The 265,958-nt window shown below is 53.4% G+C and overlaps 24 protein-coding genes and 1 long non-coding RNA gene across 110 annotated transcripts in view; 13 read left to right on the forward strand and 12 right to left on the reverse strand.

The window, feature by feature from the left end:
• Positions 1-1,380: 1,380 nt before the first annotated feature.
• Positions 1,381-3,724, reverse strand: LOC308184192 (E3 ubiquitin-protein ligase TRIM39-like; the record flags this gene model as incomplete). The annotated part of the gene is made up of 4 exons (XM_080571024.1): positions 3,230-3,724; positions 2,703-2,725; positions 2,516-2,622; positions 1,381-1,931 (listed from the first exon to the last, which is right to left on the reverse strand). The coding sequence occupies exons 1-4, from the start codon at positions 3,521-3,523 to the stop codon at positions 1,381-1,383; spliced, it is 975 nt and encodes a 324-aa protein (XP_080427150.1). The 5' UTR covers positions 3,524-3,724.
• Positions 3,725-28,824: 25,100 nt separating this feature from the next.
• On the forward strand, positions 28,825-33,864 carry LOC308184194 (butyrophilin subfamily 1 member A1-like; the record flags this gene model as incomplete). The annotated part of the gene is made up of 10 exons (XM_080571025.1): positions 28,825-29,121; positions 29,528-29,875; positions 30,598-30,879; positions 31,008-31,112; positions 31,987-32,007; positions 32,460-32,480; positions 32,597-32,617; positions 32,716-32,736; positions 32,847-32,867; positions 33,236-33,864. The coding sequence occupies exons 1-10, from the start codon at positions 29,022-29,024 to the stop codon at positions 33,862-33,864; spliced, it is 1,569 nt and encodes a 522-aa protein (XP_080427151.1). The 5' UTR covers positions 28,825-29,021.
• A 2,308-nt stretch (positions 33,865-36,172) lies between these two features.
• LOC308184268 (butyrophilin subfamily 1 member A1-like) lies at positions 36,173-38,406 on the forward strand. Of its 2 annotated transcripts, XM_080571247.1 has the most exons (3): positions 36,173-36,768; positions 37,318-37,524; positions 38,239-38,406. In XM_080571247.1, the coding sequence occupies exons 1-3, from the start codon at positions 36,669-36,671 to the stop codon at positions 38,274-38,276; spliced, it is 345 nt and encodes a 114-aa protein (XP_080427373.1). In that variant the 5' UTR covers positions 36,173-36,668; the 3' UTR covers positions 38,277-38,406. The 2 variants fall into 2 exon arrangements, 1 of the variants encoding a protein (XP_080427373.1); XR_013942612.1 differs by lacking the exons at positions 37,318-37,524; positions 38,239-38,406 and adding an exon at positions 37,177-37,310.
• LOC308184195 (butyrophilin subfamily 1 member A1-like) lies at positions 38,280-40,983 on the forward strand (the record flags this gene model as incomplete). Its single annotated transcript, XM_080571026.1, has 5 exons — positions 38,280-38,520; positions 38,650-38,876; positions 38,998-39,016; positions 39,126-39,146; positions 39,304-40,983. Coding segments are annotated over 5 exons (1,347 nt in total), but the record flags the coding sequence as incomplete, so codon positions are not given.
• Positions 40,984-42,339: 1,356 nt separating this feature from the next.
• LOC308184237 (butyrophilin subfamily 1 member A1-like) lies at positions 42,340-48,873 on the forward strand. Its single transcript, XM_080571150.1, has 8 exons — positions 42,340-42,713; positions 43,118-43,465; positions 45,947-45,967; positions 46,190-46,210; positions 47,144-47,164; positions 47,490-47,510; positions 47,669-47,701; positions 47,879-48,873. Exons 1-8 carry the CDS (start codon positions 42,614-42,616, stop codon positions 48,505-48,507), a joined length of 1,194 nt encoding a protein of 397 aa, XP_080427276.1. The 5' UTR covers positions 42,340-42,613; the 3' UTR covers positions 48,508-48,873.
• A 151-nt stretch (positions 48,874-49,024) lies between these two features.
• Positions 49,025-56,792, forward strand: LOC308184226 (butyrophilin subfamily 1 member A1-like). The gene is made up of 10 exons (XM_080571123.1): positions 49,025-51,003; positions 51,410-51,757; positions 52,455-52,736; positions 52,866-52,970; positions 54,214-54,234; positions 54,808-54,828; positions 55,038-55,058; positions 55,409-55,429; positions 55,588-55,620; positions 55,798-56,792. Exons 1-10 carry the CDS (start codon positions 50,904-50,906, stop codon positions 56,424-56,426), a joined length of 1,581 nt encoding a protein of 526 aa, XP_080427249.1. The 5' UTR covers positions 49,025-50,903; the 3' UTR covers positions 56,427-56,792.
• A 1,361-nt stretch (positions 56,793-58,153) lies between these two features.
• LOC308184221 (butyrophilin subfamily 1 member A1-like) lies at positions 58,154-65,642 on the forward strand. 2 transcript variants are annotated; one of them, XM_080571103.1, is made up of 15 exons: positions 58,154-58,922; positions 59,329-59,676; positions 60,375-60,656; positions 60,786-60,890; positions 62,136-62,156; positions 62,335-62,355; positions 62,441-62,461; positions 62,755-62,775; positions 62,865-62,885; positions 63,350-63,370; positions 63,486-63,506; positions 63,604-63,624; positions 63,735-63,755; positions 63,914-63,946; positions 64,113-65,642. In XM_080571103.1, the coding sequence occupies exons 1-15, from the start codon at positions 58,823-58,825 to the stop codon at positions 64,742-64,744; spliced, it is 1,689 nt and encodes a 562-aa protein (XP_080427229.1). In that variant the 5' UTR covers positions 58,154-58,822; the 3' UTR covers positions 64,745-65,642. The 2 variants fall into 2 exon arrangements, with proteins under 2 accessions (XP_080427229.1, XP_080427230.1); XM_080571104.1 differs by lacking the exons at positions 60,375-60,656; positions 60,786-60,890 and having other exon boundaries at positions 58,160-58,922; positions 63,580-63,624.
• On the reverse strand, positions 64,374-94,241 carry LOC308184222 (uncharacterized protein). Of its 9 annotated transcripts, XR_013942607.1 has the most exons (7): positions 87,433-87,565; positions 87,112-87,190; positions 86,473-86,572; positions 83,991-84,071; positions 83,304-83,486; positions 80,153-82,842; positions 64,374-65,680 (listed from the first exon to the last, which is right to left on the reverse strand). XR_013942607.1 is itself a non-coding variant. In XM_080571108.1 (6 exons), the coding sequence occupies exons 2-6, from the start codon at positions 87,124-87,126 to the stop codon at positions 81,521-81,523; spliced, it is 1,701 nt and encodes a 566-aa protein (XP_080427234.1). In that variant the 5' UTR covers positions 87,127-87,190; positions 94,217-94,241; the 3' UTR covers positions 80,711-81,520. The 9 variants fall into 9 exon arrangements, 8 of the variants coding, with proteins under 8 accessions (XP_080427234.1, XP_080427233.1, XP_080427232.1 ...); XM_080571108.1 differs by lacking the exons at positions 64,374-65,680; positions 87,433-87,565 and adding an exon at positions 94,217-94,241 and having other exon boundaries at positions 80,711-82,842; XM_080571107.1 differs by lacking the exons at positions 64,374-65,680; positions 87,433-87,565 and adding an exon at positions 90,785-90,808 and having other exon boundaries at positions 80,711-82,842.
• On the forward strand, positions 66,352-80,237 carry LOC308184224 (butyrophilin subfamily 1 member A1-like). Of its 5 annotated transcripts, XM_080571117.1 has the most exons (12): positions 74,800-75,419; positions 75,641-75,763; positions 76,172-76,519; positions 77,007-77,288; positions 77,415-77,519; positions 77,844-77,864; positions 78,397-78,420; positions 78,519-78,539; positions 78,630-78,650; positions 78,782-78,802; positions 78,961-78,993; positions 79,171-80,237. In XM_080571117.1, the coding sequence occupies exons 2-12, from the start codon at positions 75,664-75,666 to the stop codon at positions 79,797-79,799; spliced, it is 1,605 nt and encodes a 534-aa protein (XP_080427243.1). In that variant the 5' UTR covers positions 74,800-75,419; positions 75,641-75,663; the 3' UTR covers positions 79,800-80,237. The 5 variants fall into 5 exon arrangements, with proteins under 5 accessions (XP_080427246.1, XP_080427245.1, XP_080427247.1 ...); XM_080571120.1 differs by lacking the exons at positions 74,800-75,419; positions 75,641-75,763; positions 76,172-76,519; ... (1 more) ...; positions 77,415-77,519; positions 77,844-77,864 and adding exons at positions 66,352-67,878; positions 68,285-68,632; positions 69,332-69,613; positions 69,743-69,847; positions 70,173-70,193; XM_080571119.1 differs by lacking the exons at positions 74,800-75,419; positions 75,641-75,763; positions 76,172-76,519; positions 77,007-77,288; positions 77,415-77,519 and adding exons at positions 66,352-67,878; positions 68,285-68,632; positions 69,332-69,613; positions 69,743-69,847.
• On the forward strand, positions 70,219-73,627 carry LOC308184257 (butyrophilin subfamily 1 member A1-like). Of its 10 annotated transcripts, XM_080571221.1 has the most exons (10): positions 70,226-70,984; positions 71,091-71,111; positions 71,374-71,394; positions 71,480-71,500; positions 71,689-71,709; positions 71,799-71,939; positions 72,140-72,160; positions 72,250-72,270; positions 72,428-72,460; positions 72,638-72,777. In XM_080571221.1, the coding sequence occupies exons 1-10, from the start codon at positions 70,916-70,918 to the stop codon at positions 72,638-72,640; spliced, it is 372 nt and encodes a 123-aa protein (XP_080427347.1). In that variant the 5' UTR covers positions 70,226-70,915; the 3' UTR covers positions 72,641-72,777. The 10 variants fall into 10 exon arrangements, with proteins under 10 accessions (XP_080427344.1, XP_080427339.1, XP_080427341.1 ...); XM_080571214.1 differs by lacking the exon at positions 72,140-72,160 and having other exon boundaries at positions 70,227-70,984; XM_080571213.1 differs by having other exon boundaries at positions 70,221-71,111; positions 71,374-71,500; positions 72,638-73,627.
• Positions 94,242-94,788: 547 nt separating the features above from the next.
• LOC308184223 (butyrophilin subfamily 1 member A1-like) lies at positions 94,789-103,388 on the reverse strand. 4 transcript variants are annotated; one of them, XM_080571115.1, is made up of 12 exons: positions 103,108-103,388; positions 102,268-102,370; positions 101,253-101,359; positions 101,012-101,177; positions 100,172-100,453; positions 99,478-99,585; positions 99,010-99,030; positions 98,565-98,585; positions 97,818-97,838; positions 97,429-97,449; positions 97,019-97,051; positions 94,789-95,965 (listed from the first exon to the last, which is right to left on the reverse strand). In XM_080571115.1, exons 1-12 carry the CDS (start codon positions 103,153-103,155, stop codon positions 95,328-95,330), a joined length of 1,569 nt encoding a protein of 522 aa, XP_080427241.1. In that variant the 5' UTR covers positions 103,156-103,388; the 3' UTR covers positions 94,789-95,327. The 4 variants fall into 4 exon arrangements, with proteins under 4 accessions (XP_080427241.1, XP_080427239.1, XP_080427240.1 ...); XM_080571113.1 differs by having other exon boundaries at positions 101,012-101,359; positions 103,108-103,335; XM_080571114.1 differs by having other exon boundaries at positions 101,012-101,359; positions 102,268-102,375; positions 103,108-103,333.
• A 1,842-nt stretch (positions 103,389-105,230) lies between these two features.
• On the forward strand, positions 105,231-108,490 carry LOC308184267 (uncharacterized protein). The gene is made up of 2 exons (XM_080571246.1): positions 105,231-105,899; positions 106,077-108,490. The coding sequence occupies exons 1-2, from the start codon at positions 105,611-105,613 to the stop codon at positions 106,148-106,150; spliced, it is 363 nt and encodes a 120-aa protein (XP_080427372.1). The 5' UTR covers positions 105,231-105,610; the 3' UTR covers positions 106,151-108,490.
• A 1,700-nt stretch (positions 108,491-110,190) lies between these two features.
• On the reverse strand, positions 110,191-116,003 carry LOC308184236 (leukotriene B4 receptor 1-like). Its single transcript, XM_080571149.1, has 2 exons — positions 112,823-116,003; positions 110,191-112,331 (listed from the first exon to the last, which is right to left on the reverse strand). Exon 2 carries the CDS (start codon positions 112,318-112,320, stop codon positions 111,211-111,213), a length of 1,110 nt encoding a protein of 369 aa, XP_080427275.1. The 5' UTR covers positions 112,321-112,331; positions 112,823-116,003; the 3' UTR covers positions 110,191-111,210.
• Positions 116,004-116,143: 140 nt separating this feature from the next.
• Positions 116,144-126,846, reverse strand: LOC308184216 (uncharacterized protein). Of its 3 annotated transcripts, none has more exons than XM_080571088.1 (5): positions 124,680-126,846; positions 123,159-123,241; positions 122,862-122,988; positions 121,453-121,563; positions 116,144-121,325 (listed from the first exon to the last, which is right to left on the reverse strand). In XM_080571088.1, the coding sequence occupies exons 2-5, from the start codon at positions 123,180-123,182 to the stop codon at positions 119,146-119,148; spliced, it is 2,442 nt and encodes an 813-aa protein (XP_080427214.1). In that variant the 5' UTR covers positions 123,183-123,241; positions 124,680-126,846; the 3' UTR covers positions 116,144-119,145. The 3 variants fall into 3 exon arrangements, with proteins under 3 accessions (XP_080427214.1, XP_080427212.1, XP_080427213.1); XM_080571086.1 differs by having other exon boundaries at positions 116,144-121,328; XM_080571087.1 differs by having other exon boundaries at positions 116,144-121,328; positions 123,159-123,244.
• Positions 126,847-126,988: 142 nt separating this feature from the next.
• On the reverse strand, positions 126,989-137,086 carry LOC308184212 (uncharacterized protein). Of its 5 annotated transcripts, none has more exons than XM_080571071.1 (5): positions 136,946-137,086; positions 134,904-134,989; positions 134,607-134,733; positions 133,398-133,508; positions 126,989-133,273 (listed from the first exon to the last, which is right to left on the reverse strand). In XM_080571071.1, the coding sequence occupies exons 2-5, from the start codon at positions 134,925-134,927 to the stop codon at positions 129,327-129,329; spliced, it is 4,209 nt and encodes a 1,402-aa protein (XP_080427197.1). In that variant the 5' UTR covers positions 134,928-134,989; positions 136,946-137,086; the 3' UTR covers positions 126,989-129,326. The 5 variants fall into 5 exon arrangements, with proteins under 5 accessions (XP_080427197.1, XP_080427200.1, XP_080427196.1 ...); XM_080571074.1 differs by having other exon boundaries at positions 126,989-133,270; positions 134,904-134,986; positions 136,946-137,083; XM_080571070.1 differs by having other exon boundaries at positions 134,904-134,986; positions 136,946-137,083.
• Positions 135,482-148,278, forward strand: LOC308184215 (uncharacterized protein). 6 transcript variants are annotated; one of them, XR_013942604.1, is made up of 6 exons: positions 139,471-139,608; positions 141,049-141,131; positions 141,302-141,428; positions 142,526-142,636; positions 142,761-145,201; positions 145,318-148,278. XR_013942604.1 is itself a non-coding variant. In XM_080571084.1 (5 exons), the coding sequence occupies exons 2-5, from the start codon at positions 141,108-141,110 to the stop codon at positions 145,025-145,027; spliced, it is 2,529 nt and encodes an 842-aa protein (XP_080427210.1). In that variant the 5' UTR covers positions 135,482-135,614; positions 141,049-141,107; the 3' UTR covers positions 145,028-148,278. The 6 variants fall into 6 exon arrangements, 5 of the variants coding, with proteins under 5 accessions (XP_080427210.1, XP_080427209.1, XP_080427208.1 ...); XM_080571084.1 differs by lacking the exon at positions 139,471-139,608 and adding an exon at positions 135,482-135,614 and having other exon boundaries at positions 142,761-148,278; XM_080571083.1 differs by lacking the exon at positions 139,471-139,608 and adding an exon at positions 135,484-135,722 and having other exon boundaries at positions 142,761-148,278.
• Positions 148,279-150,104: 1,826 nt separating this feature from the next.
• Positions 150,105-158,285, reverse strand: LOC308184270. Its single transcript, XR_013942613.1, has 2 exons — positions 155,803-158,285; positions 150,105-155,745 (listed from the first exon to the last, which is right to left on the reverse strand). It is a non-coding gene; the product is annotated as an uncharacterized lncRNA (long non-coding RNA).
• Positions 158,286-158,326: 41 nt separating this feature from the next.
• LOC308184214 (uncharacterized protein) lies at positions 158,327-174,414 on the forward strand. Of its 6 annotated transcripts, XR_013942603.1 has the most exons (6): positions 161,949-162,321; positions 166,155-166,240; positions 166,411-166,537; positions 167,648-167,758; positions 167,883-170,407; positions 170,524-174,414. XR_013942603.1 is itself a non-coding variant. In XM_080571079.1 (5 exons), the coding sequence occupies exons 2-5, from the start codon at positions 166,217-166,219 to the stop codon at positions 170,231-170,233; spliced, it is 2,613 nt and encodes an 870-aa protein (XP_080427205.1). In that variant the 5' UTR covers positions 158,327-160,411; positions 166,155-166,216; the 3' UTR covers positions 170,234-174,414. The 6 variants fall into 6 exon arrangements, 5 of the variants coding, with proteins under 5 accessions (XP_080427205.1, XP_080427204.1, XP_080427202.1 ...); XM_080571079.1 differs by lacking the exon at positions 161,949-162,321 and adding an exon at positions 158,327-160,411 and having other exon boundaries at positions 167,883-174,414; XM_080571078.1 differs by lacking the exon at positions 161,949-162,321 and adding an exon at positions 158,327-160,411 and having other exon boundaries at positions 166,158-166,240; positions 167,883-174,414.
• A 147-nt stretch (positions 174,415-174,561) lies between these two features.
• Positions 174,562-179,892, reverse strand: LOC308184234 (T-cell surface glycoprotein CD1b-3-like). Of its 4 annotated transcripts, none has more exons than XM_080571144.1 (7): positions 179,572-179,892; positions 177,601-177,780; positions 176,786-177,043; positions 176,040-176,321; positions 175,650-175,934; positions 175,465-175,561; positions 174,562-175,392 (listed from the first exon to the last, which is right to left on the reverse strand). In XM_080571144.1, exons 1-7 carry the CDS (start codon positions 179,663-179,665, stop codon positions 175,347-175,349), a joined length of 1,242 nt encoding a protein of 413 aa, XP_080427270.1. In that variant the 5' UTR covers positions 179,666-179,892; the 3' UTR covers positions 174,562-175,346. The 4 variants fall into 4 exon arrangements, with proteins under 4 accessions (XP_080427270.1, XP_080427269.1, XP_080427268.1 ...); XM_080571143.1 differs by having other exon boundaries at positions 175,471-175,561; positions 176,786-177,064; positions 179,572-179,889; XM_080571142.1 differs by having other exon boundaries at positions 176,786-177,064; positions 179,572-179,883.
• On the forward strand, positions 178,264-181,513 carry LOC308184255 (antigen-presenting glycoprotein CD1d-like). The gene is made up of 5 exons (XM_080571211.1): positions 178,264-179,332; positions 179,995-180,276; positions 180,386-180,670; positions 180,749-180,839; positions 180,927-181,513. The coding sequence occupies exons 1-5, from the start codon at positions 179,266-179,268 to the stop codon at positions 180,937-180,939; spliced, it is 738 nt and encodes a 245-aa protein (XP_080427337.1). The 5' UTR covers positions 178,264-179,265; the 3' UTR covers positions 180,940-181,513.
• Positions 181,514-184,526: 3,013 nt separating this feature from the next.
• TNXB (tenascin XB) lies at positions 184,527-226,927 on the forward strand. Of its 39 annotated transcripts, none has more exons than XM_080571271.1 (43): positions 184,532-185,084; positions 186,559-186,779; positions 187,316-187,552; positions 188,083-188,195; positions 189,044-189,197; positions 190,206-191,180; positions 191,258-191,347; positions 191,518-191,805; positions 192,554-192,847; positions 193,621-193,914; positions 195,335-195,628; positions 196,109-196,399; positions 197,919-198,212; positions 198,468-198,761; positions 199,114-199,407; positions 200,360-200,653; positions 201,924-202,217; positions 202,477-202,770; positions 204,324-204,617; positions 204,873-205,166; positions 205,519-205,812; positions 206,854-207,147; positions 207,489-207,785; positions 209,653-209,946; positions 210,411-210,701; positions 211,044-211,340; positions 211,929-212,216; positions 213,064-213,354; positions 214,312-214,605; positions 215,844-216,137; positions 216,357-216,650; positions 217,005-217,298; positions 217,808-218,101; positions 219,446-219,739; positions 219,976-220,269; positions 220,587-220,880; positions 222,122-222,246; positions 223,021-223,153; positions 223,508-223,659; positions 224,666-224,762; positions 224,948-225,109; positions 225,906-226,069; positions 226,762-226,927. In XM_080571271.1, the coding sequence occupies exons 2-43, from the start codon at positions 186,563-186,565 to the stop codon at positions 226,840-226,842; spliced, it is 11,211 nt and encodes a 3,736-aa protein (XP_080427397.1). In that variant the 5' UTR covers positions 184,532-185,084; positions 186,559-186,562; the 3' UTR covers positions 226,843-226,927. The 39 variants fall into 39 exon arrangements, with proteins under 39 accessions (XP_080427401.1, XP_080427380.1, XP_080427379.1 ...); XM_080571285.1 differs by having other exon boundaries at positions 215,850-216,137; XM_080571282.1 differs by having other exon boundaries at positions 211,047-211,340; positions 213,061-213,354.
• CYP21A2 (cytochrome P450 family 21 subfamily A member 2) lies at positions 226,839-235,237 on the reverse strand. Of its 2 annotated transcripts, XM_080571294.1 has the most exons (10): positions 235,001-235,237; positions 234,423-234,512; positions 233,794-233,945; positions 232,895-232,990; positions 232,497-232,604; positions 231,792-231,878; positions 231,529-231,714; positions 230,706-230,875; positions 227,459-227,562; positions 226,839-227,213 (listed from the first exon to the last, which is right to left on the reverse strand). In XM_080571294.1, exons 1-10 carry the CDS (start codon positions 235,185-235,187, stop codon positions 226,966-226,968), a joined length of 1,428 nt encoding a protein of 475 aa, XP_080427420.1. In that variant the 5' UTR covers positions 235,188-235,237; the 3' UTR covers positions 226,839-226,965. The 2 variants fall into 2 exon arrangements, with proteins under 2 accessions (XP_080427420.1, XP_080427421.1); XM_080571295.1 differs by lacking the exon at positions 231,529-231,714.
• A 327-nt stretch (positions 235,238-235,564) lies between these two features.
• Positions 235,565-239,464, reverse strand: LOC308184199 (histone H3-like centromeric protein A). Of its 2 annotated transcripts, XM_080571030.1 has the most exons (4): positions 238,624-239,456; positions 238,427-238,527; positions 236,220-236,297; positions 235,565-235,771 (listed from the first exon to the last, which is right to left on the reverse strand). In XM_080571030.1, the coding sequence occupies exons 1-4, from the start codon at positions 239,030-239,032 to the stop codon at positions 235,637-235,639; spliced, it is 723 nt and encodes a 240-aa protein (XP_080427156.1). In that variant the 5' UTR covers positions 239,033-239,456; the 3' UTR covers positions 235,565-235,636. The 2 variants fall into 2 exon arrangements, with proteins under 2 accessions (XP_080427156.1, XP_080427157.1); XM_080571031.1 differs by lacking the exon at positions 236,220-236,297 and having other exon boundaries at positions 238,624-239,464.
• Positions 239,465-243,677: 4,213 nt separating this feature from the next.
• Positions 243,678-252,706, reverse strand: LOC308184198 (butyrophilin subfamily 1 member A1-like). Its single transcript, XM_080571029.1, has 11 exons — positions 248,365-252,706; positions 247,609-247,956; positions 246,697-246,978; positions 246,463-246,567; positions 246,117-246,137; positions 245,559-245,582; positions 245,438-245,458; positions 245,319-245,339; positions 245,037-245,057; positions 244,846-244,878; positions 243,678-244,668 (listed from the first exon to the last, which is right to left on the reverse strand). The coding sequence occupies exons 1-11, from the start codon at positions 248,462-248,464 to the stop codon at positions 244,040-244,042; spliced, it is 1,605 nt and encodes a 534-aa protein (XP_080427155.1). The 5' UTR covers positions 248,465-252,706; the 3' UTR covers positions 243,678-244,039.
• A 416-nt stretch (positions 252,707-253,122) lies between these two features.
• Positions 253,123-265,958, reverse strand: part of LOC308184197 (complement C4-like) — a 21,668-nt gene continuing 8,832 nt past the window's right edge. The window contains exons 17-41 of the mRNA XM_080571028.1: positions 265,046-265,240; positions 264,456-264,567; positions 264,307-264,377; positions 263,744-263,883; positions 263,115-263,315; positions 262,567-262,618; positions 262,382-262,471; positions 261,364-261,561; positions 260,657-260,732; positions 260,423-260,579; positions 259,876-259,992; positions 259,291-259,456; positions 258,864-259,030; positions 258,305-258,475; positions 257,908-257,967; positions 257,736-257,829; positions 257,411-257,633; positions 256,692-256,782; positions 256,243-256,317; positions 255,897-255,999; positions 255,733-255,822; positions 255,220-255,309; positions 254,811-254,894; positions 254,055-254,187; positions 253,123-253,448 (exon numbers count right to left, since the gene is read on the reverse strand). Coding sequence (XP_080427154.1) covers positions 253,307-253,448; positions 254,055-254,187; positions 254,811-254,894; positions 255,220-255,309; positions 255,733-255,822; positions 255,897-255,999; positions 256,243-256,317; positions 256,692-256,782; positions 257,411-257,633; positions 257,736-257,829; positions 257,908-257,967; positions 258,305-258,475; positions 258,864-259,030; positions 259,291-259,456; positions 259,876-259,992; positions 260,423-260,579; positions 260,657-260,732; positions 261,364-261,561; positions 262,382-262,471; positions 262,567-262,618; positions 263,115-263,315; positions 263,744-263,883; positions 264,307-264,377; positions 264,456-264,567; positions 265,046-265,240 — 3,098 coding nt within the window. The 3' untranslated portion in view covers positions 253,123-253,306. The remainder of the gene's footprint in view (positions 253,449-254,054; positions 254,188-254,810; positions 254,895-255,219; positions 255,310-255,732; positions 255,823-255,896; positions 256,000-256,242; positions 256,318-256,691; positions 256,783-257,410; positions 257,634-257,735; positions 257,830-257,907; positions 257,968-258,304; positions 258,476-258,863; positions 259,031-259,290; positions 259,457-259,875; positions 259,993-260,422; positions 260,580-260,656; positions 260,733-261,363; positions 261,562-262,381; positions 262,472-262,566; positions 262,619-263,114; positions 263,316-263,743; positions 263,884-264,306; positions 264,378-264,455; positions 264,568-265,045; positions 265,241-265,958) is intronic.

A 265,958-nucleotide genomic window follows, 5' to 3' on the forward strand; every position in this document is an offset into this window, starting at 1 on the left:
TGCCATTTCTCTTAGAGCCAGCACACCAAGCTCCCCTGGAGCTGCCAGTATGGAGGGCTGCAGGTCCTGTAGCCAAAGGGACTCTCATGGAACAGATTCCCTGCACTTCTGCTGCATTGCACCCGGAAAGTTTCCACACCATAAAAAGACTCCTTTCCAAACAAATTACACTTTTTCAAAGCCTTTGTCCTTCTTTACGCATTTGCTCCCACACTGCACTGGCCTTCTCTACTCAGATTCCACTTTTGGAGTTCTTGAGAATCCTTGTCTCTTTGCTTTTCCACCCTTCCCATGCAAATTCCCGAGAGAAGTGGCAGAAGGACAAGAAGGCAGAATGATGGATATGGAAAGCAAAGGGAGAAAAATGCAAAGGAACCTTGCCCAGGTGATGTCTGTGGAAAAGGGAAGGTGGAATCAACCCTAAATCCAGTCGCGTTTCCACTGTACTTGTCCACACACTGCTTGTGGAGCTTCCCTGGGTGACTCTGTGCATGATGCTTGCTTTGGTAATTAAGTACTTTTAATTAAGCCGGCATGATTGAGAAATTAATTAATCTGGGTGCTGGGCTGCAGGGATGGGCAGGAGGCTTGAGGAAGGTGGGAGATGCTGCCTGGGCTGAAAATCACCCACTGCAGTGCCCTGGAGGGCTTCATCCCCCTGGCTTCAGCTCTCAACCGGCTTCCTACAACTATTTAGAGGCACAAGGATGTGCAGTGAAAGGGGGAGCAGCGTGGGGCAGAGGCAGGAGCGGGATCCTTCCCCTGGGTGTCCCTGGGAACGGGCTGCAGCTTCTGCACTGGGTCCAGCAGAACCCCAGATGTGCTGCTCCCTCCTGCAGGGCTCCTGCTGTGTCACCCTGCAGTGCTCCATCTGGGCTGGGGTCCCCCCTGCTCCCAGAAAAGGAATCTGGCAGTGGTGGGATTTAAACCCACACCCCTGAAGAGACTGGAGCCTTAATCCAGCACCTTAGACCACACTACCCCGTGCAAAAGCCCTTCTGCTCCTCCTCTAAAGTGACAGCAAAAAAATTTGACAAACTCTGACCAATTCAGGATGGTTGCTTTTTCCCTAAAGGTGTGGTTTTTGTTTTTTGTTTGTTTGTTTGTTTGTTTTTGTTTTGACACAGGTGAGTTCAAAGTGTATCATATTGCAACAACTAAAAATAAAAATAAAATAAAAAAAAGAAATGAAGAAAAAGAAAAGGATTTTATTTATTCTCTGCAGTTTTCATTTTAATAAATTTTGGGGGACATGCCCTGCTGTAACCATTCCTCCATCCCACTCCTTCCCATGGTGGGGCCTGAGCTGAGTCCTCCCAGTCCTGAGCCATGCATTTGGAGGTGGGAATGGGGAGAGGACATGATGACGATGATTTAGGCTCATCCCTCATTCTGATCCATGGATGGGCAGACCACAAGGGGAGATGCATTTCTCCCTCCCTGGGACATGCCAGGGCTGAAGAAGGGTCGCAGTGCATCTCTGAAAGCCCCACTGTAAGTATACAGGTGGGTCTGGTGGGTCACGTTGTAAAAGGACACTTCCCCACCTTTGTAATCCAAGTAGATCCCCACTCTCTTTGGCTTTTGTTTGACGGAAAGGGTGATGGGATGGGACAGGAGGACCTTGTACTGGTCACCGTTCCTCAGCCACATCCTCCAGAAGCCAGCTTGTGGGGACAGAGGACCTTTCCCCTTCCTCTTCACAGCCTCCCTGCACACCCCGATGTCCCACTCGGTCTGGTCTCCCACCTCCACCTCCCAGTAGCACCTCCCTGCTGTAATTCTCAGTGATCCCAGCACAAAGACGTAAGGGTCAAATCTCTCCGGGTAGTCTGGCAGCTCCTGCCGCACTCCCCCATGGCTCACGCTCTGGCCGTCCTCGGACAGGAGGAGGCTGGGGTGAGCAGACTTTGGGTCCAACGTCATTTGCACTGCAGGAAAGAGCAGAAGAAGCTCATGTGATGATGCTACCTAATGCCCAGCACCTACATCCATGACCGTAATATGTTGAGACCCTGCCTGGCTGCGTGATCACGCCCAACCCTTTGAGAGTTGTTGGCCCTTGCTATGCCCAAACAAGATGACTCCAAGCTCGGTTTTGTGAGCTGAGAGGTGTTAAATTGAGAATTACTTTCTTAACAGTCATCAGAGGGCTCAGCTGGCTGAGCAGTGCACTCCTCCCACAGCAGGAATTGCCTCATGTGGGCACACTTGCATGGTTGAGCTTTAATGTGGCCTTTCAACAGAGACATGTATTAGGTCTCTGTCCTCTGCTAGGATGCGTGTTCGTTGAATATCCTCAGTTGGAAGGAACCCACGAGGTTGTTCATGCAACCCAGCTCTGAATTCTCCAGATGGGGCAGGTGAGGCACTGGGAAGATCCTGTTGCACACCCAGAGCATGAACAGGCATGAACCTCCATGAATGGAGATGGACTCCATTCCAAAAGTGACGGATGCTGAAGCCCAGGGCCACAATAGGCACTGGAATAAATACAACATCAGTACACACTCACCTTTACATTGGTTTAGAAACTCAAAAATTCTGATGGTGGGGATGTTGTACGTGTCCTGCAGCTCAGCTGAGACAACTGCCTGCTTCTGTGCCTGGATGTTTTCACTCCTGAGAAGGGCAACATCAAAGCTGTGACTCACCTCCTTCCTTTCTGCAGAGCCCCAGGGGAGACAGGGAGGAGGCAGTACCTGCTCAGCAAGCTTTGTATGTCCTGAAAAGGAACAAAAATCAGACAAAAAGCAGGATTTACACTCTGAATTTTCCTCAAGAGAATATTCCCTGATTTTTTTCATCATGTTGACTGATAGACTATATGTAGACTGATAGACCTTGCCATTAGCGCTCCCTTTCACTACCCTGCATTACGAGCATGCCCTCACATTTTCACTTCCAACCTCCCCTGTACAGAAAAACAGGCCAAAAGGTGGTTACAGAAACCCAATTAGCCTGAGCTCTGCAGTCTGGGAATTAATCTCCTTCCTCCACCAACCATGCCGCAACACATTGTCAAGGCATAAACCATGAGGGATGTTTTAGTCTTGTCTATTGTTGAAACTGAGATGAAATAGATACTTCCAAAACCTGCAAAAAGCAAATCCTGGGAGTTTTGGAGATGCACGCCATTGTGGAAAGGTAACAATAAAATGCAGAGTACCCTCATTTAATGTCTGAAGCTGTTATGGTGAGACTAAGGGGGCATCTTGAGGGATCTCACCTTCAGCAGCCCCAAAGGTGGCTGCTGGCTCCTCTCCTTGATCTCAGTGGTGAGCTTGCCCAGAGCTTGGCTCTGCTTGGCCAGCTGGGTGACATTGTTGCGGAGCTTGGTGGCTGTTCTCTTCTCCTCTTGCTTGAGCTTCCTCTGGAGCTGCTCCTCCTCTTCGTCCAAGAACTCATGCAGCTTTTCAAACTCCTTCTCAATCCTCTCTCTCTCTCTGGAAACTGTATTCTTTGAAGGGGGTTCAGAAAAGAGGGAAGAAAAAAAAAAAAAGAAGGAAATGCTGGAACCCATTGGGAGCTTAGGGAAGCATTATGTTGTGTTGGAAAGTGAGGTTAAGGGACACAACACGGACTGGGGGCAAGGGCTCCTGGCTTTTGTTCCCAGAACCTGTCTCAGTGCAGAGCAGCAGCTGCTATACCGAGGTTCCCATAAATATCCCAGAGAGGGAACCATGGGTTAGGGGAGGAAACATGGCTCACAGTTGTGGAGTGAGCCTTTGAGGTCATGGCTGGGGACAGCAAAAGAGCCATAGCAGTCCCCATCACCAGATGGGGCTAATACAGCTGTGATGAGTGCTTGCTGCAGTTGCTCCCACTGTTTATTTGACTCATAATCATGTCCATTCAAGGATAAAATCACACCTCATTTGTCCTTGGGTTGGGATCCACACATCAGCATCCATCCCTGCCACCCCATGCCCAAGCAAGCACCCGAAACCGAGGCACCAGCCAAAACCCTTGAGCATCCTGCCCTGCAGAGCAGCGTGGAACTGGTAAGGAAGATCCTTGCCTTCCACTCCGCCACTTTCTCCTCCTCCTGGGACTTCAGGCTCCGTGCTTCCAGCTTCTGCTGCTGCAGGAGTTCTACAGTTGCCTCCAGCTTCCTCTGGTGGGGGAAAGCAAATGTGGAAAGGGGATGGCACAGAAGGACACCACATGCATGAGGACATGGATGTGACATCATGGCAAATCAACAAAAGTTTGTGCAAGTCCATGGCTGGATAATTCCCCATGGACACATGCACAGCCCCGTGGAGCTTCTGCCTGGAGAAATGAGCGGGTGAATCTGCTGATGGATCATCTCACATCACCTGCAGCAGCATTACTATGCTATAAATCTATCACCTGTCTGTTTATGGAATAGATTGTTTCCCCAGTCATGTGCAATCACCAATCACCTCTGGATGGAAGTAGGGGCAGTGAATTTGCTTCCAGTGACCAAAGGCAAAGCTACAGATGGGAATGGCCCTGCTAGGCATAGGCACACACAGCCCCTTCCCCTCCACCTTTCAAGCAGGGAGCTCTGCAGCACCCTCCGTACCTTGTACTCCTCAGCAGCCTCCTCTATGGGCACTGGGGTGTGGGTGCGGTGAGCCAGTGACTCAGTGCAGAGGGCAGAAATGGGGGTTTGGTCCTCCAGGCAGAAGAGCTCCAGGGCCTCCTGGTGCTCTTGGCACTCCTGCTCGGGCTCTGGAGCCGCTGCCTGGCTCCTGTCTCCGTCTCCATCTGCTTGTCCCTTGTCCTTGGTGTCCCTTGCTGGAGGGAGCATGCTGCACTGAGGACAGTGCCTGGCAGCACCCACTCGGCCCCAGATTCGTCTGGCACAAATGCAGCAGATCCGGTGCTTGCAGCCATCAAAGGTCAACAATGTCTTGAAGAGCTCCTGGCAGAAGGAGCACAAAATCATCCTCTGCCATTCTGGGGACGGAAGCAGAGAAGCCATGGCATTTCCAAGGAGCTTGCTTTGCTTTTCTATCTGGAAATCAGAGAAGGGGTGGGAAGGGACAAAGGTTGGCAGACAGGTGGCCTGCTTGGGCAGTGAAATTTGGTTGCTATCAGCCCTCTGGAGGCTTTTCCTGCACTCCCTGCCTTTAGCAACTTGTGGTTCTCCTCGCCAAAAGCATCCTGAACTGTTTACCCCATGCTGCTCCCCCTTTCACTCTGCATCCTTGTTCTTCCAAATAATTGCAGGAAGCCCTGCTGAGAGTTGAAGCCAGGGGGTGAAGCCCTCCAGGGTATTGCTGGGGGTGATTTTCAGCCCAGGCAGCATCTCCCACCTTCCCAAGCCTCCTGCCCATCCCTGCAGCACAGCACCCTGCTTATCACCACCCTGGGAAAAGGGGCGCTGCGGTGGGGAATGCAAAGCAGGCTGGCACAGCCAGAAAGCAGAGCGCACATTGGGCATGGCACAGAGCAAGCTTCCAGCTCTGCCAGCTGCTCACAGCTGGGGGTCCTGTACCACCAGCCCTGGGGAAAAGCCCTGCCAGGGGGACTGGTCCCAGGAAGCAGAGGGCATTTGCAGAAGCAGGGCCAGGGGCTTCCTGAGTGCAAAGGGTGGCTTTCCCTGGAGTTCTGGAGTGGGAATGGCATGGAGCTGCCACAGGGGAGGGTCAGGCTGGCTGTTCAGAAAAGATTCTTCCCCAATAGGGTGGTCGGGCACTGGAACAGGCTCCCCAGGCGTGTGGCCATGGTCCCGAGCCTGCCACAGTGCAAGGAGTGTTTGGAGAAGGCTCTCAGGCACAGAGTCTGATTTTGGGTGGTCCTGTGTGGATCCTGGAGATGGACTCGATGGTCCCGTTCAGTCCCTTCCAACTGGGGCTATTCTGTGATTCTGTGATCTAGGGCTGACGGCTGAGGCCACCTGCTGCCTCTGCTTCGATGACTTCCAAGAGATCGTGATGCCCCCTGTGGGCACAGCCTCTGCAGAGCCTGTGTGATGGGAGGCTGGAAGCTCTTTGGGTGGGCCCAGGGCAGGCCAATGACCCAGGTGGGACAAGTGGGTCCCAGGCACCAGCTGGGGAACCGGGGGCAGCTGGAGCTTAGGTTCCTCCTAGCTCTGACTCCCAGGATGAACACCGAGGAGAAGGTCTGCTGCAAGACGCCTTCCCAGGCAGCAAAGCCTCAGGACAGAAAGAACCCAGGAAATGCCACTGCCAGACTCCATCTTCCTGTGCAAAACTTTATTTGCCACAGTGCTGCTGCTGCTGTGCCTTGATGTGCTCCAGAGGAGGGAACAAAGAGCCCCCACAGGCTGCTCATGCTCAGCACCAGGCACAGAGCAAAGATCAGCCCCAAAAGACCTCAAAACCTCAAAGATCAAACTAGGAGGCAAAGGTGGCCTGCAATGGCCGGCAGCGCACGGTGACCACATCCCTTGCACCGGGGTCTGCAAGCAGTGCAAGCAGAGGGGAGAGGAGCGTGGAGAGCTGCTGCAGCCCCTGTGCTGCCTGCTGGAGCTCAGAGGCAGGCTGAGACCCATGGGTGCCAGCAGGGCTTGTGCCCCAGCACAGTATCTGCGTGTAGGGCAGAGCCTAAAGCACCGGAGCTCCCCTGACTCCATTTTTGGTTTTGGTTCTCACAGCCCCAACCCCTTCCTCTGCGTCCCCCACCTCTTCCCAGGTGTGATCCTGCAGTGTCCTTCCACCCTCTTCCCCACCCCCCACCTGCATCCAGAGCATCCAAACCGCAGCATGTCCTTGTCCTGGTGCATCCCACCCCTGAAGCATCCCGACATCTGAGAATCCAAGTTCTGAAGTATCCAGTCCCTGGAGCATCCCAGTTCCAGAGCATCCTGACCCGGGAGCATCGCAGTCCTGGAGCATCTATGTCCTGTAGCATCCCAGTTCTGAAGCATCCAACCACCAGAGTATCCTCACTGCCCCCCTGCAACAGCCATATTCTGTCTAAAATCCAGCTTCCTTCATAATGATTTAAAATATTACCATGCTGGGAATTTCCATGTTAAGAAGTTTATTTGTTTAATTACAAGGAGTATTACTAATTCTTTTACAACTAAATCTGTGCTATGTAACTCATGTTTTCATTCACAAATTGAAATTCAAAAATGAAGTTAGGGATGGAAAACTGGAGCCCACAAGTGGGGTTCCCAAACATGAAGCAAAGGGGTGTCTGAACTCTGAGTGCCCCCCACCAGCCAGTGCAGGTCCCAGCATGCAGGGAGGAACACGGTGCAGTCCCTGGCCCCACTGCCCCTCATTTCTGCACTGCTCCTGCAGGACCAAGGAGAGGTGATCCAGCACTGACTGGAAATGGGCAGGAGTCCCCCAGGGCTGGGGACAGGGTCTACAGGGTGCTGTCCCTCAGGCACAGCTGGGCATGTGTCCCCAGCCAGAACCAGGGGCGAATGCTCTCCCCATTGAAGGGGGCTTCTGTGAAAGTGTAGATCTTGTCCCCATTGTCAGCATTGATAAAAGACACTTGCTGCTGGGTACAGTCGAGACAGACCCAGATCCTCGTGGGGACAGGGGACAGGGACAAGGGGGTGGGAGGAGACGTGAGAGACATGAGCTGCCTCTCATCGTACTGCAGAGCCCAGATCCCTTCTTCATGACTAACGCTGATCTCCCCCTTCCTCTTCACCGATGCCCTGGCCACCCCCACAGCCCACACTGAATACTTTCCCCTCTCCCCGTCCACCAACCAGCAGTGCCTCCCCTCTCTGAACTCCTCACAGCCCAGAACGGAACAACAAGTGTCAAATCTCTCCAAGGTGTTGGGCACCTGCTGCCATTTACTCTTCCATGTCACACTGCTGTTGTCCTGAGAGATGACAAGCAGAGGATGTGCTGTGCGCGGATCCAGGGTCACCTTCACTGCAGGGACAGAAGGAGCCAGGCCATCAGGGGCAGAGCTCAGCCCTGGGCAGGCTTTCCCCAGCTCGGGGCCAGGAGCTGCCCCACGGGGCAGGAGATGGGGCACCTCTTGGCTCCTCAACATGCCCCAGCAAGGGCAGGAGAAGCACTGCAGAGGGCAACCCAGTGCACACCTACCTCTATTATGAGACATCAGAAACCTTCTCCATTCTGGAATGAGAGGGGAGAGCTGGTCACAGCCCATGGCTGGTGCCCAGTGGGTGTGGGCAGGGTGAGGGTCCAGCCTTGGGCTGCTCTGTTCCAGCTGCCCACCCTCCTCTGCACATCGCATTGGTGTTTCCCTGGGGCCCAAGTGCAGTGACACTCACCCAGCTCTGCAGCCAGTTCCGCTGGAAAAAAAAAAAAGCAAAAGCAAGCCATGTTGAGAGGGGAGAACTTCTCATCCCATGGCTGGACCCCAAAATGCTTTGTTGCGGTGCAGGATACTCACTGAGTTTTGCATCTTTCTTCTCTGCCAAAAAAAAAGCAAAAACAATGCATGTTGGAATGGGAAATCTTCCCATCCAATAGCTCCCACTGCAAGACCCCACATTCCTTCATTTTGGGGAGGGACACTCACCTAGCTCTGCAGCTAGTTCCATTGGAGAAACCACCACGTGTACTCCTGCTTCATCTACTAACCGTCCCAGTCCCCTAAAGTTCCGTTGGATAGCCTTCAGGCTTCTCGTTTCAATATTATCACTGCCAGCCTGGACTATCAAAAGAGGGTAGTAGTCAGAGGGGCGAACCAGGTTGGGAAGCTTTCTGGCAACATCCCTGACCCTGGCCCCAGGGAGGCAGCAGACTTCCCTACGGGTAGGGTCAGGCCGACAAATAGGGCCCTCTGTTCCCCTGAGAAGGGAGTCGCCTACAACAATCACCCTTCTGTCTTTCTTGGTAGAGGGAGACTTACCCAGCTTTGCATCTTTTTTCACTGGAAAACAAAAACAAAAGCAATGCATGAGGTTACTGCTTCTCATGCCATGGCTCCTCCCATAGCCAGACACCAAATTCTTTACAGTAAGGAGCGGTAAAAGAACACCTTGCTCCCAGACTGGGAGGTACCAGACTAAGAGTCAGCAAGAACGACCTTTGAGCAAAGCTCGTGCACATGGAACAGTAAGGACAGACACTCGTGCAGCTCTCCACACCGTGCCACCAAAACACAAGTGGAAATGAATGGGGACGGGTGAAGGACGTCCCTGTCCCAGCAGCGTCAGTGCAGAGCGGGACAGCCCCACAGCTCGCTCCCCGTCCCCACCTTGATCCCCGTTCCTTTCAGCCATCCCGGCCATGTCCCATGCCCAGGACAGCCCCAGCCCCAGCACTCCCCACTCCCCCGTCAGGGTGAGGGGCCAGCCCTGGGCTGCTCTGTCCCAGATGCCCACCCTCCTCCGCACATCGCCTTGGTGTTGCCCTGGGGCCCAAGTGTGGTGACACTCACCCAGCTCTGCAGCCAGTTCCGCTGGAAAAAAAAAAAAAAAAAAAAAAAAAAGCAAGACATTGAGAGGACAGAGCTTCTCATCCCATGGCCAGACCCCAAAATGCTTTGTTGTGGTGCAGGATACTCACTGAGCTTGGCTTCTTCTTTCTCTGCCAAACAAAAGCAAAAACAGTGCATGATGGAAAGGGATATCTTCCCAGCCCATAGCACCCACTGGAAAACCCCAAATTCCTTCATTTTGGGGAGGGACACTCACCCAGCTCTGCAGCCAGTTCCAGTTCCACTGGAAAAAAAAAAAAAAAAAAAAAAAGCAAAAATACTTGGTAAGAGGGTATTAATTCTCAATACATGACAATAAATCATTTTCTTTGGGTTTGGGGACAGAGACTCACCTGGACTCTCCTCTGGCCAGAATGGAAATGATAAGAAAAAAAGTCGTGAAGAGAGGGAGCAGCTTCTGATCCCATTGTGAGACCCCCCAACTCCCATCAGATGCTAATGGAGACTTACCCACCCTTGCATGTAATTCATCTGGAAAAGAAAGAGAAAATCCCTCCAGTGCTCTGTCCCAGCTGCCCACCTTCCCACGCACATGACCTTGGCATTGTCCTGGGATCCAAGAGCAGGGACACTCATTCAGATATGCAGATTGTCTCTTTGCAGGTTGTCTTCCTGCAAAAGAAAAACAAAAAGACTTGGTAAGAGAGTACAAATTATCAATACATGACAAGAAATCATTTTCTTTGGGTTTGGGGACAGAGACTCACCTGGACCCTCCTCTGGCAGGAATGGAAATGATAAGAAAAAAAGTCGTGGAGAGAGGGAGCACATTCTGATCTTGTTGAGAGACCCCCAACTCCCTTCAGATGCTAATGGAGACTTATCCATCCTTGCATGTAATTCACCTGGAAAAGAAAGAGAAAATCCCTCCACTGTTCAGTCCCAGCTGCCAACCCTCCCACGCACATGACCTTGGCATTGTCCTGGGATCCAAGAGCAGGGACACTCACTCAGATATGCAGATTGTCTCTTTGCAGCTTGTCTTCCTACAAAAGAAAAACAAAAAGACTTGGTAAGAGAGTACAAATTATCAATACATGACAAGAAATCATTTTCTTTGGGTTTGGAGACAGGGATTCACTTGGACTCTCCTCTGGCCAGAATGGAAATGATAAGAAAAAAAGTCATGAAGAGAGGGAACAGCTTCTGATCCCACTGCAAGACCCAAGCTCAGGGACACTCACCCAGGTCTATATCTTTTTCCGCTGGAAAAGGAAAACAAAAGCAAGATATGATGAGAAGGGAGAACCTCTCACCCCATTACTGCTCCCATGAGAAGACAACAAATCTCTGGGTTTATGAATCACAGAATCACAGGATCACAGAATCGTCTAGGTTGGAAGAGACCTGCAAGGTCACCCAGTCCAACCTCTGACCTAACACTAACAAGTCCTCCACTAAACCATATCACTAAGTTCAACATCTAAACGTCTCTTAAAGACCTCCAGGGATGGTGACTCAACCACTTCCCTGGGCAGCCTATTTCAATGCCTAACAACCCTTTCAGTAAAGAAGTTCTTCCTAATATCCAACCTAAACCTCCCCTGGCGCAACTTTAGCCCATTCCCCCTCATCCTGTCACCAGGCATGTGGGAGAATAGACCAACCCCTACCTCGCTACAGACTCCTTTAAGGTACCTATAGAGAGCAATGAGGTCGCCCCTGAGCCTCCTCTTCTCGAGGCTAAACAATCCCAGCTCCCTCAGCCGGTCCTCGTAACACTTCTTCTCCAGATCCCTCACCAGCTTCGTCGCCCTTCTCTGGACTCTCTCAAGCACCTCCATGTCCTTCTTGTAGCGAGGGGCCCAAAACTGAACACAGTACTCGAGGTGCGGCCTCACCAGAGCCAAGTACAGGGGGACAATCACTTCCCTAGACCTGCTGGCCACACTGCTTCTTATACAAGCCAGGATGCTGTTGGCTTTCTTGGTCACCTGAGCACACTGCTGGCTCATATTCAGCCGACTATCCACCAATACTCCCAGGTCCTTCTCTGCCAGGCAGCTTTCCAGCCACTCATCTCCCAGCCTGTAGCTCTGCTTGGGGTTGTTGAGCCCCAGGTGCAGGACCCGGTACTTGGCCTTGTTGAACTTCATGCAGTTGGCCTCAGCCCATCAGTCCAGCCTATCCAGATCCTCCAGCAGAGCCTTCCTACCCTCGAGCAGGTCGACACACGCACCTAACTTGGTGTAATCTGCAAACTTACTGAGGGTGCACTCAATCCCCTCATCCAGATCATCGATAAAGATGTTAAAGAGGACTGGCCCCAGTACTGAGCCCTGGGGGACTCCACTAGTGACCGGCCTCCAAGGAGCGGTAAAAGGAGTGGTAAAAGAACACCTTGCTCCCAGACTGGGAGGTACCAGACTAAGAGTCAGCAAGAACAACCTTTAAGCAAGGCTCGTGCACATGGAACAGTAAGGACAGACGCTCGTACAGCTTTCTGCACCATGCCACCAAAACACAAGTGGAAGTGAATGGGGACAGGTGGAGGACGTCCCTGTTCCAGAAGCGTCAGTGCAGAGCAGGGCAGCCCTGCAGCTCGCTCCCTGTCCCCACCTTGATCCCCGTTCCTTTCAGCCATCCCGGCCGTGTCCCGTGCCCAGGGCAGCCCCAGCCCCAGCACTCCCCACTCCCCCGTCAGGCTCCAGCTGCTCCTCCAGCACCCCCGAGCCACCAGCACACAAGCCCCCACAGCCCACCCAGACCAGTCCCTCCCAAAGGGACACCACTTCCCCAGGGGCTGGGGGCAGGGACTGCAAGGACTCACCCAGCTCTCGGCTCTGTGCTGCTGAAAAGCAAAGGCGGAGGAACAGGTCAGCAGAGCAGCTTGGTTGCTCGGTGGGAACATCTGCAGGGGGTCTGGGCCTTCCCACCAGCCCCACGCTGCAGCCATGCTCCCTGGCCTCCCACCCAAGGCCCCTTGCCTTCTCCCTGCCTTCGTTGCCCAAGGCAGAGGCCCAAGAGGATCCTAAGGCCTTTGGGATCCCCAGGAGAACATTCCCTTCCTCCTCCTACGCACCTCCCTGGGCCAGGGCTCAGCCCCGCTCCAGACCCACGCGGGTCCCTGCAGAACACCTCCCTCCGCTCCATCCCTGCACTGCCAGCTTACCTTTCTTCTCCAAGGAAGCCCCACCGAGAGAGAGGTCCCTCACGGCACCCAGCAGAGCTGCAGAAAGCACAAGGCTCCACTCAACTTCCCCAACCTTTGCCCAGTTCCTGGCAGCAATAATCCCCCTGGGAGAAACTTTGCCCCTTGGGGGATGGTACCAAGTGTCTCCAGAGCTGAGCAGGATCAGAGGTTGCAGGGAGTGGTGCACACCTGGGTGCTGAGCCCAGCGCTGCCACCCTTTGCCCAGGGTGGTGCAGGCAAAGAATAAGCTGCACTCCTGGCTCTGGTCAAGCAGCCATGGCAGGAGGTCAGCTCAGATTGGCAGGGATTTTCTTCTAGTGCTAAGGTGGATAAGGAAAGTTTGTGTGCTGGAAGCCAGGTGAAGCAACATGGGAGGACTACAGAGATGCTGTTTACCTTTGTAGGCAGAAAATTCATATGGACAAATCTCAATTCATGTTGGATCTGGACAGTACTGTGAGGGACAGTAAACATGATTTTTAAAAAATATCTTAAGAGCAAAAGTAGGACCAGAGAAAACATTGGTGTATTACTTGATGGGAATGTCCTCCTCACAAATAGGAAGATCAGCAACACAAAGAGGTTTACTGCTTTCTTTGCCTCTGTCTTCAACACTGACAATGGGCACTGGGACCCCAGGTGCCCCATCTTGGAGAGTCGTGACTACGGGAACATTAAACCCCCAGCCAACCCTGAATTTTGTTGCGATTTGCTCCTACAGGTGCATGCATACAAGACTACAGGGGCTGATGGGATTGTCCTGGTTCCAGTTAGGACAGAGTTAATTTTTCCTCCTAGTAGCTGGTAGGGTGCTATGTTTTGGATTAGGATGAGAAGAGCGCTGATAACATGCTGATGTTTTAATTGTTGCAGAGCAGTGTTTACACCAGGCCAAGGACTTTTCGGCTTCTCGCTCTGTCCTGCCAGCGAGCAGGCTGGGGGTGCAGCAGGAGCTGGGAGGGGACAGACCCAGGACAGCTGACCCAAACTGGCCAAAGGGGTATTCCATACCACCTGATGTCATGCTAAACAATATATAGGGGTGGCTGGCCGGGGTGGGGGGCCGGCTGCTCGGGGATAGGCTGGGCATCGGTCAGCGGGTGGTGAGCAATTGCATTGTGCATCACTTGTTTCGTACACATTATTATTATTAATACTATTATCATTATCACTATTATTATTATTGTTATTATTATATTCCTGTCTTAATAAACTGTCTTTATCTCAACTCACCAGCTTCACTTTCCCGTTTCTCTCCGCCATCCCAGAGAGGGAGGGGGGAGGGTGAGCGAGCGGCTGTGTGGTGTTTAGCTGCCAGCCAGGTTAAACCACAACAGGGATTCATCCCAGAGTACTCAGAGAACTGGCTGATGTCATCAGGAAATCTCTATAAATTACTTTTGAAATATCCTTGGGAATCTGGAGAGGTCCCACTGATGGGAAGCTGCCAAACGTTGCCCCAGTTTCCAAGAAGGGCAGCAAAGAAGACCCTGGGAATTACAGGCCTCTCAGTCTCATAGCAGTGCCTGGTAAAGTTGCAGAGATTGCTCTGGGAGTGAGTGAAAAACACCTGAGGGACAATGCGGACACTGGTCACAGAACTAAGATGTTTGTGATGGGAAAATCCTGTCCAAGGAACTTAATTTCCTTTTTATAACAAGGTCAGCCTCCTGGTTGACCAAAAGGAGCCAGACTGTGTCCATCTGGACCAAATGTCCAGCATAGACCCAGACAAGTGCACAATAAAATGAGTGAACAATTGGCTGATGTGTCAGGCTCTAAGGGTTCTAGTAAATGGAGCGACATCAGGCTGGCAGCCACTCACGAGTGGGGCTCTGCAGGGCTCCATTTTGGGGCCAGGTCTCTTCAGTGGTCACATAAATGACCTTGATGCGGGACAGGAAGGAAACCTGAGTGAGTTTGTGGCTGACACTGAACTAGGAGGAGCTGCTGACTCTGTCGAAGGTGGAGAGGCCTTGCAGAGGCATCTGGCCAAAGGGGAGAGCTGGGCAGCCACCGCCTGTGGGAAGTTTAACAAGAGCAAGTGTCGGGCCCTGTCCCTGGGCAGGGGCAGCCCCGGCTGTACGTACAGCGTGGGGGGCGAGAGGCTGGAGAGCAGCCCCCAGAACGGGAGCTGGGGATTGTGGCCGACGGCAAGTTGGGTGTGAGCCAGCAGCGGGCCCTGGCAGCCCAAAGGGCCAAGCGTGCCCTGGGGTGCCTCAGGCACGGCACTGCTGGCCGGCCGAGGGAAGGGATCGTCCCGCTCTGCTGGGCCTGTTGCGGCCTCGCCTCGAGCACTGCGTGCAGCTGTGGGCAGCACAGCATGCAAAGGGTGTGAAACTGTGCAAGCCCCACCAAGAGAGAGGTCCCTCATGGCACCCAGCAGAGCTGCAGAAAGCACAAGGCTCCACCCAACTTCCCCAAACTTTGCCCAGTTCTGGGCTCCTCCTGGTAGCAGCTTTGCCTCTGGGGTAGTGGGGGAAATGGTATCTTCCCTCCCATTGTTCCTCTGCTGAGCCATTTTTATACTAGTTTCTTATTTTAGGTGGAGCTTGAGTGGCTGTAGTCATTCATACCTACATTATGATTAGTATGGAAATTTCTTCTTTTCCTTCAAGGTTTGGGCTTAGAGAAATTCAGAGTGCATGCTCAGTGAGGGGTGGTCACAGCTTGGAGCCTTTGGGATGGAGGTGCCTTTTGGCATTATAATGGGATTATTATGATCAAAGTTCACGCAGAGGACATGATTTTGACAGAAAATGGAAAACTGCCAGCTCAGGGCTATGCAGTTTACCAGTCTGGGTCAGGGCTGGCTATGCAAGTTTATCAGTCCCATAGTACCATTCAGTTCCCCATCCCTGCAGTGATACCACGAAGCCTGGTCGTGGTGTCTCCACCACACTCCACCTTGTGTGCCATTTCTCTTAGAGCCAGCACACCAAGCTCCCCTGGAGCTGCCAGTATGGAGGGCTGCAGGTCCTGTAGCCAAAGGGACTCTCATGGAACAGATTCCCTGCACTTCTGCTGCATTGCACCCGGAAAGTTTCCACACCATAAAAAGACTCCTTTCCAAACAAATTACACTTTTTCAAAGCCTTTGTCCTTCTTTACGCATTTGCTCCCACACTGCACTGGCCTTCTCTACTCAGATTCCACTTCTGGAGTTCTTGAGAATCCTTGTCTCTTTGCTTTTCCACCCTTCCCATGCAAATTCCCGAGAGAAGTGGCAGAAGGACAAGAAGGCAGAATGATGGATATGGAAAGCAAAGGGAGAAAAATGCAAAGGAACCTTGCCCAGGTGATGTCTGTGGAAAAGGGAAGGTGGAATCAACCCTAAATCCAGTCGCGTTTCCACTGTACTTGTCCACACACTGCTTGTGGAGCTTCCCTGGGTGACTCTGTGCATGATGCTTGCTTTGGTAATTAAGTACTTTTAATTAAGCTGGCATGGACTGAGAAATTAACTACTCTGGGTGCTGGGCTGCAGGGATGGGCAGGAGGCTTGAGGAAGGTGGGAGATGCTGCCTGGGCTGAAAATCACCCACTGCAGTGCCCTGGAGGGCTTCATCCCCCTGGCTTCAGCTCTCAACCGGCTTCCTACAACTATTTAGAGGCACAAGGATGTGCAGTGAAAGGGGGAGCAGCGTGGGGCAGAGGCAGGAGCGGGTTCCTTCCCCTGGGTGTCCCTGGGAATGGGCTGCAGCTTCTGCACTGGGTCCAGCAGAACCCCAGATGTGCTGCTCCCTCCTGCAGGGCTCCTGCTGTGTCACCCTGCAGTGCTCCATCTGGGCTGGGGTCCCCCCTGCTCCCAGAAAAGGAATCTGGCAGCGGTGGGATTTAAACCCACACCCCTGAAGAGACTGGAGCCTTAATCCAACAACTTAGACCACACTACCCTGGGCAAAAGCCCTTCTGCTCCTCCTCTAAAGTGACAGCAAAAAAATTTGACAAACTCTGACCAATTCAGGATGGTTGCTTTTTCCCTAAAGGTGTGGTTTTTGGTTTTTGTTTGTTTGATTGTTTGTTTTTGTTTTGACACAGGTGAGTTCAAAGTGCATCATATTGCAACAACTAAAAATAAAAATAAAATAAAAAAAAAGAAATGAAGAAAAAGAAAAGGATTTTATTTATTCTCTGCAGTTTTCATTTTAATAAATTTTGGGGGACGTGGCCTGCTGTAACCATTCCTACATCCCACTCCTTCCCATGGTGGGGCCTGAGCTGAGTCCTCCCAGTCCTGAGCCATGCATTTGGAGGTGGGAATGGGGAGGGGACATGATGACAATGATGGAGGCTCATCCCTCATTCTGATCCATGGATGGGCAGACCACAAGGGGAGATGCATTTCTCCCTCCCTGGGACATGCCAGGGCTGAAGAAGGGTCGCAGTGCATCTCTGAAAGCCCCACTGTAAGTATACAGGTGGGTCTGGTGGGTCACATTGTAAAAGGACACTTCCCCACCTTTGTAATCCAAGTAGATCCCCACTCTCTTTGGCTTTTGTTTGACGGAAAGGGTGATGGGATGGGACAGGAGGACCTTGTACTGGTCACCGTTCCTCAGCCACATCCTCCAGAAGCCAGCTTGTGGGGACAGAGGACCTTTCCCCTTCCTCTTCACAGCCTCCCTGCACACCCCGATGTCCCACTCGGTCTGGTCTCCCACCTCCACCTCCCAGTAGCACCTCCCTGCTGTAATTCTCAGTGATCCCAGCACAAAGACGTAAGGGTCAAATCTCTCCGGGTAGTCTGGCAGCTCCTGCCGCACTCCCCCATGGCTCACGCTCTGGCCATCCTCGGACAGGAGGAGGCTGGGGTGAGCAGACTTTGGGTCCAACGTCATTTGCACTGCAGGAAAGAGCAGAAGAAGCTCATGTGATGATGCTACCTAATGCCCAGCACCTACATCCATGATCGTAATATGTTGAGACCCTGCCTGGCTGCGTGATCACGCCCAACCCTTTGAGAGTTGTTGGCCCTTGCTATGCCCAAACAAGATGACTCCAAGCTCGGTCTTGTGAGCTGAGAGGTGTTAAATTGAGAATTACTTTCTTAACAGTCATCAGAGGGCTCAGCTGGCTGAGCAGTGCACTCCTCCCACAGCAGGAATTGCCTCATGTGGGCACACTTGCATGGTTGAGCTTTAATGCGGCCTTTCAACAGAGACATGTATTAGGTCTCTGTCCTCTGCTAGGATGCGTGTTCGTTGAATATCCTCAGCTGGAAGGAACCCACGAGGTTGTTCATGCAACCCAGCTCTGAATTCTCCAGATGGGGCAGGTGAGGCACTGGGAAGATCCTGTTGCACACCCAGAGCATGAACAGGCTCCATCTCCATTCCAAAAGTGACGGATGCTGAAGCCCAGGGCCACAATAGGCACTGGAATAAATACAACATCAGTACACACTCACCTTTACATTGGTTTAGAAACTCAAAAATTCTGATGGTGGGGATGTTGTACGTGTCCTGCAGCTCAGCTGAGACAACTGCCTGCTTCTGTGCCTGGATGTTTTCACTCCTGAGAAGGGCAACATCAAAGCTGTGACTCACCTCCTTCCTTTCTGCAGAGCCCCAGGGGAGATAGGGAGGAGGCAGTACCTGCTCAGCAAGCTTTGTATGTCCTGAAAAGGAACAAAAATCAGACAAAAAGCAGGATTTACACTCTGAATTTTCCTCAAGAGAATATTCCCTGATTTTTTTCATCATGTTGACTGACAGACTATATGTAGACTGATAGACCTTGCCATTAGCGCTCCCTTTCACTACCCTGCATTACGAGCATGCCCTCACATTTTCACTTCCAACCTCCCCTGTACAGAAAAACAGGCCAAAAGGTGGTTACAGAAACCCAATTAGCCTGAGCTCTGCAGTCTGGGAATTAATCTCCTTCCTCCACCAACCATGCCGCAACACATTGTCAAGGCATAAACCATGAGGGATGTATTAGTCTTGTCTATTGTTGAAACTGAGATGAAATAGATACTTCCAAAACCTGCAAAAAGCAAATCCTGGGAGTTTTGGAGATACACGCCATTGTGAAAGGTAACAATAAAATGCAGAGTACCCTCATTTAATGTCTGAAGCTGTTATGGTGAGACTAAGGGGGCATCTTGAGGGATCTCACCTTCAGCAGCCCCAAAGGTGGCTGCTGGCTCCTCTCCTTGATCTCAGTGGTGAGCTTGCCCAGAGCTTGGCTCTGCTTGGCCAGCTGGGTGACATTGTTGCGGAGCTTGGTGGTTGTTCTCTTCTCCTCTTGCTTGAGCTTCCTCTGGAGCTTCTCCTCCTCTTCGTCCAAGAACTCATGCAGCTTTTCAAACTCCTTCTCAATCCTCTCTCTCTCTCTGGAAACTGTATTCTTTGAAGGGGGTTCAGAAAAGAGGGAAGAAAAAAAAAAAAAAAGAAGGAAATGCTGGAACCCATTGGGAGCTTAGGGAAGCATTATGTTGTGTTGGAAAGTGAGGTTAAGGGACACAACACGGACTGGGGGCAAGGGCTCCTGGCTTTTGTTCCCAGAACCTGTCTCAGTGCAGAGCAGCAGCTGCTATACCGAGGTTCCCATAAATATCCCAGAGAGGGAACCATGGGTTAGGGGAGGAAACATGGCTCACAGTTGTGGAGTGAGCCTTTGAGGTCATGGCTGGGGACAGCGAAAGAGCCATAGCAGTCCCCATCACCAGATGGGGCTAATACAGCTGTGATGAGTGCTTGCTGCAGTTGCTCCCACTGTTTATTTGACTCATAATCATGTCCATTCAAGGATAAAATCACACCTCATTTGTCTTTGAGTTGGGATCCGCACATCAGCATCCATCCCTGCCACCCCATGCCCAAGCAAGCACCCGAAACCGAGGCACTAGCCAAAACCCTTGAGCATCCTGCCCTGCAGAGCAGCGTGGAACTGGTAAGGGAGATCCTTGCCTTCCACTCCGCCACTTTCTCCTCCTCCTGGGACTTCAGGCTCCGTGCTTCCAGCTTCTGCTGCTGCAGGAGTTCTACAGTTGCCTCCAGCTTCCTCTGGTGGGGGAAAGCAAATGTGGAAAGGGGGTGGCACAGAAGGACACCACATGCATGAGGACATGGATGTGAGATCATGGCAAATCAACAAAAGTTTGTGCAAGTCCATGGCTGGATAATTCCCCATGGACACATGCACAGCCCCGTGGAGCTTCTGCCTGGAGAAATGAGCAGGTGAATCTGCTGATGGATCATCTTACATCACCTGCAGCAGCATTACTATGCTATAAATCTATCACCTGTCTGTTTATGGAATAGATTGTTTCCCCAGTCATGTGCAATCACCAGTCACCTCTGGATGGAAGTAGGGGCAGTGAATTGTCTTCCAGTGACCAAAGGCAAAGCTACAGATGGGAATGGCCCTGCTGGGCATAGGCACACACAGCCCCTTCCCCTCCACCTTTCAAGCAGGGAGCTCTGCAGCACCCTCCGTACCTTGTACTCCTCGGCAGCCTCCTCTATGGGCACTGGGGTGTGGGTGCGGTGAGCCAGTGACTCGGTGCAGAGGGCACAAATGGGGGTTTGGTCCTCCAGGCAGAAGAGCTCAAGGGCCTCCTGGTGCTCTTGGCACTGCTGCTCGGGCTCTGGAGCCGCTGCCTGGCTCCTGTCTCCGTCTCCATCTGCTTGTCCTTTGTCCTTGGTGTCCCTTGCTGGAGGGAGCATGCTGCACTGAGGACAGTGCCTGGCAGCACCCACTCGGCCCCAGATTCGTCTGGCACAAATGCAGCAGATCCGGTGCTTGCAGCCATCAAAGGTCAACAATGTCTTGAAGAGCTCCTGGCAGAAGGAGCACAAAATCATCCTCTGCCATTCTGGGGCCAGGAGCAGAGAAGCCATGGCACTTCCAAGGAGCTTGCTTTGCTTTTCTATCTGGAAATCAGAGAAGGGGTGGGAAGGGACAAAGGTTGGCAGACAGGTGGCCTGCTTGGGCAGTGAAACTTGGTTGCTATCAGCCCTCTGGAGGCTTTTCCTGCACTCCCTGCCTTTGGCAACTTGTGGTTCTCCTCGCCAAAAGCATCCTGAACTGTTTACCCCATGCTGCTCCCCCTTTCACTCTGCATCCTTGTTCTTCCAAATAATTGTAGGAAGCCCTGCTGAGAGTTGAAGCCAGGGGGTGAAGCCCTCGGTCATTGGTGAGTCTCCATCCCCAAACCCAGAGAATTTGGGGTCAAGACATGGGATGAGAATTTTTCCCCTCTGATTATGGATTCCCTATGCTTTTCTTTCCCAGAGGAAAAAGATGCAAGATTGGGTGAGTCTCCCACCCTAACGTGAAGGAATTGAGGTCCTTTGCTTTGTAGCAGCCATTTGATGAGAATCTGTCCTTCCTCCTCATGTACTGCTTTTCTTTTTCTTTTCCAGTGGAACTGGCTGCTGAGCTGGGTGAGTGTCCCTGCGTTTGGGCCCCAGGGCAACGCTAAGGCGATGTGCAGGGGAGGGTGGGCAGCTGGGACAGAGCAGCCCAGGGCTGGTCCCTCACCCTGACAGAGGAGTGGGGAGTGTTGGGGCTGGGGCTGCCCTGGGCACGGGACACGGCCGGGATGGCTGAAAGGAACGGGGATCAAGGTGGGGATGGGGAGCGAGCTGCGGGGCTGCCCCGCTCTGCACTGACGCTTCTGGGACAGGGACGTCCTCCACCCGTCCCCATTCCCTTCCACTTGTGTTTTGGTGGCACGGTGCAGAGAGCTGCACAAGTGTCTGTGCTTACTGCTCCACATGCACGAGCCTTGCTCAAAGGTGGTTCTTGCTCCCTGTTAGTCTGGTCCCTCCCAATCTGGGAGAAAGGTGGTCCTTTACCGCTCCTTACTGTAAAGAATTTGTTGTCTACCTATGGTAGGAGCCATGGCATGAGAAGCAGTAACCTCACACATTGCTTTTGTTTTCCATTTCCAGTGAAAAAAGATGCAAAGCTGGGTAAGCCTCCCTTCATAAACCCAAAGAGTTGGTGTCTTCCCACTGGAGTAGCGAAGGGTTAGTAGCTGTACCTTCTCATTATGCTTTCTTCTCTTCCTTTTCCAGCAGAACAAGCTGAACAGCTTGGTGAGTGTCCATTTCCTATCCAAAAGCATTCATGGTCTAGTCATGAGATGAGTTTTCCCCTCTGATTGTGCATTGATTTTGGCTTTCTTTTCAGAGGAAAATGCTGAAAGGCTGGGTGAGTCTCCCTCTCCAAATGGAAGAAATTTGGGTTTCCTTGTAAAGAATCACCCTGGGATGAGCTGCTGTCCCCTCTCATCATGCGCTGCTTTTCTCTTTTTTCTTTTTTCCAGATGAACAAGCTAGAGAGCTGGGTGAGTGTCCATCCCCACAATACAGGAATGTGGGGACTACCAGTGTGAGCTCTGGGATAGGAAGATGTCCCTTTCCATCTTGCATTGTTTTTGCTTTTGTTTTGCAGAGAAAAAAGATGCAGAGCTCAGTGAGTATCCTGCAGCACAACAAGCAGTTTGGGTTCCTGGTGTGGGATGAGAAGTTCTCTCCTCTCAACATCTTTCTTTTTATTTATTAATTAATTTATTTATTTTATTCTCAGAGGAACAAGCTGCAGAGTTGGTTTAACATCTGTTTTAACCCGGCCGGCAGCTAAACACCACACAGCCATTCACTTACCCTTCCTCCTCCCTCTCTGGGTTGGGAGAGGCAATCAGGAAAATGAAGCCTGTGTATTGAGATAAAGACAGTTTATTAAGAAGGGAAAATAATAATAACAATAATAATAATAATGATAATAGTACTACTAGTAATAATGTGTACGAAACAAGTGATGCACAATGCAATTGCTCACCACCCGCTGACAAATGCCTAGCCTATCCCCGAGCAGCTGCCCCCCCCCCCCCCCCCCCCCCCGCTACCCACCCCTATTTATTGTTTAGCATGATGCCATATGGTATGGAACACCCCTTTGGCCAGTTTGGGTCAGCTGTCCTGGGTCTGTCCCCTCCCAGCTCTTGTTGCACCCCTAGCCTGCTCGCTGGCAGGACAGAGCGAGAAGCTGAAAAGTCCTTGGCTTGGTGTAAGCACTGCTCAGCAACAATTAAAACATTAGCATGTTATCACCACTCTTCTTATACTAATCCAAAATATAGTACCCTACCAGCTACTAGGAGGAAAATTAACTCTATCCTAGCTGAAACCAAGACAGTGTCCCTCCCAAAATGAAGGAATTTGGATTCTTCCAGTGGGAGCTGTGGGATGGGAAGTTGTCCCTTTCCATCATGCATTATTTTTGCTTTTGTTTTGCAGAGAATAAAGAAGCAAAGCTCGGTGAGTATACTGCAGCCGAGGAAAGTTGTTTGGGGTACAGGCATTGGATGAAAAGTTCTGCCCACTCAACATACCTTGATTTTCCCTCTTTTTTTTTTTTCTTTTTCCAGATGAACAAGCTAGAGAGCTGGGTGAGTGTCCTTCCCTCAAATACAGGAACTTCAGGACTACTAGTGGGAGCTGTGGGATGGGAAGATGTCCCTTTCCATTATACATAGTTTTTGCTTTTGTTTTGCAGAGAAAAAAGATGCAGAGCTGAGTGAGTATCCTGCGGCACAACAAAAGAGTTTGTTCTCCAGCCATGGGATGAGGAGCTCCCCCCTCTCAATATGCCTTGCTTTCCTCTTTTTCCTTCCCAGAGGAACAAGCAGGAGAGTTGGGTGAGTGTCCCTGTGCTTGGGCCCCAGGGCAACTCTAAGGTGATGTGCAGGGGAGGGTGGGCAGCTGGGACAGAGCAGCCCAGGGCTGGCCCCTCACCCTGACGGGGGAGTGGGGAGTGCTGGGGCTGGGGCTGGGGCTGCCCTGGGCACGGGACACGGCCGGGATGGCTGAAAGGAACGGGGATCAAGGTGGGGATGGGGAGCGAGCTGCGTGGCTGCCCCGCTCTGCACTGACGCTTCTGGGACAGGGACGTCCTCCGCCCGTCCCTATTAACTTCCACTTGTGTTTTGGTGGCACGGTGCAGAGAGCTGCACAAGTGTATGTCCTTAATGCTACAAGTCTTGCAAAATGCTGGGCCTCGGTCCTTGTTGGTCTGGTCGCTCGTTGGTCTGGGAGCAAGGTGGTCTGTGCCCATGCACGAGAGCAAAGAAATTTTGGGGTCTAGCCGTGGAAGCAGCAATGGGGTGAAAGTTTCTCCACTCTGACCATTCATTCCTTTTGCTTTTTATAACAGCAAAAAAGGATGCAAAGCTGGGTAAGTCTCCTTCCACAAAGAGGAGCATTTGGTGTCTTCCCATAGGCATATTCTCCCCTCTGACCATACATTGTTTTTCTCTTTCTTTTTCTTTTCCAGTGAAACAAGCTGCAGAGATAGGTGAGTGGCCATCCCTAAACTGAAAGAGTTTTCTACATAGACAAAGGATGAGAAGTTTTTCCCTGTGATCATGCATTCCTTATGCTTTTCGTTTCCAGAGGAAAAAGATTCAAGACTAAGTGAGTGTCTCTTCCCCCCCACAACTGGAGGAATTCGGGGTCTTTGGTTTGTAGCAGCCATTGATGAAAAGCTGACTCCTCTCATCGATGCATTCCTTTTCTCTTTCGTTTGTAGACGAACAAGCTGCAGAACTGGGTAAGTCTCAATCTCCTAACAGACAAAAAAAAAATCATAAAAAAAAAGCATCATACTGAGAGGTATGGAATCAGAAACTGTGCTCTCTGATCATATTTTGCTTTTCTCTTTCATTTGTAGAGAAACAAGCTGCAGAGCTGGGTGAGTGTCCCCATGCTTGGGCCCCAGGGCTACGCCAACGCGATGTGCAGGGGAGGGTGGGCAGCTGGGACAGAGCAACCCAGGGCTGGACCCTCACCCTGCCCACACCCACTGGGCACTGGCCGTGGGCTGTGACCAGCTCTCCCCTCTCCTTCCAGCATGGAGAAGGTTTCTGATGTCTCATAAAACAGGTAGGTGTGCACTGGGGTGCCCTCTGCAGTGCTTCTCCTGCCCTTGCTGGGGCATGTTCAGGAGCCAAGAGGTGCCCCATCTCCTGCCCCGTGGGGCAGCTCCTGGCCCCGAGCTGGGGAAAGCCTGCCCAGGGCTGAGCTCTGCCCCTGATGGCCTGGCTCCTTCTGTCCCTGCAGTGAAGGTGACCCTGGATCCGGACACGGCTCATCCTGACCTTGTTGTGTCTAAGGACAACAGCAGTGTGAGACAGGAAAGGCAACGGCAGCAAGTGCCTGACACACCAAAGGGACTTCACACTTGTTGCTGCGTGCTGGGCTGTGAGGAGTTCAGAGAGAGGAGGCACTGCTGGGTGGTGGAGGGGGAGGGCAAGGGATTAGAGTATTCTTGCTGGGCTGTGGGTGTGGCCAGGGCATCTGTGAAGAGGAAGAGTTTGCTCAACATGAGCCCTGAAGAAGGAATCTGGGCCGTGCAATACGATCAGGGGCAGCCCAAGTCTCTCACATCTCCTCCCACCCCCTTGTCCCTGTCCCCTGTCCCCACGAGGATCTGGGTCTGTCTGGACTGTACCCAGCAGCAGGTGTCTTTTATCAACGCTGACAACGGGGTGGAGATCTTCACTTTCACAGCAGCCTCCTTCAATGGGGAGAGCATCTGTCCTTGGTTCCATCTGGAGACACAGGGAATTCAGCTGTGCCTGAGGGGCAGCATCCCCCAGACCCTGTCCCCAGCCCTGGAGGGCTCCTGCCCTTCTCCAGCCACTCCTGGATCACCTCTCCTTGGTCCTGCAGGAGCAGCACAGGAATGAGGGGCAGTGGGGCCAGGGGCTGCTCCGTGTTCCTCCCTGCTGCTGGAGGAGGGCTGGGATGCTGCAAGCAGGGGCCAGGCCCCTTGCAGACCCTGGGCTCTGCCCTGCACGCGGCTCCTGTGCTGGGGCACAAGCCCTGCTGGCATCCGCGGGTCTCACCTTGCCTCTGAGCCCCAGTGGGCAGCACAGGGGCTGCAGCAGCTCTCCACGCTCCTCTCCCCTCTGCTTGCACAGCTTGCAGACCCCAGTGCAAGGGATGTGGTCACCGTGTGCTGCCGGCCATTGCAGGCCACCTTTGCTTCCTAGTTTGGGGTTGATCTTTGCTCTGTGCCTGGTGCTGAGCATGAGCAGCCTGTGGGGGCTCTTTGTTCCTTCCTCTGGAGCACATCAAGGCACAGCAGCAGCAAGGCTGTGGCAAATAAAGTTTTGCACAGGAAGATGGAGTCTGGCAGTGGCATTTCCTGGGTGCTTTCTGTCCTGAGGCTTTGCTGCCTGGGAAGGCGTCTTGAATCATAGAATCATAGAATCATAGAATATCCCGAGTTGGAAGGGACCCATTAGGATCATCGAGTCCAGCTCCTGGTACCACACAGGTCTACCCAAAAATTCAGACCATGTGACTAAGTGCACAGTCCAAATGCTTCTTGAACTCCGACAGGCTTCGTGCAGTGACTGCTTCCCTGGGGAGCCTGTTCCAGTGGGCGACCACCCTCTCAGTGAAGAACCTCTTCCTGATGTGTAGCCTAAACCTCCCCTGCCTCAGCTTGACACCATTCCCGCAGGTCCTATCACTGGTGACTAAAGAGAGTAGATCGGCACCTGCCCCTCCACTCCCCGTCGTGAGGAAGCTGTAGACCACGATGAGGTCTCCCCTCAACCTCCTCTTTTCCAGGCTGAACAGGCCAAGTGACCTCAACTGCTCCTCATACGTCTTCCCCCTAGGCCCTTCACCATCTTTGTGGCCCTTCTCTGGACACTCTCCAATAGTTTCATGTCCTTTTTGTACCGTGGTGCCCAGAACTGCACACAGTACTCAAGGTGAGGCCGCACCAGCGCAGAGTAGAGTGGGACAATCACTTCCCTCGACCGACTAGCAATGCCGTGCTTCATGCACCCCAGGATATGGTTGGCCCTCCTGGCTGCCAGGGCACACTGCTGGCTCATGTTCAGCTTGCTGTCAACCACAATCCCCAGATCCCTCTCTGCAGGGCTGCCCTCCAGCATCTCGTCACCCAGTCTGTACGTATAGCCAGGGTTGCGCCATCCCAGGCGCAGGACCAGGCACTTGCTCTTGTTAAACTTCATGCGGTTGGTGATCGCCCAGCTCTCCGATCTGTCCGGATCTCTCTGCAAGGCCTTCCCACCCTCAGCAGAGTCCACAACTCCTCCAAGTTTAGTGTCATTGGCAAATTTGCTCAAAACACCTTCTAGTCCTACATCCAAATTGTTTATAAAAATATTGAAGAGGACTGGCCCTAAAATGGAGCCTTGGGGGAACCCACTGGTCTGCCAGTCTGATGTGGCCCCATTTACCACAACCCTTTGAGCCCTGCCATCAGCCAATTGCTCACCCATCGTATGATGTGTTTGTTTAGCTGTATGCTGGATATTTTGTCCACTAGGATCCTATGGGAAACTGTGCCAAAAGCCTTACTGAAATCCAAAAATATCACATCAGCTGGTTTCCCTTGATTGACTAGATGGGTGATCTTATTGTAAAAGGAAATCAAATTTGTTAAACAGGACCTACCCCTCGTGAACCCATGTTGGCTGGGACCAATGACTGCACAGTCTTGCAGCAGACCATCTCCTTGGTGTTGGTCCTGGGAGTCAGAGCCAGGAGAAACCTAAGGTCCAGCTACCTCTGGTTCCCCAGCTACTGCTGGGACTCACTTGTCACACCTGGGTCATTGCCCTGCCCTGGGCCCACCCAAAGAGCTTCCAGCCTCCCATTACACAGGCTCTGCAGAGGCTGTGCCACAGGGGGGCATCCCTGGCTCTTGGAAGTCCTCCAAGCAGAGGGACCAGGTGGCCTCAGCCTTCAGCCATAGATCACGGAATGACAGAATATCCCCAGTTGGAAGGGACCCACCAGGACCATCAAGTCCATCTCCTGGTTCTACATAGGACCACCCAAAAATCAGACCCTGTGCCTGAGAGCCTTCTCCAAATGCTCCCTGAGCTACAGCAGGTTCAGGGCCATGGCCAAGGCCCTGGGAAGCCTGTTCCCATGCCCGACAACCCTCTCAGGGAAGAACATTTTCCAAACAGCAGGCCTGAGCCACCCCAGTAGCAGCTCCATGCTGTTCTGTTGGGCCCTGTCGCTGGCCCCAGAGAGCAGAGACCAGTGCCTGCCACTCTACTCCCCTCATCAGGAAGCTGTGGGCCGCTGCAAGGCCTCCCCTGCATCTCCTCTGCTCTGGGCTCAACAAGCGAGCCCCACTCATGACTAGCCACCATCCTGATGTCTCTCCGTTTAGCAGAACCCTCGGAGCCTGACCTGTCAGCCAATTGTTCACCCATCGTATCGTGCACTTATCTGGGTCTATGCTGGACATTTGGTCCAGATGGATAGAGTCAGAAACTGTGTTGAAATCTTTACTGAAATCCAAAAAGATCACCTCAGCTGGCTCCCCTTGGTGAACTAAGAGGATGACCTTGTCCTAAAATGAAATGAATTTCATTGAACAGGACTTTCCCCTCACAAATCTATGTATGCTGTGACCATATTTTCTCTCAGGTGTTCTTCACACATTCTCAGAGCCCACCATAGGTGTTGATGAAAGAGGCGAAGAGGCGAAGAAGGCATTGAAAATCTCACCTTTGTCTGTGTCCCTATTTGTGAAGTGACCATCCTAATCAAGACCAATACTTTCTCTGATCCTCCTTTTGCTCCTAACATATTTTTAAAAGTCCTTTTTAATGCCCCTCACAGTACTGTCCTTGTTCAACGCAATTTGAGCTTTGAATTTTATGTCTCCAAAGGCAAACAGCATCTCTGTAGTCCTCCCATGTTGCCTGACCTCTCTTCCAGCACACATAAACTTTCCTTATCCACCTAAGCTCGAGAAGAAGATCCTGCCCCTCTGGGCCAACCCTCTCCTGCACCTGCTTGACTTAAGCCCAGAGCGGGGCTGACTCCTTGCCTTCAGCACCCTGGGAAAAGGGCGGCACCTCCAGGCTCGGCACCCAGCTGCGCTCCACTCCCTGCAGCCTCAGCACTCAGCTCTGCTCTGCCATCTCTCCACATTGTCCCATTGCTCACTGTTTGATTCCTCTTCAGATGGGTGGAGATGAACGAGCTCAGACACTGGCTTCCATGGTGGTCTGGAGACCATTTTGCGGACAAGCCCCTTGTGCTTGCTGAAGGCTCTGGGCTGGGCACCCAGCTGCTATGGGATGGTGGTGCCAGCCCTGCAGAGCTCCCCAGACACTTGTCTCCATTGCCCCAGGGTCAGAGCTGCTCCCAGAGGGTTATTGCAGGCAGGAACTGGGCAAAGGTTGGGGAAGTTGGGCGTAGCCTTGTGCTTTCTGCAGCTCTGCTGGGTGCTGTAAGGGACCTCTCTCTCGGTGGGGCTCCCTTGGAGAAGAACCCCTGGGGACCGCCTGCTGTGTCCACCACCCCGTGATAAGCGCAGGCTCTGCGCCCTGCCCAAGGCGCTGCTGGCTGTGGCTCCTTGTGCCCGGGCCCAAGGGGACTCCTTCCCCATCCGCCTGTGGTGCCTGCAGCCCCTCGGTCCCCTCTCTCTTCTGCTCCAGTTTCTGCCCCCAGCTCCTGCTCCCGCTGCAGCACAGATGGGGCTCCCCTGGGGCTGCGGCCGCCCCAGCCTCACCAGCCATGCCAGGGGCCTCCTGACTTCCCTCGTCACTCTGCTCCTCCTCCAGATGGGCTCAGGTAGGATCCTGCGGGGCTGCTGGGGGCTCTCCACCTGGGCCTGGCAGACATGCTGCCATAGGGCAGGGGAGCAGCCATGGGACAGGGGGGACCTGAGACCACAGCTCGGCCCCCGCTGGGTTTTGCTTTCCCTTTGGTTCTTTCGTGCAATACGGGCACTGCCTTGGCTGCTCTTTCTGGCTCTTCTTCACCTGCCCGAATGCTGCAGAGAAGGCTCCCACTCCCAGCAAACCTCCTTCTCCTGCACGTCCTCCCTCTCCCTCTCCTGTTTCCTCAGTGGTTTTCAATGGGACACGGGAAGGCAGCACGCACCAACTCATGCACAGCTTGCCCTTTGTCACTCACTGCCCCTAAATTTACGATGGCAAAATCTCACTGCCTCTCTGTGCCCTTCTCCATTGCCCAGCCCAGCTCAGAGTGGAGGGACCAGGCCACGCTGTCACTGCCACCGTGGGGCAGGATGTCGTGCTGCCCTGCCACTTGTCCCCTCAACGGGATGCTCGCAAGTTGGAGGTCAGGTGGATGCGGGATGATTTGTCTGAGACAGTGCACCACTACCGCAATGGAGAGGATGTGTACGGGAAGCAGATGGGGGCATATGCTGGGAGGACAAAGTTGGCCAGAGATGGTCTCTCTGCTGGAAGCCTGGACTTGCGAATCACGGGGCTGAGACCCTCTGATGATGGCCAGTACAGCTGCACTGTGGAAGATGCTGATGGTTATGATGAAGCCATTGTGGAGTTGGAGGTATCAGGTTAGTGGCTGGGGTGATGCTCTCAGGGGATGGTCCTGGTGTCCCTGGGTTTGTGTGTCCCACCCAGGCCTCGGTCCCATCCTCATGGCCATCGATGATGCCTTTCAAGGACTTGAGTCTGATGGGGCTTCTCCTCCTCTGTCTGTGAGCATTTATCCAGCAAGGAGCACATCTCTGCCCTTGCAGGCTTTGTATTGAGAGAGAGCTGCATGGATGCGATGTTTTTATTCAGTCCCAGTGGTCTCTTTGAACTCCATCCCCATGATGTTCTGAGAGCACTGTGCACAGGCTGCTGAGCAGCTCCTTCAGCTGTGCCTACCATGGGACCAAATGAAAAGCCTGGAGCAGGGATGAGTTCTTTGAGCACCTGGACCTCTGCTTGCTTTTAAATTATGTGCTGGGGGAGACCTGAGAAATTGTCTGGAGGTCTCAGGGCTTCTTCAACAAGCACGGCTTGGTGCCGAGATGCTGCCTGGAGGCGCTGGAGCTTGGAACCTGGGTTTTCTGGGAGACTTGGGGCCACTGGCATTGTGCAGCCCTGCTCTCTAGTTCCACCAACAGCTGGTTGGTTTAGGGGTGAGAGGGGTGCATGGAGCACCCGGTCCCAGGGCTCCTGGGCCTGTGGCTGGGCTCGGCTCTGTCAGACATGGGAGCAGATGGGGTCTTTGCCTTGAAATGAATCCCTCCCCAAGTCAAGCCCCAGCTGCAGCCTCTTCCCCCAGCCACAGGCGCTGACCCCCACCTCTCCCTGGGGGGCTACGAGGCCGGAGGCATCCGGGTGCTGTGTCGATCGGCCGGCTGGTACCCACTGCCACAGATGCTGTGGAGGGATGCTCGCGGGCAGCATCTGCCCTCGGTCTCCCAGACACATTCCCAGGACCAGGAGGGGCTCTTTGAAATTGAAGGCGCCGTCATCGTGACCGGGAGCGTGGAGGGGCCCTTGTCCTGTGTGGTCAGGAGCAGCCGCCTCCAGCAGGAGTGGGAATCGTCCCTGCACATCGCAGGTACAAATAGCACAGCCAGGGTGAGGTGTTCCTGGCCCCTGCACTTGTCCTGGGCTGGGAGAAGTCTGGGTCTTGGTTTTCCACATTGGGCGGGGAAATGCAGCCCTTTTCCTGGTGCCTTTTCTCAGCTCCCTTCTTCCACAATGCCCAGCCCTGGAAGGTGGCTCTGGCTCTGGTCCTCGTGCTTTTGGCTGTGTCCATTGGCTTCGGTGTTTATCTCTTTCTGAAGAAAGGTAAGCTGGCAGGGCAGGGATGGAGCAGAGGGAGGTGTTCTGCAGGGACCCGCGTGGGTCTGGAGCGGGGCTGAGCCCTGGCCCAGGGAGGTGCGTAGGAGGAGGAAGGGAATGTTCTCCTGGGGATCCCAAAGGATCCTCTTGGGCCTCTGCCTTGGGCAACGAAGGCAGGGGAGAAGGCAAGGGGCCTTGGGTGGGAGGCCAGGGAGCATGGGTGCAGCGTGGGGCTGGTGGGAAGGCCCAGACCCCCTGCAGATGTTCCCACCGAGCAACCAAGCTGCTCTGCTGACCTCCTGTTCCTCCACCTTTGCTTTTCAGCGGCGCAGATGCGAGAGCTGTGAGAGTCCTTGCAGTCCCTGTCCCCAGCCCCCGGGGAAGTGGCGTCCCTGTGGGAGGGACTGGGCTGTGGGGGCTTGTGTGCTGGTGGCTCGGGGGTGCTGGAGGAGCAGCTGGAGCCTGACGGGGGAGTGGGGAGTGCTGGGGCTGGGGCTGCCCTGGGCACAGGACACGGCCGGGATGGCTGAAAGGAACGGGGATCAAGGTGGGGACGGGGAGCGAGCTGCAGGGCTGCCCCGCTCTGCACTGACGCTTCTGAGACAGGGACGTCCTCCACCCGTCCCCATTCCCTTCCACTTGTGTTTTGGTGGCACGGTGCAGAGAGCTGCACAAGTGTCTGTTCTTACTGTTCCACATGAACGAGCCTTGCTCAAAGCTGGGTCTTGCTCCCTGTTAGTCTGGTCCCTCCCAGTCTGGTAGCAAGGTGGTCTGTGCCCATGCACGAGAGCAAAGAAATTTGGGGTGTAGCCGTGAAAGCAGCAATGGAGTTAGAAGCTGTCGTCTCTGATCATGCATTGCTTTTTGTTTCCTTTTCCAGTAAAAAAGGATGCAAAGCTGGGTAAGTCTCCCTTCTTTGACCTCTCTCTTTGAGCCTAGCTTAAAGCTTGTTGTTGCTGACTGTTAGTCTGGTCCTTCTCAGTCTGGGTGCAAGTTGGTCATTTCCCACTTTAAAGCCTTTGTGTTCTTCTAATGAGACCAGCTATGAGATGAAAAGCAATAACCTCTGATCACACGTTGCTTTGTTTTCCTTTTCCAGTGAATACAGACGCAAAGCTAGGTAAGTCTCACTTCCAAAAACCAAAGTTTTTGTTTCTTGCCATGATAGCAGTAAAGGGTTGAGACGCTGTTCCTTCTCACCACGCTTTGTTCTTCTCTTCCTTTTCCAGCACAAGAAACTGAAAAGCTTTGTGAGTGTTCCTCTCCTATCAAAATGCATTTGGGGTCTAGTCATGCGATGATTTTTCCCCTTTAATCATGTATTGTTTTTGCCTTTTTGCTTTCTTTTTCCAGTACAAAAAGACGCAAAGTTGGGTAAGTCTCCTTCCCAAAAGAGAAAGAATTTGGTGTCTTCCCAGAGGAGCAGCCATGGGATGAGGAGATGCCACCTCTGACCATGCATTGCTTTTCTCTTGCGTTTTCTTTTACAGAGGAACAAGCTGCAGAGATCAGTGAGTATCCATCCCCAAACCCAGAGAATTTGGGGTCAAGACATGGGATGAGAATTTTTCCCCTCTCATTATGGATTCCCTATGCTTTTCTTTCCCAGAGGAAAAAGATGCAAGATTGGGTGAGTCTCCCACCCTAATGCGAACGAATTGAGGTCCTTTGCTTTGTAGCAGCCATTTGATGAGAATCTGTCCTTCCTCCTCATGTATTGCTTTTCTTTTTCTTTTCCAGTGGAACTGGCTGCTGAGCTGGGTGAGTGTCCCTGAGCCTGGGTCCCAGGGCAACACCAAGGTGATGTGCAGGGGAGGGTGGGCAGCTGGGACAGAGCAGCCCAGGGCTGGCCCCTCACCCTGCCCACTCCCACTGGGCACCAGCCATGGGCTGTGACCAGCTCTCCCCTCTCATTCCAGCATGGAGAAATTTTCTGCTGCCTCAAAATAGAGGTAGGTGTGCATTGGGTTGCCCTCTGCAGTGCTTCTCCTGCCCTTGCTGGGGCATGTTCAGGAGCCAAGAGGTGCCCCATCTCCTGCCCCGTGGGGCAGCTCCTGGTCCCGAGCTGGGGAAAGCCTGCCCAGGGCTGAGCTCTGCCCCTGATGGCCTGGCTCCTTCTGTCCCTGCAGTGAAGGTGACCCTGGATGCGGACACGGCTCATCCTAAGCTTGTCCTATCAGAAGACTACAGGAGAGTGAGACGGGAAATGAAAGGGCATTGGGTGCGTGACACACAGGAGAGATTTGACACTTGTTGCTGCGTGCTGGGCCGTGAGGAGTTCAGAAAGGGGAGGCGCTGCTGGTTGGTGGAGGGGGAGGGGAAGGGATTAGAGTATTCTTGCTGGGCTGTGGGTGTGGCCAGGGCATCTGTGAAGAGGAAGGGTTTGCTCAACATGAGCCCTGAAGGAGGAATCTGGGCCGTGCAGTACAAAGAGGGGCAGCTCATGTCTCTCACATCTCCTCCCACCCCCTTGTCCCTGTCCCCTGTCCCCACAAGGATCTGGGTCTGTCTGGACTGTACCCAGCAGCAGGTGTCTTTTATCAACGCTGACAATGGGGTCGAGATCTTCACTTTCACAGCAGCCTCCTTCAAAGGCAAGAGCATCCACGCCTGGTTCTGTCTTGAGACATGGGGAATTCAGCTGTGCCTGAGGGGCAGCACCCCCCAGACCCTGTCCCCAGCCCTGGAGGGCTCCTGCCCTTCTCCACCCACTCCTGCATCACCTCTCCTTGGTCCTGCAGGAGCAGCACAGGAATGAGGGGCAGTGGGGCCAGGGGCTGCCCCATGCTCCTCCCTGCTGCTGGAGGAGGGCTGGGATGCTGCAAGCAGGGACCAGGCCCCTTGCAGACCCTGGGCTCTACCCTGCACAGGGCTCCTGTGCTGGGGCACAAGCCTTGTTGGCACCCGTGGGTCTCACCCTGCCTCTGAGCCCCAGCAGGCAGCACAAGGGCTGCAGCAGCTCTCCACACTCCTCTCCCCTCTGCTTGCACTGCTTGCAGACCCCAGTGCAAGGGATGTGGTCACCATGTGCTGCCGGCCATTGCAGGCCACCTTTGCCTCCTAGTTTGGGGTTGATCTTTGCTCTGTGCCTGGTGCTGAGCATGAGCAGCCTGTGGGGGCTCTTTGTTCCCTCCTCTGGAGCACATCAAGGCACAGCAGCAGCAAGGCTGTGGCAAATAAAGTTTTGCACAGGAATATGGAGTCTGGCAGTGGCATTTCCTGGGTGCTTTCTGTCCTGAGGCTTTGCTGCCTGGGAAGGCGTCTTGCAGCAGAGCATCTCCTTGGTGTTGGTCCTGGGAGTCAGAGCCAGGAGGAACCTAAGCTCCAGCTGCCCCTGGTTCCCCAGCTGATGCCTGGAACCCACTTGTCCCAGCTGGGTCATTGCCCTGCCCTGGGGCCACCCAAAGAGCTTGCAGCCTCCCATCACACAGGCTCTGCAGAGGCTGTGCACACAGGAGGCATCACCAGCTCCTAGAAGTCCTCCTGGAAGACCTCCAAGGTGGTCTCAGCCTTCAGCCGTAGATCACAGAATCACAGGATAGCCCCATTTGGAAGGGACCCAACAGGACCATTGAGCCCATCTCCTCGCCCCACAAAGACCACCCAAAAATCAGACCCTGTGCCTGAGATCTTTCTCCAAATGCTCCTTGAGCTGCAGCAGGCTTGGGGCTGGGCCCACATCCCTGGGGAGCCTCTTCCTGTGCCTGACCACCCTCTCAGGGAAGAACCTTTTCTGAACAGCCGGCCTGAGCCTCCCCTGTGGCAGCTCCATGCCGTTCCCTCGGGCCCTGTCGCTGGCCCCAGAGAGCAGAGACCGGCACCTGCCCCTCCGCTCCCCTCATCAGGAAGCTGTGGGCCACCGTGAGGCCTCCCCTGTGTCTCCTCTGCTCTGGGCTCAACAAGCCAAGCGCCTTCAGCCGCTCCTCACACGCCTTGCCCTGCAGAGCCTTTGCTGTCCTCGTAGCCCTCCCTTGGAGGCTCTCGCACAGTTTCACGCCCTTCGTCTGCTGTGGTGCCCACAGCTGCACACAGTGCTCGAGGCGAGGCAGCAGCAGGCCAAGCAGAGCGGGACGATCCCTTCCCTCGGCCGGCCAGCAGTGCCGTGCCTGAGGCACCCCAGGGCACGCTTGGCCCTTTGGGCTGCCAGGGCCCGCTGCTGGCTCACACCCAACTTGCCGTCGGCCACAACCCCCAGTTCCCGTTCTGGGGGCTGCTCTCCAGCCTCTCGCCCCCCACGCTGTACGTACAGCCGGGGCTGCCCCTGCCCAGGGACAGGGCCCGGCACTTGCTCTTGTTAAACTTCCCACAGGCGGTGGCTGCCCAGCTCTCCCCTTTGGCCAGATCCCCCTGCAAGGCCTCTCCAGCCTCAACAGAGTCAGCAGCTCCTCCCAGTTCAGAGTCAGCCACAAACTCACTCAGGTTTCCTTCCAGTCCTGCATCCAGGACATTTATGGGACCACTGAAGAGACCTGGCCCCAAAATGGAGCCCTGCAGAGCCCCACTCGTGACTGGCCGCCAGCCTGATGTCACCCCTTTTAAAAGAACCCTCGGATCCTGACACATCAGACAACTGTTCACCCATCATATCGTGCATTTGTCTGGATGTGTTCTGGACTTTTGGTCCAGATGGTTATGGTCAGAACCCATGTTGAAATCTTTACTGAAATCCAAAAAAAAAACCAAACACATCAGCTGGCTCTCCATGTCCCACTAGGAGGCTGATCTTGTCATAAAAAGTAATTAAGTTCATTGAACAGGACTTTCTCCTCACGAACCCATGTCTGCCGTGAGCAGTGACCGCATTGTCCCTCAGGTGTTTTTCACTCACTCCCAGAAAAATCTCCATAACTTTACCAGGCACTGCCATGAGACTGAGAGGCCTGTAATTCCCAGGGTCTTCTCTGCTGCCCTTCTTGGAAACTGGGGCAACGTCCGACACCTTAAATTCCAAGACCAAAGACCCTTAGGATAGAATTTGGAGAGTTCTCAAGGTGACATTATGCACCTCTGCATTGTGCAAGTCCTCACTGTTTGAGTCTGTCTTGGATGGATGGAGATGAACGAGCTCAGACACTGACTTTCCCTGGAGGTCTGGAGAGGCCCCTGATGGGGACAAGCCCCTTGTGCCCACTGAAGGCCCTGGGCAGGGCACCCAGCTGCAATAGGATGGTGGTGCCAGCCCTGCAGAGCTCAACAGGCACCTGTCCCCTACTACCCCAGGGCAGAGCTCTTCCAAGAGGGTTATTGCAGCAAGGAACTGGGCAAAGGCTGGGGAAGCTGGGTGTAGTATTCTACGTTCTGCAGCTCTGCTGGGTGCTGTGAGGGACGTCTATCTTGGTGGGGCTCCCTTGCAGAAGAACCCCTGGGGACCGCCTGCTGTGTCCCCCACCCCGTGATAAGCACAGGCTCTGTGCCCTGCCCAAGGCGCTGCTGGCTGTGGCTCCTTGTGCGCTGGCCCAAGGGGACTCCTTCCCCATCCACCTGTGGTGCCTGCAGCCCCTTGGTCCCCTCTCTCTTCTGCTCCAGCTTCTGCCCCCAGCTCCTGCTCCCGCTGCAGCACAGATGGGGCTCCCCTGGGGCTGCGGCCGCTCCAGCCTCACCGGCCATGCCAGGGGCCTCCTGACTTCCCTCGTCACTCTGCTCCTCCTCCGGCTGGGCTCAGGTAGGACCCTGTGGGGCTGCTGGGTGTTCTCCCCCCTGGGCCTGGCAGACGTGCTGCCGTGGGGAAGGGGAGCGGACGTGGGGCAGGGGAAACCCCAGCCCACAGGTCAGCCCCAGGTAGGTTTTGCTTTCCCTTTGGTTCTTTCACACAATATGGGCACTGCCTTGGCTGCCCTTTCTGGCTCTTCTTCACCTGCTGAAATACTGCAGAGAGGGCTACCTCTCCCAGCACACCACCTTTTCCTGCATGTCCTCCCTCTCCCTCTCCAGTTTCCCCAGTGGTTTCCCATGGGACTTGGGGGACAGAGCATGCACCAACTCACGCACAGCTCGCCCTTTGTCACTCATTGCCCATAAATTTACAATGACAAAATCTCACCGCCGCTCTGTGCCCTTCTCCATTGCCCAGCCCAGCTCAGAGTGGAGGGACCAGACCACCCTCTCACTGCCGCCGTGGGGCAGGATGTTGTGCTGCCCTGCCACTTGTCCCCTCGACGGGATGCTCGCAGCTTGGAGGTCAGGTGGATCCGGGATGATATCCCTGAGGCAGTGCACCACTACCGCAATGGAGAGGACCTGTACGGGGAGCAGATGGAGGCATATGCTGGGAGGACAGAGTTGTCCAGAGATGGTCTCTCTGCTGGAAGCTTGGACTTGCGAATCTCCGGGTTGAGACCCTCGGATGATGGGCAGTACGTCTGCACTGTGAAAGATGCTGATGATTACGGAGAAGCTATAGTGGATCTGGACGTGACAGGTTAGTGGCTGAGTTGATGCATCCAGGTGTCCCTGGGACTGTGTGCCCTACCCAGGCCTCTGTCCCATCCTCATAGCAATCGATGAAACCTGTCGAAGAGTTTAGTCTGATGGGGCTTGACCTCCTCAGTATGTGAGCACTTGTCCAGCAAGGTGTACACCCATTCTGCTGCAAGTGGGTTTTTGGGACAGAGCTGCAAGGATGAGCTGTTTTTGATCATTTTCTGTGGTCTCATGAACTGTGTCCAATGATGTTCTGAGGACACTGGGCACAGGCTGCTGCTGAGCAGCTCCTTCAGTTGTGCCAGCCATGGGACCAATGACAATATCTGAAGCAGGAAAGAGAACTCTGAGCAGTTGAACCTCTGCTTGCTTTTTGTTTTTGTCCTGGGGGAGATCTGAGACATTTTCTGGAAGTCTCGCGTCTTCTTCAAACAGCACGGCTTGGTGTGGAGACGCTGCCTGGAGGTGCTGAAGCTCAGTACCTGAGTTTTATGGGAGATTTGGGGCCACTGGCATTGTGCAGCCCTGCTCTCTGGTTCTGGCACCAGCCGCAGTTGTTTAGGGGTGAGAGTGGGTGCGTTGAGCGTACAGTCCCAGAGCTGCTGTGGCTGTGGCTGGTCTGGGCTTCGTTTGGAATGGGAGAAGATGGGGTCTTTGCCTTGGAACTGAATCCCTCCCCAGTTCAAGCCCCAGCTGCAGGCTCTTCCCCCAGCCACAGGCGCTGACCCCCACCTCTCCCTGGGGGGCTAAGAGGCTGAAGGCGTCCGCGTGCTGTGTCGATCGGCCGGCTGGTACCCGCTGCCGCAGCTACTGTGGAGGGATGCTCGCGGGCAGCACCTCCCCTCGGTCTCCCAGACACATTCCCAGGACCAGGAGGGGCTCTTTGAAATTGAAGGCACCATCATCGTGACCGGGAGCGTGGAGGGGCCCTTGTCCTGTGTGGTCAGGAGCAGCCGCCTCCAGCAGGAGCGGGAATCGTCCCTGCACATCGCAGGTACAAATAGCACAGCCAGGGGGAGGTGTTCCTGGCCCCTGCACTTGTCCTGAGCTGGGAGAAGTCTGGGTCTTGCTTTTCCACCCGCGGGCATGGAAACGCAGCCCTTTTCCTGGTGCCTTTTCTCAGCTCCCTTCTTCCACAACGCCCAGCCCTGGATGGTGGCTCTGGCTCTGGTCCTCGTGCTTTTGGCTGTTTCCTTTGGCCTCGGTGTTTATCTCTTTCGAAGAAAGAACGGGGATCAAGGTGGGGACGGGAAGCAAGCTGCGGGGCTGCCCCGCTCTGCACTGATGCTTCTGGGACAGGGACGTCCTCCTCCCATCCCCATTCACTTCCACTTGTGTTTTGGTGGCATGGTGCACAGAGCTGCACAAGTGTCTGTCCTTAGTGTTCCACGTGTAGATGTCTTGCTCAAACCTGGTGCTTGCTGACTGTTAGGCAGCACCATGCGTCCCTCCACCCCCCTTTTTCTTTCAGGAAAAATCTGAAAGGCTGGGTAAGTCTCCCTCCCCAAACTGAAGGAACTTGGTTTTCCACTTCTTAGCAGCTCTGGAATGAGAAGCTGTTCCCTCTCATCATGCATTGCTTTTCTCTTTCTCTTCCAGCACAACAAGCTACGGAGCTGGGTGAGTGTCCCTGTGCTTGGGCCCCAAGGCCACAAAAACGCAACATGCAGGGGAGGTGGGCAGCTGGGACAGAGCAGCCCAGGGCTGGACCCTCACCCTGCCCACACCCACTGGGCACCAGCCGTGGGCTGTGACCAGCTCTCCCCTCTCATTCCAGCATGGAGAAGGTTTCTGATGTCTCATGATACAGGTAGGTGTGCGTTGGGTTGCCCTCTGCAGTGCTTCTCCTGCCCTTGCTGGGGCATGTTCAGGAGCCAAGAGGTGCCCCATCTCCTGCCCCGTGGGGCAGCTCCTGGCCCCGAGCTGGGGAAAGCCTGCCCAGGGCTGAGCTCTGCCCCTGATGGCCTGGCTCCTTCTGTCCCTGCAGTGAAGGTGACCCTGGATGCAGACACGGCTCATCCCATGCTTGTCCTGTCAGAGGACCACATGAGTGTGAGATGGGAAAGTACATGGCAGAAGGTGCCCAGCATACCCGACAGATTTGATATTCAGTGCTGTGTGCTGGGCCATGAGAAGTTTAAAGAGGGGAGGCACTGGTGGGAGGTGGAGGTGGAGGGGGAGCTTCAAATGTATTCTTGTTGGGCTGTGGGGGTGGCCAGGGCATCTGTGAAGAGGAAGGGGGAGATCAACATGAGCCCTGAAGAAGGAATCTGGGCTGTGCAGTACAATGAGGGGCAGCTCATGTCTCTCACATCTCCTCCCACCCCCTTGTCCCTGTCCCCTGTCCCCACGAGGATCTGGGTCTGTCTGGACTGTACCCAGCAGCAGGTGTCTTTTATCAATGCTGACAATGGGGTCAAGATCTTCACTTTCACAGCAGCCTCCTTCAATGGGGAGAGCATCCGCCCCTGGTTCCTGTTGGGGACACAGGGAATTCAGCTGTGCCTGAGGGGCAACGCCCCCCAGACTCTATCCCCAGCCCTGGAGGGCTCCTGCCCTTCTCCAGCCACTCCTGGATCACCTCTCCTTGGTGCTCCAGGAGTAGGCCAGAAATGAGGGGCAATGAGGCCAGGGGCTGCCCCGTGCTCCTCCCTGCTGCTGGAGGAGGGCTGGGATGCTGCAAGCAGGGGCCAGGCCCCTTGCAGCCCCCGGGCTCTGCCCTGCACAGGGTTCCTGTGCTGGGGCACAAGCCCTGCTGGCAACCATGGGTCTCACCCTGCCTCTGAGCCCCAGCAGGTAGCACAGGGGCTGCAGCAGCTCGCGACACTCCTCTCCCCTCTCCTTGCACTGCTAGCAGACCCCAGTGCAAGGGATGTGGTCACCGTGTGCTGCCGGCCATTGCAGGCCACCTTTGCCTCCTAGTTTGGGGTTGATCTGTGCTCTGTGCCTGCTGCTGAGCATGAGCAGCCTGTGGGGGCTCTTTGTTCCCTCCTCTGGAGCACACCAAGGCACAGCAGCAGCAGCACTGTGGCAAATAAAGTTTTGCACAGGAATATGGAGTCTGGCAGTGGCATTTCCTGGGTGCTTTCTGTCCTCAGGCTTTGCTGCCTGGGAAGGCGTCTTGCAGCAGACCATCTCCTTGGTGTTGGTCCTGGGAGTCAGAGCCAGGAGGAACCTAAGCTCCAGCTGCTCCCTGTTCCCCAGCTGATGCCTGGGACCCACTTGTCCCAGCTGCGTCATTGCCCTACCTTGAGGCCACCCAAAGAGCTTCCAGCCTCCCATTACACAGGCTCTGCAGAGGCTGTGCTCACAGGGGGGCATCACCGGCTCTTGGAAGTCCTCCAGGCAGAGGGAGCAGGTGCTCTCAGGCTTCAGCCATGAATCACAGAATAGCCCTAATCGGTAGGGACCCAACAGGACTATCGACTCCGTTTTCTGGCTCCACAAAGTACCTACCAAAAATCAGACCCTTTCCCTGAGAGCCTTCTCCAAATGCTCCTTGAGCTGTGGTAGGCTCAGGGCCATGGCCATGTCCCTGGGGAGCCTTTTCCAGTGCCCAACCACCCTCTCAGGGAAGAACATTTTCTGAACAGCCCGCCTGAGCCTCCCCTGTGGCAGCTCCATGCCGTTCCCTATCAAGTGACGGACCAATGGCTTCTCTGGTCCCACTTTTGCTGTATAGATATTTTTGAAAAATCCTTTTTATTGTCCCCCACACTACTGTCAAGCTTCAACTCAAATTGAGCTTTGGCCATTTGAATCTTTCCCCATAGGAATTAGGGCAGCATATCCAGAGGTGTGCCTTAGTTCCTTAAAGAACAGAAGGTCATCCATGTCATCATCTTGGCTGAATGCTGAAGCTGTCCCTCCTGTCTTTGGAAGCCATTTCCATGCCCAAGCCCCCACCCTGCTGCAACAGGGCTTCTCTTTCCAGAGGGTGAATGGTCTGCCCATTTCTTCCTCCTCTGGGATGGCCAGAGCTGGGGAGTGGGGCTGGTTCTTCGCCCTCACCACTCTGGGCAAAGGGTGGTAGCACGACGGTCAGCACTGAGGTGCAGGAAACAAACTTCACAACTCCTGAAGAGTTATAAAGCAGGTATGTTTATTGCAGTGCTGGGTGCAAGGGGATCGCTCCTCCTAGCTTGCACACCAATGGTTACTGCCAGGGTGTTTATATTGATGGCATATATGCATATTCATTTCATTTCCCGAAAGTCTCTTACATATTCATCAGGTCTCTGGAGAATCATTAACATAGGTTCCCACCCCTATTCGCATGCACGCTAGAGTCCTCGGGTGGTCCTCCAGCGTACTCTGGTGGTCTTTTGATGAAGAACGGAAGTCTTCCTCGCTGCTAAACTTCTGACCCTTCCTTTTATTTACAGACTTCAGCAATCCAAGCCAGTTCTTGCTGGTTCCATTATCTATGCATGCAGTCTTTTACTCCCTTGTCTTTGGGATTGCCCTCTCCTTGTGGTTAACACACAATTGTGTTAGCTAAGAAGCACAGATTCAACATCCTTTACCTTGTTCCCTGCCTCAGTCTTTTACAGTCACCCTGTCCTCGTACTCCCTACCTCAGTCCTGTCCTTGAGGTTGATATACACCATAGTCCCTGTGTTAGCTAAAACCTGCAAAATCGCCATGCTTTCCCTTGTTCCCTGTCTCAGCACCCAGCTGAGCGACTTTCCCTGCAGCCTCTGATCCCGCTCTGCTCTGGAGCCTCTTGCTCCCATCCCGCAAGTGTCCGAGCTCCTCCCAGAGTTTTATTGTTGTCCGGAACTGCATAAGAGTTGGGCAATTGTCATGTAGCTTTTTACTTCCTGTAGCCTGGCTGGGTGTGGTGAGGGACATCTCTCTCGGTGGGGCTCCCCTGGAGAAGAACCCCTGGGGGCTGCCTGCTGTGTCCCCCACCCCATGATAAGCACAGGCTCTGTGCCCTGCCCAAGGCGCTGCTGGCTGTGGCTCCTTGTGTCCGAGCCGAAGGGGACTTACTCACCATCTGCCTGCAGTGCCTGCAGCCCCTCGATCCCCTCACTCTTCTGCCCCAGCTTCTGCCCCCAGCTCCTGCTCCCGCTGCAGCACAGATGGGGCTCCCCTGGGGCTGCGGCTGCCCCAGCCTCACCGGCCATGCCAGCGGCCTCCTGACTTCCCTCGTCACTCTGCTCCTCCTCCGGCTGGGCTCAGGTAGGATCCTGTGGGGCTGCTGGGGGCTCTCCCCCCTGTGCATGCAGACTTTCTGCCATAGGGTAGGGGAGCGGACGTGGGGCAGGGGGGACCCGAGCCCACAGCTCGGCCCCGACTTGCTTTCACTTTCCCTTTGGTTCTTTCATGCAATACGGGCGCTGCCTTGACTGCCCTTTCTGGCTCTTCTTCACCTGCCCGAATGCTGCAGACGGCTCCCACTCCCAGCATACCTCCTTCTCCTGCACATCCTCCCTCTCCTTCTCCCATTTCCCCGGTGGTTTCCCATGGGACACCGGGGACGCAGCACGCACCAACTCACGCACAGCTCGCCCTTTGTCACTCACTGCCCATAAATTTACGACGGCAAAATCTCACCTCCTCTCTGTGCCTTCTCCATTGCCCAGCCCAGCTCAGAGTGGAGGGACCAGACCATCCTCTCACTGCCACCGTGGGGCAGGATGTCGTGCTGCCCTGCCACTTGTCCCCTCGACGGGATGCTCGCACCTTGGATATCAGGTGGATCCGGGATGATATCTCTGAGACAGTGCACTACTATCGCAATGGAGAGGACCTGTACAGGGAGCAGATGGAGGCATATGCTGGGAGGACAGAGTTGGCCAGAGATGGTCTCTCTGCTGGAAGCCTGGACTTGAGAATCACCAGGGTGAGACCCTCGGATGATGGCCACTACTTCTGCACTGTGAAAGATGTTAACGCTTATCACGAAGCTATTGTGGAGTTGGAGGTATCAGGTTAGTGGCTGGGGTGATGCTCTCAGGGGATGGTCCTTGTGTCCCTGGGTTTGTGTGCCCTACCCAGGCCCCTGTCCCATCCTCACAGCCTTTTGATGAGGCCTTTCAATGTCTGATGGGGCTTTTCCTCCTCTGTCGGTGAGCGAGCACTTGTCCAGCAAGGAGCCATTCTGCTGCAGGTGTTTTTTTTGTACAGATCTGTTGGTTTAGATAGGTTTTTGCGGTGTCTCGAAGACATCTTGTGATGTCTTGAACTCCATCCCCATGATGTTCGGAGGGCACTTGGCATGGGCTGCTGAGCAGCTCCTTCAGCTGTGCCTGCGATGGGACAACATCTGAAGCAGGGAAGAGACCTCTGAGCACCTAGACCTCTGCTTGCTCTTGCTTTTTGTCCTGGGGGAGACCAGAGATGTTGTCTGGAAGTCTCGGGGCATCTTGAACCAGCACAGCCTGGTGCAGAGATGCTGCCTGGAGGTGCTGAAGCTCGGCACCTGGGTTTTCTGGGTGATTTGGGGCCACTGGCATTGTGCAGCCCTGCTGTCTGGATCCGGCACCATCCGGGGTGGTTTGGGGTGAGGGTGGGTGCATGAAGCGCCCAGTCCCAGAGCTGCTGTGGCTGTGGCTGGGCTGGGCTGTGTCTGACATGGGAGCAGATGGGGTCTTTGCCTTGAAATGAATCCCTCCCCAAGTCAAGCCTCAGCTACAGCCTCTTAACCCAGCCACAGGCGCTGACCCCCACCTCTCCCTGGGGGGCTACGAGGCCGGAGGCGTCCGGGTGCTGTGTCGATCGGCCGGCTGGTACCCGCTGCCGCAGCTGCTGTGGAGGGATGCTCGCGGGCAGCATCTGCCCTCGGTCTCCCAGACACATTCCCAGGACCAGGAGGGGCTCTTTGAAATTGAAGGCACCATCATCGTGACCGGGAGCGTGGAGGGGCCCTTGTCCTGTGTGGTCAGGAGCAGCCGCCTCCAGCAGGAGCGAGAATCATCCCTGCACATCGCAGGTACAAATAGCACAGCCAGGGGGAGGTGTTCCTGGCCCCTGCACTTGTCCTGTGCTGGGAGAAGTCTGGGTCTTACTTTTCCACCCACGGGCATGGAAACACAGCCCTTTTCCTGGTGCCTTTTCTCAGCTCCCTTCTTCCACAATGCCCAGCCCTGGATGGTGGCTCTGGCTCTAGTCCTCGTGCTTTTGGCTGTGTCCATTGGCCTCGCTGTTTATCTCTTTCTAAAGAAAGGTAAGCTGGCAGCGCAGGGATGGAGCAGAGGGAGGTGTTCTGCAGGGACCCGCGTGGGTCTGGAGCGGGGCTGAGCCCTGGCCCAGGGAGGTGCGTAGGAGGAGGAAGGGAATGTTCTCCTGGGGATCCCAAAGGCCTTAGGATCCTCTTGGGCCTCTGCCTTGGGCAACGAAGGCAGGGGAGAAGGCAAGGGGCCTTGGGTGGGAGGCCAGGGAGCATGGGTGCAGCGTGGGGCTGGTGGGAAGGCCCAGACCCCCTGCAGATGTTCCCACCGAGCAACCAAGCTGCTCTGCTGACCTCCTGTTCCTCCGCCTTTGCTTTTCAGTGGCACAGAGCCAAGAGTTGTCCTTACAGTCCTTGCAGTCCCTGCCCCCAGCCCCTGGGGAAGTGGTGTCCCTTTGGGAGGGAATGGTCTGGGTGGGCTGTGGGGGCTTGTGTGCTGGTGGCTCGGGGGTGCTGGAGGAGCAGCTGGAGCCTGACGGGGGAGTGGGGAGTGCTGGGGCTGGGGCTGCCCTGGGCACGGGACACGGCCGGGATGGCTGAAAGGAACGGGGATCAAGGTGGGGACGGGGAGCGAGCTGCGGGGCTGTCCCGCTCTGCACTGACGCTTCTGGGACAGGGACGTCCTCCACCCGTCCCCATTCCCTTCACCTTGTGCAGAGAGCTGCACAAGTGTCTGTCCTTACTTTTCACCTGCAAAAGCTTTGCTCAGAGCCGGGTCTGGCTGACTGTTGGTCTGGTCCCTCCCAGTCTGGGAGCAAGGTGGTCTGTGCCCATCGCACACTGTATAGATTTTGGTGTCTTCCCATTGGAGCCACCGTGAGATGAGAAGCAGTAACCTCTGATCACGCATTGCTTTTACTTCCTTTTCCAGTGAAAAAGGATGCAGAGCAGGGTAAGTCTCCCTTCACATAACCAAAGATTTGGTGTCTTCCCGTGGGAGGAGCCATGGGCTGAGCAGCTCTCCCTTCTCATCATGCATTGCTCTTGCTTTCCTTTTCCATCGGAACAAGCTGAACAGCTTGGTGAGTCTCCATCTCTTATTGAAATGCATTCAGGTCTAGCCATTAGATGGGTTTTCTCCCCTCATCATGCATTGCTTTTGCTTTGCTTTTCGAGAGGAAAAAGCTGAAATGCTGGGTGAGTCTTCTTCAGCCTGAAGAAATTTGAGCTTAGCCTTGTTAGTAGCCCTGGTATGAATTGCTCTCCCCTCTCATCATCCGTTGCTTTTCTCTTTCTCTTGCAGCTGCACAAGCTACAGAGCTGGGTGAGTGTCCCTCCCAAAATTTAAAATAAATTAAAATACATTAAATTAAATTAAATTATATTAAAATAAAATAAAATAAAATAAAATAAAATAAAATAAAATAAAATAAAATAAAATAAAATAAAATAAAATAATAAAATAAAATGCTCTGTATTAAGGAAGAAAGGTGAAAAGAGAAGTTTTCTCTTTTCATCATGAGTTGCTTTTACTCTTGTTTTGCAGAGGAAAAAGATGCAAAGCTGGGTGAGTCTCCCTATAAAAACCAAAGCAGTTTGGGGTCCAGTTGAGCTGTCCCCTCTCATCATGCCTTGTTTTTTCACTTTTCCAGAGAAACAAGCTGCAGAGCTTGGTGAGTGTCCCTCCTGAAATTTAAAATAAATGAAATGAAATGAAATGAAATGAAATGAAATGAAATGAAATGAAATAAAATAAATTAAAATAAAATAAAATAAAATAAAATAAAATAAAATAAAATAAAATAAAATAAAATAATATAATATAAAATAAACTAATATAAAACAAAGTAAAATAAAAGGCTCTATATTAAGGAAGAAAGGTGAAGAGAGAAGTTTTCTCTTTTCATCATGAGTTGCTTTTACTCTTGTTTTGCAGAGGAAAAAGATGCAAAGCTGGGTGAGTCTCCCTATAAAAACCAAAGCAGTTTGGGGTCCGGTTGAGCTGTCCCCTCTCAACATGCCTTGTTTTTTCACTTTTCCAGAGAAACAAGCTGCAGAGCTTGGTGAGTGTCCCTTCTGAAATTTAAAATAAATGAAATGAAAATAAATGAAAATAAATGAAATGAAATGAAAGGAAAGGAAATGAAATGAAATAAAACAAAATAAAATAAAATAAAATAAAACAAAATAAAAGGCTCTGTATTAAGGAAGAAAGGTGAAGAGAGAAGTTTTCTCTTTTCATCGTGAGTTGCTTTTACTCTTGTTTTGCAGAGGAAAAAGATGCAAAGCTGGGTGAGTCTCCCTATAAAAACCAAAGCAGTTTGGGGTCCGGTTGAGCTGTCCCCTCTCAACATGCCTTGCTTTCCTTTTCTTTTTTCTAGTGGAGCAAGCTGCAGAGCTGGGTGAGTATCCCTCCCCAAACTGAAAAAAAAAATGGAGGTCCAGCCATGGGATCAGAAGCTGTCCCCTCTCACCATGCCTTGTTTTTTCACTTTTCCAGAGAAACAAGCTGCAGAGCTGGGTGAGTGTCCCTCCTGATATTTAGAATAAAATAAAAAATAAAATTAAATAAATAAAATAAAATAAAATAAAATAAAATAAAATAAAATAAAATAAAATAAAATAAAATAAAATAAAATAAAATAAAATAAAATAAAAGGGTCTGTATTAAGGAAGAAATGCGAAAAGAGAAGTTTTCTCTTTTCATCATGAGTTGCTTTTACTCTTTTTTTGCAGAGGAAAAAGATGCAAAGCTGGGTGAGTCTCCCTATAAAAACCAAAGCAGTTTGGGGTCCGGTTGAGCTGTCCCTTCTCATCATGCCTTGCTTTTTTTTTCTTTTTTCTAGTGGAGCAAGCTGCAGAGCTGGGTGAGTGTCCCCGCACTGGGGCCCCAGGGCAATGCCATGGTGATGTGCAGGGGAGGGTGGGCAGCTGGGACAGAGCAGCCCAGGGCTGGCCCCTCACCCTGCCCACACCCACTGGGCACCGGCCGTGGGCTGTGACCAGCTCTCCCCTCTCCTTCCAGCATGGAGAAGGTTTCTGCTGCCTCATAATAGAGGTAGGTGTGCATTGAGTTACCCTCTGCAGTGCTTCTCCTGCCCTTGCTGGGGCATGTTCAGGAGCCAAGAGGTGCCCCATCTCCTGCCCCGTGGGGCAGCTCCTGGCCCCGAGCTGGGGAAAGCCTGCCCAGGGCTGAGCTCTGCCCCTGATGGCCTGGCTCCTTCTGTCCCTGCAGTGAAGGTGACCCTGGATCCAGACACGGCTCATCCACGGCTCATCTTCTCAGAGGCCTTCAGCAGTGTGAGATGGGAAAGTGAATGGCAGCAGGTGCCTGACAGCCAGGAGAGATTTGACCGTTGGTGCTGCGTGCTGGGCCGTGAGGAGTTCAGAGAGGGGAGGCACTGCTGGGTGGTGGAGGTCGAGGGGGAGCACCGAAAATGTTCTTGGTGGGCTGTTGGGGTGGCCAGGGCATCTGTGGAGAGGAAGAAAGGGATCAGCATATGCCCCAAAGAAGGGATCTGGGCTGTTCAGTACAATGAAGGAGATCTCGTGTCTCTTACAACTCCTCGCACCTACTTCTCCCTGTCCCCCGTCCCCATGAGGATCTGGGTCTGTCTGGACTGTACCCAGCAGCAGGTGTCTTTTATCAACGCTGACAATGGGGTGGAGATCTTCACATTCACAGCAGCCTCCTTCAATGGGGAGAGCATCCGCCCCTGGTTTTTGCTGGAAAAGCCAGGAATTCAGCTGTGCCTGAGGGACAGCACCCCCCAGACCCTGTCCCCAGCCCTGGGGGGCTCCTGCCCTTCTCCAGCCACTCCTGGATCACCTCTCCTTGGTCCTGCAGAAGCAGCACAGGAATGATGGGCGGTGGGGCCAGAGGCTGCCCCGTGTTCCTCCCCGCTGCTCCAGTGCCGGGGCACAAGCCCTGCTGGCACCCGCGGGTCTCACCCTGCCTCTGAGCCCCAGCGGGCAGCACAGGGGCTGCAGCAGCTCTCCACGCTCCTCTCCCCTCTACTTGCACTGCTTGCAGACCCCCAGTGCAAGGGATGTGGTCACCGTGTACTGCCGGCCATTGCAGGCCACCTTTGCCTCCTAGTTTGGGGCAGATCTTTGCTCTGTGCCTGGTGCTGAGCATGAGCAGCCTGTGGGGGCTCTTTGTTCCCTCCTCTGGAGCACACCAAGGCGCAGCAGCAGCAGGACTGTGGCAAATAAAGTTTTGCACAGGAAGATGGAGTCTGGCAGTGGCATTTCCTGGGTGCTTCTGTCCTCAGGCTTTGCTGCCTGGGAAGGCGTCTTGCAGCAGACCATCTCCTTGGTGTTGGTCCTGGGAGTCAGAGCCAGGAGGAACCTAAGCTCCAGCTGCTCCCTGTTCCCCAGCTGATGCCTGGGACCCACTTGTCCCAGCTGCGTCATTGCCCTACCCTGGGGACACCCAAAGAGCTTCCAGCCTCCCATCACGCAGGCTCTGCAGAGGCTGTGCTCACAGGGGGGCATCACCGGCTCTTGGAAGTCCTCCAGGCAGAGGGAGCAGGTGCTCTCAGGCTTCAGCCATGAATCACAGAATAGCCCAAATCGGTAGGGACCCAACAGGACTATCGACTCCGTTTTCTGGCTCCACAAAGTACCTACCAAAAATCAGACCCTTTCCCTGAGAGCCTTCTCCAAACGCTCCTTGAGCTGCGGTAGGCTCAGGGCCATGGCCATGTCCCTGGGGAGCCTGTTCCAGTGCCCAACCACCCTCTCAGGGAAGAACATTTTCTGAACAGCCCGTCTGAGCCTCCCCTGTGGCAGCTCCATGCCGTTCCCTATCAAGTGACAGACCAATGGCTTCTCTGGTCCCACTTTTGCTGTTTAGATATTTTTGAAAAATCCTTTTTATTGTCCCCCACACTACTGTCAAGCTTCAACTCAAATTGAGCTTTGGCCATTTGAATCTTTCCCCATAGGAATTAGGGCAGCATATCCAGAGGTGTGCCTTAGTTCCTTAAAGAACAGAAGGTCATCCATGTCATCATCTTGGCTGAATGCTGAAGCTGTCCCTCCTGTCTTTGGAAGCCATTTCCATGCCCAAGCCCCTACCCTGCTGCAACAGGGCTTCTCTTTCCAGAGGGTGAATGGTCTGCCCATTTCTTCCTCCTCTGGGATGGCCAGAGCTGGGGAGTGGGGCTGGTTCTTCGCCCTCACCACTCTGGGCAAAGGGTGGCAGCACAACGGTCAGCACTGAGGTGCAGAAAACAAACTTCACAACTCCTGAAGAGTTATAAAGCAGGTATGTTTATTGCAGTGCTGGGTGCAAGGGGATCGCTCCTCCTAGCTTGCACACCAATGGTTACTGCCAGGGTGTTTATATTGATGGCATATATGCATATTCATTTCATTTCCCGAAAGTCTCTTACATATTCATCGGGTCTCTGGAGAATCATTAACATAGGTTCCCACCCCTATTCGCATGCACGCTAGAGTCCTCGGGTGGTCCTCCAGCGTACTCTGGTGGTCTTTTGATGAAGGACGGAAGTCTTCCTCGCTGCTAAACTTCTGACCCTTCCTTTTATTTACAGACTTCAGCAATCCAAGCCAGTTCTTGCTGGTTCCGTTATCTATGCATGCAGTCTTTTACTCCCTTATCGTTGGGATTGCCCTCTCCTTGTGGTTAACACACAATTGTGTTAGCTAAGAAGTACAGATTCAACATCCTTTACCTTGTTCCCTGCCTCAGTCTTTTACAGTCACCCTGTCCTCCTCCCTACCTCAGTCCTGTCCTTGAGATTGATATACAAGAAAGTCCCTGTGTTAGCTAAAACCTGCAAAATCGCCATGCTTTCCCTTGTTCCCTGTCTCAACACCCAGCGGAGCGACTTTCCCTGCAGCCTCTGATCCCGCTCTGCTCTGGAGCCTCTTGCTCCCATCCCCCAAGTGTCCGAGCTCCTCCCAGAGATTTTTTGTTGTCCGGAACTGCATAAGAGTTGGGCAATTGTCATGTAGCTTTTTACTTCCTGTAGCCTGGCTGGGTGTGGTGAGGGACATCTCTCTCGGTGGGGCTCCCCTGGAGAAGAACCCCTGGGGGCTGCCTGCTGTGTCCCCCACCCCATGATAAGCGCAGGCTCTGTGCCCTGCCCAAGGCGCTGCTGGCTGTGGCTCCTTGTGTCCGAGCCAAAGGGGACTTACTCACCATCTGCCTGCAGTGCCTGCAGCCCCTTGATCCCCTCTCTCTTCTGCCCCAGCTTCTGCCCCCAGCTCCTGCTCCCGCTGCAGCACAGATGGGGCTCCCCTGGGGCTGCGGCCGCCCCAGCCTCACCGGCCATGCCAGGGGCCTCCTGACTTCCCTCGTCACTCTGCTCCTCCTCCGGCTGGGCTCAGGTAGGATCCTGCGGGGCTGCTGGGGGCTCTCCCCCCTGTGCATGCAGACTTTCTGCCATAGGGTAGGGGAGCAGACGTGGGGCAGGGGGACCCCAGCCCACAGATCAGCCCCGACTTGCTTTCACTTTCACTTTGGTTCTTTCATGCAATATGGGCGCTGCCTCTGCTGCCCTTTCTGGCTCTTCTTCACCTGCCCGAATGCTGCAGAGAGGGCTCCCACTCCCAGCACACCTCCTTCTCCTGTACGTCCTCCCTCTCCTTCTCCCATTTCCCCGGTGGTTTCCCATGGGACACGGGGGATACAGCATGCACCAACTCACACACAGCTCACCCTTTGTCACTCACTGCCCATAAATTTGCGATGGCAAAATGTCACCTCCTCTCTGTGCCCTTCTCCATTGCCCAGCCCAGCTCAGAGTGGAGGGACCAGGCCAGCCTCTCACTGCCACCGTGGGGCAGAATGTCGTGCTGCCCTGCCACTTGTCCCCTCGCAAGGATGCTGGCACCTTGGATATCAGGTGGATCCGGGATGATATCTCTGAGACAGTGCACCACTACCACAATGGAGAGGACCTGTACAGGGAGCAGATGTGGGCATATGCTGGGAGGACAGAGTTGGCCAGAGATGGTCTCTCTGCTGGAAGCCTGGACTTGAGAATCACCAGGGTGAGACCCTCGGATGATGGCCACTACTTCTGCACTGTGAAAGATGTTAACGCTTATCACGAAGCTATTGTGGAGTTGGAGGTATCAGGTTAGTGGCTGGGGTGATGCTCTCAGGGGATGGTCCTTGTGTCCCTGGGTTTGTGTGCCCTACCCAGGCCCCTGTCCCATCCTCACAGCCTTTTGATGAGGCCTTTCAATGTCTGATGGGGCTTTTCCTCCTCTGTCGGTGAGCAAGTGCTTGTCCAGCAAGGAGCCATTCTGCTGCAGGTGTTTTTTTGGACAGTTCAGTTGGTTTAGATAAGTTTTTGTGGTGTCCTTGAACTCCATCCCCATGATGTTCGGAGGGCACTTGGCATGGGCTGCTGAGCAGCTCCTTCAGCTCTGCCTGCCATGGGACAACATCTGAAGCAGGGAAGAGACCTCTGAGCACCTAGACCTCTGCTTGCTTTTGTTTTTGTCCTGGGGGAGACCAGAGATGTTGTCTGGAAGTCTCGGGGCATCTTGAACCAGCACAGCCTGGTGCAGAGATGCTGCCTGGAGGTGCTGAAGCTCGGCACCTGGGTTTTCTGGGTGATTTGGGGCCACTGGCATTGTGCAGCCCTGCTCTCTGAATCCGGCACCATCCGGGGTGGTTTGGGGTGAGGGTGGGTGCATGAAGCACCCAGTCCCAGAGCTGCTGTGGCTGTGGCTGGTCTGGGCTGTGTCTGGCATGGGAGCAGATGGGGTCTTTGCCTTGAAATGAATCCCTCCCCAAGTCAATCCCCAGCCGTGGGCTCTTCCCCCAGCCACAGGCGCTGACCCCCACCTCTCCCTGGGGGGCTACAAGGCCGGAGGTGTCCGGGTGCTGTGTCGATCGGCCGGCTGGTACCCGCTGCCGCACCTGCTGTGGAGGGATGCTCGCGGGCAGCATCTGCCCTCGGTCTCCCAGACACATTCCCAGGACCAGGAGGGGCTCTTTGAAATCGAAGGCGCCGTCATCGTGACCGGGAGCGTGGAGGGGCCCTTGTCCTGCGTGGTCAGGAGCAGCCGCCTCCAGCAGGAGCAGGAATCGTCCCTGCACATCGCAGGTACAAATAGCGCAGCCAGTGTGAGGTGTTCCTGGCCCCTGCACTTGTCCTGAACCGGGAGAAGTCTGGGTCTTGCTTTTTCACCCAGGGGCATGGAAACAGAGCCCTTTTCCTGGTGCCTTTTCTCAGCTCCCTTCTTCCACAACGCCCAGCCCTGGATGGTGGCTCTGGCTCTGGTCCTCGTGCTTTTGGCTGTGTCCATTGGCCTCAATATTTATCTCTTTCTAAAGAAAGGTAAGCTGGCAGCACAGGGATGGAGCAGAGGGAGGTGTTCTGCAGGGACCCGCGTGGGTCTGGAGCGGGGCTGAGCCCTGGCCCAGGGAGGTGCGTAGGAGGAGGAAGGGAATGTTCTCCTGGGGATCCCAAAGGCCTTGGGATCCTCTTGGGCCTCTGCCTTGGGCAACGAAGGCAGGGGAGAAGGCAAGGGGCCTTGGGTGGGAGGCCAGGGAGCATGGCTGCAGCGTGGGGCTGGTGGGAAGGCCCAGACCCCCTGCAGATGTTCCCACCGAGCAACCAAGCTGCTCTGCTGACCTCCTGTTCCTCCGCCTTTGCTTTTCAGTGGCACAGAGCCGAGAGCTGGGTGAGTCCTTGCAGTCCCTGCCCCCAGCCCCTGGGGAAGAGGTGTCCCTGCGGGAGGGACTGGGCTGGGTGGGCTGTGGGGGCTTGTGTGCTGGTTGCTCGGGGGTGCTGGAGGAGCAGCTGGAGCCTGATGGGGGAGTGGGGAGTGCTGGGGCTGGGGCTGCCCTGGGCACGGGACACGGCCGGGATGGCTGAAAGGAACGGGGATCAAGGTGGGGACGGGGAGCGAGCTGCGGGGCTGTCCCGCTCTGCACTGACGCTTCTGGGACAGGGACGTCCTCCACCCGTCCCCATTCCCTTCACCTTGTGCAGAGAGCTGCACAAGTGTCTGTCCTTACTTTTCACCTGCAAAAGCTTTGCTCAGAGCCGGGTCTGGCTGACTGTTGGTCTGGTCCCTCCCAGTCTGGGAGCAAGGTGGTCTGTGCCCATCGCACAATGTATAGATTTTGGTGTCTTCCCATTGGAGCCACCGTGAGATGAGAAGCAGTAACCTCTGATCACGCATTGCTTTTACTTCCTTTTCCAGTGAAAAAGGATGCAGAGCAGGGTAAGTCTCCCTTCACATAACCAAAGATTTGGTGTCTTCCCGTGGGAGGAGCCATGGGCTGAGCAGCTCTCCCTTCTCATCATGCATTGCTCTTGCTTTCCTTTTCCATCGGAACAAGCTGAACAGCTTGGTGAGTCTCCATCTCTTATTGAAATGCATTCAGGTCTAGCCATTAGATGGGTTTTCTCCCCTCATCATGCATTGCTTTTGCTTTGCTTTTCGAGAGGAAAAAGCTGAAATGCTGGGTGAGTCTTCTTCAGCCTGAAGAAATTTGAGCTTAGCCTTGTTAGTAGCCCTGGTATGAATTGCTCTCCCCTCTCATCATCCGTTGCTTTTCTCTTTCTCTTGCAGCTGCACAAGCTACAGAGCTGGGTGAGTGTCCCTCCCAAAATTTAAAATAAATTAAAATACATTAAATTAAATTAAATTAAATTAAATTAAAATAAAATAAAATAAAATAAAATAAAATAAAATAAAATAAAATAAAATAAAATAAAATAAAATAAAATAAAATAAAATAAAATAAAATAAAATAAAATAAATAAAATGCTCTGTATTAAGGAAGAAAGGTGAAGAGAGAAGTTTTCTCTTTTCATCATGAGTTGCTTTTACTCTTGTTTTGCAGAGGAAAAAGATGCAAAGCTGGGTGAGTCTCCCTATAAAAACCAAAGCAGTTTGGGGTCCGGTTGAGCTGTCCCCTCTCAACATGCCTTGTTTTTTCACTTTTCCAGAGAAACAAGCTGCAGAGCTTGGTGAGTGTCCCTTCTGAAATTTAAAATAAATGAAATGAAAATAAATGAAATGAAATGAAATGAAATGAAATGAAATAAAACAAAATAAAATAAAATAAAATAAAACAAAATAAAAGGCTCTGTATTAAGGAAGAAAGGTGAAGAGAGAAGTTTTCTCTTTTCATCGTGAGTTGCTTTTACTCTTGTTTTGCAGAGGAAAAAGATGCAAAGCTGGGTGAGTCTCCCTATAAAAACCAAAGCAGTTTGGGGTCCGGTTGAGCTGTCCCCTCTCAACATGCCTTGCTTTCCTTTTCTTTTTTCTAGTGGAGCAAGCTGCAGAGCTGGGTGAGTATCCCTCCCCAAACTGAAAACAAAAAATGGAGGTCCAGCCATGGGATCAGAAGCTGTCCCCTCTCACCATGCCTTGTTTTTTCACTTTTCCAGAGAAACAAGCTGCAGAGCTGGGTGAGTGTCCCTCCTGATATTTAGAATAAAATAAAAAATAAAATTAAATAAATAAAATAAAATAAAATAAAATAAAATAAAATAAAATAAAATAAAATAAAATAAAATAAAATAAAATAAAATAAAATAAAATAAAATAAAATAAAATAAAATAAAATAAAAGGGTCTGTATTAAGGAAGAAATGCGAAAAGAGAAGTTTTCTCTTTTCATCATGAGTTGCTTTTACTCTTTTTTTGCAGAGGAAAAAGATGCAAAGCTGGGTGAGTCTCCCTATAAAAACCAAAGCAGTTTGGGGTCCGGTTGAGCTGTCCCTTCTCATCATGCCTTGCTTTTTTTTTCTTTTTTCTAGTGGAGCAAGCTGCAGAGCTGGGTGAGTGTCCCCGCACTGGGGCCCCAGGGCAATGCCATGGTGATGTGCAGGGGAGGGTGGGCAGCTGGGACAGAGCAGCCCAGGGCTGGACCCTCACCCTGCCCACACCCACTGGGCACCGGCCGTGGGCTGTGACCAGCTCTCCCCTCTCCTTCCAGCATGGAGAAGGTTTCTGCTGCCTCATAATAGAGGTAGGTGTGCATTGAGTTACCCTCTGCAGTGCTTCTCCTGCCCTTGCTGGGGCATGTTCAGGAGCCAAGAGGTGCCCCATCTCCTGCCCCGTGGGGCAGCTCCTGGCCCCGAGCTGGGGAAAGCCTGCCCAGGGCTGAGCTCTGCCCCTGATGGCCTGGCTCCTTCTGTCCCTGCAGTGAAGGTGACCCTGGATCCAGACACGGCTCATCCACGGCTCATCTTCTCAGAGGCCTTCAGCAGTGTGAGATGGGAAAGTCAATGGCAGCAGGTGCCTGACAGCCAGGAGAGATTTGACCGTTGGTGCTGCGTGCTGGGCCGTGAGGAGTTCAGAGAGGGGAGGCACTGCTGGGTGGTGGAGGTCGAGGGGGAGCACCGAAAATGTTCTTGGTGGGCTGTTGGGGTGGCCAGGGCATCTGTGGAGAGGAAGAAAGGGATCAGCATATGCCCCAAAGAAGGGATCTGGGCTGTTCAGTACAATGAAGGAGATCTCGTGTCTCTTACAACTCCTCGCACCTACTTCTCCCTGTCCCCCGTCCCCATGAGGATCTGGGTCTGTCTGGACTGTACCCAGCAGCAGGTGTCTTTTATCAACGCTGACAATGGGGTCGAGATCTTCACATTCACAGCAGCCTCCTTCAATGGGGAGAGCATCCGCCCCTGGTTTTTGCTGGAAAAGCCAGGAATTCAGCTGTGCCTGAGGGACAGCACCCCCCAGACCCTGTCCCCAGCCCTGGGGGGCTCCTGCCCTTCTCCAGCCACTCCTGGATCACCTCTCCTTGGTCCTGCAGAAGCAGCACAGGAATGATGGGCGGTGGGGCCAGAGGCTGCCCCGTGTTCCTCCCCGCTGCTCCAGTGCCGGGGCACAAGCCCTGCTGGCACCCGCGGGTCTCACCCTGCCTCTGAGCCCCAGCGGGCAGCACAGGGGCTGCAGCAGCTCTCCACGCTCCTCTCCCCTCTACTTGCACTGCTTGCAGACCCCCAGTGCAAGGGATGTGGTCACCGTGTGCTGCCGGCCATTGCAGGCCACCTTTGCCTCCTAGTTTGGGGTTGATCTTTGCTCTGTGCCTGGTGCTGAGCATGAGCAGCCTGTGGGGGCTCTTTGTTCCCTCCTCTGGAGCACACCAAGGCGCAGCAGCAGCAGGACTGTGGCAAATAAAGTTTTGCACAGGAAGATGGAGTCTGGCAGTGGCATTTCCTGGGTGCTTCTGTCCTCAGGCTTTGCTGCCTGGGAAGGCGTCTTGCAGCAGACCATCTCCTTGGTGTTGGTCCTGGGAGTCAGAGCCAGGAGGAACCTAAGCTCCAGCTGCTCCCTGTTCCCCAGCTGATGCCTGGGACCCACTTGTCCCAGCTGCGTCATTGCCCTACCCTGGGGACACCCAAAGAGCTTCCAGCCTCCCATCACGCAGGCTCTGCAGAGGCTGTGCTCACAGGGGGGCATCACCGGCTCTTGGAAGTCCTCCAGGCAGAGGGAGCAGGTGCTCTCAGGCTTCAGCCATGAATCACAGAATAGCCCAAATCGGTAGGGACCCAACAGGACTATCGACTCCGTTTTCTGGCTCCACAAAGTACCTACCAAAAATCAGACCCTTTCCCTGAGAGCCTTCTCCAAACGCTCCTTGAGCTGCGGTAGGCTCAGGGCCATGGCCATGTCCCTGGGGAGCCTGTTCCAGTGCCCAACCACCCTCTCAGGGAAGAACATTTTCTGAACAGCCAGCCTGAGCCTCCCCTGTGGCAGCTCCATGCCTTTTCCTATCAAGTGACCGACCACTGGCTTCTCCGGTCCTACTTCTGCTGTTTAGATATTTTTGAAAAATCCTTTTTATTGTCCCCCACACTACTGTCAAGCTTCAACTCAAATTGAGCTTTGGCCATTTGAATCTTTCCCCATAGGAATTAGGGCAGCATATCCAGAGGTGTGCCTTAGTTCCTTAAAGAACAGAAGGTCATCCATGTCATCATCTTGGCTGAATGCTGAAGCTGTCCCTCCTGTCTTTGGAAGCCATTTCCATGCCCAAGCCCCCACCCTGCTGCAACAGGGCTTCTCTTTCCAGAGGGTGAATGGTCTGCCCATTTCTTCCTCCTCTGGGATGGCCAGAGCTGGGGAGTGGGGCTGGTTCTTCGCCCTCACCACTCTGGGCAAAGGGTGGTAGCACGACGGTCAGCACTGAGGTGCAGAAAACAAACTTCACAACTCCTGAAGAGTTATAAAGCAGGTATGTTTATTGCAGTGCTGGGTGCAAGGGGATCGCTCCTCCTAGCTTGCACACCAATGGTTACTGCCAGGGTGTTTATATTGATGGCATATATGCATATTCATTTCATTTCCCGAAAGTCTCTTACATATTCATCGGGTCTCTGGAGAATCATTAACATAGGTTCCCACCCCTATTCGCATGCACGCTAGAGTCCTCGGGTGGTCCTCCAGCGTACTCTGGTGGTCTTTTGATGAAGGACGGAAGTCTTCCTCACTGCTAAACTTCTGACCCTTCCTTTTATTTACAGACTTCAGCAATCCAAGCCAGTTCTTGCTGGTTCCGTTATCTATGCATGCAGTCTTTTACTCCCTTATCGTTGGGATTGCCCTCTCCTTGTGGTTAACACACAATTGTGTTAGCTAAGAAGTACAGATTCAACATCCTTTACCTTGTTCCCTGCCTCAGTCTTTTACAGTCACCCTGTCCTCCTCCCTACCTCAGTCCTGTCCTTGAGATTGATATACAAGAAAGTCCCTGTGTTAGCTAAAACCTGCAAAATCGCCATGCTTTCCCTTGTTCCCTGTCTCAACACCCAGCGGAGCGACTTTCCCTGCAGCCTCTGATCCCGCTCTGCTCTGGAGCCTCTTGCTCCCATCCCCCAAGTGTCCGAGCTCCTCCCAGAGATTTTTTGTTGTCCGGAACTGCATAAGAGTTGGGCAATTGTCATGTAGCTTTTTACTTCCTGTAGCCTGGCTGGGTGTGGTGAGGGACATCTCTCTCGGTGGGGCTCCCCTGGAGAAGAACCCCTGGGGGCTGCCTGCTGTGTCCCCCACCCCATGATAAGCGCAGGCTCTGTGCCCTGCCCAAGGCGCTGCTGGCTGTGGCTCCTTGTGTCCGAGCCAAAGGGGACTTACTCACCATCTGCCTGCAGTGCCTGCAGCCCCTTGATCCCCTCTCTCTTCTGCCCCAGCTTCTGCCCCCAGCTCCTGCTCCCGCTGCAGCACAGATGGGGCTCCCCTGGGGCTGCGGCCGCCCCAGCCTCACCGGCCATGCCAGGGGCCTCCTGACTTCCCTCGTCACTCTGCTCCTCCTCCGGCTGGGCTCAGGTAGGATCCTGCGGGGCTGCTGGGGGCTCTCCCCCCTGTGCATGCAGACTTTCTGCCATAGGGTAGGGGAGCAGACGTGGGGCAGGGGGACCCCAGCCCACAGATCAGCCCCGACTTGCTTTCACTTTCACTTTGGTTCTTTCATGCAATATGGGCGCTGCCTCTGCTGCCCTTTCTGGCTCTTCTTCACCTGCCCGAATGCTGCAGAGAGGGCTCCCACTCCCAGCACACCTCCTTCTCCTGTACGTCCTCCCTCTCCTTCTCCCATTTCCCCGGTGGTTTCCCATGGGACACGGGGGATACAGCATGCACCAACTCACACACAGCTCACCCTTTGTCACTCACTGCCCATAAATTTGCGATGGCAAAATGTCACCTCCTCTCTGTGCCCTTCTCCATTGCCCAGCCCAGCTCAGAGTGGAGGGACCAGGCCAGCCTCTCACTGCCACCGTGGGGCAGAATGTCGTGCTGCCCTGCCACTTGTCCCCTCGCAAGGATGCTGGCACCTTGGATATCAGGTGGATCCGGGATGATATCTCTGAGACAGTGCACCACTACCACAATGGAGAGGACCTGTACAGGGAGCAGATGTGGGCATATGCTGGGAGGACAGAGTTGGCCAGAGATGGTCTCTCTGCTGGAAGCCTGGACTTGAGAATCACCAGGGTGAGACCCTCGGATGATGGCCACTACTTCTGCACTGTGAAAGATGTTAACGCTTATCACGAAGCTATTGTGGAGTTGGAGGTATCAGGTTAGTGGCTGGGGTGATGCTCTCAGGGGATGGTCCTTGTGTCCCTGGGTTTGTGTGCCCTACCCAGGCCCCTGTCCCATCCTCACAGCCTTTTGATGAGGCCTTTCAATGTCTGATGGGGCTTTTCCTCCTCTGTCGGTGAGCAAGTGCTTGTCCAGCAAGGAGCCATTCTGCTGCAGGTGTTTTTTTGGACAGTTCAGTTGGTTTAGATAAGTTTTTGTGGTGTCCTTGAACTCCATCCCCATGATGTTCGGAGGGCACTTGGCATGGGCTGCTGAGCAGCTCCTTCAGCTCTGCCTGCCATGGGACAACATCTGAAGCAGGGAAGAGACCTCTGAGCACCTAGACCTCTGCTTGCTCTTGCTTTTTGTCCTGGGGGAGACCAGAGATGTTGTCTGGAAGTCTCGGGGCATCTTGAACCAGCACAGCCTGGTGCAGAGATGCTGCCTGGAGGTGCTGAAGCTCGGCACCTGGGTTTTCTGGGTGATTTGGGGCCACTGGCATTGTGCAGCCCTGCTGTCTGGATCCGGCACCATCCGGGGTGGTTTGGGGTGAGGGTGGGTGCATGAAGCGCCCAGTCCCAGAGCTGCTGTGGCTGTGGCTGGGCTGGGCTGTGTCTGACATGGGAGCAGATGGGGTCTTTGCCTTGAAATGAATCCCTCCCCAAGTCAAGCCTCAGCTACAGCCTCTTAACCCAGCCACAGGCGCTGACCCCCACCTCTCCCTGGGGGGCTACGAGGCCGGAGGCGTCCGGGTGCTGTGTCGATCGGCCGGCTGGTACCCGCTGCCGCAGCTGCTGTGGAGGGATGCTCGCGGGCAGCATCTGCCCTCGGTCTCCCAGACACATTCCCAGGACCAGGAGGGGCTCTTTGAAATTGAAGGCACCATCATCGTGACCGGGAGCGTGGAGGGGCCCTTGTCCTGTGTGGTCAGGAGCAGCCGCCTCCAGCAGGAGCGAGAATCATCCCTGCACATCGCAGGTACAAATAGCACAGCCAGGGGGAGGTGTTCCTGGCCCCTGCACTTGTCCTGTGCTGGGAGAAGTCTGGGTCTTACTTTTCCACCCACGGGCATGGAAACACAGCCCTTTTCCTGGTGCCTTTTCTCAGCTCCCTTCTTCCACAATGCCCAGCCCTGGATGGTGGCTCTGGCTCTAGTCCTCGTGCTTTTGGCTGTGTCCATTGGCCTCGCTGTTTATCTCTTTCTAAAGAAAGGTAAGCTGGCAGCGCAGGGATGGAGCAGAGGGAGGTGTTCTGCAGGGACCCGCGTGGGTCTGGAGCGGGGCTGAGCCCTGGCCCAGGGAGGTGCGTAGGAGGAGGAAGGGAATGTTCTCCTGGGGATCCCAAAGGCCTTAGGATCCTCTTGGCCTCTGCCTTGGGCAACGAAGACAGGGGAGAAGGCAAGGGGCCTTGGGTGGGAGGCCAGGGAGCATGGCTGCAGCGTGGGGCTGGTGGGAAGGCCCAGACCCCCTGCAGATGTTCCCACCGAGCAACCAGGCTGCTCTGCTGACCTCCTGTTCCTCCGCCTTTGCTTTTCAGTGGCACAGAGCCAAGAGGTGTCCTTACAGTCCTTGCAGTCCCTGCCCCCAGCCCCTGGGGAAGTGGTGTCCCTTTGGGAGGGACTGGGCTGGGTGGGCTGTGGGGGCTTGTGTGCTGGTGGCTCGGGGGTGCTGGAGGAGCAGCTGGAGCCTGACGGGGGAGTGGGGAGTGCTGGGGCTGGGGCTGCCCTGGGCACGGGACACGGCCGGGATGGCTGAAAGGAACGGGGATCAAGGTGGGGACGGGGAGTGAGCTGCGGGGCTACCCTGCTCTGCACTGACGCTTCTGGGACAGGGACGTCCTCCACCCGTCCCCATTCCCTTCACCTTGTGCAGAGAGCTGCACAAGTGTCTGTCCTTACTTTTCACCTGCAAAAGCTTTGCTCAGAGCCGGGTCTGGCTGACTGTTGGTCTGGTCCCTCCCAGTCTGGGAGCAAGGTGGTCTGTGCCCATCGCACACTGTATAGATTTTGGTGTCTTCCCATTGGAGCCACCGTGAGATGAGAAGCAGTAACCTCTGATCACGCATTGCTTTTACTTCCTTTTCCAGTGAAAAAGGATGCAGAGCAGGGTAAGTCTCCCTTCACATAACCAAAGATTTGGTGTCTTCCCGTGGGAGGAGCCATGGGCTGAGCAGCTCTCCCTTCTCATCATGCATTGCTCTTGCTTTCCTTTTCCATCGGAACAAGCTGAACAGCTTGGTGAGTCTCCATCTCTTATTGAAATGCATTCAGGTCTAGCCATTAGATGGGTTTTCTCCCCTCATCATGCATTGCTTTTGCTTTGCTTTTCGAGAGGAAAAAGCTGAAATGCTGGGTGAGTCTTCTTCAGCCTGAAGAAATTTGAGCTTAGCCTTGTTAGTAGCCCTGGTATGAATTGCTCTCCCCTCTCATCATCCGTTGCTTTTCTCTTTCTCTTGCAGCTGCACAAGCTACAGAGCTGGGTGAGTGTCCCTCCCGAAATTTAAAATAAATTAAAATAAATAAAATAAAATAAAATAAAATAAAATAAAATAAAATAAAATAAAATAAAATAAAATAAAAGCCTCTGTATTAAGGAAGAATGGTGAAGAGAGATGTTTTCTCTTTTCATCATGTATTGCTTTTACTCTTGTTTTGCAGAGGAAAAAGATGCAAAGCTGGGTGAGTCTCCCTATAAAAACCAAAGCAGTTTGGGGTCCAGTTGAGCTGTCCCCTCTCAACATGTCTTGTTTTTTCACTTTTCCAGAGAAACAAGCTGCAGAGCTGGGTGAGTGTCCCTTCTGAAATTTAAAATAAATGAAAATAAATGAAAATAAATGAAAATAAATGAAAATAAATGAAATGAAATGAAATGAAATGAAATGAAATGAAATGAAATGAAATGAAATGAAATAAAATAAAATAAAATAAAATAAAATAAAATAAAATAAAATAAAATAAAATAAAATAAAATAAAATAATATAAAACAAAGTAAAATAAAAGGCTCTATATTAAGGAAGAAAGGTGAAGAGAGAAGTTTTCTCTTTTCATCATGAGTTGCTTTTACTCTTGTTTTGCAGAGGAAAAAGATGCAAAGCTGGGTGAGTCTCCCTATAAAAACCAAAGCAGTTTGGGGTCCAGTTGAGCTGTCCCCTCTCAACATGCCTTGCTTTCCTTTTCTTTTTTCTAGTGGAGCAAGCTGCAGAGCTGGGTGAGTGTCCCCTGCTTGGGCCCCAGTGCTGGAGGAGCAGCTGGAGCCTGACGGGGGAGTGGGGAGTGCTGGGGCTGGGGCTGCCCTGGGCACGGGACACGGCCGGGATGGCTGAAAGGAACGGGCATCAAGGTGGGGACGGGGAGCGAGCTGCGGGGCTGCCCCACTCTGCACTGATGCTTCTGGGACAGGGACGTCCTCCACCCATCCCCTTTCACTTCCACTTTGTTTTGGTGACACAGTGCAGAGAGCTGCACAAGTGTCTGTTCTTACTGCTCCATGTGCATGAGCCTTGCTCAAAGCTGGGTCTTGCTCCATGTTAGTCCGTTCCTTCCCAAATTTGGAGCAAGGTGGTCTGTGCCCTGTCACCAGGGCAAAGAAACTTGGGGTCTAGCTTTGGAAGTAGCAATGGAGTTATAAGCTGTCCTCTCTGATCATGCATTGCTTTTTCTTTCCTTTTCTAGTAAAAAAGGCTACAAAGCTGGGTAAGTCTCCTTCCCAAAAGAGAAGGAATTTGGTGTCTCCACGGAGGAGTAGCCATGGGATGAGAAACTGCACCCTCTGAACATGAATTACTTTCTCTTTCTTTTAATTTTATAGAGGAACAAGCTGCACAGATCAGTGAGTATCCATCCCCCAACCCAAAGAATTTGGAGTCTAGACATGGGATGAGAATTTTTCCCTCTGATTATGGATTCCCTGTGCTTTTCCTTCCCAGAGGAAAAAGATGCAAAACTGGGTGAGTCTCCCACCCTAATGTGAAGGAACTGAGGTCCTTTGCTTTGTAGCAGCCATTTGATGAGAAGCTGTCCTTCCTCCTCATGCACTGCTTTTCCCTTTCTTTCCCAGCGGAACTGGCTGCAGAGCTGGGTGAGTGTCCCTGAGCCTGGGTCCCAGGGCAACACCAAGGTGATGTGCAGGGGAGGGTGGGCAGCTGGGACAGAGCAGCCCAGGGCTGGACCCTCACCCTGCCCACACCCACTGGGCACCAGTCATGGGCTGTGACCAGCTCTCCCGTCTCATTCCAGCATGGAGAAGGTGTATTCTGCCTCAAAACAGAGGTAGGTGTTCACTCGGTTGCCCTCTGCAGTGCTTCTCCTGCCTTGCAGGGGCATGTTCAGGAGCCAAGAGGTGCCCCATCTCCTGCCCCGTGGGGCAGCTCCTGGCCCCGAGCCTGCCCAGGGCTGAGCTCTGCCCCTGATGGCCTGGCTCCTTCTGTCCCTGCAGTGGAGATGACCCTGGATCCAGACACGGCTCATCCCCAACTCGTCCTGTCTCAGGACAAGAGCAGTGTGAGATGGGAAAGTGAATGGCAGCAGGTGCCCAACAGCCCAGAGAGATTTATCCGTCAGTGCTGCGTGCTGGGCCGTGAGGAGTTCAAAGAAGGGAAGCATTGCTGGGAAGTGGAGCTGGAGGGGGAGCTGGAAAACGATTTGTGGTGGGTCGGACTGGGGGTGGCCAGGGCATCAGTGAAGAGGAAGGGTTTGCTCAACGTAAGCCCAGAAGAAGGGATCTGGGCTGTGCAGTTCAATGAGGGGCAGATCATGTCTCTCACATCTCCTCCCACCCCCTTGTCCCTGTCCCCTGTCCCCACGAGGATCTGGGTCTGTCTGGACTGTACCCAGCAGCAGGTGTCTTTTATCAACGCTGACAAAGCGGTCGAGATCTTCACTTTCCCATCAGCCTCCTTCAATGGGGAGAGCATCCGCCCCTGGTTCCTGTTGGGGACACAGGGAATTCAGCTGTGCCTGAGGGGCAACGCCCCCCAGACTCTATCCCCAGCCCTGGAGGGCTCCTGCCCTTCTCCAGCCACTCCTGGATCACCTCTCCTTGGTGCTCCAGGAGTAGGCCAGGAATGAGGGGCAATGAGGCCAGGGGCTGCCCTGTGTTCCTCCCTGCTGCTGGAGGAGGGCTGGGATGCTGCAAGCAGGGGCCAGGCCCCTTGCAGCCCCTGGACACTGTCCTGCACGCAGCTCCTGTGCTGGGGCACAAGCCCTGCTGGCACCCGTGAGTCTCAGCTTGCCTCTGAGCCCCAGTGGGCAGCACAGGGGCTGCAGCAGCTCTCCACGCTCCTCTCCCCTCTGCTTGCACTGCTTGCAGACCCCCAGTGCAAGGGATGTGTTCACCGTGTGCTGCCGGCCATTGCAGGCCACCTTTGCCTTCTAGTTTGGGGTTGATCTTTGCTCTGTGCCTGGTGCTGAGCATGAGTGAGAGAGGGAGTTAGGAGAATCTTATCAAGTAGAGATAGAGTGCTGACAGCATTAAACTAGGATGCTACTTAGTGTCTTTGCTAACTATGGCGCATTGTGCAAATTAACTAAAGCAAGAAGCCTTGGGCCCCTTACCAAGGTTCGTCTCCTAATAAGAGTGTGAGCCTGTCTTAAGAAACTGGTAGAAACTGGTCCTGCGGATGGACAAGAGCCAAGGAGCAACCGAGTCTGTGCAAAGACAAGAGGTCAACTAGCGGTGACGAGGAAGAGTCATCAATCTTCACCCCACGACCCCCGACAACCACCACCAGGATACACTGTGCAAGCGCAGATGGGAGAACTTTATGGAAATGATTCCTTGGAACTAATTTTAATACGAAGCGGGGACAGGTTATGAATATGTATAAGCATATTGTGAAACTTCATGCATATGTAACCCTTTACTGCATATAACCATGGCAAGTTGCCGCATCAGGTGCGCACGACTTTGGCGGGACTACCCCCGTGCCACCCAGCGCTGAATAAACATACCTACTTTACAATCTTACTGATTGTGGAGTGCATTTTCCACAAGTCATGAGCAGCCTGTGGAGGCTCTTTGTTCCTTCCTCTGGAGCACATCAAGGCACAGCAGCAGTTTTGCACAGGAAGATGGAGTCTGGCAGTGGCATTTCCTGGGTGCTTCTGTCCTCAGGCTTTGCTGCCTGGGAAGGCATCTTGCAGCAGACCATCTCCTTGGTGTTGGTCCTGGGAGTCAGAGCCAGGAGGAACCTAAGGTCCAGCTGCTCCCTGTTCCCCAGCTGATGCCTGGAACCCACTTGTCCCAGCTGCGTCATTGCCCTACCCTGGGGCCACCCAAAGAGCTTCCAGCCTCCCATCACACAGGCTCTACAGAGGCTGTGCTCACAGGGGGGCATCACCGGCTCTTGGAAGTCCTCCAGGCAGAGGGAGCAGGTGCTCTCAGGCTTCAGCCATGAATCACAGAATAGCCCAAATCGGTAGGGACCCAACAGGACTATCGACTCCGTTTTCTGGCTCCACAAAGTACCTACCAAAAATCAGACCCTTTCCCTGAGAGCCTTCTCCAAACGCTCCTTGAGCTGCGGTAGGCTCAGGGCCATGGCCATGTCCCTGGGGAGCCTGTTCCAGTGCCCAACCACCCTCTCAGGGAAGAACATTTTCTGAACAGCCAGCCTGAGCCTCCCCTGTGGCAGCTCCATGCCTTTTCCTATCAAGTGACCGACCACTGGCTTCTCCGGTCCTACTTCTGCTGTTTAGATATTTTTGAAAAATCCTTTTTATTGTCCCCCACACTACTGTCAAGCTTCAACTCAAATTGAGCTTTGGCCATTTGAATCTTTCCCCATAGGAATTAGGGCAGCATATCCAGAGGTGTGCCTTAGTTCCTTAAAGAACAGAAGGTCATCCATGTCATCATCTTGGCTGAATGCTGAAGCTGTCCCTCCTGTCTTTGGAAGCCATTTCCATGCCCAAGCCCCCACCCTGCTGCAACAGGGCTTCTCTTTCCAGAGGGTGAATGGTCTGCCCATTTCTTCCTCCTCTGGGATGGCCAGAGCTGGGGAGTGGGGCTGGTTCTTCGCCCTCACCACTCTGGGCAAAGGGTGGTAGCACGACGGTCAGCACTGAGGTGCAGAAAACAAACTTCACAACTCCTGAAGAGTTATAAAGCAGGTATGTTTATTGCAGTGCTGGGTGCAAGGGGATCGCTCCTCCTAGCTTGCACACCAATGGTTACTGCCAGGGTGTTTATATTGATGGCATATATGCATATTCATTTCATTTCCCGAAAGTCTCTTACATATTCATCGGGTCTCTGGAGAATCATTAACATAGGTTCCCACCCCTATTCGCATGCACGCTAGAGTCCTCGGGTGGTCCTCCAGCGTACTCTGGTGGTCTTTTGATGAAGGACGGAAGTCTTCCTCACTGCTAAACTTCTGACCCTTCCTTTTATTTACAGACTTCAGCAATCCAAGCCAGTTCTTGCTGGTTCCATTATCTATGCATGCAGTCTTTTACTCCCTTATCGTTGGGATTGCCCTCTCCTTGTGGTTAACACACAATTGTGTTAGCTAAGAAGTACAGATTCAACATCCTTTACCTTGTTCCCTGCCTCAGTCTTTTAGAGTCACCCTGTCCTCGTACTCCCTACCTCAGTCCTGTCCTTGAGGTCGATATACACCATAGTCCCTGGGTTAGCTAAAACCTGCAAAATCGCCATGCTTTCCCTTGTTCCCTGTCTCAACACCCAGCTGAGCGACTTTCCCTGCAGCCTCTGATCCCGCTCTGCTCTGGAGCCTCTTGCTCCCATCCCCCAAGTGTCCGAGCTCCTCCCAGAGATTTTTTGTTGTCCGGAACTGCGTAAGAGTTGGGGAATTTTGGCATACCCCTGTGTTTCCTGCAGCTCGGCTGGGAGTGGTGAGGGACATCTCTCTCGGTTGTGCTCCCCTGGAGAAGAACCCCTGGGGGCTGCCTGCTGTGTCCCCCACCCCATGATAAGCACAGGCTCTGTGCCCTGCCCAAGGCGCTGCTGGCTGTGGTTCCTTGTGTCCAAGCCGAAGGGGACTTACTCACCATCTGCCTGCGGTGCCTGCAGCCCCTCGATCCCCTCACTCTTCTGCCCCAGCTTCTGCCCCCAGCTCCTGCTCCCGCTGCAGCACAGATGGGGCTCCCCTGGGGCTGCGGCCGCCCCAGCCTCACCGGCCATGCCAGGGGCCTCCTGACTTCCCTCGTCACTCTGCTCCTCCTCCGGCTGGGCTCAGGTAGGATCCTGTGGGGCTGCTGGGGGCTCTCCCCCCTGTGCATGCAGACTTTCTGCCATAGGGTAGGGGAGCGGCCGTGGGGCAGGGGGACCCCAGCCCACAGCTCGGCCCCAGCTGGGTTTCACTTTCCCTTTGGTTCTTTCATGCAATACGGGCGCTGCCTCGGCTGCCCTTTCTGGCTCTTTGTCATATGCCCAAATGCTGCAGAGAGGGCTCCCACTCCCAGCACACCTCCTTCTCCTGCACGTCCTCCCTCTCCCTCTCCCATTTCCCCGGTGGTTTCCCATGGGACACGGGGGACGCAGCACGCACCAACTCACACACAGCTCGCCCTTTGTCACTCACTGCCCATAAATTTGCGATGGCAAAATGTCACCTCCTCTCTGTGCCCTTCTCCATTACCCAGTCCAGCTCAGAGTGGAGGGACCAGACCAGCCTCTCACTGCCACCGTGGGGCAGGATGTCGTGCTGCCCTGCCACTTGTCCCCTCGCAAGGATGCTGGCACCTTGGATATCAGGTGGATCCGGGATGATATCTCTGAGACAGTGCACCACTACTACAATGGAGAGGACCTGTACGGGGAGCAGATGGAGGCATATGCTGGGAGGACAGAGTTGGCCAGAGATGGTCTCTCTGCTGGAAGCCTGGACTTGAGAATCACCAGGGTGAGACCCTCGGATGATGGCCACTACTTCTGCACTGTGAAAGATGTTAACGCTTATCACGAAGCTATTGTGGAGTTGGAGGTATCAGGTTAGTGGCTGGGGTGATGCTCTCAGGGGATGGTCCTTGTGTCCCTGGGTTTGTGTGCCCTACCCAGGCCCCTGTCCCATCCTCACAGCCTTTTGATGAGGCCTTTCAATGTCTGATGGGGCTTTTCCTCCTCTGTCGGTGAGCGAGCGCTTGTCCAGCAAGGAGCCATTCTGCTGCAGGTGTTTTTTTGGACAGTTCAGTTGGTTTAGATAGGTTTTTGTGGTGTCCTTGAACTCCGTCCCCATGATGTTCGGAGGGCACTTGGCATGGGCTGCTGAGCAGCTCCTTCAGCTGTGCCTGCGATGGGACAACATCTGAAGCAGGGAAGAGACCTCTGAGCACCTAGACCTCTGCTTGCTCTTGCTTTTTGTCCTGGGGGAGACCAGAGATGTTGTCTGGAAGTCTCGGGGCATCTTGAACCAGCACAGCCTGGTGCAGAGATGCTGCCTGGAGGTGCTGAATCTCGGCACCTGGGTTTTCTGGGTGATTTGGGGCCACTGGCATTGTGCAGCCCTGCTGTCTGGATCCAGCACCATCCGGGGTGGTTTGGGGTGAGGGTGGGTGCATGAAGCACCCAGTCCCAGAGCTGCTGTGGCTGTGGCTGGTCTGGGCTGTGTCTGACATGGGAGCAGATGGGGTCTTTGCCTTGGAACTGAATCCCTCCCCAAGTCAAGACCCAGCTGCAGGCTCTTCCCCCAGCCACAGGCGCTGACCCCCACCTCTCCCTGGGGGGCTACGAGGCCGGAGGTGTCCGGGTGCTGTGTCGATCGGCCGGCTGGTACCCGCTGCCGCAGCTGCTGTGGAGGGATGCTCGAGGGCAGCATCTGCCCTCGGTCTCCCAGACACATTCCCAGGACCAGGAGGGGCTCTTTGAAATTGAAGGCACCATCATCGTGACCGGGAGCGTGGAGGGGCCCTTGTCCTGTGTGGTCAGGAGCAGCCGCCTCCAGCAGGAGCGGGAATCGTCCCTGCACATCGCAGGTACAAATAGCACAGCCAGTGTGAGGTGTTCCTGGCCCCTGCACTTGTCCTGAGCCGGGAGAAGTCTGGGTCTTGCTTTTCCACCCGCGGGCATGGAAACGCAGCCCTTTTCCTGGTGCCTTTTCTCAGCTCCCTTCTTCCACAACGCCCAGCCCTGGAAGGTGGCTCTGGCTCTGGTCCTCGTGCTTTTGGCTGTGTCCATTGGCCTCGGTGTTTATCTCTTTCTAAAGAAAGGTAAGCTGGCAGCGCAGGGATGGAGCGGAGGGAGGTGTTCTGCAGGGACCCGCGTGGGTCTGGAGCGGGGCTGAGCCCTGGCCCAGGGAGGTGCATAGGAGGAGGAAGGGAATGTTCTCCTGGGGATCCCAAAGGCCTTAGGATCCTCTTGGGCCTCTGCCTTGGGCAACGAAGGCAGGGGAGAAGGCAAGGGGCCTTGGGTGGGAGGCCAGGGAGCATGGGTGCAGCGTGGGGCTGGTGGGAAGGCCCAGACCCCCTGCAGATGTTCCCACCGAGCAACCAAGCTGCTCTGCTGACCTCCTGTTCCTCCGCCTTTGCTTTTCAGTGGCACAGAGCCGAGAGCTGGGTGAGTCCTTGCAGTCCCTGCCCCCAGCCCCTGGGGAAGTGGTGTCCCTGCGGGAGGGACTGGTCTGGGTGGGCTGTGGGGGCTTGTGTGCTGGTGGCTCGGGGGTGCTGGAGGAGCAGCTGGAGCCTGATGGGGGAGTGGGGAGTGCTGGGGCTGGGGCTGCCCTGGGCACGGGACACGGCCGGGATGGCTGAAAGGAACGGGGATCAAGGTGGGGACGGGGAGCGAGCTGCGGGGCTGCCCCGCTCTGCACTGACGCTTCTGGGACAGGGACGTCCTCCACCCGTCCCCATTCCCTTCACCTTGTGCAGAGAGCTGCACAAGTGTCTGTCCTTACTTTTCACCTGCAAAAGCTTTGCTCAGAGCCGGGTCTGGCTGACTGTTGGTCTGGTCCCTCCCAGTCTGGGAGCAAGGTGGTCTGTGCCCATCGCACACGGTATAGATTTTGGTGTCTTCCCATTGGAGCCACCGTGAGATGAGAAGCAGTAACCTCTGATCACGCATTGCTTTTACTTCCTTTTCCAGTGAAAAAGGATGCAGAGCAGGGTAAGTCTCCCTTCACATAACCAAAGATTTGGTGTCTTCCCGTGGGAGGAGCCATGGGCTGAGCAGCTCTCCCTTCTCATCATGCATTGCTCTTGCTTTCCTTTTCCATCGGAACAAGCTGAACAGCTTGGTGAGTCTCCATCTCTTATTGAAATGCATTCAGGTCTAGCCATTAGATGGGTTTTCTCCCCTCATCATGCATTGCTTTTGCTTTGCTTTTCGAGAGGAAAAAGCTGAAATGCTGGGTGAGTCTTCTTCAGCCTGAAGAAATTTGAGCTTAGCCTAGTTAGTAGCCCTGGTATGAATTGCTCTCCCCTCTCATCATCCGTTGCTTTTCTCTTTCTCTTGCAGCTGCACAAGCTACAGAGCTGGGTGAGTGTCCCTCCTGAAATCTAAAATAAATTAAAATAAATTAAAATAAAATAAAATAAAATAAAATAACATAAAAAAAATAACATAACATAAAATAAAATAAAATAAAATAAAATAAAATAAAATAAAATAAAATAAAATAAAATAAAATAAAATAAAATAAAATAAAATAAAATAAATAAAATGCTCTGTATTAAGGAAGAAAGGTGAAGAGAGAAGTTTTCTCTTTTCATCATGAGTTGCTTTTACTCTTGTTTTGCAGAGGAAAAAGATGCAAAGCTGGGTGAGTCTCCCTATAAAAACCAAAGCAGTTTGGGGTCCGGTTGAGCTGTCCCCTCTCAACATGCCTTGTTTTTTCACTTTTCCAGAGAAACAAGCTGCAGAGCTTGGTGAGTGTCCCTTCTGAAATTTAAAATAAATGAAATGAAAATAAATGAAATGAAATGAAATGAAATGAAATGAAATAAAACAAAATAAAATAAAATAAAACAAAATAAAAGGCTCTGTATTAAGGAAGAAAGGTGAAGAGAGAAGTTTTCTCTTTTCATCGTGAGTTGCTTTTACTCTTGTTTTGCAGAGGAAAAAGATGCAAAGCTGGGTGAGTCTCCCTATAAAAACCAAAGCAGTTTGGGGTCCGGTTGAGCTGTCCCCTCTCAACATGCCTTGCTTTCCTTTTCTTTTTTCTAGTGGAGCAAGCTGCAGAGCTGGGTGAGTATCCCTCCCCAAACTGAAAACAAAAAATGGAGGTCCAGCCATGGGATCAGAAGCTGTCCCCTCTCACCATGCCTTGTTTTTTCACTTTTCCAGAGAAACAAGCTGCAGAGCTGGGTGAGTGTCCCTCCTGATATTTAGAATAAAATAAAAAATAAAATTAAATAAATAAAATAAAATAAAATAAAATAAAATAAAATAAAATAAAATAAAATAAAATAAAATAAAATAAAATAAATGGGTCTGTATTAAGGAAGAAATGCGAAAAGAGAAGTTTTCTCTTTTCATCATGAGTTGCTTTTACTCTTGTTTTGCAGAGGAAAAAGATGCAAAGCTGGGTGAGTCTCCCTATAAAAACCAAAGCAGTTTGGGGTCCGGTTGAGCTGTCCCCTCTCATCTTGCCTTGCTTTCCTTTTCTTTTTTCTAGTGGAGCAAGCTGCAGAGCTGGGTGAGTGTCCCCTTCTTGGGCCCCAGGGCAATGGCATGGTGATGTGCAGGGGAGGGTGGGCAGCTGGGACAGAGCAGCCCAGGGCTGGACCCTCACCCTGCCCACACCCACTGGGCACTGGCCGTGGGTTGTGACCAGCTCTCCCCTCTCCTTCCAGCATGGAGAAAGTTTCTGCTGCCTCATAATAGAGGTAGGTGTGCATTGAGTTACCCTCTGCAGTGCTTCTCCTGCCCTTGCTGGGGCATGTTCAGGAGCCAAGAGGTGCCCCATCTCCTGCCCCGTGGGGCAGCTCCTGGCCCCGAGCTGGGGAAAGCCTGCCCAGGGCTGAGCTCTGCCCCTGATGGCCTGGCTCCTTCTGTTCCTGCAGTGAAGGTGACCCTGGATCCGGACACGGCTCATCCACGGCTCATCTTCTCAGAGGCCTTCAGCAGTGTGAGATGGGAAAGTCAATGGCAGCAGGTGCCTGACAGCCAGGAGAGATTTGACCGTTGGTGCTGCGTGCTGGGCCGTGAGGCGTTCAGAGAGGGGAGGCACTGCTGGGTGGTGGAGGTCGAGGGGGAGCACCAAAAATGTTCTTGGTGGGCTGTTGGGGTGGCCAGGGCATCTGTGGAGAGGAAGAAAGGGATCAGCATATGCCCCAAAGAAGGGATCTGGGCTGTTCAGTACAATGAAGGAGATCTCGTGTCTCTTACAACTCCTCGCACCTACTTCTCCCTGTCCCCCGTCCCCATGAGGATCTGGGTCTGTCTGGACTGTACCCAGCAGCAGGTGTCTTTTATCAACGCTGACAATGGGGTCGAGATCTTCACTTTCACAGCAGCCTCCTTCAATGGGGAGAGCATCCGCCCCTGGTTTTTGCTGGAAAAGCCAGGAATTCAGCTGTGCCTGAGGGACAGCACCCTGTAGACCCTGTCCCCAGCCCTGGGGGCTCCTGCCCTTCTCCACCCACTCCTGGATCACCTCTCCTTGGTCCTGCAGGAGCAGCACAGGAATGAGGGGCAGTGGGGCCAGAGGCTGCCCCGTGTTCCTCCCCGCTGCTCCAGTGCCGGGGCACAAGCCCTGCTGGCACCCGCGGGTCTCACCCTGCCTCTGAGCCCCAGCGGGCAGCACAGGGGCTGCAGCAGCTCTCCACGCTCCTCTCCCCTCTGCTTGCACTGCTTGCAGACCCCAGTGCAAGGGATGTGGTCACCGTGTGCTGCCGGCCATTGCAGGCCACCTTTGCCTCCTAGTTTGGGGTTGATCTTTGCTCTGTGCCTGGTGCTGAACATGAGCAGCCTGTGGGGGCTCTTTGTTCCCTCCTCTGGAGCACACCAAGGCACAGCAGCAGCAGGACTGTGGCAAATAAAGTTTTGCACAGGAAGATGGAATCTGGCAGTGGCATTTCCTGGGTGCTTCTGTCCTCAGGCTTTGCTGCCTGGGAAGGCGTCTTGCAGCAGACCATCTCCTTGGTGTTGGTCCTGGGAGTCAGAGCCAGGAGGAACCTAAGGTCCAGCTGCTCCCTGTTCCCCAGCTGATGCCTGGGACCCACTTGTCCCAGCTGCGTCATTGCCCTACCCTGGGGCCACCCAAAGAGCTTCCAGCCTCCCATTACACAGGCTCTGCAGAGGCTGTGCTCACAGGGGGGCATCTCCGGCTCTTGGAAGTCCTCCAGGCAGAGGGAGCAGGTGCTCTCAGGCTTCAGCCATGAATCACAGAATAGCCCAAATCGGTAGGGACCCAACAGGACTATCGACTCCGTTTTCTGGCTCCACAAAGTACCTACCAAAAATCAGACCCTTTCCCTGAGAGCCTTCTCCAAACGCTCCTTGAGCTGCGGTAGGCTCAGGGCCATGGCCATGTCCCTGGGGAGCCTGTTCCAGTGCCCAACCACCCTCTCAGGGAAGAACATTTTCTGAACAGCCCGCCTGAGCCTCCCCTGTGGCAGCTCCATGCCGTTCCCTATCAAGTGACAGACCAATGGCTTCTCTGGTCCTACTTCTGCTGTTTAGATATTTTTGAAAAATCCTTTTTATTGTCCCCCACACTACTGTCAAGCTTCAACTCAAATTGAGCTTTGGCCATTTGAATCTTTCCCCATAGGAATTAGGGCAGCATATCCAGAGGTGTGCCTTAGTTCCTTAAAGAACAGAAGGTCATCCATGTCATCATCTTGGCTGAATGCTGAAGCTGTCCCTCCTGTCTTTGGAAGCCATTTCCATGCCCAAGCCCCCACCCTGCTGCAACAGGGCTTCCCTTTCCAGAGGGTGAATGGTCTGCCCATTTCTTCCTCCTCTGGGATGGCCAGAGCTGGGGAGTGGGGCTGGTTCTTCGCCCTCACCACTCTGGGCAAAGGGTGGCAGCACAACGGTCAGCACTGAGGTGCAGGAAACAAACTTCACAACTCCTGAAGAGTTATAGAGCAGGTATGTTTATTGCAGTGCTGGGTGCAAGGGGATCGCTCCTCCTAGCTTGCACACCAATGGTTACTGCCAGGGTGTTTATATTGATGGCATATATACGTATTCATTTCATTTCCCGAAAGTCTCTTACATATTCATCAGGTCTCTGGAGAATCATTAACATAGGTTCCCACCCCTATTCGCATGCACGCTAGAGTCCTCGGGTGGTCCTCCAGTGTACTCTGGTGGTCTTTTGATGAAGGACAGAAGTCTTCCTCGCTGCTAAACTTCTGACCCTTCCTTTTATTTACAGACTTCAGCAATCCAAGCCAGTTCTTGCTGGTTCCATTATCTATGCATGCAGTCTTTTACTCCCTTGTCTTTGGGATTGCCCTCTCCTTGTGGTTAACACACAATTGTGTTAGCTAAGAAGTACAGATTCAACATCCTTTACCTTGTTCCCTGCCTCAGTCTTTTAGAGTCATCCTGTCCTCGTACTCCCTACCTCAGTCCTGTCCTTGAGGTTGATATACACCATAGTCCCTGGGTTAGCTAAAACCTGCAAAATCGCCATGCTTTCCCTTGTTCCCTGTCTCAACACCCAGCTGAGCGACTTTCCCTGCAGCCTCTGATCCCGCTCTGCTCTGGAGCCTCTTGCTCCCATCCCCCAAGTGTCCGAGCTCCTCCCAGAGATTTTTTGTTGTCCGGAACTGCGTAAGAGTTGGGGAATTTTGGCATACCCCTGTGTTTCCTGCAGCTCGGCTGGGAGTGGTGAGGGACATCTCTCTCGGTTGTGCTCCCCTGGAGAAGAACCCCTGGGGGCTGCCTGCTGTGTCCCCCACCCCATGATAAGCACAGGCTCTGCGCCCTGCCCAAGGCGCTGCTGGCTGTGGCTCCTTGTGTCCAGGCTCAAGGGGACTTACTCACCATCCGCCTGCAGTGCCTGCAGCCCCTCAGTCCCCTCTCTCTTCTGCCCCTTCTTCTGCCCCCAGCTCCTGGTCCCGCTGCAGCACAGATGGGGCTCCCCTGGGGCTGCAGCCGCCCCAGCCTCACCGGCCATGCCAGGGGCCTCCTGACTTCCCTCGTCACTCTGCTCCTCCTCCGGCTGGGCTCAGGTAGGATCCTGTGGGGCTGCTGGGGGCTCTCCCCCCTGGGCCTGGCAGACGTGCTGCCGTGGGGAAGGGGAGTGGCCGTGGAGCAGGGGGAACCCGAGCCCACAGCTCAGCCCCGACTTGCTTTCACTTTCACTTTGGTTCTTTCACGCAATATGGGCACTGCCTTGACTGCCCTTTCTGGCTCTTTGTCATATGCCCGAATGCTGCAGAGAGGGCTCCCACTCCCAGCACACCTCCTTCTCCTGCACGTCCTCCCTCTCCCTCTCCCATTTCCCCAGTGGTTTCCCATGGGACACAGGGGACACAGCACGCACCAACTCACGCACAGCTCACCCTTTGTCACTCACTGCCCCTAAATTTGACATGGCAAAATCTCACCGCCTCTCTGTGCCCTTCTCCATTGCCCAGCCCAGCTCAGAGTGGAGGGACCAGGCCAGCCTCTCACTGCCACCGTGGGGCAGGATGTCGTGCTGCCCTGCCACTTGTCCCCTCGCCGGGATGCTCGCAGCTTGGATATCAGGTGGATGCGGGATGATTTGTCTGAGACAGTGCACCACTATCGCAATGGAGAGGACCTGTACGGGGAGCAGATGGGGGAATATGCTGGGAGGACAGAGTTGGCCAGAGATGGTCTCTCTGCTGGAAGTCTGGACTTGCGAATCACGGGGCTGAGACCCTCTGATGATGGCCAGTACGTCTGCACTGTGAAAGATGTTGATGCTTATGACGAAGCTACTGTGGAGCTAGAGTTGTCAGGTTAGTGGCTGGGGTGATGCTGCCAGGGGATGGTGCAGGTGTCCCTGGGTTTGTGTGTCCCACCCAGGACCCTGTCACATCCTCATGGCCATCTACAAGGCCTTTCAAAAAGTAGAGTCTGATGGGGCTTCTCCTCTGTTGGTGAGCACTTGGCACTTGTCCAGCAGAGTGCACCTGTGCCCTTGCAGGCTTTTTATTGAGAAAAAGCTGCATGGATGCCATTGTTTTATTCAGTCTCAGGGACCTCTTTGAACTCCATCCCCATGATGTTGTGTGGGCTCTGGACACAGGCTGCTGAACAGCTCCTTCAGCTGTGCCAACGATAGGTGTGGTTTAGGGATGAGAGTGGGTGCGTGGAGCGCCCAGACGCTGAGCCTCTGGGGCCATGGCTGGGCTGGGCTGTCTCTGACATGGGAGCAGATGGGGTCTTTGCCCTGGAACTGAATCCCCCCCCAATTCAAGCCCCAGCTGCAGGCTCTTCCCCCAGCCACAGGCACTGACCCCCACCTCTCCCTGGGGGGCTACGAGGCCGGAGGCGTCCGGGTGCTGTGTCGATCGGCCGGCTGGTACCCGCTGCCGCAGCTGCTGTGGAGGGATGCTCGAGGGCAGCATCTGCCCTCGGTCTCCCAGACACATTCCCAGGACCAGGAGGGGCTCTTTGAAATCGAAGGCGCCGTCATCGTGACCGGGAGCGTGGAGGGGCCCTTGTCCTGCATGGTCAGGAGCAGCCGCCTCCAGCAGGAGAGGCAATTTTCCTTGCACATCGCAGGTAATAGCACAGCCAGAGGGAGGTGTTCCTGGCCCCTGCACTTGTCCTGAGCTGGGAGAAGTCTGGGTCTTGCTTTTCCACCCACGGGCATGGAAACACAGCCCTTTTCCTGGTGCCTTTTCTCAGCTCCCTTCTTCCACAACGCCCAGCCCTGGAAGGTGGCTCTGGCTCTGGTCCTCGTGCTTTTGGCTGTGTCCATTGGCCTCGCTGTTTATCTCTTTCGAAAGAAAGGTAGCTGGCAGCGCATGGATGGAGCAGAGGGAGGTGTTCTGCAGGGACCCGCGTGGGTCTGGAGCGGGGCTGAGCCCTGGCCCAGGGAGGTGCGTAGGAGGAGGAAGGGAATGTTCTCCTGGGGATCCCAAAGGCCTTAGGATCCTCTTGGGCCTCTGCCTTGGGCAACGAAGGCAGGGGAGAAGGCAAGGGGCCTTGGGTGGGAGGCCAGGGAGCATGGGTGCAGCGTGGGGCTGGTGGGAAGGCCCAGACCCCCTGCAGATGTTCCCACCGAGCAACCAAGCTGCTCTGCTGACCCCCTGTTCCTCCGCCTTTGCTTTTCAGCGGCACAGAGCCGAGAGCTGGGTGAGTCCTTGCAGTCCTTGGCCCCAGCCCCTGGGGAAGTGGTGTCCCTGCGGGAGGGACTGGTCTGGGTGGGCTGTGGGGGCTTGTGTGCTGGTGGCTCGGGGGTGCTGGAGGAGCAGCTGGAGCCTGACGGGGGAGTGGGGAGTGCTGGGGCTGGGGCTGCCCTGGGCACGGGACACGGCCGGGATGGCTGAAAGGAACGGGGATCAAGCTGGGGACGGGGAGCGAGCTGCGGGGCTGTCCCACTCTGCACTGACGCTTCTGGGACAGGGACGTCCTCCACCCGTCTCCATTCACTTCCACTTGTGTTTTGGTGGCATGGTGCAGAGAGCTGCACAAGTGTCTGTTCTTAATGGTACAAGTCTTTTAAAATGCTGGGCCTCGGTCCTTGTTGGTCTGGTCGCTACAAGTCTGGCAGCAAGGTGGTCTGGGCCCATGCATGAGAGCAAAAAGTTTGGGGTCTAGCCATGGAAGCAGCAAAGCGGTGAAAGTCTTTTCACTCTGACCATTCATTCCTTTTGCTTTTCTGTAGCAGCGAAAAAGGATGCAAAGCTGGGTAAGTCTCCATACCCAAAGAGAAGGCATTTGGTGTCTTCCCATGGGCATACTCCCCTCTGACCATACATTGTTTTTTTCTTTCTTTTTCTTTTCCAGTGGAACAAGCTGCAGAGATAGGTGAGTGTACATCCCTAAACTGAAAGAATTTGCAGTATAGACAATGGATGTTCCCTCTGAACATGCATTCCTTACACTTTTCTTTTCCAGAGGAAAAAGCTGCAATACTGGGTGAGAATCTCTATTCCACCCCCCACCCTCCCACTCCAGACTGAAGGAATTGGGGGTCTTTGCTTTGTAGCAGCCACTTGATGAGAACCTGACTCCTCTCATCACTGCATTGCTCTTATTTTCCTTTTCAGAGAAACAGGGTGCAGAGCTTGGTGAGTGTCACTGCACTTGGGCCCCAGGGAAACACCAAGGCAATGTGCAGGGGAGGGTGGGCAGCTGGGACAGAGCAGCCCCGGGCTGGACCCTCACCCTATCCACTCCCACTGGGCACTGGCCATGGGCTGTGACCAGCTCTCCCCTCTCATTCCAGCATGGAGAAGGTGTCTTCTGCCTCAAAATAGAGGTAGGTGTGTACTGGGTTGCCCTCTGCAGTGCTTCTCCTGCCCTTGCTGGGGCATGTTCAGGATCCAAGCGGTGCCCCATCTCCTGCCCCGTGGGGCAGCTCCTGGCCCTGACCTGGGGAAAGCCTGCCCAGGGCTGAGCTCTGCCCCTGATGGCCTGGCTCCTTCTGTCCCTGCAGTGAAGGTGACCCTGGATCCAGACACAGCTCATCCCCTGCTTGTTCTGTCAGAGGACCGCAGGAGTGTGAGATGGGAAAGTAAAAGTCAGGAGGTTCCTGACACAGTGGAGAGATTTGAAACTCGCTGCTGCGTGCTGGGCTGTGAGGAGTTCAGAGAGGGGAGGCACTGGTGGGAGGTGGAGGTGGAGGGGGAGACAGGAAGGTATTATTGCTGGGCTGTGGGGGTAGCTAGGGCATCTGTGAAGAGGAAGGGTTTGCTCATCATGAGCCCTGAAGAAGGGATCTGGGCTGTGCAGTACGATGAAGGACAGCTCATGTCTCTCACATCTCCTCGTACCCATTTGTCCCTGTCCCCTGTCCCCACGAGGATCTGGGTCTGTCTGGACTGTACCCAGCAGCAGGTGTCTTTTATCAATGCTGACAACGGGGTGGAGATCTTCACTTTCACAGCAGCCTCCTTCAATGGGGAGAGCATCCGCCCCTGGTTCCTGTTGTGGACACAGGGAATTCAGCTGTGCCTGAGGAACAGCACCCCCCAGACCCTGTCCCCAGCCCTGGAGGGCTCCTGCCCTTCTCCACCCACTCCTGGATCAGCTCTCCTTGGTCCAGCAGAAGCAGCACAGGAATGAGGGGCAGTGGGGCCAGGGGCTGCCCCATGCTCCTTCCCTGCTGCTGGAGGAGGGCTGGGATGCTGCAAGCAGAGGCCAGGCCCCTTGCAGCCCCTGGGCTCTGCCCTGTACAGGGTTCCTGTGCTGGGGCACAAGCCTTGTTGGCACCCGCGGGTCTCACCCTGCCTCTGAGCCCCAGCAGGCAGCACAGGGGCTGCAGCAGCTCTCCACGCTCCTCTCCCCTCTGCTTGCACAGCTTGCAGACCCCAGTGCAAGGGATGTGGTCACCGTGTGCTGCCGGCCATTGCAGGCCACCTTTGCCTCCCAGTTTGGGGCAGATCTTTGCTCTGTGCCTGGTGCTGAGCATGAGCAGCCTGTGGGGGCTCTTTGTTCCCTCCTCTGGAGGACATCAAGGCACAGCAGCAGCAAGGCTGTGGCAAATAAAGTTTTGCACAGGAAGATGGAGTCTGGCAGTGGCATTTCCTGGGTGCTTTCTGTCTTGAGGCTTTGCTGCCTGGGAAGGCGTCTTGCAGCAAAGCATCTCCTTGGTGTTGGTCCTGGGAGTCAGAGCCAGGAGAAACCTAAGCTCCAGCTCCCCATGGCTCTCCAGCTGGAACCTGGGTGCACTTGTCCCAGCTGGGTCATTGCCCTGCCCTGGGGGCATCCGAAGAGCTTCCAGCCTCCCATCACACAGGCTTTGCAGAGGCTGTGCCCACAGGAGGTATCACGAGCTCTTGGAAGTCCTCCAAACAGAGGCAGCAGGTGGCCTCAGCTTTGAAGCTGTCCCTCAGGTCCTTGCAAGCCACCTCCATGCCTCAGCACCCATACTGCTGCAGTCATGTTTCACTTCCCAGTGCCCAAATTCTTCATGAGATGGGCATGCAGGAGCCATGGGGCCACCCCAGCTTCCCCCAACCCTCAGCAATCAATAGCAAACATTCCCAGAAAACCAGATCCACGTTATTGCACCTCCTTTCAAAGCAAGCATGACAAACAAGCTGACGCTCTTGAGCCAAATTCTTTGGGGTTTATTTTAAACATCGCAGCATTAAAATCAAGAGCAGACACAGTGGAGATACTGGGGAAGGAAATGTGTTTGGAAGACACTGCATCCAATAGAAGTGGTCTCCAAACCCCATCATCCATCTCCATCCATGTGGGGTCTAACCATCCCAAAAAATCCTCATCCCTTATCCTACTGAGACCCTACCATCCCCAAACCCATCCTCCTTCCTCCCAGCAGGGTCCCATCTCCCAAAATTATATTGTCCTCCATTCCAGTTGAGATCCACCGCCACAAACCCCATCCACCTTCATCCCAGTGGGGTCCCAACATCTCCAAAACCCCATCATCCTCCATTCCACTGGGCTTTTACCATCCCCAAACCTCACAACCCTCCATCCCACTGCTGTACTACCATCCCTTAACCCAATTGTCCTCCATCCCACTGGGCTCCCACCATCCCCAAAGCCATCCCAGGGCCGGGGACTGACTGACCACCACTTTCCCTAAGCACTACGAGAAGCTGTGCCATGACCAACAGCTGCATGCCTGGTCCTCCTCCGTTCACACAAATCATCTTCAGAGGAGTGTTTGGGAGGAACAGTAAAAGTTATTCTCAGAGTTGAAGTCACGAGCAGCAGCGAAACTCAAGTTCTAGGATGGATGGGACGTGGAGGAGCTGTGATGTCGTGGGGATGGAGACCCAAAGGCCCCCAAGAAAGGGCTGGGCCAAACAAACTCACTCACTGTGCAGCTCCTTCCGGAGGTGCGTCCGCAGGTGCTTCATGAGGGAAGAGCTGGACATGAAGCACTTGGTGCATTTGGTGCATTTGTAGGGTTTCTCCCCAGTGTGGATCCTCTGGTGGATGATGAGGGTGGAGCTGGCCCGAAAGCTTTTCTCGCAGTAAGAGCATTGGTAGGGCTTCTCACCCGTGTGGATGCGCTGGTGCCTGCGGAGGGTCGTGGTCTCCCGAAAGGCTTTCCCGCAGTCGGAGCAGACGTGGGGCCTGGGCCCCACGTGGCTTTTCTGGTGGAGGAGGAGGGCTGAGGGTACAGTGAAGCCCATTCCGCAGTCAGGACACTGGTAGGGTTTCCCTACCAAGTGCTTTTTCCGGTGTCGGTTGAATGCCGAGCTTTCAAAGAAGGCTTCCCCACAGTCGGAGCAGGGATAAGGGGGCTGTCCCTGGTGGGTCCTGAGATGGGCTACGTAGGCTGAGTTCTTTGCAAAGATTTCCCTGCACTGGGGACATTTATAGGTCCCCTCCTCCAGGTGGCTCTTGCGATGCTTGCTGAGCGACTTGTTGGCCATGAAGCGCTTCCCACACTCGGGGCACTCGTAGGGCCTCTCACCCGTGTGTATGCGCCGGTGAATGATGAGGGTTGAGTTGGAAGTGAGTTTTTTCCCGCAGTCTGGACAGACAAAGATCCCATCCTCTGTGTGGCTCTTGCGGTGCTTGCTGAGAGACTTGTTGGCCATGAAGCTCTTCCCACACTCGGGGCACTTGTAGGGCCTCTCGCCGGTGTGTATCCTGCGGTGGATGAGAAGAGCGGAGTTGGAAGTGAGGTTTTTCCCGCAGTCGGAGCACTGGTACACGTTGCTGTCATGGTGGAGCTTGCAATGCTTCTGGAGAGACCTGCTGGACACAAAGCGCTTCTCGCACTTGGGACACTTGTAGGGTTTCTCCTGGCAGGGGTTTTTCAGGTGGTCTTTGAGGCTGGAGCTGCACACAAAACTTCTCCCACACTTGCAGCACGTGAAGGGTTTCTCCCCCACATGGACCCTCTGGTGCCGGTTGAGGGATGAGCCACGGCTGTAGCTCTTCCCGCACTTCCTGCATGCGTGCTTGTGCTGCCCTAGCTCTATCCTCGATGGGCTCTTGTGTGGATGCTTCCTCCCATTGTGGCTGGAGGAAGCTGATCTCCGTCCCGAGTGGCTCTTTTGGTGCTCGTAACCCAGGGAGATGCCATCTTTGGGATTCCTCATGGCCTCACCACGCAGCTCCACCCACTCTCCCTCTTCCTCCTGTGAACTGTCCTCCGTTTCACTTGTCAACCCATCACCTGCCAGGACAGAGGGAGAGAAACCAGAAGAACCATGGAAAAGTGTCTGGGAGAAGTGGGAACAAAGACGGAAGAACGAAGGACAGGACCCCACACACTTTTTCCCTGGAGGAGAACCATAAAAAGGAGGGAATTCACCACCAGCCTCAACGTTCAGGGGAGGGGGCTTGCAGGAAGGATGGAGAGGAGCATCACCAAGAAGTGCTGTCATGCCTCATCCTACCCAGCCAAGCTGATCCAGAAGCAGCAGCCCACCTCTCTCAGGAGAGTTATTAGGTATTTCTGGATGCCAATGCTCAAAAGGTTCTTACAGCCTTGCACGCCTGCACCCCCTTCTCCCAACTCCACCCGTTTCCAGTATGGGACTGGAGTCCTGCTTGCTGGTGGCCTGGAGCGATGCCTGGCATGGGGACGTGTCCCAGTGGGTGTCCCCAGCTCAGGGGGGAAAACAAGCCCCTTACCTGAGTAGGATGAGTTGGAGCTGGAGGAACTTGCCGCATCGCGGCAGCTTTTCCACCGCTTCCTCTTCCTCGCCCACAGCCTCAGGAGGGGTCTCACCGGTTCCTCATCCTCAGAGGTCTCGATGTCAGGGATCCAAGCCTCTTCCCCTTGCTCCAGATGAACGAGCAGCCCAGGGCTGTACGCTGGGAAGACTGCTCAGTTAGACAGCAGTGGACTACTGGGTAGAGCACAGCCACGCATGAAGCCTCGTCACAGGGAACGTGGCTGTGATCTTATACCTGAGCCCTCTGCAAAGCAAAAAGAAAATCCACGTGCCCTGGGCCCTCTGAGGAGGGAAGAGCTGGGTCTTCCCAGAGCAGTATCTACACCCAGACACTCATCTCTCAAGAGAGCTCCAGGTGATTCAGAAGGCAGATGCACGTCCCAGGGCATAGGAAGCTTGAACCAGAGGAATCAGCCCCAAGATCACTCCTCAAGAAGACAGAAAAGCCCAACAGCAGGGAGAGTGGATGAGAAATGCAGAAACTGCCCGTCTGAACAGATTCAGGGAGTATGGAGCAGGAGGAAAAGGAAGGCTGGAGAAACAGAGAAAGGAGAACAGGTTGTGACCCAGGCCTGGCAGATGGCCTGGATGCATCTCACCCAAGTGAGCTTCATTTACTTGGAGAAAAATCTGCCACACTCACAAGGTAAGGGGCTGCCTCTTGTTAAAGCAGGGACTTCAACCAGTTGAACGTCTCCTCCAAGAGCAGAACGTTGCAGAAGTGCTACGGGCACACAAAGCAAGAAAGGATGCTCAAGGACAGAGCTGGAGTGGGCAGCACTACACAAAGGCCAGCGAGCTGCATGTCTGAAAGGGTGACTTTTGTCCTCTTATCCACTAATGGGCACCAGTGTCCTCCAAGCCTGAATCATTGCCTTTCGTTATTTCTTAGCTGGAGCAGCTCAGCTTGCCAGAGAAGGGATGGTCTTCACGTCAATACCATCTAGAAAACCAGCAGAAACCTAAGCTAAAAGGTTTAGTACTGATGCTACCCAGTCCCACAGTGAAATTGCATTAGAAAAGAACAACAAAGACAATAAAATATCTGGGAAACCTGCAGGATGATGAGATTTAAGTTTATCTGGGTCATCTGATGACAAAGCAACTCTGTTTCCTTTTTGGTGTTGTTTTGCCCTTAAGATCGGAAGTTCCTAATAAGCACAATAACTTGGGCCCTTCTTTAGAGCCTCAAAATATTGCCTGGATGCAACCCTGCTCCCAAACACCGACTGGATAGCAACCAAGGAACAGCCCAAATCAAGGCTGTACCTGTCATTATTCACCTAGGGATCAACATCCACATGTCACCTTGTGACGAGCAGAACCCCAAACCTTTCCTTGCCCATCCCAGTGCCCTAAATGCTCAACTTGAGTCATCTTGCCATCTTGCTTACTCTTCTCCTGGACCTGCAACTCACGTCTCCTGGCCGGAGGAGCCCATGGACTTCATCACCCATCAGTCAGGAGAGGGCACTGTGAGCCCAAAGGAGCCTCCCAGACCCATCTAGCAAAACCCAAAATTTCCCATTTTAACTCAATTCAACACCAGCAGTTTTGCTCAAGCTGCAAACCATATTTGGTTTGGGGTGTTTGAACCAACCACAAGGGTTTTGGCATTTAAGCCAAGTTCTCAGCTAAGTTTCTGGCTGTGGATTAAGTAGAAATCCCTAATTACTAAAGAAATACCTAATTAGCATTATGCACAGACAGATCCCCTAGCAGTTTTCACCCTTGCTGTCCATATCCATCATTCTGCCTTCTTGTCCTGCTGATATTTCTCTTGGGAATTCGCAAGGGAAAGGTGGAAAAGCAAAGAAACAAACAACCTCAAGCGTGCCAAAAGCAGAATCCGAGTAGATCCTGTGCAGTGCAGGAGCAAATGAGTAAAGCAGGAAAAAGGTTTTGAAAAAGCGTAATTCGTTTGGAAAGGAGTCTTTTTATGGTGCGGGGTCCCCCTGGTGGCAGGTCTTTTGCGCGCCCTTAGCAAACTCCCCGCATGGTCCTGAGGCTGAAAGGGAGAATTGTCCCTGGTGCATGGCACAAGAATCTTAAAAGGTCCTATTGTGAATTGGTCAGAATTTGTCAAATTTTTTGCTGTCACTTTAGAGGAGGAGCAGAAATATTTTTGCCCAGGGTAGTGTGGCCGAGCGGTCTAAGGCGCTGGATTAAGGCTCCAGTCTCTTCGGGGGCGTGGGTTCGAATCCCACCACTGCCAGCTTCCTTTTCTGGGAGCAGGGGGGACCCCAGCCCGGATGGAGCACTGCAGGGTGACACAGCAGGAGCCCTGCAGGAGGGAGCAGCACATCTGGGGTTCTGCTGGACCCAGTGCAGAAGCTGCAGCCCGTTCCCAGGGGAAGGATCCCACTCCTGCCTCTGCCCCACACTGCTCCCCCTTTGACTGCACATCCTTGTGCCTCTAAATAGTTGTAGGAAGCCGGCTGAGAGCTGAAGCCAGGGGGGTGAAGCCCTCCAGGGCATTGCAGTGGGTGATTTTCAGCCCAGGCAGCATCTCCCACCTTCCTCAAGCCCCCTGCCCATCCCTGCAGCCCAGCACCCAGATTAATTAATTTCTCAACCATGCTGGCTTAATTAAAAGTACTTAATTACCAAAGCAAGCATCACGCACAGAGTCACCCAGGGAAGCTCCACAAATGGTATATGGACAAGTACTGTGGAAACTCAATCAGATTTAGGGTTGATTCCACCGTCCCTTTTCCACAGACATCACTTTGGCAAGGTCCCTTTGCATTTTTCTCCCTTGCTTTCCATACCCATCATTCTGCCTTCTTGTCCTGCTGACATTTCTCGTGGGAATTTGCATGGGAGGATAGGAAAAGCAAAGAGTCAAGGATTCTCTCAAGCATCCCAAAAGCAGAAACCCACCACAGAAGTGCTCGCCAAGACAAGCAACTTACAAAGCAAGAAAAAAAATGAGTTGAAAAAGCGGCATTTCTTTCAAAAGGAGCCTTGCTGCTTGAAACCAGGAATGGAAGGGCTACATGGAAATGAACTTAGGGAATATTCAGAGACCGGTGTGTCCTCCTGAACACCGAGCTGCCCGTCACGGCTGGGGGACTGCGATGCTCCAAGGGAATTTTGGGGATGGGGGCAGAGCGGTTCCCTACCTGGCTCGAGTGCAGGCACCTGATTTCTCTGCAGGGGGGTTGCAAGAGACCATTGCTTATCCGTGGCGATCACTACTACCTCTTCGAATGCCTCGGGCACCTGGAGGGAAAAGCCAAAGTAAATGAAGTTATAGAAAAGAAAATATATATGAGGGTAAAGGTAAAGTGAAGATAAAATATACAAGTTAAAAGTGAAGATGGCAACGTGAAAATAAGAATGTAACTTAAGCGTAAAAGTAAATGAAAACAGATGTAAATGAAAATGAAGGTGAATAAACATAAAGAAGAAATGAAAACAAACACAAATGAAAATGAAAATGTACAAATAAAGAGGATAAATTGAAACATAAATGAAAATTATAAACAATATATGTATAAAGAAATGAAAATAAACATAAATGAAAACAAACACAAGTGGAAACAAACATAAACGAAAACCAACACAAATGAAAATTTAAAATAAAATTTATAAAGAATGAACAAAAACAAGCACAAATGAAATCAAGCACAAACAAAAACAAGCACAAACAAAGTCAAACACCAAAAAAAAATATAAATATTTTTTAAAAATCAATAAAAATGGCTTTAACAACCCCTCCTGAAGCTGGTACCCCCCAGTGAGCCCCTTACATCCCTTACCTGGGCAGACTCCATCGCTGCTACCCGGTTTCAGGGCAGCAGTGCCAGGTGCAGTCCGGGGGCCATGGCTCTGCGCACCCTACAAAAATTAAACTATTAGTGGTAATAGCACGTTAACCCCCACACACCTCCACCCCCAAAAAAAAAAAAAAAACACACTTTTTTTTGGTATTTTTAGAGATATTTGGTTAAACCCAGCCCGGAGGTTTGAGGGAGTTATTTTGGGGATGCGAGGACTCACCCCACAACGCACCCCCCACGCCCCCTTCCTCCGAGCTTTAATTTTAGGGGCTCCGCGTTACCTGCGCGCCCCCGCGTTACCTGCGCATCCCCCTGCTACCTGCGCGCCCTCCGCCGCCGCTGCCTCCCCCGTGGAGGAGGAGTCGGGGGGGGGGGAGGTAGTGTTAGCCCACCCCCCTTCCCCTCTCCATATTGGGGGTGGGGAAGGGCCGGAGCCAGCCCTGAGCACGATTTTGGGGAGAAAAAGTTAGTTCTGTTGGTTTTTTTTTTTTGGTTGGTTTTCTTTTTTTTATTTTTATTTTTTTTATTATTTTTTGCAACTCTGCCTGGCGAAGCTGGGAGGGAGAAATTTGGAGGTGAGAAAAGCTCTGCCTGAGCCCCCCAAAACCAGCCCTGCCCAAGGAGGAAATAAGGAAAAATGGGGAATATTTGGTTAAAACCCCAAAATGGGTGTCAGCCAGCAGTTGCAAACGCTCACTGCTGGCTTCCTTGGGAGATTTATTGCAGCTATTTTAAAGCACATCCCGGTGTCCCAATACTGATTTAATTCCCACACCTCTACCCCTACACCCAAATTAAAGGAAAAAAAAAAAGTACAGCACAAACTTTCCATGATTCACTTAACCTCAACAAAATTTTAGAAAATTCTAAATTTCTACAAAAGTTTCTAAGGCAACTTTTTCCCTTTTCACCGTCCAATATTAAAGATAGGGATTTCCCTAATCGATGTGGGATCTGAAATAAAACAGGCCTGGGGTGGAAAATTCAACCCAGCACTGAACTTTGCTCCCAAAGGCCTTGCCTCGCTTTGAGCCCACAGCATCCTCAAACTCCAAAATTTTCCTTTCCCAATTAAACTAACTTGCAAGAAAACAAATCCTAGAGAAAAAAAAAAAATGCACATTTCTGTTCTGCCTCATTTTTTTCCAAAATAAAAGACTGTCCAGATTCAGATTTCCCAGGTAGAGAAACCTTCCTGAAGCGCGGAGAGAGAGATTTTTAAATTGCATTGTGCACTTAAAGTGAGGCTTTTTTAGTTAGTTTTTTTTTTTTTTTCCTGCTTGATTTCATTAGCACCTTCAGCAGGCACTGACCCCTTTCTTTTACAGCAGAAAAAAAAAAAAAAGGAAAAGAAAAAGAAAAAAGGAAAAGAAAATCCCCAACAAATGTTTGTCTTTAGGAGTGCAGTTATTTCTTTATCACCCTGATGAATGGGAGCTGCCTGGGCTCTGCATTTCCCACTGCACTACCACCCCCACCCCCGCCAGCTCAATTTCCTCCTCGACCCAAGGCAGCAAGCTACAATCTGTAAAAAAAAAAAAAAAAAAAAAAAAGGGGGGACTATTTTCCAAAAAGGCCCATTTTCAGAATAAGGCCCATTTTCAAAAAAATAAAAATAATAAAAAAAAGAGGGGGGCAATTTGAAAAAAAAAAAAAGCCACATTTTCAAAAAAGGCTCGTTTTCTAAAAGGATCTATTTTCCAAAATAGGCCCATTTTAAAAAAAAAAAAAAAAAAGCCCATTTTCAAGTAAGCCCAAGAGCTTCCATCACTTCCATCAGGAGAAAATTGTTCCTAAATCCCAGAGTTGCCCAAGTTGCCCAATTCCCAATTTTTTGGTGTCTCCAGGGTTTCTCTTCCTTAGTGGGTTTTACCATGATTATTTACCAGGCCAGAGAGGGGCAACCACCCACACACTCAATTAAATATCCTTAAGATTTCAATCCTTTAACTTTACAGCGCTCAGTAAATCTGATATAGGAGCAAAGCACCCCAAAAGCCTCTCAAAAACACTGAAAAATGCTTATATGGTTTATGCCCTCGAGGTGTGATATATAGTTCTTGGGTAGAGGTCTAACCAGACCTCAGCCACTTCAAACTGCGTAAAATTATTGCATTCACAGAAATTTTTAATGTTATTTAATGTCAATGTTATTTAATATTAATGTTAGTTCATGTTATTTAAAGTTAATGTTATTTAATGTTAGATAATATTAATGTTAATGTTATGTTAATGTTAGTAAATGTTAATGTTAGTATTATTTGATGTTAATGTTATTTAATGTTGATGTCAACATCATATAATGTTATTTAATGAACAACACTGTCTTTTCCATAAGAACTCTTATGTTCTTATCTTCAATAAACTTTTTGCATAAGAAACTAGCTTTTCCACTCATCTACCCAAACGCTAAATTCCAAATTTGCAGCATCACCTGCCTTTCAAAATCTCTTCCTTTATTCACCAAAGAGCCCTTTCTGCCTGCTGCCCCGAATAAGCTGGTGGCTCATGGTTTGGGTATAAGTTTTTTCTCTCCTGAGCTGTTTTTTTTAGCTTTTTCTGGCTGCAAATATTAATTGGGTGCTTCTGCCCTTAATCATCATCTCCCCATATTTCCACGGAGAACGCAAGAGCCCATCTTGGAGATGTTCACCCATGGGGAAGCAGGGCTGGCCAAGGCATCCATCTAAAGCAATAAATATGCCAAAACCCATGGGGAATATGAGTGAAAGAAGAAATTTAGGAAGAAATTTCAGCTCCCCATGCCAACTGCCTGGGGAAAAAAATAAAAAAAAATCCACCTTATCACCCCTGCTATCCAGGACCACCCCACAGGTGCCAAGTACCCTTTCTTCCAGAGATTGCCAATCTGATACATACCTAATGCAGCCCCATGCTGCTAGTCAGCTTGGAAAGCCTTCCCCAGGCTATTTCTGGTCCCGGGGAACACTTTTTTTTGGGGGGGGCCTGCTATTCCAGCTGGGGGAATAAAAGCCTGCAAAGCACAGGATGGCTGGAAGGGACATTTCCTATTTTCCATGTGCAAACAAGTGCTTTTTTTTTAGGGGGAAAATTCACAACAGCCTTCCAGCCTGCATGCTGCTTGATCTCTCTTTTTTTTCCCTCAGTTTTCTGCTATTTTATGTGCTCACGTGGGCCAAGAAATAGTGTTGTTTTATTTATTCTTTCCTCTTCCCTCGTATCTAAACTTCCTTGCAGCTCAGCAGATAGCATACAAAGAAATTTGAGCTGCTTCAAGGACTTCTACCCCCAAAAAGATGCCATCGCCCCATCCAGTGGCCTGGTTTGGGTGCACAGAGGGGCTGTGCCTTAAAAACAGGCTCCCCAGTTGCAACGGAAGAAACCAAATCTCTCAGAAAGCATCTCCCAAAAGGCAAAACCACCCTTCCTCCTGCAGTAACCACCAGGACCATCTCACGGGACCTACAACAACCTGCACAGCCAAGGAGACTCCATTCTTGCACTGCTCTAAGCCCATCACCCATTTGGGAACAGAGGAGATTCCCATGTGGACAAGCCTTTAGCTCTGGTCTGGTCACCATCATGAGTGGCCATGGCCTGAAGGTGAACCCCAAAAATACCTCCATAGTGGTGGTCTCAGCACCTGGCTGGCGACCCAGGCTGCACCCACCTCCTGCCGTTCCTCCGCTGTTTCTGGTCTCGAGGAATCTTTCTCGTGCCCAAAGAAACTCAGCTTGCACTGCCCAAAAGGAGTAAAAAAAAAAAAGCAGGAACTCCTCCTGGAGGGACATCACGTTTAATGGCTGCAATGCCAGCTTCAGACGTGAGCAACCCAAAACACCTCGCACACTTTCTTGTGCTAAGAGCTTTCAATACTTCTTTGGCCCCTTTTTCTATCCCCATGCCTGCTCAGGCCCCGCAGCTTTCACAGACTTCCTCACAACTCTTCCTTATCGCCTCCTTCTGTGCTGAAAAAGTCATAAATTTTGGTTTGCCTTCCCAGTAGCACGCAGGGCTCAATTGTTCGACCACCTGCCTCGCACTGCCTCCTTATCACAACATCCCCAAGGCCCCTCAAAGCACAAAGACATCCTCTGCTTTGCTAAAATAGTAAAACCTGGGCATTTTATCATATAAAGTTGCTGAGCCTGTGTAACCCTGTAACCTCTAAGCCTATATAACATCATCGGGGAATGTGGTTCTTGGATATCCAGACCAGCTCAAGGAGAATCCATCGGATGGTCATCAGATGGTCATCGATTTTGTTTCGCTAAAATATGAACCAGTCACCCTGGACTCAGTTTTGTGCACTGGATGGATTCAGAAACTTCAGTCGGAAGAGATGCTTCATGGTTTTAACAGGGTTTTCCAAGGGGGTGTGATGTGTAGGGGCTGCTCCAGAGTGGGATATGGGGCTGGTACCCACTGATGGTCCCTTGGGGCATCTCCTGCCCAAGAAAATGCATCTGAGATGCACACTTAGGGGTGGGAAGACTACATGCAAACCCCCTTCCCATGAGATTAGGCCTGAAGGGCACATTTATGCTCCTAAAATTAGCATTAGGATCCATTTCCTGTATGTGAACCCAAAGGACACATTCTTTAAAATCCCCAGTCCCTCCAGAATAGGGTCAATACAACCAGACTGTATATTGGGAATAAACCCTAGGGGCTGCTGTAAAGTTTGAATACAACCCTGGGATTTATTATTATACTTATTATTGTCGTCGTTGTTGTTATGGGGAGGGGAGGGGGGGGGGGTGTCTCTTTGCAAGTTGTACTAAGCCAAAAAAAAAAAAAAAAAAGGATGCCAAGGACTATGCACAAGGCTGCATCTCAAGAGCAAAGCCAGAGATTGGGATCAGAACGGTTTCTCCTCCCAGCCTGGCCCTGCAGGGGATAAATCTGCCATGGGTGGGTGCTGGGGGGGGGCTGGGGCTTTGTGTAGGGCCCCCCGGAGGGATGTTTCTGCCCATTGTGTCAGCCCTGGCCATCCCGGCCCCATTAACTTCCCGATGGCCCATCCAGGCAGCTGCCCAGGGGCTTAACCCTTTCCTCCCAAACTCATCCAGGACATTTGCCATCATTGCAAATTCCTGAGCATGCACCCCCCACCACCACCCCCCTCCAAAAATAGCTTTCTTCCCCCAAAATGTTCCAGAGGCAGCACCTTCTCCCACACAAACCCCAGTCCCCAAAATCCCTTTTCTTCCCAAATTAAGTTTTTTGCCAGCCATGAACATTTTGTTTTTCCAGCTTTCTCAAGACTCTTCAAGGTGCTTATCCTCGTGCCAAGGAGTTAAAACTATGTCATCACTGGAACCTCATCTATCCTCCCTCAAATATAGGTTCATCTGCCCAGACAGCTTTATTTGGGCTTCTCCCCACTGCCTCCAGCACCTTTTCTCACCCCACACCAGTATCGTCCCTTTGGTGCACCCTTTGGTGCAGAAGATGGAGCCAGGAGTGAAAATCAGCCGTTTTCCTATGATATGATGACAAAACACAGAACCATTCGGCCAAAGAAAAAAGAAAAGAAAAGAAAAGAAAAGAAAAGAAAAGAAAAGAAAAGAAAAGAAAAGAAAAGAAAAGAAAAGAAAAGAAAAGAAAAGAAAAGAAAAGAAAAGAAAAGAAAAGAAAAGAAAAGAAAAGAAAAGAAAAGAAAAGAAAAGAAAAGAAAAGAAAAGAAAAGAAAAGAAAAGAAAAGAAAAGAAAAGAAAAGAAAAGAAAAGAAAAGAAAAGAAAAGAAAAGAAAAGAAAAGAAAAGAAAAAAGAGAAAAGAATTTCCTCCTTTATTTCCTCGTTTTCTCTGTTTTTAGCCATTTTTGGATGCTTTCTGGGCATGTCCCAGTGGCAAGGGCACACTTTGGATCTGGGGAGATGGGAGCAGCAAAGGATGCTCTTGGGGTTTTCATCCCTAAGACACAACATGACCTTACCCCATGGCTCTGCAAGTGCATATTCTTGTATGCCATTGAATCTCCCCACCTCCTTTTGACTCTATTAATCCCAAACCCGCCTATAATTGAATTTTTGTTTCCCCCCCTCCATTTCTTTAGAGAATCCAGCGGGCAAGATCCTCCCCTAGTGGCTCTTTTAATGCTACCTGTTGCTCAGCTGGCACTTGGTTTCTTTGCTCACTTATTTTGAGGCTTTTGCTACCCCTTTAACTACAGGACTGGGCTTTCTTTGTTCTGCAAACACCTCCCAGGGCTTTTGTTGAGGATTTTCACCGCAAATGAAGGCCCCTTTTGCACACAGCTTTTGGCCCTGAGGCATATTCAGCTTCTGTACCAGCTCCTATTTTATTCTGCACATGCACTCCAAATTCCTTGGTGCATTTACATCCCATGAGATACGGGGTACCTGAGCTTCTGGGGGGGACCAACACCTGCACTCCAAGGGGCATTTAGAGCTCAGAAGGATGTGAACCTAAGGAGCCTTGGCTGGCTGTGAAGCTGGCACTAACTGCAAAGCTGGTGGTGCTTTGAGGGGGGAGTTAATAGGGTCCAGTATGGAGCAGCAGCTCCTGAAGGACTGGGGAGCCAAGAACAATAACCCAGCCATAGCCCCATCCCATTCCCAATAAAAGAGTTAGGAGGCAGAGGAATTTAAGGGGAAAGAGGAATGATAGGCAATCAGCTCAAAGAGAATGACTGTTTACGTTAAAAAATGCCATTAGCTATACTAACCATATTACCAGGGTTGAGGAACATGGGGGGACCAGTCAGTTTCCTTATAAAATCATGGGGAAATGGACGAAACCAGGGCTTGGGGAGAAAAAAATGCAGGTCTGGAGCCTTCCAGCTGAGGGCTCTCCTCTTTTGGAGAAACCTGTTATCTTCTTAGCTGCTGAGCAGGAGAGGAGCACTCAGGGATGGGCTGCTTGCTTTGGGCCCTGGCAGCTGTCCCTCATCTTGAACAGCAGGACGGGTCAGGTCCTGCTTTTTCTTTGCCTTTTTTCATGACTTTCCAAGTTCGGTGTTGAACTTTGGGTGCTCCGGGGGCACTAAGTCCCCTTCCCAGTTGCAGTTTTGAATGGGATTCATGCAGAAATCAAAATCCCTGCCTCTTGTCTGCACAAGCAATGAAGGGCACCTACCTTGGGTCCAGATTAGGCTGCTCCCACCCCTGCTGCAAGCATCCAGGCTCCTCAAATGGTGTAAAGCAGAGGATGCCAAGTGTCTTGAGGCTGGACCCAGATGCAGGATGGCCTTGGTGCACCTCCTGCCACCGAGATGCTGTCTGGGTGGCTTCCAGACAGGCCCTAGCCTGCTTCACAGGAGAGCTCAGCCTTGCCCACAGCTCCTCCTGATGTTCAGCCCAGCTTCTGGCATGACCTGGGGCTCTGGATCCTCATCCGAAGCCAGCTGCACTGCTGGATCCTTCCTTGCTCATCTGCCTTGGGGTGGGGGCCCTGCCCTGGCTGCCCACATGGAGATCTCTCTTCCTGTCCAAAACCCGAGACCCCCAAAACTGAGTGTTTTCTGAAGCTACAGTGTATAAACTCAAAGTGATGGATCATGGCTTGACCTCTGTCTTCTCCATTTGCTAACCCAGGGTGCGCCACTGGCAGCTCCTTCTGGATGCTTTCCTCTCATTTTTCCCTTTTCAGAAAAGGGAGAGTAAAATTCCCCCTCCAAATCACCCACAAAGGTGTCACTAGCCAAAAAAGCCACGAGGACACCTTTATCCAAGTAGCATCTCTTGTACACACAGGTGAGCTCAACACAACACTTGGAGGAGCAGCAGGTGTCAGAACGGTGCAGGAGCGGCTCCTTGTCTGGAAATGCACAACAACCACCACCACCCACTCAGTGGGCCACGTTTCACCGGACTGGCAGGAATGGAGACAACGTGAAAAAGAAGAGGGTGGAGGTGCACAGCTCCTTCTTCTCAGCCACTGGCATGGTGGGGTTTTCCTTCCATACATCAGGTGGGTGCCAGCACCCTTGTTGGTTTAGCATCTGTGCATAGCCGAGGGTTGCAAATGAGAATTTCTGGGAGCAAGCAGCTGGCTTGGGGACGTCAACTTAGGAGCAGAAAACCCCTTAGCTACTGTCACTATGCACAGCAGGAGCTGAGATAGTTCTGCTGAGGTGGATGGAGAGGTGCAATCACAGATGGAAGAGTCTTGGGCCACCACGGTAGCACGATGCAACTGGAAGAGTCTTGGGCACTTACAGACAACAGCAGGGATTTCACAGCCTTGGTCATGCCCTGCCCTCTGGTGTGCATGGGGTCTTTTGCCCTGTGGAGAGGCTCTTCAAGGGGAAACATGAAGGGAGCAGAGGTTCCTCCATGCTGGGGACACGCGGGACTGGAAGAGGTGACTTCAGGCTGAGTTGGGCAATTGGTCCCACGCGGAACCAGGGACGGATCTTCTCCCCACTCAGCGGGGCCAGCGGGAAACTAAAGAGCAGGTCTTGGTTGTCAGCATTGAAAAAGGCTACTTTCTGTCCCTCAAAGTCCAAGTAAACCCTAATCATCCGGGGCACCTGGGTGAGGAGGAGAGCTGTGTGGTCAGGAGAGGTCAGAGCCCAGTACTTGCCCCCGCAGTGGAAAAGAGCCAAGATACCATCCTGCGGAGCGGGGTTGATCCACCCCTTCCTGTTCATGGAGTCCCTGGCCACCCCCATTGCCCAGACCCCCCCTTCCTCTGTCCCCACGTCCACCTCCCAGAAGCATCTCCCCGAGACAAATCCCTCCTGGCCCAGGACACAGTGGTAGGTGTCATATCTCTCAGGATTGTCAGGCATGGGTTGCCGCGTGTCTCCTCGCCGCACCTTCTTCCCATCCGTGGAGAGGATGAGCTGGGGGTGCGCCGTGTCCGCGTCCAGAGTGACGTGTACTGCAGGGAGAGAGTCAGAGGAGCCTTTGGGATGTATCCAGAGTGGCTCCGAGCTAAGATCTTTCCCCTTGCAGAAATGCGTTGAGACCTCGCATGCTCAATGGTCAGAGCTTGGTGGTCTCTCTTAACTCCAGCGTGGTCCCTGGGTGCTCTTTGGGAGCTGCTCCTGGTGGGTGGGTGGGATGTGGCTGCTCTCTCTCAGAAGCAAAGGGAGTTTGCAGTGTGGATGTGGGCCACAAACCCAAACACAACTAATTTAGGGCTAACCTTAATAAATAATTGGGTCTGTCTCTCAGGGAGGAACCAAGAGCATTACCCAGTGGGTCTGGCTGGAGATGCAGTGAGTTTACCCATTCTGCAACCCTATTCCGAAGGGAAGGGAAGGGAAGGGAAGGGAAGGGAAGGGAAGGGAAGGGAAGGGAAGGGAAGGGAAGGGAAGGGAAGGGAAGGGAAGGGAAGGGAAGGGAAGGGAAGGGAAGGGAAGGGAAGGGAAGGGAAGGGAAGGGAAGGGAAGGGAAGGGAAGGGAAGGGAAGGGAAGGGAAGGGAAGGGAAGGGAAGGGAAGGGAAGGGAAGGGAAGGGAAGGGAAGGGAAGGGAAGGGAAGGGAAGGGAAGGGAAGGGAAGGGAAGGGAAGGGAAGGGAAGGGAAGGGAAGGGAAGGGAAGGGAAGGGAAGGGAAGGGAAGGGAAGGGAAGGGAAGGGAAGGGAAGGGAAGGGAAGGGAAGGGAAGGGAAGGAAGGGAAGGGAAGGGAAGGGAAGGGAAGGGAAGGGAAGGGAAGGGAAGGGAAGGGAAGGGAAGGGAAGGGAAGGGAAGGGAAGGGAAGGGAAGGGAAGGGAAGGGAAGGGAAGGGAAGGGAAGGGAAGGGAAGGGAAGGGAAGGGAAGGGAAGGGAAGGGAAGGGAAGGGAAGGGAAGGGAAGGGAAGGGAAGGGAAGGGAAGGGAAGGGAACTTATTTAGTGGGACAGAAGAGGTGGCAAAGGACACAGAAAGCATCAGACCAGCAATGGTGTGGAGGCAGAGACTCAAGGACAGGCAAAGCATGAAACCAAGGTACCTTCTTCCACTGGGACAATAGTATTTCTCCACCCTGAAACCAAACACACATGATCACAAGTGGGCTCTTCAGTGGAGAGTGATGTTGGAGGCTTTGGGCCACTGGCCCCCAGGGCTGCACAACAGCCCCAGGCATGCTTCAGGTTCAAAACTGGTGCAGCCTACACAGTGTGGGGGTGCATCAAAATGAGGACAGTGCTTTCCTTTCTGGTCCAATTCATCATTTCATCCTTTTCTTTTTTTTTTTTTTTTTAATTCATCAATTCATCATTTTCAGTCCCCCAGGTAGTGTTTTGTAAGCAGCGTTGGTGGTGTCATGGTAATAAAATTGAGCAAATCCCCCCACCCACAAATGTGCTGTTTGATATAGCCTGATGCTATGATGGGGGGAAGAGCAAGGATTAAACTTACGCAGTTCTGCAGCGTGTTTCTCTGAAACAGAAAAAATGAGCATGTTCTTAGTAGAAGCTTTTGGGTCAAAACCCCACACATGGATCCCTACATAGCCACCAAACCCAGGGGTACGTTCAGAGGTTCTTTTATGGTGCTAGACCTCCCAGATCTGCCCAGGCAGAGATGCAGAGCCAGGGAAAAGCAGATGGGATGTAGCTTTATGTAAAATTGACTTGAAGAAGGGATTTTGTGCACCCCAGCAGAAGGAAGCAATTGGCGGGGTTGGTGCCACCATCATTTCTCTTTGATGGCCTCTGAGAAATTAAACTTAGGTGGAGAAAGTTAGGGAAAGCTCTTCTCCCTTGTCCCAGGGCTTTAGTTGGCGGAAGAGGCAAAAGAACACTTACGTATTTCCATATCACGTTCCCCTGGGGGAGGAAAAAGACAGGAAAAAATAAATAAATGGGATTGCTGGGAAGCACTAACTTGGTGTTGGCAATGCGTCCAGGCTCTGCTCTGGAATTTGCTCTTTTCCTACCCAAAACATGGGTAACTGAGCTGTTGGAAAGTTATGCAGGTTTGGGGGAAAAAGCTTAATGTGACTGTCCTAAGTGGGATTTTGATGGACGGCCTCATTTAATTTGAAGGAAAGGGTTTCTTTATCTCACTTGCATGCCATTTCTCTGTTAGCAGTGTTGCCATTAAAACTGGCTATTATTTTAACACAGGAAAAAAGGAAGTTCATGTGTTTATTGCTTTCTTGGATTGCTTTTTGGGAAAAAGGTATAACTCTGAACTTTATTCCTCTGAAAAGAAGGAAGCTGGCCTCTTGAAAGTCATACAGTTTACCAAAGATATAATCGAACTACCAAAGACATGCGCTATAGAGGGACTTCAGGAACCACAACCCATCAAATCAGAGATTTATTATACCAAGCAAAAAGGGATCTGGTCTTCCCTAAAGTCACTTACCCAAACTGGCCAGTTCAGATGAAGTCACACACTTTATTTGTTCCCCAAGACACCAGCAAAAGCACTGCTTCCTCCCCACTTCCTTCCCCCAACTCTCATAATGCAGTTAACCAAGCATCCAGATGCAGGGCTCGTTCTCCCTGCAGAACTACCCACAAAGACAGAAGAACCATGGTACTTACGGATTTCTGCACTGCGTTTCTCTGAAAGCAAAAGCAGAAAGAAAAATGTGAGCGGAAGCTTCTTTTCTGACAGATAAGCCATGGGGGAACTGTTGGCAACGAAAGTCTGCTTGGGGTACAGAGAATTGTAAAACTTCTTAACATTAATAAAATATCTAACAGATCTTAGTACCTGCAAGAGGAAAAAAAAGAAAAAAAAAAGGAACTTTTTCTGTTATTTTTTATGTGTGTGTACTTTCAGAATTTAAATGAAATCTGCCCACTTTATTTCCTCTATTCCTCAGAATTCTTTCAAGTGGCTTTTTGTTGTGAAATTAGCCTGCAACCACTGCTATCAAAGCAGAATGTAGGAGATGCACACAGATGCAAGACCAAGCAATGCCCAACCCTCTTCTGGTGCCAAAAAAAAATATCCTTTGAAAAGTGAAAAGAAAGTTTCTCTTACCAAGTTCTGCGGCGTGTTTGGCTGTAAGAAAGAACAGATAAAGTGGCACAGATTAAAAGATTTCTTCCACAATAATAATAATGCAATAATCTTGATAATATGTCAAGAAATCTTGATAACATATCAAGATCATTAATAATCTTAATAATATATCAAAATTACAGAATATCCAACTCGGGATATTCTATGATTCTATTGATGGAGATTTGCAGTGCAAATCTGCACTGAATATTAGGACTGTTTGTTTTTTTTTTGCTCGGCCAGCACTGGTGGGGTTTATTGTGACATCGCCTCCCCATGGTTTACTTAAGGGACTCCGGTGGTCTTACAGTGGGCGTACAGTGCCACCTGAAGGATGCCATTTTCAGAATATTTCTGCAGGAGAGGGGTCTCGCAACTGGTATTTCAGGGCATTTCAGTTTGGTCTTAGGAGCCACGACCCCTTCTTGCAGTTTCCTAATGCCTTACCTTGTAGCCAATAAATTAACAATAGCAAGAAAATCAGCAAAGCCAAGCAGATGGCCAGGGTAGCAAAGAAAGCTACCTTCCAGGGAGAGACCTTTGGGAAAATGGCATCTGAAAGGGAAAATGGCCAAGGTGGAGTTAGTGCAGGACATGGAGTGCATTTACGTGCGTAGGTGTGAATGCAGCTACACAAACACGGTCATGCTATGTGCTTACATACAATTAGTATAATGTGAGACCATAACAAATACAAACGGGAAAAAGTCTCTAAAAATGTTCCAAAACTCTTTTGTATTTAATGTCCTGAATACATGGAAAAGTGATATCTTACAAGTGCTCCTTCTCCTTCTCCTTTGTGCACCATCATCTTTGTTGAAATATTTAGACCTGAGGCTGCCATACTTTAATAAAAAATCTTTGCTTCAGAGATGGCTCTGAAGAAAACTGAGCTGAAACGGATATTTTATTTAAAAAGTCCAGAAAATCCCTGATTTGATTCCTTGTGGTCCAGAAACCCCAGTTCAGTTCCTCCTCCATCTCTTCCTTTCCCTCTCCATCACAATCCTGTGCATGGAGTGTTGCAGCTGTAGGCACCAGAATAGGGGAGCAACTGATCCCCTGTGTGTAAAATTAAGGGAAGCAAAACCTTATTTCCCTGGTTTGAGTTTTAAAAGCTTTAATTCCGGCGGTGGCTCACCTGATATGTAAATTGAGGAGTCCTTCTCCTGGGGAAGACGAGTGTTCTGGACAGAACAGGACACATTTTGCTTCGAGTTTTTGTGGATGATGATGGTCTTTTCCACCTGGAAGAAGCCATTCTTGTCTTGGGAGGCAGATTCAGTAAAGGAAGGAAGCTGCTGTCCCTGGAAATCTCTCCACAGCATCTCAGGCTTTGGGTACCAGCCGGCTGCAAGGCATCCCACGCGGATTCCCCCATCTTGGTAATCCTCCACGGACAAAAGTGGGCTGGAACCCGAAACTAGGATGAAACAGGCATCAGCCAGACCAACAGAAACACAAGGAGTGCCCATCCCAGAGGAGGGATTTTCAAAACCCCCAAAGCTTTTCCCTTTTCTTGACAGCTGCAAAAATAGGGCAGCACTGATGAAAGACACCCACGTAGTTTCTGAGCTTGGGGTGGAATCCAATTATGTTCTTTAGTCCTATTGTCCTCCTTCCTTGGGGAAATCGAAGGAAGCCACACCTTTTCAACTTCTGGTTTCAGGGAAGGTTCAAGGCTGACCTATTCACCCCCAGCATCATCCTTACGGTCAGAAATCAGCCATGAAATCAGGCCAACTTTCTGGTTCAGCCCATCCTACAGAGGATGGTGCTGCTGGCTTTGTGAGGTTTCATGGGTCTGGTGTTGGAAAAAGTCCCTATTCTGTGGGGATTTGAAGCCATGTAGGTCAGAGAGCTGCTCATTAGGAGCTGGGCTATTACAGAGAGGAAATAGAAAGGATTTATGAGTCTTTATAGGGAAAATGGGCGAATCCAGAAGCCTTTCTCGTAGGCAATCCTGCCTCTGGGGTTTTACCTGCTACTTTCAGCTCCAGAGTGGCTTCTTCATAAAAATTCCCATCTTTAATGAGACACTGGTACTGTCCCTCATCGCTCAGCCTGGTCCTGAGGATCCGCAAGGAAACGTTTCCATCGGAGACACCCGCTTTCAAAAACTCCGTCCTCCCCTGGTATTCGGGCATCTGGGAGGAGAAGTGGTCCTGCCCGCTGTGGTAGAGGTGCACATAGATGGAAAACCGGGAGCGGAACCACCTCACCTCCATGTGCTCGGCGTTCATCCTGGGGGAGAGGTGACAGGGCAACACGACGTCCCCTCCCACGGTGGCCGTGATGGGGTGATCAGACCCCAGGACTTGGAACTGGGCTGCAAACAACAAGTTTAAAGGGTTCTGGTTGGGGTGGTGGTGGCACGTCTGGGGGCAATCAGCAATCAAGCATAAGGCAGCATCACGATAGGTGCAAGGATTGGGGCACCCAGCACACATCTGCCATCAAGAGTGGGTCTGGAAAGCAGCCTAAAAAGATGGAGTTAAGCCTGCTGAGTTGAAAACACTAGCACATGCTGATGTGAGAAGAAGAAGCCATCTGAAAGCTCCACAAATGGTGGAGCAGACATAACAGAGGGAGAAAGGACAGGTTTGGGGGCACAGGAATAATAAAAGACAGAGCTTGGGGTCTCCTCTTTGGGGATGCTCACTTCTTCACACCCTCCACCCTCCTTCCCCGTATGGAGGGGATCCCCCACTTGCGGATGATGGTAGATTCCCCAAAACAGCATCATTTGGGCACATCTCAAGTGATGCTCCCCAGAGTTGTGCCCCCCCAGATTTGCTATTTATCCCACCTGGCTTTTAAAATGAGCTTTCAGTAAGGCCCACAGCTTCTTCTCCCCCATCCCTGGGGCTATTTAGGAGATATGTGGACATGGCACTAGGGGACGTGGTTTAGTGGTGGGACTCGGGGGGTCATGTTGATGACTCAATGATCCTGAAGGTCTGTTCCAACCTAAGTGATCCCACGATTCTCACTATCGCCTCCTAAATGACCTCGATGGAAGGTTTAAGCCATATTGGGTTGGGGTCAGAAGCCCTGAGTTACAGAGCAGGGCTGGAAGCACCGGTGGTTTCTTAATATCTCAGTAACAAACTGCTCCCGCAGGCAACTTTTCAGCATATATCACTTTTTTTGTAGCATTAACAAGCCAATATATCTATATATATAAATATATAGCAAATGACAGGCTCCATGTAAGAGGCAGAAGGAGATCCTTACCACAATCCATCTCACGAACATGAAAACCAAAGAAAATTGTGGCACAAGCCAGGACAGAGCTGCTGCAAAGGAGGCAGGAGGAAACCAACATCTTCACATCCACCTTCACTGGGGAGAGATGAACAGCAAAAAAATATTTATATAAAAATCAGTGAAATGAGTGTAAAGCTGAGCAAGGTGCAAAGAACATCAATATGAAAAGGTTTTCCTAGAGGAAACTTGATTGCGAGAACCTGCAGAATGAGGCAATAGTTAAAAATTAAAAAAAAAAAAAAAAAAAAAGGTTGGAGGTCAGGTAGCTCCTCCTGCATGGGTACCATTCCCACCTTTCCAAGGGAAAAAACCAATATTTTGGTGTCCGCGATGTTCCTGGTCCCACAGACTGGGCACTGCTGTCACATATCTGCAAGGGCTCAGCCTCCCTTGGAAGGGAGTTTTTTTGGGGGGAAAAAAAGCCATTTTCTCCAGTTTGTGATGCTCCTTAGAACAAGGGAGAAAATCTGCAATTGAAATAATCTTTAAGATGGTGGGGGGTACAGAGAGGAATAGCCTTCTTCTCCCTCCTGCATGTCTCCAGGATGTGGTGACACCAGGTAAAGCTGACAAATAGGGGTCACATTTTGGGGGGAATGGGCACCCAGGAGGAGGGTGACCCGTGACGGATACCACAGGCGGGGACCTAATTGGCTACAGCTTGAAAATAACTCAGCCCAGCTTCAGGCCGGGCTGGGGTCCCCTATTGCTGGGGGTCCCCAAGCCCCCCATAGCTTCCTGACCTCCCCCCCCCCCAGTCCCACATAGGAAGCAGGGGGTACTCCAAACCCCAGGACCCTGCCATACCTCTCCTGAACCCATCCAGACCGCTGCTCCCCGGGGTGGAGGAAGCATCACCGCTTGGGACTGCAGCCGTGCCCCCCTTGCAGCTTGCTGGGGGCTAAGAAGGGGAGGGTGGGGTGGGTCAGAAAACCCCAGAGGCTGTGAGGGCGTAAGCAGGCTCCTGCCAGCTTGCCAGCCCACTAAAATCGCCCTTTGCTTCCTACTTTCTGAGCACAAAGGGCGGAGCTGAACCCGAGAGCCGGAAACCCATGGCTTGCAGGAGCCTCAGAGAAACCCTCCCAAGGTCAAAAGCGAAACCTCTGAGCTCAAACCGACTCTTCTGCATCCAGACCCCCTCCAGAACATCATTTCTGCCCACCCGTCCCAGCAGAGCGGAGGCGAATCCTGCCCCAGATGCAGGGGCATCCCGCAAGGCAATTACACATCGGGGCACCTGTTGCACCCCAAAACCTTCGTGCTGCAGGGTGTACATTGCTCCCACTCCCAGCACGTCCTGAAACTAGGGAGGCTGCATTTAGGAGCAAAAAGCAAGCAAGGCATTTAATATATATGTATTTATATAAATATACATTTGCACCTGTGATTTTTAATGCTTCTTTAAAAAATTAATTATTTTTTTCCCCATATGCCCTCTCCTATTGCAGGCATCACCTCTGCAAACATTTTTGCTGCTGGCATGAGTCCGAGCACAGCCGGCTGCTCTGAATGATTTGAACTATCTGAACAAACCTTGCCCCATTCCCTGTGACCTCCCCTCGTGCTTCGTGCAAGAAATTGGGAAAATGCCACTCCAGGAGGGTTAAATTCTTACAGCCAGCCGAAGCGAGTGGTAGTTTCATTTCTCACGTCAGCCTTCCCTCGTTTGCTTGCTTTGCTTTCATCCACACTTCTGTCTCTGTTTAATTTCAGCCAAGCAAGGCTCGGTGCCTGCCAGCTGCTCTGATCAAAGCGTCAGGCAAGGAGCACATCCAATGTGTGGCATACTTAGGATGGGTGACAAGGTCGTGTGCCAAACATGCCTTCCCCCAGAAGCAAGCACTCCTCGGTAAAAGCTTTCAGCTCGGGTTTTCTGCTTGCAGATCATCTCCACGAGCCGCAGAACTGCTTTTCCCGAGTCTTATATCGGATTAATCAGCAGGCTCAAAAAGTGTTGGAAGGGGAATAAATGTACCAAGACACACACAACATTTCTGCATTGCTGATTTCCTCTTGGTTTTCACCCTTCGCTCCATCTTCTCCTGCATTTAGGGCTGCAGCCCACCTCTACCTTCTATATAACATCGGATTTTGGATGAGGGTCCCTCAGAGCCCTCTGTGCATTGCAGGAAAGAGTTTCCCTTTGCCACCTCCTATTTAGGAGTATCTTAAGTATCCTCTAATCCCCTTCCCCTGGTCAGCAAGGATCCAGGCTAAGAGCAAGGATGAAAGGAGCTGCTGGGTTAGCAAATGGACAAGAGAGATCGAATCATGACCCATCCCAGGCAGCCGAGCAGCATGAAGATGCCTGCAGCTATCACAGAGCCTCAGACCTCCGATAAACCAGAAAATTCTCTTTGAGAGCAGAGGAACCAGTATATTCTCTTTGAAGCTGAGGAGGAACCAGAATATTTTGTTACTCCCGAAAGCTCTTGAGCCTGGGGATTTCCTGCAGTGCTGGAGACCTCATGCACTGCAGCGAGCGCTTTACACTCATCCTCGTGCCCGCCACTGGTGCAGTAAAAATGCATGGCCAAAAGTGATGCATTAACGTCTAGGTGACACTTTTCTAGAGAAAAATGCTGGGATGCACATGCACACGTGCTTCTGTGAGTACCTGGGTGCACCCACGTGTACATGCACAACCCAGGAGCTGTAAATATTAGGGATGCAGCCAATTTGTGTCTCCTGCACACTCCAAAACCTCACACTCCTGCTGTCCCCAAAACCACCTTCCTGCTCTTTTGGGGCTGCTGCTCATGGAGGGCATCAGGGGTGGTCCACCCAGTCCACTGGGGTCCAGCTGGGATGGAGTTAATTATCTTCCAGCGGCCCTAAGGTGCTGTGCTGGGGTAAATCAGTGCTGATAACGCCTGGACAGGCTGTTTGCACTGTGTCAAGGTCACCTTTGATTCTCATCTGCACAAGGGGATGCGAGCAGGCTTGAGCTAACCACAGAGATATCATTCTCAGCTTTTAAACAGACAGGAGGGGGTTTAGGGGGGCAAAGTTTGTTTGAGAGCTGCCCAGGCACACATCTACCCATGGGAAGCAGTGAGTGGCCTTTGCAACACTTTTTTCTGCTTTTTTTTTCCCTAGTTTCTTTAATTTCTTTCTTCCGCTTCTCCTTTCCTTATGGAGCTATTTTTTATCTCGGCCCTGGGTGGGATGTGGTGAATCTGCTGCTGGGGGCGGAAGTGGAGGAGGACGAGGAAGGAAGGAGGAGGAGGAGGATGAGGAAGGAAGGAGGAGGACGAGGAGGACGAGGAGGAGGACGAGGAGGAGGACGAGGAGGAGGACGAGGAGGAGGATGAGGATAAGGAGGACGAGGAAGGAAGGAGGAGGAGGAGGACAAGGAAGGAAGGAGGAGGAGGAGGACGAGGAGGAGGAGAAGGAGGAGGAGGAGGAGGACGATGACGACGACAACGAGAGCCCCCACCAAGCTCCCCAGGACCACCAGAGCCCAGACCCAGCAGCCCCCACATCCCCCGAAGCTGAAGGTGGGAGCCCAGCAGCACGCATGCTTCCTCCCCCAGGTCTTCTCTCCCAGAGTGTTCCAGATGGGAAGAGGAGTCACCGGCCAGAAACCCCACAAGCAGGTGGGTAGCAAGGGGGGGGATGATGGAGCCTCGACCCCAAGGGGCTCCTTGCTGCGGTGGCACCACCCAGGGCTGCAGGGCAGGCTGGATTTGGGAGTGGGAGTCCCAAAGGTGCTCGGGATCCACAGCCAAACTTCATGGGATGGGGTTTTTGCGTCTCTGTCTTTGTCCCTACAGCTGACGATGGCCTGGAGGATGAGAAGGGGGAAAAAACAGGGACACCGAACGGAGCTGAGATACGTTCCGGATGATCCAAGGGGAACTCAGCCCAGAAGGCAAACCCAACACCACAGCATCAACCACAGCGAAGCTCCAAGGAACCACATGGAGAAGTGAAGCCGGAGCCCTGTGGCCACCGGTCGCCGAGGACAGGTGGAAGCCCGAAAGGCTGCCGAGGGGATCTTGTGGTGGGGAGAACCTACAGCAGCAACGAGGCCGGGAGGCCAGGAGGCACAGCACATAGAGCCTCCTACGGGTGTCCAGACTGCGGGAAGACCTTCAGCAGGATGTCGTTCCTCGTCCCCCACCGGAGGATCCACACTGCGGAGAAGACCTTCACGTGCCACAAGTGCATCCACTACTATTGGCCTACTGTGAGGCCGCTGGAGGCCACTAGATTCCAGGAAGAGTCCTTATTTTGCCTCGAGGGTGCAAGAGGAGGCTCTTAGGCAACCCTAGAGTGCCCTGGGAGGCCTCTAGGGCTTCCTTGAGGACACTGGGGGTCACTGGGAGGCTTTCCGAGGGAGCTAGAGGGCTCTGGGTGGCCCTGGTAAACCTGCGGAGGATCTAGAGTGCAGCAGAGGAACACAGGAGGCCTCCAGTGTGCCAGACAGTGAACCTGTAGCCCTGTGAGGCCGCTGGAGGCCACTAGATTCCAGGGAGAGTCCTTATTTGCCTCGAGGGTGCAAGAGGAGTCTCATAGGGCAAGCTACAGTGCCTCTGGAGGACTCTAGGACATCCTAGAGTACACTGGGGGTCACTGGGAGGCTTTCCAGGGGAGCTAGAGGGCACTGGGGGGCACTGGTAGACCTGCGGAGAATCTAGAGTGCAGCAGAGGACCACAGGAGGCCTGCAATGCTCCAGAGAGTGCAGTAGAGAGCACTGTGAGGCTGCTGGAGACTACTAGATTCCAGCAAGAGTCTTTATTTTGCCTCGAGGATGCAAGAGGAGGCTCGTAGGGGACCCTAGAGTGCCCTGGGAGGCCTCTAGGGCTTCCTTGAGGACACTGGGGGTCACTGGGAGGCTTTCCGAGGGAGCTAGAGGGCACTGGGTGGCCCTGGTAAACCTGCGGAGGATCTAGAGTGCAGCAGAGGAACACAGGAGGCTTCCAGTGTGCCCGAGAGTGCACTAGATGGCAGTGTGAGGTTTCCAGATGCCACTATATTCCAGGAAGTGTCCTTATTTTGCCTCTAGGGTGGAAGGCAAGGCTCATAGGGCATCCTAGAGTGCACTTGGAGGCCTCTAGGGCATCCTTGAGGACACTGGGGGTCACTGGGAGTCTTTCCAAGGGAGCTAGAGGGCACTGGGTTGCCCTGGTAGACCTGAAGAGCATCTAGAGTTCAGTGGAGGGCCACAGGAGGCCTCCAGTGTGCCAATGAGTGCACTAGAGAGCCCTGAGAGGCATCCAGAGGCCACTAGATTCCAGGGAGAGTCCTTATTTTGCCTCTAGGGTGCAAGAGGAGGCTTGTAGGGCATCCCAGAGTGCCCTGGAAGGCCTCTAGGGCATCCACTGCTATTCGTCTGGGGTTGGTGTTGGGTGAGGTTTTGAACAACCATAAATAACTACATGATTCCCAGAACTACAGTGGAAGAAAGGCAACTATATATATATATATGTGTGTGTGTATATATATATAAAACCAGCTAAAGCTTGACATGGTTCTTGCCCACTGTCACGGCGGACTATGAGGTGTGAAGGAGGCCGGGGAGCAGGCAAGCAGGGTACAGCCACTGTCCGACTCTGGCCACCAGCTGTACCCGGCATGAGGCCCCTGCGGTCTTTCCCCCACAGACACTTGGAACCGGCAGGAGGGCTGGCCACCAGCTGCTTAGATTTGCTTCACTTTTCTTTGCTTTTCCTTGCTCTTCTTTGCTTTGTTCTTCCTTGGCACAGTTTTGCTTTTCCTTCTCTATTTTCCTTTGCTGTTCTTGCCCCTGCTTTGCTCTTCTTTGCCTCGAATTGCTTTGCTTTGATTTGTTTGCTTTGTCTTTCCTGGCAATGCTTTGCTTTTCCTTGTGCTACTTTCCTTTGCTTTGCTTTGCCTTGCTCTGCTTTGCCTTCCCTGGCCCTGCTTTGCTTTGGTTTTCCTGGCTCTGCTTTGCCTTTCCTGGCCCTGCTTTGCCTTTCCTGGCCTTGCTTTCCTTGATTTTCTTGGCCCGGCTTTGATTTGTTTTGCTTTGCTTTTCCTGTGACACACGGAAACAAATTTTACAACTCGAGGAGAGTTATAAAGCGGGTATGTTTATTGCAGCACTGGGTGCAAGGGGGATCGCTCCTCCTAGCTTGCACACCAAGGGTTACTACCAGGGTGAGATATATACATTGATATCATTGATGAGATGTATACATATTAATTTCACTCCCCCCCCCACACACATGTAAGTCTCTTGCATATTCATTAGGCATCCGAAGAATCATTAACATTGGTTCCCGCCCCTATTCGCATGCATGCTATAGTCCTTGGGTGGTCAGCCAGCATCCTCTGGTGGTCTTTTGATGAAGGCCAGAAGTCTTCCTCACTGCTAAACTTTTGACCCTTCCTGTCATTTGCAGACTTCAGCAGTCCAGGTCGGTTCTTGCTGGTTACCTTTAGGGTCATCCTGTCCTTGTGGTCAATATACAACATACTTCCTGTTTCAGTCCTGTCCTTGTGGTTGACAACCCTCTTCCCGTCTCAGTCCTGTCCTTATGGTTGATATACAAAATACATCTGTGTTAGTGTGTGGTGGTTTTACTCGGGTGGGCAGCTGAGTTCCACCACGGCCGCTCCCTCACTCCCCGTCCGCAAGGAGGAAGGGGGAGAAAATAGGACACAGAGAGCTCAAGGTTTGAGATAAGGATGATTTAATTAAAGGGAAAAGGGAGAGGGAAAAAAAAAAGTTTTTTTAAAAAAAAAGGCAGCACAGAAGCACAGAGAGAGAAAAGCAGTTACTCTCTACTTCCCATCAGTGAGTGATGTTCGGAACCGTCCTGGGAAGCAGGGCCTCAATATGCTTGTTGTTCGGGAGGACAGATGCTTCCACAACAACAGTCGTCCCCCCCCCCGCTTCCCCTTTCCCACCTTTTATTGCTGAGTGTGACATCGTATGGCATGGAATACCCCTTTGGTCGGTTTAGGTCAGCTGCCCTGGTGCCGTCCTCTCCCCATCATCTTGGAAGTCTCTTTTACTGAACATCTGCACGGGCAGGGGGGATTTTCGCCCACATTCGCCGGTCTTCGCCAGAGATTTTCGCCACAGCATCACGACACCCTGAGTTCCCTTCCGTGGCAGCGGGAACCCGGGTGGGACCGGGGGCGTCGCCTGAGCACGGGGGTCACCGTGGTCTGTGGCATCCCTCATCTCCCCTCACCCCCCATCCCCCCCACTCTGTCCTGCAGCCCCAGCCCCTCTCCCAGCAGAACCACAGCTGTTCCAGGAGGTGGCTGCGGTGGCTGTGCTGGCGGACATGCCCACCTCCGTGCTGGGCACCTGGAGCCTCCACTTCTGCTCGCCCCCACACACGTCCCAGCCCCGTCTCGTGGCCCCAGCCCAGCCCCTGGCTCCCTTCCTCATCACCAAGCGCCTCTCCCCTCCTCCCCCTCCCCAGCCTGCGGCCCCAGCCTCGTCCCTGCCCCTCCCTCAGCCCGGCGCTCCCGCCTCATCCTCTCCCCCCGAGAGGCTCCTCGCCGCGATTGGTGCCGCCGCCGTCCAATGACCAATGGGGGCCCGAGTAGCACCTGACGTCACCGGGTGCCGGGCAGGACTCGCTCTGTCAGGCTCCGGGAAGGGACCGCTGGAAGCGGCGTGGGTCTCATCCCCCCTCCCCAGGGCACCCGGAGACCTTGGATGGGACCCAGGCATCCTGCAGCCCCCCTGCTCGAGGTGGAACCCAGCTGTCCAGTGCCCCACATCTCTCCACAGTTCGGCACCCGTTGTCTCACTTGCCTGATGTTCCTCATTCCCAGCATCCGTCGACCTGGAGGGGTCCCCTGTACCAGGCATGCCATTCCCACTGCCCATTGTGGCGCTGTCCCTGACACCCCCGTGCCTGGCAGGTCAGGAGGAAAGTGAGGATGCACCAGAGAACGGCTTGAGGAGAGGGCCTGCGCCTCCGATTATTGCAGGGTGCTCTGTGGCAGAAGCCTTTGCCAGGGGGACCCTTCCTCTTCCAGCTCTCTCAGCCTCTCTTCATAGGAGAGAGGAGGTTGAAGGTTTAAAGGTTGGACTAGATGATCTTAGAGATCTTTTCCAACCTGAGTGATTCTAGGATTCTGAGTTCCAGTCCCGGCATCATCTTTGTCATCCTTCGCCCAACTCTCCTGTAGCTTCATGTCTCTTTGGTACTCGGCTCCCAGAACTGGACCCAGTACTCCAGGTGCAGCCTCACCAGTGCTGAGTAGAGGGGAAGGATCACCTCCCTTGGCCTGCTGGCAATATTTGCCCAGGATGCTGTTAACCTCCTCTGTGGCAAGGGCCCATTGCTGGCTCCTGTTCTACTTGGTGTCCACCAGGACCCCTAGGGCCTTTACAGAGCTCCTTTCCAGCTGGGTGGCCCCCAGCACATCCTGGTGCCTGGGGTCGTTCCTCCCAGCACAACCAAGCACAACCCAAGACCTCCCCAGCTATCCCCAGACCTCCCTGCGACCCCCCTCAGAGCCCATTTTGGGGTATTTGACCCCTGCCAGCACTCCCCACGAGCACACACACAGTGCCCCCCCCCCCACACACACACACACTGTATCTCCACCCATGTCACTCATCTACACCCACCCAGGTTCCCCTGCCCCGGATGCCTGGGTCCCTTCCTGGTTGCTGGCACAGATGGATGGATGGACGGACACAGACGCATGGCATGCATTGGCAAATTTTGCATCATCCCAGAGGCCCAGCGGAATATCCCAAATTACTGCCTTTCTTGTCCATCCCTCTTTTATTGGTTACAGTCCTGCTCAGGCCTCACCAGGACCATGGGGTGGAGGGAGAGATGAAGACATGGAAGGAGGGAGGGAGGAATGGTTGGAGGGAGAGAGGGAGAGAGGCATGAACAGAGGGAGGGGTTTGTATTAGGGCCACCACAAAATCCATCTCCTCTCCACAGCCTTCTCCACCATCATGCCCTCCCTGTCCCACTGTCCCCTGTTTCTGTGTCCTCCACTACTGTCCCCCCATCCCCCATCCCCACGACTTCCACTGCTGTTCCCCCACCCCCTGTCCCTGTGTCCTCCACTGCCACATCCTCGCCCCCCTTCTCCCTGTCTTTCCGTGTGCCCCTTGCCCGGTGGGTGGTCCTGGCCATGGTCCTACGGGTGCTGTTGAAAGCCGTGGAGCCCTCCAGGAGCCGGGGCAGGAGAGCAGTCCCAGCAGTGTGGCACAGCCCCCGGCCAGCACAGGCGTAGAGCAGGGGGTTTAAGGCACTGCTGAGGAAGGCCAGGGCAGTGGCTGGTGGGCGGATGGCCCTGGCAACCCTGTTCAGGGGCTCACTGCTCTTCTGCAGCTTTGCCACCACCTCCAGCAGGCTGGCGATGTGGTAGGGTCCCCAGGTGACAGCGAAGGCGACCACCACAGCGGCCACAAGCCCGAGAGTGCGGCCCCGCCGTGCCAGTCGTGTGCGCCGCAGCCGCTGCAGCAGCAGCCCATAGCCGACAGCCACAGCGGTCAGTGGCAGGGCCCAGCCCAGCCCCGTCTCCAGCAGGTTGTGGGTCACCAGCCAAGCGGCGGAGCTGTGTTTCCGCTTGCAGTGCCCATCCTCCACATGCCGGAAGGCGATAGAGGGAGTGGCCAGTACCAAGGCCACCAGCCAGGTGACCGCCGCGGCCCCATGGGCCAGTTGGGCGGCGCGGTCACCCGCCACTACTGCCGCCGATGGCCGGGACACCACCAGGCAGCGGTGCAGGCCAAGCAGGGCGATGAGGAAGACGCTGGCATACATGGCGGCACCACAGATGTAGTTGCAGCCACGGCAAGCAGCCAGGCCCAGGTCCCAGCGACCGGTGCTCAGGAAGCGGATGTAGACAGGGCCAGTTAGGAGGGTGGCCACATCGGCCAGGGCCAGGTGGAACACCAGCAGCATGGGGATGCCACGGCGACGGGTGGCAGCGCAGCTCCACAACACAAGGGCGTTCCCTGGCAGCCCTATGACCATCGCCGCTGACAGCAGGGTCAGTCCCACCGCTGCGCTGGGGATGGGGGTGGCTGTCCCATTGGAGGAGGGTGTGGACATCGCAGTGGGGGCTGTGGGGATGGGGTTAACCAGCGTCACCCAGAGCAAACTCAGCCATCCCTCCAGCTCCCCATCTCTGCATCCCCCTCCTCCAATATTGCCGTTCCCCAGAGCCCCTCCCTTCCTCATCTGTCCCTCTTTCCTTCTCCCCACCCTCTGAGGCCTCCTCCTCTTCTTCTCTTTCTACTCTCATCTCCTCCCCTATATCTTGGCATCCCACAGACCTCAAAGCTGACTCCCAGACCTCACATTGGGCCAGCCACACCACCGAAGTTACTCCCCCAAACATCCCAGTTGACCCCTTAGACATCCCAGTTTTCCACCCCACCTTTCCAGTTCCCATAAACCTCCCAGTCACATTCCAAACCTGCTAGTACCCCCACCTCACAGACATTCCATGTGATCCTCAAGAACTTCAGCTGTCCACCCATACCTCCCAGTTGTCTCAAGACTGCTCAGTGGCCCCCGAGACCTCCCACCCCACCAGCCTTCCCCTCAGTACCTCAGGGCCTCACATGTCCCTTCCCAGAGTCCCTGGCGGGGGTGGTGGGTCCTCGGTGCCCCTGTAGCCAGCAGCGGCCGTGGCCGTTGGATGCTACTTCCCCTCTACTCAGCCCCAGTCAGGAAACACTCACGCAAGAGGAAGAAGGCAGGGAAACCACAGACAGGAAAGGGGCACGTGGGGAAGAGTGACGCTGGGCCTTAATTTTCCCCTGCCTGGACAGGGGCAGGAGGGGATGACACCACCAGCAGCATTGCCAACAGGTAGCAAGAACCTTCCAAAGGCCCCCCAGGAGGGGCTGTCTGATTGCTCCATTGCATGGTTGTAGGGCTGGTGGGAACATGTTGAGATAGCGCGGAGGGCACAGGGAAGGTCTTCTATGTGCTTACTAACAGGTATGGTCAATGCACCTTCCCATCCTTTCCTCCTAAAAGCAGCAGAGAGCAAAAATGGCTGGCATTGCCCACTTCTAATCTTGATACCCTTTGGTCAGTCAACAGCATGATAGGAATTTGGTGGGAAAAATGAAGGGAGAAACTGTACGCTGTTGTCAGACATCTCTAGTCTTACCTCTCTTGGGCTGGACAATGGCACGATGGGAAACTGGGGGGTAAAAAGTCCTTCAATGTGCTGGATAACAGAGGGTCACCACTGTCAGTGGGTCTTTGTCTGGCTTGGGATTGTACCCCACCACACAATCATCTAAGTGGTTCCCGATTTTCAGGCTAGGACTCAAATGTTGGGACAGGCAAATGAAGGGATGGACAGAGGGAGGGTGTGATGGATGAAGGGACAGATAAAGGGTGAAAGAATGGAGGCAGGGAGAGAGCCAAGGAGGGAAGGATAAGAAGGTGCATTAACCATACCTGTTAGTAAGCACATAGGAGAAGACCTTCCCTGTGCCTATCATGCTATCTCGACATGCTCCCAATCAGACGCCCTCTCCTGGAGGGCCTTTGTGAGGGTCTTGTTGCCTGTTGGCAATACTACTTGTGGTGTCATCCCCTCCTGTCCCTGTCCAGGCAGGGGAAAATTAAGGCCTAGCGTGACTCTTGTGTTCTTTCCTGCCTTTGGTTTCCCTGCCTTCTTCCTCTTGCTTAAGTGTTTCCTGACTTGGGCCGGGTGTAGGGGCTAGCCAGTTTCAGGTTTACATGAGTGACATTATTGCGGTTGTTTACTACAGGCCACCCAACCAGGAAGTCACTGAGACCTTCTACAGACAGATGAAAGTATGCACAGACAGATGAAAGTATGCTCATGACCACAAGCTCTAGTTCTCGTGGGGGACTTCAACCACTCTGATATCTGCTGGAAAGATCATACAGCTAGACACAAACTGTCCAGCAGGTTCCTGGAGAGCAGCAATGCCTACTTTGACATGGGTGATAGATGAGCCAAAGAGGAAAAGTGTGCTCTGGACCTTGTGCTAACAAAGAAGGAGACATAAAGGTTGAGGGCAGCCTTGGCTGCAGTGACCATGAGATGGTGGAGTTCAGGATCTTGCAAGGAGGAAGAAAGGCAAAAAGTTACTCTGGACATCAGGAGAGCAAACACTGACCTCTTCAGGGACCTACTTGGAGGAATCCCCTGGGTTAGGGCCTTAGAAGGAAATGGGGGCCAAAAGATCAGGTTAATATTCAAGCATCACTTCCTCCAAGATCAAGACCGATGTATCCATATGAGTAAGAAGGCAAGCAAAGAGGGCAGGAAACCTGCATGTCACTGCAGTCTTCAAAAAGGGCAAGAGGGAGAACCGAATAAACTACAGGGCAGGCAGCCTTGGCAGTAAGTATGGATTCACCAAGGGGAGATCATGCTTAACCAATCTGATAGCTTTCTGTGATGGGATGACTGGCTGGGTAGATGAAGGGAGAGCAGAGGATGACCTTGACTTCTGCCTTGACCTCTGCAAGACTTTTGACACTGTTTCCCACAATATCCACATATATAAATGCAGAAAGTGTGAGTTGGATGAGTGGACAGTGAGGTGGATTGAGAATCGGCTGAATGGCAGAGTTCAGAGGGTTGTGCTCAGCTGCTGTCTGGTTGGAGGCCGGCACCTATTGGTGTCCCCCAGGGGTCAGTACTGTGTTCAGTCTCACTCGACTTTTCCATCAGTGACGACCTGGATGTAAGGGACAGAGTGTACCCTCAGCAAGTTTGCTGATGATACAAAGCTGGGAGGAGAGGCTGATAAACCAGAGGGCTGTACTACCATTCAGAGAGACCTGGACAGGCTGGGGAGTTGGGCAGAGAGAAACCTCGTGAAACTCAACATAGGCAAGTACAGTATCCTGCACCTAAGGAGGAATAAACCCATGCACCAGGACAGATTGGGTGCTGACCAGCTGGAAGGCGGCTCTGCAGAGAAGGACCTGGTAGTCCTGGTGGACAACAGGTTAACCATGAACCTGAAACACACCCTTGTGGCCAAGAAGACCAATGGTATCCTGGGGTGCATTAGGTGTTGGTGTTGCCAGCAGGTCGAGGGAGGTGAATTGAATGTCTCCCCTCTGCTCAGCCCTGGTGAGGCTGCACCTGGAGTGTTGTGTCCAGTTCTGTGCTCCCCAGTACAAGGGGGACATAGAACTACCGGAGAGTTGAGCAAAGGATGACAAAGATGATGCCGGGACTGGAACTCAGAATCCTAGAATCACTCAGGTTGGAAAAGACCTCTAAGATCATCTAGTCCAACCTTTAAACCTTCAACCTCCTCTCTCCTATGAAGAGAGGCTGAGAGAGCTGGAAGAGGAAGGGTCCCCCTGGCAAAGGCTTCTGCCACAGAGCACCCTGCAATAATCGGAGGCGCAGGCCCTCTCCTCAAGCCGTTCTCTGGTGCATCCTCACTTTCCTCCTGACCTGCCAGGCATGGGGGTGTCAGGGGTAGCGCCACAATGGGCAGTGGGAATGGCATGCTTGGTACAGGGGACCCCTCCAGGTCGACGGATGCTGGGAATGAGGAACATCAGGCAAGTGAGACAACGGGTGCCGAACTGTGGAGAGATGTGGGGCACTGGACAGCTGGGTTCCAACTCGAGCAGGGGGGCTGCAGGATGCCTGGGTCCCATCCAAGGTCTCCGGGTGCCCTGGGGAGGGGGGATGAGACCCACGCCGCTTCCAGCGGTCCCCCCCCCCCGCAACCTGACGGACTGGGTCCTGCCCGGCACCCAGTGACTCCAGGTGCTACTTGGGCACCCATTGGCCATTGGGTGGTGGCGGCACCAATCGAGAGACGAATGCATGCACGCACACACACAATATTCCTGCAGTTTCCTTAGGAAATGGGTTAAAAAAGCTGCTTGCAACAAGAACAGAAGAGCAAACTGGACATGGTGAGAGACTTTATGTACTTTTTTATGTACTTTCAGTACTTAAAAGGGGCTTATAAAAAAAAAAGATGGAATGACTTTTTACAGGGGCAGATGGCAATAGAACAAGGGAGAAAACTATAGAAGGAGGGAATTAGATTAGATGTTAGGAGGTCATTGTTTACTCAGAGGATGGTGACACACTGGAACAGATTACCCAAAGTAGTTGTGGATGCCTCATCCCTGGAGACGTTCAAGGCTCAGTTGGATGGGGTTTTGAGCAACCTGGTCTAGCGTATGGCCATCCCTGCTCATAATGGAACTAGAGGATCCTTAGGGCACCTTCCAACCCAAACCATTCCATGATTCTATCATTCCATCATTCCATGATTCCATGATCATCAGCTGCACCCTTTGCATCCTAGAGGGGTTTTGTAAAAGCATTGGGTAATGTCCTGAGTGGCCTTCTAGATCATGAAGCATTGTGCATCAGAAAAGGGTACCCATGGGACTGGGTCTATCCTACAGCCATGAACTGATATCCCACTAGTTGGGTGCCCAAGCTAGGGACAGAGTTTTTCTCTCAGTCACATGCATGCTGTTGGGCTCACAGTCATACCTCTGAAGTAACACACATGCAGACAAATCTTACACCTAGTGCTCTTTAATCTAAACATGGGACTAAACCACGTCTTCAAGATCCAGGGGAGGGAGTTTGCTCTTGAGGGCATTTTGAAGATGAATTTGACTCAAAACTTTTTCTCTGCTCAAGGTACTTATAAGATTCTCCTCTTTCTGTAGCCACAAATAGCCCACTAGGCTGGGGCTCTGGATGAAGCTCTTCCAACACCTGGGGCACTTGTTGGATCCGTCTCTTTTGTGGATGCTCTGGTGAAAGATAGGGTGGGAATAACTTCTGAAGCTACTCCCACACAGACAGCGCTTCTACTGTCTCTACCCTGTGTAAACGGGATGGTGGTAATTGAGTTCAGAACTGCTTTTGAAATCTTTCCCACCCTCAGAAGGGTCTCTATCCCATGTGGATGTGCTGGTGGATGACAAGCTGGGAACTTTTTACGTAGTTCTTCTCACACTTATTGTACTTGTAGGGTCTATTACCTGTGTGGATGCGCTGGTGGTAAGTAAGTTCTGAACTGCTTTTGCACGTCTTCTCACACTTGGGGCACTTGCAGGGTCTGTCTCCTGTATGGACGTGCTGGTGGGAAATAAGGTGGGAACTGCTTTTGAAGCTCTTCCCACACTTGTAGGGTCTTTCTCCCACCTGGATTTGCTGATATTTAATGAGTTCATGCTGTGGCTGAAGCTCTTCCTGCACCTGGGGCGTTTGTAAGCGCTTCTTCCCAGCATGCGGTCTGTCATGGGTGAGGATCTCCTAGCTCTGGATGTACCTCTTCCTTAAGTCAAGGCACTCTCCCCTCTGTTGGGTTGCTCTTATTTTCTAGGGAATGAGCTCCAGCTGAAGTTCTTCCCATTATCCCTGCAGACATGCTTTCTTCCTTTCTTTCCAGCCAAGGTTTCTTTTGGATCTTCATGCACTGACCCACAGCATATGGGTTTATCCAGAGGCGAGCAGAGGTGACTTTCCTGGGCTCTTTGAGTGAAGACTCACTTTCCTGAGTGACTTTCCTCATACCGTCATACCCTCATACCCTCATTTCCTCATCCCCTGGGAGAAATGTGCTTCTGATCTACCTACCAACATCCCAAGGGCTTCCAGTGGCTTAGCCACAGCCAGCTCTGGGCTCTCCTTTGTGTGGTCACTTGGCACCCCATCTCCAGCTGAAAAGGGGAGCAATATGGGTAATTCCCACACCGGGGACAAAGCAGGAACAGGATATATTTGTCCCAGAACACCCACGAGAACCTAAGGCCAGGAAGGGTGATACGGTCCAGCCAAAGGATGGGAAGACTCCAAGGCACACCGGTCACAAGCCAAAATGGGGTCTGCCTTATCCAAGTGAGTCAAAGTGAAACTGGGAGCATTTCCTTATGCAGAGATGTGGGAATTGTGACTTTTTTCTGTGCCTTGATGTGTCATTTGTGAATCTTGGCAGGATGTTGCTTGCTCAGATGGAGATTGGAAGTGTTGCCTGCCTTGGTCTGGGATGAGCATCACCAAAACTCTGGACTCCTTACCCAGCACTGCTCTGACTTCTTAGCTCTCCTGCATGACATCTCACAAAGGTTCACTTGCAGCTGGCCAGCTGGTCCCCATGGGCTCTTGTGATAGGAGCAGTGAGCTGGGCACTGCCAAAATAGGAGCCTGGCTACAAGGATAGAGGAGAGCAGAGAGCATCAGCTGGCTTTTCCTGTTTCCCTTTTCCTTTCCAGACTCTTCTATCAGCATCCCTACACCCTTTGCATCCCAGAGGAGGTGACGGCATTGGGGAATCTCCTAAGCTGCTCAAAGAAGATGGAGCAAATGCATCATTCCCTGCTGGGCTCACAGCGATATCTCCCAAGAAACGCGCCGGCAAATATCTTCCTGACACCTAGAGTTCTCTACTGTCTGCACCAGGATAAACCACGGCTTCAAGGCTCAAGGATGGGAGTTTGCTCTTTGTTGGGTTTTTATGCTGGGTTTCACGGTAGAAACTTCAAATCTCTCTCTTGCGGCTTCTGGGACTTGGTATTTACTGCTGTTACCAAACCATTGAGCAGCAACTCCCCTAAAGGTGATGGGAAAAAAGGTGACGTGCAAGGAATCCCAGAGAATATTTTACGCAGTGATAAACAGAATAAGGAAGGGAAGAGGGGATTGGATCTGCCCAACAGCCATCGTTGGATGCCCACACTAGGGACAGGGTTTCTCTCTCTCTGCTCTCAGCCAAGTTTTGGGAGAGGGAGTTTGATCCGCAGGAGGGTTTGTAGATGAGTTTGCCACAGGGCTCTTCCTCTGCTCAAGGTATTTGTAAGGCTCTCTTCTGTGTGGATCTAGAATTGGGTGACCAGGTTCGAGCTCTGGCAGAAGCTCGACCCACAATCAGGGCACTACTACGGCTTGTCTCCTTTGTGGACGCGCTTGTGGGATCTAAGTTCAGAACTGCTTTTGAAGCCCTTTGCACACTCAGGGCACTTGTAGGGTCTCTCTCCTGTGTGGATGCGCTGGTGGATAATAACCTCAGACCTGCATTTGAAGCTCTTGTCACAATCAGGGCACTTGTAGGGTCTCTCTCCTGTGTGGATGCGCTGGTGGATAATAACCTCGGACCTGCTTTTGAAGCTCTTCTCACAATCAGGGCACTTGTAGGGTCTCTCTCCTGTGTGGATGCGCTGGTGGATAATAACCTCGGACCTGCTTTTGAAGCTCTTCTCACAATCAGGGCACTTGTAGGGTCTCTCTCCTGTGTGGATCCGTTTGTGCAACTTGAGTACAGAACTCGTTTTGAAGCTCTTCTCACAATCAGGGCACTTGTAGGGTCTCTCTTCTGTGTGGATCCCTTTGTGCGAATTGAGTACAGAACTGCTTTTGAAGCTCTTCTCACAATCAGGGCACTTGTAGGGTCTCTCTCTTGAGTGGATGCGCTGGTGGATAATAACCTCGGACCTGCTTTTGAAGCTCTTCTCACAATCAGGGCACTTGTAGGGCTTCTCTCCTGTGTGGATCCGTTTGTGCGAATTGAGTACAGAACTCCTTTTGAAGCTCTTCTCACAATCAGGGCACTTGTAGGGTCTCTCTCTTGAGTGGATGCGCTGGTGCTTAATCAAGTCAGAACTGCTTCTGAAGCTCTTCCCACAATCAGGGCACTTGTAGGGTCTCTCTCCTGTGTGGATCCGTTTGTGCAACTTGAGTACAGAACTGCTTTTGAAGCTTTTCTCACAATCAGGGCACTTGTAGGGTCTCCCTGCTGTGTGGGTCAGTTTGTGCACAAGGAGATGAGAACTGCTTTTGAAGCTCTTCTCACAATCAGGGCACTTGTAGGGTCTCTCTCTTGAGTGGATGCGCTGGTGGATAATAACCTCGGACCTGCTTTTGAAGCTCTTCTCACAATCAGGGCACTTGTAGGGTCTCTCTCTTGAGTGGATGCGCTGGTGCTTAATCAAGTCAGAAGTGCTTCTGAAGCTCTTCCCACACTCAGGGCACTTGTAGGGTCTCTCTCCTGTGTGGATCCGTTTGTGCAACTCGAGTACAGAACTGCTTCTGAAGCTCTTCCCACACTCAGGGCACTTGTAGGGCTTCTCGCCTGTGTGAAAGTGCTGGTGGTAGGTAAGATCTGCTCTTCTTCTGAAGCTCTTCTCACACTGTGAGCACTTGTAGGGTCTCTCTCCTGTGTGAAAGCGGTGATGGTAGGTGAGTTCAGAGCTGCTTCTGAAGCTCTTCTCACACTGTGAGCACTTGTAGGGTCTCTCTCCTGTGTGGATGCGCTGGTGGATAATAACCTCGGACCTGCTTTTGAAGCTCTTGTCACAATCAGGGCACTTGTAGGGTCTCTCTCCTGTGTGGATCCGTTTGTGCAACTTGAGTACAAAACTCCTTTTGAAGCTCTTCTCACAATCAGGGCACTTGTAGGGTCTCTCTCCTGTGTGGATCTGTTTGTGCGAATTGAGTACAGAACTCCTTTTGAAGCTCTTCTCACAATCAGGGCACTTGTAGGGTCTCTCTGCTGTGTGGGTTACTTTGTGCAAAAGGAGTTGAGAACTGCTTCTGAAGCTCTTCCCACACTCAGGGCACTTGTAGGGCTTCTCGCCTGTGTGAAAGTGCTGGTGGTAGGTAAGATCTGCTCTTCTTCTGTAGCTCTTCTCACACTGTGAGCACTTGTAAGGTCTCTCTCCTGTGTGAAAGCGCTGATGGTAGATGAGTTCAGAGCTGCTTCTGAAGCTCTTCTCACACTGTGAGCACTTGTAGGGTCTCTCTCCTGTGTGGATGCGCTGGTGCTTAACGAGATGGGAATGACTTTTAAAGATTCTTCCACACTCATCACATTGGTTCTCCATTTTCTTCTGGCAGCCTTGCTTCTTTGTCAGTTCTTTAGGCTCTTTTTGACCTTTGCTGCCATCTAGGGGATTCCTTGCTCGATTTCCTGGGTGGGTTTTCAGTGGCTTCTTGAGATGCTTTCCATGCTCCAGGCCCTTTTGGACGCCCCTCCTGATTTTTCCCACAGAGTCACCATTCAACTGCCTTTGGGCCATGCCACTTTTCTGAAGAGTCTCCTTTGCTTTTGGGATCCTGTCACCTGCTGGATGACAGAGGAAATCCAGAACCAGCCCATAGTGCCCATAATATGGCCCAGGCAGAGATCTCTGATCCTCTCATCTTGGCTTTTGCCAACCCCAATCTCCTCCTTTCCTCCACCACCTCACCTGCGCTGAGGTCTCCTGTCACATCCTCCACGCCATGCAGATCTGGGATCCAGGGATCTTCCCCTTCTTCAAGCTGAGAGATCACCACGGGTTTGGGGGATGGAGGTAATCCTTAAATGACATAAACAGAGGAGATGAGAGCATTTGGAGGGCCACTAAGATGATCAGAGGGCTGGAGCACCTCTCCTATGCATAAAGGTGGCGGAAACTGGGCTTGTTTAGCTTGAAGAAGAGAAGGCTCCAGGGAGACCTCATTGCGGCCTTCCAGTAGCTGAAGGCAGTGTATAAACTGGGGGGGGGAACGCCTGTTTACATGTGTTGCTAGTGATAGGACAAGGGGGGATGGTTTTAAACTAAGACAGGGGAGATTTAGGTTGGAAATTAGGAGAAAGGTTTTCACTCAGAGGGTGGTGAGGCACTGGAACAGGGTGCCCAGGGAGGTTGTGGATGCCCCATCCCTGGAGGCATTCAAGGCCAGGCTTGATGCGACTCTGGGCAGCCTGCTCTAGTGGTTGGCAACCCTGCCCAGAGCAGGGGGGTTGAAACTAGATGATCTTTAAGGTCCTTTTCAACACAGGCCATTCTATGACCCTATGATTTCCATGGGTTTGACACAGCTGCTAAGTGTCCACGTGTACTATGTTAGCACTCCCTTCTTGTAAAGCCACATTTATGGCCCAGCATCATTCAAGCCAACAACATAGACTAGCTTCATTTGAAGACAGCAAGGCTTTTCCGTCTCTGAAATTACTGCAGGGACTTATTTATTTTCCTTATTTTTTACCTACTTGCTCAATGCAGTTGACTTCAAGAAGCTTTAGGGGAAAACTGAGGAAGGCAATGCTGAGAAGGAAGATTTACATGCAACCACCAAGAAAAGCTCTTTTATACGTATGTACATATAACTATCAATATAATATATATATAGTTATATATATATTATATATAATATATATAGTTATATATATTATTATATTATATTATTACATATTCTAATAAACAGCATAATTATATATATTATATTATTGTATCATTATATCATTATCTATATGTCATATAACTATAAATATATTATATATATAGTTATATATATATTATATATAATATATAGTTATATATATTACTATATTATATTATTACATATTCTAATAAACAGCATAATTATATATATTATATTATTGTATCATTAGATCATTATATATATATGTTATAGTGGATAACACACTAATGCCTTCTTAAATTCATGCTTATCCTCTTTGTGTGTGCTTTTAGGTTTTTTTTATTTATTATTTTATAATTCTGTATGCAGTTAATAATTGCATTGTGTTTATTATATGTCCTGCTCACAGAGGCTTCTTGTACACCGCCAAGGCTGCCCTAATGAGGAGAAAAGGAAGCAAAGCCCTCACCCAGTGAAGTTACGGACGCGTACGTCTCCAGCATCACGTCCCGGTAGAGCGCTCGCTGTGCAGGATCCAGCAGCTCCCACTCCTCCCTGCTGAAATACACGGCCACCTCCACGAAGGTCACGGGTTCCTGCAAGCAAAGAGGCTCCATGTAGAAGCAGCCTGTTGATGACAGAAGCTCCAGTCCCAGTGGCTTCTCTGTGCCCAGCACACAAATGCTGGCTGAGGGCATCTCATCTTCCCCCTGCATTCACATCCCTTCCCCCCTGGCGTCTCCTGGCTGCTTCTCCAAGCCCCTACCTCAGCTGGATGTGCCATGGCCATTTCCTGCCCTCCTGCAGGCTGCAACAATCACAGGTGAAAGGTAGATGTCAAACTGGAACCTGCTGGGACAAGAGAAATGGCACGGTAGGTTTAGGGGAATACAGCAGTCCCTGTCCCTGTCCCTCCCCAGCCCTAGTCCAGCTGCAGGCCATTGCTTGGAAGTAAAAGCCATCTGGGCCGCAGATTTAAGAAAGGAAAAATCTGCTGCACATCAGCAGTAGTCACAGAGGAGGGAGAAAACGAGATGAAAACAACCCTGCAGACACTAAGGTCAGTGAAGAAAGAGGAAGGAGGTGCTCCAGGCACCAGGACAGAATTTCCCCTGAAGCCTGTGGCCGGGACCACGGTGAAGCAGGCTGTCCTGCTGCAGCCCACGATGTGGCAGAGTGGATCAGCTCTCTAAACTGCAGCCCACTGAGGAGCTCATGCTGGGGCAGGCGGATGTGGCCTAAGAGGGGGCTGCAACCCACGGAGAGCTGCCCTTTGCCCCGTCGCGTTTGACAGTGCTATTTATCGGTAAGTGATCTCCCCTGTCCCTGTCTCAACCCACGAGCTGTGAGGTTGTTCTTGTTTCAGAGTATTTTCTTCCTCTGACCCATTCAAGAGGAGCACTGAGTGAGTCCAGTGCCTAAGCTGGTGGAAATGCTGACCATGCCTGAGGGAGGACCAGCAGCTGCCTGTAAAATGGGCCTTCATTTGCAGGCAGATCCTGAACAGCAGCCTTGGGAAGCATTTGCAGAAAAAAGAAAGCCAAGTCCTGTAGTTAAGGAGTAGCACAAGCCCCAGAACAAGCAAGCAAGGAAACCACGTGCTGGCAGAACAAAAGGTAACATCAGAAGAGCCACTAGAGGAAGATCTTGCCTGCTGGATCCCCTAAAGACATGTAGGGGGTGGAGAGGAAAATTCCTTACCCGGAGGTTTTAGCTTGAGACAGAGAACAGGGGGCAGGCAAATATTTATAGCATGCAGGAATCCATACATGCAAAGGATTCATTTAATGTCAGGTGTGTGTGCCTCTTAGAAATATAGTCCCAGATATATTATTAGAGATTCAACAGGTCAGCAAAGCATGCTGATAGTCCCTGCTCACTTCTTTATTTTCCCAGCTCCAACCCCTTCCTGCGCCCCCTCAGAAACCTCACAAACAGAGTCTAAACCAAAGCTCAGGAAACAACACTGCAGATCCGGAGCCTTCCTGCTGAGGACTTGCACCCGCTTTTACAGGGCCCAGCTAATCTCTTGGCTGCAGCCAGGAGAGGAGCAGCGAGCCATGAGCTGCATGCTTTGGGTCGGGACAGCTATCTCCCACCCTTGAACACCAAGATGGGTCAGATCCTGCTTTTCCTTTCCCCTTTTCCATGACCTTCCAAGTCTGGTGCTGAACTTTAGATGCTCAGGTGGTGCTAAGCACCATGCCAGTCCCCGTCTCAAAGGGGGAATCATGTGGAAAAGGAAAAACCCTGCCTCTTCTCTGCACAAGCAATGAAGAGGGCCTACCTCGAGTCCACTATAGGCTGCTCCCACCCTCGTTGCAGGCAGCCAGGCTCCTCTGAGTCGTGTAGGCTGGAGGATGCAAGTGTCCTGAGGCTGGACCCAGCTGCAGGATGGCCGTGGTGCACCTCCTGCAACCAAGACGCTGCCTGGGTGGCGTCCAGACAGGCTCTCACTTGCCTTACAGGGCGCCCCTCCGAGGGCTGCTGGTGGGCGGGGAGCTGTGAGCTGCACCAAAGGCTTTTCCCCCCACTGAGCACCCTGGGAGAGCCCAGACTCTCAGGCTCTTCCTGTGGGGGGGCATTTCCATGCCCTGGGACTCTGTTTGCACCCCGCCCAAGGTACCTGACCCCTCATCAGCTCTGTTGGAGGAGCTCTGGGCTGCAGCTCAGCCTTGGCCATGGCTCCTCCTGATGTGCAGCATGGCTTCCTGGCCCCGAACCAGAATGTGTTGTGAAGCTGCGGCACAGAAAATCAAAGAGGTCGGTTAGGGATTGACCTCGGCCTTCTCGGTTGGCTGCCCCAGAGCATGCCACTATGTGAGGAAAGGGTTAAGCGCTCTGCCCTGCTCAGCCTTCCCTGCTGTGCACGGAAAGAGTTAACTCTCCTAGAAGCAGGCCACTGATGGCTTTGTCTCTGCCCAGAGCTGCAAGCAAAGGCCTGAGCACTTTGCTGGGATGTAGTAGGGGCAACAGCCCACTAGGTGACACGAGACCCCAGGTCCTGTTCTGAGATAACTTCTACCCTGGAGAAGAGCAAGATCTCAGGGGACATCAACATACGACTGCAGGCAAGCCAAGGCCCTGCTCCTGCCCTGCTGTGCCTGGCAATGAGGGAAGGCATTGCCAGGGTCAGGATGGGTTTAATGGTGTGACTGGGGGTGTTTGCACCGCCCTGTGTTGCAAGCTGTATATGAGCTGCTGCTAATTGCTCTCTTCCTGTCCTTTCCCTAGGGGAGGAGGGGGTCTCATGGTCATAACTAAACTTCAGAACAACTTTGTAAATCTGTCCTTGGGGGCTGGTTCTTCCTTTGTCAAAAAACATCCGGAGACCATGCTCCTGAGGCGCATGGGCATGAGTGGTTCTGCAGCCACACTACCTGTGCAAACAATTGCATTGTTTTAAGGTTTCTGGTTGCAATGATGGCACTTCTCCTGGGAGCAATCAGCAACCAAACACAAAGCTGCATCTCTGTGGGTGCAAGGACTAGGGCACTCGGCATATACCTGCTGTCAAGACTGGATCTAGAAAGTAGTCTAAAAAGATGGGCTTAAGCCTGCTGAGAGGAAAACACCAGTGTACGCTGATGTGAGATGAAAGAGCTAGCAGAAATCTCTGCAACAGATGATCAGAAGTTCAGAATCTTCAGCAGTAGCCCTTCTTGGCTGATGCCTTCACTGCGGGCCAGCAGGGTGAGAACATGCAGGCCCTTTATAGAGCTGTTCTATATTGCCAGCCAGCTTAACAGCACCACTTTGCAAAGATGGGTCTCTTCTCTTCTCCTCTGTACCTTCTGTCTTTCCACCCCACATGGCGAGAGCAACCCCCGCTCATGGGTGGTGGTGGATGCCTCAAAGGAATGAGGCGTGAGGCTGGTATAACTGGTGACTACTTATTATGTCAGCAGCATTTTGCAGTCCGTATTACCAGGAAGTAGATGCTGCGAGGGAGGGAGGAGCGTGAGAAAACCAACACGGTCACAACCAGCTTCACTGAGGAGAGATCATAATCATAGAACAGCTTGGGTTGGAAGGGACCTTAAAGAGTATTGAATTCCAAGCCTCCTGCTATGGGCAGGGACAATTTCCACTAGATCGGATTGCTCAGAGCCCCACGCAACCTGGCCTTGAACACCTCCAGGGATGGGGCATCCACAACTTCTCTGGGCAACGCATGTCAGTGCCTCACCGCCCTCATAGGATTTTTTTCCTTATATCTAATCTCAACCTACCCTCTTTAAGTTTAGTCATTCTTCCTGGTCTTATCGATACCCTCCCTAATGAAGTGTCTCTCTCCTGCTTTCTTGTAGGCCCACTTTTCGTACCGGAAGGCTGCAATGAGGTCTCCCTGGAGCCTTCTCTTCTCCAGGCTGAACAACACCAACTCCCTCAGCTTGTCTTCACAGGCGTGTAGGTTTCCTAAATATGTGTAGCAGCACATTTAGGAAGGGTGGTGGGGTTGTGTGCCAAACATGCCTCCGCCCAGAAAACAAGCACTGGGCTGGAATTGACACCAGAAACAAACCCTCCTTGCACCTTTACCTGTCCTTCCATCTTTCCTTTTAAGAAAGCAGGCCCCAGTGAAAACACAAGCTCTGAGACAGATCAGGTATTTTATTCTTCCCCTTCCCTTTCCCTTTTACACCGCCAAGAAAAGGCATTTGCCAGACAAGGGATGAAATGCTCGGTTTTATCCGAGGGTAGTCTCTTCCACATGCCTTCTCAGAAATTACTGAGAGGAACACGTGCAGACACACACAAACAATATTTTTGCAGTTTCCTTAGGAAATGGGTTAAAAAAGCTGTTTGCAGCAAGAGCGGAAAGAGAAAACTAAACATAGTGAGAGATTTTCTTTTGTTCGCAAGGAAAGAGCATCCAAAGCCCATGGGTGTAAGACCCTTATCTGGGTGGTGCCATGGATGCCTTCTCCTTTGGAAACTCTCCCTTTGTCATGAGAAGCCTCTGGGGACTCCTCCATTCTCAAGGTCTCTCCCAGTGTGGGTTTTCCCCATGAGAAATGAGGTGCAAGGCCTGAAAAAATCTCTTCCTGCAGGCAAGACACTTGTAGGCTCTTTCTCCCACCTGGATTTGCTGATATTTAATGAGTTCATGCTGTGGCTGAAGCTCTTCCTGCACCTGGGGCATTTGTAAGCGCTTCTTCCCAGCATGCGGTCTGTCATGGGTGAGGATCTCCTAGCTCTGGATGTACCTCTTCCTTAAGTCAAGGCACTCTCCCCTCTGTTGGGTTGCTCTTATTTTCTAGGGAATGAGCTCCAGCTGAAGTTCTTCCCATTATCCCTGCAGACATGCTTTCTTCCTTTCTTTCCAGCCAAGGTTTCTTTTGGATCTTCATGCACTGACCCACAGCATATGGGTTTATCCAGAGGCGAGCAGAGGTGACTTTCCTGGGCTCTTTGAGTGAAGACTCACTTTCCTGGGTGACTTTCCTCATACCGTCATACCCTCATACCCTCATTTCCTCGTCCCCTGGGAGAAATGTGCTTCTGATCTACCTACCAACATCCCAAGGGCTTCCAGTGGCTTAGCCACAGCCAGCTCTGGGCTCTCCTTTGTGTGGTCACTTGGCACCCCATCTCCAGCTGAAAAGGGGAGCAATATGGGTAATTCCCACACCGGGGACAAAGCAGGAACAGGATATATTTGTCCCAGAACACCCACACGAGAACCTAAGGCCAGGAAGGGTGATACGGTCCAGCCAAAGGATGGGAAAACTCCAAGGCACGCCGGTCACAAGCCAAAATGGGGTCTGCCTTATCCAAGTGAGTCAAAGTGAAACTGGGAGCATTTCCTTATGCAGAGGTGTGGGAATTGTGACTTTTTTCTGTGCCTTGATGTGTCATTTGTGAATCTTGGCAGGATGTTGCTTGCTCAGATGGAGATTGGAAGTGTTGCCTGCCTTGGTCTGGGATGAGCATCACCAAAACTCTGGACTCCTTACCCAGCACTGCTCTGACTTCTTAGCTCTCCTGCATGACATCTCACAAAGGTTCACTTGCAGCTGGCCAGCTGGTCCCCATGGGCTCTTGTGATAGGAGCAGTGAGCTGGGCACTGCCAAAATAGGAGCCTGGCTACAAGGATAGAGGAGAGCAGAGAGCATCAGCTGGCTTTTCCTGTTTCCCTTTTCCTTTCCAGACTCTTCTATCAGCATCCCTACACCCTTTGCATCCCAGAGGAGGTGAAGGCATTGGGGAATCTCCTAAGCTGCTCAAAGAAGATGGAGCAAATGCATCATTCCCTGCTGGGCTCACAGCGATATCTCCCAAGAAACGCGCCGGCAAATATCTTCCTGACACCTAGAGTTCTCTACTGTCTGCACCAGGATAAACCATGGCTTCAAGGCTCAAGGATGGGAGTTTGCTCTTTGTTGGGTTTTTATGCTGGGTTTCACGGTAGAAACTTCAAATCTCTCTCTTGCGGCTTCTGGGACTTGGTATTTACTGCTGTTACCAAACCATTGAGCAGCGACTCCGCTAAAGGTGATGGGAAAAAAGGTGACGTGCAAGGAATCCCAGAGAATATTTTACGCAGTGATAAACAGAATAAGGATGGGAAGAGGGGATTGGATCTGCCCAACAGCCATCGTTGGATGCCCACACTAGGGACAGGGTTTCTCTCTCTCTGCTCTCAGCCATATGCACCATTCCCTGAAGGGCTCTCAGTGATATCTCCCAGGTAACACAGCCTGGGAAAACATCTTCTTACACCTAGTGCTCCCTGCTGTTTGCATGGGGCTAAACCTCGGCTTCAAGTTTCGGGGGAGGGAGTTTGATCTGCAGGAGGGTTTGAAGATGAGTTTGCCACAGGGCTCTTCCTCTGCTCAAGGTATCTGTAAGGCTCTCTTCTGTGTGGATCTAGAATTGGGTGACCAGGTTCGAGCTCGGGCAGAAGCTCGACCCACACTCAGGGCACTACTACGGCTTGTCTCCTTTGTGGACGCGCTTGTGGGATATAAGTTCAGAACTGCTTTTGAAGCCCTTTGCACACTCAGGGCACTTGTAGGGTCTCTCTCCTGTGTGGATCCGTTTGTGCAAATTGAGTACAGAACTCCTTTTGAAGCTCTTCTCACAATCAGGGCACTTGTAGGGTCTCTCTCCTGTGTGGGTCAGTTTGTGCACAAGGAGATGAGAACTGCTTCTGAAGCTCTTCCCACACTCGGGGCACTTGTAGGGCTTCTCTCCTGTGTGAATGTGCTGGTGGTAGGTAAGATCTGCTCTTCTTCTGAAGCTCTTCTCACACTGTGAGCACTTGTAAGGTCTCTCTCCTGTGTGAAAGCGGTGATGGTAGCTGAGTTCAGAGCTGCTTCTGAAGCTCTTCTCACACTGTGAGCACTTGTAGGGTCTCTCTCCTGTGTGGATGCGCTGGTGGATAATAACCTTGGACCTGCATTTGAAGCTCTTGTCACAATCAGGGCACTTGTAGGGTCTCTCTCCTGTGTGGATCCGTTTGTGCAACTTGAGTACAGAACTGCTTTTGAAGCTCTTCTCACACTCAGGGCACTTGTAGGGTCTCTCTCCTGTGTGGATCCGTTTGTGCGAATTGAGTACAGAACTCCTTTTGAAGCTCTTCTCACAATCAGGGCACTTGTAGGGTCTCTCTCTTGAGTGGATGCGCTGGTGGATAATAACCTCGGACCTGCTTTTGAAGCTCTTCTCACAATCAGGGCACTTGCAGGGTCTCTCTCCTGTGTGGATCCGTTTGTGTAACTTGAGTACAGAACTCCTTTTGAAGCTCTTCTCACAATCAGGGCACTTGTAGGGTCTCTCTCTTGAGTGGATGCGCTGGTGCTTAATTACCTCGGACCTGCTTCTGAAGCTCTTCTCACAATCAGGGCACTTGCAGGGTCTCTCTCCTGTGTGGATCCGTTTGTGCAACTCGAGTACATAACTCCTTTTGAAGCTTTTCTCACAATCAGGGCACTTGTAGGGTCTCTCTGCTGTGTGGGTTACTTTGTGCAAAAGGAGTAGAGAACTGCTTCTGAAGCTCTTCCCACACTCAGGGCACTTGTAGGGCTTCTCTCCTGTGTGAAAGTGCTGGTGGTAGGTAAGATCTGCTCTTCTTCTGAAGCTCTTCTCACACTGTGAGCACTTGTAAGGTCTCTCTCCTGTGTGAAAGCGGTGATGGTAGATGAGTTCAGAGCTGCTTCTGAAGCTCTTCTCACACTGTGAGCACTTGTAGGGTCTCTCTCCTGTGTGAAAGCGCTGGTGGTAGGTGAGCTGTGAACTGCATTTGAAGCTCTTCTCACACTGTGAGCACTTGTAAGGTCTCTCTCCTGTGTGAGAGCGGTGGTGGTAAGTGAGGTTAGAGTTTCTTCTGAAGCTCTTCCCACACTCAGGGCACTTGTAGGGTCTCTCTCCTGTGTGGATCCGTTTGTGCAACTCGAGTACAGAACTGCTTTTGAAGCTCTTGTCACAATCAGGGCACTTGTAGGGTCTCTCTCCTGTGTGGATGCGCTGGTGGATAATAACCTCGGACCTGCATTTGAAGCTCTTGTCACAATCAGGGCACTTGTAGGGTCTCTCTCCTGTGTGGATCCGTTTGTGCAACTTGAGTACAAAACTCCTTTTGAAGCTCTTCTCACAATCAGGGCACTTGTAGGGTCTCTCTCCTGTGTGGATCCGTTTGTGCAACTCGAGTACATAACTCCTTTTGAAGCTCTTCTCACAATCAGGGCACTTGTAGGGTCTCTCTGCTGTGTGGGTTACTTTGTGCAAAAGGAGTTGAGAACTGCTTCTGAAGCTCTTCCCACACTCAGGGCACTTGTAGGGCTTCTCGCCTGTGTGAAAGTGCTGGTGGTAGGTAAGATCTGCTCTTCTTCTGTAGCTCTTCTCACACTGTGAGCACTTGTAAGGTCTCTCTCCTGTGTGAAAGCGCTGATGGTAGGAGAGTTCAGAGCTGCTTCTGAAGCTCTTCTCACACTGTGAGCACTTGTAGGGTCTCTCTCCTGTGTGGATGCGCTGGTGGATAATAACCTTGGACCTGCATTTGAAGCTCTTGTCACAATCAGGGCACTTGTAGGGTCTCTCTCCTGTGTGGATCCGTTTGTGCAACTTGAGTACAGAACTGCTTTTGAAGCTCTTCTCACAATCAGGGCACTTGTAGGGTCTCTCTCCTGTGTGGATCCGTTTGTGCGAATTGAGTACAGAACTCCTTTTGAAGCTCTTCTCACAATCAGGGCACTTGTAGGGTCTCTCTCTTGAGTGGATGCGCTGGTGGATAATAACCTCGGACCTGCTTTTGAAGCTCTTCTCACAATCAGGGCACTTGCAGGGTCTCTCTCCTGTGTGGATCCGTTTGTGTAACTTGAGTACAGAACTCCTTTTGAAGCTCTTCTCACAATCAGGGCACTTGTAGGGTCTCTCTCTTGAGTGGATGCGCTGGTGCTTAATTACCTCGGACCTGCTTCTGAAGCTCTTCTCACAATCAGGGCACTTGCAGGGTCTCTCTCCTGTGTGGATCCGTTTGTGCAACTCGAGTACATAACTCCTTTTGAAGCTTTTCTCACAATCAGGGCACTTGTAGGGTCTCTCTCTTGTGTGGGTTACTTTGTGCAAAAGGAGTAGAGAACTGCTTCTGAAGCTCTTCCCACACTCAGGGCACTTGTAGGGCTTCTCTCCTGTGTGAAAGTGCTGGTGGTAGGTAAGATCTGCTCTTCTTCTGAAGCTCTTCTCACACTGTGAGCACTTGTAAGGTCTCTCTCCTGTGTGAAAGCGGTGATGGTAGGTGAGTTCAGAGCTGCTTCTGAAGCTCTTCTCACACTGTGAGCACTTGTAGGGTCTCTCTCCTGTGTGAAAGCGCTGGTGGTAGGTGAGCTGTGAACTGCATTTGAAGCTCTTCTCACACTGTGAGCACTTGTAAGGTCTCTCTCCTGTGTGAGAGCAGTGGTGGTAAGTGAGGTTAGAGTTTCTTCTGAAGCTCTTCCCACACTCAGGGCACTTGTAGGGTCTCTCTCCTGTGTGGATCCGTTTGTGCAACTCGAGTACAGAACTGCTTTTGAAGCTCTTGTCACAATCAGGGCACTTGTAGGGTCTCTCTCCTGTGTGGATGCGCTGGTGGATAATAACCTCGGACCTGCATTTGAAGCTCTTGTCACAATCAGGGCACTTGTAGGGTCTCTCTCCTGTGTGGATCCGTTTGTGCAACTTGAGTACAAAACTCCTTTTGAAGCTCTTCTCACAATCAGGGCACTTGTAGGGTCTCTCTCCTGTGTGGATCCGTTTGTGCAACTCGAGTACATAACTCCTTTTGAAGCTCTTCTCACAATCAGGGCACTTGTAGGGTCTCTCTGCTGTGTGGGTTACTTTGTGCAAAAGGAGTTGAGAACTGCTTCTGAAGCTCTTCCCACACTCAGGGCACTTGTAGGGCTTCTCGCCTGTGTGAAAGTGCTGGTGGTAGGTAAGATCTGCTCTTCTTCTGTAGCTCTTCTCACACTGTGAGCACTTGTAAGGTCTCTCTCCTGTGTGAAAGCGCTGATGGTAGATGAGTTCAGAGCTGCTTCTGAAGCTCTTCTCACACTGTGAGCACTTGTAGGGTCTCTCTCCTGTGTGGATGCGCTGGTGCTTAACGAGATGGGAATGACTTTTAAAGATTCTTCCACACTCATCACATTGGTTCTCCATTTTCTTCTGGCAGCCTTGCTTCTTTGTCAGTTCTTTAGGCTCTTTTTGACCTTTGCTGCCATCTAGGGGATTCCTTGCTCGATTTCCTGGATGGGTTTTCAGTGGCTTCTTGAGATGCTTTCCATGCTCCAGGCCCTTTTGGACGCCCCTCCTGATTTTTCCCACAGAGTCACCATTCAACTGCCTTTGGGCCATGCCACTTTTCTGAAGAGTCTCCTTTGCTTTTGGGATCCTGTCACCTGCTGGATGACAGAGGAAATCCAGAACCAGCCCATAGTGCCCATAATATTGCCCAGGCAGAGATCTCTGATCCTCTCATCTTGGCTTTTGCCAACCCCAATCTCCTCCTTTCCTCCACCACCTCACCTGCGCTGAGGTCTCCTGTCACATCCTCCACGCCATGCAGATCTGGGATCCAGGGATCTTCCCCTTCTTCAAGCTGAGAGATCACCACGGGTTTGGGGGATGGAGGTAATCCTTAAATGGCATAAACAGAGGAGATGAGAGCATTTGGAGGGCCACTAAGATGATCAGAGGGCTGGAGCACCTCTCCTATGCATAAAGGTGGTGGAAACTGGGCTTGTTTAGCTTGAAGAAGAGAAGGCTCCAGGGAGACCTCATTGCGGCCTTCCAGTAGCTGAAGGCAGTGTATAAACTGGGGGGGGGAACGCCTGTTTACATGTGTTGCTAGTGATAGGACAAGGGGGGATGGTTTTAAACTAAGACAGGGGAGATTTAGGTTGGAAATTAGGAGAAAGGTTTTCACTCAGAGGGTGGTGAGGCACTGGAACAGGGTGCCCAGAGAGGTTGTGGATGCCCCATCCCTGGAGGCATTCAAGGCCAGGCTTGATGCGACTCTGGGCAGCCTGCTCTAGTGGTTGGCAACCCTGCCCAGAGCAGGGGGGTTGAAACTAGATGATCTTTAAAGTCCTTTTCAACACAGGCCATTCTATGACCCTATGATTTCCATGGGTTTGACACAGCTGCTAAGTGTCCACGTGTACTATGTTAGCACTCCCTTCTTGTAAAGCCACGTTTATGGCCCAGCATCATTCAAGCCAACAACATAGACTAGCTTCATTTGAAGACAGCAAGGCTCTTCCGTCTCTGAAATTACTGCAGGGACTTATTTATTTTCCTTATTTTTTACCTACTTGTTCAATGCAGTTGACTTCAAGAAGCTTTAGGGGAAAACTGAGGGAGGCAATGCTGAGAAGGAAGATTTACATGCAACCACCAAGAAAAGCTCTTTTATACGTATGTACATATAACTATATATATATATAGTTATATATATTATTATATTATATTATTACATATTCTAATAAACAGCATAATTATATATATTATATTATTGTATCATTATATATATGTTATAGTGGATAACACACTAATGCCTTCTTAAATTCATGCTTATCCTCTTTGTGTGTGCTTTTAGGTTTTTTTTATTTATTATTTTATAATTCTGTATGCAGTTAATAATTGCATTGTGTTTATTATATGTCCTGCTCACAGAGGCTTCTTGTACACCGCCAAGGCTGCCCTAATGAGGAGAAAAGGAAGCAAAGCCCTCACCCAGTGAAGTTACGGACGTGTACGTCTCCAGCATCACGTCCCGGTAGAGCGCTCGCTGTGCAGGATCCAGCAGCTCCCACTCCTCCCTGCTGAAATACACGGCCACCTCCACGAAGGTCACGGGTTCCTGCAAGCAAAGAGGCTCCATGTAGAAGCAGCCTGTTGATGACAGAAGCTCCAGTCCCAGTGGCTTCTCTGTGCCCAGCACACAAATGCTGGCTGAGGGCATCTCATCTTCCCCCTGCATTCACATCCCTTCCCCCTTGGCCTCTCCTGGCTGCTTCTCCAAGCCCCTACCTCAGCTGGATGTGCCATGGCCATTTCCTGCCCTCCTGCAGGCTGCAACAATCACAGGTGAAAGGTAGATGTCAAACTGGAACCTGCTGGGACAAGAGAAATGGCACGGTAGGTTTAGGGGAATACAGCAGTCCCTGTCCCTGTCCCTCCCCAGCCCTAGTCCAGCTGCAGGCCATTGCTTGGGGGTAAAAGCCATCTGGGCCGTGTAATGTGTAAGTGTAAGCCTTGTTTGTTCATTAAATGTTGCTGATGGGAGGTTTCAACAGCTGACTGCTTATACCCCCAATATCCTGTTGAAGGAAAAAAGCAAGTATGGGAACTTCCTGTTAAGTTAACAATTGCAGTAGAAACCTGCTCCAAATAAGGGCAAAATGGCATTCCCCCTCGCATGAGAACACACATACTGCAGCAAAGTCATGACCCAAACGCAGAGGAAGACGACGATCTTCATCCCCGCGACCACCAGAGGACTGACGAAGACCCCCTAGCAACAGGCCGCGCAGTCGCAGAAGACACCAGGAGGTGCCACTAAACCCGGAACTACTAGGCTATAAATCGAGACTGGCGGGCTGAGGTGCGCGCCGTTGGCGGAGCAGGAGACTCCCCGGCCGCCCAGCGCTGTTTTACTTATTGCTGCTTGCTGAAATGCTCAAATAAATTGAAATTCGATCTACCTTACCCACGATGTGTCGGGAATGATTTCTACCAGAAGTAATGTGTAACAGGCCGCAGATTTAGGGAAGGAAAAAACTGCTGCACATCAGCAGTAGTCACAGAGGAGGAAGAAAACGAGATGAAAACAACCCTGCAGACACTAAGGTCAGTGAAGAAAGAGGAAGGAGGTGCTCCAGGCACCAGGACAGAATTTCCCCTGAAGCCTGTGGCCGGGACCACGGTGAAGCAGGCTGTCCTGCTGCAGCCCACGATGTGGCAGAGTGGATCAGCTCTCTAAACTGCAGCCCACTGAGGAGCTCATGCTGGGGCAGGCGGATGTGGCCTAAGAGGGGGCTGCAACCCACGGAGAGCTGCCCTTTGCCCCGTCGCGTTTGACTGTGATATTTATCGGTAAGTGATCTCCCCTGTCCCTGTCTCAACCCACGAGCTGTGAGGTTGTTCTTGTTTCAGAGTATTTTCTTCCTCTGACCCATTCAAGAGGAGCACTGAGTCCAGTGCCTAAGCTGGTGGAAATGCTGACCATGCCTGAGGGAGGACCAGCAGCTGCCTGTAAAATGGGCCTTCATTTGCAGGCAGATCCTGAACAGCAGCCTTGGGAAGCATTTGCAGAAAAAAGAAAGCCAAGTCCTGTAGTTAAGGAGTAGCACAAGCCCCAGAACAAGCAAGCAAGGAAACCACGTGCTGGCAGAACAAAAGGTAACATCAGAAGAGCCACTAGAGGAAGATCTTGCCTGCTGGATCCCCTAAAGACATGTAGGGGGTGGAGAGGAAAATTCCTTACCCGGAGGTTTTAGCTTGAGACAGAGAACAGGGGGCAGGCAAATATTTATAGCATGCAGGAATCCATACATGCAAAGGATTCATTTAATGTCAGGTGTGTGTGCCTGTTAGAAATATAGTCCCAGATATATTATTAGAGATTCAACAGGTCAGCAAAGCATGCTGATAGTCCCTGCTCACTTCTTTATTTTCCCAGCTCCAACCCCTTCCTGCGCCCCCTCAGAAACCTCACAAACAGAGTCTAAACCAAAGCTCAGGAAACAACACTGCAGATCCGGAGCATTCCTGCTGAGGACTTGCACCCGCTTTTACAGGGCCCAGCTAATCTCTTGGCTGCAGCCAGGAGAGGAGCAGCGAGCCATGAGCTGCATGCTTTGGGTCGGGACAGCTATCTCCCACCCTTGAACACCAAGATGGGTCAGATCCTGCTTTTCCTTTCCCCTTTTGCATCACCTTCCAAGTCTGGTGCTGAACTTTAGATGCTCAGGTGGTGCTAAGCACCATGCCAGTCCCCGTCTCAAAGGGGGAATCATGTGGAAAAGGAAAAACCCTGCCTCTTCTCTGCACAAGCAATGAAGAGGGCCTACCTCGAGTCCACTATAGGCTGCTCCCACCCTCGTTGCAGGCAGCCAGGCTCCTCTGAGTCGTGTAGGCTGGAGGATGCAAGTGTCCTGAGGCTGGACCCAGCTGCAGGATGGCCGTGGTGCACCTCCTGCAACCAAGACGCTGCCTGGGTGGCGTCCAGACAGGCTCTCACTTGCCTTACAGGGCGCCCCTCCGAGGGCTGCTGGTGGGCGGGGAGCTGTGAGCTGCACCAAAGGCTTTTCCCCCCACTGAGCACCCTGGGAGAGCCCAGACTCTCAGGCTCTTCCTGTGGGGGGGCATTTCCATGCCCTGGGACTCTGTTTGCACCCCGCCCAAGGTACCTGACCCCTCATCAGCTCTGTTGGAGGAGCTCTGGGCTGCAGCTCAGCCTTGGCCATGGCTCCTCCTGATGTGCAGCATGGCTTCCTGGCCCCGAACCAGAATGTGTTGTGAAGCTGCGGCACAGAAAATCAAAGAGGTCGGTTAGGGATTGACCTCGGCCTTCTCGGTTGGCTGCCCCAGAGCATGCCACTATGTGAGGAAAGGGTTAAGCGCTCTGCCCTGCTCAGCCTTCCCTGCTGTGCACGGAAAGAGTTAACTCTCCTAGAAGCAGGCCACTGATGGCTTTGTCTCTGCCCAGAGCTGCAAGCAAAGGCCTGAGCACTTTGCTGGGATGTAGTAGGGGCAACAACCCACTAGGTGATACAAGACCCCAAGTCCTGTTCAGTTGAGGAAATCAGACTCTATAACCTCGGAATGGTTATAAAGCAGGCATGTTTACTCCGTGCTGCGCACAGGCACTGGGCGCAAGGAGGTTAACTTCACCTAGCTTGTGCACCAAGTGTTACTAGCTGTGTGCATATATTAGGGGTATATATACATATTCATTCAATTTTCCACAAGTCTCTTGCCTATTCATCAGGTCTCCGAAGAATCATTAACATAGGTTCCCTCCCCTATTCGCATGCATACTGGTCTCCTTGCGTGGTCTTCCAGCTTACTCTGGTGGTGTTTTGATGAAGGCCAGAAGGCTACCTCGCTACTAAACCTCTGATGTTTCCTTTCTTTGACAGACTTCAGCAGTCAAGCCAGTTCCCTCTGGTTCCTTTATCTGTGCAAACAGTCTTTTACTCCCTTATCTTTGTGGTCGTTAACATACAGTTGTGCTAGCTAAGACCTACAGAATCAACATCCTTTATCTTACCTTGTTCCCTGTTTTAGTGCCAGTGGCAGGTTGTGAGGCTGGGAAGAAAAAGCTGTGCAACTCGACCCTCTTCCCGAGAAACAAACGTGGCCTACTGAGTGGGTGGTGGTGACTGTTGTGCACTTCCTCACAAGAAGCTGCTCCTGCAGTAGTGAGATTTGCAGGGCTCAGTTTCTGGTGTCCACCGCTCCTGCAAGTATTGCAATGAGCTCACCTGTAGTAAAAAATATGCTACCTGGATATAGATTTCCTCGAGCTCTTCTTCGCTCTTGACACATTTTTGTGAGATAGTTGAGGGGAGCAGGAGGATTTTAATCTTCCCTTGATGAAAATGGAAAAAAAAAAAAAAAAAAAAAAAAGGAAAAATCCAGGTAAAGAGCAAGGGATGAAAGGAGCTATCAGTTGTCACAAAAATGACTCAGGATGTTTTTCGACAAAGGATGAAACAGCCCCCAAGGACAGATTTACAAAGTTGTTCTGAAGTTTAGTTATGACCATGAGACCCCCTCCTCCACTAGGGAAAGGACAGGAAGAGAGCAATTAGCAGCAGCTCATATACAGCTTGCAGCACAGGGCGGTGCAAACACCCCCAGTCACACCATTAAACCCATCCTGACCCTGGCAATGCCTTCCCTCATTGCCAGGCACAGCAGGGCAGGAGCAGGGCCTTGGCTTGCCTGCAGTCGTATGTTGATGTCCCCTGAGATCTTGCTCTTCTCCAGGGTAGAAGTCATCTCAGAACAGGACCTGGGGTCTCGTGTCACCTAGTGGGCTGTTGCCCCTACTACATCCCAGCAAAGTGCTCAGGCCTTTGCTTGCAGCTCTGGGCAGAGACAAAGCCATCAGTGGCCTGCTTCTAGGAGAGTTAACTCTTTCCGTGCACAGCAGGGAAGGCTGAGCAGGGCAGAGCGCTTAACCCTTTCCTCACATAGTGGCATGCTCTGGGGCAGCCAACCGAGAAGGCCGAGGTCAATCCCTAACCGACCTCTTTGATTTTCTGTGCCGCAGCTTCACAACACATTCTGGTTCGGGGCCAGGAAGCCATGCTGCACATCAGGAGGAGCCATGGCCAAGGCTGAGCTGCAGCCCAGAGCTCCTCCAACAGAGCTGATGAGGGGTCCGGTACCTTGGGCGGGGTGCAAACAGAGTCCCAGGGCATGGAAATGCCCCCCCACAGGAAGAGCCTGAGAGTCTGGGCTCTCCCAGGGTGCTCAGTGGGGGGAAAAGCCTTTGGTGCAGCTCACAGCTCCCCGCCCACCAGCAGCCCTCGGAGGGGCGCCCTGTAAGGCAAGTGAGAGCCTGTCTGGACGCCACCCAGGCAGCGTCTTGGTTGCAGGAGGTGCACCACGGCCATCCTGCAGCTGGGTCCAGCCTCAGGACACTTGCATCCTCCAGCCTACACGACTCAGAGGAGCCTGGCTGCCTGCAACGAGGGTGGGAGCAGCCTATAGTGGACTCGAGGTAGGTCCTCTTCATTGCTTGTGCAGAGAAGAGGCAGGGTTTTTCCTTTTCCACATGATTCCCCCTTTGAGACAGGGACTGGCATGGTGCTTAGCACCACCTGAGCATCTAAAGTTCAGCACCAGACTTGGAAGGTCATGGAAAAGGGGAAAGGAAAAGCAGGATCTGACCCATCTTGGTGTTCAAGGGTGGGAGATAGCTGTCCCGACCCAAAGCATGCAGCTCATGGCTCGCTGCTCCTCTCCTGGCTGCAGCCAAGAGATTAGCTGGGCCCTGTAAAAGCGGGTGCAAGTCCTCAGCAGGAAGGCTCCGGATCTGCAGTGTTGTTTCCTGAGCTTTGGTTTAGACTCTGTTTGTGAGGTTTCTGAGGGGGCACAGGAGGGGGTTGGAGCTGGGAAAATAAAGAAGCGAGCAGGGACTATCAGCATGCTTTGCTGACCTGTTGAATCTCTAATAATATATCTGGGACTATATTTCTAAGAGGCACACACACACCTGACATTAAATGAATCCTTTGCATGTATGGATTCCTGCATGCTATAAATATTTGCCTGCCTCCTGTTCTCTGTCTCAAGCTAAAACCTCCGGGTAAGGAATTTTCCTCTCCACCCCCTACATGTCTTTAGGGGATCCAGCAGGCAAGATCTTCCTCTAGTGGCTCTTCTGATGTTACCTTTTGTTCTGCCAGCACATGGTTTCCTTGCTTGCTTGTTCTGGGGCTTGTGCTACTCCTTAACTACAGGACTTGGCTTTCTTTTTTCTGCAAATGCTTCCCAAGGCTGCTGTTCAGGATCTGCCTGCAAATGAAGGCCCATTTTACAGGCAGCTGCTGGTCCTCCCTCAGGCATGGTCAGCATTTCCACCAGCTTAGGCACTGGACTCACTCAGTGCTCCTCTTGAATGGGTCAGAGGAAGAAAATACTCTGAAACAAGAACAACCTCACAGCTCGTGGGTTGAGACAGGGACAGGGGAGATCACTTACCGATAAATATCACAGTCAAACGCGACGGGGCAAAGGGCAGCTCTCCGTGGGTTGCAGCCCCCTCTTAGGCCACATCCACCTGCCCCAGCATGAGCTCCTCAGTGGGCTGCAGTTTAGAGAGCTGATCCACTCTGCCACATCGTGGGCTGCAGCAGGACAGCCTGCTTCACCGTGGTCCCGGCCACAGGCTTCAGGGGAAATTCTGTCCTGGTGCCTGGAGCACCTCCTTCCTCTTTCTTCACTGACCTTAGTGTCTGCAGGGTTGTTTTCATCTCGTTTTCTCCCTCCTCTGTGACTACTGCTGATGTGCAGCAGATTTTTCCTTTCTTAAATCTGCGGCCCAGATGGCTTTTACTTCCAAGCAATGGCCTGCAGCTGGACTAGGGCTGGGGAGGGACAGGGACAGGGACTGCTGTATTCCCCTAAACCTACCGTGCCATTTCTCTTGTCCCAGCAGGTTCCAGTTTGACATCTACCTTTCACCTGTGATTGTTGCAGCCTGCAGGAGGGCAGGAAATGGCCATGGCACATCCAGCTGAGGTAGGGGCTTGGAGAAGCAGCCAGGAGACGCCAGGGGGGAAGGGATGTGAATGCAGGGGGAAGATGAGATGCCCTCAGCCAGCATTTGTGTGCTGGGCACAGAGAAGCCACTGGGACTGGAGCTTCTGTCATCAACAGGCTGCTTCTACATGGAGCCTCTTTGCTTGCAGGAACCCGTGACCTTCGTGGAGGTGGCCGTGTATTTCAGCAGGGAGGAGTGGGAGCTGCTGGATCCTGCACAGCGAGCGCTCTACCGGGACGTGATGCTGGAGACGTACGCGTCCGTAACTTCACTGGGTGAGGGCTTTGCTTCCTTTTCTCCTCATTAGGGCAGCCTTGGCGGTGTACAAGAAGCCTCTGTGAGCAGGACATATAATAAACACAATGCAATTATTAACTGCATACAGAATTATAAAATAATAAATAAAAAAAACCTAAAAGCACACACAAAGAGGATAAGCATGAATTTAAGAAGGCATTAGTGTGTTATCCACTATAACATATATATAATGATACAATAATATAATATATATAATTATGCTGTTTATTAGAATATGTAATAATATAATATAATAATATATATAACTATATATATATATAGTTATATGTACATACGTATAAAAGAGCTTTTCTTGGTGGTTGCATGTAAATCTTCCTTCTCAGCATTGCCTTCCTCAGTTTTCCCCTAAAGCTTCTTGAAGTCAACTGCGTTGAACAAGTAGGTAAAAAATAAGGAAAATAAATAAGTCCCTGCAGTAATTTCAGAGACGGAAAAGCCTTGCTGTCTTCAAATGAAGCTAGTCTATGTTGTTGGCTTGAATGATGCTGGGCCATAAATGTGGCTTTACAAGAAGGGAGTGCTAACATAGTACACGTGGACACTTAGCAGCTGTGTCAAACCCATGGAAATCATAGGGTCATAGAATGGCCTGTGTTGAAAAGGACCTTAAAGATCATCTAGTTTCAACCCCCCTGCTCTGGGCAGGTTTGCCAACCACTAGAGCAGGCTGCCCAGAGTCGCATCAAGCCTGGCCTTGAATGCCTCCAGGGATGGGGCATCCACAACCTCCCTGGGCACCCTGTTCCAGTGCCTCACCACCCTCTGAGTGAAAACCTTTCTCGTAATTTCCAACCTAAATCTCCCCTGTCTTAGTTTAAAACCATCCCCCCTTGTCCTATCACTAGCAACACATGTAAACAGGCGTTCCCCCCCCAGTTTATACACTGCCTTCAGCTACTGGAAGGCCGCAATGAGGTCTCCCTGGAGCCTTCTCTTCTTCAAGCTAAACAAGCCCAGTTTCCGCCACCTTTATGCATAGGAGAGGTGCTCCAGCCCTCTGATCATCTTAGTGGCCCTCCAAATGCTCTCATCTCCTCTGTTTATGTCATTTAAGGATTACTTCCGTCCCCCAAACCCGTGGTGATCTCTCAGCTTGAAGAAGGGGAAGATCCCTGGATCCCAGATCTGCATGGCGTGGAGGATGTGACAGGAGACCTCAGCGCAGGTGAGGTGGTGGAGGAAAGGAGGAGATTGGGGTTGGCAAAAGCCAAGATGAGAGGATCAGAGATCTCTGCCTGGGCAATATTATGGGCACTATGGGCTGGTTCTGGATTTCCTCTGTCATCCAGCAGGTGACAGGATCCCAAAAGCAAAGGAGACTCTTCAGAAAAGTGGCATGGCCCAAAGGCAGTTGAATGGTGACTCTGTGGGAAAAATCAGGAGGGGCGTCCAAAAGGGCCTGGAGCATGGAAAGCATCTCAAGAAGCCACTGAAAACCCATCCAGGAAATCGAGCAAGGAATCCCCTAGATGGCAGCAAAGGTCAAAAAGAGCCTAAAGAACTGACAAAGAAGCAAGGCTGCCAGAAGAAAATGGAGAACCAATGTGATGAGTGTGGAAGAATCTTTAAAAGTCATTCCCATCTCGTTAAGCACCAGCGCATCCACACAGGAGAGAGACCCTACAAGTGCTCACAGTGTGAGAAGAGCTTCAGAAGCAGCTCTGAACTCATCTACCATCAGCGCTTTCACACAGGAGAGAGACCTTACAAGTGCTCACAGTGTGAGAAGAGCTACAGAAGAAGAGCAGATCTTACCTACCACCAGCACTTTCACACAGGCGAGAAGCCCTACAAGTGCCCTGAGTGTGGGAAGAGCTTCAGAAGCAGTTCTCAACTCCTTTTGCACAAAGTAACCCACACAGCAGAGAGACCCTACAAGTGCCCTGATTGTGAGAAGAGCTTCAAAAGGAGTTATGTACTCGAGTTGCACAAACGGATCCACACAGGAGAGAGACCCTACAAGTGCCCTGATTGTGAGAAGAGCTTCAAAAGGAGTTTTGTACTCAAGTTGCACAAACGGATCCACACAGGAGAGAGACCCTGCAAGTGCCCTGATTGTGACAAGAGCTTCAAATGCAGGTCCGAGGTTATTATCCACCAGCGCATCCACACAGGAGAGAGACCCTACAAGTGCCCTGATTGTGACAAGAGCTTCAAAAGCAGTTCTGTACTCGAGTTGCACAAACGGATCCACACAGGAGAGAGACCCTACAAGTGCCCTGAGTGTGGGAAGAGCTTCAGAAGAAACTCTAACCTCACTTACCACCACTGCTCTCACACAGGAGAGAGACCTTACAAGTGCTCACAGTGTGAGAAGAGCTTCAAATGCAGTTCACAGCTCACCTACCACCAGCGCTTTCACACAGGAGAGAGACCCTACAAGTGCTCACAGTGTGAGAAGAGCTTCAGAAGCAGCTCTGAACTCACCTACCATCACCGCTTTCACACAGGAGAGAGACCTTACAAGTGCTCACAGTGTGAGAAGAGCTTCAGAAGAAGAGCAGATCTTACCTACCACCAGCACTTTCACACAGGAGAGAAGCCCTACAAGTGCCCTGAGTGTGGGAAGAGCTTCAGAAGCAGTTCTCTACTCCTTTTGCACAAAGTAACCCACACAAGAGAGAGACCCTACAAGTGCCCTGATTGTGAGAAGAGCTTCAGAAGCAGGTCCGAGGTAATTAAGCACCAGCGCATCCACTCAAGAGAGAGACCCTACAAGTGCCCTGATTGTGAGAAGAGCTTCAAAAGGAGTTCTGTACTCAAGTTACACAAACGGATCCACACAGGAGAGAGACCCTGCAAGTGCCCTGATTGTGAGAAGAGCTTCAAAAGCAGGTCCGAGGTTATTATCCACCAGCGCATCCACTCAAGAGAGAGACCCTACAAGTGCCCTGATTGTGAGAAGAGCTTCAAAAGCAGTTCTGTACTCAAGTTGCACAAACGGATCCACACAGGAGAGAGACCCTACAAGTGCCCTGATTGTGACAAGAGCTTCAAATGCAGGTCCAAGGTTATTATCCACCAGCGCATCCACACAGGAGAGAGACCCTACAAGTGCTCACAGTGTGAGAAGAGCTTCAGAAGCAGCTCTGAACTCTCCTACCATCAGCGCTTTCACACAGGAGAGAGACCTTACAAGTGCTCACAGTGTGAGAAGAGCTTCAGAAGAAGAGCAGATCTTACCTACCACCAGCACATTCACACAGGAGAGAAGCCCTACAAGTGCCCCGAGTGTGGGAAGAGCTTCAGAAGCAGTTCTCATCTCCTTGTGCACAAACTGACCCACACAGGAGAGAGACCCTACAAGTGCCCTGATTGTGAGAAGAGCTTCAAAACGAGTTCTGTACTCAAGTTGCACAAACGGATCCACACAGGAGAGAGACCCTACAAGTGCCCTGATTGTGAGAAGAGCTTCAAAAGGAGTTCTGTACTCAATTTGCACAAACGGATCCACACAGGAGAGAGACCCTACAAGTGCCCTGAGTGTGCAAAGGGCTTCAAAAGCAGTTCTGAACTTAGATCCCACAAGCGCGTCCACAAAGGAGACAAGCCGTAGTAGTGCCCTGAGTGTGGGTCGAGCTTCTGCCCGAGCTCGAACCTGGTCACCCAATTCTAGATCCACACAGAAGAGAGCCTTACAGATACCTTGAGCAGAGGAAGAGCCCTGTGGCAAACTCATCTTCAAACCCTCCTGCAGATCAAACTCCCTCCCCCGAAACTTGAAGCCGAGGTTTAGCCCCGTGCAAACAGCAGGGAGCACTAGGTGTAAGAAGATGTTTTCCCAGGCTGTGTTACCTGGGAGATATCACTGAGAGCCCTTCAGGGAATGGTGCATATGGCTGAGAGCAGAGAGAGAGAAACCCTGTCCCTAGTGTGGGCATCCAACGATGGCTGTTGGGCAGATCCAATCCCCTCTTCCCATCCTTATTCTGTTTATCACTGCGTAAAATATTCTCTGGGATTCCTTGCACGTCACCTTTTTTCCCATCACCTTTAGGGGAGTTGCTGCTCAATGGTTTGGTAACAGCAGTAAATACCAAGTCCCAGAAGCCGCAAGAGAGAGATTTGAAGTTTCTACCGTGAAACCCAGCATAAAAACCCAACAAAGAGCAAACTCCCATCCTTGAGCCTTGAAGCCGTGGTTTATCCTGGTGCAGACAGTAGAGAACTCTAGGTGTCAGGAAGATATTTGCCGGCGCGTTTCTTGGGAGATATCGCTGTGAGCCCAGCAGGGAATGATGCATTTGCTCCATCTTCTTTGAGCAGCTTAGGAGATTCCCCAATGCCTTCACCTCCTCTGGGATGCAAAGGGTGTAGGGATGCTGATAGAAGAGTCTGGAAAGGAAAAGGGAAACAGGAAAAGCCAGCTGATGCTCTCTGCTCTCCTCTATCCTTGTAGCCAGGCTCCTATTTTGGCAGTGCCCAGCTCACTGCTCCTATCACAAGAGCCCATGGGGACCAGCTGGCCAGCTGCAAGTGAACCTTTGTGAGATGTCATGCAGGAGAGCTAAGAAGTCAGAGCAGTGCTGGGTAAGGAGTCCAGAGTTTTGGTGATGCTCATCCCAGACCAAGGCAGGCAACACTTCCAATCTCCATCTGAGCAAGCAACATCCTGCCAAGATTCACAAATGACACATCAAGGCACAGAAAAAAGTCACAATTCCCACACCTCTGCATAAGGAAATGCTCCCAGTTTCACTTTGACTCACTTGGATAAGGCAGACCCCATTTTGGCTTGTGACCGGCGTGCCTTGGAGTTTTCCCATCCTTTGGCTGGACCGTATCACCCTTCCTGGCCTTAGGTTCTCGTGGGTGTTCTGGGACAAATATATCCTGTTCCTGCTTTGTCCCCGGTGTGGGAATTACCCATATTGCTCCCCTTTTCAGCTGGAGATGGGGTGCCAAGTGACCACACAAAGGAGAGCCCAGAGCTGGCTGTGGCTAAGCCACTGGAAGCCCTTGGGATGTTGGTAGGTAGATCAGAAGCACATTTCTCCCAGGGGACGAGGAAATGAGGGTATGAGGGTATGACGGTATGAGGAAAGTCACCCAGGAAAGTGAGTCTTCACTCAAAGAGCCCAGGAAAGTCACCTCTGCTCGCCTCTGGATAAACCCATATGCTGTGGGTCAGTGCATGAAGATCCAAAAGAAACCTTGGCTGGAAAGAAAGGAAGAAAGCATGTCTGCAGGGATAATGGGAAGAACTTCAGCTGGAGCTCATTCCCTAGAAAATAAGAGCAACCCAACAGAGGGGAGAGTGCCTTGACTTAAGGAAGAGGTACATCCAGAGCTAGGAGATCCTCACCCATGACAGACCGCATGCTGGGAAGAAGCGCTTACAAATGCCCCAGGTGCAGGAAGAGCTTCAGCCACAGCATGAACTCATTAAATATCAGCAAATCCAGGTGGGAGAAAGAGCCTACAAGTGTCTTGCCTGCAGGAAGAGATTTTTTCAGGCCTTGCACCTCATTTCTCATGGGGAAAACCCACACTGGGAGAGACCTTGAGAATGGAGGAGTCCCCAGAGGCTTCTCATGACAAAGGGAGAGTTTCCAAAGGAGAAGGCATCCATAGCACCACCCAGATAAGGGTCTTACACCCATGGGCTTTGGATGCTCTTTCCTTGCGAACAAAAGAAAATCTCTCACTATGTTTAGTTTTCTCTTTCCGCTCTTGCTGCAAACAGCTTTTTTAACCCATTTCCTAAGGAAACTGCAAAAATATTGTTTGTGTGTGTCTGCACGTGTTCCTCTCAGTAATTTCTGAGAAGGCATGTGGAAGAGACTACCCTCGGATAAAACCGAGCATTTCATCCCTTGTCTGGCAAATGCCTTTTCTTGGCGGTGTAAAAGGGAAAGGGAAGGGGAAGAATAAAATACCTGATTTGTCCCAGAGCTTGTGTTTTCACTGGGGCCTGCTTTCTTAAAATGAAAGATGGAAGGACAGGAAAGGTGCAAGGAGGGTTTGTTTCTGGTGTCAATTCCAGCCCAGTGCTTGTTTTCTGGGCGGAGGCATGTTTGGCACACAACCCTGTTAGCGTTCATGAAAACACATAATCCACAAAGTGATTATATGAAGGTGCTTTATTAGGCGCCGGAAGTTAGGGGCATGCCTGCCCAAATCTAACTTCGTCTGATTTGTTTTCTTAGTTCTCTTTTATCCCCTAAGATACTACATATGCATTAGGTTTCACAACTCATCTATGCATATTCATTTCCTAGCTCCGCCTAGCCTTGCTTCGTATGCTAATTATCAGTCCTTCTGCGCTTGCGTATTACTCTCTGGTGGTCGTCCAGGTGGTTGTCGGGATGAAGTAAGATGTCTTCATCAGAGTTGAACTTTTTAACCTTTCCTTTTCACGCATGCTCTCTGAGCCCTTGGTCTCAGTCCAAACCGCAAGGTTGGTTTGACCCAGTTCCCAGAGTCCAAGAAGCCCCAGTTATCTAGATGTCTTGCAAATTGAGCATTCTTTTAATCCTCCTTACTCCTCATCATGAATTGGTGCATTCTCATGTTACCCTTGCACATATATTTTGTTTCTTCCAAGCGCAGCCTCGGAACAGTACATCGCAAATGTAACATACTAAACAATATTGTATTATTTCTTCTTCTATTACTAACATTTCCCCCCTTTGAAAGCATTTCACTCCTTTCGAGGAGGGCAAATGCTTTCACTAACTAACTAAAATATTTTACACTCAGTGCTCACCAATAATATAATCACGGAAAATTACATCATTAAGAATCAAGGAAATTACAAAGATTAGGATTGTCACAACATTTCTTAAGTCCACCACTTCTGCTTTATTCACAGATTCACAGATTCACAGATTTTTCTAGGTTGGAAGAGACCTCAAGATCATCGAGTCCAACCTCCGACCTAACACTAAGTACTCCACTAAACCATATCACTAAGCTCTACATCTAAACGTCTTTTAAAGACCTCCAGGGATGGTGACTCCACCACCTCCCTGGGCAGCCCGTTCCAATGCTTAATAACCCTTTCGGTAAAGAAGTACTTCCTAACATCCAACCTAAAACTCCCCTGTCGCAACTTTAGCCCATTCCCCCTCGTCCTGTCACCAGGCACGTGGGAGAATAGACCAACCCCCACCTCTCTACAGCCTCCTTTCAGGTAACTGTAGAGAGCGATGAGGTCGCCCCTGAGCCTCCTCTTCTCCAGGCTGAACAAGCCCAGCTCCCTCAGCCGCTCCTCGTAAGACTTGTTCTCCAGACCCCTCACAAGCTTGGTCGCCCTTCTCTGGACTCGCTCGAGCACGTCCATGTCCTTCCTGTAGCGAGGGGCCCAAAACTGAACACAGTACTCGAGGTGCGGCCTCACCAGAGCCGAGTACAGGGGCACAATCACTTCCCTCGACCTGCTGGCCACACTGCTTCTTATACAGGCCAGGATGCCGTTGGCCTTCTTGGCCACCTGGGCACACTGCTGGCTCATATTCAGCCGACTATCCACCAATACTCCCAGGTCCTTCTCGGCCAGGCAGCTTTCCAGCCACTCATCTCCCAGCCTGTAGCTCTGCTTGGGGTTGTTGCAGCCCAGGTGCAGGACCCGGCACTTGGCCTTGTTGAACTTCATGCAGTTGACCTCAGCCCATCGCTCCAGCCTATGCAGATCCTCCTGCAGAGCCTTCCTGCCCTCGAGCAGATCGACACACGCACTTAGCTTGGTGTCATCTGCAAACTTACTGAGGGTGCACTGGACGCCCTCATCCAGATCATCAATAAAGATATTAAAGAGGACCGGCCCCAGTACCGAGCCCTGGGGGACTCCACTAGTGACCGGCCTCCAACCAGATTTGACTCCATTCACCACAACTCTCTGGGCCCGGCCATCCAGCCAGTTTCTAACCCAGCGAAGCGTACGCCAGTCCAATTTATGTTACGTTCACCCTTCTGGTTGGGTTCACTTGATCTGAAACTGATCTTGTCTATTCGGTTTTCATTCCATTTCACATCCTGGGTTCCTCAGATTCTTTCTCTGAAATCCAAAGTTGTTAGATGCCGGTGGAGGATATTGAGGATGTGGTTCCATTTGCCGAGCAATAGTTTGCATCACTGTCCGGTTCCAGGTTGTCTTCCTTAGAATCAGACTTTTCAGCATTATAAATGTTAACCAAATTATTACCCCTACAATCACCAATATAATTATTGTCTCCAGTAAGGACTTAACCCAATTACTAATATTCCATCCACTAAAAATTTTATCCAACCAGCTTGTTGTCATATCTTTCTCTTCCTGTTCTGCATCTTGTTCCACTCGAGCCAGTTGTTCTATGACATGTTCTACATCAATAGTCACATTTGAAATGTGGATGCAGCAATGATCAATATGATCTTTTAGAAATCCACATACTCCATGTTCCTTTAATAACAGTGTATCTAATGCCAATCGATTTTGTAGCACCATTTTAGTTGTAGATTGTAGTTGGATATTAAGGTCTCTAAAGCCTTCTTTCGTGGCTCTCATGCCTACTCACTTGTCCTGTAAGTTTATAAATCATTTCCCTATTTTGATAAGTAGCTACCTGTGCAAATAGAGATTCTAACGCCCAACTGAATTTTACTCCATCCGAGGGTTCATGCCATGTATCTTCATCTGCCCCTTCTTCTAAACTTCTTTTTGCCCTACTAATTTGTAGGGTTTCCAACTTTCCCTTAAAAGGAGACTTTTTCCATATTGGACGCAGTGTGGGGAGGGAGTCCTAGAGTTATTTCTTTTACTTCCCCATCTATCGGCGGGTGTGTAGTCCAAGTTCCATTACTGGCTGCCCATACAAATTGTCCTGGACTTTTTATGGTACTATAGCTACAATCCACTGCGACTTGACTAGCCTGGCTATTTCTTTCCGAATTGTACTTAATTCCTCGGCAAGCACATCCTGCCCTAAGAGCTATCAATACCGGAAGTAAGTGCTCAACATCTTCATTATTACTGTCGCAAGTATATTTCTTCTCACAAGTCCACCAAGCTACCTTTGTTGACTCTTGTCTACCACTACTGTCAACCCGGCTTACTGTATAAAACTGATCAGTTCCATTCTGCTTCCCCTGCCATTTAATACACCATGATGTATTCCCTCCATACTGGAATTTCTGCAATAAACTTACTGTCCAATCACTATCCCACCCTTTCATTCCTTTTGGCTTATTTTTCTCTTGACATTCCCAAACAATCTTTTCTCTAACTCCTTCTACTACACGTAGTTCGTCGTAATAACACTGTCCCACATTCTTAAATCTGCCTATTGTTATGAAATGGTAGTTCTTCTTCTTTTCACATTCAGACCTCGATGTGGGGGGGCTCAGTTTCCTATAGTATTGTGTAACATTTATCCTCTCTAAAACTTTCACTTCTTTACATTGAATTGTTCCATTTTCTTTTACTTGGGGCAGTGGGGAGGTTATTATACCCCACTCAAGCGGGTCCCCCGTTGCTTTTGGGATGGGCAAACAAGCAGTAATTCTATCAGTTCCTTTCATTATGGCAAAATCTTTAATCAATCCTACCAGTAAATTCTCTGATGGTTGCCTGTGTGGGATCTGTACCACTTGTGTCCATGGTGCCTGGCCCTCTCTTCTTCTTCTAGATCCTTTTTGGTGGGCTACCAATATTCCTTTATCCAATTTCGGATATACCAATATTTCTCTTATCCCGTAATCTGTGCTATTTTCATGTGTTACCATGCACCGGTAGTTTCCTTTGTTGACTTTAGTAACACTAAACAGGGTTAAGGTGGTAGCTCCTCTCAGTTGTTGGCCCAATTCTATGGTTATACTTACGTACGCCTTCCCCTCCCATCCAGCCTTCAATCCTGTATTGTCCCTGGTTGTGTCTACGTATATTTCCTGGCTCTGTCCGGAGTCATTTATTTTTTCCCAGACCACCTGTAGAGAGCTAATTGTTATTGGTTTATCGTTGTGCATTCCACATTCCAAAGTAACATTTTCTCCTCTGAATATTTCCTCTTTCTTATATTTTTCTGGTATTTCTAGGAACCCAATTACAAGGTACTTACACAAAACAATTACTGTTATCGTTACTGTTGTTAAGAACCCCAACATTGTATGGTTATACGCGCCTCATCTGTAGTTTTGTATCTCCGATTGCTCGCACTGACCAAAATTCGGGAACCTTTTTCACCCGAGTATAATGAATCCAAGCATCCACCCCTTCTACCTTTACAGCTGTAAAAGTAGTCAATAATACTTGATAAGGTCCGGCCCACCGTTCTCTTAGGGGTTCTTCATTCCAGTTTTTAATGTACACTCGGTCACCTGGCTGAAAGTCGTGGACAGGATTTTGCAGTGCCAACGGTCGGTTCCACACCAGAACACTTTGAAGTTGAGCTAAAGTTTTACCAAGAGACAATACATAATTATAAACATCCTGGCTCCCTGTTATATGCATATTAGGATTTGGTTCTGGGGATTCATAAGGCTTTCCATACGTAATCTCATACGGGCTTACTGACATTCCACTCCTTGGCTTTATCCTTATTCTCAGTAAAGCTATAGGCAAAGCTTGTGGCCATTGTATTTTGGCTTCCTGGCAGATTTTACTGATCTGTCCCTTTAGAGTTTGGTTCATCCTTTCTACCTGTCCACTAGATTGGGGTCTCCATGCAGTATGTAAATTCCAAGAAATTCCTAATAGCCGACTTACGTCTTTAACCACAGATGAAACAAAGTGCGGCCCCCTATCCGAGGATATTCCTAATGGTACCCCAAACCTCAGAATGATTTCCCGCAGTAACCATTTTACTGTCTCTTTAGCTTGATTGGTGCGACAGGGAAGGGCTTCTGGCCATCTGAAAAAGGTGTCAACCCCTACTAACAAATACCTACATCCCCTAGTCCTAGGTAACTCTACAAAATCAACTTGCCAGTAATCTCCTGGTTCTATTCCTACTCTAACTCTTCCCATTTCAGCATGTTTTCTTGCTACTGGATTATTTTTCAGACAAATCTCACACTTTGACATTACTGATTTTGCCATTTGTTAACATATGTGTAGAGATGATGCTACGTTTTAAAATGTTACCATTGCCTCTGCACCCCAGTGACACTCATTATGTCTTGTCTGAAGTATTTCTCGCATCACCAAGGGGGGTATTACTACCTGGCCCATAGCAGTTACATACCGTCCATCAGAGTTCTTTCGGGCCTTTAGGAGATTTGCTAATTTCTCATCCTCTGGTGAATATCTTGGTTCCTTGGGAAGATTAAGACAAGTGGGGCCTACCTTGAGTGGTACCAAAGCCATTACATTCCACACCTCCCGAGCAATTTGTCGAGCTGCTCGATCTGCCAGCCGATTCCCTTCTGATATTTTCAAGGTTCCTCCTTGATGAGCTTTACAGTGCATAATAGCCACTTGTTTTGGTTTTTGTACCGCATTTATCAAATTTAACACCTCCTCTTGATATCTTATATTGGCTCCTTGTGAGGACAACAGCCCTCTTTCTTTCCATAATGCTCCATGAACATGGACTACTCCAAAAGCATACTTGGAATCTGTCCAAATATTTACCATCTTTCCTTTACTCAGTTCCAGTGCTCGAGGTAGGGCTATCAGTTCTGCTCGCTGTGCTAATGTTTCAGGTGGTAAAGGTTTTGCTTCGATTACTGTCTTCAGGGTTGTTACTGCATACCCTGCATATCGTGTTCCATTCTCCACAAAACTACTACCATCAGTAAAAAGTTCCCAGTCATACCTTTCAAGGGGTACATCCTTCAAATCCTCGCAGCTGGCATGGGTATGTTCAATTATTTCCACACAATTGTGTTCCAACAGTCCTTCTTCTGGAACAGTTCCTAGAAATACTGCTGAATTTAACAGGTTAGTTGTTTTCAAGGTTACGTCATCTTGTTCAGTTAGTATTGCCTGATATTTCATCATTCGGCTGGGTGATAGCCAGTGGCCCCCCTTTTGTTCTAAAACGGTTGTTACCATATGTGGTACAAAAACTTCAATACGTTTTCCCACGGTAAGTTTCCTTGCTTCCTGGATTAAGAGAACTGTTGCCGCTACTGCCCGCAAACATGAGGGCCATCCTGCACTTACAGCATCCAACTGCTTAGAAAAGTATCCCACAGGTCTTTTCCAGCTTCCCAGTCGCTGGGTTAGTACCCCTAGTGCTAGTCGTTGTCTTTCATATACAAATAACTGGAAATCTTTTGATAAATCTGGTAGGCCCAAAGCTGGTGACTTCATTAAGGCATCTGTAAGTTTCTTGAAAGCTTCTTTCTGTACTTTTCCCCAAATAAAATCCTGTGCCTTCTGAGCTTCATAAAGGGGCTTAGCTATGAGTCCATAATCCATTATCCATAATCTGCACCAGCCAGCCATTCCTAAGAAGGCCTTTAGCTCATGGAGATTTTGAGGTTCCGGGATGGTGCATATAGCTTTTATCCTATTGACACCCAGACTTCTTTGTCCCTGGGAAATCTCACACCCCAAATATGTTACAGTTGAGCAAACTATTTGTGCTTTTTCCTTTGAAACTTTATAACCACCCATTCCCAACTGATTTAAAATTTCGATGGTTATTTGGGTGCAGAGCGACTCATTCTCTGTAGCAATCAAAATATCATCTACATATTGTAACAGCAAATACTGACTTCTGGGTACCTGTATTTGTCCTTGCGTTGTCCAGATTTCCAGTTCCTTGGCCAGCTGGCTTCCAAAGGGGGTCAGGCTATTCTTGAAGCCTTGTGGGAGTCTTGTCCAAGTTAATTGTGTCTTTCGTCCACTCTGAGGATTTTCCCATTCGAAGGCAAATAATTTTCTACTATCTTTATCAAGAGGTATGCAAAAGAAGGCATCCTTTAAATCTATCACAGTAAACCATTTATATTTCTCTCTCACAGATGTTAACAATGTGTAAGGATTAGCCACTACCGGGTGAATGTCCTTTGTTATTTCATTTATTGCTCTAAGATCTTGTACCAATCTATACTCACCATTCGGCTTCCTTACTGGAAAAATTGGAGTATTGTATTCCGATTTACATTCTTCCAGAATCTGATGTTTGAGAAATTTGTCAATAATTTTCACTGTCCCCTGCCTAGCTTCTATCTTAAGTGGATATTGTTTGATTCAAACAGGTTTGGCTCCTTCCTTTAATTCCACCTTTACCGGTTGTGCCAGTTTCGACTTCCCTGGTATATCTGTTTCCCATACTGTTGGTATAACTGCATTTTCTACTTCTCTTGGAATATTAACAAAGGGTTTATCTTTGATCATTAGGATTTGTCCTACTTTGGACTCAGGTACCTTCATTATTAATTCTCCATCCTCAAAGGTTATTGTTGCATCTAATTTAGCTAATAGATCCCGTCCCAAGAGTGGAATCGGGCATTCTGGTACATACAAAAATTCATGGGTTAGTTCCTTACCCCCAAAACGCAAATCAAGGGGTTGTAAGAATGGCCGTTCCTCCTCCTTCCCTGTGGCTCCAATTATTGTAGTTGTCTTAGTTCCCAGTCGTCCTTTTAAACTATTTAACACTGAATATGTTGCTCCTATTACATTTACAGACTAATTAACACAGAGAAAGAAGCTCCTGTAACCAACAACAACAAAAAAATTCAAGCCTCTCTCTTCGTTTCCTAGCTTTATTTCAACTAGTGGACCTGCTAGGGTAGATGCCCCAGGTCCCCGTCATTTCTGACTGTTGTAAGTTTTTCCTGCAGCCTAAGACAATTTCTTTCTGATATCAGGGGCTGATTGCCCTAGAAAGAGGCTAGCCAATTGCCTTTGTTTGTTTTCTGAAGTCAGGTCCAAATTTTGTCTTTTTTTTTTTTTTTTCCATTGCATTTCAAAGTTGGTCCAGAAATTCAAAAATTCCATAGGGTTTTCTTTTGGACCTTGTTGGAACAGATTCTCAATTCCCAGTTTAACCAGATTTTGGTATTTACATAATTTCCGGGGTGGTAAGGGTCTCGGGGGGGGGGGGGGGGGGGGGGTCGGTCAGGGGAATGCAATGGTTGACAGTTCCCTGAGCGCTCCCATTGGCAATCTGAGCTCACACATGAACTCAGGTTGTTTTAAGAGTTAGCTGCTTTTCTGTTTCCATGACAACTCTCTCCCGGACCCATCATGGTCCCTCCGCCCCAGAGGGCTCACACCGCGATTTTGAGATCTCAGCCTCGGGTTGAGGCGGAACTATTAGCATTCCTACATCCTCTTCCCCTGCTCATTCAACTTCAAACAGCTCTGTTAAATACTACATGCCACACAGCCTTTAACACCTTCAACAACCCTTTTAACACTTCCTTTATCTTCACATGCCACACAGCCTTTAACACCTTCAACAACCCTTTTAACACTTCCTTTATCTTCCTCCAGCCTGTACTTTTCTAATGCCAACACCAAAGGCTCAGTCAGGGGACAACTTAATTCCATACCTTTTCCCTCCAAGATGCTGAAACAACACACCAGTATACAACATTTCATCCTATTTTCCTTCTCTCCTCAAAAACAACATTAATTGCAAGACACTGTTATAGTCGATTGATCCATAAAGTGGCCATTTAGTTTATACAGTGGCCACAATTGATTGCAATACTTAGTGGAAGTCCTCTTGCTTTCCGCGCCCCCCCCACTCCCCCTTCCGACAATATCCTTGCAGTGTGCCAATATACACCCAAGGAGGCTTTCCTTAAAACGTCTTTGTTTTGGATATTACCCATTTCCTTGATTTCCCATTCCCTTTTATTTATTTATATTAATTACTGTCCCTTGTTTCAATTTCCACGCAAACCTTTTTATTGCAGGTTTTTACTATCTTTTCCTAATCTTCTTCCGAAATGTCCCAGTTCTCTGGGATTAAACTCCACATACAAACTTCACTATTTCAGATTATTAATGAGCCCCGTTCCAACCGTAAATCCACAGGACTTCGGAAAAACACCTGAAGCACTCAGCCTTCCGTCTTCTAGACAAACAATACCACCTTTTCCACAAAATTTACATTTCAACAAGGCCGAATTTCAAGCCGAATGCTAATTTTTCTCATGCACTTTGTTAGTAAGCCTACACAAAACAAGGAATCACTCCTGTGTATCCGTCAAGATGGGGGTTTAAAAGGTATTGAGGCCTAAATAAATTCGCTCTCCCCCTTCTTACCAAATTCCCAGGGCTCAGGCCCGAACCACCAAAGAAGTGGCTCTCCGTTCTACCGCTTTGATAATCAATCAGCCCCCCTCCCCCGATACTTGGGAAACTGACCAAACACCACCGCAAATATACCGAAACTTTTAAACTGTTACTTAGATAATGCTCCCACCTTCCTCCTTGTCACACTCAAAACATTTAAGAACGAAATAGGATTGCAAGATGCACCGCCGGGCCCGTGTATTGGGCACCACCAATCAACATTTGGATAAAACAGCACTTCTTTTCGGTCTGTCATGCGCTTCGTTCGTCTCCGGCCGCTCCCCTCGCGGAGGATACGGAACCGCGGATCGGAACTCCGCACTCGCTTCGCAGCGATGCTGCGTCTCACTCACAACACAATCACGCAATCACACAGAGAGGCCCCTTGCACTCTCGCTCACAAAATAACATTAATTGTAAGATAGTATTGTACTGTAAGGTTCCGTTTTCTGGCCAACTTTCTTGATCTTCTAGTTCGTACTGTGGCCACCAAACATTACAGTAATCAACCAGTTTACCCTTTCGTAACTCCTGCCCGAAACACCCCTCCTTCCAGTGTGCTAATAAACAGCCCAAAGGGGAGGATCGCGGTACCGAAGCATTACCGCCCAGAATACTTTTAAGTTTTTCCATTATCAGCTATAGCTTTTACCGAACCGAACCAGATGCTGAGCCTGCAGCAAAACCAGACCACTGATGCCGAACCTGCAGCGCTTTCGCGACTGTCTGACGGACGGCGCCTAGGCTTACCACGGGAATTCCCTAGCCCAACCGTGCGTGGCTTTCGCCGCGTCTGACCGGCAGGCTCCCAGACCAGATCGGTACCGATTACCAGAAAGCACCTTTTTCTTACCCTTTCAGAGGTACGTTGTGAGCAGCGGGGGTCGGTCGCGGCCGATGGCTCCCCGAGAAACTCCTCGGTGCCGGCTGGAGCGTGATCAGTTCGCGAGCCGCCTCAGCAGTGCCCACAAGGTCCCATCTGGGTCGCCAAAATGTTAGCGTTCATGAAAACACATAATCCACAAAGTGATTATATGAAGGTGCTTTATTAGGCGCCGGAAGTTAGGGGCATGCCTGCCCAAATCTAACTTCGTCTGATTTGTTTTCTTAGTTCTCTTTTATCTCCTAAGATACTACATATGCATTAGGTTTCACAACTCATCTATGCATATTCATTTCCTAGCTCCGCCTAGCCTCGCTTCGTATGCTAATTATCTTATCAGTCCTTCTGCGCTTGCGTATTACTCTCTGGTGGTCGTCCAGGTGGTCGTCGGGATGAAGTAAGATGTCTTCATCAGAGTTGAACTTTTTAACCTTTCCTTTTCACGCATGCTCTCTGAGCCCTTGGTCTCAGTCCAAACCGCAAGGTTGGTTTGACCCAGTTCCCAGAGTCCAAGAAGCCCCAGTTATCTAGATGTCTTGCAAATTGAGCATTCTTTTAATCCTCCTTACTCCTCATCATGAATTGGTGCATTCTCATGTTACCCTTGCACATATATTTTGTATCTTCCAAGCGCAGCCTCGGAATAGTACATCGCAAATGTAACATATTAAACAATATTGTATTATTTCTTCTTCTATTACTAACAACCCCACCACCCTTCCTAAATGTGCTGCTACACATATTTAGGAAACCTACACGCCTGTGAAGACAAGCTGAGGGAGTTGGTGTTGTTCAGCCTGGAGAAGAGAAGGCTCCAGGGAGACCTCATTGCAGCCTTCCGGTACGAAAAGTGGGCCTACAAGAAAGCAGGAGAGAGACACTTCATTAGGGAGGGTATCGATAAGACCAGGAAGAATGACTAAACTTAAAGAGGGTAGGTTGAGATTAGATATAAGGAAAAAAATCCTATGAGGGCGGTGAGGCACTGACACGCGTTGCCCAGAGAAGTTGTGGATGCCCCATCCCTGGAGGTGTTCAAGGCCAGGTTGCGTGGGGCTCTGAGCAATCCGATCTAGTGGAAATTGTCCCTGCCCATAGCAGGAGGCTTGGAATTCAATACTCTTTAAGGTCCCTTCCAACCCAAGCTGTTCTATGATTATGATCTCTCCTCAGTGAAGCTGGTTGTGACCGTGTTGGTTTTCTCACGCTCCTCCCTCCCTCGCAGCATCTACTTCCTGGTAATACGGACTGCAAAATGCTGCTGACATAATAAGTAGTCACCAGTTATACCAGCCTCACGCCTCATTCCTTTGAGGCATCCACCACCACCCATGAGCGGGGGTTGCTCTCGCCATGTGGGGTGGAAAGACAGAAGGTACAGAGAAGAGAACAGACCCATCTTTGCAAAGTGGTGCTGTTAAGCTGGCTGGCAATACAGAACAGCTCTGTAAAGGGCCTGCATGTTCTCACCCTGCTGGCCCGCAGTGAAGGCATCAGCCAAGAAGGGCTACTGCTGAAGATTCTGAACTTCTGATCATCATTTGCAGAGATTTCTGCTAGCTCTTTCATCTCACATCAGCGTACACTGGTGTTTTCCTCTCAGCAGGCTTAAGCCCATCTTTTTAGACTACTTTCTAGATCCAGTCTTGACAGCAGGTATATGCCGAGTGCCCTAGTCCTTGCACCCACAGAGATGCAGCTTTGTGTTTGGTTGCTGATTGCTCCCAGGAGAAGTGCCATCATTGCAACCAGAAACCTTAAAACAATGCAATTGTTTGCACAGGTAGTGTGGCTGCAGAACCACTCGTGCCCATGCGCCTCAGGAGCATGGTCTCCGGATGTTTTTTGACAAAGGATGAAACAGCCCCCAAGGACAGATTTACAAAGTTGTTCTGAAGTTTAGTTATGACCATGAGCCCCCCTCCTCCCCTAGGGAAAGGACAGGAAGAGAGCAATTAGCAGCAGCTCATATACAGCTTGCAGCACAGGGCGGTGCAAACACCCCCAGTCACACCATTAAACCCATCCTGACCCTGGCAATGCCTTCCCTCATTGCCAGGCACAGCAGGGCAGGAGCAGGGCCTTGGCTTGCCTGCAGTCATATGTTGATGTCCCCTGAGATCTTGCTCTTCTCCAGGGTAGAAGTTATCTCAGAACAGGACCTGGGGTCTCGTGTCACCTAGTGGGTTGTTGCCCCTACTACATCCCAGCAAAGTGCTCAGGCCTTTGCTTGCAGCTCTGGGCAGAGACAAAGCCATCAGTGGCCTGCTTCTAGGAGAGTTAACTCTTTCCGTGCACAGCAGGGAAGGCTGAGCAGGGCAGAGCGCTTAACCCTTTCCTCACATAGTGGCATGCTCTGGGGCAGCCAACCGAGAAGGCCGAGGTCAATCCCTAACCGACCTCTTTGATTTTCTGTGCCGCAGCTTCACAACACATTCTGGTTCGGGGCCAGGAAGCCATGCTGCACATCAGGAGGAGCCATGGCCAAGGCTGAGCTGCAGCCCAGAGCTCCTCCAACAGAGCTGATGAGGGGTCCAGTACCTTGGGCGGGGTGCAAACAGAGTCCCAGGGCATGGAAATGCCCCCCCACAGGAAGAGCCTGAGAGTCTGGGCTCTCCCAGGGTGCTCAGTGGGGGGAAAAGCCTTTGGTGCAGCTCACAGCTCCCCGCCCACCAGCAGCCCTCGGAGGGGCGCCCTGTAAGGCAAGTGAGAGCCTGTCTGGACGCCACCCAGGCAGCGTCTTGGTTGCAGGAGGTGCACCACGGCCATCCTGCAGCTGGGTCCAGCCTCAGGACACTTGCATCCTCCAGCCTACACGACTCAGAGGAGCCTGGCTGCCTGCAACGAGGGTGGGAGCAGCCTATAGTGGACTCGAGGTAGGCCCTCTTCATTGCTTGTGCAGAGAAGAGGCAGGGTTTTTCCTTTTCCACATGATTCCCCCTTTGAGACAGGGACTGGCATGGTGCTTAGCACCACCTGAGCATCTAAAGTTCAGCACCAGACTTGGAAGGTCATGGAAAAGGGGAAAGGAAAAGCAGGATCTGCCCCATCTTGCTGTTCAAGGGTGGGAGATAGCTGTCCCGACCCAAAGCATGCAGCTCATGGCTCGCTGCTCCTCTCCTGGCTGCAGCCAAGAGATTAGCTGGGCCCTGTAAAAGCGGGTGCAAGTCCTCAGCAGGAAGGCTCCGGATCTGCAGTGTTGTTTCCTGAGCTTTGGATTAGACTCTGTTTGTGAGGTTTCTGAGGGGGCGCAGGAAGGGGTTGGAGCTGGGAAAATAAAGAAGCGAGCAGGGACTATCAGCATGCTTTGCTGACCTGTTGAATCTCTAATAATATATCTGGGACTATATTTCTAAGAGGCACACACACCTGACATTAAATGAATCCTTTGCATGTATGGATTCCTGCATGCTATAAATATTTGCCTGCCTCCTGTTCTCTGTCTCAAGCTAAAACCTCCGGGTAAGGAATTTTCCTCTCCACCCCCTACATGTCTTTAGGGGATCCAGCAGGCAAGATCTTCCTCTAGTGGCTCTTCTGATGTTACCTTTTGTTCTGCCAGCACATGGTTTCCTTGCTTGCTTGTTCTGGGGCTTGTGCTACTCCTTAACTACAGGACTTGGCTTTCTTTTTTCTGCAAATGCTTCCCAAGGCTGCTGTTCAGGATCTGCCTGCAAATGAAGGCCCATTTTACAGGCAGCTGCTGGTCCTCCCTCAGGCATGGTCAGCATTTCCACCAGCTTAGGCACTGGACTCAGTGCTCCTCTTGAATGGGTCAGAGGAAGAAAATACTCTGAAACAAGAACAACCTCACAGCTCGTGGGTTGAGACAGGGACAGGGGAGATCACTTACCGATAAATATCACAGTCAAACGCGACGGGGCCAAGGGCAGCTCTCCGTGGGTTGCAGCCCCCTCTTAGGCCACATCCACCTGCCCCAGCATGAGCTCCTCAGTGGGCTGCAGTTTAGAGAGCTGATCCACTCTGCCACATCGTGGGCTGCAGCAGGACAGCCTGCTTCACCATTGTAAGGAAAGGTCCTGCAATTCGTGTCAGTGGAGGATTTGAAGGGTTAACATTGAGGCCCGGATCTAGGGGATAAGAAAACAAAGGGGCTTTCAGAGAAAACTGCTGACTATTGCACGGGATGTTGGGCTAGTCTCTGACATCTGGCCCAGAGACTGCCAAATGAGGAGGAAGGGGAAGGTGAAGGACAAGTGAAGGACAAAGCTTGGGAGGAAAATTGCGAGCCTTTAGCATGAGCGACCCCCGAGAGACCACCAGAGACTGATAGCAGGCGCCCCTGTGATGGTTTCGGATTCCGTAAACCAATTATAATAACCCTGCCTCTTCCAGAAGTAGTAATGAATATGTATTAGCCTAGGACCATAAAAAACAGCACCTGACGTAAGGGGTGTGCGTCTTGGTGGAGCAGACTCCCGGCGCACCCAGCGCTGTTTGCTTACATCGTTTAATAAACGAATAATTAAACTTATTCGTTTAATAAATTGTAAACTTTGATTGCAATCCTATTTTGGACTCAGACATTTATAACAATTGTGGGCTCGTCCGGGATGGTCTTGATTCCTGAATTCTGACTTGATCTAGGAGGGGTGCCCCCCCATTTGGTGACTCCTGTTTGTGTCGGGTCGGGACTAACACCATCTTGAACCTGAATAAGGGCAAGCAAAGATTTAGATTTTTTTATGAGCTCCCTTTGCCGGCTGCAGCACTATATTTTGCCCATAATTCTGCGCGCGAAGATCCGAACAAAGACGACGGAGTCGTAAGTATTTAAGGTGTATACCGTTCGGTTGGGTGGGATTTGCTTGCCTGTGTGTGTGTGAGAGTGTGACTGAGACGGAACTTAGTTCCGAAGCGACTGCGGAGGTCTTCTAACCGCGGTTCCAATCTCCTACAAGGGACTTGGCTGGTGAAGGACCGAAGCGATTCCTATAGGATTCGTGGGTGGGTGATAGGTCCTAAACCCCCTGCAAGACACTCTCACTAAGGCAACCAAGGGCTGTAGGAATTGCCACAGTAAAATTCCTAGATGGGTCAGACAAAATCAAAGACCCGGGACCAGAGAAAAGGGAGCAAATTACCAGACATACTGTTAGCATTCACAAAGACACATAATCCACAAAGTGATTATATGAAGGTGCTTTTATTAGGCGCCGGAAGTTAGGGGCATGCCTGCCCAAATCTAACTTCATCCGATTTGTTCACTCAGTTCTCTTTTATCTCCTAAAATATTACATATGCATTAAGTTTCACAACACATCTATGCATATTCATTTCCTAGCTCCGCCTAGCCCCACTTCGTATGCTAATTATCTTATCAGTCCTGTGCTTGCATATCACTCTCTGGTGGTCGTCCGGGTGGTCATCGGGATGAAGTAAGATGTCTTCATCAGAGTTGAACTTTTTAACCTTTCCTTCTTACGCATGCTCTCTGAGCCCTTGGTCTCAGTCCAAACCGCAAGGTTGGTTTGATTCAGTTCCCGGGGTCCGAGAGGCCCCTGTTATCTAGATGTCTTGCAAATTTTGGCGTTCTTTTAGTCCTCCTCACTCTTCATCATGAATCAGTGCATTTTCTCATGCTATGCTTGCACATACACTTTGTATCTTCCAAGCGCAGCCCCGGAACAGTACATTGCAAATGTAACACATATTAAGCAATATTGTATATTTCATCTTCTATTATCAACAATACCACCAGAAAGTCCATTAGGGATAATGATTAGAAATTGGAACGATAGGGGCCCCAGAAAAGGAAAAAGTATTTTAAAAATGATCCAGTATTAATTTGTTATAAGTGAGACCATACAAATTTCTTGGTCTATCAGAAATATTTTATTAATTAAGTAAGCAGGCAGGCACAAACAAAACAGCGCTGGGCGGCTGGGGAGTCTCCGCTCCACCACAGCACGCAACTTTCCCTTTTCAGTGTCGCCGTTTTATAGCATCCAAGTTTCGGTTTGTCAGGACTTGTTGGACCTTCTGAAGCTGCGCAGTTCGTTGTTGGGGGTCGTTGTTTTTCTTTCAATGATCATGCGTTGTGCTCGTGTTCAAGGGGGAGGGTAGTGAAGCGGGAAACAGTATTTCACAGAGTCTTTGTTTTACCAAGGACGTTTATCCAACACCCCCTCCCCACTATCTACTTGCTTAGTCTTCCCCTTAACAAGGTCGTAAATTGCAAAACCTTATCTTCTCAGCAGATTCTCTGAATTCCTTTTAAAGACAATGAACAAACACCCGGCTAATTTATCACAGTATGATAGAATGCCCAAAGAAGCCTTTAAGACAACATGTCTTTGGGCCCGTTTTTTGGATCCTTTGAAGGCTGGGTTTGCCAGGCCTTAAATATACATGTTAATTCAAAGGAACCTTTTAGCCAGGAGGAAAGTGATTATGCAGGATTATGGATCAGGACTTCACGTCCTTTTCCAGCCTCAATATTTACACTAAAAGCAGACGAGAAGTTTGAAGAAGAAAAAAAAAAACGGAAAAAGAAAAAGATGATGAATGGGAGTCATTGGATAACCTACCAACTCTGTATCTTAACAATCCACCCCCGGTGGTGCATCTTGTAATCCTATTTTGTTCTTAAATGATTTGAGTGTGACAAGGAGGAAGGTGGGAGCATTATCTAAGTAACAGTTTAGGAAGGGTATATTCCTGCTGGTGTTTGGTCAGTTTCCCAAGTATGCGGGGATGGGGGCTGACTGATTATCAAAGCGGTAGTCACTTCTTTGGTGGTTCGGGCCTGAGCCCTGGGAATTTGGTAAGAAGGGGGAGAGCGAATTTATTTAGGCCTCAATACCTTTTAAACCCCCATCTTGACGGATACACAGGAGTGATTCCTTGTTTTGTGTAGGCTTACTAACGAAGTGCGTGAAAAAAATTAGCATTCGGCTTGAAATTCGGCCTTGTTGAAATGTAAATTTTGTGGAAAAGGTGGTATTGTTTGTCTAGAAGACGGAAGGCTGAGTGCTTCAGGTGTTCTTCCGAAGTCCTGTGGATTTACGATTGGAACGGGGCTCATTAATAATCTGAAATAGTAAAGTTTGTATGCGGAAAGAAGAGTTTAATCCCAGAGAACTGGGACATTTCGGAAGAAGATTAGGAAAAGATAGTAAAAACCTGCAATAAAAAGGTTTGCATGGAAATTGAAACAAGGGACAGTAACTAACATAAATAAATAAAAGGGAATGGGAAATCAAGGAAATGGGCAATATCCAAAACAGAGACGTTCTAAAGAAAGCCTCCTTGGGTGCATATTGGCACATTGGAAGGATATTGTTAGAAATGGGGGCACAGAAAGCAAGAGGACTTCCACTAAGTATTGCAATCAATTGTGGCCACTATATAAACTAAATGGCTACTTTATGGATCAATCGACTATAACAGTGTCTTGCAATTAATGTTGTTTTTGAGGAGAGAAGGAAAATAGGATGAAATGTTGTATACTGGTGTGTTGTTTCAGCATCTTGGAGGGAAAAGGCATGGAATTAAGTTGGCCCCTGACTGAGCCTTTGGTGTTGGCGTTAGAAAAATACAGGCTGGAGGAAGATAAAGGAAGTGTTAAAAGGGTTGTTGAAGGTGTTAAAGGCTGTGTGGCATGTAGTATTTAACAGAGCTGTTTGAAGCTGAATTGGCAGGGAAAGAGGATGTAGGAATGCTAATAGTTCTGCCTCAACCCAAGGCTGAGATCTCAAAATCGCGGTGTGAGCCCTCTGGGGCGGAGGGACCATGATGGGTCCGGGAGAGAGTTGTCATGGAAACAGAAAAGCAGCTAACTCTTAAAACAACCAGAGTTCATGTGTGAGCTCAGATTGCCAATGGGACCGCTCAGGGAACTGTCAACGATTGCATTCCTCTGACCAATGTCCCCACTGAGACTCTAGTCACCCCGGAAATTATGTAAATACCAAAATCTGGTTAAATTGGGAATTGAGAATCTGTTCCAACAAGGTCCAAAAGAAAACCCTATGGAATTTTTGAATTTTTGGACCAACTTTGAAACTCAATGAAAAAAAAAATGGACCTGGCTTCAGAAAACAAACAGAGGCAATTGGCTAGCCTCTTTCTAGGGCAATTGGCCCCTGATATCAGAAAGAAATTGTCTTAGGCTGCAGGACAAACTTACAACAGTCAGGAATGACGGGGACCTGCGGCATCTACCCTAGCAGGTCCACTAGTTGAAATAAAGCTAGGAAACGAAGACAGGCTTGAATTTTTTGTTGGTTATGAGAGCTTCTTTCTTTTTATTCGTTTAATAAATTGTAAACTTTGATTGCAATCCTATTTGGGACTCAGTCATTTATAACACTGTGGTCCTGGCCGCAGGCTTCAAGGGAAATTCTGTCCTGGTGCCTGGAGCACCTCCTTCCTCTTTCTTCACTGACCTTAGTGTCTGCAGGGTTGTTTTCATCTCATTTTCTCACTCCTCTGTGACTACTGCTGATGTGCAGCAGATTTTTCCTTTCTTAAATCTGCGGCCCAGATGGCTTTTACTTCCAAGCAATGGCCTGCAGCTGGACTAGGGCTGGGGAGGGACAGGGACAGGGACTGCTGTATTCCCCTAAACCTACCCTGCCATTTCTCTTGTCCCAGCAGGTTCCAGTTTGACATCTACCTTTCACCTGTGATTGTTGCAGCCTGCAGGAGGGCAGGAAATGGCCTTGGCACATCCAGCTGAGGTAGGGGCTTGGAGAAGCAGCCAGGAGAGGCCAAGGGGGAAGGGATGTGAATGCAGGGGGAAGATGAGATGCCCTCAGCCAGCATTTGTGTGCTGGGCACAGAGAAGCCACTGGGACTGGAGCTTCTGTCATCAACAGGCTGCTTCTACATGGAGCCTCTTTGCTTGCAGGAACCCGTGACCTTCGTGGAGGTGGCTGTGTATTTCAGCAGGGAGGAGTGGGAGCTGCTGGATCCTGCACAGCGAGCGCTCTACCGGGACGTGATGCTGGAGACGTACGCGTCCGTAACTTCACTGGGTGAGGGTTTTGCTTCCTTTTCTCCTCATTAGGGCAGCCTTGGCGGTGTACCAGAAGCCTCTGTGAGCAGGACATATAATAAACACAATGCAATTATTAACTACATACAGACTTAAAAAATAATAATAATAAATAAAAAAAATTAAAAGCACACACAAAGAGGATAAACATGAATTTAAGAAGGCATTAGCATGTTATCCTCTATAATATATATATATATTATGATATAGTGATATAATAATATAATATATATAAAATTATACAGTATATTAGAATATGTAATAATATAATATATATATATTATATATATATATAGTTATATGTACATACGTATAAAAGAGCTTTTCTTGGTGGTTGCATGTAAATCTTCCTTCTCAGCATTGCCTTCCTCAGTTTTCCCCTAAAGCTTCTTGAAGTCAACTGCATTGAACAAGTAGGTAAAAAATAAGGAAAATAAATAAGTCCCTGCAGTAATTTCAGAGACGGAAGAGCCTTGCTGTCTTCAAATAAAGCTAGTCTATGTTGTTGACTTGAATGATACTGGGCCGTAAATGTGGCTTTACAAGAAGGGAGTGCTAACATAGTACACGTGGACACTTAGCAGCTGTGTCAAACCCATGGAAATCATAGGGTCATAGAATGGCCTGTGTTGAAAAGGACCTTAAAGATCATCTAGTTTCAACCCCCCTGCTCTGGGCAGGGTTGCCAACCACTAGAGCAGGCTGCCCAGAGTCGCATCAAGCCTGGCCTTGAATGCCTCCAGGGATGGGGCATCCACAACCTCCCTGGGCAACGTGTTCCAGTGCCTCACCACCCTCTGAGTGAAAACCTTTCTCCTAATTTCCAACCTAAATCTCCCCTGTCTTAGTTTAAAACCATCCCCCCTTGTCCTATCCCTAGCAACACATGTAAACAGGCGTTCCCCCCCCCTGTTTATACACTGCCTTCAGCTACTGGAAGGCCGCAATGAGGTCTCCCTGGAGCCTTCTCTTCTTCAAGCTAAACAAGCCCAGTTTCCGCCACCTTTATGCATAGGAGAGGTGCTCCAGCCCTCTGATCATCTTAGTGGCCCTCCAAATGCTCTCATCTCCTCTGTTTATGTCATTTAAGGATTACTTCCGTCCCCCAAACCCGTGGTGATCTCTCAGCTTGAAGAAGGGGAAGATCCCTGGATCCCAGATCTGCATGGCGTGGAGGATGTGACAGGAGACCTCAGCGCAGGTGAGGTGGTGGAGGAAAGGAGGAGATTGGGGTTGGCAAAAGCCAAGATGAGAGGATCAGAGATCTCTGCCTGGGCAATATTATGGGCACTATGGGCTGGTTCTGGATTTCCTCTGTCATCCAGCAGGTGACAGGATCCCAAAAGCAAAGGAGACTCTTCAGAAAAGTGGCATGGCCCAAAGGCAGTTGAATGGTGACTCTGTGGGAAAAATCAGGAGGGGCGTCCAAAAGGGCCTGGAGCATGGAAAGCATCTCAAGAAGCCACTGAAAACCCATCCAGGAAATCGAGCAAGGAATCCCCTAGATGGCAGCAAAGGTCAAAAAGAGCCTAAAGAACTGACAAAGAAGCAAGGCTGCCAGAAGAAAATGGAGAACCAATGTGATGAGTGTGGAAGAATCTTTAAAAGTCATTCCAATCTCGTTAAGCACCAGCGCATCCACACAGGAGAGAGACCCTACAAGTGCCCTGAGTGTGGTAAGAGCTTCAGAAGAAACTCTAACCTCACTTACCACCACCGCTCTCACACAGGAGAGAGACCTTACAAGTGCTCACAGTGTGAGAAGAGCTTCAAATGCAGTTCACAGCTCACCTACCACCAGCGCTTTCACACAGGAGAGAGACCCTACAAGTGCTCACAGTGTGAGAAGAGCTTCAGAAGCAGCTCTGAACTCATCTACCATCACCGCTTTCACACAGGAGAGAGACCTTACAAGTGCTCACAGTGTGAGAAGAGCTTCAGAAGAAGAGCAGATCTTACCTACCACCAGCACTTTCACACAGGCGAGAAGCCCTACAAGTGCCCTGAGTGTGGGAAGAGCTTCAGAAGCAGTTCTCAACTCCTTGTGCACAAACTGACCCACACAGCAGAGAGACCCTACAAGTGCCCTGATTGTGAGAAAAGCTTCAAAAGGAGTTCTGTACTCGAGTTGCACAAACGGATCCACACAGGAGAGAGACCCTACCAGTGCCCTGAGTGTGGGAAGAGCTTCAGAAGCACTTCTGACTTGATTAAGCACCAGCGCATCCACTCAGGAGAGAGACCCTACAAGTGCCCTGTTTGTGAGAAGAGCTTTCAAAGGAGTTCTGTACTCAATTTGCACAAACGGAATCACACCGAAGAGAGACCCTACAAGTGCCCTGATTGTGAGAAGAGTTTCAAAAGCAGTTCTGTACTCAAGTTGCACAAACGGATCCACACAGAAGAGAGACCCTACAAGTGCCCTGAGTGTGGTAAGAGCTTCAGAAGAAACTCTAACCTCACTAACCACCAGCGCTCTCACACAGGAGAGAGACCTCACAAGTGCTCACAGTGTGAGAAGAGCTTCAAATGCAGTTCAGATTTCGCCTACCACCAGCGCTCTCACACAGGAGAGAGACCCTACAAGTGCCCACAGTGTGAGAAGAGCTTCAGAAGCAGTTCAGATCTCGCCTACCATCACCGCTTTCACACAGGAGAGAGACCCTACAAGTGCTCACAGTGTGAGAAGAGCTACAGAAGAAGAGCAGATCTCATCTACCACCAGCACTTTCACACAGGCGAGAAGCCCTACAAGTGCCCCGAGTGCGGGAAGAGCTTCAGAAGCAGTTCTCATCTCCTTGTGCACAAACTGACCCACACAGCAGGGAGACCCTACAAGTGCCCTGATTGTGAGAAGAGCTTCAAAAGCAGTTCTGTACTCGAGTTGCACAAACGGATCCACACAGGAGAGAGACCCTACAAGTGCCCTGAGTGTGAGAAGAGCTTCAAAAGCACTTCTGACTTGATTAAACACCAGCGCATCCACACAGGAGAGAGACCCTACAAGTGCCCTGTTTGTGAGAAGAGCTTCAAAAGTAGTTCTGTACTGAATTTCCACAAACGGATCCACACAGGAGAGAGACCCTACAAGTGTCCTGTTTGTGAGAAGGGCTTCAAAAGGAGTTCTGTACTCAATTCGCACAAACGGATCCACACAGGAGAGAGACCCTACAAGTGCCCTGATTGTGACAAGAGCTACAAAAGGAGTTCTGTACTCAATTCGCACAAACGGATCCACACTGGAGAGAGACCCTACAAGTGCCCTGAGTGTGAGAAGAGCTTCAAAAGTAGTTCTGTACTCAATTTCCACAAACGGATCCACACAGGAGAGAGACCCTACAAGTGCCCTGATTGTGACAAGAGCTTCAAAAGGAGTTCTGTACTCAAGTTGCACAAACTGATCCACACAGGAGAGAGACCCTACAAGTGCCCTGATTGTGAGAAGAGCTTCAAAAGGAGTTCTGTACTTAAGTTGCACAAACGGATCCACACAGGAGAGAGACCCTACAAGTGCCCTGACTGTGAGAAGAGCTTCAAAAGCGGGTCCGAGGTTATTATCCACCAGCGCATCCACACAGGAGAGAGACCCTACAAGTGCCCTGACTGTGCAAAGGGCTTCAAAAGCAGTTCTGAACTTATATCCCACAAGCGCGTCCACAAAGGAGACAAGTCGTAGTAGTGCCCTGAGTGTGTGTCGAGCTTCTGCCAGAGCTCGAACCTGGTCACCCAATTCTGGATCCACACAGAAGAGAGCCTTACAAATACCTTGAGCAGAGGAAGAGCCCTGTGGCAAACTCATCTTCAAACCCTCCTGCAGATCAAACTCCCTCCCCCGAAACTTGAAGCCGAGGTTTAGCCCCGTGCAGACAGCAGGGAGCACTAGGTGTAAGAAGATGTTTTCCCAGGCTGTGTTACCTGGGAGATATCACTGAGAGCCCTTCAGGGAATGGTGCATATGGCTGAGAGCAGAGAGAGAGAAACCCTGTCCCTAGTGTGGGCATCCAACGATGGCTGTTGGGCAGATCCAATCCCCTCTTCCCTTCCTTATTCTTCTGTTTATCGCTGCGTAAAATATTCTCTGGGATTCCTGACTTTCACGTCACCTTTTTTCTAAACTGCAGTGTACTGAGGAGCTTATGTTGGTAAGTGATCTCCCTGTCCCTGTCTCAACCCATGAGCTGTGAGCTTTTTCTTGTTCCAGAGTATTTTCTTCCCCTAAGCCATTTAAGAAGAGCACTGAATGAGCCCAGTGCCTAAGCTGGTGGAAATGCTGACCATGCCTGAGGGAGGACCAGCAGCTGGCTGTAAAATGGGCCTTCATTTGCAGGCAGATCCTGAACAAAAGCTATTTTATAGAACAAAGAAAGTCAAGTGCTCTAGTTAAGGAGGTAGCACAACCCCCCCGGAACAAGCAAGCAAGGAAACCACGTGCTGGCAGAACAAAAGGTAACATCAGAAGAGCCACTAGAGGAAGATCTTGCCTGCTGGATCCCCTAAAGACTTGTAGGGGGTAGAGATGAAAATTCCTTACCCGGAGGTTTTAGCTTGAGAGAGAGAACAGGAGGCAGGCGAATTTTTATAGCATGCAGGAATCCATACATGCAGAGGTATGGACTCTGGTCATTTGATGTCAGGTGGGGAGAGGAGGAAGGTCATAGAAATATAGTCCCAGATATATTATTACAGAGATGTTATAGAACATGCCTTGAAACAGCTGCTTCCCTCCTTGTACCTGATTTGGCCTGGACAAACTTGTTGTTCTGGGCAAGAGGTGGAACCAGGACCGGGATCCTGCCTGGGGTAAAGCTTTCCTGGTTCTGAAAGAGTTTGCTCCTGTCATCTGTCCTCCTGGTCCTGCTGGCAGTGGGCAGAAGAGCTTCCTTTAGGACTGGGACAGCCTCACAAAGTATCAGAAAATGTCTAAAAGCAGACAGCAAAGAGAAAAGGGGAGGGGAACATAAATAAAAACTAAATAGAAACAATGCAGCGTGATGAGAATGAATTTGTCCCCTCCATTAAAAAGAAAATAAAATACAGAGAAGCAATGCCATGGAGAGTGAGTGGTGGCTTGGAGGAATCAAGTGCTGCTGCAAAAATTGTCTTGTGCCCTGCACACCAGGCATCTGACCTGTCTTTCCTCTAAAAAAAAATAGTCTAGTCCAAGGCTCATGAAACAACACTGCAGATCCAGAGCCTTCCTGCTGAGGACTTGCACCCTCTTTTACAGGGCCCAGCTAATCTCTTGGCTGCAGCCAGGAGAGGAGCAGCGAGCCATGAGCTGCATGCTTTGGGTCGGGACAGCTATCTCCCACCCTTGAACAGCAAGATGGGGCAGATCCTGCTTTTCCTTTCCCCTTTTGCATGACCTTCCAAGTCTGGTGCTGAACTTTAGATGCTCAGGTGGTGCTAAGCACCATGCCAGTCCCTGCCTCAAAGGGGGGATCTTTGGATCTTCATCTGGATCTTTGGATATCTGTTCATTGTCTAGGTTACTATAAATCACCTCCATCACAGCTAATTGCCTCAGGTACTGCATACCTCTCTCCATGGTGGTCCACTTGCCTGACTGACATACAACATCTTACTTGAAGGGATACTTTTCCTTCACGCCTGACAGGGGTTGCCTTCAGAGGCTCTTTCTATCTGTTTTTCCTCCTGTTTTTGTGATGGCTCTGCTTTAGAGCAGCCTGCCCCTTCCACTTCTCCCTCCCAGAGCCTTTTAGGAGAAGCTTCTTCCCTTACTAAATGAACTGACTTCCTCTTCCATTGTTTCATCTTGACTATAGGGGTGACTAATACCATCCATTGGTCTTTTGGTTTTGCTACTCTGTTATCTGGCCATCAGATTCAGAGACTTCCTCCTCCCCCTGAAGGTGCTGAATAGTGTTTGCTATTGTTAGGTAGGCGCAGACCAGATCCCAGCACAGTGCAGCAAGCTGTAACTCTCTGGCGTTGCTGAGGTCAGGGAATACTTTTTTTAAAACATTCTTTCATTTTGGGGGGATTCCACACTTGTTCACTGGTGAAGCTCAAATAGATAGCCATGACACAAGTTGTGGATGTCCCATCCCTGGAAGTGTTTAAGGCTAGGTTGGATGGGGCTTTGAGTAACCTTGTCTAGTGGAAGGTGTCCATGCCAATGGCAGAGGGTTTGGAATTAGATGATCTTTAAGGTCCTTTCCAACCCAAACCATTCTATGATTCTATGACAGGTACCTGCCCATATTCTCCTTGCCACCCACCACCACACTGCCTTGGGGCAGATTCCTGGGTGGTATTCTTAAATAATTGTTTAACCTTAGGAAAAAACAGAAACATATTCTGGAGACTTAGAAATAGGAACATGTTGGTTACGCAAGGACAGTCAAAATATTCAAAAGCTATTGTGATTAGCCCATAGGATAAGGAGGAAGCGGTACCATACCTTATATTCTCCACAAATTGATTCCAGAGGTAAAAAAAAGAGTGCAGTTGTTAATATTCTCCAAAAGGTGGTTCCTGAAGTACAGAGTTGATAGTAATGCAGGGCCTGGATACTGGATCAGGCTCAAGACCAGTGCTTTAAAGCACGGCGAACTGAATAAATAAATAAACCACCACCACCATAACAACAACAACAACAAAACACAGCCTTTAACAGGCTCTCAGATTTAGTAAGTAGCAAAAGAGAGAAAGTGGCACAGTTCATATAAGACAGGATAAACACAGAACAATATTAACAGCAAACTGGTCAATATCATGAACAACAGCTCCTGGTTAAATATGATAATTGTAAATTCCCTCTAAAGTGCTCTGGTCAAATCTATTGTTATCTTAATCCTTTGAGTCAAATGTTGGTCACCAAAAAGGGCTGTGGTGACAACTCTCTCAACTCTTCCTCCTCAAAGGGAGGGCAGGGAGAAAGTATGTTGGGAAAGAAAAGCGCTCACAGGTTGAGGATAAGTTAATTAAAGGGAAAAGAAAAAGGAAAACAACAACAACAACAAACAAGCAAAGGCCACACAGGAGAAAAGAGAGAGAGAAAACAATTATTCTCTACTTCCCATCAAGGAGAGATGCTCAGCCATGTCTTTGGAAGCAGAGCCTCAATATGCATAGCAGTATTGTGGAAGTATCACGTTTTCACAAGATGTTTTCATAACGAGAGTTCCCCCTCTTCCGCCCCCTTTTCCAGATTTTATTGCTGAGTATGACATCATATGGTATGGAATATCCCTTCGGTCAGTTTAGGTCAGCTGCCCTGGTGATGTCCCCTCGCCACCTCTTGCCCACCCCCAGCCTTCTGGCTTTCGGGGGCTGGAGGGAATCTTGATGCTGTGCCAGTATTGCTCAGCAATAAATAAAGCATTGGTGTGACACTTCTAGCTACAAGTGCAGAGCACAGCTGTGTATGGGCAGCTGCAGGGAAAGTTAGCTCCAACACTGCCAGACCCAGTACAAATGCATGCACGATGCATGGGGGTTGACTTGCTGGAAAACAGCTCTGGAACTCAGCGGGTTCCTCTGATGGAATGTCCTGGGTTGATCTGCTGGAAAGCAGCTCTGGGATGGACCTGGGAGCCCTGGTGGGCAACGGGTTAACTATGAGCCCACAATGTGTCCTTGTGGCCAAGAAGGCCAATGGTATCCTGGGGTGCATTAGGAAGAGTTAGGCTTGCTGTTGCCAGCAGATCCAGAGGGGTTATCCTGCCCCTCAACTCAGCCCTGGTAAGGCTACCTCTGGAATACTGGGTCCAGTTCTGGGCTCCCCAGTACAAGAGAGACCTGGAGCTCCTGCAGAGAGTTCAGTGGAGGGCTACTAAGATGAGAGCACTAGAGCATCTGTCATATGAGGAGAGGCTGAGAGAGCTGGGCCTGTTTAGCCTGGGGAAGAGGATATCAATATCCTAATATATCAATATCTTAAAGGGAGGGTGTCAAGATGATAGGGCCAGACTCTTATTCAGCGGCTCCCAGTGACAGGAAGAGAACCAAGAGGCACAAACTGAAACACAAAGTTCCATCTGAGTATGAGGAAAAAATTCTTTACTGTGCTGGTGACAGAGCAGGTTGACAGAGAGGCTGTGGAGTCTCCTGTGGAGATATTCAAAACCCGCCTGGATGTGACCCTGCACAACATGTTCTTGGTGACCGTGCTTTAACAGGGGAGTTGGACTGGATGGTCTTCAGAGGTCCCTTCTAACCTCCACCATCCTGTGTTCCTGTGAGGGCGTTCGGGGTCCTGGAGGTCCCAGGCCTGGGGCTCCCCTGGCCGCGCCGCCCTCACCCCGCACCGCTTCCAGCAGGAGAGGAGGAGAGGGGTGCTTGGTGATGAGGAAGGGAGCCAGGGGCTGGGCTAGGGCCACGAGGTGGGGCAGGGACGTGTGGGGGCGAGCACACAGGGCAGGTTGGGAATGGGATGCCCCTTGGCCATAGGGTGTCTTGGAGGGCTTGCTGGGACCCTGAGTGCTGGGGAATTGGGGTGGCTCTTGGCTGTCCCCTCCTGCAGCAGGTGGGGGCACCCACAGCTGTAGTTGTTCCCCGACATCCAGAGGCTGGTGGCCTTCGTGTCCCTCCCTTGCAATGGGGTTTGCTCTGCACCCACTGGTAGGGAGCACTGGGGCCTGTGACCAGCCTTTGGGGGGCACAGTGCTCCATGTGCCTTGAGGGGGGACTGTCCACCAGATCCTTCTGTCTCTCTTGCTCCTGTGTGGCCTGCTTGTCCCCCACTGGCCTGGCCCCGCTTTGTCACCTCTGTTAATGCAGGTGAGTTGCAGACAGAGCAGGGAGCCTCAGCATGGGGCGGGGCATCAGATGAGGGATTGCTGGGGATCCTGCCCGGACACAGCACCTTTCCTGCAAGGGGGGACCAGTGTGAGCTGTGCTTGCTGTCCAAGGGGACTCTGTCCCTGTGGCTGGAGCCCTCACCTGTACCTCCACCACCAAGCAGCACCGATGGCAATGGCAACAGCAAGGACCAGCACCACGATGACAATGATGACGGTGGGAGTCACAATGGGGTTTTCTGGCACGGGGAGAGAGCGGAGAGCAGACATGAGCACACGGAAACACCAGAGTGGGAGCCACCCCCACCCCCCATCCCCAGCACCTACCCCAGGGGATGAGGAGGCTGCGGGTGCCCAGGCTGCGGTGGCGAACGCGGCAGGCGTAGCTGTGCCCATCATGGGGGGCCACGGTCAGGACGCTGTAGACCTGGTAGGTGAGGTTGGCGTTGGGCAGGACAGCGCTGGTGTTCAGGGCCGGACCCGGCGGCACCTCGTGGCCGTCCCGCAGCCAGGCCACGCTGATGGGCCGCGGGTAGAAGCCGGTGATGCGGCAAACCAGCAGGAGCTGGGCTGGGCCAGCCGTGCGGGCAAAGACGGTGGCAGTGGGCGGCTCTGCGGGGCGAGAATGAGGGCCAAGGGGAGCCCAGCAGGGGCACCACTTGGCCCCAGCATGGGGGATGCATTGGTGTGGCCGTGCTGGGGCCACACCATTCTCACCTTGTCTCTCCAGATCTGCCCTCCCATGCCTGCACAGGGCACGGAGGTGACTCGGGCAGGATTTGTAAAGGAGGTGCTCCACCATTTCTGTGACAGCCATCATCCCGTTGAGGGACTGGCCCACCAACTTGGCCAGCAGGGTCGACTGCTGGAGAGCCCAGTACCCTCTCCCCACCTCATACTCTACCAGGTCTCTGCCGCCCTCCCCAACTTTGGCGAAGGCGCGGCTCGTCCCATTGGGGTGAAGCTCACAGCCTGCGCGGAGCTGGAACACCACAGGGTCTGCAAGGAGCAGAGGTAGCAGAGGGGGACTGTGAGCATGGGGACATGGGTGGCCCAAGGTGGGGGCAGCTGGGAAGGTGTGGGCAGGGGCATCATCGGCGGTGGGGTTGTGCTTCCAGGACCCTGCGCACCCTATGAGTTGTCAGGGTAGATCAAGCATAAGGGCTGGGCGTTTGAGCACCACTGTGCCCCCCAGAGTGCTCCCCCAAGTTTCTACTTCCGTGTTGCCCCCAAATTTTCCCTCCATGTTTCTCCTTCCCTGATCAGCGCTGTGCGGGTCCTGCAGCCCTGGTGAGTTTGGCAGCAGCTCCCTGGTCTACAGGGCATTTCAGTACACTGCCTCCACACCCACCAAGTAGCTGGAGCCTCCCTTGCCCTTTGGAGGCTGTCACCCCCCGCCACGACCCTGCAAACCCTGCCCTGGTGGGAAGGGGTGCTGCGTCTGCAGCTCTCCCCGTACTCACATTCCGCCTGCACCTGCTTGACCATCTCGTGCATGAATCGGATCACATTGCGCTCGCCAAGCTTGAAGGAGGACATAAGCTTCGCTACATCACCCTCAGCCATGGCCTGGTGGACCCAGGGGTAGCAGATGTGGACGTTCCAGGTGTCCGGGTCCAGCGAGTAGACGATCATGTCTGCCAGCACAGCCACCCCAGCCACCTCGGTGGAGTCGGCACTGGGGAGGAGGAAGGTCTGGAGCAGCTGGAAAAGCTGTGATTCTGCTGGGAGAGGGGATGGGGCTTCAAGAGAGGGGGGGAGGGGAGATGAGGGATGTACTGTGCCCCACACCACAGTGACCCCCATGCCCAAGGGACCCCTCTGGTCCCACCTGGTTCCCTGCTGTCATGGGAGGACACTCAGGGTGTCCTGGTGCTGTGGCGAAAAGCTCCAGGTGACAGCAGCACCCAAAGCAACCTCTCACCAGGGCAGCTCCCCAGCAAACAGGCACTCCCACAGTACAACGAAGGGCCCAGACCCTCCCCTGGTGCCTGCAGGACAATGCCTTTGAGGGCACCCCGGCACCCCAGGCCTGGCTGGGGATCCCCCAGCCCTATGGCTGCTCAGGCACCGAAGCCCCTGCACCAGTGCTGGGCAGGACAGTGAGCCCAGGCCTGGAGGCACCTCTGGGTGCTGTGGGGTGCAAGCACCCCTTGGTGCTGCGGACTGTCCTCCCCATGCAGGGGAAGGTCTTAGCCATGCCCCCTTGCCAGGGGTACCAGTGGAGTCCTGTAGTGGAGGGATGGGTGGGTGGGGGTGTCCCAGAGCTCCTACTTACCTTCTGGTTCTGCCCATGTCCTGCAGAAGAGAATCAGGAGGAAGAGGAGGTGATGCGGCCGCATGGTGCTCGGGGTGAGGCTGAAGCAGTCAGGGTGGCGGGAGGAGGAAGCACTCATGGGGTCCTGGCAGCAGCACTCCACCAATGGGGCTGAGGCAGGGGTTTTAGGGAGGGCCTGGGCTGGAGGTTGGGGAGTACAGGATGGAGCGGAGCTGAAACGCCTCCATTTTGTGTTCCCCCTGCTCCATCTGTACCCCTAGTGGAGGGGACAGTCCCGTGCCACCTGCTTCACCCTGGGAATGGGGCTGCCCAGGGAGGGGGCGATGAGCAACCACAGCCTCACACACCCACACACCCCAACCAGTGGCAGAGGGTCCCCGCTCGGGTCAGGGCAATCGTGCCAAAACTGGGGTGCTGCAGCGCCTGTCGGGTGCTGGGCACGGGGACAATGCGGTGACAAGGGACAGCCACGCCCCCAGCCCATCTCCCTCACTGCTCCTATCTGCCATCCCCAGGCACGTTCCCCCAGCTTGCAGTTTCTCTTCCCCTTTCACAGGGGCCCCATGCGGGGGGCAAAGGCAGAACTGAAACACAGGCAGGGGGAAGTTTGTCCCTCTCCGGCTGAGGGCGGGTGGTCCCAGTGCTGTCGCCCCCCAAGGCCCCTTGGTACCCTGGGGGAACCACCTGGATCCCTGAGGGACTGCTGGGCTCCTGTGAACAGCTCTAGTGTGGTACCAGTGACCCCGGGAAGCTCAGCCTGCAGGCAGGGAACCCTATCACCCTCCAGGCACAACTGGGGCTGGTAGTCCTTGCTTGGATGTCCCCTGCTGTGGTGGTGGCACAGGGACAGCCCATCCAGGGCTGCTGCGGGCTGAGCTCTGGCACCCCGTGACACTGAGTCAGGCCAAGGATGGGGGGATGCTGTGGTGGCCCCGTGGGCTCAGGCGTGGCCCCAAAGCTCCCGCTTCCTCCAAAGCTCACTCACTGCAGTGTTCCCCAGGGGATGGCCATTCCTGCAATGTCCCTGTCCCTCCTGACAGGGCCACCAGTGCCTGGCAGGGAGGAGAGAGACCAGCTGCTGGGATGCCAAAGGGTGGCCGTGGTGCAGCTGGAGAGGGAGGGAGCGGGGGGACGGTGGTTCCTGTAGTCCCCTCAGGTGATGGCTGATCTTCGAAGTCCCCCTTCAAGCGGCCACCGGTCCCCTCAGTCTCCTCAGGGCCTCAAACCCTCAGCTCAGGTGGCTGCTGGTGCCTGAAGTCCCCTCAGGTGACCGGCGGTCCCCACAGGACCTCCTCGATGACCGTTCCTCTTCGCATTACCCTCCGCTGACCGCTGCTCCCCGCAGTCCCCTCAGTGCTTGGCTCAGGGGATTGGGGACTCTTGGCGCAAGGCCAGGCTTTGCCTCCCTCATTGTCTTGGGGTGCAACGGCAGCCCTAGGAGAACCCACCCAGCCCCCTAGACCTGGCAGCCCTGGGTGTCCCAGCCCAGCTCTTGACACCTTAGGGCCCACCCCGAAACCTCAACGCCAGCTCCATTGGCTGTCAGGGCACCCAGTGCCACCCAGTGCCACCACTGATGTCAGAGTCACCCTGGGGAGAAGTGAGCAGCCCACACAGCTCCATCTTCCAACTGCTGTGTTTGCCTGTGGCCTTGCTGTGGATACCATGCAGCCCCGCTGCCTTCTCCTCTTCCCCATCCTCCTCTTCCCTGGGATGTGGGCAGAGCCGGAGGGTAAGTAGGAGCTCACCCCAACCTGCTCCCCTTCCTCTACTCTCTGTCCAGCTCCACATGTCCTCCTTCACAGGGCCATGGTCAAGCTGGGGGGCCAGAGCTGGGGCTGCTGAAGTGGTGGGGGGCTGCAGGGGACCCCAAGAAGCTGTCAGGGCATGACAAAAGTGGCATCACTTTCCCCAGCTCTCTCCCCCCTCTCCAGCAGGCTCTCACATGCTCCAGCTGCGCCATTTCGTCACCTTCCAAAATGCCACGTCCATGCAAGTGGGGGGGCTTGCCCTCGTGGGGGACATCAACATTGGTTCCCTGGACAGACGCACCGGGGACATCCATTACCACCAGCCCTGGCTGCGTCCAGCCCTGCCCAAAGGTGACTGGGATGTCATTGAGAGCTCCATCAAGTCATACCTGCGGGATTTCAACAGCCTGGTGCAGACGCTCATCAGGCACACCAGGGTGTCCTGTACGTGCCCACAGTCCCCCCCTCCACTTCCAAGTGACCCCTCGGGCATGAGCCAAGGCTGGTGGGCATCTCCACGGGCCAGGCTTCTCCAGAGCCTTTGGGGATGGAGACGCAACTCAGGCAGACCCCTTACGGCTCCCGAGGGGCATGCTGAACACCCCACATATGCCCTCTACCCTCCACATCCTGTCTCCCCCAGACCCTTTCGTCTTCCAGTCCTCCATAAGCTGCAAGCTCCAGCCCAACAGGACTACCAGGACCTTCCTTGGCATTGCCTACGAGGGCCAGGACTTGATCTGGTTCCACCTGAACAAGGGAACTTGGGATCGGGTGTCAGATAATGAGATGTCAGCAAACGCTGAGCGTTTGTTGAACAATGCCACCACCCTCAATGAGCTGATACAAGTGCTCCTCAATGTCACCTGTGTTGACATTTTGGAAAGGTTCATTGAGTACGGGAAGGCAAATCTGGAGAGACAAGGTAAGACCCTCCTCAGCCCTGGCACAGCCACCCGAAAGTCCTCCCTCTGAAAACAGGGGTAAGCAGTGCCCCTGCTGGGCTCCCCTTGGCCCTCACTCTCGCCCCGCAGAGCCGCCCACTGCCACCGTCTTTGCCCGCACGGCTGGCCCAGCCCAGCTCCTGCTGGTTTGCCGCATCACCGGCTTCTACCCGCGGCCCATCAGCGTGGCCTGGCTGCGGGATGGCCACGAGGTGCCGCCGGGTCCGGCCCTGAACACCAGCGCTGTCCTGCCCAACGCCGACCTCACCTACCAGATCTACAGCGTCCTGACCGTGCCCCCCCGTGATGGGCACAGCTACGCCTGCCGCGTTCACCACCGCAGCCTGGGCACCCGCAGCCTCCTCATCCCCTGGGGTAGGTGCCTCTGGGATGGGGCTCCTGAGCCGTGCTGATGGAGCAGAGCAGGAGAGCTGACGGGCTTATGTTTCTCAGGGAAATCAAATGCTGGGCTGATCGCAGGGCTTGCGGTTGCTCTGCTGGCAGCTGTGGTTGTGATTGGTGCACTTTGGGTGCGGAGATACAGGTAAGGCCCCTTCTGCCCTGCTGCGTACCTGGGAAATCCCTGCTGGGGAGCTCCCCAGAGCCATCCCACAACCCTCTCCTGTTTTAGGAAGTGCCATTAAACGGAAGAATGGAGCCCAGCAGCTTCCTCCTGAGCACGGCAGCCCTGTCTGCTTCAAAGCCCCACCTTGAGGCACAACCTCCACCTCCCTCTGCTGTGACGAAGCTCCAGGCACCAGCAGGAGCAAGACCGTCTCAGCACGGAGCCACAGCAGGGAAATATGTGGTACTCAAGCTGTGCTGTTATTTGCATAATGGACGAGGATGCAAGTCTGAGACCTCCTCACCTGTTACACATAATCACTTTGTACCTCATGGCACTACCTGTGCACCTGCTGAGGCTCCTTCAGGCACGCCAGTCCTCCACAGCAATTTCTTCCAGGTTCAGTATGATAACGGTACTGTCAGCAGGCAGTACGCTGCACCCCTTCCACTGTCACTTTCTAGATATTTCTGTTAAAAGCTGCTTTCATTAACCATATTCCAGAAATAGCTGTGCTTAACCTGGCCTGTTACACACAGGGTAAGTGCACACAAGTTGTGTTTACGGCACCGAGTAGCACTGCACTCTGAGGTGATCTGAGGGAGCTGCAGGCATGGATAAAACGACAATAAACCACTGATGTTTTTGCCAAGAACACCTGCCTTTTATAAAGGTTTCTGTGGGCTCAGGGAGGGTTTGGCCAGCTTGAGCGTAGCACTGCAGAAATTATCAGGGCTAATTTCAGGGCTTCAGGCTAGTTAACAGAAGCAGTAGAGAAAGGGAGCCGAGCTCTGAAGGGCATCACCACCCGCCAGCCCCGCGGGGCCAAGGATCCCGCAGCTGGGGGGTGCTGGGCCCCAGGCTGGGCTCCCCGTGGGGCCGGGAGGCTGCAGCACTGGGCATGCGGGGCCCCGACTGCTGAGAGACCTGGCAGGAAGGGGTGCCCAGAGGAAGAGGGGGGACTGCAGCCCCTGAGGGGACTGCGGGACCCAGTGGGCCCTGAGGGGACTGCAGGGAGCAGCAGTCAGCGGAGGGTAATGCGAAGAGGAACGGTCATCGAGGAGGTCCTGTGGGGACTGCTGCTCACCTGAGGGGACTTCAGGCACCAGCAGGCACCTGAGCTGAGGGTTTGAGGCCCCAAGGAGACTGAGGGGACCGGTGGCCACTTGAAGGGGAGCTTTGAAGATCAGCCATCACCTGAGGGGACTGCAGGGACCACCATCCCCCCGCTCCCTCCCTTGCCAGCTGCACCACGGCCGCCCTTTGGCATCCCAGCAGCTGGTCTCTCTCCTCCCTGCCAGGCACTGGTGGCCCTGTCAGGAGGGACAGGGACATTGCAGGAATGGCCATCCCCTGGGGAACACTGCAGTGAGTGAACCCTGGAGGAAGCGGGAGCTTTGGGGCCATGTCTGAGCCCATGGGGCCACCACAGCATCCCCCCAACCTTGGCCTGACTCAGTGTCACAGGCTGCCAGAGCTCAGCCCACAGCAGCCCTGGATGGGCTGTCCCTGTGCCACCACCACAGCAGGGGACATCCAAGCAGGGACTACCAGCCCCAGTTGTGCCTGGAGGGTGATGGGGGCTGCGGGGACCAACAGTTACCCGAGCCTAGAGCAGGGATCTCCTGCCCTGGGGGTACTTGGAGCCGTACCAGGTCCCTGTCCTAGCATGTGGGTTGAGAGGCAGCATGGCCAGGGCCCTGTGGTGCTGAGGAGATGTGGGGTAGCCTCAAGAGCCTCCCAGTATGGGTGGGTCTCCCCACTCACACACCCCTGTCATACACAGGGGCAATGTGGCAGGGCGCTGAGCTCTGCTCAGTGGGATGGGGGGGTCATGGGGCATAGAGGCGAGAATCGTGGTGTAGTCCTGGGGGTACTATAGGGCCGGGGTCACTCCATGACCCCCAAGTGTCTCCAGCAGCCACCTGCCCTCAGGCTGTTGTTGGAAGCCAAGGAAATTCCTCAGCAAGAGCAGTGGGGCTGGGCCAGAGCAGTTTCTCTCCCACATAGGGCTGCACCCCCCCCACATGCCCAGCTCAACATCTGCCCTACATGCTCCTATGCAAACCGTGCCCCCCCCACACTGTGCTCACCAGCTCCACACAAGCCCCATGTGCCCCCAGCTCTTCACATGCCCATGGACACCCAGCCCCAAATGTGTTAATACCCCCCCCAGCCTCTCTTTCTCCCCCCAGCCCCATATGTGCCCATGCCCCACAACTTCCCTCGTGTTCTCCAGCCCCACACAAGCCCCATGCGTCCTCCCAAGCCCCACGTGCCCTGTGCCACCTCCTAGCCCCGTACGTGCCCCGCTGCCCTCTCCACATCCTATACTCACCAGCCCTGCACGTGAACCCCAGCACCTCACATGTCCTATGCCCCCCCTCACCCCCCAGCCCCACACGTGACCCCCAGCCCCGCCGGGTTGGGCCCGCCCGGCCGGAGGCGAAGAGCAAAACACGATTTCACGCCAGCAAACCCGGGCGTCCGGCCCCCCCGGCTCTGCCCCACACCCCCAGGCCCTAGGGACCCAGACATCCATCCTCCCCCACAACTGCTCTGCCCCACAACTCCAGCCTTGGGGGACGCAGGCATGTGGAGAACCCTGCCCTGCACCTCACACCCCACTGTCCCCCAGGGACTCAGGCGCCCGGGTGTCTCCAGCCCCCACGCAGTGGACCCAAGCCGAGCCTACTCCCCCTGCCCCGTGTCCCGCAGCAACAACAACAACAGCGGGGGGGGAACATGGAGGGGGGGGCCCAGGGCCAAGCTGAGTCATGGCCCCACCCGGCCCCGTCTGTGGCGCAGCCCCACGGCATGGTCCCGCAGCACAGTCCCACAGCCTTCCCCCCTCAAGGCATAGCCCCATAGAACAGCTTGGTCCTACAGCCCCGAGGCTTGGCCCCATAGCAAAGCTCTGCAGTCCCACAGCACAGCACTGCAGCACAGCCCCATGGCCCAGCTCATCCCCCCCCCCCCAAACCCAGCACACTCTGTAGCCAAGCCCACAGTGTGGCCCCAGGGCATGGTCCCCCCCTGCCCATGGCCTGGCCCCACTGCACCACTGCATTGGGGATGGGACAGGGACAGGCCCGGCAAGACCCGCTTCGTGTTCGTGCCTCCCTGAGCCAGCACTGCCCTAGGTCCATGGGGCAGGACCTGGAGCTGTGGGACGGCATCCAGAGCCATGGGGTAGCTGGGGCTGGGGGGACACAGAGGGAGGGGGGATTGCGGTTACTGGGAGCACTGGGAGCCATGGGGCAGGTGGCAATGAGTTACTAGGAGCATCATGAGCTGTGGGGCTGGCAGCACTGGAGTTACTGGGGGCACTAGGGAAAGCTGTGCTAGGATACTGGGACCAGCTGGGCTGGCTATGCTGACATAGTGGCAATGCTAGGACCACTGTGGCTGGCTGTGCTGTGTTACTGGGAGCACTGGGAGCTGTTGGGCAGGCAGGGCTGGGGTTTCTGGGAGCACCAGGACAGGCCATGCTGGGATACTGGGAGCACTGGGGCTGGTTGTCATTACTGGGAACACTGGGGCAGGCAGTGCTGGGTTACTGGGAGCATGGGGAGCCCTGGAGCAGGCTGTGCTGGTTTCCTGGGAGCGCTGGGAGCCGTGGACTCCCCCTCCTTTGGCCCCCCCCCACGCGTTGTGTCACCGCTCTGCTATGGCAGCTGGACCCCACATCTGGCCGCGCCGCCCAGATGTTTGGTTGCCGCGGTGACCGCTGCCCGTAAACACATCCCAGGCCCCCCCCGGGGTCCGCCCGATCCCGCCCGGTCCCGCTCATCCCAGGGCCGTGGCCAGGCTGGGGGCCCCGCTCGGAGCGGGGGGGGGGGCTGGTTCCCCCAGCCCATAGGGCAACGGGGAGGCGGTGGGGGGCTCAAGGCCCCCTGTGTCCACCGGAGCTCAAGGAGGGGCAGGTGCGGGAGCAGTGCTGGGCCCCTCAATTCTGCCCCAGGTCCATCCTGGTCCTGCCCCACTCTTGTTCAGGTTCTTGCCCCGTTCCTGTCGTGGGTACATCTCAGCCTAGCCTGGTGCTGTCCAGTGTCCAGCCCGCTTCTGCCCCGGCCCGGCGGCACCTGCGGTGGGGCCGCGCCGTGAGCTCAGCGCTGGCGGAGCGCCCGGCCCAGAGCTATGAAAGGGATGGAGCCGCCCCGCTCCGGCACTGCTGCACCCGCCGCCCGCCGTGCCGGGACAAACAGAACCAAACCGAACTGGGTGAGCTGGGCTAAAGCAGGCTGAGCCGAACCTAAGCGGGCCAAGCCGAGCAGAACCGGGCTGAGCTGAACCAGGCTGCGCTGCACTGGGCTGGGCTGGGCTGGGTTGAGCTGAGCTGAGCCGAACCAGGCTGAGCAGAACCAGTGGGCCCCGGCTTGGCCCAACTGGGCTGGGCCGAACCCTACTGGGCCAGCCCCGCCCCCAGCCCCCAATTGGCTGGGTCCCAACCCCCCTGTGCTGCAGCCGCAGCTGCTGCGACTGCCTGGGCGCAGCAGCAGTGCCGGGCAGGTACCGTGGGACAGGGTCATAGAGCGACCAGAGGGGCTGGTAGGGTCTGGTGCTGCAGGCATTACTGGCGTTACTGGTGTTCCTGGAGTAGCTGGAGTTACTGGAGTAATTGGCATTGCTGGTGCTGTTGGCATTGCTGGTGCTGCTGGTGTTGCTGGTGTTACTGGAGTAATTGGCATTGCTGGTGCTGCTGGTGTTGCTGGCATTACTGGAGTAATTGGCATTGCTGGTGCTGCTGGTGTTGCTGGTGTTACTGGACTAATTGCATTTGCTGGTGCTGCTGGAGCTACTGGAATCGCCGGAGCTATTGGAATTGCAGGAGTTACTGGAATTACTGGCATCACTGGCGTTGCTGGCACTGCTGGTGTTACTGGAGTTACTAATGCTGTAGGTGTTGCTGGCTTTACTGGAGTTCATGATGTTACTGGTGTTGCTGGGTTGTTGGAGGGTGGGGTTACTGGCATTTGCTGGTGATTACTGGTGTTATTGGAGTTACTAGGCACTGGAGGAATGAAGCTACTGGAGTTAGTGGAAACTGGGGCATTACTGGTGGCAGTACTGGTGCACACAACTCACTCCAAGCCCTGGGGCCACCCCACAGCCCCCAGCTCCCTCAGGTCCCTATGGGGCAACAGGGCCCTCAGGGTCTGGGAGGGCAGGGAGTGACACCATGGCTGTGGGGCAGTGATGGTGTGGGTGGGTGTCGTGGTTGCGATGGTTGAGTGCTGTGGAGCAGTGCCATGGATGGGTCATGGATGCTGTGGGTCATTGGTGCTGTAGGTGGCTGCTGTGGGTGGTACAGGTCAGAGCTGTGGGGCAGTGCTGCCATGGGGGCTATGGATGAGTGCTGTGGTTTGCAGGTGCCATGGGTGGGTGCTGCCATGGGGGTATGGGGGGAGGAGGGGTGGCTGCCGTTTCTGTTTCCATGCACGGGTTCCCCCGGATGCCCCTGGTCTGGGCGGCTGCTTGGGTGCCATGTGTCCCCCGTGGGTGTCCCTCTGCCCTCCATGGGTGTCCTTGTGTCCCATGTGTGTCTGCCATGGGTGCTGTGGGCATCCATGTGTCCCTGCTGGTGTCTGAGTCCCATGTTTTCCCCACGTATCCCTGTGGGCATCCGTGGGTCTACCCGGGTGTCCACATGCGACCCCGTGCCCCCTTGTGGGTGCCATCCATCCCCTCCCCGCAGGATCATGACCCTGGGGCTGCCACTACTGCTGCTGGTGTTGACGCTGCGAAGGGTGCAGGGGGGGGTAGGGCCCCCCCCTGGACCCCCACCTGGCTCCCCAGAGCTCCCCTGTGGGGCTGCAGCACTGGAGGCAGTGCTGGGGCGCCTGCGGGAGCTGGAGGGAGAAGTGCGGGCGCTGCAGGGGCAGTGCGGGGACAACGGGGGGCCCCAGGCCGGCACCGGTATGGGGATGGAGAGGGTAGGGGGGATATGGGAGGCATATGGGGGTGTGTGGGGGGCATGGAAGGGTGTGGTGGACATGGGGGGGGGGAGCATGGGGGATAGGGACATGGGAGATATGTTTGGAGACATGGGGGATATGGGTGGGACCTGGGGGGGAGCATGGGGGTATGTTTGGGGACATGGGGAATATGGGGGGACATGGGGGGGAGCATGGGGGATAGGGACATGAGGGATATGTTTGGGGACGTGGGGGATATGGGGGAATGTGGGGGGAAGCGTGAGAGATATGTGGGGGACATGGGACATGGAGTATAGGATGGTACAGGGGAATGTGGGGGAAATGAAGAACGTGGTGGGGGTGGACAAGGGAAACAGGGGTGGGATATGAGGGGGTATGGGGGACAGGGGGAGGTTTGGGGGGACATAAACGGGGGGACATGGGGGGCTTATGAAGGAATATGGGGGGGTGGGGGGTGGAATGAGGGGGGTTACATGGGGCGCTTGGGGACCAGGGGGACAATGCCCATCCCTGCAGGGCGCACAGCAGCGCGGGGACTGTGCAGCACCCCTGAGGCAGGGGGCTGCGGGTGCGGGTGCCGACTGGGGGAGGGTGGGGGGGGCCTCCCCTGCCCCGAGCCCCGATGCCCCCTCGACTGCAGTGACCAGGGCCGCTGCCGGGCTGGCCGCTGCCACTGCTTCACCGGCTTCACCGGGCCATCCTGTGCTACACCTGCCTGCCCCCCCGGCCGTGGTGGGCCCCACTGCACCCTCGGTACGTTTCCAAGTGTCCCCACGTGTCCCCAAGCATCCCCACTGCCCCCCGGCTTCTTCACCCAAATCCCCTCCCCCCAGCCATGGTGGGTCCTGATGCCCCACCTCAGTGTATCCCTGACTGTCCCCCAGTGCCCCCTGCTGTTCTACAGCACTCAGTCAGTGTCCCCATCCCAGTGCTCTTGGTTGTCCCCCACAGAGTGCCCTGGGGTCCTCAGTGCTTCTGGTTTCGCTCCCAGCCCCTCTTCAGAGTCTCCAGTGCTCTGGGTGTCCCCATGGTCCTGGGGGATATCCACTATCCCGGTGTCCCCATGGCTTGGGCACTCTTGTTCCTTGGGCACGCCTTCCACGTCCCTGTGGTTGTCCCCATCCCCTGGGTGCCCTGTCCTGTGGTGTCCCCAGGGTGTCCCTACTCCATGGGTCCCCATCCCCAGGTGTCCTCATGTTGTTCCCAACCTGTGGTTGCCCCATCCTGGGGTGCCCCGGAGCGTCCCTGTGTTGGCACCTCCCAAAAGGGCTGTGTCCCTGCAGAGATCCCCGCAGTGACACCACGCTTGGCTGCACGCAACCAGACATCCTTCCGTGTGACCTGGCCTCGACCGAGCATGCCCGTGGATGGCTACCAGGTGGCCCTCATCCCCATGGTAAGATGGGGACAGGGACAGGGATTGGGATTGGGATTGGGATTGGGATTGGGATTGGGATTGGGATTGGGATTGGGATTGGGATGCATCCCCAGCAGAACAGTATCCTCAGTGTGGAAGTGTAGCTCCAACATGTCTTCGATGTGGCCCTTGTCCCCAGGATGAGTTGGTGTCCATAGCCATCTGCTGCTAACCCTTTTGGGGACACCTCTGTAGTGTCCTTGTTGTATCCCCAACATGTCCCCAGTGTGTCTGTTGTCTTCAGACCAAGCCAGGGGCCAGGTCACCACACTGCTTTGTGGCTCAGGGATGGGGACATCTCCCCTTTGTGTCCCCTGTGCCCAGGGTGAGCCACAGTGGTGTCACCCATCTGTTGCATGTCCACAACACATCTGTTGTCCATAGGATAAGCCAATAGCTGTGGCCACCCTTCTGCTGCCTGGCTTGGGAATGGTGATGTGTCTCCAGGGTGTCCCCAGCATGCCCCATATCCCCAGAATGAGCTGCAACGATCTGCCTGCAGCCCTCCTTAGGGACCAGGACATGTCCCCACTGAGGTGTTACCAGTGTGTCCCCAGTAGCCCCCCTGAGGTGTCCCCAACATATCCCCCAGCCTCAGGACAAACCATTGTATGCTGCCACCTACCTGGCTCAGGGATAAGGTGTCCTCACCACTGTCTCCACTGCGTCCCCACTTTGGTGCCCTCAGTATGTCCCCAGTGTGACTCCAAGACATTCCCCAACTCCAGGAGAAGCCATTGACTGTGGCCACCTGCCCGCTACCTGGCTCAGAAACAGGTCTCACTTGGGTGTCCCCAACGTGTCCTTGACATGTCCTCTTTCCCCAGGAGGAACCAGCAGCAATGGCCACCCACGAACTGCCTGGCTCTGCTGTCACCTTCGAGGTGACAGGGCTGGTGCCTGGAAGCGCCTTCGAGCTCTTCATCCAGGCCCAGCGGGACCAGCACCTCGGGATGCCTGGCACCCTGCGCGTCCGCACCTGTACGTGCCACCTGCCCTGGCAGGGACTGCTGGGGACAGGAACTGGGACAGGCATGGGGACAGTATGGGGACAGCATGGGCATGGGGATGACATGGGCATGGGGGTGAGAACAGGGATTGGGGGTGGGACAGGGGTGGGGAGAGCATGGCCATGGTGGCCAGGACAACATGGGGATGGGAACAACATGGGGGTGGAGACTGGAACAACGCATGGATGGGGACAACATTCAGCACGGGGACAGGAACGATCATAGCACAAGGACAGACATGGGGACAGGGATGATGCAGGCACAGTAATGGGGACAGCATGTGCATGGGGATTGGGGTGAGGACAGGGATGGTGTGGGGGACAAGCATGGACATGGGGATGGGGAGGGCATCGGGGTGGGAATTGCACAGGACCAAGGATGTCACAGCCACAGGGATAGGGACAGAGACAGGCATGGGGATAGGGGTGGGGATGGAGACAGACATGGGACAAGGATGGTGACTGGGATGGGAATGGGTACAGGGGTGGTGCCTGCAGCCTCTGTCTGTCCCCATGTGTCTTTATGTCCCTATGGCTCTGCGGGTCCACGTGCGTCTGTCTGCCCAGCGGAGGTCTGTGTGTCGCTAGTCTGTCCCTGTGGGTCCATGTGTCCCCCCAGGCCTGTCCATCTGCGTCTGCCCTGATGGATTCATGTGACCCTCGTATAACCCCACGTGTCCCCAAGGGCCCATGTATCCCCACATCTACTGATGCCTCCCTGTGCGTCCCTCTGTTCCCTGGGTCCAGATGTTTCCAGTCTGCCCCCACGAGTCTGTCTGTCCCAGTCCTTCCCCATGAGTCCGAGGGTTCCCAGTCTCTCTCTGTGGTCCCAGATGTCCACAGTCTGCCCCTATGTGTCCATGTGTCCTAGTCTGTTCCCATGTCCATCCATCCCTGTGTCCCCCTGTGGGTCCCTGGGTTGTGGCAGAAGGGGGCTATTGGGGCCAGGCTGTTGACCCTGGTCCCCTTTGCTCTCACAGTGATTGCTCAGCCCCTGCCCACCCACAGGGGGCCCCTGGGGTCCCCTACATTCCTGGCATCTCCAGTGGCCCCAGCATCACCATCAGCCCGAGGGTCTCCAGCATCCCCACGGTCCCCAGTGTCACCAGCGTCCCCAGGGTCCCTGGGATCCCCGGCATCACCAGTATCACCGGATGCATCCCTGGTCTTACCAGGGTCCTTGGGGTCACCAGCGTCCCCATCATCTCCAAGGTCACCGGGATCCCCAGCATCTCCAGGGTCCCCGAGGTCACCAGCATCCCCGAGGTCTCCAGTGTCACCAGTGTCCCCGGCATCACCAGCTTCCCCTGAATCTTCATGGTCACCAGTGTCCCCAAGGTCCCCAGAGGCACCAGCATCCCCAGTATCCCCAAGGTCGCCTGCATTTCCACAGTCCCCAGCATCACCACAGTCCCCCATTTTACCTTCATCTCCAAAGTCTCCGGTCTCCCCAGCATCTCCCATGTCCCCAGTGCTCCCAGGTGTTCCATCTCTGCATGACCTGGGGGCTAAGCTCTCGTCTTACAATGGGTCCTTGCTGCAGCGCCTGGAGAGCCACCTCCGGGCCACGGCCTTCCCTCTCCGGGGAAACCAGACAGTGCCTGCAGTAGCCCGTGCCATCCTCTCCTACCTGCTTCGCCGCAGCCCAGCCTCGCTGCGCCACCAGTTCCTCCGCCACCTCCAACAGAGTCCCCACCCCAAGCCCCAGCTTATGCCAGGGGCTGCCGGAGAGGCCCTTGTGGACCTGGATGGGCTGCGGGGCCACTCAGAGACTGTGGTGATCCGCTACCGGCCCCTGGGGGAGCTGGAGGGGGCCGAGGGGGAACTGCGGGTGCCAGGGGACACAGCAGTGGCCCGGGTGCCAGGGCTGGTGCCAGGGGCCATGTACCGGGTGGAGGTGCATGGCGTGGTGCAGGGGCGCGTCTCCAAGTCCTACACATCCCTGGTGACTGCAGGTGGGTGACAGGGACAGGGGTGGGGACAGCGTTGCATGGGGGCATCTAATAACCCCATACTGCTCTTTTGGTTGCAGGGGTAGGTGGCACCAGTGAGCCCCCGATAGACTGGGAGCATCTGTATGAGATGGAGCTGACTGAGCCTCAAGGTGCCATGGCCAAAACAGGTACCCCCAAGTGATTCCTGGCAGCACTGGGGAAACCCAGGTGTTCGGGCTCACTAGCTCTTGGTATCCAAGTTGGGTGTGGTTGGAAGGAAGGAAGGACACATGGAATGATGAATGGATGGACACACAGATAGATGTTTATGCCTTGCATTGTGCCACCACCATTGCAGCCCCATCAGAGGAGGAACCCCAACAGCGGCCTCGCTTGGGCGAGCTCACAGCCTCCCACGTGACACCCAGCACTGTCCAGCTGGAATGGAACGTCCTTGAAGGCACCTTTGACTCCTTCACGGTGCAGTACAGGGATGCACAAGGCCAGCCACAGGCACTTGCTGTGGATGGTGGGTCCCGCACAGTGACTGTTCCTGGGCTGTTGCCTTCCCGCCGCTACAAGTTCAATCTGTACGGGGTGTGGGGGCGGAAACGTATTGGTCTTATCTCCACTGATGCCATCACAGGTGAGGGTTGCTGCATGCTCCATCTATGTTCCCTGTGGACCTCCATGTCGGGTCCTTGACCTTGAGAGATATAGGAACAGCCTTTGGCCCTTGATTTGGTGGTAGGCTTGTGTGCATGCAAGGTCCAAGGGATGGAGAGATTTGTATGAAAGGATGGATGATTAGATGATTATGTGACTGGCTGATGAGATGGTAGATAAATTGATAATTGAGTGGATAGTGGGACAGATGGTTGGGATTGAATGGAAGGATTTCTGGATGGATGGGAAAATGGGTGGGTGAACTGATGAATGGATGGATAGATGAATAGATGGAATCATAGATGGGTGAAAGCATGTGTGCTTGGATGAATAATCAGATTGCTTAATGAATGACTAGATGGATGGTTACATGCTTAGTTATTTGTGTTCAAGTATCCATGAACATGTGTGAGGGAGAAGAGGCATGGAAAGATGGTGGATGATTGGATGGAAGGATACAAGGATAGGTGGAAAGACTAATAGATGGATGGATGGACTCAAATACAAAATTGTGGAAGGCTGGCAGGCTGGATTAACTGGCAAAAGATAATTAGATGGATGACATTGGGAAAACAAATGGAGGAATGGGAAGATGGATAGATGGGTGAGCTGAGTGATGGGTGGGTGATTAGATGGATGGATGCACATATAAACTAATAGGTGCATGGATGAGTAGATAAAGGATGCTTGTCCCCTGTGTACCCTGTATTCTGCTGTCGCCATTACAGCCCCAGCACTCCCAAAGGAGGACCTGCCATCCCAGCCACGCCTGGGTGAGCTCACAGCCTCCCACGTAACCCCCGACTCCATCCAGCTGGAATGGAGCATCCCCAAGGGCACCTTTGACTCCTTCGCAGTGCAGTACAAGGATGCACAAGGCCAGCTGCAGGTACTGCCTGTGAATGGTGGTTCCCATACAGTGACTGTGCCAGAGCTGTCACCGTCTCACCGTTACAAGTTTAACCTATATGGGATGTGGGGACGGAAACGTCTGGGCCCCATCTCCACTGATGCTGTCACAGGTGAGGGCTGCTGTATGCCATGTCCTTGTCCCTTACACACTGTGGTTTTAGAGAAAAGTGGGAGCAAGGGCAGGGTCCATCCAGGGTCCTTGGCCCATTTAGGAAATGGGTGTATCTCTTGGGTTGTGCCTGGTGAATGGATGAAGGGATGAAGGAATGGAGTGATGGGGGCAAGGAAAATTGCGGATGTGGGGATACCTCTTTTGGCAGTATCCCTGGTTAAGTGGCAGAAAAGGTGAAAGGCTAGATTTTTGGGAGGATGTTTGGTTGTGGATGTTTTCTATGAGTGGATATATTTCTAGGTGGGTGGGTGCGTGGATGGATGGAGGGATAGACTTAGGTTTGGGTGGATGGAGGACTGGAGAAATATCTGATCAGTTAATGGAACGAGAAACATTCTGATTAATTGGTGGAGGAAGGGAGTGGTGAGCGGAGAGCTAAATGAAGGTGTAAATCACTGATGGTTTGCTTGGATGTTTGGTGAAGGTCCTTGTTGTCTGATTAACAGGATGAATGACTGGAGACATGGATGAGTAGAAGTGTGGGTAGATGGTTTGTAAAGTGGTTTGTTTATAGTTGTAAGAATGGACGGAAGGACAGGTGGCTGGATGTACCTGAGGTAATAGTTGGAAGGCTGCTGAGTTGTGTCTAAGCGTGTGTGGAAGGAAGGCTGCATAACAGACTGATGGACAATTGCATTGGTGGATGGATGAGTGGATATCTAGGTGGACAGATGGGTTGATATGTATGCCCAGTATTGTGCTGTGTTGCAGCTGCAGTCATACCAGAGGAGGAACCACCATCTGAGCCACACTTGGGTGACCTCACAGCCTCCCACGTCACCCCTGACTCCGTCCAGCTAGAATGGAGCATCCCCGAGGGCACCTTTGACTCCTTTGTGGTGCAGTACAAGGATGCACAAGGCCAGCCACAGGTGCTGCCCGTGGATGGTGGTTCCCGTACAGTGACCGTGCCAGGGCTGTCACCATCCCACCGCTACAAGTTCAACCTGTATGGGATGTGGGGACGGAAACGTCTGGGCCCTGTTTCCACTGATGCTGTCACAGGTGAGGGCTGCTGTTTGCTGCACTTGCATCTCCTTGCAAGCCTTGGGTTTGGATCAGTGCAGGAGCTAGGCAAGGTTCTGGAATGAATCTCTTGAGACTTGTAGGAAAACAAAATATCTCTTGGGTGCTGAATACAATGAAGGGATGGAGGTATGGGAACATGCAATGTTCGAGTGATGAATGGATGGATGGATAAATGGATGGATGGGCAGATGGACAAATGTGTGTCTAGTTTACTGGCTGAATAGATGGGAGGGATGGATGGTAGGTCTGATGGGTAGTTCAGTGGAGACATGAATGGATGATGATAGATGGATAAACTGATGAATGGGTGGACATTTTGATAAGTTTGTGACTGATTCACACACTGAATAGTAGTTTGAATGACTGGATGTCTGCATGGTTAGATGAGAGGATGGAAGGGTGTATGGCTGGAGGGATGGTGTAACAGTCTGCTAGATGTCTGGTTGGTTGGAGGATTAGATGAAAGTTTAGACAGTAGTCTTAGAGAATTAGGATTCTCCTGTGAAGAAAGGCTGAGAGAGTTAAGGCTGCTCAGCCTGAAGAAGAGAAGGCTCTGGGGAAACCTTACTGAGGTTTTTCAATACTTAAAGGGGGCTTATAAAAAAGATGGAGAGCAACTTTTTGCTCGGGTAGATAATCATAGGACAAGGGGGAATGGTTTTAAACTAAAAGAGGGGAGATTTAGATTAGTGGCTAGGATGAAATTCTTCTCTCAGAGGGTGGTGAGGCTTTGGAACAGGTTGCCCAGAGAGGTTGTGGATACCCCAGTGTTCAAGACCAAGTTCGATGAGGCCCTGAGCAGCCTGATCTACTGGGTGGCGTCTCTGCCCATGGCAGGGAGGTTGGAACTAGATGATTTTGAGGTCCTTTCCAACCCAAGCCGCTCTATGATTTTGTAATTCTATGAAAGGTTGGAGCTGATGAGCATTTGATGGCCCTTTCAAAGTGGCTGTTTGACAATTTGATGATGATTCAATGATTCACTGATTAATGGAGTAAGAAAAACCTGGATGAACACGTGGAAGCAGCAGGCAAAGTGCTAAATAAAAGACTAGATCATGGGCTGTTTGTTTGATTGGTCAAATCAAGGTGCTTGATGACTGGATTATTATCTGGATGAATGTCTGGACAGATGGCTGAATAGAAGGGTGGATGGATGGTTGGAAGTGTAACCACACAAAAAAAAAAACCATAAGTATGGATGAAGGGATGGGTGTGTGGATGTTTAGATGAATTGACAGTTGGGGGGATGCTGAGTGCAGTCTAATGGTGTATGGATGGAGGTTAGGTCAATAAACTGGTGGAGAGTTCCATGGAAGGCTGAAAGAAAGACTGGAGGGTTGGACAAATGGACTGGAGCATGTTTATGGCATGCATTATGACCTGCATGTTGCAGCTGAAGTCAAGCCGAAAAAGAAACCACCATCCGAGCCACGCTTGGGCGACCTCAAGGCCTCCCACATCACCCCCAGTTCTGTCCAGCTGGAATGGAGCATCCCAGAAGGCACCTTTGACTCTTTCACGGTGCAGTACAAGGATGTGCAAGGCCTGCCACAGGCGCTGCCCGTGGATGGCGGTTCCCGTACAGTGACCGTGCCAGGGTTGTCACCATCCCGCCGCTACAAGTTCAACCTGTATGGGATGTGGGGGCGGAAACGTCTGGGCCCCATCTCCACTGATGCCATCACAGGTGAGGGTCTGATGCATGTTGTGTTCGTGTCCCCTGTGGGCCATGTGTTTCGAGTGTGACAGGAGTCTTGTGAGGGCCCATGGGGCATAAATATGGATTGAGTGTCAGATGGACAATTGACTGGATGGATGGATGGGTGTACATTCACGTAAACAGCTACATCAAAGAAATGAAAAATGACTGGTTGGTTGAGTTTCCTGGCAGTTAGATGACTCTGTTGGTGAATGTATGGACAGACAGATGAATAGAAGGATGGATGACAGTTGGATAGTTAGTTTGGAGCTTACATGGACAGCTTCTGTAGATGATGAATGGGTAGATAGAGTTCAGAGATGAAGGAATGATTAATTGAATTTATGGATGTAAGGATGGATTGTTGAGTAAACAAAGAGATGCAAATATGGAGGAATGAAGTGACAGAGGTAGGGAAGGAAAGACTGAGAAATGTTTCTGCCCTGCATTGTGCCCTTTGTGTTGCAGCTACAGTCAAAATGGAAAATGAACCATCTGAACCACACCTGGGGGAGCTCACAGCCTCCCACATCACCCCTGACTCCATCCAGCTGGAATGGAGTGTCCCCGAGGGCACCTTTGACTCCTTCATGGTGCAGTACAAGGATGCACAAGGCCAGCCGCAGGCGCTGCCCGTGGAAGGTGGTTCCCGCACAGTGACCGTGCCAGGGCTGTCACCATCCCGCCGCTACAAGTTCAACCTGTATGGGATGTGGGGGCAGAAACGTCTGGGCCCCATCTCCACTGATGCTGTCACAAGTGAGGCCTGCTGCATGCCGTGTCCTTTTCATGTGCACACCTGGGTTTTAGAGCATGGTGGGAGTCGGGCATTGTCCTTCCAGGGTCCTTGGTATTTCTGGGAAATGAGTACACCTCTTGGCCTCTGACTGGGGAATGGAGGGATGGGTATGTGTAGTTAAGTTTTGAGAGGTTGAGCGATACATTGGTATACATATATATGTATAGATAGGTGGATGAATGGAAGGATGGATGAAAGGCTGGTGTGGTGGTTTTACCTTGCTAGCCAGCTGAACTCCACCACAACTGCTCTCTCACACCTCCTCCTCAGAAGAGGAGGGGAAGAAGAAAAGGAAAGAAACAACTCACGGGTTGAGATAAGGATAATATAATTAAAGGAAAAATAATTATTAAGGGAAAATTATTATTAATTAAATAATGTAACTATAGGGAAAAGGGAAAGGGAAAAAGGGAAAAAAACAAACAAAAAAACAAGCAAAGGCCGTGTGGAAGTGCAGAGGAAAGAAATGATTCTCTACTTCCCACCAACGAGTGATGCTTGACCACGTTCTTGAAGCAGGGCCTCAACGCACATAGCCATTTTTTGGGAGGGCAGATGTTTTCACAATGAGAGCCCACCCCTCCCCTCTTCTTCCTTTTTCCACCTTTTATTGGTGAGTGTGACACCATGTGGTATGGAATATCCCTTTGGTTGATTTAGCCCAGCTGTCCTGGTGAGGTTCCTTCCTCACCTCTTGCCCACCCCCAGCCTGCTGGCTCTGGGGGGGTTAGAGGGAGTCCTGATTCTGTGCCAATACTGCTCAGCAGTAGACACAACACTGGTGTGATACCAATGCTGTTCTAGCTGCAAGTGCAGACACAGCCCTGTATGGGCTGCTGCAGGGAAAGTTAAATCCATCCCAGCCAGACCCAGTACAACCTCCACCCCTTATTCCGTAACATTTATGTCACTCTCAGGTCCCACATACTTAGTATATAAGTATTTAGTATCTCATCACCATTGTTCCTTCTCCTTTAAGAGATTGATAGATAGGTACTTCTTTTCATTCTATAGGCCTTTCCCAAAAAATGTTCATTCTGCATTGATGGTTGGGTCAATAAAGTGATGGAGAGTTGCATAGATGGCTGAGTGAAACTGGAACATCTCTTATGTGGTAGCTGGTTAATGGATGGAGGGATAGAGAGACATGGGCAACAAAACTTGTGGATATGGACAGAGTGCGCTGTTTGGCAGGATCTGTGGATAAGCGGCAGGAAAGCAGAAAGGATGTATTTTTGGAAGGATCTCTGGTTGTGAATATCTGTTGGTCTGTAATAGCGAGGATATGTCTTGGATGGTTGGTAGGAAGATTGATAGGATAGATGGATGCAGGGAGGGAGGGAATGCTGAATTTCGTACACAAGCGTAAGGGCTGCGGGTTAGGTTAATAGATAGTTGTATGGATGAGTGAAGAGAAGGCTTGATGGATGGATGGATTGCGAAATGTTTGTGTCCTGCAATGTGTCTTCCATGTTGCAGGTGCAGTAGAGCAGGAGAAAGAACCACCATCCGAGCCACGCCTGGATGACCTCACAGCCTCCCACATCACCCCTGACTCCATCCAGCTAGAATGGAGTGTCCCTGAGGGTACCTTTGACTCCTTCACAGTGCAGTACAAGGATGCACAAGGCCAGCCACAGGTGCTGCCCGTGGACGGAGATTCCCGCACAGTGACCGTGCCAGGGCTGTCACCATCCCGCCGCTACAAGTTCAACCTGTATGGGATGTGGGGACGGAAACGTCTGGGACCCATCTCCACTGATGCTGTCACAGGTGAGGGTTCCTGCGTTCCGTGTCCATGTCCTTGGACACCTTGATTTGGATTCTCAGTGGGAGCAGAGGTAGGCTGCTTCCAAAGTCCTTGGCACTTCTGGGAAACACATGCATCTCTTGTGTGGTACGTGGTTAATGGATGGAGCAATGGAATAATAAATTGATAGATAGATGTATGGATGAGTGAAAGGAAGACTTGATGGATGGATGGACTGCAAAATGTTTATGCCCTGCAATGTGTCCTCCATGCTGCAGCTGCAGTAGAGCCAGAAAAGGAACCACCATCCGAGCCACGCTTGGGCGACCTCACAGCCTCCCACGTCACCCCTGACTCTGTCCAGCTAGAATGGAGTGTCCCTGAGGGTACCTTTGACTCCTTTGTGGTGCAGTACAAGGATGCACAAGGCCAGCCACAGGTGCTGCCTGTGGATGGTGGTTCCCGTACAGTGACCGTGCCAGGGCTGTCACCATCCCGCCGCTACAAGTTCAACCTGTATGGGATGTGGGGACGGAAACGTCTGGGCCCTGTCTCCACTGATGCCATCACAGGTGAAGGCTTCTGTGTGCCATGTCTGTGTCTCCTGCATGCCTTGGTTTTGGAGTTGGGTCGGTTTGGGGTCAGAGACCTTCTAGGGTCGTTGCCACGCCACGGGAACGGTTACATCTCTTGGCCTCTGACTGGGGAATGCACGGATGGATGAGTGCAGGCAAGTTTGGAGAGATGAAGGGACATAGTGGTAGACAGATGGATAGTCAGGTGGAGAGATGGCAGAATGGAAGAAATGCTGAATTGCTGGTTAGTTCAATAAAGTGGTGTGTAGTTGCATGAATGGGTGGATAGAAAGTTGGACGGATGGAAGGGGGGATGTTTATGTCCTTCAATGTGCCCTCCGCATTGCAGCTGCAGTCCAGCTGGAAAAGGAACCACCATCCGAACCAAACCTGGGGGAGCTCACAGCCTCCCACATCACCCCTGACTCAGTCCAGCTGGAATGGAGTGTCCCCGAGGGCACCTTTGGCTCCTTCACAGTGCAGTACAAGGATTCACAAGGCCAGCCACAGGTGCTGCCCGTGGACGGAGATTCCCACACAGTGACCGTGCCAGGGTTGTCACCATCCCACCGCTACAAGTTCAACCTGTATGGGATGTGGGGGCAGAAACGTCTGGGCCCCATCTCCACTGATGCTGTCACAGGTAACGGCTGATGCATGCCAAATCCATGGTCCCTGTATACAGTGAGTTTGGATTCAGTCAGGAACCTCATGAATGCCCATGATGGGTTCCTTCTGCTCTGCAGGAAATGGGAACATGTCTTGGTCACTGTCTGGAGAATAGATGAGTGGTTGAGTGTCAGCCAGGTTGCGGAGAAGGAGGGATAGATCAGTAGTCAGGTGTTTAGGTAGGTGGCTAGATGTTTGGATAGGCAAAAGTCTGTATTTTTGTATGCCTGTTTGGCTTGTTGGGTGGCAGATTATCATCTGTGTAGCTTTTTGGATAAAGGAACAGAGAGAAGAATGAATGAATTTTGAGTTCATTGAGCAGATGAAGTGCTGGATAGAAACAAGGTCTTGTGCATGTAAAGAAGAATCTGAAATGGGGTGTTGGATGAATGGAAAACAAAATGGTTAGATGGAAAACCAGATGAATGCATGCTTGGAAGATAGGATGGAGAAGGGAATGAATACATGGACTGAGAGTCAGATGGACAAATGACTGGATGGATGGATGGATGGACGGATGGATGGACGGATGTTCACGCAAACAGCTATTTCAAAGGAAAGAGAAATGACTGGTTGGTTGAGTTTCTTGGCAGTTGGATAATTCTTCTGATGAATGTATGGAGAGATGGATGAATAGAAGGATTGATATGGACAGCAGGATGGATGAAGATGGTTCAATGCTTACATGGACAGCTTCTGTAGATGATGAATGGCCGGATGAGAGTTCAGAGATAGATTATTTGTTTAATTTATGGATGGAAGGATGGATTGTTGAGCACACCAATGGGAAGGTGGAGGGATAAAGGGAGGTGAAGGGGAGAAAGAAAGAGAAGAGAAGAAGGGAGGAAGGGAGGGAGGGAGAGAGGAAGGAAGGAAGATATGGAAGGACTCGGGGAATAGACTCCTTTGTGCCCTCCATGTTGCAGCTGCAGTCCAGCCAGAAAAGGAACCACCAGCTGAACCACACCTGGGGGAACTCACAGCCTCCCACGTCACCCCTGACTCTGTCCAGCTGGAATGGAGCATCCCCGAGGGCACCTTTGACTCCTTTGTGGTGCAGTACAAGGATGCACGAGGCCAGCCACAGGTGCTGCCTGTGGATGGAGATTCCCGCACAGTGACCGTGCCAGGGCTGTCACCATCCCGCCGCTACAAGTTCAACTTGTATGGGATGTGGGGGCGGAAACGTCTGGGCCCCATCTCCACTGATGCTGTCACAGGTGAGGACAAGTTTTGTCAAGTCCACTCTCCCTGTGTGCTGTATTTGGCTTAAGTCAGGAAGCTTGCAAGGGCCTGTGCTGGGTTCTTTCTGCTCTGTGGGAAATGGGAACATGCCTTGGTCACTGTCTGGAGAATGGATGAATGGTCGAATGTCAGCCAGGTTGCGGAGAAGGAGGGATAGATCAGTAGTCAGATGTTTAGATGGGTGGCTAGATGTTCGGATGGGCAAAAATCTGTATTTTTGTATGCCTGTTTGGCTTATTGGATGGTGGGTTTATTAGCTTTGCAGTAAAGGAGGTGATCTGAGACAGCTAGCATGACTTCACTAAGGGTAAATCAGGCCTGAGCATTCTGATGGCCTTCTGTGATGGTGTGACTGCATCAGCTGACGAGGTAAGACTGACTGATGTCATCTGTGTGCCATGCCCATGTCCCTTGCACGCCTTTGTTTTGGAACGGGGAGAGAGTGGGGGCAGTATCCTTCCAGGGTTCTTGGCCCTTCTGGAAAATGGGTGCACAGCTAGCGTGATGCCTAGTGAATGGACAGAAGGATGGAGGGACGGGACAGTGAAGTTATGGATATGGAAATACTCTTTTTTTGGCATGATCACCAGTTAAGTGACTGGAAGGGTGAAAGGATGGATTTTTGGTAGGTTGTTTCATAGTGGATGTCTGTCTGTAAGAGTGGGTATATTGTTTGGTATATGTGTGGGCGGTGCGTGGATCAATGAATAAATGGATTGATGGACAGCTGGAAAAAAGGGATAGTGAATGGAAGATGGAACATGAAGTAAAAGACAATTAGATGGGTGTATGGGTGAACTTAGGTTTGGATGGATGGAGGACTGGAAAAATGAATGATTGGTTTACTGGGGTAAGAAATATTTCTATGAACAGGTGGAAGAAGGGAGCAGTGGGGAAAGAGCTAAATGGCTGGTTGCTTGGATTGTCGGTGAAGGTCCTTGATGACTGAAGGTTTAGCTGTTCGGGTGGGTGGGTGGGTGGATGGATGGATGGATGGATGGATGGATGAACAGTAGGGTGAGAGGATGGTTGGAAGTGTGGTCTCATGTGGTTACAAAGGAAGGGTGGGTGGGTGTGGATGTTTGGTTCAGTGTATAGTTGGGGTGATGCTGAATTGAGCATAATGATGTATGCATGGAAGGTTGCTGTTAAACCTGATGGAAGGTTGCATTGATGGATGGAATAGTACTTAGTTTGACAGACAGATTGGAATTTATGTCCTGTACTGTGTGGTCTGTGTTACAGATGCAGTTGAGCTGGAAAGGGAACCGCCATCCGAGCCACACCTGGGCGACCTCACAGCCTCCCACGTCACCCCTGACTCCGTCCAGCTGGAATGGAGTATTCCTGAAGGCACCTTTGACTCCTTCACAGTGCAGTACAAGGATGCACAAGGCCAGCCACAGGTGCTGCCCGTGGACGGAGATTCCCGCACAGTGACCGTGCCAGGGCTGTCACCATCCCGCCGCTACAAGTTCAACCTGTATGGGATGTGGGGGCGGAAACGTCTGGGCCCCATCTCCACTGATGCTGTCACAGGTGAGGGTTCCTGTGTTCCGTGTCCATGTCCTTGGACGCCTTGGTTTGGATTCTCAGTGGGAGCAGAGGTAGGCTGCTTCCAAAGTCCTTGGCACTTCTGGGAAACACGTGCATCCCTTGTGTGGTACCTGGTTAATGGAATAATGGAATAATGGAATAATAAATTGATAGATAGATGTATGGATGAGTGAAGGGAAGACTTGATGGATGGATGGGCTGCAAAATGTTTATGCCCTGCAATGTGTCCTCCATGCTGCAGCTGCAGTAGAGCCAGAAAAGGAACCACCATCCGAGCCACGCTTGGGCGACCTCACAGCCTCCCACGTCACCCCTGACTCAGTCCAGCTGGAATGGAGTGTCCCTGAGGGTACCTTTGACTCCTTTGTGGTGCAGTACAAGGATGCACAAGGCCAGCCACAGGTGCTGCCCGTGGATGGTGGTTCCCGCACAGTGACGGTGCCAGGGCTGTCGCCATCCCGCCGCTACAAGTTCAACCTGTATGGGATGTGGGGGCGGAAACGTCTGGGCCCCATCTCCACTGATGCTGTCACAGGTGAGGGTTCCTGTGTTCCCTGTCCATGTCCTTGGACGCCTTGGTTTGGATTCTCAGTGGGAGCAGAGGTAGGCTGCTTCCAAAGTCCTTGGCACTTCTGGAAAACAGGTGCATCTCTTGTGTGGTACCTGGTTAATGGATAGAGGGATGGAAGGATAGAATCATAGAGTCATTAAGGTTGGAAAGACCTCCAAGATCATCTGGTCCAAGCATCCCTCCACCAGCTATATCTTCCACTAAACCATGTCCCTAAGCACCACTTCCAACCTTTCCTTAAACACCCCCAGGGACGGTGACTCCATTACCTCCCTGGGCAACCCGTTCCAATGCCTGGCTACACTTTCTGAGAAGAAACGTCTCCTAATTTCCAGCCTGAACTTCCCCTGGCACATCTTGAGGCCATTCCCGCTAATCCTATTGTTATATATCTGCGAGAAGAGGTTGACCCCCAGCTTCCCACAGCTTTCTTTCAGGTAGTTGTAGGGAGCCATAAGGTCTCCCCTGAGCCTCCTCTTCTCCAGACTAAACAAGCCCAGTTCCTTCAAGCGCTCCTTATAGGACTTGTGTTCCAGGCCCTTCACCAGCTTTGTAGCCTTTCTCTGAACACGTTGCAGGGCCTCAATGTCCTTCTTGTAGTGAGGGGCTCAAAACTGAACACAGTACTCGAGGTGTGGCCTCACCAGAGCAGAGTACAGGGGGATGATCACCTCCCTGTTCCTGAAGGCTACACTATTCCTGATACAAGCCAGGATGCCCTTGACCTTCTTTGCCACCTGAGCACACTGCCAGCTCATGTTCTTGCAAGCTTCGATCAACACCCCCAGATCCTTTTCCTTTGCACAGCTTGTCAACCATGCTGCCCCAAGCCTGTAGCATTGCATGGGGTTGTTGTAACCAAAGTGCAAGACCCGGCACTTAGTCATGTTGAACCTCATCCCATTGGCCTCTGCCCATTGATCCAGCCTGCCCAGGTCCCTCTGCAGGGCCTTCCTACCCTCCAGCAGATCGACACTTCCCCCCCACTTGGTGTCATCTGCAAGGATGGTGTAAGGAAGGTTGCAGCTATGGACAGAGTGCGCTGTTTGGCAGGATCTACAGATAAGTGGCAGGAAAGATAAAAGGATGTATTTTTGGAAGGGTGTCTGGCTGTGGATGTCTTTTAGTCTATAAGAGTGAGGATATGTCTTGGGTGGTTTTTAGGATGAATGGTTGGTATCATGGAAGTTTAGTTCACTGGCTGTTTGTTTGGACGGTCAGTCAAGGTGCTTGATGACTGGATGATTATCTGGATGAATACCTGGATGGGTGGCTGAGTAGAAGGGTGGATGGATGGTTGGAAGGAAGGTTTTGTTTTGTGATGGTTATAGGGATGTTAAGGTGGATGTTTGGATGAGTTGACAGTTGAGGGGATGATGAATTTATTGCACAAGTGTGAGGGTTGATGGTTAGGTTAATAAATTCATAGATAGTTGTATGGATGAGTGAAGGGAAGGCTTGATGGATGGATGGACTGCGAAATGTTTGTGTCCTGCAATGTGTCTTCCACGTTGCAGCTACAGTAGAGCCAGAAAAGGAACCACCATCCGAGCCACACCTGGGTGACCTCACAGCCTCCCACGTCACCCCTGACTCCATCCAGCTAGAATGGAGTGTCCCCGAGGGCACCTTTGACTCCTTCACAGTGCAATACAAGGATGCACAAGGCCAGCCACAGGTGCTGCCTGTGGACGGAGATACCCGCACAGTGACCGTGCCAGGGCTGTCGTCATCCCGCCGCTACAAGTTCAACCTGTATGGGATGTGGGGGCGGAAACGTCTGGGCCCCATCTCCACTGATGCTGTCACAGGTGAGGGTTCCTGCGTTCCGTGTCCATGTCCTTGGACGCCTTGGTTTGGATTCTCAGTGGGAGCAGAGATAGGCTGCTTCCAAAGTCCTTGGCACTTCTGGGAAACACGTGCATCTCTTGTGTGGTACCTGGTTAATGGATGGAGGGATGGAATAATAAACTGATAGATAGTTGTATGGAAGAGTGAAGGGAAGACTTGATGGACGGATGGACTGCAAAATGTTTATGCCCTGCAATGTGTCCTCCATGCTGCAGCTGCAGTAGAGCCGGAAAAGGAACCACCATCCGAGCCACGCTTGGGCGACCTCACAGCCTCCCACGTCACCCCTGACTCCGTCCAGCTAGAATGGAGTGCCCCTGAGGGTACCTTTGACTCCTTTGTGGTGCAGTACAAGGATGCACAAGGCCAGCCACAGGTGCTGCCTGTGGATGGTGGTTCCCGTACAGTGACCGTGCCAGGGCTGTCGCCATCCCGCCACTACAAGTTCAACCTGTATGGGATGTGGGGCCGGAAGCGTCTGGGCCCTGTCTCCACTGATGCCATCACAGGTGAAGGCTTCTGTGTGCCATGTCTGTGTCTCCTGCATGCCTTGGTTTTGGAGTTGGGTGGGCTTGGGGTCAGAGACCTTCTAGGGTCCTTGCCCCATCAGGGAAACAGTTACATTTCTTGGCCTCTGACTGGGGAATGCACGGATGGATGAGTGCAGGCAAGTTTGGAGAGATGAAGGGACATAGTGGTAGACAGATGGATAGTCAGTTGGAGAGATGGCAGAATGGAAGAAATGCTGAATTGCTGGTTAGTTCAATAAAGTGGTGTATAGTTGCATGAATGGATGGATAGAAAGTTGGACAGATGGAAGGGGGGATGTTTATGTCCTTCAATGTGCCCTCCGCATTGCAGCTGCAGTCCAGCTGGAAAAGGAACCACCATCCGAACCAAACCTGGGGGAGCTCACAGCCTCCCACGTCACCCCTGACTCAGTCCAGCTGGAATGGAGCGTCCCCGAGGGCACCTTTGACTCCTTCACAGTGCAGTACAAGGATGCACAAGGCCAGCCGCAGGTGCTGCCCGTGGAAGGTGGTTCCCGCACAGTGACCGTGCCAGGCCTGTCGCCATCCCACCGCTACAAGTTCAACCTGTATGGGATGTGGGGACGGAAACGTCTGGGCCCCATCTCCACTGATGCTGTCACAGGTGAGGGCTGCTGCATTCCATGCCCATGTCCCTTTTGTGTTGTGAGTTTGGAGTCTGGCAGGAACCTTGTGAAGTCCTGCGGTATGTTCCTTCAGTCCTGTGCGAAATGGGAACATGTCTTGGTCACTGTCTGGGGAATGGATGAATGGGTGGATGAATGCAGGTACTTTTGGAGAGGTGGAGGGATTTATTGTTAGATAAATGTACAAATAGGTGGTTAGATCAAATAGTTGACGAAAGGGTGGATTTTTGAATTCTTGTTTCACTTGTTGGATGGTGGGTTGATTGTAATCTGTTCAGTAGTTTGGATGGAAGAATTGATAGAGGAATAAATGATTGGTGAGACCACTGGATGGATGTAGTATGGATGGAATTAAAGTATTTTGGATACATGTTTCGCTTGTTTGATGTCTGGTTGATTATCATCTGTCTAGCTTTTTTGATGGAAGTACAGATGAAAAAAAGTAGATGAATGGTGAGATTGTTGGATGGATGGAGTACTGGATAGACTCGAAGCCTTCTGAATGCAGAGAGAAATTTGGAAATGGGTGGTTGTATGAATGGAAGCCAGCATGGTTAAATGGAAAAATAGATGAATTGATGTTAGGAAGATTGGATAGAGAAATGCATGCATATATGGACTGAGAAACAGATAGGTAAATGCATGCAGGTTTGGGGGAAACAGATGGGTAAATGCAGGTTTGCACAAACAGCTATGTCAAAGGAAAGAGAAATGACTCACTGGTTGAGTTTGTTGGCAGTTGGATGATTGAACTCATGAATGTATGGACAGATGGATGAATAGAAAGGTGATGGACAGAAGGATGGATAGTTAGTTCAATGCTTACATGGAATGCTGCTGTAGATGATGAATGGGTAGATAGATTTCAGAGATGGAGGGATGATCTGTTTAATTCATGCACGGAAGGATGGATTGTTGAGTAAACAAACTGACAAAAAAAAGGAGCAATGAAATGAGGGAGGAAGGGAAGGCAGGACAGACAAATGTTTATGCCCTGCACTTTACCCTCTGTTTTACAGATGCAGTCGAAGTGGAAGAGGAACCACCATCGGAGCCCCACATGGGGGAGCTCGTGGCCTCCCACATAACACCCAACTCAATCCAGCTGGAATGGAGCATCCCTGAGGGCACCTTTGACTCCTTCACAGTGCAGTACAGGGATGTTCAAGGTCAGACACAGGTGCTGCCCGTGGATGGTGGTTCCCGCACAGTGACTGTGCCAGGGCTGTCACCATCCCACCGCTACAAGTTCAACCTGTATGGGATGTGGGGGAAGAAACATCTGGGCCCCATCTCCAGTGATGCTGTCACAGGTGAGGACTGCTGTATGCCATGTCCGTGTTCCTTGCAAAGCTTTGTTTTGGAGCACTTTGGAAACAGGGACAGGGTCCATATAGGCTCTTTGGCTCTTCTGGGAAATGGGAATATGTCTTGGCTACTGACTGGGGAATGGGGGGAAGGATGGGTGTAGGCAAGTCTGGAGAGGTGGAGGGATAGACAGCTGTATAGCTGGGTAGAGAGACGGAAGGATGGATGAAACGCTGAATTGATAGTTAAGTCAATAAACTGATGGATAGCTGCATGGATGGGTGGGTAGAAAACCGGATGGATGGAAGGGGTAATGTTTGTATCCTGCATTGTGTCCTCTCTGTAGCAGCTGCAGTCGAGACAGAAAAGGAACCACCATCTGAGCCACGCCTGGGTGACCTTGTGGCCTCGCACATCACTCCCAACTCCGTCCAGCTGGAATGGAGCATCCCTGAGGGTACCTTTGACTCCTTCACAGTGCAGTACAAGGATGCACAAGGCCAGCCACAGGTGCTGCCCGTGGATGGTGGCTCCCGCACAGTGACCGTGCCAGGGCTGTCACCATCCCACCGCTACAAGTTCAACCTGTATGGGATGTGGGGGCAGAAACGTCTGGGCCCCATCTCCACTGATGCCATCACAGGTGAGGGCTGATGCATGCCATGTCTATTTCCCCTGCAGGACATGAGTTTGGAGTAAGTCAGGAGTCTTGCAAGGGTCTTTGCAGGGCCCCTTCTGCCCTGTGGGAATTGAGATCACATCTTTGTCACTAACAGCGGAATGGTTAAATGGATGAGTGCCAACGAAGTTGTGGAGATGTAGGAATAGATTGTTAGACAGGTGTATAGGTAGGTGTCTAGATAGTAGAATGGGCAAAAGGATGAATTTCTGTATGTGTGTTTGGCTTTGTGGATGGCGAGTTGATTATCATCTATTTAGCTCTTTGGATGAAAGAGTGGATGAAGGAATAAATGAGTGATTAGTCATTTGGATGGATGGAGTACTGCATGGATATTATCAAGGTGTTCTGAATGCTAAGAGTAATCTGGAAATGGGTGGTTGGATGAGTGGAAGCCAGAATGGTTAGACAGATAAATAGATGAGTGGATGTTTGGAAGATGAGATAGAAAAAATTATGCATTTATATGTACTCAGAATTAGATGGACAAATGACTGAATGGATAGATGTACATGTACCACAAAGGATAAAGAGATGGCTGGTTGATTGGCAGTTGGATGATTCTTCTGATAAATGGATGGACAGATGGATGAATAAAGGATGGGTGGAGAGAAGGATGGATAATTAGATCAATGTTTACATGGACAGCTTCAGTAGACGGTAAAAGGGTTAACAGAGTTCAGAGATGGAAGGATGAACTGTTTAATTTATCACAGAATCAAAGAATCACAGAATCATCTAGGTTGGAAGAGACCTCCAAGATCATCTAGTCCAATCTCTGACCTAACACTAACAGGTCCTCCACTAAACAATATCACTAAGCTCTACGTCTAAATATTTTTTAAAGACCTTCAGGGATGGTGACTCAACCACTCCCTGGGCAGCCCATTCCAACGCCTAACAACCCTTTCGGTAAAGAAGTTCTTCCTAATATCCAACCTAAACCTCCTTTGGCCCAACTTTAGCCGATTCCCACTCATCCTGTCACCAGGCACATGGGAGAATAGACCAACCCCCACCTCCCTACAGCCTCCTTTAAGGTACCTATAGAGAGTGATAAGGTCGCCCCTGAGCCTCCTCTTCTCCAGGCTAAACAATCCCAGCTCCCTCAGTCGCTCCTCATAAGACTTGTTCTCCAGACCCCTCACCAGTTTTGTTGCCCTTCTCTGGACATGCTCGAGCACCTCCATGTCCTTCTTGTAGTGAGGGGCCCAAAACTGAACACAGTACTCGAGGTGCGGCCTCACCAGAGCCGAGTACAGGGGGACAATCACTTCCGTAGTCCTGCTGGCCGCACTGTTTCTTATACAAGCCAGGATGCTGTTGGCCTTCTTGGCTACCTGAGCACACTGCTGGCACATATTCAGCCGACTATCAACCAATACTCCCAGGCCTTTCTCTGCCAGGCAGCTTTCTAACCACTCATCTCCCAGTCTGTAGTGCTGCTTAGGGTTGTTGTGCCCCAAGTGCAGGACTTGGCACTTGGCCTTGTTGAACTTCATTCAGTTGGCCTCAGCCCATCAATCCAGCCTATACAGATCCTCCTGCAGAGCCTTCCTACCTTTGAGCAGATCGACATATGCACCTAACTTAGTGTCATCTGTGAACTTACTGAGGGTACACTCAATCCCTTCATCCAGATCATCGATAAAGATATTAAAGAGAACTGGCCCTAATACTGAGCCCTGGGGGCTCCAACTGGATTTAACTGGATAGAAGAATGGCTTGTGGAGTACACAAACTGATGTAAAGATGGTAAAAAGCAGTGAGGGAGGTAGGGATGGAAGCACTGCGGAATGTTTATACCCTGAATTGTGTTCTCTTATTGCAGCTGCAGTCAATCTGGAAAAGCAACCACCATCCAAGCCGCGCCTAGTTGAGCTCACGGCCTCCCACATCACCTCTGACTCTGTTCAGTTGGAATGGAGGGTCCCTGAGGGCACCTTTGACTCCTTCATGGTGCAGTACAGGGATGCACAAGGCCAGCCGCATGCACTGCCTGTGGACGGTGGGTCCCGCACAGTGACCGTGTCTGGGTTGTCACCATCCCACCGCTACAAGTTCAACCTGTACGGGATTTGGGGGCGGAAACGTCTGGGCCCTGTCTCTACTGATGCAATCACTGGTGAGAGGTGCTGCATACCACATCCTTGTCCCTTACACACCTGAGTTTTAGAGAAAGGTCAGAGCGGGGAGAGTGTCCATTCAGGTTCCTTTGCCTTTCTGGGAAATGAATGCATCTCCTGTGTGATGCCTGGTGAATGGATGGAGGGAAAGGGGCAAGTAAAATTATGGATATGGAGTTACTGAGTTTTGGCATGATCACTGGTTAAGCAGCAGGAAGTAACATAGAGTTTTTTGGAAGACTGGCTGTCGATATCCATCTGTATGTACGAGTTGCTATATGGCTTGGAGGGTGGTTGGGAAGATGGATGGATGGATGGATGGATGGATGGATGGATGGATGGATGGATGGATGGATGGAGAACTGAAAAATCGTGTTACTGCATCATTGGAGTAAGAAATACTTCGATGAAAAGGTGGAGAAAGTGAGCAAGGATGTTCAATATTGTACACTCATTGTTTCAGCTGCAGTTGAGCCAGAAGATTTGATATCTGAGCCACACCTGGGTGAGCTTATGGCCTCCCATATCACTACCAATTCAGTCCAGCTGGAATGGACCGTCCCCGAGGGCACCTTTGACTCCTTTACGGTGCAGTACAAGGACGCACAAGGCCAGCCACAGGTGCTGCCCGTGGATGGTGGTTCCCGCACAGTGACCGTGCCAGGCCTGTCGCCATCCCACCGCTACAAGTTCAACCTGTATGGGATGTGGGGGCAGAAACGTCTGGGCCCCATCTCCACTGATGCCATCACAGGTGAGGGCTGCTGCGTGCCATGTCCGTGTTCCTTGCAAAGCTTTGTTTTGGAGCACTTTGGAAACAGGGACAGGGTCCATCTAAGCTCTTTGGCTCTTCTGAGAAGTGGGAATATGTCTTGGCTACTGACTGGGGAATGGGGGGAAGGATGGGTGTAGGCAAGTCTGGAGAGGTGGAGGGATAGACAGCTGTATAGCTGGGTAGAGAGACGGAAGGATGGATGAAATGCTGAATTGATAGTTAAGTCAATAAACTGATGGATAGCTGCATGGATGGGTGGATAGAAAACAGGATGGATGGAAGGGGGGAATGTTTGTGTCCTGCATTGTGTCCTCTCTGTAGCAGCTGCAGTCGAGACAGAAAAGGAACCACCATCTGAGCCACGTCTGGGTGACCTCGTGGCTTCCCACATCACCCCCAACTCCGTCCAGCTGGAATGGAGCATCCCTGAGGGCACCTTTGACTCCTTCACAGTGCAGTACAAGGATGCACAAGGCCAGCCACAGGTGCTGCCCGTGGATGGTGGCTCCCGCACAGTGACCGTGCCAGGGCTGTCACCATCCCGCCGCTACAAGTTCAACCTGTATGGGATGTGGGGACGGAAACGTCTGGGCCCCGTTTCCACTGATGCTGTCACAGGTGAGGGCTAATAAATGCCATGTCTATTTCCCCTGCAGGACATGAGTTTGGAGTAAGTTGGGAGTCTTGCAAAGGTCTTTGCAGGGCCCCTTCTGCCCTGTGGGAACTGAGATCGTGTCTTTGTCACTAACAGCAGAATGGTTAAATGGATGAGTGCCAACAAAGTTGTGGAGATGGAAGAATAGATTGTTAGGTGTATAGATAGGTGGCTAGATAGAATGGAGAAAAGGCTGGATTTCTGCACGTGTGTTTGGCTTTGTGGATGGCTAGTTGAATATCATCTGTCTAGACTCTGAGGGAAGAAAGGACGGAAGAATAAATGAGTGGTGAGATCTTTGGATGGATGGAATACTGCATGGATTTTGAGGAGCACATGGACAACTTCACTAGACAATAAATGGGTAGATAGTGTTCAGATGTGGAGAAACGATTCGTTGAATTCGTCGATGATAAGATGAATTGCTGGGTTCACATCCAGTGGAAAGATGGAGAGATGAAGGAAGGTGAACAGGGAGAGAGGAATGCGGGGAATAAAGCACAGAAGTAAGGAATCAGGTAATTCTTATAGCCTGCTTTGTGTCCTCTCAGTTGAGCCTGAAACACAACCACCATCCATGCCACGCCTGGGCGAGCTGACAGCCTCCCATGTCACCCCTGACTCAGTCCAGCTGGAATGGAGCATCCCGGAGGGTACCTTTGACTCCTTCACAGTGCAGTACAAGGATGCACAAGGCCAGCCACAGGTGCTGCCCGTGGACGGAGATTCCCGCACAGTGACCGTGCCAGGGCTGTCACCATCCCACCGCTACAAGTTCAACCTGTATGGGATGTGGGGACGGAAACGTCTGGGCCCCATCTCCACTGATGCTGTCACAGGTGAGGGCTGCTGCATGTCATGTCCCCTTCACATCTTGGTTGTGGAGAAAAGTGGGAGCAGGCACAGTGTCCTTCCAGGGTCCTTGGGCCTTTTGGAAAATAAATGCATCTCTTGGGTGATGCCTGTTTAATGGATGGAGGGACAGGGGCAAGTCATGAATATAGAGATGCTGGCTTTTGGCAGGATCAGCAGGTAAGTGGCAGAAATGCTTGAAGGATGGGTTCTTGTAATTATGTTGTGGATGTTTATAAGAGGCAGTGTATATTGCTTGAAATGTGGGCAGGTGGGTGAGTGGATGGATGTATGGATGGTTGGATGGATGGACGGATGGATGGATGGATGGGATCTTAGGGGTGATGAAGGGGAGGTGGAACATGGAAGAAAGGGCAATTGAATGGAGGGATGGATATAGGTTTGGATGGATAGAGAACTGGAAAAATGGATAATTGAATTATTAAAGTAAGAAACACTTCCATGAATAGGTAGAGTAAGGGATCAGTCAACAAACAGCTAAATCAAAGGCTAGATCAATTGCTGGTTGCTTGGATGGCTGCTGACTGTTCCTGATGTCTGAATGATTATGTGGATGACTAGCTGGAGAGATGGATGAAAACAAGTGTGAATGGATGAGTGGTTACAAGGATAAATGGAAAGACAGGTGCATGGATGTAACTGAGTTAATAATTGCGGAGATTCTGAGTAGAATGTAAGGGTGTGTAGATGGAAGGTTTTGTGAATAAGTGGATACACATTTGCATCAATTGATGGGTGGACAGAGCTATGGATGGATGGACAAACAGCCCAGGGAATCTTTATACCTGCATTGTGCCTTCCATGTTGCAGCAGCAGTTGTGCTAGAAAAGGAACCACCATCCGAGCCACACCTGGGCGAGCTCACAGCCTCCCACATCACCCCTGACTCAGTCCAGCTGGAATGGAGTGTCCCCGAGGGCACCTTTGACTCTTTTGTGGTGCAGTACAAGGATGCACAAGGCCAGCCACAGGCACTGCCTGTGGATGGAGGTTCCCGCACAGTGACTGTGCCAGGGCTGTCACCATCCCAACGCTACAAATTCAACCTGTATGGGATGTGGGGGCGGAAACGTCTGGGCCCTGTCTCCACTGCTGCTGTCACAGGTGAGGGTTGCTGCATGTAGTGTTCTCGTCCCTTTCATACCTTGGTTTTGGAACAGGGTGGGAGTGGGGGCATTTCCTCCCAGTTCCTTGGCCATTCTGGGTGACAGCTACATCACTTGGCCTCTGATTGGGGAATAGACAAATGGGTGAGTGCAGGCAAGTTTGGAGGGATTAAGGGATAAACTGGTAGACAGGTGGATAGACAGGTCCACCTGTCAGACACAGAGGCACTCTCTTCTCAAGGAACCCCATGGAGAAGAGAAGGGCCAATGGCATCAAGGAGCATTGGGATAGGTTGCCTCTTGATACGAAACAGAAATTTTTTACAGTGAGAAAAATCAGTCATTGGACTACCTGCCCAGAGACATGGTAGAATCCCTGTTACAGGAGGTATTCAAGATACAACTGGAAAGTATACTAAATAATTTCATCTAGGCTCCCATTTCCCAGGAGAGGTTGGAGCTGATGAGCGTTTGATATCCTTTCCAAAGTGACTGTTTCATGATTCGATGATTTGTTGATTTAGTGACTAATGGTGTAAGAAACACCTGGATGAAAAGGTGGAAACAGTGGGCAAAGAGCTAAATCAAGGTCTAGATCACTATCTGTTTGTTTAGATGGTTAGTGAAGGTGCTTGATGGCTAGATGATTATCTGGATGAATTACTGAACAGACTGCTGAGTAGAAGGGTGGATGGATGTCTTCCACGTGTTGTTTTTTTTCTTGTTACAAGCATGGGTGGATAGACAGGAGGGTTGCTATGTGGTTGAGTTGACAGTTGGGGTGATGCTGAATTGACTGTAAGGGTGTATGGAAGGAACTTATGTCAATAAACTGATGGATAGTTGCATGGATGGGTGAAGAGAAGGCTTGATGGATGGGTGGACAGTTGGGTAGATGTATGGATGGACAGACAGACTGACTGGGGCATATTAATGCCCTGCATAAACCTTGCAGCTGCAGTTGAGCCCGAAAAGGAACCACCACCCAAGCCACACCTGGGTGACCTCACAGCTTCCCACATCACCCCTGACTCAGTCCAGCTGGAATGGAGCGTCCCCGAGGGCACCTTTGACTCCTTCATGGTGCAGTACAAGGATGCACAAGGCCAGCCACAGGTACTGCCTGTGGATGGAGATTCCCACACAGTGACCGTGCCAGGGCTGTCACCATCCCGCCGCTACAAGTTCAACCTGTATGGGATGTGGGGGCGGAAACGACTGGGCCCCATCTCCACTGATGCCACCACAGGTGAGGGTTTGTGTGTGCCATGTCCGTGTTTTTTGCAATCCTTGGTTTTGGAAAAAGGTGGGAACAAGGGAAGGGTCCGTGCAGGGTCCTTGGCCCTTCTGGGAAACAGATATATATGTCTTGGATTGTTGTTGTGGTTTGGCCCTGGCAGGCAGCTGAGTACATTGCAGATATTCGCTTACTCTCCTCAGGTGTGAATCCAAAATGTAAAAAAGTGTGAGAACTCATGGTTTGAGATAAAGACAGTTTACTAGGTAAAGCAAAAGCCACATGTGCAAGCAAAGGAAAACAAAGAATTCTTTTGCTGATTCCCATCGGCAGGCAGGTGTTCAGCCAGTTCCAGGAAAGCAAAAGAAAAAGCCTCATGGGTTGAGATAAGAATTATTTAATTAAAGGGACAAGACAGAGGGAAAAAAACAAGGCTGCATGGAAGCAAAGAGGGGAAAAAATGAAAAAAAAATATTCTCTATTTCCCATCAACAAGTGATGTTCAGCCACATCCTGGGAAGCAGGACTTCAATATGCACATCGGTTGTTTGGGAGGACAGAAATCTTCATAGTGGCCACTAGAGTCACCCCCTCTCCTTCCCCTTTCCCACCTTTTATTGCTGAGTATGACATCATATGGTATGGAATATCCCTTTGGTCATTTTACATCAGCTGCCCTGGCAATGTCCCTTTCCCACTTCTTATCTACCCCCAGCCTACTGGCTTTGGGGGTTTGGAGGGAGTTTTCATGCTGTGCCAACACTGCTCAACAACAGACAAAACATTGGTGTGATACCAATGCTCTTCTAGATACAAGTGCAGAGCACAATACTATATGGGCTGCTGTAGGGAAAGTGAACTCGATCCCATCCCAGTAGGAAGGCAGGGTGAGCAAAGAGCTAAATGGAAGTCTAGATCACTAGCTTGATGGTTGGATGGTTGGTGAATATCCTTGATGTCTCAATGATTATCTGGATAAATGGCTGGGAAGATGGATAAATAGAAGGGAGATGGATGATAGGAAGCGTGGCTTCTTTATGGTTGCAAGGGTAGATGGAAGGACAAAAGGGTGAATGTAACTAAGTTGATACTTGGGGAATGCTGAGTAGAATGTAAGGGTGTATGGTTCGAAGGCTTTGTCAATAAATGGATGGAGAGTTTCATTGATTGATGGAGGGATGGACAGACAGAGGGATGGATGGGTGGACCGGGGGGTATTTATACTCTGCATTGAGCATTATTTCTTGCAGCTGCAGTCGAGACAGAAAAGGAACCACCATCCAAGCCACACCTGGGTGACCTCACAGCCTCCCACATCACCCCTGACTCCGTCCAGCTGGAATGGAGCGTCCCCAAGGGTACCTTTGACTCCTTTGTGGTGCAGTACAAGGATGCACAAGGCCAGCCACAGGTGCTGCCCGTGGATGGTGGCTCCCACACAGTGACTGTGCCAGGGCTGTCACCATCCCGCCGCTACAAGTTCAACCTGTATGGGATGTGGGGACGGAAACGTCTGGGCCCCATCTCCACTGATGCCATCACAGGTGTGTCCTGATATGTGACAAGTCTGTGTCTGCTGTGGGCCATGTGTTTGGAGTATGACAGTAGCCTTGCAAGGGCCTGTGCTGGGTTTCTTCTGCCCTGTGGAAAATGGGAATATATCTTTGCATGGATGGATGGATGGACGGACGGACGGACGGACAGATGGAAGGACAGATGGACTGGGGGATGTTCATACCCTGATTCTGCCCTCTGTGTTGCAGCTGCAGTGGAGTCGGAAGAGGAACTGCCATCAGAGCCACGACTGGGAGAGCTCGCTGTGTCCCATGTCACCCCTGACTCCATCCAACTGGAATGGAGCATCCCTGAGGGCACCTTCGACTCCTTCATGGTGCAGTACGTGGATGCACAAGGCCAGCCACAGGTGCTGCCTATGGACAGTGAATCCCGCACAGTGACCGTGCCAGGGCTGTCACCATCCCACCCTTACAAGTTCAACCTGTATGGGATGTGGGGGCAGAAACGTCTGGGCCCCATCTCCATTGATGCTGTCACAGGTGAGGGCTGCTGCATGCCATGTATGTGTCCTTTGTGGGCTGTGAGTTTGGACTGTGTCAGGAGCCTTCTGAGGGCCTGTCCCAGTCACTTGGGTCTTAATGAAAATGGGGAAATTTTTGGTGCTGACTGGGGAATGTATGAAGGCTAGGAGCATGCAAAATTGGCTGGAGTAGAGGATGGTGGATGGATGGATGGTTGGATGGGTGGACGGATGGATGGACTGAAAAACGGACAGACAACTGTTTGCACAGGGGACTGATAGATGGTTAGATGAATATTTGGTTGGTTGTTGAACAGACGGATAGTTGTATGGGGGGATGTTTATGCCCTGCATTCTGCTCTCCATATTGCAGCCCCAACTCCAGCAGAGGAGGAACCACCATCCCAGCCCCGTCTTGGCGAGCTCACGGCCTCCCACGTCACTCCTGACTCAGTCCAGCTGGAATGGAGTGTCCCCGAGGGCACCTTTGACTCCTTCACAGTGCAGTACAAGGATGCACAAGGCCAGCCACAGGCACTGCCCGTGGATGGTGGGTCCCGCACAGTGACTGTGCCAGGGTTGTCACCGTCCCGCCGCTACAAGTTCAACCTGTATGGGATGTGGGGGCGGAAACGTCTGGGCCCCATCTCCACTGATGCTGTGACAGGTGAGAGTGGCTGTGGGCCCTTTTCTTGTCACCTTTCAGCACTGAGTGGGTGTGGCAGGTGTTTGGGAAGGGCCCGTGCTGGGTCGCTTGGGCATTGCTGGAAATGGGAGCATCACCTGAGTTCTAAAAAGAGTGTGGATGGAGGGGTGGGAGCGTGCAAGTTTGGCGGGAGAAATGGATAGATGGAAGTTGGTTGCTTGTATGACTGACAGTTTGGGGGACTTTTTGGATGGGTGGATTATTGGATGGTTGGCTGGATCATTGCCTCGTGAGCAATGGGAACAAGTTTTTCTGCTGATTGGGTGACTGCCTGAGGGATGGTTGAAGGCAAGAGCAGAGAGTTGGAGGGCTAGAGGTGGATATGTGGAAGATGGATGGATGGATGGATGTTGGTTGAAACAATGGATGCATGGGTGGTTGGCTGTCTGTCTGTCTGTCTGAGAAGAGGGAGGGTGGGTTAGATGGACTGAGACATGTTTATGTAGTGCCTTGTGCCCTGTCTGTTGCAGCTGCAGTCAAGACGGAGGAGGAACCACCATCCCAGCCACGCCTGGGCGAGCTCACGGTCTCCCATGTCACTCCCAGCTCCGTTCAGCTGGAGTGGAGTGTCCCCGAGGGCACCTTTGACTCTTTCACACTGCAGTACAGGGATGTGCAAGGCCAGCCGCATGCACTACGTGTGGATGGAGATTCCCGCACAGTGACCGTGCCAGGGCTGTTGCCATCTCACCGCTACAAGTTCAACCTGTATGGGATGTGGGGACGGAAACGTCTGGGCCCCATCTCCACTGATGCTGTCACAGGTATGTTCTGGTGCATGCCACTTATGCATCCCTTGCATGCCTTGGCTTTAGAGCAAGTCAGAAGTGGGCACCACATCCATCCAGGGTCCTTGGCCCTTCTGGGAAATGGGTGCATCTCTTTGGTGGTCCCTGGTGAATGGTTGGATGGATGGTAGGATGGGGGCAAGTCAAGTCATCGATATGGAGATAGTGTTTATTGGCGGGATGAACAATTAAGTGGCAGAAAGTGTGGTAGTATGGATTTTTGGAAGGATATTTTGTTGTGGGTGTCTGTCTGTCTGTATGTCAGAGTGCACCAATGGCTTCATGGGTGAAAAGTTGGACAGATGGATGAAATAAAGGGGTGATAAATGGGAAATGGAATCAGGAAAAAAGGGCAATTGGATGGATAGACGGACGGATGGATGGGCGGACAGACGGATGGATGGATGGAGAGCTGGATAAGTGGATGATCAGATTAAGGAGTATGAAAAACTTCAAAGTGGGGGAAGATAGGGGTGAGCAAAGCATTAAATGAAAGTCTAGATCACTGGATTTGGTTGGTGAAGGTCCCTGATGATGGGATGAGTGTCTGGATGAATGGCTGGACAGACAGATGAGTGTGGTGGCTTAATAAGCTCACTCCCACTCCTGAAAAGAGCAAGGACATAAGATATGATGAAAAAAGGCTCAGGGGTTGAGATAAGAAGCAGTTTAATTAAAGGGAAAATTTTTAAAAAAATAAGCAAATGTCACATGGAAGCAAAAGTTTAAAACAATTATTCTCTACTTCATAGTAGCAAGTGATATTTGACCACATTTTGGGAAGCAGGGCCTCAATACGCATAGCAGTTGTTTGGGAGGACATACCTCTTCATAACAAGATCCTCCCCTTCCCCTTTCCCAGCTTTTATTCTGGAGTGTGACATCATACGGTATGGAATATCCCTTTGGCCATTTTAGGTCAGCTGCCCTGGCAATGTCCCCTCTGCACCTTTTACACACTCTGGCCTACTGGCTTTGACAGGGGTTGGAGGGAGTCGTGACGCTGTGCCAGCACTGCTCAACAACAGACAAAACATTGGTGTAACAACATTGCTGTCCTACCTGCAAGTGCAGAGCACAGCACTACGTGTCCTGCTCTGGGAAAGCTGAACTCACTCGATCACAGCTAGACACAGTATAATGAGTACAAAGGTGTAGGGATGGATGGATGGATGGATGGATGGAAGGAAGGAAGGAAGGAAGGAAGGAAGGAAGGAAGGAAGGAAGGAAGGTTGGGTATGCCAACTAATAGAGAGACAAATAGATGGATGGATGAACTAGGGGATGTTTCTGCCCTGCATCGTGCCCTCTTTTTCACAGCACTAGTCAAGTCAGAAGTGGAACCACCATCCCAGCCATACCTCGGTGAACTCACAGCTTCCCATGTCACCCGTGACTCTGTCCAGCTGGAATGGAGCGTCCCCGAGGGGAAATTTGACTCCTTCAAAGTGCAGTACAAGGATGCACAAGGCCAGCTGCAGGTGCTGCCTGTGGACGGTGGTTCCCGCACAGTGACTGTGCCAGGACTGTCGCCATCCCACCCTTACAAGTTCAACCTGTATGGGATGTGGGGGCAGAAACGTCTGGGCCCCATCTCCACTGATGCTGTCACAGGTGAGAGCAGCTGCATGCTGTATCTGTGTCCCTTGCAAGCCCTGGGTTTGGATCAGGGCTTGAACCAAGACAGGATCTGTCCTGAGCCCCTTGGGCCTTCTGGAAAATGGGAACATCTCCTGGTTGCTGAACAGGATGGAGGGTTGGAGGGATGGGAATATGCGATGGATGGATGGATGGATGGAAGAACAGACTGGGGTATATTTATAGGTGGCATTGTGCCCTCTGTGTTGCAGCTGTAGATGAACTAGAAAAGGAACCAGAAACCGAGCCACGCCTGGGTGACCTCACGGCCTCTCACGTCACCCCTGACTCTGTCCAGCTGGAATGGAGTGTCCCCGAGGGCACCTTTGACTCCTTTGTGGTGCAGTACAGGGACACACAAGACCAACTGCAGGTGCTGCCTGTGGACGGTGGGTCCCATACAGTGACCGTGCCCAGACTGTCACCATCCCAACGCTACACGTTCATCGTATATGGGATGTGGGGGCAGAAACGTCTGGGCCCCATCTCCATTGATGCTGTCACAGGTGAGGGCTGGTGCACACCATGTACATGACCTTTTGTGTGGGCTGTGAGTTTGGACTGTGTCAGGAACCTTCTGAGGGCCCGTCCTGGTCACTTGGGTCTTAACGAAAATGGGGAAACCTTTGGTGCTGACTGGGGAATGTATGAAGGCTAGGAGCATGTAAGTTTGGCGGGAGTAGAGGATGATGGATGGACAGACGGACAGACAACTGTTTGCACAGGGGACAGATAGACGGTTAGATGAATGGTTGGTTGTGGAACAGATGGATAGTTGTATGGGGGGACGTTTATGCCCTGCGTTGTGCTCTCCATATTGCAGCCCCATCTCCAACAGAGGAGGAACCACCATCCCAGCCCCGTCTTGGCGAACTCACGGCCTCCCACATCACCCCTGACTCAGTCCAGCTGGAATGGAGTGTCCCCGAGGGCACCTTTGACTCCTTCACAGTGCAGTACAAGGATGCACAAGGCCAGCCACAGGTGCTGCCCGTGGACGGAGATTCCCGCACAGTGACCGTGCCAGGGCTGTCGCCATCCCGCCGCTACAAGTTCAACCTGTATGGGATGTGGGGGCGGAAACGTCTGGGCCCCATCTCCACTGATGCTGTGACAGGTGAGAGTGGCTGTGGGCCCTTTTCTTGTCACCTTTCAGCACTGAGTGGGTGTGGCAGGTGTTTGGGAAAGGCCAAATGGGATGGGTGTGTGCCAGTTTGGAGAGAGGAATGGATGGATGAAAGTTGGTTGCTTGTATGACTGTCTGGCAGCTTGGGGGGGCTCTATGGATGGGTGTATCATTAGGTGGTTGGCTGGATCATGGCTTTGCGAGCAATGGGAACAAGGTTTTGCGCTCATTGGGTGACTGATTGAGGGATGGTCTCAGGCAAGAGCAAAGAGAGATTTGGAGAGCTAGGGGTGGACGTGTGGAAGATGGAGGGATGTGTGGAAGATGGAGGGATGGGTGTTTACCTGTTTGGATGGATGGGTGGATGGATGGATATTAGTTGAAACAATGGATGGGTGGTTGGGTGTATGGATGGATGTAGGATGAATGGATGGCTCTTTAATTATTTGATTGGATGGATGGATGGGCGGATGAACGGATGGACAAGTTGTTGAATGGTTGGTTCAGACTGTGGCTCCTTATGGGATGGATAGTGTGATGAGCCCATTTTTTTTGTGAAAGGATCAACTGAAGCATGTACAGGCAGATAGCTGGTTGGATTTGTGTTTTGCTGGTAGAATAAATGAATTGGAGCCATGGAGGCAAAGTTCAGTGGAAGGGTGGTTTCAGGAAATGACGGATGGTAAAAGGTGCATGAGAAGATGGATGGCTGAGGGGAAAATGGAGAGAGGGAAGGAGGGAAGCAGGGAGGTAGGGAGCGAGGGATGGAAAGAAGGGTGGATGGATAGTGAGGCAAACTGATGTATGCATATTGGAATGGACAGAGGAATGTGTAGATGGACAGAAGGACATAGGACTGAGTGGGCAGTTGACTGAAGGAGTGGCAGCATGCATGGATGGGTGGTGAAGAGATGGACATACGGTGACTGCATGGATGGGGAGTCCCTGGGAAGCTATAGGGGATGGCTGGGGCTCCTGAGGAGTCCCTGGATGCTCCCTGAGGTACTCTGTGTGGGGTTACTGTGGATGGGAGTCACTGGGATACTACAGGGGGTCTTCGGGGTGGAGACCATGGGGGTGTCTTTGGGGTCAGTGGGAGCACTGGTGGTGAGAGGGTGGTGTGGTGACCTTTGGGGGAGCCCAAAGGGGGTCTGTGGGGAGAGTCAGTGGGAAGGTCTATGGGGGGGCTGGGGGGAGGGTGTGGGCCTCAGTGGTCACCATCTCTTGCGCAGGTGCCCCAGGGACCCTGTGGGTGGGGTCCCTGTGGCCCCGCAGTGCTCGTCTACACTGGGCGCCCCCCCAAGTTCCCCCTGACGGCTACATCCTTGTCTACGGCCCCCCCGGTGGCCCCCTGCAGGTAATTTCCCCAAACACCCCAAAACCTCCCAACCCCGTGAGCTTTCCTGGAGCCCTCAACACCACATGGGGTATCCCAGTAATCCTGTGGAACCCCAGTACCCTGCTGGGAACCCAAATAACCTCCTTGGGGACCCGTACACCACACTGAGGAACACAGGTTACATCCTTGGAGCATCCCAGTTGGCCCCTGGGGACCCCAACAACAATCTGGGCACACCAGTAACTCCTCATCCCCCCCAACACATTAGGTGCCCAGTATGCCTCTGGGATCCTTCCCAGTAGCCCCCTGGGGTCACCTACAACTTGGTTGTGACCCCAGAAATCCCCCTGGGGACCCACACAACACCCCTGAGGACCCCAGTGCCCCCCTGGCAACCCCCATAGCCCCATGGAACCTCCGAGAACCCCCTGAGGTCCCCATTCACCCCTCTGGAGACCCCAGTAATTCTTGTGAGACTCCAGTATCCACTGGAAACCCAAATAACCTCATGGGGGACCCTTATACCACCCTGGGGAACCCAAGAACACCCCCCACACACACCAGGCACACCACTAACACCCTGAGAACCCTACTGGTACCTCCCCAGTGCACCCCTATTCACCCCAATATTTCTTGTGGTCCCCAATACTCCTTTACAGCACTCCAGTACACCTTCCAGGCCTACCCTATGCTCCCTAGATACCTAAAAGACCCCCCCGGCAGCCCCTATAATGCCTCTATGGACCCTAGAAGCCCCCTGCCTCCCCCAATAACCCTTCCCCACACAAACAGACACTGCAGCTGCCCCCTGAGGCAACATCGAAGGAGCTGTGGGGCCTGGAGCCCATGGGCCACTACTGGGTGCAGTTGCAGAGTCAGGGGCTGGAGCCGGCCCCCGTGCCCCTCGAGGCCACCTTCGACACCCGTGAGCTGGGCACATGGGTCCCTTGGGGGTGGGATGTACCCAGATGCCTGAGTCCTTGGGCGGGTTGCTGGGGCCAGGGGGATCCCCATGTCCCTGGATGCCTTGCAGGTGGACACACTTGGGTCCCTCGACACAGAGGGCACCCAGATGCCTGGGTTCTGGGGTGGGGGTTTCTGGAGGTATCCAGATACTTGGATGTCTTGGCTGGGGGGTGGGAGGGGAACACCTTGAGACTGGGTCCCTAGATAGGGGGGCACCCAGATTCCTGGTTTCTTGGGTGGGGAGTGGGCACGTAGGTGCCTGAGCCCCTTGGTTGGGGACACCTGGTCCCCACATTTGCACCCTGTCCCCCAGCACCCCTACTCCATCCATACCCCCGGGACTGCATCGAGGAGCAGCTCAATGGACCAAAGCCTTCACGCGAGGCCCTCATCTTCCTCGGCGGTGACCGACAGCGGCCCCTGCGTGTCTTCTGCGACATGGAGACCGATGGCGGTGGCTGGCTGGTGCGGGCAGGGGGGCAGTAGGGGGCATTGGGGGTGTCAGGGGACGTTCTGTGGGGAGCAATAGCAGGATCTAGGGAGGTAATGAGGCCAGGGGCATCCCAGTGGGTTCCCTGACAAATTTGGAGAGGTAACAGGGGGCAAATGGGGTCACTGGAGGGGCATTGGGGATGTCTGGTGGGTTCTATGGAGGACATTGTGCAGGGCTCTGGGGGGCAATAGGTATGGCCTTGAGGGTGCAATTGGGGGAATTTGGAGTATGTAGGGAGGTTCTGTGGGATGCAGTAGGGGGGAGCTTGTAAGCAATGGGGTGGTCCCTGGCAAACCTGGGGGGTAATGGGAAGGGCCCGTGGGGCAACTGGGGTCACTATAGGGAACTGGGGGGTCTGGGAGGTTCAGTGAGGGGCATTGAGGGGCCTGGGGGATAATTGGGGGTCACTGGGAGGGCAGTGATGGGGTTCTATGAGGGGTAGAGGGGGTATCTGTGGTCCCAGGAGGTCCAAGAAGCACACTGAAGGGCATTTAGGGGTCTGTGAGTGTCCTCTGGGGGCAGTAGAGAGGTTTGAGGGACAAGGGGTGTCCTGACAGATCTGAAGGGGTAACTGGGGGCAGGGGGGGTGTACTATAGATGGTCTTTAGAGGGCAATTGGTGGGACTATGGGGTGCACTGTGTGTGGGGGGACTGAGGTCAATGGGGGTCCCTGAGGGTGCACTTGGGGGCGAGTTGGGGGTCACTGAGCAGCATTATTGTGGTCTTCTTGATGTTTCTATGGGGGGCAGTGGGAGAACTGGGGAGGGATAATGGGGGACCATCCTGTGGGTCTGTGGCAGATCTGGGGGTGCAATGCAGAGTCTTGGGGAGCGACAAGGGTCCGAGGGAGCCTAGGTAGTCTCAGGGTGCGCTGGGGAAGACCATGAGGGGCAATGGAAGGAGCTGGGGGTTCAGGGGGAGGTAATGGGAGGTGAGGGTGGGCGGGGGGGAGGGGTTCCTTTGACTCTCCACTCCCAGGTGTTCCAGCGACGCATGAATGGGGCCACTGATTTCTGGCGGGGATGGGAAGAGTACGCCCACGGCTTTGGCAATGTCTCCCAGGAGTTCTGGCTTGGTGAGGACCCTTGCATCTGGGGGGACCCAGGGTTCTGGTGGGGGGACAAAGGCACCCAAGGGGACCCCAGGGGGACACCCAGGTGTCTAGGTGGCCCCAGGTGGGTCTCCAGGGGAGGGACCCAGGTGTCTGGGTGGCCCTGGGTGGGCTGCAGTGGCTGAAGGCCCCAAGGCATCTGGGTGCAGGGAATGAGGCGCTGCATGCGCTGACGGCGGCTGGCCCCACGGAGCTGCGGGTGGACCTACGGACGCCGCTGGACGCTGCCTTTGCCCACTACCGTGACTTCGCCATCGCTGGCCCCGAGGAGCACTACCGCCTCCACCTCGGCGCCTACAGCGGCACCGCCGGTGCGGGGGGTTCCTGGCCCATGAAGGGGCCGAGGGTATTGGGGGGGTATTGGGGGGTCCCCTGGGGCATTGGGAGGGCCCTAGGGGAGGGCTGTTGGCCCATGGGAAGGGTTCTGGGGAGCCCTGTGGGGGTCTTGGGTGGTGCCTTGGCCCATGGGGGTTCCCTACAGAAGGTCTTGGAGGAGTCCTTTAGCCCATGGGAAGTCTTGGGGGGGGGAGGGTGGGGTCCCTGAATATTGATGGTTTATGGGGGGTGGGGGGCACGGTGGTTTGGGGGAAGCTGCCCTTTGCCCATATAGTGGCAGCACTTGTGGGGAGGTCTTGAGCATTCACAGGCCATAGAGGATTCCTGGGAGAGTGTTGTCTGGGGGCTATTGAAGGTCTCTTGACCCATGGGAGGGTACCTAGAGGAGGCCTTGGTGGGGGGAGAAGGGGGGAGGAGGGGGGAGGTCCTTTTGCCAACGAGAGGCAGTCCTGGAGGTGAGCTTGGAGTGGTTTTGGGAGTCCATGACTCATGGGTGGGGGGGCTCTGGGGGCCTATTGCAGATCCCTAGCCCATGGGGTGGTCCTGGGGAGCCCCTAAGAGGTCTTGAGAGTGGCCCATATCATGCTCCCTGATATGGAACATAGAGGTCCCTGGGGGGCTGTGACCTATCCTGGGGGTGGGTGGGTGGGTGGGGGGGTGTCTTAGGGAACATCTTGTGGTTCTCTGACCAACTGAGGGTGTTCTGGAGAGCTCTCTTTCTGGGGGCCTGGGGGTGCTGGAGTCTCCAGAGTGCTAATTTGGGTCCTGCAGGGGACGCAATGTCCTACCACGCTGGCAGCCCCTTCTCAACACGGGACCGTGACCCCCGGCGCCGCCCCCGGCCCTGCGCTGTCGCCTACACAGGGGCCTGGTGGTACCGCAACTGCCACTATGCCAACCTCAATGGGCGCTATGGTACCCCCTACGACCATCAGGCACGTTGCGGGGCTGTGGGGGTCATGGGGAGGGTGTATAGGGGCCATAACGGGGGTCTATGGGCACTACAACAACAGCAAAAGAGGACTTGATGGGGTCTATAGGGGCCATGGGAGGCTATAGGAGCCATAGAGGGTAAATATGGAGGTCAATACAGACCATACAGAGATTTATAGGGGCTATGAGGAAGGCTATGGAGGCCACAAGGCAGCCTGCAATGGGATTAAAATGACCCCAGGAGGTTCCATAGGGGCTAAGGGGTGGGGGAGCCCCATGGCTTGTGTATGGGGCACAAGATCCATATGGCACTGCCCACAGCAGCAGGTACCTATGGGGACCTAGAGGGCCTGGGGAGTGGCAGCAGGGGATTTCACACCTATAGAGATTGGTGCCCTATGGGGAACAATGGGGGCCAGGAACTCTCTGGGGGGCTATGGGGGCCATATGGTCATGCACCCCTTTGAGATCCTATAGGCCTTCTACAGAGTGCAAGACACCATACAGGACCCCTCCCGCCGTAGCTCCAGATCTCCCCTATGTGGGCATGGGGCTTTATAGGAGTGATAGGGCCTGGGGCAGGGGAGTGGGTTTTTCAGGGCTTCAGTATGGTGCCCATAGGCCATATATGGGTCTGTAGGGCCCCTGTAGTATGCCGACAAGTCCTGACAGGGCCCCTCCTCCCTCTCCCCAGGGCATCAACTGGTTTCCCTGGAAAGGTTTCGAGTTCTCCATCCCCTTCACGGAGATGAAGCTGCGGCCACAGCGTGACTGAGAGCACCCAGAGAGGAGGCAGGGCTACCGGGGGCAGTGGTGATGAAGCCTTTATGGGGTCAATAAAAGCTGAGAGCAACCAGCAAGCGAGCCCAGGCTTCCATGTGTCCCCAGGCATCGGGGCTCAGGGGGTGGGGGGCTGGCAGGGCACAAGGCGCACACAGAATGGGGGGCAGCGCAGGACAGTGCCAGCTGTCACCCCCAGCTTGGGCAGGGCCCCAGGCACCGGTGGCTCCAGGCGGAAGTGATGCAGGATGTGGCCCAGGAAAACAAAGAGCTCAGCTCGTGCCAATGCCTCACCCAGGCAGGATCGGGCTCCACAGCCGAAAGGTACCAGCGCTCGCCAGGGTGCCCCTGGCTCCAGGAACCGCTCTGGAGGGGGAAAATGGGGGGGGGGAGGGAAGGAGGTCAGGGACATACCATTTGGGGAGGGAACCCACCACGAGGGCCAGGGACACAGATGTCCAGGCTGGTGATCACCCCAACAGTATCAGGGACCCTGGCAAGCAGGGAAGGGACCCATCCCTAGGGGCTCAGGGGACCCGAGTACCTGGAGAAGGGACCCAGGTGTCCAGGACGGGCCCAAATGTCCAGGGAACCCCAGGGTCAACACCTACCTGGCAGGAATTCGTCAGGGCGATGCCAGGTCTCAGGGTCGTGGTGGGCAGCGAAGAGGTTGGGGATGACGATGGAGCCAGCTGGCACAGGGACACCCCCAACACTAGGACAGGACAAGGTGCTGCTGGGATGGACTGGGCCAGACTGGAGTCTACATAGTTCCTCTACTGCCACCTACTGGGACCATTGGGCTTTACTGAGCCCTACTGGAGCTCTCCTGATCTACACTGCGGCCTACTGGGCTCTACTGGGGCCTACAAGGCTGTACTGGGCTTTGCTACTACTGAGCCCTGCTTGGGCTTTTCTGGGTCCTGCTGGGCTCTTCTGGGTTACTACAGCCTACCACTGGGCTCCACTGGGGGCTTTACTGCTTCCTACTGGTCTTTTCTAGGCTGTACTGAGGCCTACTGGGATTTACTGGGGCCTATGGGGCTCTACTAATGCCTACTGAGCCCTACTGGGGCTCTCCAGGGCTCTGCTGGGATTTACTGGACTGTACTGAGGCCTGCTGAGATCTACTGTGGCTCCAGTGGGTGATACTGGACCTACTGAGGCTGAATGTGCAATACCGTGACCTAGTAGGGCCTGCTGGGATCCAGTGGGACCTACTGTAACTTACTGGGATCTGCTGGGGGCTCTGGGCTCTACCCGAGTCTTTGGGGATCTGTAGAGACAGTTGAGCTTTACTGGAGACTCCCTGGACCACTGGGACTCCACTTGGCTCTGATGGGGCCTACCTGGCTCTGATGGAAATTACCGGGGCACTCCTGGGCTCTACTAGATGCTACTGGGGCTTGCTGGGTGCTCCTGAGACCCACCTCGGTAACCTCTCAGTTGTCCCCAGTATGGTCTAAGTTGTTCCCCTCTGCCCTCAGCAGGTCCCAGTTACTCCCAGTTGGCCCTAGCACAGTCTTATGTTCTCCCAGCCAATTCCCAGTTGACCCCAGTTGCCGCAAGCTTGGTCCCAGACACTTTCAGTTGGCTCCCAACATAGTCCTGGCTTACCCCACTTGTCTCCAATGTCATCCCAATTCATAGAATCATTGAGGTTGGAAAAGACCCTGAAGATCACCAAGTGCAAACATCCACCTAACACTACCAAGTCCACCACTCAACCACATTCCTAAGCACCACATCCACAATAAATAACTCAGGGATGGCAACTCTACTCATTCCTGGGCAGCCTGTTCCAATGCTTAACCACATTTTACATGAAAAAATTCTTCCTGCCATCCCATCTAAACCTCCCCTGACACAACTTGAGGCCACTTTCTCGTGTCTCATCACTTTGTTATCTAAGAAAAGAGATCTACACTCTCTTCACTACAAACTCCTTTTGTGTACTTGTAGAGAGCAATGAGGCCTCCCCTCAGCCTCCTTCTTTTCTCCAGACTAAACAACCCCAGTTCCCTCAGCCACTCCTCATAAGCCTCGTTTTCTCATCCTTTCACCAGCCTCATTGCTCTTCTCTACACATGCTTGAGCAACTCAGTATCCTTCCTGTAGTGAGGGGCCCAAAAGTGAACACAGTACTCAAGGTGCAGTCCCACCAATGCTGAGTACAGAGACACGATCACTTCCCTAGTCCTGCTGGCCACACTATTTCTGATACAAGCCAGAATGCTGCTGGCCTTCTTGGCCACCTGGGTACGCTGCTAATTCATGTTAAGCTGTCTCCTGGCCAACATCCCCAGGTCCTTTTCTGCTGGCAAACTTTCCAGCCACTCTTCCCTAAACCTATACCACTGTATGGGGATGGCCTACTAACATCTTATGAAGAAACCCTGCTGAAGTAGGTCCTCTTAAGGCCTGCTGAGGCTAACTGGGTTGTTCTGAGGTTTGCTGGGCTGTACTAGGGCCTTCTGAGCTCTACTGAGGTTCTGCAGGGGCCTTCTTGGCTTCTCTGGGGCTGACTGGGCCTACTGTGGCTAACTGGGCCTACTGGACCCTATTGGGACTTACTGGGCTGTTCTTGGGCCTGTTCTGGGAACTGCTGGGTCCTACCGCCATGACACTACTGCAGGACACTAAGCAGCAGCCCAAGGTAGTGGAGCGGCTTCTGCTGCTGCACATCGAGCACTGGAGCCAGCTGATGCTGGTAGAGCAAGAAAACATTGACCCCAGCACATGTAATTGAGAACACCAATGCCTACTCCACGCCACAGACACCAGATGTTAAAGTGAGCATGCTTGGACCACTCACTGCTCTGGAACAGCAGCTGTCCAAGACACTATCTAGCTCCCTGTCCCAGAAGGTCCAGTCTACCTTCAGCATAACCACCACCAAATTTGGGGGCAAAAGCAAGTGAACAACTCATCTGGGGCAGCAAGTCAACTTCTATTTCTCTGTCTTATGCTGAAGTGAAGCGGACCTGGGAGTTAATGTCGTCCTAGGATTTGCAGGCCAATACGCATGAGTACTACAAACACAACTCCCCTCCTTGGCAGCTTGTGAAATAAAATGTTTTTCCTTTTATCTTTCAGCTTAACTAAGATTTTTAATGGGGCTTTTATTGTGCAATGTATTTTATTATCTAGTGCTGTGTTGCTTTTAGTAGTGGTGAAGAAAGTAACTACAGGATCTATTCAAAGTATTAATTAAAAAAAAAAATGCTTAACTCGCTGACGCTTTTCAATAGCACCCTCTGCCTGTGTTAAGTGAAATTGATTTTTTTCTTAAAAAAAAAATATATATATATAATTTTACCAAGTTCTGTGAAGATCTAGTGAGGTTTACTGGTCATTTCTGTGACCTACTGAGCTCTACTGGGGTCCTCTGGGACATACCTGGTCCTAATGGCCTCTGCTGGGATCTACTGGGCCCTCCTGGTGCCTACAGGGCTCTACTGGGACCTGCTGAGGCCTGTTGGGCTTTATTGGTGCCTACAGGGTTTCTTTTGTTTGTTTTTTGGTAACTACTGGGTGCTGCTGGATTTTACTGGGACTTTCTGGGCATTATTGAGGCTTATGAGGCCTGATGGGCTCTGCTCTAGTTCTCTGGACTCTGCTGCCACCTACTGGAGAATACTGGGTGCTCCTAGGACCTCCTGGGGCCGACCGAGCTCTGCTGGAGCCTACCGGGCATTACTGGGACCTGACAGATCTTGCTGGGCTCTGCCAGGCTCTACTGGGCTCTACCAGGTGCTTCTGGGTTTTATGATGCCTTTTGGGCTCTGGTGACCCATACTGGTCTATACTAGTCAATAGTGGTCTGTACAGACCCGTACTGGTTTCTACTGGCTGTACCTGGTGTGGCGACGCGTGCAGTGGGGCAGGGCCAGGGGTGCAGGTGGCCGCAGGCGCAGGGTCTCGGTGATGGTGGCGCGGAGCAGGGGCAGGCGTCCCATGTCCCCCACCTGGGGGGTGCCCGTGGGGCCCAGCTCCTGACGCAGCTCTGCACGCACTCGCTCCTGCACCTGGGGACAGGGGACGGGGGGGGCACACATGCCACGCCATGTCATGTACAGCTGTCCCTCATGCATGTGACATGGACGCGATGCACGTGGCACCTTGGGACAGTGCAGGGGTGGTGGTGATGGCCATGGGAGGGGGTCATCAGGGACATCCAGGACGTGGAACCCTCCCCAGGACCTGACCAGGGATACAGACATGACGCGGACGTGGCATGCATGCAGCGCCTCAGGGCAGTGCAGAGGGATGGCGGTGGTTATGGTGTGGGGGACACGAGGGATGCCCAGGACATGGGTGGGAGCACCCTCGGGATGTGAGCCCCACCTGGGACCTGCCTGGGGATATGAGTGTGACATGTGTGGCACTGCAGGGTGGTGCAAGGGGACAGTGATGGCCATGGGGAGGAGGACACGGGATTTGCAGGACAATGGACACAAACGTATGTAACACCCACCCCCCCCGGGACCTGCATTCTGCATGGGGACATGGACACAGATGTGACATGGACACAGATGTGACATGGATGGATGTGGCACCTCAGGGCAGTACAGGGTGGGGGGAACCCAGGAGATGCCCAAGACACAGGTGAGGACTCAGGACCCCCCCCCAGGGACGCATGCAGGGACACAGACGCCGCTGTGACACGCGTGTGTGGCACCTCAGGGCGGTGCAGCAAGAAGGCCACGGCCCAGGCCAGGGCGGCCGCTGTCGTCTCAGTGCCACCGATGAAGAGGTCAACCAGGGCCATGTGCAGCCGGTCGGGGCCCAGTGCCCCCCCCCGGACACTGGGGTCCCCCCCCAGCAGCGCCCCCAGCACCGTGTCCCCAGGGGGCGATGCGCAGGCCTGCAGGGGGACACGCGTCACCTCCCTGCGTCCCCTCACCGGTTTCCCCCTACCCCAGTCCCGTGTCCCCATCCCACCTCATGACGCCGGATCTGGGCCTCCACGAAGGCGTCACGGCACTCCACCAGGCTAAGCAGCCGCCGCAGCCCTGGGTTGGGCAGCACCTGGGACCGTATGGAGCCCGTAGGCACCCCAGGGGCCACAAAGAGCCCCCAGGACCCTATAGAGCCCCCCACTTCACGCCACAGTGGCTATGTAACCCCTTCCAGCTGCACACAGACCCTACAGACCCACCCCGGTCACACAGACAGTCCCCACAGCCCTACAGACTCTCTCAACCCTGTGTAGACCCCATGACATCTCCCCCAGGGTCTTATAGACCATTTAAGCCCCTCCCCAGACCCATACAGACCCCCCCCCTCAACCCCATATATATGGAGATGGCTCCATATAGACCCTGTACCCTCCCACAACCCCAGCACCTCCCCAGATCTTATACATCCTCCCCAAGGCCGTATAACCACCTCCCAGGCCCTACATAGGCCCCTCCACACCTTCATATATACCCTACAACCCCTCCAGGGCAATATAGTTCCTCCCCAGTATAGTCTCCCACATCTGGACCCTATAACACCCCCAAATCCCATACAGACCCTATAACATCCCCTCCCATGCCCTTCCTCAGTCCCACACAGACCTCCCCCAGGCCCCCATAGATGCCAGAAACCCTGTCCCCAGAGCCATATGGCCCCTGTAGGGCCCGGCCCCGCGGTGGGGCTCACCCGCAGCAGCGGCAGCAGGTCGAGCACCCGGACGCTGGCCCTGCCCCACACCTCCAGCAGCTCCATTACGCAGCGGGTGAAGGCCCGGACCTCAGCCTCGGGGGGCATCTGCGAGGGCCCAGATGCCTTGGGTCACCCCCATAGACCCCTGGGTGCCCCCGAGTCCCCCAGATGGCACCTGGACATCGGGGACATCGGGGACCCACTGCCCCTTGGACACCTTGGTGCCCGTGTGTTGTTTCCCCCCTCCCCAAGTGACACCTGGCTCCCCTCAAATGGCACCCAGACACCTGGGTGGCCCCCGGGCCCAGACAGCCCCCACCCAAGGGTGCCCCCCCCCCATGCCTTAGGGCCACCTGGATCCCCCCAAAGGGACACCCAGACACCCGGGTCCCTACCAGGTCCCCAAAGATGAGGAGGCAGATGGTGCTGCAGGTGTGGAAGGCGAAGGCCTCAAAGATGTCGATGGGTGCCCCCCCATAAGAACGCAGGTCCTGGGGGGGGGGAAAGGGGGTCACCGGGGGGGGCTGGGGAGTGTCTGGGTGGACATGGGGCTTCCCAGGGGGTTGTTGGGGTGACTTAAGGAGATTTTGGGGTCACCAGGGGTATACCGCTGGCCCTAGGGGGTATTGGGATACCCAAGGGTGATAGAGGGGAGGGGACACTACGGGGGTATTGGGGTGCACTGGGGTAATATAGGGGGGACCTAGGGAGTTTTGGGGTGTCCCAAGCAGATATAGGGGGCCCCAAGTGGGTAAGGGGGGGTGTCCCAGGGCATACTGGGGTGTGCTAGTGGATATAGGGAGCCCCAAGAAAGAAGAGGGGATCATGGGAGGATTGAGGTCCCACGGTCAGATATTGGGGTGTCTGCAGGGTTATGGGTGATAAAGGGGAGTTCTGGGGAGCATAAATGGAGTATTGGGGTGCCCCAGGGAGATTCAGGGATCCCAGAAAGGATATTAGGGATGCCTACATGGCAAAGGGGTATCCCAAGGGACACTGGGGCTCCCTGGGGGGGCAGTGCAAGGGGTACCCCATTGGGATATAGGGCTGCCCTAAAAGGATAATATGGGTCCCATAAAGGCTACTGGGTGGCCCCCATGGGATTACTGGGATACCGCAGGGATCCCCTGCTGCCCTATCAGCTATGGGGTGCTGGGGGCGATTTGGGGGCACCCTGGTGCAATCTGGGGGTCCCAGGGTTGGCTTGGAGTTCTGGAAGGGGATGGGGGGTTATCCCCAGGTTTGGGGTGCTTTTTTTTTGGGGGGGGGGGATCCCGAGGTTTGGGGTGCTCACCTGGCAGAGCGCCTTCGCCTGCTGCGCCAGGAGGGGCTCGAGTCGCCCCTGAGCCCGGGCCAGCGCCCCCCGCGTCGCCCCCCGCTGCTGCTGCCACCCCGGGCACACGTCCCCCAGCGCCAGGTCCTGGCCCCCCCGCGACACCAGCCCCCCTGCGGCACCACGCCTGCGTCACCACTGGCACCCTCCTCCTTCCCCTCCGGCACCCACGAGGACCCCCCAGCCTCCCCCCCCCCCCCTCAGACAACCCTGGGGACCCCTAGGGACCCCCCCAGCACTTGCAGGGAACCCAGAGGGACCCCCCCCACACACCAGACACCATAGTACCCCCCCAGACACCCTTTTGAGGAACCCACAGGGCTCCCCCCCCCCCCGAGTACCCTACAGCCACCCACAGGGACACCCCCAGTACCGTAAGGTGACCCCCCACAGGGCCCCCCCAATACCCAGGGAATTTCAGGGTGCCCAACAACCCCCCCTAGCCCTTATAGCACCCCCAACCCCACAGGATATTCCTCCAGCCCCGTAAGCCCCCCATAACCCACCCGTACCCACATAACTTGGGGAGGGGGTGTACCCAGTGCAGCCCCCCCCCCGGCCCATGTGGACCCCCCCCCCCCCCCCCATACCCAGGTAACTTGGGGGGCGCCCAGCGAAGTCCCCCCAGCGGCGAGCAAGAGCCTCCCGGATGGTCCCCACCGAGCTCAGCACCAGCACATCTTGGGGGTAAGGAGAAGGGGGAAAAAAAAAAAAGGGGGGTGGGGCTGGATGGATGCGACCCCCTTTGGGGGGGGGGGGTCAGGGAGGTCCCAGGGTATGGGGGCTTGGCGGTCCCAGCCCTCCCAGTAGGGTCAGGGACCCCCGATTCTGGGGGGGAAATGGGTGCAGGGATAGAAGGGGGGGGGTTGTCCCAGGAACAAAGCGTGGGGGGGGGGGTCCCAAATCAAAGGGGTGAGGGGAGCAAGGAGAGATTTAGGGGGGGGAAGGGGGCGTCCCTTGCAACCCCCCCCCCCAGCTCTCAATGGACCAACAGTGGGGTGCAGGGAGGGGGGACCAAGGGTGTCCCCAAGCCAAAATTTGGGGGTCCCAGGAGGTGGAGGCCGGGGGGGGGGGGAGCAGTTTTAGGGTCCCAAGGCGGGCTGGGGGGAGGGTTCTGGGGGGGGGAAAAATAGTGGGGTGCCCCCCTCCTTCCCCCCCCCCCACTCACCGTGGCCCCCCAGGTGCATGCGCAGGGCAGGCCCGTGGCGGCGGGCGAGGGCGAGCAGGTGCAGTGGCCCCCGGGGGTGCAGGAGGTGCAGAGCCCCCCCCCGGGGGGACCCCTCCCGCGCCCCCCCGAACGCCAGCAGCAGCAGGAGCAGCAGCAGGAGCAGCAGGAGCAGCAGCGTGGCCGCCATCACCCCGCGATGCTGGGGATTTGGAGGGGGGGGGGGGAGTTAGGGGGAGCCCGCAGTGCCCCTATAACAGCCTCGAACCTTGGGGGGGGGGCCACAAAAAGCTCCGCCCCCCCCCCCGTAGCATTCGGGGAATGAGGGGGGGGGCACATCCTTTTTGCACACCCCCCCCGGTGGATCTCCCTCTCATATCGCCCCCCCATCAAACTTTGGGCTGCTGCCCTCCCCCCCTTCCAAACCTTTCCCATGGGGGTGCTGCCGTGCCCCCCCCCCCCCCAGAAATCACACTCGGGTGCCCCCCCCCATAATTAACACCCCCCCCCAAGGTGCCCCCGAGCGGGACCCAACCAACAATTGAAGAAGGGGGGGGGGAGGCAGGTTGTGAAAAAAAAAGGGGGATCGTTCCTTTATTAGAGAAGGGGGGAGGAGGGATACGGGGGGGGGGGGTGCGCTCAGATCCCCCCCCCGTCCAGCCCCCGCAGGCGCCGGGCCAGCTGCAGGTCCTTGGGGTACAGGGTGACGCGGCGGGCGTGCAGCGAGCACAGGTAGGCGTCCTCCAGCAGGCGCACCAAGAAAGCCTCCGCCGCCTTTTTTTTTTTGGGGGGGGGGGGAGATATCAGGGGTGCCCCCCCGATATCACACCCCCACCCCCCCCCCCCGGATACCCCCTTCCTCCTTCAATACACCCCCCCCACAAGAGTCCTCCCCCCCCAGTCTCCAGGGGCACACCCAAGGGGTACAAATCTTAACCCCCCCCCCAGAAGCCACAGCCCCCCCCCAAAAAAAAACCAAAGGCATGGGAAAGGAGCAAACTGGGGGGGTTACAGCCCCCCCCCCCCAAACCCTATTGGGTGCCTGACACCCCCCCCAGCAGTAGAACCCAAAAAAAACATCAGGCACCCCAACGTCACCCCCCCCCCAAAGTGAAAGACACCCCCAAAATGCCCAAGAGATGCCCCCCGCCCCCAAAGCTAAAGGAGGGGGGGGGGGGGGGGGGCGCAAAACCCCTTGGGGCCCCCCCCCCTTGTCCCCCACCTCCTGCAATGCCATCAGCGCCATGGCCTGCCAGTGGTAGTCCACCCCCCGCGTGAAGAGCAGGCAGATCTCCCGCACCTGGGGACAGGGGGACACCGGAGGGGGGGGGGGGGCCATGGGGACACGGGGGGGGGCACGGGGACACCGCGGGGGGGGACACGGGGACACTGCGGGGGGACCCGGGACACCCCAGGGACGGGGACGCCGCCACGGGGGTGTCACCGCATAGGGACACGGGGACACCCCGGGGACAGGGATATTTTGGGGGGGGGGGACACACGGGACAGTGTCACACGAGGCGCCATGGATGGGGGGGGCACAAGGACGCGGGGGGGACGGGACAAGGACGTGGGGGGGGATCTTGTCCCAGACAAGGCCACCGCGTCACTTGGGGGGGGGGGGGCGGGGGGTGTGACAAGGACGTTGTGGGGGGGACATCACACCATGGGGGGGCACAAGGACGCGGGGGGGGGGGGGCACTCAGAGGGTCCGGGGGGGACCTGGGGGGGATCCCGGGGGGGGGGGGGGGGGGGGGGAAGAAATCGGTTTGGGGGGCTCGGGGAGGGTCCCGGGGGTGGTTTGGGGGTCCTGGGGAGGTCCTGGGGAAGATTTGGGGGTCCCGGGGGTGGTTTGGGGGTCCCAGGAAGGTCCCAGGGAGGTTCCCAGGGGGGTTTGGGGGTCCTGGGGGGGGTCCTGGGGATTGTTTGGGGGTCCCGGGGGGGAGTTAGGGGTCCCAGGGGGGGCCCCGGGGAAGACTTGGGGGTCCCAGAGGAGGTTTGGGGGTGTCAGGGTGGTCCAGGGGGTGGTTTGGGGGTCCCACGAGAGTTCCGAGGGGTGGTTTGGGGGTGTCGGGGGGGCTTGGGGGTGTCGGGGCGGTCCTGGGGGGGAGCTTGGGGGTTCCTGGGGGGAACCCGGGGAATATTTGGGGGTCCCAGGGAAGGTCCCGGGGAAGACTTGGGGGTCCCGGAGAAGGTTTGGGGGTGTCGGGGCGGTCCCGGGGGTGGTTTGGGGGTTCTGAGGGTGGTTTGGGGGTCCCGGGGTGGTCCGGGGGGGGGGCTTGGGGGTTCCTGGGGGGAACCTGGGGAATATTTGGGGGTCCCAGGGAAGGTCCCGGGGAAGACTTGGGGGTCCCGGGGGGGTTCCCAGGGGAGGTTTGGGGATGTCGGGGGGTTCCCAGGGGGGGGTTTGGGAGTCCCAGGGGGGTCCCGGGGTCTTGGGGGTGGTCCCGGGAAGGTCCCAGGGGTGGTTTGGGGGTTCCCGGGAGGGTTCCCAGGGGAATTTTGGGGGTCCCGGGGGCAGGGGGGGGGTCCTGGTGGGCTTCCTGGAGGTGGTTCGGGGGTCCCGGAGGGTTCTCGGGGGGTCGAGGGTCCAGGGGGTGGGGGTCCCGGGGAAGATTTGGGGGTGTCAGGGGGGGTTGGGGGTCCCGGGAGGGTCCCGGGGGTGGTTTGGGGGTCCCGTGGGGGGTCCCGGGGAAGATTTGGGGGTGTCGGGGCGGTCCTGGGGGGGAGCTTGGGGGTTCCTGGGGGGAACCTGGGGAATATTTGGGGGTCCCGGGGATGGCTTGGGGGTCCCAGGAGGGTCGGGGGGGGGGGGTCGGGGTCCCGAGGGTGCTTTGGGGGTCCCGGGGAAGATTTGGGGGTGTCGGGGGGGGGGGGTTGGGGGTCCAGGGAGGGTCCCGGGGGTGGTTTGGGGGTCCCGGGGGGGTCCCGGGGGTGGTTTGGGGGTCCCGGGGGGTGGGTTTGGGGGTCCCGGGGGGGGTCCCGGGGAAGATTTGGGGGTCCCGGGGGTGGTTTGGGGGTCCCGGGGTAGGTTTGGGGTTGTCGGGCAGGGTTGGGGGTCCCGGGGGTGTCGGGGGTGGTTTGGGGGTCCCGGGGGGGGGATGGGGGTACCAGGGGGGGTCCCGGGGAAGATTTGGGAGTCCCGGGGGGGGGTCGGGGGTCCAGGGAGTGTCCCGGGGGTGGTTTGGCGGTCCCGGGGGGGGGGGTCCCGGGGAAGATTTGGGGGTCCCGGGGGGGGATGGGGGTACCAGGGAGGGTCCCGGGGAAGATTTGGGGGTGTCGGGCGGGGGCTGGGTGTCCCGAAGCGGTCCCGGGGGCGCTTGGAGGGTCCCGGCACGGTCCCGGGGGGGTGGTCCCGGGGGTGGTTTGGGGGTCCCGATGGGGGGGGGTCCCCGGGGCGGGGGGGTGCCGGTCCTCGGGGTCGCTCACCACGCGGCAGAAGGGCTGCCGGCGCAGCAGCAGGTTGGTGGTGCTCTGGTACTTGCGGATCTCCTTCAGCGCCAGCTGGCCCGGCCGGTACCGCCGGTGCCCTGCGTGGACCGGGGGGGGGGGGGTGGGTGTCACACCGGGGCGGGGAGTGGGGGGGGGTCGGGGGGTCGGTCCCACCGGGGTGGGGTCGCACTCACGGCGCGGGGGGGACGGCGCCGGGGCCGGCGGCCGCCTCGGGGAGCGCCGGGGGGAGACCGGGGGGGCGCCGCGGCGCCGGGGGGCGCGGTCCTTGGGGCGCGGCATGGCGGGGGGGGCGGGGGGGGGTGGGCGCGGTGACGTCACGCTCAGGACCCCCGCCGCCGCCGCCGCCGCCGCGTCCCGATTCAAAGCTCCCGCCGCGAAGCGCCTCGTGACGTAATATCCGCCGGCAGCCCGCTCCCCCATCCGGCCGCTCTGCGCCGCCGGAGGTCTCGTCTCTATGGTGGCTCGGCGGACCGGGAGTTGTAGCGGGCTCATTTGCATAAATTTGCATCCCCCCCCCCCCTCCAATCGCGCTGTTCCGTTCGCTGGGGGCTCGAGGAGGCGGTACAGCTCCCGGGGCCCCATTCCAGTCCCTGTGGACTCCCAGTTGTCCCCAGTTGCTCCCAGTTGGCCCCTGTATGTTCCCAGTTGGCTCCAGCGTGGTCCCACTAAGCCCCAGTATGGTCCCTAATGGTCCCAGTTGGCCACAAAATGGTCCCAGTTGGCACCAATTAACCTCCAGTTGCTCCCAGTTGACCCCAGCATCACATCGGGTGGCGCCCTCCCCTTTGATCCCAGTGGGACACAGTGTGGTCCCAGGCGGCCCAAGTTGGCTCCAGTGTGATTCCCAGTAGATCCCAGACGCCCCCACCAAGGATCCACGTGCCTGCAAAATGGTTCCAGGTGGCCCCAGCATGGTCCCAAATGCTCCCAGTTGGCCCCCAGTATGGTCCCAGTTGCTCCCAGCTGTCCCCAGCAGGTCCCAGTGCCTCCCCATTGATCCCACCATGGTCCCAGTTGCTCCCTATTTACCCCACGGTGGTCTCAGTTGCCTCCAGTAGGCCCCAGTTGCTCCCGATTGGCCCCACCATGGTCCCAGCTACCCACAATACGGACCCAGATGTGCCCAACTTGACCCCAGCATGGTCCCAGCTGAACCCCAGCATGGTACGAGTTGCTCCAACTTCATTCCCAGTCAATCCCAGATGACTTAACTGTGATCCAAGTTGACCCCAGCACGATCTCAGTTACCCACAGTGTGGTCTCAGAAGTTCCCAGTTGCTCCCAGTGTGATTCCAGCTCACCCCAGCATGGTCAAGTTGCCCCTTTGTGGTCTCAGGTGGCTCCACTGTGATCCCAGTAGGACTGATATCAGGTATCAGTAGTATCAGGTGGTCCTCAGCTGGCCCCAGTGTAATCCCACTTACCCACAATATCACAGAATCATAGAAACACAAGGTTAGAAAGGACCTACAAGATCATCTAGTCCAACCGTCCTCCTATCACCAATACTACCCACTAAGCTACTAAATCGTATCTCGTAGCACCTCGTCCAGGCGCTTCTTGAACACCTTGAGTGATGGTGACTCCACCACCCCCCGGGCAGGCTGTTCCAGTGCCTGACCACTCTTTGAGAAAAAAAGTTTTTCCTGATATTTAACTTAAATCTCCCCAGATGCAACTTGTGGCCATTTCCTCTAGTCCTATCATTAGTTATCTGAGAGAAGAAGACGACCCCCTCCTTATCACAACCTCCCTTCAGGAAGTTGTAGAGTGCAATGAGGTCTCCCCTGAGCCTCCTCTTCTCCAGACTAAACAACCCCAGCTCCCTCAGACGCTCCTCATATGACTTGTGCTCCAGACCCCTCACCAGCTTCGTAGCCCTTCTCTGGACACGTTGCAGGGCCTCAATGTCCTTCTTGTAGTGAGGGGCCCAAAACTGAACACAGTACTCGAGGTGCGGCCTCACCAAAGCTGAGTACAGGGGGACGATCACTTCCCTGCTCCTGCTTGCTACACTATTTCTAATACAGGCCAGGGTGCCATTGGCCTTCTTGGCCACCTGGGTGCACTGCCGGCTCACGTTCAGCCGAGCATCAACCAACACTCACAGGTCCCTTTCCTCTTCAGAGTCCTCTAGCCAGTCTGCCCCAAGCCTGTAGCATTGCATGGGGTTATTGTGGCCAAAGTGCAGGACCTGGCACTTGGCCTTATTAAACCTCATCCCGTTCGCCTCAGCCCAGCAGTCCAACCTATCCAGATCCCTCTGAAGAGCCACCCTACCCTCAGGCAGATCGACACTGCCTCCCAACTCGGTGTCGTCTGCAAACTCACTGAGGGTACATTCAATCCCCTCATCCAGGACACGAATAAAGATATTAAACAAGATAGGCCCCAGTACCGACACCTGGGGACACCACTTGTAATGGGATGCCAGCTGGACTTAACTCCATTAACCCCTGCCTGCTGGGCACAGCCCTCCAGCCAGTTCTTTACCCAGAGAAGAGTATACCTGTCCAGGCCATGGGCAGCCAGTTTCCCCAGTAGAATACTGTGGGAGACCATGTCAAAGGCTTTGCTGAAGTCTAGGTAGACTACATCAACAGCCCTTCCCTCATCTACCAGTCTGGTCACACGATCGTAGAAGGAGATGAGGTTGGACAAGCACGACCTGCCTTTCGTGAACCTGTGCTGGCTGGGCCTGATCCCCTGGATGCCACACAAGTGCCGTGTGACCTCACCCAAGATGGTTTGCTCCATAACTTTCCCTGGAACAGCGGTCAGGCTGACAGGCCTGTAGTTCCCCGGGTCCTCCTTACAGCCCTTCTTGTAGATGGGAGTCACATCGGCAAGCCTCCAGTCCTCTGGGACCTCTCCAGAGAACCAGGAACGCTGATAGATGGTGGAAAGCAGCTTGGCGATTACCTCTGCCAGCTCCCTCAACACCCTAGGGTGGAGCTCGTCTGGTCCCATGGACTTGTGACAGTCCAGATGGAGGAGCAGGTCTCTGTCTCTTCCTGGATCACAGGGGGGAAATATGATCCCAGTTTCTCCCAGCTGGCCCCCAGAATGATCCCAGTGGGTTCCAGTTGATCACAGAATAGTCTCATCTGCCCCCAATTGGTCCCAGTTGATCCCAGCATGGACCCAGCTGCCAACAATATGATCCTAGATGTCTCAGTTGGCCACAGCATGGTCCCAGTTGCCTCCAACATGGCGCCAGTTACTTCCAGTTGGCTCAAGAGTTATGTCATTTGCTCCCAGCATGATCTCAGTAGGATGCAGTAGATCACATCAAGGACCCAGTTCCCCCCAGTATTGTACCAGATACTCCCAGTTGCCCCCCAGTATTGTCGGAAGTGTTGGAAGTCAAGCAGGCAGGGCAGAAGGTCGGCTTGGCTGAGTAGGGATTTTCTTCTAGAGTTTAGGCAGAAAAGGAAAGCAGATGGATACTAGAAGTGAGGTCAGGCAATATGGGAGGGCTACAGAGATGCTGCTCACCTTTGTAGGGGGAAAATTCGTATGGCCAAAGCTTAATTGGATTTGAAGCTGGCCAGTACTGTGGGGACAACAAAAAGGGCTTCTTTATGCTTACAGCAAAAGGAGGACCAGAGATAACATTTGTCTGCTACTTGATGAGGATGGTCGCCTCACAAACAGGGACGTAGACCAAGCAGAGATATTGAATGCCTTCTTTGCCTCTGTCTTTAACGCCAACGATGGGCTCTGGGACCCCAGAGCCTGGAGCTGGAGGACCATGACTGCAGGAATAAGGAGCTCCCAGCCAACCCTGAACATGTGTGGTATTTACAGCTTCAGCTGGATGCACATAAGTCTGTGGGGCCCAATGGGATTCATGTCCCAATGGCGTCCAGTAACTAGCGGGGATCTCCAGGGCTCCATTTTAGGGACAGTTCTCGTCAGTGGCTTTGTAAATGATCTGGACATAAGACTGGAATGCATATTAAGTAAGTTTGCAGGTGATACTAACTTAAGAGGACCTGTTGACTCCCTTGAGGCTAGAGAGGCCTTGCAGGGGGATCTGGCCAAAGGGGAGAACTGGGCAGCCACCGCCTGCGGGAAGTTTAACAAGAGCAAGTGCCGGGCCCTGTCCCTGGGCAGGGCCAGCCCCGGCTGTACGTACAGCATGGGGGGGCGAGAGGCTGGAGAGCAGCCCCCAGGACAGGAGCTGGGGATTGTGGCCGACGGCAAGTTGGGTGTGAGCCAGCAGCGGGCCCTGGCAGCCCAAAGGGCCAAGCGTGCCCTGGGGTGCCTCAGGCACAGCACTGCTGGCCGGCCGAGGGAAGGGATTGTCCCGCTCTGCTCGGCATGCTGTGGCTTCACCTTGAGCACTGCGTGCAGCTGTGGGCACCACAGCATATGAAGGGCATGAAACTGTGCGAGAGCCTCCAAGGGAGGGCCACGAGGATGGCTGCGGCTCTGCATGGCAAGGGGTGTGAGGAGAGGCAGAAGGCACTTGGCTTGTTGAGCCCAGAGCAGAGGAGACGCAGGGGAGGCCTTGCCGGGCAGGCGCCGGTCTGTGCTCTCTGGGGCCAGCAACAGGGCCTGAGGGAACAGCATGGAGCTGCCACAGGGGAGGCTCAGGCCGGCTGTTTGGGAAAGGTTCTTCGCCGAGAGGGTGGTCAGGCACAGGAACAGACTCCCCAGGGACATGGCCAGAGCCCCAAGCCTGCTGCAGCTCAAGGAGCTTTTGGAGAAGGCTCTCAGGCACAGGGTCTTATTTTTGGGTGGTCCTTGTGGGGCCAGGAGATGGACTCGATGGTCCCGTTGGGTCCCTTCCAACTGGGGCTATACTGTGATTCTGTGATCTAGGGCTGAAGGCTGAGAACACCTTGGAGGTCTTCCAGGAGGATTTCCAGGAGCCGGTGATACCTTCTGTGGGCACAGCTTCTGCAGAGCCTGTGTGATGAGAGGCTGGAAGCTCTTTGGGTGCCCCCAGGGCAGGGCAATAACCCAGCTAGGACAAGTGGGTCCCAGGCACCAGCTGGGAAACCAGGGGCAGCTGGAGTTTAGGTTCCTCCTGGCTCTGACTCCCAGAACCAACAGCAAGGAGACGGTCTGCTGCAAGACACCTTCCCAGGCAGCAAAGCCTCAGGACAGAAGCACCCAGGAAATGCCACTGCCAGACTCCATCTTCCTGTACAAAACTTTATTTGCCACAGTCCTGCTGCTGCTGTGCCTTGGTGTTCTCCAGAGGAGGGAACAAAGAGCCCCCACAGGCTGCTCATGCTCAGCACCAGGCACAGAGCAAAGATCAACCCCAAACTAGGAGGCAAAGGTGGCCTGCAATGGCCGGCAGCACACGGTGACCACATCCCTTGCTCTGGGGTCTGCAAGCAGTGCAAGCAGAGGGGAGAGGAGCGTGGAGAGCTGCTGCAGCCCCTGTGCTGCCTGCTGGGGCTCAGAGGCAGGGTGAGACCCGCGGGTGCCAGCAGGGCTTGTGCCCCAGCACAGGAACCCTGTACAGGGCAGAGCCCAGGGTCTGCAAGGGGCCTGGCCCCTGCTTGCAGCATCCCAGCCCTCCTCCAGCAGCAGGGAGGAACACGGGGCAGCCCCTGGCCCCACTGCCCCTCATTCCTGTGCTGCTCCTGCAGGATCAAGAAGAGGTGATCCAGGAGTGGGTGGAGAAGGGCAGGAGCCCCCCAGGGCTGGGGACAAGGTCTGGGGGGTGCTGTCACTCAGGCACAGCTTGACGCTCCTTGTCCTCAGCCAGAACCAGGGGCAGATGCTCTCCCCATTGAAGGAGGCTGCTGTGAAAGTGAAGATCTCCACCCCATTGTCAGCATTGATAAAAGACACGTGCCCCTGGGTACAGTCGAGACAGACCCAGATCCTCGTGGGGACAGGGGACAGTGACAAGGGGGTGGGAGGAGATGTGAGAGACATGAGCTGCCCCTGATCGTACTGCACAGCCCAGATTCCTTCTTCAGGGCTCACGTTGATCTCCACCTTCCTCTTCACAGATGCCCTGGCCACCCCCACAGCCCACCGAGAAAACTTTCCCCTCTCCCCCTCCACCTCCACCTCCCACCAGTGCCTCCCCTCTCTGAACTCCTCATGGCCCAGCACGCAGCACCGATGGGCAAATCTCTCTGGTGTGTCAGGCACTTGCTGCCGTTGCCTTTCCTGTCTCACACTGCTGTTGTCCTTAGACACAACAAGGTCAGGATGAGCCGTGTCTGGATCCAGGGTCACCTTCACTGCAGGGACAGAAGGAGCCAGGCCATCAGGGGCAGAGCTCAGCCCTGGGCAGGCTTTCCCCAGCTCGGGGCCAGGAGCTGCCCCACGGGGCAGGAGATGGGGCACCTCTTGGCTCCTGAACATGCCCCAGCAAGGGCAGCAGAAGCACTGTAGAGGGCAACCCAATACACACCTACCTCTATTTTGAGGCAGCAGAAACTTTCTCCATGCTGGAATGAGAGGGGAGAGCTGGTCACAGCCTATGGCTGGTGCCCAGTGGGTGTGGGCAGGGTGAGGGGCCAGCCCTGGGCTGCTCTGTCCCAGCTGCCCACCCTCCCCTGCACATCACTTTAGTGTTGTCCAGAGGCCCAAGCATTGGGACACTCACCCAGCTCTGCAGCTTGTTTCTCTACAAATGAAACAGAAAAGCAAAACATGATCAGAGGGCACAGTTTCTGATCCCATACCTCTCACTATGACACTTTTTTTTCCTTATTTTTTTTTTTTTTTGTCTGTCTGGAGAGTGAGAATTACCCAGCCCTACAACTTTTTCGTCTACAAACGAAAGAGAAAAGGAATGCATCGATGAGAGGAGTCAGCTTCTCATCAATGGCTGCTACAAACCAAAGACCCCGAATTCCTTCAGTTGTGGGGGGGAAGAGAGACTCACCCAGTCTTGCATCTTTTTCCTCTGGAAAAGAAAAGCATAAGGAATGCATGATCAGAGGGAAAAACTTCTCATCCATTGTCTATGCAGCAAATTCTTTCAGATTAGGGATGGCTACTCACCTATCTCTGCAGCTTGTTTCACTGGAAAAGAAAAAGAAAGAGAAAAGCAATGTATGGTCAGAGGGGAGAGTATGCCTGTGGGAAGACACCAAATGCCTTCTCTATGTGGAAGGAGACTTACCCAGCTTTGCATCCTTTTTCGCTACTATAAAAAGCAAAAGGAATGAATGGTCAGAGTGGAGAACCTTTCACCCCATTGTTGCTTCCATGGCTAGACCCCAAATTTTTTTGATCTCGTGCATGGGCACAGACCACCTAGCTCCCAGACTTGTAGCGATGAGATTAACAAGGACCGAGGCCCAGCATTTTGCAACACTTGTAGCATTAAGAACAGACAATTTGTGCAGCTCTCTGCACCGTGCCACCAAAACACAAGTGGAAGTGAATGGGGATGGGTGGAGGACGTCCCTGTCTCAGAAGCGTCAGTGCAGAGCGAGGCAGCCCTGCAGCTCACTCCCCATCCCCACCTTGATCCCCGTTCCTTTCAGCCATCCCGGCCGTGTCCCGTGCCCAGGGCAGCCCCAGCCCCAGCACTCCCCACTCCCCCGTCAGGCTCCAGCTGCTCCTCCAGCACCCCCGAGCCACCAGCACACAAGACCCCAGAGCCCACCCAGCCCAGTCCCTCCCGCAGGGACACCACTTCCCCAGGGGGCTGGGGGCAGGGACTGCAAGGACTCACCCAGCTCTCGGCTCTGTGCCGCTGAAAAGCAAAGGCGGAGGAACAGGAGGTCAGCAGAGCAGCTTGGTTGCTCGGCGGGAACATCTGCAGGGGGTCTGGGCCTTCCCACCAGCCCCACGCTGCACCCATGCTCCCTGGCCTCCCACCCAAGGCCCCTTGCCTTCTCCCCTGCCTTCGTTGCCCAAGGCAGAGGCCCAAGAGGATCCTAAGGCCTTTGGGATCCCCAGGAGAACATTCCCTTCCTCCTCCTACGCACCTCCCTGGGCCAGGGCTCAGCCCCGCTCCAGACCCACGTAGGTCCCTGCAGAACACCTCCCTCCGCTCCATCCCTGCGCTGCCAGCTTACCTTTCTTTCGAAAGAGATAAACACCGAGGCCAATGGACACAGCCAAAAGCACGAGGACCAGAGCCTGAGCCACCATCCAGGGCTGGGCGTTGTGGAAGAAGGGAGCTGAGAAAAGGCACCAGGAAAAGGGCCGCGCTTCCATGCCCGCAGGTGGAAAAGCAAGACCCAGACTTCTCCCAGCTCAGGACAAGTGCAGGGGCCAGGAACACCTCACCCTGGCTGTGCTATTTGTACCTGCGATGTGCAGGGACGATTCCCGCTCCTGCTGGAGGCGGCTGCTCCTGACCATGCAGGACAAGGGCCCCTCCATGCTCCCGGTCACGATGACGCTGCCTTCGATTTCAAAGAGCCCCTCCTGGTCCTGGGAATGTGTCTGGGAGACTGAGGGCAGATGCTGCCCGCGAGCATCCCTCCACAGCAGCTGTGGCAGCGGGTACCAGCCGGCCGATCGACACAGCACCCGGACACCTCCGGCCTCGTAGCTCCCCAGGGAGAGGTGGGGGTCAGTGCCTGTGGCTGGGGGAAGAGCCCGCAGCTGGGGCTTGACTTGGGGGGGGATTCAGTTCCAAGGCAAGGACCCCATCTTCTCCCATGCCAGACACAGCCGAGCCCAAGCACGGCCCCAGGGGCTCAGGGACCGGGCACCTCACACACTCACCCTCAACCCAAAACCACCCTTCCAGGTGCTGGACCCAGACAGCAGAGCTGCATAATGGCACGGGCCCCAAATTGCCCAGAAAACCCAGGTGCCAAGCTCCAGCACCTCCAGGCAGCAGCTCGGCAACAAGCCATTCTGGTTCAAGAAGCCCCGAGACTTCCAGACAACGTCTCAGGTCTCCCCCAGCACACAAAGCAAAAGTAAAGCAGACGTCCGGCTGCTCAGAGGACTCTGCAGTTCTCCCTGTGTGGTGTTTGGTCACATTGCTGACACAGCTGAAGGTGCTGCTCAGCAGCCTGTGCCCAGTGCCCTCACAATATTATGATTATTGTCTTCAAGGACACCAGGGAAGACTGACAAAAATATCCATGGAGCTCTCTCCCCAAATATTACCTCCACATCCATGGGCATGCTCCATGCTGTGAAAGAGCTGAAACATTCAAAGGACACGTAAACTCTGCTCTCGCAGCATCACCCCAGCCACTAACCTGACACCTCCAGCTCCACAATGGCTTCATCATAAGCATCAACATCTCCTGCAGTGCAGCTGTACTGGCCATCATCAGAGGGTCTCAGTCCCGTGATTCGCAAGTCCAGGCTTCCAGCAGAGAGACCATCTCTGGCCAACTCTGTCCTCCCGGTATATGCCCGCATCTGCTCCCCGTACAGGTCCTCTCCATTGCGGTAGTGGTGCACTGTCTCAGAGAACTCATCCCGGATCCACCTGACATCCAAGCTGCGAGCATCCCGTTGAGGGGACAAGTGGCAGGGCAGCACGACATCCTGCCCCACGGTGGCAGTGAGAGTCTGGCCTGGTCCCACCACTCTGAGCTGGGCTGGGCAATGGAGAAGGGAACAGAGAGGCGGTGAGATTTTGCCATCGCAAATTTATGGGCAGTGAGTGACAAAGGGCGAGCTGTGCGTGAGTTGGTGCGTGCTGCATCCCCCATGTCCCATGGGAAACCACTGGGGAAACAGGAGAGGGAGAGGGAGGACGTGCAGGAGAAGGAGGTGTGCTGGGAGTGGGAGCCCTCTCTGCAGCATTCGGGCAGGTGAAGAAGAGCCAGAAAAGGCAGACAAGGCAGCGCCCATATTGCGTGAAAGAACCAAAGAGAAAGCGAAACCCAGCCAGGGCCGAGCTGTGGGCTCAGGTCCCCCCAGCCCCACGGCAGCTCCCCTGCCCCACGGCAGCACATCTGCCAGGCCCAGGGGGGAGAGCCCCCAGCAGCCCTGCAGGATCCTACCTGAGCCCATCTGGAGGAGGAGCAGAGTGACGAGGGAAGTCAGGAGGCCCCTGGCATGGCCGGTGAGGCTGGGGCGGCCACAGCCCCAGGGGAGCCCCATCTGAGAGAGAGGTCTCCCAGGGGGCAGGCAGCCCCCCAGGGCTTCTTCTCCAAGGGAGCCCCACCAACAGAGAGGTCCTTCACAGGACCCAGCAGAGCTGCAGGAACCACAAGGCTACTCCCAACTTCCCCAACCTTTGCCCAGTTTGTTGGCTGCAATAACCCTCTGGGAGGAGCTCTGCCCCTGGGCCAATGCATGGGGAGCTCTGCAGGGCTGGCACCACCATCCCATCACAGCTGGGTGCCCAGTCCACCGCCTTCAGCAAGCACGAGGGGCTTGTCCCCAGCAGGGGCCTCTCCGGACCTCCAGGGAAAGCCAGTGTCTGAGCTTGTTCATCTCCACCCATCTAAGGAGGAATCAAACAGTGAGCAATGGGAAAATGTGGAGAGATGGCAGAGCAGAAGTGGGCGGGATCGGAGGCTGCAGGGAATGGGGCACAGCTGGGTGCCAAGCCTGGAGCTGCCACCCTTTGGCCAGGGTGCTGAAGGCAAAGAGCCAGCCCCGCTCCAGGCTCCAGTAAAGCAGCTGTGGCAGAAGGTTGTCTCAAATGGGCAGGGACCTTCTTCTAGAGCTTAGGTGGATGAGGAAAGTTTCTGTTTGCTGGAAGTGAGGTCAGGCAATATGGAAGGACTACAGAGATGCTGTTTGCCTTTGTAGGGAGAAAGTTCGTGACCCTCAAATAGGGTCATCGACTTCACAGAGATGTTTAATGCTTTCTTTGCCTTCATCTTTAACACTGATGATGGGCTGTGGGACCCCAGGTGCCCTGAACTGGAGGACAGTGACTGCTGGAACGATAAACTCCTAACAAACCCCGAATTTGTGTGGGATTTACTACTCCAGGTGGATGCATACAAGACTATAGGGCCTGATGGGATTCATCCCAGAGTACTAAGAGAACTGGCTGCTGTCATCATGTGTGGTGGTTTTATTTAGGTGGGCAGCTGAGCTCCACCACAACTGCTCTCTCACTCCCCCTCCTCAAAGGGAAAGGGGGATGGAAATGCAAAGGATTGAAATAAGGACCAGGAGATCACAATAATTACCATCATGGGCAAAACAGACTCACCATAGGGAGATTAAAGAAATTTATTACCTATCACTAACAAGGTAGAAAAGTGAGAAGCAAAGAAAACAAACCAGAAATACCTTCCCCTCATCCACCCTCTTCCACCTCCTCCCCCCGAGTGGCGCAGGGGAACGGGACAATGGGGTTTGCAGTCAGTCTATAGCACTTCGTCTCTGCTGCTCCTTCACGGTCACTCTCTTCCCCTGCTGCAACGTGGGGTCATAGAATCATAGAATATCCTTAGCTGGAAGGGGCACACAAGGATCTGCTGGCACCACACAGGTGCCAAAATTTCTACCCAAAAATTCAGACCATATGACTAAGAGCACAGTCCAAACGCTTCTTAAACTTCTTAAACATGGCTTGGTGCCATGACTATGTCCCTGGGGAGCCTGTCAGTGCGCAACAACCCTCTTGTTGAAGAACCTCTTCCTGATATCTAGCCTGAACCTCCTGTTGCAGCTTGACACCATTCCCATGGGTCCTATCACTGGTCACTAAAGAGAAGAAATCGGTGCCTGCCCCTTCACTGCCCCTTGTGAGGAAGCTGTAGACCACGATGAGACCTACCCTCTGCCTCCTCTTTTCCAGGCTGAACAGGCCCAGTGACCTCAGCCGCTACTCATACATCTACCCCTCTAGGCCCTTCATCATCTTTGTGGCCCTTCTCTGGACACCCTCCAACCGTTTCACATCCTTTTTGTACTGTGGTGCCCGGAACTGCACACACTACTCAAGGTGAGGCCACACCAGCACAGAGTAGATAGAGTGGGACAATCACTTCCCTCGACCAACTAGCAATGCCGTGGTTGGCCCTCCTGGCTGCCAGGGCACGCTGCTGGCTCATATTCATCTTGCTGTCAACCACAACCCTCAGATTCCTCTCTACATCGCTGCTCTCCAGCGTCTTCTCCCCCAGTCTGTACATATAGCCAGGGCTGCCCCGTCCCAGGTGCACAACCCAGCACTTGCTCTTGTTAAACTTCATGTGGTTGGTGATCGCCCAGCTCTCCAAGCTGTCCAGATCTCTCTGCAAGGCCTTTCCACCCTCAACAGAGTCAACAACTCCTCCCATGGGATGCCATCCTTCCCAAACTGATCCTACGTGGGCTTCCCACAGGCAGCAGTCCTTCAACAACTGCTCCAATATGGGTCCGTACCATGGGGTCCATCCATCAAGAGCACACTGCTCCAACCTGGGTCCTCACAGGCAGCAGCTCCTGGCAGATCCCCTTCTCCTGTGTGGGCTCCTCTCCACGGGCTGCAGCTCCGGCTCAGAGTCTGCTCCAGTGGGAGTTCTCCACAGGCCGCAGCCTCCTCCAGGCTACATCCACCTGCTCCACCGGGGGCTCCTCCACAGGCTGCAGCATCGAGATCTGCTCCGTGTGGGACCCGTGGGCTGCAGGGGGACAGCCTGCTCCACCAGGGGCCTCTGCACAGGCCACAGGGGAACTGCTGCTGCGTGTCTGGAGCACCTCCTGCCCTCCTGCTGCACTGACCTTGGGGTCTGCAGGGCTGGTTCTCACTCCTCGCTCTCCCAGCTGCTGTTGTGTAGCAGCTTTTTCCACATTTCTTAAATATGCCCTCACAGAGGCACAAATAACATCACTTAGTGGCTCGGCTCTGGCCAGTGGTGGGTCCCTTTGGAGCTGGCTGAAATTGGCCCTTATCTAACATGGGGCAGCTTCTGGATTCTTCTCACAGAGGCCACCCTGCAATGCCCTGCTAGCAAAACCTTGCCACGTAAACCCAATACATCATGAAATCTCTATAATTTAATTTTTAAATATACTGAGGAATCTGCAGAGGTCCCAGTGACTGGAAGCTGCCAAACGTTGCCCCAGTTTCCAAGAAGGGCAGCAAAGAAGACCCTGGGAATTACAGGCCTCTCAGTCTCATGGCAGTGCCTGGTAACGAGACTGCTCTGGGAGATTGCTGTGGGAGTAAGCAAAAAACACCTGAGGGACAACGCGGTCACTGGTCACAGCAGACACGGGTTCGTGAGTGGAAAACTCATGTTCAACAAACATAATTTCCTTTTTTTGATAAGGTCAGTCTCCCATTTGACCGAGGGAGACAGATGAGGTGATCTTTTTGGATTTCAGTAAAGATTTCAACATGGTTTCTGACCGTATCCATCTGGACCAAATGCCCATCACAGAGCCAGACAAATGCACAATACGATGGGTGAACAATTGGCTGAGGGGTCAGGCTCCGAGGGTTCTGGTAAAAGGGGCAACATCAGGCTGGCAGCCAGTCACGAGTGGGGCTCTGCAGGGCTCCATTTTGGGGCCAGGTCTCTTCAGTGCTCCCACAAATAACCTGGATGCGGGATGGGAAGGAAACCTAAGTGAGTTTGAGGCTGACACTGAACTGGGAGGAGCTGCTGACTCTGTTGAAGGTGGAGAGGCCTTGCAGAGGGATCTGGTCAAAGGGGAGAGCTGGGCAGCCACCGTGGTGGCCCACAGCTTCCTGATGAGGGGAGCGGAGGGGCAGGCGCCGGTCTCTGCTCTCTGGGGCAAGCAACAGGGCCCGAGGGAACGGCATGGAGCTGCCACAGGGGAGGGTCAGGCTTGCTGTTCGGAAAAGGCTCTTCACCAACAGAGTGGTCGGGCACAGGAACAAGCTCCCCAGGGACGTGGCCACAGCCCTGAGCCTGCTGCAGCTCAAGGCGCAAGGCCTGATTTTTGGATGGTCCTGTGTGGAGCCAGGAGATGGATTTGATGGTTCTGGTATGTCCCTTCCAACTCAGGATATTCTATGATTCTGTGACCCCAGCGTGGACTCAGTTACTCCCAGTGAATCCCAGTTGACCAGTTGTGGTCCCAGTTGTCCCCAAATGGTCCCAGATGCTCCTGGCTGCCACCAGCAAATCCCAGTTGCTCCCAGTGGTCCCCAGTGCAGTCCTAGTTGCTCCCAGCATGAACTCAGTTGCTCCCAGTTGGCTATAGCATAGAACTAGTTGCCCCCACTGTGGTCCCAGATGCTGTCTGTCTGTGCCATCGTGGTCCCAGCATGCCCAGTATGCCAGCAGCAGGTTCCATTTGCTTACAGTTTGCCCCACCATGGTCTCAGTTGCTCCAAGTTTGTAGCCAATTGATCCTAGTTGGCACAGCTGTGCTTCCGCTTGAAACCGGCATGGTTCTAGTTGTTCTCCAGTGTGGTTCTAGAAGATCCCAGTTTCCACAACATTGTTCCCCATGTCCCAAGTTTTCCCCATCATGTTCTCAGTTTCCCCCAGTGTTGTTGCAGAAGCTCCCAGTTGCCCTCAAAATAGTCCCAGTGGCTCTCAGCTGCCCCCTGCTGGTACAAGTTGCTCTCTGTTGACCCACGTGTGGTTTTATTTGACCCAACACAGTTCCAGTAAACAACATCCACATCCTTTCCCTCATCCACTAAACGGGGTAATTGACCCCAGCACGGGCCCAGATTCCCTCAGTGTGCTGCCTGAAGCTCCCAGTGTCCCCCAATATGGTCCTACACTCTCCTGTGTCCCCCAACATGGTCCCCGTTTCTCCCAATTAGCCCTAGAAGTTCCTAGTTTCTCACAGTTGGCCTCAGCATGGTTCCAGTTGATCCCAGCACGGTCTCAGTTGACACTAGTTTATTTCCAGCTGACCCCAGTTGATCCAGGTAGGGTCCCAATTAAAACCAGTGCAGTCTGAGTTGTTCCCAGTGTGGTCCCAGTTGCTCCCAGTTGCCCCCAGTAAATCCCAGTTGCTCCCAGTTGGCCCCAGCATGGGTGTCCTCCAACGGCACCAAGTGTCCCCAGCTCACAGCTGGCAGCCCAGTTGGCCAAGGCGGTAGCGGAAGTCCTGCAGCTGGGCACAGCGGCTCCGCAGCCGCGTGGCCCCACAGCGGGCAGGGGATGGCACCTCTTCCACCCATGACTGGGGGCCCAGTAGGTACTGGGGGCTAGGGACAGGGACACAGGGTCAGGGACAGGAAGACAATGGGACATGGGGACATTGGGGATACACTGGTACAAGGGGCACAGAGACATTGGGGGACATTGAGACGGGGAGGGACACAGGGGCATAGGGATACAGGGACATGGAGGGGCATGGTGGTTGTGGTCACATGGGGATGTGGGGGGTCATGGGGACACTGGGACATGGGGTCAAGGGGACATGGGGTCACGGAGACAGCAGGGACACAGAGGCACGGGGACATGGGGGGACAAGAGAGCATGGGGTCATGAGGCATGGGGGCATGGAGGACACGGGGGCATGGAGACAAGGGGGACACAGAGGCATGGGGACACAGGGACATACAAGGACATGGGGGGACATGGCGTGGGCAAAGAGATATGAGAGGACATGGGGGACAGGAAGGCATGGGGACACTGAGGCATGAGGACACAGGGGACATAGGGGTACACAGCGGCGTGAGTACACGGCAGCACACAAAACTACAGGGAGACGTGGGTACGTGGGGCGGGCAAAGGGGCATATGGGGGCCATGAGGGGACACAGGGTCATAGGCCAATGGGGACACGTGGGGACTCAGACCCCTTCTCACCGTCCTTGGGGGTCCCGTGTCCCCCCGTCCAACCCCATCACCAGGTAGGTGTTGGGGGAGCGCAGGCGCAGGGTGCAGCTCTCCCTCACCAGTATCCGCCGCCGTTCCCCAGGGGCCGCCGCTGCATCCTGCCCTGCACCAGTATGCACCAGTAACTCTGCAGTGCAGCACGCAGCCCGCTCTGCCCAGGTTTTCCCAGTATGGCCCACTGTACCCTCAGGTTCTTCCAGTACGGCTGAGAGTCCTCACTGTACAGCCCAGCGCCACCCTAATATCGCCCAGTACATCCCAGTGCCCCACAGCATGGCCCAGCCACACCCAGTTACAGCCCAGGACCACCCCAGCATGGCCCAGTCTAACCCAGTACCCTCAATTATGACTCAAGATTTCTCCATGCTATGCTTGTGGACATCCAGTGCCTCCAAATATACACCAGTCTATCCCAGTTTTCCCACAGTATAGCCCAGCCCCCCACACCATGCAGCCTAGGGCCATCCCAGTTTGGCCCACTATAATCCAATACCCCCCCCAAGACTCACCTCCCAATCTCCCCCAGTCCTCCCAGTCCCCCTAGTATACCCACCCCATCCCTACCAGACTTAGTTCCCCCAGTCTCAACCCCCAGTCTCTCCCAGTTTCACCTCACATTCCTTCCCAATGCTCCCAGTCCCTCCCAGTCTCCCCAAAAAGCACCTCCTAGTTCCCCCAGGCCCACCCCCCATCCCTCCCAGTCCCTCCCAGTCTGCCCAATCTCACCCATCAGCAGAACCTCCTGGATTTCCGTCTCGAACCCCACAAAAGCCCCAACCTCATTTTGGGTCAGCACCTGAACCACCAGCGCTGGGGAAGGGGCAGACCATGAGGGTCATGGGGGTCACGGGAGTTATGGAGACCACAGGGGTTACGGGCGACAAGGAGTGTCCCCATACAGGGTGCAGCCCAACAGGGTTATGGGTGCCAGGGGTTACAGGGGTGCAGCAGAAGCTTGGGCGTCAGGGGGGGACAACTGGGGTTCAGGGTGGGAACTGGGGTTCAAGGAGAGCAGGGAAACAATTGTGGGGCTCAGGAGGAGCCGCTGGGTTTTGGGGGGTTACAGTGGAGTTCAGGGTGCAGCTGGTTAGGGGTGCAGCCCGTTTGGGGGGTGTAGGCAGTTTTGGGGGTTCACCGTAGTCAACGCGGGGGCTGTAGCAGGCGAAATCAAGGCGATCATCAGCCGTCAGCTCCTGCGACCCCTTTTGGGCCCGGGGACACCCACCTTGGGGTAATACGGCTAGGTGAAACCCTGGAGCCCCCAGCATCCACCCCCCTCATATATACCCTCATATATACCAGGGTTCCCCCAAAATCAACACGACTCCCTCACATCAACAGGACACCCCCAAACCCTAGCTCTCCTCCCCCCACACCACGATACCTGGTTGCAAGTTCTCTCCATGTCCTCCATGTCCCCGTGTTCCTCCATTTCCCATGACCCCATGTCCCCGCATTGCCCCGGTGTCTCCTGAACCCCACTGTTCCCTCCCCCCCCCGAACCCCAGCTGCCCCCTTGAACCCCACGAATATGTGTGGAGGGGGGAACCCAGCGTGGGGTTCCCCGGGACTGTGTGGTGATGAGGTCCAGGATGTGGGGAGTCCCTTTGGTGGGGGGTCCCCTGGGTCTGGGGGATGTGGGGCCCACCTTGTGCGCATTCGCAGACTTTCGGGGAGCAGAGGGTGGCCACAGTGCTGCTCCTGCGGGGGGCGCTGTAGAAGACGGTGCAGCGCCGAGCTGGGTGGGGCAGAAGGAGGAGTCTGAACAGACATGTCCCCTCCCCGGGCTCCACCCATGGAGGCCCCGCCTACCTGGCTCGTAGTAGTCATAGATGACCGCCATCGCGGGCTGCAGCTGCCCCACGGCCACATCCTGCGTTGCCCCGAAGCTGAGACACTGGCGCTGGGGGGGGACCTGGGGACATGGGGAATATGGAGAGGAAGTGGGGTATGGTGGGGACATGGGGAGACAAGGGGACAGGTAGGGACATGGGGGTCCACAGGGACATTGGGGATATACGGTGGCATAGGGGAACGTGGGGATATGGGGGGACACAGGGGACCTGTCCCTCCCCAATCCCCAATTCCCCACTGCTCCCAGTCCCTCCCAGCTCCTCCCATTGTCCCCCAGAGCCCCCCAACCCCCTGTGCCCCCCACCTCGTCCAGGTACAGCACCAGCCGGGCCCCGTCGAGCTCGTAGTGGCTTATCCAGCGATCAACCACGTCCCGCAGCTGGGGGGAAGACACTGGCACCCCAGCACCCCAACACACCCCCACCCCAACGCCCCCGCATCCCAACCCCTGAGCACTCCCACGGCCCAACATCCCCCACACCGCATGCCCAGTGACCAATCTCCCCAAACCCCAACAACCCACCCCGCCACCCTTACACCCCCAAACCTCAACACCCCCATGTCCCCAAACCCCAACACCCCCAAATCCCAACACCCCCAGGCCTCAACTATCCCCAAATCCTCACCACCCATCACCCTTACACCCCTCTACAGCACCCCCCCCCCCAACACCCCCCCCCAAAACTCCCATTCCCTGCCACCTCCCCCCACCGTGCCCCCCGCTGCCCCCAGGGGGACCCAAGTGCCCCCCACCTTGTCCAGGTCAGGCCGGTGGGGCCGGAAGCCGCTGAGCAGGGAGACTTCGACCACGGCCATTCCCGCCAGACCTGCACCTGGGACCCGCCTACAGCCAAGCCCCGCCCATCAGGGGGCGGGGCCACGAGGCAGAACAGGAAGTCCCACCCCAGTAGACCACCGAAACCCCAGTGAAACAGGAAGTCCTGCCCTCGTGCATGGGCCAAGCAGGAAGTCCCACCCACGCCACTCACAGGCCAGGACTACCAGGAAGTCCTGCCCCCAACTGGTGGGCAGAAGAGGAAGTCCTGCCCACAGAAACATGGAAATAGGAAGTCCCACCCATAACTGTGGCCAAAACGAGAAGCTCCCCATGATGGGTGTGGTGGGAAGCCCCGCCCCCCCAAACAAGGGGAAGTCCCGCCCCCGATTTCGGGCAGCCACAGGAAGTCCAGCCCTCACAGATCCTGCCAAGCAGGAAGTCCCGCCATCAATTTCCAGCAGCAACAGGAAGTCGGTCCCTTACAGACCCGGCCTAGCAGGAAGTCTTGCCCACAACTTCCTGTAGCCACAGGAAGTCCAACCCTCACAGGCCCAGCCCAGCAGGAAGTCCTGCCCCTGCATGGCCATTAGGAAGCGGAAGCCTTGGCCTGAGGGTGGAAGAGGAAGTCCCGCCCACGAACCCTGCTGACACAGGAAGTCCCCCTGCCCCATGGACAGGAAGTCCTGCCTCTCACCAGAAGCAGACCAGGAAGGCGACCTCGCGAGTTGGGTCGCGCACGTCCCGCCGCCGCCGCCGCCGGGCGTCCCACAAGGCCATGGGGCTCAGGGGGGTGGCGGCCTCTGCAAGCCCCGCCCCTCCTGCAGGCCCCACCCCTTCCGGAGGCTCCGCCCCTCCTGCAGGCTCCGCCCTCCCCTCAAGCTCCGCCTCCTCCTCATAGTCCTCGTAGTCCTCTTCGTCTGCAGGAGGCAACCACTTGAAAGGCCAAGCCTTGCAGGAAGGGGGTGGGGCCAGTGGGGGCGTGGCCTCAGTGGGCAGGGCCCGTGGGGGCAGGGCCTCACCTTGGTAGAGTATGGGGCCGGTGATGGCCACCTCCAGGCCCAGCCCCTGGCAGGTGGCGTTGGGGGGTGACATCAGGCGGAACTGGCGCAGGACCTGGGGACAGCGGTGAGGGGAGGCGGTGTTCAGGAGCGGGCCAATCACCGGAGGCGGTGTCCAGGATCAGCCACTCACCGTGAGGGTCCCCTCACCGTGTCCCTCCACCTTCACCGTCACCGGGCTGCCCAAGGGCACCTGGGGGACACGGGGGTGTGGAGGAATATGGGGTCAGAGCAAGGAACAAGGGACACCAATACCCCATGTCTAGTTGTGTCCCGCACTCCATGTCCTACCATCTTCCCCAAACCTGATCCCCATATGTCCTTCTTGTCCTCATATCTCCCCATGTCTTCCATGTCCCCATATGTCCCCCCATGTCTCCCAATGTCACCCACGTCCCCACATGTCCCCCAAACTTGTTCACCCTATGTCCCTCATGTCCTCACATCTCCCCATGTCTTCCATGTCCTCATACGTCCCCCCACATCCCCAGTGTCCCATGTCCCCCTGTATGTTCCTCCATGACACCCACCCGAAGCTCCTGCTCCAGCGGCTCCAGGCCAGGCTCCAGTGTCACTTGGGTGCCCCCAGCACCTCCTCGGATCCCCCCCGGCCAGGAGAGCCCCAGGTTGAGCCCAGATCTGGCCCCACGTCCCCATTGTAGCCACATCTGGGCCAATGCCTCCAGCGCCACCACCGTGTCCTGTGGGTCCAGGAGTCCAGGTGGGCTAGGGACCTCGGTGTCTGGGCACCATCCACCTCAAACACACCGGTGTCGCAGGGCACCCAGATGTCCAGGACACCCAAACATTTGCATCACCCCCACCCCAGAGGACCCAGTCATACAGGTGACACAGTTATCCAGGAGATCCTCTACCCCTGGGGACCCAAGTGTCACCCCCCACCCCAGGTGACCCAGGCGTTCCAGGTTTCCAGGACACTCAAGTATTTGGGTCACCCTCACCCCAGGGCACCCAAGTGTCCTGGTCACATCCAGCCCAGGGCACTCAGGTGTCCCAGGGGACCCAGACACTTGAGATACCCCCACCTCAGGGGACCCCAGTGTCCCAGTGCTCCCAGCGCCTGGGCACCTGGGTGGAATGGAAGCCACCGCCGTAGTTGCTTTGCTCGCGGAGCCACTGGGCCACCCGGCTGGCGCCGGCAACATCGCGGCTCTGCAGCAGCGCTAGGAGCCCATAGGCCGTCGCCTCCACCGTGGCAGCAGGACCCCCGGCTGGCCAGAACTGTGCCCGACCCCCTGCCAAGGGACAGTGCCCATGGGCAGGGTCATCAATGCCTTAGGACACCCAAAACCAACACCCCATGGGGAGAAGGAGCCCAGAAGCCACCAACCAATGTATAGGAGCCACCAACCCATGGGGACCCAAGCGTCCAGGTGCCACCAATCCATGGGGACCCAGGTGTCCAGGAGCCACCAACCCATGGGAAGAAAGTTGTTCTGAAGCCACGAACCTCTGGGGACTCAGGCATGGGAGTGACCCCATGCCGTGTGCTCACCGTGGGCGGTGCGGGCCAGGCGACGCAAGCGCTCCACAGCGGGTTGTGGCCCTGGGGGGCTGGTGTCCACCAGTGCCAGCGCGTAAGCCGTGATGGCCGTCCCAAAGGTCCCTAGCGTCTCCACGTGGCCCCGCAGAAAGGTGGATGCCTGGGACAGTGCCTTGTCCTGCGGCAGCAGGACATGGGATGTGAGGACACTGGGACATGGGGGGACATGGGAACATGGGGGGACATGGAAGACACTGGGGACACAAGGAGCATGGGGGGACACTGAGGGACGTGGGGACATATGGGGAACATGGAGATATGTGGGGGCATGAGGACATGGGGGACACTTGGGGGACATTGTGGCATGAGGGACATGGGGGATATGACAGGGGTGTGGGGACAGGGGATGGGGCCCAGGACTGGGACTTGGGGACATGGGAGCATGGGGACACCAGTGGGATGCAAGGACAGACAGGGGGACACCACAGGGGACACGTGAGGGATGCACAAAGATGCCCATAGGACCAGAAGGGGACACGGGGGCATTGAAGACACAGGGAGGGGACATGGGGACATGGGGAGGGGATGGGGACACACCAGAAGTGGCTGTTCGGGGCTGTCCGGCGGCAGGAGCACACGGGCGCTGTGCAGAGCCACCACCACGAAGGCAGTCAGGGACACAGTGGCCTCCGGGCCTGGGTCTCCAACACTGCCCTGGGGACACAGGGACAGCCAGGTGGGGGTGACACAGGGTCTCATGGGGGGTTGCAGTGGGACGGTGCATGGGGACATTGCATGGGGACATTGTGTGGGGATTTTTCATGGGAATTGCATAGGGACGTTGCATGGGGACACTGCATGAGGATGTTTGCATGGGGACATGGCATGGAGACATGGCATGGGGACACTCCATGAGGACATTGCATGAGGACGTTTGCATGGGGACATGGCATGGGGACACTGCATGGGGCAATGACACAGGAACCCTGCACAGCGCCTTGCACGGGCACTTTGTGCAGGTGCATTGCAAGGGAACGTGGTGCAGGACCCTCACGTGGGGACATCACATAGGAGCGTTGCCCTGGCAGGAAGACGTCACCCAGGGACGTGGCATGGGGACACGAGACAGCCAGTGGCCACCCACCTGCATCTCGCGGTGTATCACGGGCTCATGCTCCACAAAGGCGCCATCCGGTCGCTGCTGTCCCAGTAGCCACCGCAGGGACGTGCTGGGGCCATCGGCATCCACCGGCAGGTAGGGACGGGACAGGGCCATCACACGCAGCACCAGCGCCGTCAGCCTGCACCAGGACAGCCGCCACCGTGTCCCCGTGTCCCCCCCCCCAACATGTCCCCGCGTCCCTGCTTCCCCCCTCACCAGGTGCTGCTGCCCCGGTGCAGCCAGGCCCCGTAGGAGCCGTCGCTCTTGCGGAAGCTCTGCACCCGCTCGAAGCCTGTGGGGACATGGGGGACATTAGGGACATGGGAGTCACCAGGGCCACTGGTGGGGCCTTGATCCCCTGCATTGGACTTCCAACCCCCTGTAGGGCAATGCACCACCCCCCCCCCCCCCCCAGAGCATTGCGCACACTGCTGCAACCCCCCAGAGCATTGCAAACCCCATTGCATCCCCCACATAGCACTGCACACCCTGCAGGGCATTGCACAACCCTTAGAGCATTGCACACCCCATAGAACATTGCACACCCCGTTGCACACACCCTAAAGCACTGCACAGCCCTTAAAGTATTGCACACCCCATTGTACTCCCTCTACAGCATTGCACACCCCATTGTATACCCTATAGAGCATTGCACACCTCATAAGGCATCGCACCCCCCCCAAAGCATTGCACACCCCATAAGGCATTACACCCACCCTATAGCATTGCACACCTAATTGCATATCCTATATAGAATTCTGCACACCCCATAAATCATTACACCCACCCTACAGCATTGCACACCTAATTACATATCCTATAGAGCATTGCACACCCCGTAGAGCATCGCAGCCCCCCTCACAGAGCACTGCAACCCCTGCAAAGGGCACTGTACCCCCCCAGTGCTCCCATGCCCTGCTCACCCTGCTGCAGGGTGCTGAGGCCACGCTGGCGGTGCCCGGGGGGCAGCTGCGCCCATCCCTCGCTCTCATCCAGGTAGCGCAGAGCAGCAGCGGCGGGGGCCAGCACCATCAACGACTGCTCCCCGCAGCCCCGGGGGGCCCGCAGCAGTGTCCCCCCCACCCCCAGAGCCCCCTGCAGTGCCCAGCCCGGCACCCGGCCTGTGCAGGGCAGGGGACACGGTGACAGGCATGGGGACGTGCATGGGGACATGTGGTGGGCGTGGAGACATGAGTGGGGGATATACACAGGGACACAAACACGTGTATGGGGACATGCGCAGGAGATGCAGGGACAGGCATGGGGACATGCACAGGGACATGGCGACATGCACGTGGGCAAGGGGGAATGTAGGGACACAGACACCCGTGGGACATGCACAGGGGAACACACAGGGGCACGGGGACACACATGGGGGCATGGCCACACACATGAATATGGGGACACACAGGGGCAAGGACAGAGATACGATCAGGGCTGGACACCTGATGTCCCCACCACCCTACCCCCATGTCCCCCTGTCCTCACATACCTCCGTTCTCACATCTCCCTATCCCTACATTCCCCATGTCCCCTTGTCCCTCCTGTCCCCACCACCACGTACCCCTGTCCCCCCCTGTGGCCCCACCATGTTCCCAATACCCACCCCCAAGTCTCTCTCCCCCATCCCCACTGCTTGTCCCCTGTCCCCATGTCCCCACCATGTCCACCCCCACATCCCCAACAGCCATCCCTATGTCCCCACCATCCCCACATCCCCATGCCCCCACCTCCATGTCTGCATGGTCCCCATGTCCCCACCCTGTGTCCCCATCCCCATGTCCCCACTTGTCCCCATGTCCCCACCACCAGATGCCCACCACATCCCCACCACCATGTCCCCACCATGTTCCCAACACCCAACGCCATGTCCCCACCATAACTCCATCCCTGTATCCCCTTCCCCATGTCCCCAGCGCCCATCCCAATGTCCCCGCACACCGGTGACGCGGATGCTCATGCTGAAATCCCCATCGGGGACAATCTCGGCTGGGACATCCCCCGGCAGCTCCAGGGTCCTGCCCTGCTTGTCTGCAGGGACAGTGCGTCAGGGGGTCCACAACCCTGTGTGTCCCCCCCCGGTCACCTGGGTCCCCCAGGCTAGACCCTTGAGTCCTCAGACTGACTGTCGGTGTCCAGGACGTAGCTGGTCTCCTCCAGGTGCAGCTCACCCTCGGGCTACAGGAACAGGTGTCAGTAGGGACCCCGTGTCCCCAAGCACCAAAGAGACTTCAGTGTCCAGGGCCACCAGTGGCCCTATGTCCCCAAGCACCAAGGGAACCCCAGTGCCCAGGGCCACCAAGGACCTGGTGTCCCTGAGTGCAAAGGGGACCCCAATGTCCAGGACCACCAAGAACCCAGCGTCCCTGAGCCTCAAGGGACCTCAGAGCCCAAGGCCACCAAGAACCCGGTGTCTCTGAGCCCCAAGGGGACCCCAGTATCCAGGGCCACCAAGGACTTGGTGGCCCTGAGCGCCAAGGAGAGCTCCAGTGCTTAGGGCCCCAAGGGGACCCCTATGTCCCTGAGCACCAAGGAGACCCCAATGTCCAGGACCACCAAGGACCTGGTGTCCCTGAGCCCCCAGGGAACCACAGTGTCCAGGGGACACAGGAGGAGGTGCCAGTGACCAGGAAGGGATCCAGGTGACAAGAGGGGCCACACCTCCAATTCTCACCTCGACGTGGAGGATGCGGGTGACACGGTCACTCAGCCCCCAGGGCCCGCGGGCAGTGATAGTGATGGGAACATCCCCAGGGTGCAAGGCCACCAAGGTGAGGGGCACAGCAATAGCGCCCCCTGGAGGCAATTCCAGGTTCTGGGGGGCCCCGTCCAGCGCCGCGCACACGCCCTCAGCCACTGACAGCGTCACTGTCACCTGCATCACCATCACTGTCACCCACGCCGCCACCGGACGGGTAGGAGCTAAGGGTGGTTATGGGGCAGCAGGTGTCTATGGGTCAGAAGGGTACAAAAGGATGCACAGGGCACGAGGGGTATCTGTGTGTCACAGGGGTTATCTATGGGGCAGAAGGGATATCTATAGGGCATGGGGTGTCCAGGGAGCACAGAGAGATATCTATGGGACAGAGGGGGGATCTTTGGGGTATCTGTTGGAAGGAACAGGGTATCTATGGGACAGTGGGTATGTATGGGGGCAGAAGGTTATCTACAGGGCAGCAGGTTATCCAGGGTTATCCAGGGTTATCCAGGGTTATCCAGGTGCAGGGGGTACCTCTAGGGAAGAAGGAATTTCTGTGGGGCAGAGGGTGCCTACGGGGTGTCCGGGGGGTTTGGGGTGCTCACGTTGATGCTGCGGGGCAGCCTGCTGTGGATGAGGGGCTGGAGCTGTAGCTGCTCGCGGGGGCGGGTGCTGGGGGGCAGCCGCAGGGCCACGCGCACGTCCTGTGTCACCGTCACCCGCTGGGGCACAGCCACGCACAGCCCTGCAAGCACCCCGTCACCATGGGGCAGGGACACACACACGTGGACACGGGGGACACAGGGGTCATGGGGACATGGGGTCACCATGGGAACTTGGGGGCATGGAGGGACACGGGGGAGATGGAGACAGCATAGGGACATGAGGACGTGGGGGTGATATGGGGGGACATGGGAGACACGGGGACACGGAGACACCACAGAGACATGGGAACACCATGGGAGACATGGGGACACTGCCCTTCGGTGACACCATGGGGAACAAGGGATGGTGGCATGACATGGGGTGGCCATGTCACTGAGGAGTGACAGGGGCAGCAGGAAAGGGTGACATGGGGATACCACAGGGGGGTGGGGACATGGACGGGACAGGTCACCACTGGGAGAAGCCACCACATGGGGCCACCAGGGCAGGTGGTGACACTCACCCAGGCCGGGGATGATGGCAACAGCCTGAATCTCCCAGGTGGTGATGGAGTCTGGGAGCAGCACTGAGATCCTGGGGACACAGAGATGTGGGACACATGGACACAGGGACACGGGGCTGGGGGAACATCGGGTGTCCCTGCATTCTCACCGAACGGAGCCATCGACAGGAACCCTGCGCCACAGCCAGCTCTCGGGGAAGAAGCTCCGGGTTGGCACCTCCTCGTCATCCAGCAGCTGCTGCTCCAGCGCCGCCTCCAGCACTGCAGGACCCAGGGAACCCCATGTCCAGGATGTCCTCAAGCACTGCCACTCGCAGGGTCCCCGCGTCCAGGATGTCCCCACACACTGCCACCCACGGGGACCCCAAATCTGGGATGTCCACATGCACCACCACCCAAGGGATACCCATGTGCAGGATGTCCCCACGTGCCACCACCCGTGGGGACCCCGTGTATGGGTTTTCCCCATGAAGCACCTCCCATGGGGGACCCCCTGTCCAGGATGTCCCCATGCACTGCCACCCATCCATGGAGACCTCACATCTGAGATGTCCCCAGCTCCCATGAGGTACCCATGTCCAGGATATCCCCACGCTGCACCACCCACAGGGACACCAAATCTGGGATGTCCCCATGCACCATCACCCACGGGGACGCCAAATCTGGGAAGTCCCCATGCATCGCCACCCACAGGGACCCCAAATCTGGGATGTCCCCATGTACCGCCACCCGTGCTCACCTCGTGCCAACCCCCCGGGTCGTCCCCGCCGGCGCAAGTCACGGGCCAGGGCGCAGCAGTGCAGGAAGGCATCACGACAGCCCCCGGCTGTTGTCACCCGCTGTCCCCGCTGGTCACACGTCGCCCGCAGTGGCAGCGCTGTCGCTCCATCCCGGCAGCAGCGCCATGTCGCTGGGTCACCCCGCCACTGCCCCGCTGAGGGAACGTGGGGACACACCCGGTTGGTGCAGGGGACACACACACAAGGGGACATGGGGACAGGTCAGGGTGACACCACAGGGGCACATGGGGATGGGGGTCACAACCTTCAGCACACATGGGAACATGGGCAATGCCACATGTAGTGGGGACATGTGGGGACATCTGTGACACCTTGGAGCCATGGGGATGCATGAGGACATGTGGGTAACACCATGAACATGACTGAGGGAGACACACGGGGATGCAGGTGACATCACAGGGATGTGTGGGGATGTGGGTGACACCACGGGGGCACACATGGGGACACAGGTGACGCCACATGCCCAGCTCAGAGAAACATTTGGGGACACAGGCGATGCCACTCACATAGGTCAGGGACATGTGGGGACATCTGTAAAACCATGGGAACATGTGGGGACACTTGGGTGACATCATGGGAATGCACGGGGATGTGGGTGACACCATGGGGACACCAAGGACACGGGTGACACCATGCATCTCAGGGATGTATATGGGGACAGGGGTGATGTCACAGGGATACACACAGACATGGTGATACCACGGGGACACATGGGGACAGAGGTGACACCACGGCCATAGCATGCGGGGACAAGGATGGGGATGGGGACAAGGGTCACTTGTGGCCCATGGCAGGAGGATATGTGGGGACCTGGGAACAGGGATGGGGACAAGACCACTGCTGAAAGCCACC

Source organism: Anser brachyrhynchus, assembly GCF_964034855.1.
Source record: "Anser brachyrhynchus genome assembly, chromosome: 30".
Lineage (NCBI taxonomy): Eukaryota > Metazoa > Chordata > Aves > Anseriformes > Anatidae > Anser > Anser brachyrhynchus.

Bases quoted from the DNA above. Each gene is read 5' to 3' on its own strand.
- LOC308184268 (XM_080571247.1), top strand. From the start codon at position 36,669: ATGGGGCTCCCCTGGGGCTGCGGCCGCTCCAGCCTCACCGGCCATGCC. The intron at 36,769-37,317 runs GTAGGACCCTGT...TCCCTGAGGCAG, and splicing joins CCTCCTCCGGCTGGGCTCAG to TGCACCACTACCGCAATGGA. The intron at 37,525-38,238 runs GTTAGTGGCTGA...CTCTTCCCCCAG, and splicing joins AGTGGATCTGGACGTGACAG to CCACAGGCGCTGACCCCCAC.
- LOC308184237 (XM_080571150.1), top strand. From the start codon at position 42,614: ATGGGGCTCCCCTGGGGCTGCGGCTGCCCCAGCCTCACCGGCCATGCC. The intron at 43,466-45,946 runs GTTAGTGGCTGG...TTTCTCTTGCAG, and splicing joins TGTGGAGTTGGAGGTATCAG to CTGCACAAGCTACAGAGCTG. The intron at 46,211-47,143 runs GTGAGTCTCCCT...TCACTTTTCCAG, and splicing joins GGAAAAAGATGCAAAGCTGG to AGAAACAAGCTGCAGAGCTG.
- LOC308184226 (XM_080571123.1), top strand. From the start codon at position 50,904: ATGGGGCTCCCCTGGGGCTGCGGCCGCCCCAGCCTCACCGGCCATGCC. The intron at 51,004-51,409 runs GTAGGATCCTGC...TCCATTGCCCAG, and splicing joins CCTCCTCCGGCTGGGCTCAG to CCCAGCTCAGAGTGGAGGGA. The intron at 54,829-55,037 runs GTGAGTCTCCCT...TCACTTTTCCAG, and splicing joins GGAAAAAGATGCAAAGCTGG to AGAAACAAGCTGCAGAGCTG.
- LOC308184221 (XM_080571103.1), top strand. From the start codon at position 58,823: ATGGGGCTCCCCTGGGGCTGCGGCCGCCCCAGCCTCACCGGCCATGCC. The intron at 59,677-60,374 runs GTTAGTGGCTGG...CTCTTAACCCAG, and splicing joins TGTGGAGTTGGAGGTATCAG to CCACAGGCGCTGACCCCCAC. The intron at 63,371-63,485 runs GTAAGTCTCCTT...TTAATTTTATAG, and splicing joins AAAAAAGGCTACAAAGCTGG to AGGAACAAGCTGCACAGATC.
- LOC308184224 (XM_080571120.1), top strand. From the start codon at position 67,779: ATGGGGCTCCCCTGGGGCTGCGGCCGCCCCAGCCTCACCGGCCATGCC. The intron at 69,848-70,172 runs GTAAGCTGGCAG...TTTGCTTTTCAG, and splicing joins TTATCTCTTTCTAAAGAAAG to TGGCACAGAGCCGAGAGCTG. The intron at 78,803-78,960 runs GTGAGTGTCACT...CTCTCATTCCAG, and splicing joins GAAACAGGGTGCAGAGCTTG to CATGGAGAAGGTGTCTTCTG.
- LOC308184257 (XM_080571213.1), top strand. From the start codon at position 71,852: ATGGAGGTCCAGCCATGGGATCAGAAGCTGTCCCCTCTCACCATGCCT. The intron at 71,940-72,139 runs GTGAGTGTCCCT...CTTGTTTTGCAG, and splicing joins GAAACAAGCTGCAGAGCTGG to AGGAAAAAGATGCAAAGCTG. The intron at 72,161-72,249 runs GTGAGTCTCCCT...TCTTTTTTCTAG, and splicing joins GGAAAAAGATGCAAAGCTGG to TGGAGCAAGCTGCAGAGCTG.
- LOC308184222 (XM_080571108.1), bottom strand. The intron at 84,072-86,472 runs GTAGGGAACCGC...GTGTGCCCGTAG, and splicing joins GGTGCCTGCACTCGAGCCAG to CACTTCTGCAACGTTCTGCT. The intron at 83,487-83,990 runs GTGAGTGTGGCA...CAGTCTTCCCAG, and splicing joins AAGAGGCAGCCCCTTACCTT to CGTACAGCCCTGGGCTGCTC.
- LOC308184223 (XM_080571113.1), bottom strand. From the start codon at position 103,155: ATGCTTCCTCCACCCCGGGGAGCAGCGGTCTGGATGGGTTCAGGAGAG. The intron at 99,031-99,477 runs GTAAGGCATTAG...TCTTTCTTACAG, and splicing joins GTTAATTTATTGGCTACAAG to CCAAACACGCCGCAGAACTT. The intron at 97,839-98,564 runs GTAAGTACCATG...TTCCTCCCCCAG, and splicing joins GAAACGCAGTGCAGAAATCC to GGGAACGTGATATGGAAATA.
- LOC308184267 (XM_080571246.1), top strand. From the start codon at position 105,611: ATGAGGATAAGGAGGACGAGGAAGGAAGGAGGAGGAGGAGGACAAGGA. The intron at 105,900-106,076 runs GTGGGTAGCAAG...TTGTCCCTACAG, and splicing joins GCCAGAAACCCCACAAGCAG to CTGACGATGGCCTGGAGGAT.
- LOC308184236 (XM_080571149.1), bottom strand. From the start codon at position 112,320: ATGTCCACACCCTCCTCCAATGGGACAGCCACCCCCATCCCCAGCGCA.
- LOC308184216 (XM_080571086.1), bottom strand. From the start codon at position 123,182: ATGGCCATGGCACATCCAGCTGAG. The intron at 122,989-123,158 runs GTAGGGGCTTGG...CTTTGCTTGCAG, and splicing joins CCATGGCACATCCAGCTGAG to GAACCCGTGACCTTCGTGGA. The intron at 121,564-122,861 runs GTGAGGGCTTTG...ATGTCATTTAAG, and splicing joins CGCGTCCGTAACTTCACTGG to GATTACCTCCATCCCCCAAA.
- LOC308184212 (XM_080571071.1), bottom strand. From the start codon at position 134,927: ATGGCCATGGCACATCCAGCTGAG. The intron at 133,509-134,606 runs GTGAGGGCTTTG...ATGCCATTTAAG, and splicing joins CACGTCCGTAACTTCACTGG to GATTACCTCCATCCCCCAAA. The intron at 133,274-133,397 runs GTGAGGTGGTGG...TCTGTCATCCAG, and splicing joins GACAGGAGACCTCAGCGCAG to CAGGTGACAGGATCCCAAAA.
- LOC308184215 (XM_080571084.1), top strand. From the start codon at position 141,108: ATGGCCATGGCACATCCAGCTGAG. The intron at 141,132-141,301 runs GTAGGGGCTTGG...CTTTGCTTGCAG, and splicing joins CCATGGCACATCCAGCTGAG to GAACCCGTGACCTTCGTGGA. The intron at 141,429-142,525 runs GTGAGGGCTTTG...ATGTCATTTAAG, and splicing joins CGCGTCCGTAACTTCACTGG to GATTACTTCCGTCCCCCAAA.
- LOC308184214 (XM_080571079.1), top strand. From the start codon at position 166,217: ATGGCCTTGGCACATCCAGCTGAG. The intron at 166,241-166,410 runs GTAGGGGCTTGG...CTTTGCTTGCAG, and splicing joins CCTTGGCACATCCAGCTGAG to GAACCCGTGACCTTCGTGGA. The intron at 166,538-167,647 runs GTGAGGGTTTTG...ATGTCATTTAAG, and splicing joins CGCGTCCGTAACTTCACTGG to GATTACTTCCGTCCCCCAAA.
- LOC308184255 (XM_080571211.1), top strand. From the start codon at position 179,266: ATGCAGCCCCGCTGCCTTCTCCTCTTCCCCATCCTCCTCTTCCCTGGG. The intron at 179,333-179,994 runs GTAAGTAGGAGC...TGTCTCCCCCAG, and splicing joins GATGTGGGCAGAGCCGGAGG to ACCCTTTCGTCTTCCAGTCC. The intron at 180,277-180,385 runs GTAAGACCCTCC...CTCGCCCCGCAG, and splicing joins GGCAAATCTGGAGAGACAAG to AGCCGCCCACTGCCACCGTC.
- LOC308184234 (XM_080571142.1), bottom strand. From the start codon at position 179,665: ATGGATGTCCCCGGTGCGTCTGTCCAGGGAACCAATGTTGATGTCCCC. The intron at 175,935-176,039 runs GTGAGAATGGTG...CTCGCCCCGCAG, and splicing joins GGCAGATCTGGAGAGACAAG to AGCCGCCCACTGCCACCGTC. The intron at 175,393-175,464 runs GTGAGGGCTCCA...CCCCCCTTGCAG, and splicing joins GCTTGGTGGTGGAGGTACAG to GAAAGGTGCTGTGTCCGGGC.
- TNXB (XM_080571249.1), top strand. From the start codon at position 186,563: ATGACCCTGGGGCTGCCACTACTGCTGCTGGTGTTGACGCTGCGAAGG. The intron at 187,553-188,082 runs GTACGTTTCCAA...GTGTCCCTGCAG, and splicing joins TGGGCCCCACTGCACCCTCG to AGATCCCCGCAGTGACACCA. The intron at 216,651-217,004 runs GTGAGGGCTGCT...TCCATATTGCAG, and splicing joins CTCCATTGATGCTGTCACAG to CCCCAACTCCAGCAGAGGAG.
- CYP21A2 (XM_080571294.1), bottom strand. From the start codon at position 235,187: ATGGCGGCCACGCTGCTGCTCCTGCTGCTCCTGCTGCTGCTCCTGCTG. The intron at 234,513-235,000 runs GTGAGTGGGGGG...CTTACCCCCAAG, and splicing joins CATGCACCTGGGGGGCCACG to ATGTGCTGGTGCTGAGCTCG. The intron at 230,876-231,528 runs GTGCCACACACG...CCCTGTCCCCAG, and splicing joins TCTTGCTGCACCGCCCTGAG to GTGCAGGAGCGAGTGCGTGC.
- LOC308184199 (XM_080571030.1), bottom strand. From the start codon at position 239,032: ATGGGGCCCCGGGAGCTGTACCGCCTCCTCGAGCCCCCAGCGAACGGA. The intron at 238,528-238,623 runs GTGAGTGCGACC...CGGTCCACGCAG, and splicing joins GGCGCCGTCCCCCCCGCGCC to GGCACCGGCGGTACCGGCCG. The intron at 235,772-236,219 runs GTGGGGGACAAG...AAAAAAAAAAAG, and splicing joins CGCTGATGGCATTGCAGGAG to GCGGCGGAGGCTTTCTTGGT.
- LOC308184198 (XM_080571029.1), bottom strand. From the start codon at position 248,464: ATGGGGCTCCCCTGGGGCTGTGGCCGCCCCAGCCTCACCGGCCATGCC. The intron at 246,138-246,462 runs GTAAGCTGGCAG...TTTGCTTTTCAG, and splicing joins TTATCTCTTTCGAAAGAAAG to CGGCACAGAGCCGAGAGCTG. The intron at 244,879-245,036 runs GTGAGTGTCCCA...CTCTCATTCCAG, and splicing joins GAAACAAGCTGCAGAGCTGG to CATGGAGAAAGTTTCTGCTG.